Raw genomic sequence first — 271,196 nt, forward strand, 5'->3', positions numbered from 1 at the left:
AGAGTTATAGCTCTGGACGAGGTCCATAAGGTTTTACCCGAACTCCAGCAACCCATTTTTTCTCGCCGGACAGACATTAATGGTTAGCAGTACATGAATAGTTCTCTCAAGACTTAAGGCTTCACTGAAATGCTTCTGTCTACTATCTGACTACAGCGGCATCTGGAGGTCTAAATAATTATTTCTATCCAGGAATCCACGGTCTTTATAAATCTTTTAAATCTTTATTTAATTACTATTATGCATTGGTTTACTTCCCCGAAATGGCTGTATATTTTATATAAATATCTGACAGGAGCGTTGAGAAGTCCTTTTAATAAATTAAAAATAAATAATTATAATATAAAAGTAGTTTCATAACTTTCTCTTTTTAAAAAGATTATAAATCTACAAGTAGGAGAGATTATATTATTCTTATCTAGTATAATTATTAAAGCAAGCTCCTGTAACAGTAATAAAAAGGCTATATTATATTACCTCAGATATAGTAATCTCTGGGTAAAAATCTAGCAGCAGCTTATATTTAATAGTGGAAAGAGTGTTCTCTCAAGGTAATATATATAATAATATAATTATCTATAAGAATAATAGTAGCTTCTATACTCTTTTAATATTTAATACAGCTCGGCAACAGTAAATAGTTCAGAGCAGGAACTGTAAAATTAAAAGATTTATAATTATATCTACTTCCTTATACTTTATCTTGATTTTAAACAGTAATTATAGCCTTATCAGACCAAAGAGATACAGGACTATTTATATACTACAGTAAATACTATTTCTGTTATATAAAATTTCATGATTGGCACACACACACGCAGAGTAGTAACAGTAGTAGTAAGGTACTTATATATTAACTTCTGCTTTAGATAATAGATAAAGTATAACTATATCTTTTTATATAATTATATTTATTATAAATATTATAACTATCCTGAGAAGCTTTAGAGTACTTAAAGAAAATATAAATTACTGCTTTAATTATATTAAATATCTCCATCAGCATCCAGCAGGATTCGGATAATGGTTAATAATCCCTGTATCTTAGGAAAGTATCAGCTATACTAAATCTATTTTGTATTAAATATTTAATTTATGGCTTGGAGATCTTAGTAACATGGACTACTAATAATATGTTTAATCAGGCCCAAGGATATGGTATAGCTTATTAGAATTATAAAGATTAATTAACATGATGAGCGCAATATTATTGGAATAAACTGTGGTACTGGAGCATACTGATTACTTAGCAGTATTTATCTAGTCTCTGGGAAGCTAATTATTAACTTATAAAAACTGATAGAAAATAAAGATAGATTATTTAGCTGAACTTACTAGACAGGATTACTTTATTAATATTATTGTTTTATTAAGATATCTTAATATTGGCTTCTGGCATATCTTTAGAGATAATATAATTATAATTATCAATGTTATAAGAATTAAAAGTAGAGCTCATAGGTGAATATCTTACTGACTACAGTGGGGATTAAAGACTATCTTAAAATTAAAATAATATTATTATAAGAGTGAGTCCGCTGGCTTCTTGAGTTTGTGAGATATGGATAGTAACAGTGTATTATTATATATTAGGTAACTAATTATGTATCTTGCTTCTAGTATCATGACTGATCAGTCTCTGCAATTGCTCAAAGTACAAAAGTAAGAAAGATATGGCTGAAATTAATCTTGACTGTCTGAAGAAGCTCATCTTCTGAAAATATTAAATGTATCTTCTATTTTCCCACTTTTGGGCTCTCGGCTATGCTAATGGTTTAGTACGCACCCGCTGTACTTTGGCGGATGTGGTCTACCAACCACGAGCACATGTATTTAAATGTTAGACGGGTTCAGTTGTTCTTCAGTATAATCTTGCACTTATGGCAGTAATACGAATATGAAATTTTCTACTTCAAATCGGATGTAGTCCTTCCCGGAGTCCGAGAGCAGCAGGAGGTCAATAGAGTTCTATAGCTTTGTATGTATATATGTTATTGATAGAAAACATCCACTGGAGATTAAACTTCTATCTCTCACTCCAAAGAGACCTTTTGTACTTTGTATCTGAATACATCGTTAATTTGATTACAATGACACTGGTATGCTTTGTATCCACAAACTGCCCCTCTCCCTTTATCTTAGTCAGATACTACCTAATCCTTCACGCCTTGTTCGTCTTCGTCGGACCTCTATTCGGAAGAGGCAAATTTTTTCTATTATTTGAGTCTTTGTGCTACAGGCTCAGTACTTGTCTAATGGTAGGACTAGGTGGCTCTTTGCTTATCTCGGTTGCTGCAGCTGTCCATTGATAATGCGAGCTATTTAATAGTATAACAGTTGTAAAGGCAGTGCATGTGTTGTTCTCTATAATATAAATATAGGAGAAAACGGTTAAGGAGAAATTATTTAAACTTTTCTGATTAATATTTATCTCTGTAATAGGATTTTTGTTAGTAGGAAATATAAAGGCTTCCCACTCATCTTCGGTGTGCGGGGATTCAAAGTCTGGTATATATCTGTATTAAATATACTGAACTGGTTTCCAGATATTTATAGTTTTTTATATAACTTTGTTTAGGCTTCTAATAAATGCACTGTGTTGGTCTTCTGGAAGTAGTTTATCTAGATATACTGAGATATTTTTAATTATACTTTAAACATTTTTGAGATATATCCTTGCCTGGGTTTCTGGATTAATAGAAAGAAGAATTGATTAACAAAAAAATTCTTTTTTATTATTAATAGTAGCTAAGTTAGAAAGGGCTTTCTTAAAGTAATCTTTTATAAGTATAATATATATTAGCTGGAAAATGTGTTTGGCTATCTCTCTTGCCAGAATAGCCAGGATGACAGAAAACCGCATCTGTTTTGCTACTGATGTATTTAAACACGGAAGAGGGACTTGATTAGTATGTATTAAGTTATAATATCAGAGCCTGTTTTATGGTAAAATATCCTGCTAACTGATTTTCTCGGGCTATGTCAGATTTTTTCTAATTCTATTATTCTGAGAAGTGAAAGACAGCTTACCCTCAGAATCTTGCTGGGAAATTTTATGTTTAGATAAGAGTATAACTCAGTTTTAGTATACTCCCAAAGCTTAATAAAGCCTTTAATTTTAGAAGATATTAAAATTATATAAATTCTTTAATCTTATAAATATAATACTTATAATAACTTTTTATCTATTTTATAATGCCCAGCAGCAAATCCCTTCAGTTTTATAAGATATTTTTAAGTAGTTATTAGTATTTCTTTAAGCATAGAAATCTATTTCTTTAGCTCTTTAATCCTCTTCTTTGAGATGGAGAGTTTTTTTTTTAAGTTAGTATCTATTAATTTTATCTTTTTAATAGTATCTTCTTTCTCTTTTTTAGTATTTTGCAGAGTAGTAATATTCTTTTATAAATCTGTTAGCTTTTTTCTCTTTTTTATATTATCTGATTAAAGTTTTTTTACTTATTTCTCAAGTTTATTTATATACTTATTATACTTAGAAATAAGCTTCTTCTTGTTCTTAATAATTTTTTGAAGTAATAAAGCTTGTTTCTTAATCTTTTTATATTTATCTTTCTCTTTCTTAATAGTTTTAAATATTTTATTGAGCGCGGTCTCCTTCTTTCACTCTTACTTATTTATTTTATTTATTAGATTTTTGAGCTTGGAGTCTTTAGACTTCAGCTGGCTGTATAATTTAGTATTTTTATTATAAACTGCTAGAGTAGTATCATACCCTATTATAAAGACTAGACTCTTGAACTGATTAAAAAATTCTCTAACAGCTTGCGTGTTAAGGGGCGTGTATATCAGTATAAAAGATGAGTTTAGGCTCTTAGAAGATATACTGCCAAGTAACAGAAATTTAGCTGGAGAATCTAAATATAACATGGAATATATTTATACAGCCTGAACTGCGGGTGTATATAGCCAATTTATAGTATTTTGAGTTAATTTTTATAAATATTCTTTTTTAATTTTATCTCTTACTTCCATTTACTTCTCTGCTTATAGTAATATACTGATGTGGTATGACCTACTTGGTCACTGTAATATATTTATTTAGATAGCATGGCTTGATTAATACAAGCACTAGTTATTCCCACACATAATCAGCTAACTGTAAAGAAGTGATTCTATCCATTATATCCCACGGCGCGCGCCTCACGTCCTTACTTTGAAGGGGGGGAGACCGGCCTAGTTTAGGGCCTTGTTATTAATAGTATCAGGAGTTTTCTAGGTACTTTTGAATATATATATAGTATTATATGCTATAAGGCAGGGTGTCTCCACGTAATGGGGCATTCCACGCGTTTATTAAAGATAAATGGCAGTATTCAAGCCTAGTGCTCACCTGCGGTGACTCTGTAATGTCAAGAGTATACACACCGCCTATAAGACATGAAATACTAAGAGTAAGAGGCAGGCATCCGCCCCAGCTGAGACTCAGTGATATTTAGATCCGGGCCGGGATACTAATACCAGTAATACCTGAAGCCCGCTGGTATCTCATGCTTAGTATAATATCTTGAGTAATTATATGCTCTGAGCCTCTACTGATTATCTAGATCTTCTAGTAGGGCTATTATAACTATATTTATTATCATAGTAATAAAGGGACCTAACACAAGTTTTTCAGCAGCATGACTGTTCTTGAGATACTAGGGATATTGATAGCCTGTAGGAGAGGACAGAGAATTAATTATATTTATAAACTATTATCTCTAGACTACTTTATCAGATGTATCATTCAGTAGAGGTCTGTAAAGGTAGGGGCTAATATACTTTTTATATATATTTTCTGACTTTGGATTGCTTTCTGTTAATGATAGAAGGCTGGTCTGATTATATACTTATTTTTATCTAATTTTCACGCTTGTGCTTTACTGGCTGTTTCTGATTATTGAAGTCTCTTACTTTATTTGGTAAATACTTTGTTAGAATGGGGGAGAGGTCGTGGATACTTCCAGTCTCAGAAATTGATGCAGTAGCCCCTTTTATGCGGTGACTATGATGGTGCTGATTAACTCAACTCTGTCTGACGCTCAAATCAACGCATCTGGGGAGAGTGCCTTTGCCTGAGCTTGGTCCCGGAATGCGATTTAACCACTATCCACTGAAAGCCCTCTGTCCGATTTGCCAACGTGAATGGCGTTTCCGATTTGCCGTGTTCTGATTGATGATCGGGAGTGGAGCAATCAGTTGGCAATCGAAGCGCCAAAGCGTTGTTGCTCTCTCGACTTGTGAGGCTGAATCTCTAGGCCAGACACAAGCAACCAAAGAAGCAATCTGGTTGAGAAGACTTCTCAATAAGTAGAACATGAGTCAAGGTAAAGCCGCCACGATCATTTGCGGTAACAGCCAAGGAGCCATCGCCCTCTCTTCGAACCCGCAATACCATTCCCGCACGAAACATATCGAAATGCAACGCAAATGGCAAGGAGAGGTCTAAGACCTTGGAACAGTGGAGCTGAAATACATCCCAAATACAGAGCAAATTGCTGATGGGTTCACAAAGCCTCTTCCGCGGGAACGATTTGAAAGGTTTCGGAGAGGGCTTGGCACTGAGTGACGCCACCCGGCTTACGAGGAGGGACTAAGCCACACGGGTACCCTTTCCTTCTTTTTCCCTTTAAAAGTTTTTTGGAGGTTTTAACGGGGCCCTTCACCACCACGATGGATTATCGCTGGCACCCTTGATGGTGGTCGCCATCGAGTGGGAGTATTGAATATCACGGTGGCTGTAATGAGTATCATGGTGGCTGAGGCCTTATGGCAGGGATGGGAACAGATATATATGTGCTCTCCAGCCCTTGTAAGCGACAACTCTCCTTAATGTTAAGTCATATTGAATTAGAATCAATCTATTCTCACTTCATCACATACCTCTATATAATTTGTGTATATATTACCGTTATTTGTGTTTCTTGGCGGGATTTGGTTTGGGGGTGGAAACCCAACCGGCGATTTGGCGAGGTCTAGCTGCAGGTCTGTCTATGTACATCACCTGACCTAGGATCCAACTTGGGTGTGGGGTCAGGAATGAAACCATCGTCATCATCATCGTCTGAGTCTCAGACGTTATTGTGGAAGGCGATGGATGTTTCTCCTCTTGGGTGGCCGGTATGGCCAGCTATCTACGGAGTAGGATGTAACCTACGGTCGCACGGGCCACAACGGTTAGGCGGGCCATCCCGATTAAGTGATTCCTTTTCGAGGAAAAAGAAAAGGTGGTATAACAATGGCGCGCAGGCAAAGGCTGTAGCCCTGTGTAGAAGGTAACCAAATCACCAGGTCTCCTCGCCCGCCCCTTGCGCAAAATTGCCTAGGGCGGAGCCTGGAAGCTTACAATATCTTAAAGAGAGCCCAATATGGACTTTTGAGCTGCCTAGGTGCTTCTCTAGAGGATTAGATGCTGGATCGCCGATCAATCGACGCAGAAGTTGGGGCAGCAGTTTCAGGGATGTTGACCGTTGTAGTTCAGCACCAAAGGACTCCCTTACATTCATGGCCAAGTTGCGCTGACCGACCTCTCTGGCCTAGGCTTAGAGCGGAGACTTCCGTTAGGAGCCCACAGCTGATTTTCTTTTGTGTCGTCATGTGCAAGATCCGTCTGTCCGCCTTCTCCCCATGCGACTTCTTAACACGAACTACTGGCGCAGAAGGGGGTGATGTAATAATCTCCGACGGGAATAAACAGTTGGGAGGCACCTCGAGAGGAAATGTCAGCTTTGCATGGGTCAAAAAATAGATGACCACGTCACAAGATGCGGGGCCACCAATCACTAGTGCCTTCTTTCCTCTCTAAGATTATGCAAAGGATACCAAATAAGACAGACTTAGGAATCCCAAAGCCACCCTCCAGCTTAGCTTGTAATATTAATGGAGTGGCTGGACCAGACCATCAAGGTTAGGCTGTATTTAATATAAAGAGCATGTTTAGTTGAACCTACTTAAAGTTCTACTAAACACCCTCTTTAAGGCCCAAACTACAAACGGGCGGCCTCCAGAGTCACAACAATGGCCTCAGCCGAGAGACCCCGAATCCTTCTTCTCTCTCTCGCATATCGCGACTTTCTCGATGAAGTCTACTGCACGCTCTTCAGCAGGCTCTCAGAATTGGCCAACATCAAGCGCGCGAAGACCGCGAACGCCGCGCTTCAAATAATCGGCGAGACCACCTTCAAAGCAATCATCATAACAGACGAAGGCCTTGCCGAATCCGATCAAGAGAACCAGGAAGTGCTGGCTAAAATAAAAGCTTACGTTGAAAAAGGCGGGATTGCTATAGTCGGCCTGCACTTCCCCAACTTCACGCCCATGGATAAGTTCAGGAGGTTCTTCGAGGCCTTTGGCCTTGCCTGGAAAAATGGCGACTATCATCGCACAACCTTCCGGCTTAATCCATCGGTCCTCTTGCCCGAAAGCATTGAGACAGCTTCGTTGCCTGGGCCGTATAGCATGAAGGTTCTTCATGTCAAGAACGCTAAGCGTCAGGAAAAGATCTTTATTCCGATTGAAGGCGCGGTAACTCAGAGTCTTGTTTTCCCTCCAGATTATGTGAATCAAACTCAAGCTGCCGTTGCAGGGGCAAGGCTCGGGTGGGGTTATCTTGTATACTGTGGAGATGTTAATGGGGAGGATGGATCAAATCAGCTTATTTTGGCGCTTTGCGGGTTTTAGGGACAATACAGTCTCATGAATATTATGATAGCTAGCGAGGGCTTGGCAGGAAATGACAAAGCGCTGAGTCCACTCATTAGGTGATTTCCACTGATTTAATATGAATGAAGGTCTTGCATATTCTTACTATGGAATTTGATCCATACCATCCTCACCATGCCCGGTTCGGGTTGAAGACATTGTCAGGTGGGGAGTTTGGCTGGGGCGGCACATCTGTTAAACCACAACGCAGGTGTCCTAAGGGGGACTCATGGAGAACATTGCGTCGAGTGGGTAATTTTTCTTTGTTTCGCTGACCTGCGTCTAATGGGTTCCTAGGCCACGGTGACTGGCACGCTCAATGAAGGTTTGTTGGGGTTTTCTTAGTTCCAGCCCCACCGCTGAGGGTTTTTTGCTCGCCATTCAGGGGTATAAGCCTTGTAGTGGGTTTTTTTCTTGTTTAATTCTCACATATTTCCCAGCTTCGAGGCGTCGACACAGTCTTGTGTGTGATTACGCTATTTGTGGTCTTAGAAACACTGCGCTTGCAAGGAAGTGAAGAATCAAACGTGACCTTCCGGATTACTCTATGGATGGATAAGGCCAGAACGAAAGGGTCAAATCTCCATGTTAAGATGGAGAACCGCTGAATGTCTCCAGGCAATATGGCCGACCAGAACCAGTAGCCATGGTAAACTGAGGGTAACGGTGGCCAACATACTGGCTGTACCGTGCGCTCAAGACAGAATATACAGAATATCTCAGTCATCGAGAGCCTGTCGGTTAGGAGAACAGAGAAAGTTGTCGCTGTGTTTTGCCTTGGTAGATACTGCTATCTTGAGGGCCAGGCAGTTGTGCTCGTAACAATGGAATCGTCCAACTCTGCACTCTCTGAGTTTACTCACATACTAGTACAGTATGAGTACTCATGCTTCTTTTAGCTATGATAGTCTGTGTTGCTACAGCATTTGAGGTCATCAGTTAAGACCACAATAGCGGTAACTCTAGATATATATACATATTTAATTCTTCTATTTTCAGATGTACGTGGCCTGAGTGGCCGATACTTACCGACTAGACAAGTGAAAAAGCCCATTGTCTTGAGACTGGATGATCCATTTCTACCCGGCTCCCAAGATCAAGGCCCGGTCATGGCCACATGCCTGGCGAGCTGTGACTTCTAGTGCGTGGAGTCTTGCGAACCAGCCAGCTCTAGCCCTCAAGAACCAAGAATACGCTCACCCTGACTAATCTTGAAGCATGCAAGGGCATCCAAAACGCATGGCATGGTTAGCACAAGGATCTTGCGGGATGTATAAAATCCTATATTGTTAGTATCTACCACAGGATATCCCCAGCCAGGTTAATAGAGAACTTTTTATGGTTATTATACCCACCAGCCGTGTAACTGCCCGTGTCTGACTTGACCGTCGCTGTACTGTAGGGTGTGGGCAAAACTATCATCACCAGAATATGGTAAACCAAACTCGGCTCACGATTAAAATCCCCAAAGAGGGTTTCTAGAGGACGGTGGGTAAATTACTCTTTAAGACTAACACCAGGCAAGGTGAGCTTTCCAGATGCGATTACTCAAAAGGGGATGGTTTTAAGCAAGTCTAGTACTATAGTACTCACCATATAAAAGGAGCCAAAGCAACGAGTTCGGGAACTAGAAGTATCTACAGCCACTCTTCTATTCCGGCAAAAGCATTACCAAACAATATGACTGACTTTAATGATCGGGGACGGCCGGTCAAGCGCAAGCGCGAGGACTGGGCAGGACCAGGCCTGGGACACCGTGACAACGACAAGATGTCCAAGGCTGTTGAACCATCCCAGCAGCCGTTGAAGGTATATACTTTCCTTCTTGTTGCATTAAGCATACAGTATACAGCATTCGAGATTTCGGCATGAGCTGACACCTTCTAGGACATGGCACCGCCACTTCCCAAGGAAGCGCTATCGAAAGATGAGAAGGTTGCTTCTATTGGCGCGGCCGTCGAGTCATTCTGTCCCCCGATTCGCGAGTTGGAGCAGCGACTGGAGGATGATAAGCCAGTTCTTGCAGAGCAAGACGCGCGACTGCTGGCTGACTACCGGCGCCTCTGTGATTTGTACGTCGCGCAGCATGCCAAGTGCTCGCGCCTTGAGAAGGAAAATGGTTAGTTGCAGGTTGCCCACGCCCGCCTCGTCGACGAAAACACCCAGTTGAACTGTCGCTGCCGGGATGAGGAAGCCCGCTTGTGCCACTTTTGGGAAGTGATCCAAAAAATGCGGGACAGTGTGATTGACATGGTTGAAATGTGTGAGAATTTCAAGATGACCGAGGGTCCTGCAGCGGGCGGTGCGGACGGACCGACACATGAATAGGAGAAAGTGGCGGTCATTGTACCCGTGGTGCATGTCCAGGAGGACCAAGGCACCAGCGCTTCTCATTAGAGGTGGTGGCTAGGTATGCGGAGGACGAGGATGGTGAATGATATGTATAAATGCAGAGTGTTACTGAATTGAAACAGCTTTGTACATAGCACCCAAGTATAATGTGCTCGAAAACGCCAGGGCTGGAATTAAGGATTGTAGACCCTTTATATTCTTTAAGATTTCGTGATGTTGTCCACATCAACATGAACGACACAGGCGGACGGCAGTGACATTGTATAGTTATTATTATTCAGCGATAATTCTGATAAGTTCTTCTGGATGATCCAGTGCCTGATGACTGTTTCCACAATGTTCAGTAGGCTTTGACGATTGGTCTTGGCGAGGCGTTATATTAGCTGTCTTAGGATGTTTGCTGCAGTTATATTCTGCCCATAATATGGATGATGTTGCAGTACCAAGCGCACAAATTCTGTTCTGTTGATTGATTTATCTGACGCTCGGAGTGCTTTGCTGACACAACAGCTCATGATTCTTAATTGATGCCGGACTAATACAACACCTTTGCGGCGCACAGTGTGCCGAAAGTGTCGGTATCTTGATGTGTCTGCCGGATATAATGAAAGTAGCCGGAGCATCTCCATGTTGAAATGGTCTGGTTTAAGAGATAGGCTGCTGCTCTCCAAGATATTCTTGCAGCCACTAATATCGAGTTGACCACAGGACTGCATATCAATTCCATTTAATGTTTGCGGCCGTGCAGCTATAGCTTGCTTGCATAGCCCTGATTGGATTATGCTTTGAAATGGAGGAACGTCGTCACCTCTTAAGTTTTGCGGTGGATGGTCATGGTGGTCAAAGTTGGTGTCACTCTTGTTGGTATTGATGACCACGAAAGTTCTATCTACCGTGGGCTCTTCCACCCCGCTAATGATATCAATGCTCCCGACTTCTGACTGAAATTGCTTTTGTAGGGTGGTATGGTATTCGGCTAAGGGCTGCTGTGTATATCTGCACTCTCAAGCAGCGGTGTGGTCTTTTATATAACTATGACTGGAGTGCCACGACTGATAGTCTCTTTGAATGCCATGCCCGGGAACAAAATATGTGGGTCTGTTCACTACAGTAGTACAGGGAGGTCTCTACTGGATTGCTATGGCACCTTTCTGCAGACGGTTATCTAAGTAACAAGTGGCAGACAACAAGGGGCGGGCACCTGCAAGAATGAAATGTGTCCCTGCACCACGTGCTTGGTAGTTGCAGCAGTAATTAGCTGGTCACTTTTTCTTTGCCAAAGAAACCTAATATTTCATTCAATTCTGATCAACCTCCGTGGGAGCCAAAGCAGCGTCTTTATAGTTGGTCTGGTAAATTCGATGCTGTCTCGATGATTGGTGTTTCATGTACATGGTGTTGAAGATTGCTTAATGCTTCTTCCCAGCTGTATACTATGCTTTGTTTCCTAAGAAGATCCTTTTCTAGCTGTGTGTATCTTATTTTCCAGCCTTCGGATATGTCGGTGACCTCCGTGATCTTATGTTGGAGGCGATCGAGCTCCGCTTGCTGTTGGTTGTTTTCTTGTACTAAATGTTCAATCCTCGCAGTGAGCGACTCATCATTATCCGACATTGATGGATGTTGAAAAGGAAGGATAAGCGGATTAGCCTTTATACTGAGGTCTGTTGAGGGTGGCCTATCTCAGAGCCCCGTGCCACGTCTGCTACTGTAATAGGATGGATGGCCTTGATCGACTGACTGATATCTCTGTATATTGTATTGTACAGGCCCACTGATCTAATGGCCAGACTAGTGTTCATTTAATGTGCCTTTGCATCAGTAGCTGACCAGGTATACCCATCCCTTGGGCCTGCTTCAGTTGTATAGCCCGGGGATAGACCCTCACCGCAAGCCGGTCATCTAGATATGTCAGCTTGTTTAATATTATTGAGCGGATTTGGGCAGGGGAAAGCATTACAGATATGGTTTGCCAATGCCTTGCGGCATTGTTGGCGGAGCCGAGTGCGCTTTTTATTACTGTCTTAGGCTATTGGACTTTTCCCGAACACTGATGCGAATTGTGTTCATTCGCGGTCGTCTATCAGGAATATATTGTATCCATTTTGCTCCTTTAACCCAGCATGGCCAAGGTCACCTCACCCTATGTGTAAGTGATGACCACGACGTCTAGGCACCAAGAGTAGACTTTTCTTTGCCCACAGTGACTTTTGTTTGCCCATGGTGAGCCTCTGTCTCATGCGGGTCGCCGACATCAACCACTTCAATTCAGCAGTACTTGTGATCACTTGCTGAGGCAACGCGAGCTTCTCGGCCATTGATTGTGCCCTGGTCTAGTCCTGGGGTACAGTAGTGGTTTGTGCAAGAAAATCGAACAAGTTGAACTGCTCAGAACAACCCTCCGTCATAACTGAACTAGATCTTACCTGTTGTCCTACGTTGGCAATTTGCCAGACCTTTTCTGTAGCGGAATGTTAAATATACCAGTAAAGTTGCCCTTCACAGATCGTTTGATAATTATATTCGTTAACGAGAATGTCTGGTCGATATTAACCCTCGTTGTCCACACGAACAGTGCCAATACCCACTTCCCCCAGGATTAAAAGAGGTAGGCGACTAATATGCTATCTCAATAACTTTGTCAACTGTTGACCTTGTACAACCCATAGCCTTGTCTTATATACCCGCCTACTTCTTCTGCGTCGCTTGCTGCCTTGACACAAGGCGTTCGTTATGGTTTCACAATATAGAATGGATGTCATGTTATTCCTTTCCAGCAAGCTTGTTTTATCATCTTTACTTTCCTGATACGCCCCATCGCATTAGCAGGCAAGCGAGATGTTGTACTCTGAACAGTGTTGACCAACCACCCCAATCACCCTGCCAGTTACCTCAGACATGAATCTTCCAGCGGATGGAGCCTCGCCGGAATCATTCTCTCTGTTCTGTCCGTGCTGTACATCGTCGCCCTCCGAGATGAATGCTTTATTCAATATAAGCTACCTGTCTGCAGAACTGGAAGAACAGCTCCTGCGGACCCTCACATTCTACTTGTCTTTATTCTTCTGTATTCAAGCCATAGCTGTTCTGCCACATAATTCTCAGGTGACTAAGAACTGGTTGCTGATTAAATTACTCTGCCATCATGTCTTTACTGTATTACCCAACCAAGGTATTATTCGCCGGGTCAGCTTGTTATACCATGCACGCGCTAATCCCGGGGATGTGCTGCTTATTACTGCCTACCCAGTCATATAAACATCATTCCGATGGCTTGAAGCAACCATAACCAAGGATAATAAGCTCATGGCTATTATCACAGTTTTATATAATAGACCTGTCTTGGGAGGAACAGCTGATATGAGATACTGAGATTAAAGTAATCTTATGGATAAATTTAATTAATTAATGACTACAGGCTCTGCATATGAGTATATCTAATATTCAGGTCTTAGATAAAAAGATATAATTAGTAGAAGTATTAATTAAAGAAATTAAAAAGTTTTCTAATAATAATATCTTGGAATTATCCATGAGGAAGGTGATGCTCTCGAAGTAATTTTATATTTACTAAATAAATAGAATAAGATAACAGGTCTAGATTTGGTCTGGTATATTTAGCTACTGGTAGCTGGTAATATTTTATAAGAAATTTAAGAGAATATACTATTATATCTATAATATTTAATCCTATTTATTCTACCTAGTTCCCGACTGCCCTACAACTGGTATATAAGAAGGATCCGGAGAGATTAAGCTCATAGTATATTTGTTAAGTCTAATTTTAAATTTATGAAAGATCTTTATTTCTTCTTGCTCGGCTTGCAAATAATATTTTCACATTATACTGTCTGAAGATATTATAGAAGATATTTTTACTACCTTGATTAAAAATACAAAATTCTATTTTAATGTGGAATTTCCTCTATTTATCTGCCTGCAACTTGTATATCTGCTTTAACAGGGCTAGTATTTTTTTTAATAACAGTTTTTTTATTTTTCTCCTCTCCAGTAGCAATAGAGCTCCGTGATCTGTTTCTATTTTCAGATCTGTCCCATTAGCACAGAACATGGATTAATATAACCTTAAATAACTCTAATTCGCGCCCGTCATTTGCACGCTCCTGCAAAAAGTAGTCTATAACTGCGCCCATTTACTGGTTTATCTTATATAAGACATCTGCTAATTGGACTGCCTTGTCCCGCTTAGCAGTGGTTGTCTTCAACATCTCACATAATACATGACACTCATATTTTTCCTTTTACTGATCACGATCCATTTAAAGCGCTTGTGCACTTATCTCAGCAATAATACACAACACAGTCTGACCCATTGTTAGAACACTCATTAAGTGATAGCAAATAACTTACAGACAAGTCCATTTTGGAAAGGCGGCTCTGCGCACTCGGACAATGTAAGAGTAGTGATAAAAGAGTTCGAGAGTCTGAATAGTTAAAGATGATCTCGGGGCTGGCTGCTATATATTCCTCTAGGTCAATAATCATCAGTATCTTCTATATTACGGTGATGTCCGCTGAGATGTGATGGTCCTTTCAGCAATTGACCCGTCAAAAATTTTGTGGCATGAGATCTCCTGGTCTTTACCTTCCGCACACCTGTTTGCTTGAACATCCACTATGGTTACTTGAAACAAACGCCCTTACCTAATCGTCAATCACCGGCAACTACATCATTCACCACACAATTTGGGGCTTTATTCCTTTTATAATATGCATTGTATTATGGGTGACTGGTACGTTATAGTATAGCTTACACTTACTCAGGTGCAAGGGTTTCGGGATCCATCCGTCATATACCGCCAAATTATTGACCATCTGGCGTGCATTTCAGTCGAAGAACAGATAAGACCACCAACGTAAATTTTTACATCGCCAATCAATTGACCGCCTATGGCTTTCCGTGATACCTTGTCTTAGTAGATGGCGGTAAATGTGTCGTTGTGTGTGATTCTTCCTAGATTCGGTTGAGGTGTTTAGATCGCCCAAATCACGGGTATGGGTTTTGGGCTTTCTCCCTGATTGACTGATACCCGCAGGTCGCAAAATTTGGCGGTTCTGCAAGGGATATAACTCAGGTAAATAACATACCCTACTTTTCTAAATACCCATACTTCATAACCGGGGGGTGATTAACGGAGTATCGGACACTCTAGTTGGTGACCAGTTATGGAGGGTCCGGGACAATTGAGTGTCGTGAGTGCGGTCGTTGGGAGCGCAGAAGCATGCAGTTGCCAAACCCCTCAGTAGTTATAGATTGGGTAAAAAGGGAGTAATATATCCCTAGATGGATCAAGAATTGTCCGAGATTCATAGATATAACCGCATTCTTGACCCTTGGACACCCCCCTCTGTGCATCACATCGCTCCGCCTATCGAGGTTTTAGATATTTTTAGTTGGTCACATTGCCACTGCTTCGAGTTGCAACGTATTGGTGGGGCGCTCTTGAGGTAGCTGGCTATGTTACCATATTTATAAAAAATAACAGCGCTGGTTGTGTCAGTTCGTATAATCTCCACATTTCACCTATTTCTTGGAGGACCGGGCTAGGTGGCGTATATGACTGTGGTCAGTATATAAATTCTGAAACAAGACCAGACTAGGGCTTATTAACCAGTTTTATATATTTTTAACTAGTCTTTTCTTTCCATGGACTGATATTCCCGCTAGATAATTCTCTTCATAACTGTATCCAGTACTAGAGCTGGGGTATTGTACTATATACTGAATAGTTCTAGATAAACTATAGAACAGATGGGCGACCAACTGATAGAACCTGATATTTAATTTTTAAGTCAACAGCCTAAGTAAACTGTATACTTAGGAGATATTACAGACCGGTCAAAATTACAAGACTCTGCAGAATTTTTCATCATAATATAAAAGCTTGTAAATGTAGAACGCGGACTTCTAAGCAGTAGCTATTATTTAATAAAGCTGTGCAGCCCTCTTGTACTACTTTTAATATGTTATATTTATTACTATTTGAGATTATTGATGCCATCGCTGATGTGGTACTGTAGATATACTATCTGGATTTAGCTAACTGCTAACTGCATGCCAGCTGCCATAGCACAGCGTTCAGTCCTTAAGTTTGATTTCCACCAGATTATATGCCGCCCTGTTCCTGCAGCTTCATCGAACCATCACCTTCCGTGCGAGGAATGAATAGGCTTTGAATATTTTTGATATCTATCTCTTTTCTCGGGACCACTCCGGCTCCTGCGCCGGGGAAATCCTCCAGCATGCCCGACAGGTACAGTTCAGTGTCCCTATTCACATTGCTAGGTTCCATCATTATATATACAACAGTCACATTTTCCTACCGGCCTTCTCCCACAATAGACCTATACTTAGAAGCCTGCACGAGTTGACAGCCTATCAAGCCTTTCTTAATGATTTGTCTTATCAGATAGATCAGGTCTTTGCGTGACTGGAGACTATCTCTATCCGCTCCTTTCAGTATATATTAAGACATGAGCTGCTGGACTCACAACTGACCTGTTACATGTAGTGCGTAGGGACCTGCCTTCCCGCGGGAATTCTGGATATCAACAGATATCTGGTCCATTACCAGTAACAAATCTATTTATTTTCTGTGATCACTGATAGCACCTATCCTCATGCCGGCCATTGTCTAGAGGACCTGTTGAGTTTAATAACACTGACTGACCTGGAATAAAAAAACATCCAGTATCCAGTTAAAATATATATCTTATACAAGTGTCTGTGACATAACCATCAGCAACTAAAGGCAGTATCCATTGGACTTCTGTTGGATCTAAATGTATCCAGGTCCTATAAGAATATCCTCAAGCTCTTCTGGCCATCATCAGCACGGGATGACTACACACTAGATAACCAGGAATATTTCCTATCTCTTATATCCTTGACATTCTCTCGCGTCCCGTTCCCTAATAATCTGCTGCCAGGCAGCTAACAGTTACTGTTCCACGCGCTCAAGATACTAATAATCCCAGACTGCCCCAATGAGCAGCGCTTCCTGCAGCTGTTAGCATAAGCCAAGGATCTGTTATCCCTCCAGCATTTTAAGATCTGCAGTGACTACCTGCATGATTCAAAAAACTGATTGGTGTCTATTATAATTATTGAATTTCTACTCTTATTTCATGGCTTGCGACGGCTGTATTTAAAGATAGCTAACTTTTCCCAGTTCCTGCTGGATCTTAGTAATGTTATTAAATATCACTAAGCCACACTCCACGGTCTGGTTTTTCACGAGTGTTATCTGATATTAATTAATACTAAAAGATTGTTTGAAGATCTTTGTAATATGAATATAGTATTTCCTAATATTTTATAAATTTTATGGTATAGTTCCCCCGCTGCTCTTGGCCTCTGTCTTCACCTGGCTAGTATAGTAAGTATATTATTAGTATCTATTTCTACAGTTATATAAGCTGACTTACTGTAGCGCGGTCTTCTCTTAGACATCCCAGAATACTTAATAATAAGATTACTCTATCTCTGGTTAAGCAGAGAGGAGAGGAACTATTAATATCTTTATAGAGAGATTATCTCAGAGCTGTAGAGAAATATAGAAGGAAGATTATAATCTAGATTAAGATATAGATTAATAGTTATAGGTCTCTATCTTAAGCCTGCTTGGAAATAATTAAAAGTCTAAGATTTTCTCCTGCTTACTTAGTAGACTTTTAGACCTTTAGAATTTCTTACCTTGCAGATACTTGCCTTCAGTGACTTTTTATATAATGGCCGCTATAAAGAATAACAGATCTTGATCTGGCAGAGGAGGATCAGTGAGCAGTCTTACTTAAGAATTTTATCAGATAGAGAATATTATATAAGCTCATTATTTTGTCTTATTAAAAGTAATAACTATTTTCTCTGGAAGGGTCTGCTATTAGATGGGACTCAGTTTCTGTCTGTATATCCAGGTACAGGATTAATGGAGTCCTTCTATAACTTTTAGTATAGTATCTTGAGAGTTTCTTATATTTGGTGTTTTCAGATTCGCGTGTTGCAAGGGCGGTAATCTGTTATAGATTATATTTCTAATATAATTACTGCTGAAATATGCCTTTGGCAGTTGTTACTTATTAATTATGCGCGGATAGTGCTATTATGGGAGGCCAGGAAATATGATCCTGCTTGCTTTATCTCTTACTGCCTGCTGCCTGGGCTGAGAAGACTTCTATTAATATTCATGGCTGGCTATATTGAGATTTTCCTTACTAGTAGGCTCTCCTTTCTAGGGACGCAGACATCCAGGGTTTCCCTATGGCTTATGGCACGCATACCAAGAGAATTGTCGTACTGTAGCTAGATATAAGTTCCTGTGTTTACTTAGCTTCCCTGTGGTCTGCCCCTTGGCCTTTGCTTCATGTAGGATATATCCCGTATCATAGCACTGTAATATGTTGGACTTTAAGGACTGTTTGATCTTCTGTCTATAAGAAGATGCAGATTAATCTTTAAGGACAGTGTAATGTTGTGTATCTATTTATATGATATAGCACAGCTGGAATATCCTAAGGCTGAAAAGAAAAGAGACGGAAGAGGCTGGCTCCACTAAAAATGCGTAGTATATTAGTTAGAATATGTGCAGTGTTGACTGAGGTACTTAACTGCTGGAAGACCAGCATACATTGCTGTTTCCCGCAACTACGTATCTGGCCACCTCGGAGACGGGTTCAGTCAGATTGCAAAGCCCAATCGTCATATACCTGATTCCCTGACACTGCGTATTGTCCATGAGCCTGGACTAAAGATCGTCGTACAAGGCGGTTGCGATGGCCACCAGCACACTATCTCGGGTTGCCTGCAGCCATGTCAATCGTCCCCGCACTACCGTTCGAGAAACAGCAGTCAAGGTGTCCCCAGGGCCGAAGTCTCCATAGTAGTATATACCGAAATTTTGAATGGCTGCCTGGTTTCGGAAGGTGTTGAAAGCTCGGTGGCAAAGCAAGCTGATGAACGACCAGTCCCCTGTAGCCTGCCAGTCTTGGGGTACGATTGCTACCGCTTCAGCCGTGGATTCGGCCCCTGGCTGGATCCTCAGTGTGCTCAGGAACTGGTCTCGAAGCGTGGTGGACATTTTGAGTTCCCGGGTTGGAATATTCTCGGCCAACGTGGCTAGATCTGGAATAACGGGCGAGGCGTAACTGAGGAGTCCGACGTAGAGTCGGCGTCGTCTGACAGGAGACTGGAAGTGAGCTCCGGCAGCGGAGTGGGCTGCAGAATAGGCGCCGGGGAACGATGCGCCATCGGGGGAGACATGCTCCTCTTCCCCACAACAACGCCCCGAAGTGCTCTCCGGGGCGACGAAGTTATTTGATTTACTTTTATTTTTCTAAAATAACAGCAAGTACGTATCGTTCCGCGTGGCTAGGTGAAGCGCTATAGGACCGATCACGGTAGATGGATCGCCTGGAAGAGATGCCAGAATAGAGCTCTTGAAAGCACTAACTGTACACAAGGTTCATGAGATGTTCGAAGCGAAGTGATGGAGAACACTATATAAAGGCCACCCGCCAGGCCTTTTACAAAGGGTATTTCTCGGACATCCTATTAAAAATGTATATGTAGCAGGAGAGGGATACTGTGCTTCTAGTATAGCATTACAAGCACTGTAAGCCAAAATTTCCCCACTCCCCGCCCTACGTGTAGCCTTAACATCAGATCATTAATTATCACACTGACTTTTATTACATTCATGGGCACTTGAATAAGCAGAATCGGCCAGCTTTCGGGGGCCCCCAATCGTACTCAGGGTATCTAAATCAGATAGCCGCGTATTTATTTGAGCAGCCAACGTACACGCATACAAGCTTCGAGAGATTTTCCAGGCCGCGGTTCCGACAAGACGGTAAGCCCTACGCAGCCTCCTTCACCAATAGAACTACACGTGTCCCAACTTCTTCCTTGTCTGGTCCAGGGCAATGCTTGTATTAGGTAACAACATCTTCGAGAGTCTCTATCATCAGTGTTGGATAGTATCCACTCTATACTCGTTAGATTATGTCATTACGTCTGCAAACCCCGCGACTTACCAGCTCTGGCATGGACGGAAGCCAATTTTCCGATGGAGAAGAATTGAAGATATACCTTCAGCCGCTTCCCTTGACCCGTATCATAACGAATACATCCGAGTCACACTCAATACTGTACCGGGCAGCTTTTCTGATCAACATCTTCTTCAGCTTACTTCTCTGTTGGGTTTTGGCTTTAGAGCTTTCCGATCGACGCCGCTTCTTGAAGGGAGCGATCCGAGACATGAGGTCTCTATTCAGAAATTGATAAAAGTGGGAGCAAAGATTGTTGAACATGCAATGGGATTAGTGACCTGATTATATATGGTTTCTTGTTACGTCTGATGGGTCCCGGGGTCAAGGAAGTCTGACTGTTGATTCATTTCAACAGCGGGCCTTGATTCCCCTACTATAGCACGGTAGATACCTTTCACCTCTCTCATTGGTGACTGTGTCAGTGGGGACTTCAATTTTGTATTTTCAACCCATCTAAATCCAGCTGTGGTATATGATCCGGGTGAAATACTGCAAACCGCAATTTCGCACGGGAGCACAGAAGCCAAGAAATGGAGTTAAGTAGTTTTAGGCGGCAATGGACTCTGTGAATTATTTGACCACGGGCAAAGGAGGTTTCATATCCTGTAGATCTTGACGTACGAGATCAGCATACGTAAGGTACGGGAACGCTTCAGAGTAACCCGACACTTCACCACAGTAGTGTCAAGATCCAGCAGTGGATCCATGAGCAACAAGCTGTTCGCTCTTCCAAGTTATTGGCTTGTGATGTTTTCGATCGCACGTACATACTCTTGCTTCTCGTCCGAATACTCCGGGATTATGATCGGCGGTATCGATGTAATTCTGCGGCCGGACTTTGTCGTGCACCGCAATACGAACGGTTTATCCACATTGGTTAAAAACAGATTACTTTCACTACTCGCTACATACTAACACCGGTTACTTGAACTCTGAAATTCAAAATGAATTTTGCTTTACCTCCCGTATTTGACGGTCAATCTACAGTGTTTACTTTTCCCACGTGTCGGCTCTCATTCACCCATATGGGCCCCCCGTAGCAGCCATGGTCATGGCCAATATACCGCACTAGACTTATCTTTTAGCAATTTAGAACTTCCGGTATACTTTAATCACCTTGCCTCATACCAGCTGCCGCTGGTTTCCTACATAGGAACTTTGATCTATTATCGACAGATAGGGCACTGCTCCAATAGGGTTTCATTCTAAGCGAAGCTGGGGGGCCCGATCACGGGTTTTGACATTGCTGCTACACTCTTGCCCACTGTCACAATTGGAAAGTTCATATTTTCAACTTCCTCCTTCATATCGACACTATTAATCTAGTATGCCCACGTTGTTCATGACTACCCAGCCCTACTTCAGAGACGGACCTGAGCTTTACTAATGCTCTTTAAGGCATTATTATACTCTTTACGGCGCGGTTCACATAGGTCGCCTGTGTTACAGCTTCTTTTGCAATGCCGGTTTATGGTATTCTAAACAGAATTTGTCTCATAGGCGGATCACTTTTCTAATATATTAACATATGCTGGTTCTACGAGACATGTCAGATGTCATCGTCGGCTTTCAGGTGTGTACTGAAGTCTTGTTGAGTGGCACTGTACTTATATAAGAAGAACTCCCCTAGTTCTAGTAAAGTAGGATATAAGAGCTTATCAGAAGACAGTCTGGCAAAGGTAAACTTAATCTTTATATTAATAATCAATGCTAAGTAGTTTTAGTTGGCAGGGAGTCTGATTGAGATCCTGACAAAAGCATAAATACTAAGCTCTGCCCAGCTTGCCGATATACTTCAAAGGACTCACAGGATCAATGCTATTCAGTCATGGGCCGTAAGCAGAGGCGGTAAAGTGATTACATGCAGCCATCCCACGGGCGCAGGTGGGGACCTAACTCCCTGAGCCTCCTTACTATGCATGCTTCCGTTACTGAGGTTCTTAGAATAACCTGCTAATAGGTATTTATATAGACAACGACATTCCTGCCCTTACAAAGGAGAGTATCACGATCACAGGAGACCAGCTGACATCTCACGGAGATGCCCTTCCACGGAACAGAGCCCATCCAGATCGAATCGAGCCTCGCATTGACAATGCGGAAGGCCCGGGCGACTCTACCAGACAAAAGAAGAAGAGGAGGAGGAGGAGGAGGAGAGAAAAGAATAAAGATATTCAGGTCGCCAGCCACCCCTTTGATAGTCCAAACGCCAGGTGAGGGTTCCGAGGGGCCGGTCAACCATGGTACTCTGTTATATCTGATCCCAGATCGTACTATCGGCCTGTTGCGAAAGGCTTGCAGGGCTCCGGAAGACGGTTAATGGCTTAGAACAGCTAATTTTGAGTAAGTTTTGAGGCTCAGTGCATGTCTAATTGACCCTGCACCATGTACTGTTTTGGAGCCATTGTTGGTTTCCTGGAATTTAAATGTTTTCTAAGGCCTCCATGCATTGGGACTGCTATTAGAGTGGATGGGTGTTGAAGCCGCAGCTGCTTATGCTGTTATGCTCAAAAATAACATGATTCCAGATGCAGTGGGCCGGCGAGCCGCGCGGATGCTGCTGGTCCTGAATTATGAAGAAATGTGCCAATTCCCAGAGTGCTACTATCCATGATCCTGATGAGCAGCAGAGCAAAAGAAGGCATATATAATGAATTGTATTTTTCATACATGTGTTCTAGAGGATCCTTCCAAGAGTAACTGTGACTTGATATATAATTATCTCAGACAAGGTAGATGGTTGTGGGTTATTACTAGTATAGTTGGTCTGGGCTTCGCGCTGATATGTAGCGAGGAATTGATGTCTACCATATAGGTTCTGTAACTAGTTGATATGGTTCCACGCTAAACTGACATTAATTGCAGCAGAAACGTGAGTATAACTAATAATGGGGTCAATGCCCTTGCCACACACGCCTTCTACGCACGACCGGGAATGGTAGCCTTGCTTCATTCTCTGGAAACAGCGGTGGCAGATCTGATGTCCGGGAAAATACCCAGAAGCCTATGTGAGAACATTACAAATGAGCCTGGCATATTAGGTCAATTCAATTTGTCCCGAATGAACGAAATCGATCGAGTTCATCTGGCCTTGCAACATGACACAGGGAACTGGGAGCCGATTGATTTGGAAGCCGCCATCCACGATGTGAAGAAGAGGCTATTGCCAAACATCCTCGGGACACATCTTGCGGTAAAACATGACCCCCCGAGCGATGATCCGTCGTCTTTGAAGCAAACTACATCCAGAGGTGAAGCAGCCAATGTTCAGTGGCTGTCAGCTCTTGGTGATCGGACAATATTGGACCCTGGCATCGATGATAACCTCAACTATACCACTATGCCGGTAAACCACTTCCAGAACGACGATATAGCCCCGTTCACTGGCCCTTGACAATGGAAAATAAAATAGCGTATAATTCTGATATTGACCTATACTCGGTTGATGGGATAATCCTTCGGATTGGAAGAGATGATACTCATGTCGAAAGTGCGACTACGGATACAACTCCCGAGATCCACATAGCTAATGGAGCCCTATTTTGGTTACCCTCATCTTACTTCTGCTATTATTTAATCTTGGTCCGATTTGGCTATTCTGTTCCAATGTGGCCCGTTGTTTCCCCTCACTGACCCGTTGAGACTATGATCGAATAAAACCACTTGGTAGCGAATAATGCCAAACGACATGACCGGCGAGGAAGGTGTGGGAGATGTAGTAGCACGCGGAGAATTGTGTAGATACTTGAGATGAAAGAAGGAAAGGAAACAGAGCCAGATCGTCAGTGTCCGACGTCATGTATCTTCCTACCGATGGAATGCTCTCACAGCGATACCTCATGCCCGTGCCTGTGGTTCCCGCACTACACAATCTACCCCAAAGGCCTTTAACCCAGTAGTCTTCGCTTCCAGCGCCTTCAGCGCCTTCAGCGCCTTCAGCACCTTGGCCGCCCGCTGCTAGTAGGCCTTGCGTTCCTCGTTCGGCTCCGTTCCCACGCAGCCGTCGATATACCGCCGCCACCCTGCCTCAGACCCCGATTTCAGCTCTTTATGCACGCCCGTTGAGCACTGGGGCATGAGAAGCCACGCTTCGGAGCCAAAGACGTATTTCCCATCCGCGAGCAACAGATTAAACATCTTGACAGAATTATGCCCGATCTGGAAGAGCTGGTTTGGCCGGGATCGATGCGCCACATTTCATGTTGAACGCGGGGGACTGCATATTACGGGCTACACTGAGATTAACGTTGCGAGTGACAAGGGAACAGAGCCAGGACGTACTGCCTTACCTTGGCACGCCGGGGGAATGATTCTCGTTGTATCTAAAGTCGACGCTTTCAAAGGAGATGGGCCCGATCACAGCGGCATGTTCCGCGGGTGAGATGATCTTGTAAGTCTAGAAAGCCTCGGCAATGCTGACTGCAACCTGGTTAGACGTTGTGCACTCGTCCAAGCGGTCAGTGTCGAGTTTTGAAAGTTGGTCTTTCTTTCATTAAGCCCCTGATGGATTGAATCTTTCTTCTCGTTTCGGAAATGCGCATACAGGACATCCGTGCGAGGGAGCCCGCAAAGGCATTGGGGGCAAACGAGATCTAGTGGAAGATTATGCACTTCTTAGAAGAGTATCCAACGACGGAAAGAAAGTGCGTTCAGAAGGAAAGAAATGCAATTCTTTTTCGGCATCCTAGCTCCTCACCCAGTGAAACCACGTCATGTTCCTCCCGCTCACGATCGGAGCCATCATGAGGGTTCAAGAACCCGTACGGCAGCCTACAAGACACTCGTCAACAAAGATATAAATGCTAAACCCTTGCATGATCCAGTGACCTTCCAGCTGGCATAATGTGGCATACCTGCTGAGGGACAATGGTGGGCGGATATACTTGGTGTCGACTTCTAGTGTTCTCTCTGTAGTGTTCGACCACAAAGTTAACCTCAAAACGGTGGGAGTTTGGAGAGATGTCTTCGACAGCCATGGACATTCTGACGGATTGGCGGTAGCAGGTGAGAAATTTTTCCATAACCCATTGCTTCCTCGAAGTTCTTTTCGCCAGCCCTGCGTGCATTTCCGTCTCCCATTGTTCCTTTGCAGTTCTCTTCCCCGGCCGTGCAAGTGCATCTTCTCCTTGCTTCCGGAAGTGGTCGTTTAAAGGGTGGTCGGCGAAAGCTTTTAAGACATATGGGGTAGACAAAATCAATGGACGAGACTTGGCTGATCTTCTTCAGTGTCTCTACCTTCCTTTGCAGGCTAGCCATTGTGTGCGGAAGGAATGGTAATGTTCGACCACAAAGTCAACCGCAGAACAGTCTTGGGCTGGAGTGTCAAATGGTTGAAAAACCCTTGGGGAGCTTCTGATCTTCTAGACTGTTTGAAACAAAGAATTGAAACTCAATGAAACAGATTCAGATCACCCAGCACCACTTACCCTTGAATTTCATTACTCTGCATCAGGCTTTTTGATTGGGCCCTCGCTTTGCCCTCAGACTAAAGAAGAGAGCGACCCTTGACAAGAATGCAAATTCATCTCCGCCCTTTGCTGTGGACGAATGAGATGGCATTGTGTCGGGTGGGTGATTTCCCTGTCTCGCTGAACCGGGTCTAATGAGTAGATATTCCTCGGCAACGGTGACCGGCAGCTCAATTAAGGTTTGTTGGAGCTTTCTTAGTGCCAGCTCTACCACTGAGGTTTTCTTGCTCGCTATTCAGGGGCATGAGCCCCGTAGTGGGTTTTTCTTGTTTGATTCTCGCATATTCCCCGTTCTGAGGCGTTGACACAGGTCTTGTATGATTGCGCTGTTTGTGGTCCTGGAAACACTGCCCTGGGAATAGGAGTGAGGAAATTAGACACGCCATTCTGGATTACTCTACGGATGGAAGGGTCAATTTTCCGTCTTCAGGTGGGAAACCGCGGAATGTCTCCATGCAATCTGGCCGACCAGAAACAGCAGCCATGGTAAGCAGAGGGTAACGGTGGGCAACATACTGGCTGGTACCATGTACTCAAGATGGAATAATTCAGTCATTTAGAACTTGTCCGTTGAAGAACATAGAAAGTTGTCGCTGTGTTTTACCTTGGTGGAAACTGCCATCTAGAGGGCCAGGCGGTTGTACTCGCAGCAATGGAATTGCCCGACTCTGCACTCTCTAGGTTTCATCTCATACTATCATGAGTAGTCATGCTGCTTTCAGTTATGATAGTCCGTGCTGTTACAGCACCTATGTTATCAACTTCTACATGCCTCACCTGCGTTGGTTCTAATTCGGGTCATATTCATGATTTTGATAGTGAAGTTCATGCGTAGCTGGCTCGGTCAGATAAGAGAATGTTGCGTTGACTGTTGATGATTGATGGATTTTTAACCACACAAGACGCGAGCCCAGTCAACCTGACCTGCTGCAGCACTGAATTAGGTTAGCTCAGCTAGATGGCCGGGCGTTTGAGGAAAGCTCTCGTTGGAAGCCTTCGTGCTCCGAATCACCGTCAATTGTTGACCTCGGCTATATCAACGAGATTGATGCGCGGGTTTTCCATGGAGGTAATAATCAACCTCCCAAACTCTCCTCATCTCAAGTGACTTGGCAAAGTATAATGTTCAGTCGGAGGATGTGTCCATTCAACTGGGTGATGGCAGTGCACAATAGGCCCTTGAAGAGTGTCCGTGTGAAGAGTGCCCGTCTGGTAGCTGGGTGAAAGACCTCGCACCAACAAGGTACTCTACCCAGGTTCTGTGCAAGGCAGAGCCCGGTTGGGTCAGAAAAAGGTAGGTATATGGTTCGAACAAGGTGCAAATTCCTAAAGATGACCAGCCAGGGCTGTGTTTGACTGAAACCACGGCTTTCCTACTGGTACGCGAATGGTCAAGTTAAGAGACAAAGTTGCCCCTTCGTTTCGACGAATTCTTAGTGGGCACCGAATCTGGAACACCCCGATTCTATACCTTCATTTGGCCAGCATCATAATACGGCCTCAAGATTGGTAGGACGTATAGACGACCATCTGTTTCTCATTCAAAATGTGGTGGAAGCCTTTTGAGATGCCGGATCGCGGTCTATCAAGACCCGGAACCGGGGATCTGGATGTCCTGCAGACCAAGGGAAAGGACAGGTGGAGCCGGTGGAAAAGTGGTGAAAAAGTTCGCGGGGTGGGCATTTCAGGTATTGTATTGAACCATCTTTTTTGGAACGGGTATGTGCCATGAGAAGTTGCGGAACATTGATATCTGTAAAATTGCCCGGCTAGTATAGTATTTCTAATCAGGTATAGAGCATCACGCTTGGTATTAAAATGTGTGGTGTATAAACTTACCTTCATAGACCCATCAACGGCAGCCAGCTTTTGTGTGACAGTGTCCTGTCTTCTAACCATTCTCTCTCTCAAAGCACTGTAAGAGATTATTATAGATGTGACTTTCTATTTCCTATGCTTCCCTAGCCCTCTTACTGGAGTAAGAAGGCTGACCGGGTTTGACGCTGAGTTAATATCTCCAGGCCCAGTGAGGATAAGGTAATGTTGGGACAGGAGATATTTTAATAGTACACCCGAGTCTTTCTTACAGATACTAGTTTGCTTAAGTGGAAGTTGCAGCAAGCCTGTATACCCACTAAATGATAACAAGTGCCTGTTTTGACTTGTTGCCACGAGCTACGGTTTAGGAGGTGCTTCTGCAGGTAAGCGACCAATTTTTATAGATCTTTGGTTCTTTTTAAAGATTGGGCAGGATGCATCCTCCGCGATTCCGGCCGGGAACATATTCTGGTTCTTCTCCTGAGATTGGCCTACGGAATTCTTACTGCACAGCTTCTTCTCCACTGCTTCTAAAACGGCATGCACATGTTCTCTTCTGTAATCTGTGTATACCAGTCCGGACCTCTTCTTCCGTTGTCCAGGCGAATACGTGTGTTCGTCGGGATCTGATGCAATATGCCATTGAGTTATGAGTCCAGACACCCGCCCGAAGTAGGCAGAAAGTTTCGATTTTTCGGGTTCAGAGACGCCGACTTTAGAAGGACATCCAATTCAGAGTCGCCTCACTGCCTTCAGCTCGGCTCCGTCGTTTGACGGGAAGCGGGTGAGTGATATCGGATAAATGCAGGCCAGTATTTCTTCTAATGATCATGCATGATAGGTTGTGTCTCCCTTTCCGTGCGTGCACCTCAACTACGGTTCCAGTATGCAGACTTGCTATTATTTGAAGCTTGTTTGAGAAGGATATGGGCTGATTGTTTGCTCCATTGTTGTGCGCTCTGCCCTGGGACATGATCACGGCACTCATCCAGATGCTATGGGGATGGCCGTTGCACACAAGTAATCTGGTGAGCCAGGGAAACAAAATGATGATACGTTTTGCTCGTACGATGTCCAAGTGGGACTGCGGTTGTGGTTTGCTTGAGAAGCCAAAAACATCGCTGACCGCTCCTATAGGACGATTTCTGTACTGCCAAAGGTAATTCTAAACCTCTGCTGCACGGTACCGATAAGGTGGAACATCCTCTGCGAATATAGCCGATAGATGGACGATATAATCGGACGTCTACTCCGCTCAAGTTGGCAAGGGATGGGGCGAAACTGTTCCCCTGCGTCCAGAATGTTGTAATTCAAAGGAAGCTTGATTATTATTATTCAGAGGGAAACATGAGGCTATATATACAACGAGAAGATCAACTTGATTGGAAATCAAGTTGATTCTTCGTATACATACTTCGGGATTAATTCCGATGGTTCGGCTTGGTTCCTGATCTGCACCAGCCTCATATCACAACACAGAACACCCAGGACGTCCCTGGTGGCGGCTGCGTGAAGGACGTGCGATTTGTCCCTAGACAGCCATAGCCGAAGTCAGTTTCCATGTCAATGCGCCCTGGGCATAGGAGAGCGTTATCCAGCTGGTTGATGGCATTGGTGGTCATGACCAAGATGTGGCCTCCCCGTGCAGTTACGTCATGAATACTGTTAAGCAAAGCAGACAGAGCAGCCCCATTAAAGGATAGATTTAACTGTCCGCTTCTATTTCACTGTTCTGATCACCTTCGGAAGTCCCGTGGATATTATCAGGAACGTGATACCGACGTGCCTATGATAAAGTGACTCAAACACAGTGGCCAGACTATGTTTCTCAAGGCTTACTGCCAATGGCCTTTATCATGAGCAACGGGTAGGCGTTAGTCCCCACTTGATATTCATCCACTGATGAGAGATGCCCCACACTACTCAGGACCCCAAGCAATAGCATGGAATGAATTGGCTGCCAAGTGTAACAGCGAGCCAAATCTACAGCAAGAAGGCACCCTCACGGTGTAAAATAGATAAAGAATTACAGACTTTTCTTTACTTGTTAATAAGATTCAATGGGTAATGACTGTATGGCATTGAACCCTCAAAGGCTGGATTATACAGTAGCGCCATTACGCAAAATCAGCAGTCAATGAGAGAGATAAGCCAACTTACTGTATTTGGAAAGCGTATATACTTACTTACTAATTTCTTGGTTATATAATTTCATCTTAGTAAGATAATACAATAGAAGCATCTTCTACAGTACCTATATAAACAGATTATGAGTATCGGGAGTGATGTAACTGAAATAATTGACTCTACTAGTTAAAGATTAGAAGAGGTATTGAATTTTTCTAACTACTATTACAGTAAATTTAGGTATCATTGAACCAGCGCATTTTGCGGGGTTAACTGAGCCTAAACTGATATATATTACTGCCTGAGGCACCGATGGACTCCGGCCGAAGGGGTGAGTAAACTAGTGAATAACCTGACATACAATTCTCTTCTAACTTTATTTCCCATACCGGATAGAGCCTCCTCCGCTGTTGAGTTGCTTTTGCTCAATTATGGCCGAGCAACTCTTTCGAAATGGGATGGAGGAAACAATAACCGAATTATAATATCAGATTAAAGAATAACAAAAGCTACAAGAAGCAGCAGAGCGCTGTGAGGAGGAAGAGAGACAGATATAAGAAAATGAGAGACAAGCACAAGAAGCAGCAGAGTACTGTAAGGAGGAGGAGAGACAGGCGCGAGAAAACGAGAGGCAAGCACGAGAAGCAGCAGAGCGCCGTGAGGAGGAAGAGAGACAGGCGCGAGAAGATACTAAATATTAAATACAATCTAACCCCCTGTTTTGCCTTCTTAATTACTACTATAATTCTCTCTCAAAAATAATCTGAGTTGAAGCAGATGCTATCCTTACTACTCAGGGTGACACAGCCAACCTAGTGAACTAATTCTATCTTAAGTACATTATTCCTTAGCATGCCTTCCCCCAACTACAGGAACAGATCTGGGATAAATTTGACTGTAATAATATCTTTATTATACGCCTACTATTCTCCTCTGATACCCAAATTAATTATATTGTCACGAATATCCAGAATAGATTAATCTATTCAGAAGCGTCTCTTCGGAATTTTAAGCAAGACACGGTGGACAACTTTATTAAAAAGATTATTAAGATTTTATAAGATAATGAATTCCTTTGAGATGAGTTTGGAATCCAAGGCTGAGTTATTTTCTATGATCACGCAAACCCGTCAGAAACTTCGCTCGAGAACAGCCTAAAGTAAATGAATCTTGAGGACGCGCGGACACCCCAATGACCGGCGAACATGAGGCATGGAAGAGGCCGAGGACGAGGAAGAGAAGCCGCGTGGAGATAAATGAGGGATAGCACTGCGCGACGATGTAATCAGCATGCCGACCAGTTCTGCGTGTACCTTGTGGCGGATGAATGGCAAATACCTGTGTATGCAGTGGAGTTCAAAGCGCCACACAAAGTGACCATCCCCGAACTGGTGGCGGGTCTACACCTGATAGATCTGGATTGTGATGTCATTGACCAAGAGGGTGACATGTTTGAGTTTTATGCCATCCGCCTGGTCGCGGCCGTGGTCACTCAGATATTCTCATACATGATTGATAGTGGCGTTCGATACGGCTACATCTGCACCGGGGAGGTATTCGTGTTCCTTCATATCCCAAAGGATGATCCCACCATTATTCAATATTTCTTGTGTATCCCGAATCAGGATGCGCAGGCGGATGTGCAGGCGGACGATGAAGTGCGCCTCCACCGGACTGCCATCGGCCAGGTGCTTGCGTTCACGCTTCAAGCGCTGGCCGTCGAACCTCCGACTCAGAGATGGCACGATGTGGCACACAACCAGCTAATGACCTGGAAGGTCAAATATCTTGATATGTTGAGAGAAATCCCTGAGACTCTTTATAAAGACCTGCCGGTGTCTAATTATTAGCTCTCTCACTGGAAACCAGATCGGAAAATACACAACACACGCGCTCGCGCTCGCGCGTGTTGTCAACCGGGCGTATCGACACCGAAGTATTCGTCCACTGAAGGCAGCGGCAGTGATTAAGAATTGTATTTGCTATCCGCCGCAGCCGTGTCCCGCATCTGATCGAGCCGCGGCCAAGGCAACTACCATTAATCAACCCGGGAAGGTGAAAGGACACGAGCCGGCTGAGACTATAAACAGACCTCTCGGCAAGACAAACCTTCTACGTGACCATATTGCACCATGGCCTGCATCCGCGGCTTGGCTAACTGAGAACCACTGGATAAGAATTGTTCTAACTAGAAACTTCATGGTGGTCCAAGACACTCTATCAGACCACAGGAATTTATATATCAGCTTTATTATTAACTGGCCCGAGATTGGGAGCTTGGATTTGAACAGTTATATATATATAGTCAGATAGAATATCTTATCAAAGCTACTCTTCTTTCCCGCGGATACACAGTGATCATGAAAATAATAACTGTAGAGAAGCAGTATTACCTTTAAATAAAAATAGATAATTATTACCAGCTCCGGAACTTGCAGGGATAATATATCTCTGTCTGTCTCAGGGACTTTAGGCCTTGTGTTGTATATTAGTATTATAGCAGGTTAATGGTGTAAATAATAATCTTGAGCTAGTCTGGAATACAGCTTCAATATATTATTTATAATGGGAATTCCTGTTTCTTTTACTAAGAGCATGACAGAGCTCTGACTGTGTTCCAGTCACATAGGGTTATCTACTATAACAGTAAGTAGTATAATATACTGTGGAATAACTTGAGTAGCTGCTTAGTTATTATTAACTTAGAGAATATGAAATGGTTGAAGCATGTTATAGCTCTTGAATCTATCTCTATAAATACGTGGTGAACTCATTATATCAGAGTAATGAAATATAAACCCGGCTTGGAAAGGGTGGATATTCTGTAATATAGCAGTATCTTAAACTTATAACAGTATATTTAGAAATGTTGTAAAGTATACTGCTATAAGATGTCATGGCTTTAACTTATACTGAGTATTAAATATACATTTTGCAACATGAATCCTATATATTACAAGAGCGCGACTGCACAGCAGGCTTGGATAGTAGAATTATTTATATAATCTTTCCAGGCTTTACAGCTAGAGATATATTCTATTAATTATTTCCTGTTGACCGGACTTCTTCAAAAATCTTTATTTGATTTCACAGCTAGCTCAAGTACTTAAAGTTTACTTGGTTAGTATCCGCCTCAGTAAGAGCATGTGCGATGGCCATGATATTTTTAACTTAGCTTAAGTTAGTAAGTAAGAGATGAACAGCAGTACTTTAATATCCACCCCGCGTCTATTTAGAGCCAAAGACCACAATTATCAAAGATTATTGCTTACCATAACAGGTCCTTGCGTCATACATGTCCCGGATAGAAATGTTGACTAGAGATCTCTGTGAACTGAATTGTTGAATTCTCATAGTCAATAGTTAAATGGGTCCGGGCGAGAATTACATCTCTAAATTAGATACCCCAATTTAATATCAAGAAAATGCCTCCTACTATTGCAGCTTCCAGAAGAAAATGGTCACAAGGGGATTTTAAGTATTATAATAAAATATATATTATTTTATAAATATAGCAATCTCATCCAAGCAAAGCATACCACTAAAATATTTATTAATTTTAAATACTGCTTCAAGCTGTTGCTCAAGCGTATTCAAATTATTGTGGTCAACTTAGTGTTTCCATCAATTACGTTGTCGAACAGTACTGTCAGTATCAGACCCAGGGTGGTTTTCGCCAATAACAAGAGTAAGATCTTGATTTCTGGAGGGAACTATAAGCAGTTGAATGATTTAAGTATTCAATAAACAGGCGGAGTTGCCGATATAAGATTATATAGTCTTGGTTATTCATATTCTCCGCATATTGGTTGAGCTCTGCGAGAAACGAAGGATGATATATTATTTAATATAAAGATATTCCAGCCTCCAGCGGGACTACTAAATAAAGGCTTTCTGGAGGGCCTGGTATACTATCCTTATCTTCGCCTCTCCTGATAGTATCAAACTGTGCAATGGAAATCATCTTCCGGTAAGTGACTTCCATGATCGAATCCATGCTTCAGGCGTAGGCGATTATTGACAATGTTAGCAGGTACGTTAGCCAAGGTCCCGCATATAGGAAGTACTTGCTGACAGACTACTTCTCTAGTTTGCGAACTATTCGAGGCGGAATATCTACTGGCCAGGTTCTTTAACTCTGGATCACGTCGCCCAAGCGATAGCATCTGCATACAGCATGCAGAATCTGTGTCCGAAAGAGGCCGAGTGAGAGCGTGCTCGGGCTGTTAAAGCTCAACCATGGTCCTTGTGAACACGTACTGAAGCTGACATTGGTTTCAATAACATTTCCGCTATCCATTCCAGGATACACTTCTTTTCACGGACCTCGATGTCAAATTCGAGAGTAGCCAATTCGTCGTCTTTGTTAATCCATCCGGCTGCAGAAAGACAACTATGATATCTTACTAGAGAGATTCTACAACCCTTACCAACCGATAGTCCTTATCAACGAAACCACGACTCTTCGAAAGAACCATCCGCAACAATATAACCCTCGGACTCGGTAATTTTGAGTTTACCGAGATCAATCCGATTCAAGCGTGTGAGGACGCAGAGATTCACGATCCCATCACCTCCCTCCCGAATGGATATTCCACCTACTGGGTATCGAGGCTCAAACATTTCTGAGTGGAAGACAACAACAATGCCCCTGCACTACACAGGCGTTACTACGCAGACCATTCCTCTGCTTGATGAAGCGACATCGAATCTTCACTCGTAGTTCCAAAAGGCGGTACAAGCAGTACACAGGCGCTTGGCAGCGAAAAGATGTATGACGATTGTGGCATTCACGCATAAACTGCTACTATACCGAGAGCGGACACGGCATTTGTCTTTGGTGTAAGCCAGAGCAGACATGGGTTCAGGCCGTGGAGCAGGAAAGTCATCGGGAATTGCTATGGACGACGAGATGTATTGGCAGACGGTGAGTGTATTGACTTGATTTTTAGGCATTGTGGTTTACTGATTGATTTCCAGTGTCAGGACAATGCGCTCGATCGATAATTGTACACTACGTGATTCCACTCCGTATAGGTGTCAGTGTGTTTAGAGAATCTATTAGAAGTTGCTTCATCATACATACATACAATATCATGGATTGATAGGCAGATAAATGAACCACCATTCTCATCTACGCTCTCTCATTGTACTCCGGACGAGCCTTAGAGGCATACAGCACGTCTCATTAGTCCATCTGCTATCTAAAGCCAATCTCCTCTACTTCCCACAATTCCTAGCCAACTGCGCACAGTTTTTTCTTTTTGAAACACCACGAAACTCAGTGCTACTTGCTCGTTTTTTGCTGCTGCTAAAGTCTCGTCTTCTCACTAGCTCTGCGCCATTAGGGCCGGGGACGGATATTCCCCATATACCTATATAGGTCACCAGCATCAAGAACGGGAAAGAGGAGGCGAAAAGAGCCCCAAGATAGCCCATACCCTTCGATCCATTTTATTCCTGCTTGATCACCCTCGACTGTGAGACAGACCGGGTTTGTTGCAATGGCTCCATTATCATCGGCAGAACCGATAAAAGAGAGACTTTTCGCCGGCGCTCATGTTGTGATCGCGGAGGCACAATCCCAGAGGTGCTCCTGGTAATCCCCCTTCTTTGCCTTAAGCACTGGTCGGTGATTCTCCGCCGGTTATTCCGGCCACGAGCTTGCTGGGGCGCTCGCTGTTGTTGTTCCTCGTTCTGGCTCTCTTTTTCCTGCTTTATGGCTGGACGCTGCTGTTCCTGGTGCTGAAACCTTTCCGAAACGTCATTTGTTTGCGTCGATTGCGATCCACCATTGCTCGGTGTTGGCTGAATTGCTTGGTTCTGGTCTTCCTGATAGTGATTCTGAGGGGACGCTCGAATGTGGTTGGACTGTGACGATTCCGACGCCCTATGATGCGGCACTCGCTGACTGACTTGATTCTGTTCTCCTTCATTGTGAGCCTGACGCGCCCGCGGCACGTGTACCACATGGTCTGTTTGCGCCACGTCAGACACCCTATCATGCTGCACTGACTGAATAGCTGGTTTTCGCTGTTGGGAGACCGCTTGGCTCTGTCCAGAGTGATTGGAGTTCGCGCCCTGTGTTCCGCCGACGACATTTGGGCCACGACCTGGGATTGCCATTGCTCCAGACTTTACGCGTTACAGTAGAGCTCGTTGCTGATGGCACATAAGACCAGCCATTCGTCGCATTTCCGCTTGCAATAATGCTTCCTGCTGTTTTCCAGTCGCTGGGGAAAGCTGCTGTTGGGCGATTGCATTTTGAACAGCTATAGCTTGTCGTGGTGCCAAGGCTTGTTGTGACGTCCAAGGCCGCTGCGGCTCTAAAGCTTGCTGTTGTGGTAGCTGGCAAGGGTAGCCCCCCTGCGGCCGGAACTGCACGGTTAAAGACTGCGCTGGATGCGCAAGGTCAAATAGTCTTTGACATCTGGGACAAGCAGCCAGCTGGCCTCCGGGGACTTGAGGCAGAAGAGGAAAGTATTGACACCCGGGGCAAATGTATGCCGGGCGGTTGCTAGGCACTCGAGGATTGGCATACATTTCGCAGAAATTCAATGGAATGAAGAATGATTGCTAGAGAATCGATCTGAAATGATGGAGTAGTGATAGGACGGTTGGGACGACGCCTTTTATTTATAAGTGGTGTGGTCGTTCAATTGACTTGCATGCATTTGGAAGGTGGATACGATGCTTTCTCTAAAGTATTGAATTTGCTGAACGGACGCTTTGATCGGCCTATGATAGCCTGCTTAGTGGAGTCAGTGGAGTGGCTAAATTGAGCTGTTCCAAATGGCTTACCTGTTGCTAGAACTGACCCACCCTAATAGCATTTGAAGTCTGTTCAGCACATCTGCTCAAGAAGAGCAGTTTGAATCTACCAGCTAGTTTAGAATTTCGATATGAGCTGGAGCTGCCATTTTCGGCCGCAAATTATTCCATAACAGGCCGCTCAAGCCCATCCGCTGACTCAATCGGTGTGCGTATAAATGGTTAACGTAATTAACAGTTGAACGGCCCGTACGTTTGTGCGCCCCATCTCGTAGAATGCGTGAGATCCTTCTCAGAAACTGTCCTTGCACAAGTGTGTTTGACAACATTCAAGTCGTGTTCCAAGAGTTCTGGACCTCGTTCATGTTGCCATAGACGCCAAGACGAGTGCGTCATCCAAACATACTCGGATCATCTTTGATAATAGGCGTAAAACTCCACGATCTACCAGCCGTAAGTATGAAAAAGAGAAAAATGACTCTATAGCTCCATAGATCTTCCCTATTCCCGTCCTTGTTTCTCTACGCCCTGCTGACGGGCTCGATATCGCCTCCGTAAGTCCGTACAACCCTGTGTTTACCATGATTTGGTAGTGGGTAAGGCGTTTCCCGCTCACTGATTAGACGATCTTTCCACACCCACTTGGCTACCTCGATCTAGAGGCGCCGTTCGTGCAGGGCTCTGGGACACGAATCAGATATGGCACACCTGACCTGCATTTGACCCGATTGCTACTTTCAACCCTTGTTCTTCCGACCTCCAGGACATTGCCATGGTGGCCCAGAGTTGCCAAGAACAATACACTGTTTCTGGGTCAGTCAACGCAGTCTATAATGATGAAGATTTTCAAGCTAAATCATGGACCGGTCAGCAATCACTCACATCAGCCAAGGTCTGGCTGTCCTCAAATGATAGGTGGGTCAGAGTTTTCTGCCTCAGCATGTTATGTCCGACCCACCAAAAAGACTACAAGCTGTGATTATTCTCGGCAATTCTTTATGTTTGCTAGCATCAAAATTCATATGCCACCCGAGACTCTGCACTCCATTTGACCATGAATACTTGAGCCAGGCGAATACACCTAATTATGTTGAAAGTACTAGCTCAAAACTACCCAGTTCAGCAGGCAGTGTGAGCTCTTCGAGGAACACCAATACCGAGCTGTCAATGTCTTTTACGGTCTCTACGTTTCTGGATGATCTTGTACCGAGGTCCGAGTCCGTGCCTGATGTCAGCCAAGGGGGAATTGCTGCTGCGCCGAGCTGGGCAGATAGAACTCGATACACCTCGAGCGAATTGATCGTGTCTCCAGGTCCCACCAACTTTATGGAATCCATAGTAATATAATCGTCGGACCAAAGACTGAAGGCATTCCGTCCCAAATCTGTCAAGCAACTCGGCAGGTAGATCATTCTCCGCGAGAATTGAGAAAGAATGACCATCCTGCGACCAGCACATCACATCGTTGAATTCTGGATCGTCGAGCACACTTGTTCTCCGTTAGAGGCAAATGTACAATGGGTATTCCAGATGAGGCTTACTCGCTAAGGCATTGAACAAAGGGCCCGGTATGTGAGGCAGGCTTTTGAAGGTCAGCCTCTCGGCCTACCGGTTCAATCCCGCTGAATCCCTCGCTCTCAGCAGAAGTCAGATTTGGTGCTTCCTGCGGGCCATCAGCAATCGGCTTCAGCTGAGCGGCTTGCTCAACCCCGTGCATCGTTCGAGCTACGAGCAACGGGGCTCCATTGTCTTGGGCAGAAGCTGAATCCCCAGTTGTCTCCTGAACCAGGGCCTCCAGGGTACTACCCTGGTCCATACCTCCTGTGCTCATGTAGACACAGCCTGGTCCTGCCCTCTGCCCATCGCGTGCTTGATCCTCGAGAAGTCGGGCAACAATGCTATGGCGACGGCCCAGCTTCCGATCTAGTGCGGATGTCGCGTCCAAAACTGTACCTAAAGGTTAGATATGGTAGATTGTCTGCTTCAGGACGTCTCTGACCTCTTCTTAATTTCTGCTCGATATTAGAGAGCTCCTCTCGCGTCTTCTCAATCGCCCCCAATTCCTTTTGACAATCATCACTTCCTGGCCATGGAGAAAGGAATCGCCATGGTCGGCCAGATCTTATTAATTGATAGTCAATTTCCGGAAGATCCACGTGTGAATCGCCTATCACCAGCTTGGCTGAACCATCATATGCGGGGCCTGCAGCCAGTACGAGTGCAGCCCAGGTGATTCGGGGTCCATCGACAACCACTGGTTCATTTGTCGTGAAGAGAGTCTCTAGACTTCTGCTCACCGCGTGCAATATAGCGTTTCCCCACGACCAAGAGCAATACTAGAACCAGTATTGAGCATGGAATGATATTCTTCCAGCATATTTGAGAATTCGTTTAAGGGGCTATCAGCGACTATCAGCGACTTCAAGAGAGCGTAACTCCTCTTTGCCTTGAGGGTCTGCAAAGTTAATCGCTTCACCGACCTGCAGAATTCGCTTAACGGTCTGTATAGATCCGTGGCTGGTAGATGTGGCTTCCCAATCCATGTTTGCACTTTTTTGTGCTCTTGAGAATATACTATGTGAGGCGAGGCGAGGTATTCCGCGACAAATGCACTTTCGGCAAACGCTGACGGAGTTTGGACAAGTCAGAAGCTGACCAAGATCGCTCTAGTTGACTGCTTACGTAAACAGGCGCGGCAAGTAACTAGTTAGTGAACGTTTTCAGCCACCGAGCCGCGCCCATTCCATCGGAATATCTTCTGAGCTTTCTTTCCATTAAAACCAACGCCATTATATTTAATCAAACAAAGTATCTGAAAAGATAGATACTTACTAGGGCAGTCTCGAATTGTATATCCCACTATCCCATGGCCACTGCAGCGTTGCGGAGCTCGTCGACGAGGCTATTGAGCAGTTACAATAAATTCCGAGTCTGTTGTCGGTTCTGTTTCCGATACGGTATCACTCATCCGATATTATACTGTGGACGCGTTGAAGCATATGTGTAGATGTATACATGGTTATGATTTTAAGTTACAGGATCTGCGCGCGCTTGGGCCGCTGTTCTACACTCAGAAGTCGGTATAAACCAGGAATGCCGTCCAGGATTGACGATCCTTCAATTTCCTCAAAACCTTGGCTCCTGCTCATTTTTTCACGGCCGGCTCTAAGGACCTGCTAAACTGTCATTTTAATTTGTTCAATTTAAAGAGAGGATAACTCTCACCTCCTTGAGGGATCTCACCCAGACCGTGATGCTGGCAATTTCGTTCCGGGCCCTTGTTTCCTGGATCTCTCTGATGATGCTGTTTACACGGCTCGCCAACATGCGATCGAATTGACGTAACGCCGCGGAATTGGTGCGAATCTCTCTCAATAGTATTGATTCGAGAAAAGCTCAACGACGAGTTGTAGTGTAGCGACCGGCCGAGATATTGCGCAAATCGGTAGCGCTGGACATCGCTGCGAAGGTTTTTCTCGCGTTCAAGCCATTCTCGGTAAAGATCATCCCAGCCCACGACAGCTGCGTTCATCATGGCTTCCAGACATGATAAATTTTCCATCCCATGAATTTGGGCGATCGCTTCGCTGTGTTACCTGAATCCAAACTTCACCGAAAGTATGAGCCAGTTTTTCGCCGCGTCGCTAAATTGATTTTCTTTGAAGTTTTATCGCCATCTCTTTGGTTGTGCCTTTCACGTAAGACATCAAACAGTTTAAGGGCAGTTCTGGACGTTGAAGACAATATCTTCGAAATCAGCAACGCCGACACTCTTAAGTGCAGCTAGTTCAAGAGAACCGCCTGCTTCAACACAGTGGTGCCAAGTCTGGCAGTCTCTTTGCGTAAACAGCTTCCCACAAATTATGGTAGAAACGTCGTAATGGAGACAAGCGCGATTATTACTCTTCTTCTTGTTCTTGTTAGGGTTCATTATCATTTTCAGGAAGTCTTCCGAAGAAAACAAAATCGGCACGCTTCTTTAAACAGTCGCGATGACATTGTACGATTGGCACCTATTGCTTCATTTTTGTAAGCCCAGCGCCCAGTTAGATATCGGGTTTACAATTGAAATGCTCAGGGAGCGCGCTTAGATGAGAAACAACTAATGAGGTTCAATACATATAACGAGTTCCATGAGGTCCACCCGATCATAACTTGTAGTGCCCCACCCGGGTTATCTCGGATCAGTAGTATTACTCCCGACTGTTAAAACCAATCGTAGTCGTTCAAGATGGGCAATTACTCTCAGAGACAGGTTACTTGATTATCGTAACCTATGAACGAGGCGCGTGCTCGTAATGGTTGAGAATCAATCCAGTGGAGTAGTGTGCTTGCAATCATTCGCGGTATTTTCGTTACAAACAAATCCGTACAGATGCAGGAGGTACTATTTGGTATGTGGTCAATTATGCGAACAAGATGGTATAACATGCCGCTACTGTACAAGGAGGGCCTCCGTTGTCGAGGAGCTCACGAGACCCAGGTCAGCGAGACAAAGGAAGATCACCCAGCCGAACAATGACACCTGACTCGTCCACAGCAACGTCTCACATGAAACCTCGATGCTATCTAGAAGGTCACGCTCGTTCTCGCGTCACGGTGATCTGGGGCGCGATAGTCATTCTGGGCGCTTGAATGCGCATTCCCGTTGGGCGTCGGTCTCTTCTTGCCTGTTTTGACAATAAGGCGTGGTTCTAATTGAAACTGTCTGATACCAACCTCAAGGATACAAGGTTCAGTGGTACTTCACAATCCGAATTTGCCCCAATGAGTCCAACGGGGGGCATTGTCCATTTTGAAGGTCTGGAACGTGAGAAGCTTCCAAAGGTGAATTTCGGTCAATTCCTATTCCAGTACAGTATCCGGGAAATGACGTCTTGGGCAATGAACCGACTCGACAGCGGTGAGGCACTGGGCAGAGGTGCTGTAGAAACCGGGTACTCGACACGCTGATGGACCAGTGGTGCTGTCCTACGAGTCGCGCGCATCTGTCACTCTACCCATGTCCATGCCGATCTTTTTTCCCTAGTCGGCCCCGTCTTTGATTGAGGACCTGACGTCTTGGGGCCGATACCATGCGAGGGCATGGTCATTTCGGGACGTAGAGTCGGGTTTTGCTCTTCGTATATGGTCACCATGTGGCCCTGGACATTTAGGAGGGAGCACACGCAGAGATGACCGGATACCGCACCTGGCACTTTGACGACTCCTGAAGTTCCTCTGCACCACATGATGGTCCTGGACTTGAATCTGGCGAGGCTGGATGCTAGTGCTACACAGTTGGTCTTGCCAGGCGACTGGAGCGCTTGGAGATATAAGGCCGGCGTCTCCTAGTCTTGTTCATTCCAGGACCAGGCTTCCTGTCCTCACTCACTGGGATGTGTAAGCGCAACAGTGTGCACCTTCACAGGAATGGCGGGCCTGTGTCGTACGATCTTCTCGGAGATATCCCCTGACAGGAGTGGTGGGCCTGTTTAGTATTATTCTCCTTCGGAGATATCCCCTGACAGGAGTGGTGGGCCTGTTTAGTATTATTCTCTTCGGAGATATCCTCTGATAGGAGTGGTGGGCCTGTTTAGTATCATTCTCCTCCGGAGATATCCCCTGACAGGAGTGGTGGGCTTGTTGAGTATCAATCTCTCCGGAGATATCTTCTTTATAGCCATGGGCTCCATGTCATATCACCTGTGCCCTGGACCGTTCCCAGATGAACAGGTTTGTTTGTTCTTGGGACCCTGTTCTGAGATACTTCAGCTATGGGCAGCTATCTCTACGCAGTGCTGGGGACTAGTACTTGCCAGAGTATATTTACTTGTTATGATGCAAGGAAGCCAAGATCTGCTCGCGCCATGCTGTCGGTTCTTTCCAGCATTGGTGTAACATCGTGCATCACAGGCGGAATAGAGGCCCGTATGGAACAGAGGTCTGTATCTGTCAATGCCTGCTGCCAGTCATGTACAATAGTTAGCTTAGATTTTGTGGTATAATGTATACAGTAATTACTCGGAATCAATTCCATCTGTATAGTAGTATATCCTGATCCTGAATAATAATATAGACGACGTCGCGAGTCCTGGGTAACTTCCTCCGGTTCATTTTGGACAAGCAGTCTGCGAGTCGGTGTATGTCTGGCAAATAGATTGCTTGTTACATACTGTACTCTAAGTTCAGATATGTTTGAATGCTTTCAGATGGTCCGCTCGACAGATATCAACCTTGGTGACAGGTCGTGCATAACAGAACCTCGTAGATTGCCCGTCTTGTCACTGTATAAGGCAGAGATCTTGTAATAATGAGGCAGCCTAGCCACACCTGGACAAACCCATAATCTGGGAATCCGGGAGCCCGATATTTCAGAAACGGGCAAATCATCTGATAAGACTACTGTTCTGGCTCTCGTGATAAGCCATATAATAGTGACCAGTGGGGTTGTGTTTGTGTGCAGCTGAAGACCCAGAATGCCCCGCTTATAGCTGGAGATTAATTTATAATACATATAATGCCCTATCATGTCAACATCTTTTCACTGCATATCAAGATCTGAATTCCCTAATCCTGCGTTAGCTTTGGCGCAGCATGAATCAGCTCCATGCTCAAGAGAAATTAACCGGGCTGAATATGATTATATATTTCTAATAATATGATGGTAATCCTTTTTAAAATGCCTAGCCATGTCTTATAAGACCACCCAGTGGAGGAGCTACATGACCTGCAAACCAGGGGTGGGGGGATTAAACAAAGAATTGCTAAAAAATAATAAAAAAAAAAGGGAAACAGTGAGATGTTTTACTGAGTAGACATGATTAAGTGAAGTTAGTATACTATTATCTTTAGATATGTGAGTGTGCCACGGGGATCTGCTGGAGTATTAATCTGTTTAGAAAATACAAATTTACCCAGATAAGCATGTCTCTTCACCACTCTCTGGTCCAGCCCTCTGGTTGATTATTATTACCTTGGGCTAGTAATATTTGCTGGAGCTCAGGAAGGACCGAATTTAGTCCTTTTCAGGAAGTTATTTCAGGAATTCAACTGGATGCCCGCCTGGGAAATCCAAATACTCACCAAATAAATATTTTTATCCTCAGGTTTCGACCTCTGGACTTAGGGTGTAAAGCAAGAACTATTGGCTTCTATATATACTATTAGCCTATTACCATAGGCTACTACAAAAGTAAGTTTTGTCGGTTGTGATTGATGGTTATGCGCATCAATAGTTTTGTGTACGTGAACGGTCATATATACCTACATACAGGATATATACAAATACTACCAACTCAAGAGCATTGAGTAGAATCGACCTTTTTGACCGGCCAGGAGACATGTAGGAATCAACAGAACCGCCAATTCTAGATGTAACCGTGCTACTCCATGAGATGAGTAAATGGTATAGTAGAGGGGAGAAATGGGTTGCAGCATGAAGACTTGGAAGAGTAGAGGCACATGCCGCGTACTAAGAACGCCGTAACGCCCAATTTCTGCTGCTCTCTGTGCTCGATAAATTGTACCGACCAAACACAATGACATACTGGGTCCCAACTTCCTCAGCCAACATATCACCCTGCGCTACAGGGCAGCGTGGAGGGGGTTCTCACAGTAGGAAGATAAGCAATCTGCAGGAACCTTGCCGCAGACGGATAAAGGTTGTTTGGCTCGCCCTACAGCTAATAGGAAGGGCACCATGCGCGGCAGGCTGCCCCACCATTCGGAACAATTATCGCGGAGAGCTAATTTGCGGCCGCGTGTCTTGACTCGACTTGGGTTACTGCCTCGTGCGACCGGAGACGTGGTATATTAACTGCCACAGCAGATCGATTTTGGAGGGTGCATTCAACGACCGCGACGGTATTCCATTGTCTTTCTCATTGCCTGCAATAAAGAAGATTGTCAATACATCGGACTGCTTTAACCACTGTATGGGGTATGCTCTTACCGGAGTGATCCCGCAGACCTTTATGAACCCAATGTGTCTTAAACCCGCGACGGTGCGCACATTTAGCTAGGGACTGGACGGTTGATTTCGGACCCTGAATCAACTGTGCGGTCTGACCGTGGTTCTGCGGAAGGGCGACATATGTAGAGGTTAATAACCTTATCATCCGTATTCTTAGAGGGCTTGGATTGTCTGAACAATGCTCAGAAAAAGTGGGGGTGCTGATTGAGATAGGACTAGACTGAGTTTTATATCAGCCACAGCCCTATCTCCTGGAGATCCGACGTCTGAGCCGCGATGGTATCTTGCATATTGGATAGCAGTGCTGTCTTATGTCTTTCTCCAGAAGCTGGTATTTGGTCCACAGAGATTCTTTTATTCTGGGTTTATACTTGATTGAATATTTCCGAGCCCTCTCCGGCCAGGTTAGATGGAGATAGTATACTACCCATGATGGATAGTCCTGTTCCTTGCTGGGAGTCCAGGCCCGGTAGTGTCTCTTGGACATGGGGAGCGAAAGTGAAATTATAAAATATAATATAAATAGAAGAGCTGCGCATGCAGAGACCGGCATAAAAGACAAGATCCAGATACAGTATATATATTGCCTGCCATGCAGAAGACATCCAGCATTGCGGGGCCACAAGTAAGAGGAGGGGAGACTAGAAAATACTTAAATATGGAGGATTCATTGCCCTGGGATTATTCCCTGGTAAATTCTATTGCACTGATGTAATAATCCCCTGTAACTTAACCACATCACTCACCGGTCAACATGCCCCGTTACCCAGGGTTGTCCGAGTTCCACAGGTCAATGCTACTTTGTGTGATAGTGTCAATGAGGGAAGGGAGCCTTTAACCACAGGCCAGGTAGGTCAGTTTCAGAGACCACAGAAATGAACTCTGGTATAGATCAAAGTGAATAAGATTAACTTAGACATTTGACTGTTCTGGGTAAGCAAATACCCCATGGCGCTTGGACCTGTAGTAAAGCAGGTTGTCACAGACCTCAACCATTACTGTGTCCTACTTGGTCAACTATGGTGACACCGAGCCGTTGTGGGAAAAAGAACCAATGGGTGATTATCCCTAACCTGCTTTGGCTGACCTTGTTGCTTAAAACCCACCTGCCAAAGCCAACGGCGTTCCATTTCCTCTTGCCAGGCCAGACATTTCAATTTCTCCGGCTAATTCTCCCTTCAGCACGGTACATGCGCAGTTGTTTCTCTACGACTTCTGTTGTCATCGGGAAATGCCAAAGTCAGAGCCGCGGGCGGGCATCCGCGCAAGCACCCGGAAGACTGAGAGTCGCAGTACTGCTTCCGACCCACGATCCATCCAAAGACGGGAGCCTGTAATGCGTTCTCCCCAGCAGCCTCTGCGGTCCTGTCGACGCCCATCCACGGTAAGCCTTCACGTACGGTTGCTGGTCCCGGATCGTTCTGCTGACTCCATGCACCCACCAGCTAGCACAGGTACCTGGCTCTGGTCCTCGAGACCCTCCTTCTGCCCCATCATTGGAGAACCACGAGGCATGTTTAGCTACTATTAAAATCCTGAAGTGGGAAATTAAAGTATTGGAGAAGGATAAGGAGATCCTGTCAGAGTGCCTTTGAAGTAATAAAAGTGAGAAGCAGAAACTGGTGAATAATCAGTATTAATAAAGATAATAGCTTTCTGAGTGACAGGAAACTTAACAATTGGTACTTGAAATACAGTATACTGTCACGGATTAGCACCAGCGACTTTAGAGTCCTGCTGGTTTACTAGAAAATGCGGATCCTGCCGCCTTGAGAACTGCTCTACCGGCAATGACAGCGGCGCCGGATATGTAGACTATACAGGAGGATGGAGAGGTTCCATTTAATAATAACCATGATATTATACCCGGCTCTGATGACTTTACGCAGCTTCTTTAATTCTAATTTATCTGCTGTAGTAATCGATATTCTTTCTGGGGCGAATGCGCACACGTATACTGATCAATGATGGCGGTGCCTATCGTGGCAAGCAATGCATATTGACGCTCGCTGGAAGCGGCTTAGGAACATCTGATGTATAAAATTGCTTCCTGGATGTGCAGATGGACTGGGTGATGCTGGGGTGGGTAAACTGTCTCTTGTATAGCGGGCAGGCCTGCTCCACGGACAAACAATCGCGCTCGGCAGCAGTACTCGACACCTAATTTACGATCTTGTCCGCCTATCAGCAAACGGAGCATGGGCCAGGTTTCACGCGGTCGGATCCAGGAAAAGAATAACCAACGAACGTCTAACGTCCGAGCCCGATAAATGAGGGGTCCTCGGAGGTGCCAATGAAGGAAGACTCGTCCGAGTCGGTCTTCTGCGTGTCTGCACGCATACACTCAATCCAAATCTCACACCTTTTCCCCGGGCACCCCCGTATCCTCTAAATAAAAGTTGCATAAATTATACCAACCAATGGATAAAGGGCATCACCGTCGTAGCAGCTAGCACTGATGAATCTTGAGGACGCGCGGACACCCCAACCATCAGTGAACACGAGGCTTGGAAGAGGCTGAGGAAAGGGAAGAGGAGCTGCGAAGAAACAGAAGAGAGATAGCACTGTGCAATAATACAATCGGCGCGCTGACCAATTTTGCGTGCACCTTGCAGCAGAAACAGCAAGTACTCATGTATGCAGTGGAGTAAGAGTTCAAAGCGCTGTACAAAGTGATAATCCCCGAATTGGTAGCGAATATCTCAACATATTGAGACATTTCCGAAAATTTCTGTCAAGACCCGCGGGTATCTGTGTCAACTTGGGTGCAACTACACCCAAGCACTCATCCGCTGAAGGCAGTATCAGTGATCAAGAATCATATACACTATCTGCTTCTGCCGCACCCGTGTCGCGCAACCAATCGAGCTGCGGCATCGGCAACAACCGCCCGTCAACCATGGGAGGTGAAAGGACACGAGCCGGCCGAGACCATAAAAAGACTTCTCGGAAAGACTGACATTCTACGCGACCATACTATATTATTGCCTGCATCCACGGCTTGATCAACTGAGGACCTCTGGATTAAATATACTCCAGCTGGAAACCTTACAGTAGTCAGTAACATGCTATCAGACTGCAGGAGTTCACACGCCAGCTCCATCATTAATTTATCTAAGATTGAGATCTCAGATTCGAACAGCTGCACGTGTGTGGTCAGATAGAGTATCTTATTAAAGCTACTCTCATTTCCCGCATATAATTTAATTATAAATACTACGACTGTGAAGACCAGCATCGCCTTCAAGCGAAAGTAGGTATTTACTACCGGCTTAAGAACTTACAGGGACAACACATCCCTGTCTGTAGACTCTAAGCCTCGCATTGTATATTAATACCATGGAAAATTAATGACACAGATAATAATCTTAGAATAGTCTGGAATACAATTTTAGCATATCCTCCATGACGGGGACTCCTGCTTCTTTTATCAAAAGTATGATAAAGCTCTGACTGTACTCCAATAGCACGGACTTATTTGCTGAGACAGTGAACAGTATAATATACTGTAGGAGGACCTGATTAGCTATCTAATTATTAAAGACCTAGAGAATATGAAATAGTAAAAGTGCCTTGGAGCTTTTAATTACATTTCAGACAGTAAGCGGCGTACTCACTACATTAGAGTGATGAAATATAAGCCTGGCTTTGAAAAGATAGAAAATAAATAATATGGCAGGATCTTAAGCTTGTAATATTTGATTTAGAAATGTTGCAAAGCATGCTGCTACAAGACATCATGGTCTTTATCTTAGACTGGTTACTAAATACGCATTTTGCAACACGAATCGTACATATTACAAGAGCCCGACTGCACGGCAGGCTTGAGTAGCAGAACTATTATATAACTTTCTAGATAAGCTGCTAGAAATATATACTTCCCATCAACCAGCCCCCGTCAACCGAAATCCTTCGAAAATCATTTATTTAATTTCGCAGCTAGCTCTGAGTATTTGTAGCTCATATGGTTAACATCTATCTTTATAAGAGCATGTTCAGTTACTTAATAATAGTTCAGATTATCTTCTCTAATATTAGTATTCTAATAAGATTATTCAAAGTTTCTTTCCCTCCTTGGATACTAATAGAATCCCATAACTGCTTGCCACTGAATATAATGATACGATCACTGGCTTCACAGTCCGTGATCTCAAGGTGGTCTAAACAAAGTTCATCCTGAATAGTCTTAAGTAATAATTTCCAGGACTCTAGAGTTAGAAGTTTAATTAATTCCAGATACACGTCGTGCAAAGTTATTTTATGGATAAGAAGTAGCCTAGCTAAATAATTTTCTATATTACTGACCATATTAATCTCCAAGACGCGGAGATTCTTGAGGCAAATACCTTCACTTAATGCCTTAAGATCCCCTGTTTGAATATAAAAATCAAATCCTAGATGTAACACTTCAAGCCCAGAAAACTGCATAATAAATTATACTAGATATCTTATCCAGGATAACGCACTTTCCCTCTCTGGTAGGCCAACTGTGATATGTAAAATTATAAGTATCAAAGTAATAGGACTCATAATAAGACAGAGATCCAGAAGCTGTAGTATTCCTGGGTCTACTAGAATTCTAGATAATCCTATATGAAATTCAAACCGCTGCAGTGGGACATAACCTGCAGTAACAGTAGTGAAGATAATATAAATAATATAAATAAAGAATTTCCAGCTTTCTGAACTATTTAATATAAAATTTAGTTTAATACTAGTTAATTTCTTAAGAGAATGAGTCCTCCAAGAGTAGTAATTAATATTATTCTTAATAAAAATTATCCTGCAGTTTGTTGCCTTGGAAAGGGCTTGTATAAGACATACAATATCATAATCTAATGCTGCCAGATGGTCCTGCTCAGCTAAATATTATTTATAACTGATTTTGTCCATTACAGCAGCTTCTTTATTCTGGGGATTAGCTAGGTGATGTACTGTAAGGTAATCAGGATAGATTACACGAATATATAATATATTATTATAAGCAGGGTGAGTAGCTATATTTTAAAGGATCTTAAGATTATATTAACTTAAAATATAGTATTATATCTTAAAAAATTTCATAATAAAATCCTGGAATAACCTTGCTCGGAGACTTCTGTTGGCAAGGCGAAAATTAAGAAAATAACTATTTTCTAATTTTCTTATAATCATGCCTATAATCTCTGTCAGAAGTTTATTTATATAACTGGATTATAGCAGGTGCTCACTATTATTAAGTATTATAATAATTTAATAGAAACTAGTCAACAGGCTGTTGTATGGTTGGGATAACAAGAGTTATGGAGGCAATACAGAGCAGGACTAGTTTTAGATACAGCTGGTTTTACTCCTAAGATAGATAGAACACAGATCACCACTTAGTTTTCCTTAGAAATAGCGGCTCATACACTGTTCATATAATCTGTTATAGAGGATCTAAGAACACCAAAGCCCTCTCTCAATAATGGATTCTTCAGTATATGAAGAGTTGCGTTGAGCTCAATATGATAGAAATTAGAACCTTCAAAGTGTACAGGGACTTTATGTTACAGTAATTTATGATCACATGACTCGGGATTTGGGGGGACAAATAGATGTACGGTTGTGGCGTTGAATACACGGCCTGCTGCCTGGGTGAATTGTTACCTGGATTCACGTGAGCGGCTAGTGTACAGTAGACCCCGCCAAATCGCGGGTTGGGTCTCGAACCCAACCCAAAAGATAAACAACGGTAGTACATACATCAATTACATTAAGATACCTCTTAAAAAGATCCAACATTTCACATGAATTTCCATAATATATGAGGTCTTGGTGTTAAAGTGAGAATAGACTGGATTCTAGTTTAACTTGACTTAACATTAAGGAGAGTTGTCTTTTACATGGGCGGGATAGCACATATATATGTCTGGTCCCATCCCTGCCATAAGGTTCAGCCACCATGATATTCATCACAGCCACCGTGATATTCAACAGAACCCATGGGCGGGTTGGGGAACCCCGAAACCCAGCCTGGGTAACCCGTGGGCGGGTTCAAAAAATGAGAACCCAACCCAACCCGCGTTTTGGCGAGGTCTACTATCCAGTTATGATGTGTGTCTTGCATAGATCTGACAGGCTACCAGAGGTAGCCTGATCAGGATATGCAGTGAGGCTAAACAAGGCAACACTACAGCTATAAATAGCTGTACTTACTCCCATCGATAGTGAAAATATGATCACACTTGTACCTCAGTTCAGGTTTCCAATTTAGGCGAGGGCTCAGCGTATGAATCATCATCATCATCATCATCATCATCATCACTGTATCACTGCGGATATGAACGGGCAACGACACGCCGATTTGGGAGGGAAGACTAGGGAGAAGGTCGTTTGAAGAGAGAAATCCGGATATCAAACACTCGTCATTGAAGGAGATTGGCGTTGAATGCTCGGTTTTGTGGCACGGCGTTGGTGCGCGTGCTTCATAAAGGCAGGTTGACAGCGACGTCATTAGCCTCTTCCTATTAGCTTGTGCTCTATAGCTAATGAGACAGACGGCTCTGACGTAGCTGAAACTCTGTCAGAAAGTAATGGGTCAGCAAATGAAAGAATGTACGGCCTTATACAGTGGAAGTCACCTTATCGGGTAGGCGAATGGCCAGACACTTATGCATCACCTGCATGCCCTCGGCAAACACACAGTGTTTAGAAGAGACGGGCAGATAAGACTGAGAGGGTCCATCGATCATGAGTGATCGACGGCGCCTAATAGCTTAAACAACCAGGAAAGGGACAGCCTCCTGAATTAATAAAAAAAATATAAACAGTTCCCGGTAGACTCCTGAACCATTGCCACTATCAACAACACGCCAACCCCTAATGAACACGTGTCCAACCAAGTTGATGGGCAAGTTTATAATTGATGTATTCACCAATGCGAGAAGACCCGTCCGAGTACACTGGCTCCACCTTCAATTTTTCCATGTCCTGAATAACTCGATCGATATGTTCACCTGCTGCACTAAGATGAAGAATGCGTGCGATAGCACGATGTATTTCCAAAAGCTGACGAAGAGGCGGCTCGATGTTTCGGTCGGGAGTGATGAAGAGCTCGCGGGTAACAGGGAGATTGTAGGCTCGCCAGATGCGTTTAGTCTTCACGAAGTCAATCCTGTATGTGTGCTCTTGGTTCTGGACCGGTTCAAATGCAACTTCAAAATTACCAAACAAGCGGTGAAGATCATGAGTCAAAGTGAGTGCGTTGATTGGTCGGTCAATATCAGTTCCCTCGATCAAGTGGAAAGCTGTAGGGTTGAACATTTTGAGGATTTTGTGGGCGATATGCTTTCGCTCGGTCTAGAAAAAGATATGTCAGCAAAAGATCATATGTATAATTAGTAGTTGACACGCACCCCAATTTCCGATAGATGTGACGCTTAGACAGACTTGTGTTGACCTTATGGACTCTCCCCATCTATTAAGCTCCATAAGTATCAAGGACTATCTTATCCAACTGCCACATTCCCTGTTGATTCTAGATGGGTTTCATGGGTTTTTTGGGTCCGACTGGGTTTTGGATACCCGCCCATACCCATTCGTACGGCGACGAGGTCTGACGCGCCACTAATTCGATATATCCAGAATCCATAGTGAGGAAAAAGAAAAGAAAAAACCAAAGGCACGAGACAAGAACCAGCTCATCATACTCTAATACTGAAAATCTTTTTCTAAGCTATCCATATTCATTGAGATGGAACAGCAAAAACCGCCAGCCATTTATCATGACCTCATCCAGTTCTACTTCAGCGAGGCTTATATCCTTTCTATTTAACTCTCTGATACTAATTAAGGCGCCCTTAGATTCTATTCCTTTATCTAATTTTCCCTCCTTAATATATTATAACTCTATTATTCGAGCTTATCGATACCCTCAAGACCTTGGACATAGACTGACCTGGACCGAAGCCCTTTCTTAGTCCAAGACAGAGCCATATTTTCTCTCCGGGTGATCCTCCGACTAGCCTTAAGTACATCAGTCCTGACCAGAAAAAGAAATGGATTCTATACGACGCGGATTATGAGAGCAATTTTTTCTCATGGTAGTTGCAGACCGAGTACGGGAGACAGCTGAACAGAAATAGCAGATCTAAGATCAGGTAGTTAATTAAAACACACTTCGCTGATATTTAGAATTACTTTAATCAGATAGCGGAGATACATACAGGTCGTCCAAAGATTATCTGCAAGTCCTGTCTGACCTTACTGGATCATCCGTATCACAAGTCCCACGGCACAAGCGCTATAGGAAGACACCAGAAATCAAATAGCTGCTGAAAAGAGAAAAAACAGATAACCCAGCAGATATTTATTAAAAACTCCATCTAACAGCCTGCAGCAACTACAATAAGTAGGGTTCAGTTTACAAAGAATCAACTGGAAGAGCAGCTTTTAATAACCATAACAAGCCTGCGGCTCCCTTTCCAGGTGGTAGAGAATAGTATATTCTAATAACTATTATATCTGATCCACTCTGGTACTGATTGATTAGAGCTCCTGTCTGCGAAAACGCTTCGTCGCCGCTTGCATGATGCTGTGGCTGAACAACATACCTCCCCACTGAACGATTTACTTGAGGGCGCTAAAGTATCACTCGCTTTAGATTGTTGGACCAGCCCGTTTCAGCAGGCATTTATGGCAATTACAGCCTACTTATCGACAGTGATTGGAATTATCGAGAACTTCTTCTTGGCTTTGAGCCATTACACGGTCCCCATTCAGGGAGCACTGCACATGACCTGTAAAACGTCACGTGATGCTAGAATGCAGCCTTGCCTAGTAGGGAGTAGGTGCTCCAACAAGATGGGTACCCGTCCCGACACATCAAAGGACCGGAAATGAGGTCAGGCTTACCGCAACGTTCCACCACCTCAACTTCTTTTCTCTCTTAAGAGGGCTACTACTGGGAACCAGGCTGCATACATTCCACTTGGTCCGCCAGGCAGGATATCCGAGCTAAGGAGAGACGGGGAGAGGGATATCCGGACGTCTGGATTGCCGACGAACTGTTGGATCCCATGCACTCGGGGTGATATTAGTACACGAAAGAGATGGTCGGTAATTTTACTCTTATGATAGCTACCTGGTAGTCATAGTGACGTCGTAGTAGTAGTCAGCAGTTCTCTGTTGTAACTAGTGGTTGGTGGTATGATACCGAAGCCGTCAAGTACAGCCGTGTATCCACCTCGTATTATACGGACGTATTACGACAAGCTATTACTATATATCACACCCCCGGAAATTTCGCGTAATCCAGTCAGCCCCCCGAATATTCGTCTTATCCGGACAACCGCCCGCAAGCTGACCCCCAAAGAATGCCACATATTTGGGGATACCTTGAGCCCACGAAATCTTGGCACTTATTGGCTGGTTCCGTCGGTTGAGGAAAATTGACTGCATTATTATCCTATTACAATACTAAAATTTATGCAACTAGGCGTTGTGCAGCTTATTCATCAAGAGACAAACTTTAACTAACAGTTTTTGAACTATTAATAGGGTGGTACCTAGCTCCGTAAGACCAAACAAGGTAAAAAAAAAAAAAAAAGAAAAAATATTAAAGATTATCTGAATATTTTTAACACAGTTTCTGTTCAATGTAGCTCCTGCTACTGTAGAAAGATATATTTCTGTACTATTTCTGCTTTGCCCCCCTTTTATAAGATAGATTAGTCTTTCCTTTATGTATTTTCTTCTGCAGTATCTGAAAAAATATATAAAGATCTATCTTTCCTTGCTGGTGTACTAGCTCCATCTCTTCCACAGTCTTCAGAAGAGGAGTTCCCGTGGTGTGCTTTCTACAGATTTTATTAATAATTACTTTCCTACAGCAGAATTTGACCCGCTCGCGCTGTAAAGGATGCCAGGCGGCGCTATATGTATCTTTTAGGCTTTGAATAGAAGGCTTACCTCCCAGTCCAGATGTCTATTTCCTCCAGAGCTCCGGTACGGTGTGTACTGTCCGGAAAGACATATAGTAAGGGATCTCTTCTGCATGGTTTGGTGTGGATACGGACTTAAATGTCTCCTGCATAATTACTGCACTGCTACCATCAGCGGCGGCCGCAGTGACAGCAGAAGGGGCAGAAGGAGCAGATATAGATTCAGGAATAAGTTGTGGACTCTGGACAGCAGATATAAATGACTTGATTATGTCCGGGTCTACTGCTTGCAGGGTAAAGGCAACCTGATTATCTATAATATTATAAAGATAATTATTAATCTCTTGAAACTGAAGATATGTTTTACTGCCTTATTTCTTGATAGCGTGGCCCAGCTCTTGCTGGAGATCCTGTTAGACATGGTTCAGGTGCTTAACTAGGGCTGGGAGGGCCTGCTAGAGTTAGACTTCTTCAGGCTCTTCTATATCTTATATAGATTACTTGACCTCCGTAGCAAACGCCTCGTAATTGTCTCACAAAAAAATGGGGTTGCTTTAAATAGGATGCAATGGAAACTGCTTATAAAAGATAATAGAATCTTGTAGAAGAATTATACAGAGCTGGATAATAAGTTATAAGAATCCCTGGGCTGCTATATCTTGTTGATTATTCTTATTTATCTTTTCTATTTTATTATTACTTGTCTTCTTATTCTGCCGACTGGCGTCTCTATAAGATTTAAACTAGTCCAGCTATTCATTAACCCATGGCCATAGAGCATGAGTGAGAGACTTAGAAGATTAAATTTATACTTAGAATAAATAATAATTCTCTCTGATAGAAGGCTCGAAGCCCGCTATTGTCTGTATGAACTTTTGCGGAAGGTGAGTGAGATAGTAATTTCTTAGAATATTATTATTCCAGTGCCCAGCGCGGTAAATTTGGTTTTTTAATATTCTATTTAGTTCTGTCTATCTAGCTTTTTCGGATTGGCTGATATAGGTCTTTTTTACCAAGTTGAGGCCAACCTGGGCAAATACACGGTTGATCTAGTAAAGCTGGGTGTTATATAAAAGTGGTTTTTCTGCTGATTCTCCCTTAAGTAAATATAAGTTATACCACTGGGACCGCTGGCAAAACTGAGGCACGGGCTTGTATCTAATATTCTATTAGAAAAAAAGATAGAATACTGTGTGGGCCATTGTACAGACCATTGGGTTATGATGTTGTATTACTGAGTTATATTCTAGGCGGCCTATTGTATTTGTTTTACCATTATCTATAATCATAATTATTGGAAAACAAGGCGTGGGCCCTTTATTTTTTAAAGAAATGGTAAAAAGATCTGCGAACTGCAAGCTCCGGCGTGACTGGCCCCGTGTAATCATATGGTGCGAGAAAAGGAAGTCCACGACTGTATGTAGGTGGGATTCAATGCTCTGCGGCTTTCTGCTGCGGCTTCCTGCGCTGGGAGTTTTCGGGTAGATTTTGCGCCCAGCTGTTCCAGCAGTATTGAACAAAAGTCTTTATCCTTTTTTTATCATAGCCATCCAACAAAGTGCCTGCTGCCCAATCAAGATATTAATCCCGTTTTTATATATACTTATAGTGTGTATGGTCATCTAAGAGCGCGGTGACTGTCTCGCTGTGAAGGTTTAGATTTAGGTTAATTCCGCTGCTTTTCTGATATGATTAAAGATCTATAATTGCAGATATGTAGCTCTGTATAGAACTCTTTCTAAGAGTATGGATGATCGGCTCCCCTTCTTCAGTTGTACGGTACTTCTTATACTAACAGAATCAGACTTCACGGCTGAGGACTTTCTCTTTAAGAAACCAGACAAGCTTATGTTCCGTTACCAGTTCGCCGTCGGGAAAGCTGATTTGTTTGACCTAATTTATCTATTCTTTCTGCTTTGGATTGTACGCCTTTGACGTATTCTCAGGCTGGTTGATTTGAGATAGATTCAAGGTGTCTTCGCTATACGAAGCTAGCTGCCTAGCTATAGCCACATGACGCTCTGTTACAGCGGCCATGTCCGAGGACGTAGAGCTGCTGGCATCAAGGAGCCCATCCTATGAGGGGAATAAAGAAGGACACGGCCGTTTCTGAGATATAAATAATCTAGTGAAAGGAGGTTGATGAAGAGGACTTAACTTTCAGGTCTATTTAATATTGTAGAGGTCTCACCCGGAGGATTCTACTATAATAATCTGACAACAGTATTATAATACGTGGAAACACAAGCATAAATCGACGCGTGCAATAATGTTGAAGCGGTATGTGTAAATTGCTGTAGGTGGGTAAGTATGCGGAATGCTCGCGCCCCCCGCTGTATTTCAGCATATTCGGGAGATGGGTGGTTACGCCATAGTAACCTACGTAATCACCCGCCGCGCCGGACCCCCATATATCGCCTATATATCGGACTCACTTCCCCCCTCGCTTATCTGGACCTATACATACGAGCACCATCCTTGGGCCCCCGGGATAGCTTCGAGGCTCCGGGTCAGATAGCGCTTGGCGATCCGAATGCCGCATTTCCCCTCTTGCCGCCTCCCTGTCGTCTCCTGGTTTCGAGTCTCTACAGGTCATACAGTGCCTGACGAACAACAGAACGGAATAAGTCAAATGACTTGCCTCGGACACTGTTGACGATGTTCCGCAACAGGTATGGTTGACATACCGGATGCCGACGATTCGCCGGCCATTTTCATACTGATCGGGATGTCACCCTTGCAGAAAGAATTCCCAGAAGCCAGACGACCTCCTCATCCAGAAATTTCGAAAGACCTTCTCAGATATTGTTTTCCCAGTCGTCCACCGCAATGCCACGCGCTTCGGTCAGACGCCCATTGGACCTATCACTCTGACTAGGTAAAAATGCCTTTCTGCAGATGATAACCTGCTGCTACTTGTTGTCCGTTTCCCATTCTTATTCATCAGAGACAATAGCCTGAAAAACTACGATCTGGGCGACAGCTAACATGATATTACTGCGCCAGGCGGGAAATGAATAATGATACGAAGCTCAGTGATTCTACGCCCCGCACAACAGAAGACATGCGGTTTCCAGCTCCCTATACCGATCCGAACGCTGTCTCTTATGTAATCCCGCTACAACCACATAGGAGCTCCACGCCCAATTCAGGTAGACTGGGTGCCGTGTACCATAGTCAAGCGGGGGAATTGCATTTTCCTGTGATGGGTCTGAGTATGATTACTCCGCTCTCTCTCCCGCAGCAGGTTTCTGCAGCTCCTGTTAACCCCGAAACTGCAGCCTCAGATCTTGATAACTTTGACCAGTAATATATTCTCCCACACTTCCATTGTCCCCAGCTGTTTGCTCAGCAGCCAACCTTTGCACCCACGGCTTTCGTTCAGAGTGATGCAGGTTACGATACCATGGATGAGTCTGTTGAAGAACACTCTCTAAATAATATGGATGTGCAGAGTAACACGCCTTCTCACAATCTTGTATCATCAATTCAAGACGATCAAGCGAGCATTATGAACCCAGGTGAAACGTGAGTTATTAGAGTCTATCTCATTGCGTCTGTTTAATAGTGCTTAACTGTTCTGGATACTGCAGTCTTTGCTATCGCATCACTTTGTGCGTACCTACAGCAATGATCAATGACCAAGCCGAGATCCCAGTTACTTATCTTAACAAAGGCCAGGTGTACTCGGTGTCTGTGATTGATTGTATACCGCCCTCCATGACTATGCGATCGATCAAATATCGAATCTATATCCGTGTGTCATTCCAAGAAGAAGAGCAGAGGGCAAAGCCAGTTATTTGTTGGTGACTATGGAAAGAAGGTCGAGGTTCCGATGAAGTGTATTGATGAGGCGGCAAGCTCCAAGCAGTGGAGTATGTTGATCCTATACAGGGAGGTATCAAAGAGACAAAGAACCGGCAGGTCTAGCTCGAGAGCTTAGTATTTGATGGATTCTGCATTACATGGACTTGTAACCTGTTAACTGGGGCCTCAGAATATTTGATACCTGTCCGGTTTAACTTCTTATCAACAGATTTCAGTCTGTTGAAGGGTGTTGAAGGTATCCCAGTCAGATTGTGTGCGAAGACAGAAATGCTATCTCCGGATTATGCAAGCTCAACCCCGGGCAGGGAGGCAGAGGTATACTACTGCAAGGTCAAGCTTTTCCATGACCATGGGGCTGAGCGGAAGCTCTCCTGTGATGTCGCTCATGTTAAGAAGATAATCGAAAAGCTTTGACAACAGATCGCCCAAGCTGAGATGGGCTCCGGTAACTGCGGCAAGCGTAAGTATAGCAATGGCTTGGTTGTACTCAAGGGCGCTGATCCCCGCCCAGCCAAAATTACCAAGTATAAACGGGTACGGCCCATGGGCTTGCAGGACGGCCCTGGCAAAATGCGTTTGGAAGGTGATCTCCATGCGAAGCTTGCCTTAATGCAAGGTATGTTTATATTAATGCGGCTGGTAAGCGTCCTAGGATTGCGGGGTGAAGAGTAAGATGACCCGGAGTTGTACCCTGTCATGCTGCCCGAGTCGTGTGTTTTTGTTGAACAAGAGAACAGTCGCGGGTCTTGGCTCAGTATTAATGGTTTGTCTTTGCACGCTGTTTTACCTACCAGCAGTAGCATCTCCGTGAGCGCGCTATTCCTTCCTACTAATCTGCAGTCGAATATGTTCTATTGCTCAGGGTATCATTGATTATTGACCACCTCCCGAGGAAATTCACTACCATGCTCTGAAGTCCTGGGCGACATGGTCACGCTAAAGTATCCTGTCAAAGTACCGAAGTTCACTTTAACCGTCGGTAACGCCAACATGGGATACATAGAGGCAGTAGACATTGACCCAAATTATCATCCACCGGCGGAGCGACCAGTAATCTCAAGTTAAGTTACTGATTCAGTAACACCAAAGACAGGCGAACTGACATCATCCTAGTCGCTTATTTCTACGTACGATTTCCTTGTAACGATCGGCTTTCGGATGACTATTACCGGGCCGTCTATCTGACTGAGCGGACAGTTCGCGATCTGATCGAGAAGATTACCATAAAACAGCGCATTGATCCGCAGCGTGTAGTGCGTGTCCTCCATGTCAAGCAAAATGGCCTCGAAATAATGGTGGATGATGATGTGCGCGAGCTTCCTGACGGCCAGGACATGATTGTTGAAATGTCCGAGGTATCGTCATTCAAGAACGCCGCAGTTACGGGGCCAGGAAATCCTAGTTCAGCCCTCGAGCTCAAATTAAGCTACTAATCCTGCCACCGCATATTACAACGCTCTTTGTTTTCCTTTATCGCTCATAAGTCTTCGTTCCGATTGAGCCTTGCTTGACCAGAAACAGAAGTGAACTTTCCCTTTCGCAGTTGGCTTTCAATCTATGGGCGCCTGGTGCGTTGCGTGAGATACGCTTGGTCGCATACATTGCTCAAGCGGCATGCCTTATTTTGGGGATTTGCTTGCGTCAATCGGGGGCATTCCTTTGGGTACGGAATAATAGGAGTTCTCGGGAAATGACAACTTGTCGCCATATACGCGCTTTGTTGCCTTGCCCCCTTCTTTATAGTCATATCTTGGACGATATCCTAAATGTTTTGTCGGCAGCGTGGTCTGCGTTGTAGGGGTTACACGACCCCAACAATGTTCTTGGTTTTATGATATTATGTGGTTTGCATTTCCGAGGATCTGGCTGAGCTACGACGAACAGAAACTAGATATGCTGTCGATTCCTGTCGTAATTACTTCTGTCCTGCAGTTGTATCTTTCATAGTGGAAGGTCTCAGACAATCTCCCCTCTGGGATCGCTGATTGTTTCCGTTTTCGGATTTGCTGTGTCGGCTACCTACTCTTATGATCCAAGCACTACACCTTTCCGCAAGCGCTCTCAGCATTTGCGCAGCCCAGATTGCCCTTAGCTTGTTATGTGCGCCATTTTGGGTCTTGCGTGTTAACCCGCTTATACTTTGAACCCGATAAAAACGGAGGGGTTGAAGCTGCCATTCGCGTCACATCAAAATCACTAATTGGATACGCGAAGAACCCGCGCAAATAGGGAGGTTACAATATCCGGAACCGGCTTTCTGCTATATGATCTACCCTCAAGATAACAAGGATAATTGGAGCTCGCGGCGTCCTAGACAGTAATCTTTGTGGACCATCGAGCACCTCTTATTGCAACAACGTTCAGAGTAGGGAGGGTCAATGTCAAAACGCGTTGACCCCAAGCCCAGGCGACGAAAATCGATCCTACAGCGATTACATCATAATGGACAGTAGATACGTAGATAGATCAACTAGATAAGTGCCGCGTGCCTTTTCCTACAAGGGTCGCTAAGCTAGCGCCGTCATTTGCAGCAAACTTGTGCGCCTGACAGAAGACAGTCCAGGCCACGCAAAATTCGTCGACATAGGTCGAACTCTATGAGCTCTCGCCCACATCCAGCTGATGCGTACCTTTTGGCTCAAGTGTGTTTAGTCGTTACTACTGCGAAATTCTGAGATGAGGAGTCACAATATCAAAGTAGGTAGTCGACGGCTGTTCGACTCGCATAATAGCTAAACAATAGCTCCAATCCTCATTTTTCACTTTCCGTTCTATGGCACGTCAAGCGAAGGAAGCCCTCCCGGAATCCAAAAGTCCGCCGGCAAGACAACCCGATACGGTTTGAGGGCCCTCTACACCCTTCATCCGACTTACAGCATTTACGGTATGGACTCAATCAGCTTGTTTTGCCAGCAAGCCCTGATTCATCTCCTCTTGCTGGTCACCTCATACGTATGTCGACCTGGTGTTGCACGGTAGAAAATGACCGGGTAAATCATTGTAGCCGCGGCAGATAAATAACTTTCGATCATATGGTCCCACTAAAGTATGCTCTCTGAGGCCGGAACTGGTGCAACCGATCAGGCGAAGCGATGACTGCAAATGGCGACCACAATCAAATATGAATGCGGTGGAATAAGGGGGTCACGGTTGAATGAGGACTAAAACATCGACGGATCCATTTGGTCTCGGTCCACTATAGCCTCCCGAGGAGCTCATTGTGACTCCCAGAACACACAGAGTGCGGGTTGGGGGTTTGAGCGTCCTGTATAAGTTAGGTAGAGCGACGTTCCGCATTTGTCTTTCGTTGCTGCGATGTTCCATGGGGAAAGAAAAAACATTCTACAAGGGAATAAGGTAGGAGCGGTGGGTGAACTCAAAAACAAAATACTCCAGGGTAAATTAGATGTCAGCTACGCTCAGCTATGCATGTGGCGATAGTAAGCGAGCATGGCCCTTTCCAACCGCAGTCCCTGTCCCCAAAGCTGCTATTACGTATCTTCAGATACCCATGTTGCGTCACGGATCTGGACTTTCCGGTGCTATTTCATGCGCTTACTGTGGCAACAAAACATCGGGCGCTCTGGTCTGTCCAGGCTCGTATCGCCTTGCCGCTTCGCCCAGTACAGAACGGGCAGTCAAGCGATCCATTGTAAGTTATCCAAGGCCAGCACCCAACACCTGAGATCAGCCTCCGTCAACTGAAACTGATCCCGCTGAGGATTGTTTGGAGAGTGCCGCCTTTCCTCCTGGTCGTTACTAAAATGACTTCTGAAAGCTTCTGGTTTGGCTCACGCTGCCCAAAATGCCCCTCCATTGCACGGCACATTAACAGCAGACATGTAGTACGCCGCGCAAAACCAGAGCGTCTAGATGTTAGACTAGGCTGGTTGCAAAATGGCAGGCTGCCTAAGGGCCCAGGTAGTATAATGGGGAGGAGGTGGAGCAAAGAACCGGGAAGGGAGAGAGAGTTTGCCAGCCGTCTCGATGTCCGAATAGCGAATGATGACATCACCGACACGTCGACGCAAATATATAGAGAACGCTGCGATCGCTTGAACACTGTTGGTCACGCAATGAGAGCGTGTCGTCAATATGCCTGATCAAAACCTACAGACCACCAAATCCCAAGCCGAGCGCCGTCATTCGCGGCTCCCCCCAGAACTGCAGCGCCTTGTGGACGAGGAAGAAGACTACCTGTCTGCATGCGGGGACTTTGAGAATTCTTGGACGTCCACGTACGTTTTCGCCCAGAAATTCCTTGCTAATGGCTCTTTTAACTAACCTTTCTGAAGACGCCCCAAGGAAGAAGCCGCAAAGGCCGCTAGCAACGGACCTAGCAGTGTGGATGCAGGACGGCAGCAACAGAATGACGGAACCATGCAAAATATGCTCTTAAGCTTCCGAGAAACAGAAGAAGAATAGGTACCTTCGTATGAGCGGGGTCCGGGCATACGCTAGGCATTTCCTCTTTCGTATTTCTCACTGTTTGTTCGTACGGCTCCCCTCGACCGTATATTCAACTAGGTTCTCGACCAACTAACACTGCCGGAGTACCTATGGTAGTCTTCTATCATCCATGATAACACTTTAAATCTACAAGGGCCGAGTGCCTTGCTTCGGATCCTGTTAGAATTGTCACGAAACAAAGCAGGTCAACATTCCGCGCAAACTGTGCCTACCTCTACACCCCAGCGAGGTGTCAGAAAACGATCAGTTGGAATTCAAAATCTGGAATCTTTCCTAAGAGGAAGAAATAGGAAAGAAAGTCAAGCTGAAAGTCCGAAGAGCGCTTTATTGTCAATGGAGGTTTCATTTATGCGGGCATGCTTAGACTGACCTCTTCTTGGCTTAGTCTGTGTAGGTCCACTGCTGTGCAAAAGGCATGCCCCTAGATATACTCGTAAAACGTTTCACGAATGTAATGCCAAGATCACTGAAGCGCTCAAGCGAGCTTGCTTTCGGTGTGTCTCCTCTGTTGTAATTCAAAGGAAGCTTGAATATTATTATTATTCAGAGGGAAACATGAGGCTATATATACAACGAGAAGATCAACTTGATTGGAAATCAAGTTGATTCTTCGTATACATACTTCGGGATTAATTCCGATGGTTCGGCTTGGTTCCTGATCTGCACCAGCCTCATATTACAACAGAGATTAAAATTCTGTATGCTGTACTTTTACCAGCTGCTGTCCTCGATGGAATGGAGCAAGGAAGAATCGAGGAAGAAGCTCACACGTACTATCCATATATGTGTGTGTGTGTGTGTGTGTATTCATACTCTGACCCCTCGCAATTTAAAGCGATATGCAGGATCTCTTTATATACATTGAACCACTACTTTCCTGACGAATTTGGAGCCTCGCCGAGGCCTATGTTGGCCTAGTCGCCTAGTGTTTTGTTCTGCGGCCCTCGTGGCGCGCGATTTCGAAACCTCTGGGACGCTTCTGCAAAGTCCAGTACAGCCCCGAGGGTGCCGTGGTCTTGTTCAGCGTCTTGTGCCTTACATTCCTTACCTTGTTGCCCTCCTAGCATGTTTGAGATGCTGTTAAACGCAGCTCCAATCTTCCTCCGCAGTTGTTGTCGCAGGTATCTGAGTTCCGGGCAGTCCACCAGTACGTGGACTACCGTCTCACGAGCTCCACAGACACATCTGTCATCGTCCTGGAACCCATGTTGTTTCTGGTACGTTGCCAGCCAAGAATGACCCGTCCAAAGTTGTGTGAGTAGATATGCTCGATTCCGTGGGAGCGATCCGTACAGTCTTCGGGTACGGATTGCTGGCAGGGTTTTGTCGATCTGGCGGAGACGACCCCCCTTTGTAGATCTGGCCCACTCTTCCTTCCACTCGTTTAGAATTCTCTTCCGGATGAAGCCCTTTTCACGCGAGAGAAGGGGCTGGAAGGGGTGCATTTTCCTCGGGCCTACCGCTTCCTTTGCCAGCCGGTCGGCCTCGTCGTTTCCGGGATCGTTGCAATGCCCTGGGACCCATTGGAGGCGAATTGGGATTCCTCGCGCTTTCATTTCGGAGGCTGCCTGCAGTATGGCTCGGATGATTCGCTGGCCGGACCTGTTGGACGGGTTACGAATTGCTTGCAGCGCTGACATGCTGTCGCTTAGAATGGTTGCGGGATATTCCACTCTGTCTAACTGGCTTTGCCTTTTCTGAGTTACCTGAAGGACCAGGCTGATGGCGTAAAAGATTGCCATGAGCTCGGCTGCGTATACCGACCAATGTTCCATTGAACCAATGCTGACTTGTCGCCACTCCGAGGCTTGCAGGTCTCCGTTGAGAGCTACCGCTGCGGCCCCTAGGTGGTTCTGCTGGCCGGATGCATCAGAAAACACTGTAGTTCCGGGCATATCCCGTCTGGTCGCGGCATTATCCTTTGCCTGTTCCCGGTTTGGTTCGATCTCGATCTCAGCAAACGCTTGCGCTCGCCAGGGCGCTAGTGGGGTGGGGTCGATTGTCTCCAGGGCGCGCAGGCGGCGGAGGTCCATCGTTCGTAGTGTCTTAGCCAGCGGGAAGTAGCAGTGATGTCCGAGGTGTGTGCTGCGGGCCCTTGCTCGATCCATTACCTCATGGATTGGGTGATGTTCCGGCACTGTGCTTAGGCTGGCTGCGACGAGCTGGGCGCGTTGTTTCAGTCGTAAACGAGTTGATAGTATGTAGGATTCCACTTCGAGTGCCTGTGTAGATACGGTCCTAAAGGCAGAAAGATTCCGTATCAGGGCAGCTCGCTGGATGGTTGCCAGCTGCCGCAGGTGGGTCTTATCCTTTAGAGGATTATGCCACACGGTAGATGCATAATCTACCACTGGTACTACGCAGGCTTGATAGAGTTGTCTCATCTGTTCCGGCCATAGGTGTCGGAGTCCCCCTAGTGCAATATTGACTTTGGTTGCTCGTTTGAGCACTTGCTGGACATGCTCCTTCCATCGCAGTTCTCTGTCGAAGATCACTCCAAGGAGCTTTACCACTGCGGTGGGCTTGATGACCTTGCCGTTCATAGTAATTTCTCCCTGATTTTGTTCCTTCTTGTTTCTTGTCAGGTGAATCAGCTCTGTCTTCTCCGCTGCAAAGCATGAGCCAGTCCGTCGGGCCCACGCTTCGATGCGTGGGATACCTTCTTCCTGCAGCTTCCGGAGGTTTTCCTCCGCCGACGGACCCACTCGCCAACGGAAGTAGTCGTCAATAAAGGCGGATGCTCCTCCTTTGGCATCCACTGGTTGATCTACCAGATCCGAGTTGAAGAAGGTAAAGAGGATCGGTGACAGAGGCGAGCCTTGGGCTAAGCCCGCATTTTCTACCAGTGATAGTTGTGTTTCAAAGTCGTCGAAGGCAATGCTCGCATGTCGGTTCTCCATGAAGCTATGGATCCACTGTCTGGCTATAGTCGGTATGCCTTTGGCCCGCAGGTGCGCTTCTAGGCTACGCTTATTGACTCCGTTGAAGGCCCCCTTGAGATCGAAGGCGATAAGTGTTACTACCCTTGTTCGCACCTGTAGCCACGCTCGATCAACCGCATTCGCGAGGACCAGTAGCGCTTGCTCCGTGTTTCGGCCAGGGCGTCCTCCGAACTGCGTTCCCGGCAACAGCCTATGTGATTCGGCCCAGTATAACAGCCGCCTGGCCATTACTGCCTCTAATATTTTCCCGAGGGTGTTCAGCAGCGAAATCGGTCGGTATGCTCCAGGGATTGTATAGTCGGCCTTTCCAGGTTTTCGCAGGACCACAATCTTTGCCCTTTTCCATCGGCCGGGATAGTAACCTAGTTCAACTGACTTGACAAAAAGGTGGGTGATTGTCGTCCCCAGATAGGACCACAGATTCTTCCACACCAAGGTCGGGATCCCATCTTCGCCGGGAGCGGTGGTTGCTTTGGCGGCCTTGACTGATCTGTAGACCTCCAGCTCGGTGATTGGTTCCCACTGTATCTCTTCCGCTGGCGATCCTGGGCACTCTAATTCTGCGTCTGCGTCTGCGTCTGCATCTGCATCTACCATCTTGGGGAAGAATGAATCAAGAAAGGCTTTTGCTTTTGCCTCGTTATCTACTACTTCCTCAGAACCGATGGTCAATGCGGGAATGGTGGCGTAGTCCTCCCGCGGGCGCATATAAGTCGCCGCTTTCCACAGGTGTCCTTCTCCGGCTTTGTCTAGGTATCCCTTCCAGTGTGCGGCTTTGGCTTTTTCGATGGTCCGCGTCCACTGTCGACGCTTCCCTTGCATGTCCGCAAAGAGGGCCTTGGAACTGGAATGATGCGGTCCCAGGTCTGCACAGCTACTCTGCCATCTTCGGCGGGCTTGGTTGACTCCAACCTGTTGGACCTTGAGTGCAGGGCTAAACCACCGTTTGGAGTATGGCGATGGCCGGTGGCTCGGGATGTGTCGATCAAGGGCGGCGATGGTCGAGCTAATCAGCTTCTCCACCGCTTGGTCCAGGTCTGCGGTAGTGACAGTGGTAGATAGGGTGGTAGATAGCGTAGTCGTCTGGGACTGAATATCTTGGCCAATCTTCTCCTAGTTTGCCCGGTCGTACGCCCTCTTTGGATTTGACGGCTTATTTCGCCTAGGCTGCAGGTCCCATTCTGAGAGGGTTCCACGGTGGTCAGACCCGTAGTTGTCGTGATATAATTGGCAACGGATGAGTCTCGTAGGATCGTCAGTTACGGTGAGACCTATGGTGGATGATTGTCCTGGCCTATGTATGGCCCAGTATGTCGGTATGCCCCGCGGTAGACACCACTGGAGTCGATGCATCTGGAAGAAGTTGATGAGCTCGTCGGCATGTTCGATCAGGCGGGGAGCGAGCGGCTGGTGGTTCCATGCCGGATGGTGGCGATTAAAGTCCCCAGCCAGGATTAGCTTCGTTGTTCTGTTCGTGCTATTTGAATGTTCCTCAATAGTCCTCTGAATTGGGTCTAGTAGTTGCTGGGCGCTAGATTCGCGGGTTGGTTGGAGGAGCGTGACAGGCGGGATGTAGAGTGAGAAGACAAGATATTGGATGTCTGCCGTCCAGATTTTGACCGCAACCACATCGGGATGATTGCAGCGAATTTGTCGATGTGATGATGTTGACAGCCGCTTATTGACGTACAACAGACTGCGGAACCGCGTAGCTTCCTCGGTGTAAGTAGGGCGGTAGAGCCGCCATGCGCTATGGTTGACGTAGGTGGGATACGCGGAAATAGGGGGTTCCTGGATTATGAGGAGGTCGAGGTTGATCGTTTGGTGGTCGTTTATGAGGGCTTCCATTCCTGCCCTAGATTTCATGATGTTCAACTGTAGGATACGGAGATTGTGCGAGGTCATTGGGAGGACCGGGGGTGGAGGGGCTTCTGGCACCTCCGATCTCCAGTGGGATGTTCCTCATTGCAGTCTCAGCACCGGGGTCTCACCCCGGGAAAACAGTGGCGTTGGTCATGGGAACCCGCGCAGTATCCGCAGCGGACCCGCTCCGTGCATGACCAGGCAAGGTGGCCAAATCGCTGGCAGCGGCGGCACCTCTTTCGTTCAACCCGATAGGGTTCCACGCTCCCGATGTATCTCTGTCCCACCAGAAGCCCATTGTTGAGGATAGAATCAGCGGCTTCTGGGGTACTTAGCCAGATTCCCATCGTTGCGGAGCGTCCTAAGGGGATTTCTTTTCTTTTCAGCCACGTGATATCTTCGATCTGGTATCCTTTTCCCGCCAGGTCATTCTCCTGCATGATCTTGTCGATGCTGTCTCCTTTATTTCGGTCCAGATCGAAATCCTCAGTCGGGACGCGGTGTACCACCACTCCGAAGCGAGGTTTTACGAGTTTTGTTTCATTGCCTAGCTCTCCCAGCCACTCGGGGTTGTTTCGGGCTGTGGTTGCCGACTGTTCGTCTTTGAATCGAACGACGTAGCCTGTTTTGGTGGTCCCTATTCCCGCAACCACGGTGTCCTTGGTGGCTTCCGCATGCGACAGAGCTGCACGGATACGCGTGTTGGCAATATCGGTGGGCAAGTACCTCGTGAATACCTCGTGGTCTCCGTTGTCTGCGTCTTCTGTCGGGCGTGCTGTGCTGATCCGAATACAGTTCGGCTCTTTGCGGGGTCGGGGTATTCTCTGTTCAGCCTCTCCGCCTGCCGCCTCGGCTGCGACCGCGGCCCATGTTCTGGGTTGGGGGGAGGCTGCCCAGGTGTCAAACCGTGCTCGCAGATCACGGACTTCCTTAATTAGCTGGAGATTCTGGTTTTGGAGGATTTGCTGTTCGTTCCGAAGTTGCTGTAGCTCTCGTTGGGTCGATTCGATGATCGTGCTTTGGTGCTGGATGATGTCCTTCAAATTGTTGATCAGGCTTCCCACTACTTGGGTTGTGATTCTTGTTTTTCCATCCTCAAGGGACGGGAACTCGACTGCCGGGATGGTCACATTCTTAGTTTGTGCCCGCGTTGCTCGTCCCTTTCTCACTGGTAGGGGGCCAGCTTCATCCCTGTCCCTTGCAGAGTTTTCCGGAGTCCTCGGGGTGTTCTCGGGACCACCCGCCGGCGGAACCGCCATCGGGCCGCGATTAGTTTCCGCTCGCCACACACAACACAACCACGATTTCGATTGACGACGGTCGATTTGATATCAACCCTCTTTTTCCTCTCAGGGGCCGTTTTTTCGATATCCTAGCTGTCCGGTCCTGGAGATACAGAATTTCCCGTCCGGGAGCTACAGAGTAGTAGTAGTAGTATATTCATACGCTGACCCCTCGCCGGAGCGATATGCAGGTATCCACTATATAGTTATCTCTCTAAATACATGTCTTTCGCTGTAAACTATTTCTTTCCTGACGACTTTGGAGCCTCGCCGAGGCCTGTGACTGTTTCTCTTCCTCGCCACCTTGCCATAAGGGGGAGGGTTGGGTACTATTATGGGAACGAATTCCATTGTTGTGGTAATTGTGGTGCCGGCGATGGGAATCGAACCCACCACCTCCAAAAAGCAAGGTGACCAATCCCGCATTTTCTTGGAGGTTGCCTCGGAGCGCTTACCACTACGCCACCGCTACCGGCACGGGGGAGCTACAGAGCCGCCCGAAATTGCCTTCAATATTCTGTATAGAAAAAGATGCCTCGGAGCCCTAAATGCCAATCCATTCTATACTATCTACGGCTAGCGTCATATGTAAAATTCGTTTTGTCATTCAGAGTCTCTGTCTGAAACGGCCATACAGATGAGTAATCTGTACCATAGCTGTATTATTACGATCCTACCCGCGCATGGTCTCTTGGCTCGACGCTGTCAGCAGATGACTGGCCTATCAGATGCGTCCCCTTGAATTATGTCAAGGATCCTGAGCGAAGTCATGTGATAAATTGGTCGCCATCCCAACTTCGACTTCCTGGCCCGACAGGCAACCTGGTGAGGAAGGGGTAAACGTTCCAAATACAGCATCATACCTTTAATCATCCAATTACTTTTTTTTTTTTTTAAACACTTGAAACCATATACAGTATGATATCTTGGCCAGAACAGTGGCTATACTCGCAAGATGAAGCTCTCTTTCAAACAATGCTCAGCTGACGGATGCAACGTCACTTCCGCGACGGGAGAGTACGACTCGATGATGCTCAGGATCGGTTTTTCTAAGTGCTGCAAGCATCTCGACTGCAACGATGCCGAAGTCGTCTCGCGGATTTATCCCGGTCCTCGGCATCTGGACGTGGAAATGATTACAGTGATCTTTTATAACATCGGTTTGAGCAAGGACGGTCAGATCGAGCATTTGTCGGCATTTTCTACCACCGGCGATAACTTTTCTTCAATCATAAACACAACCCCTAGGGCAAATACAAGTATAATCTTGAGGAACTTCTCTTCCGATGTCTACAACGCATTGTCATTGGAGCCTAGTGATGCGATGGAGAGATTCATCAACTGGATAAACATGACGCACTCTACGAAAACAGGAAACACGGACCCAAAAAACATCGTGCTTACAGCGCATTTTGGCTCCTGCCATGACCATATATACCTGCTAAGGACAATGATTGGCTATGGTATCGGGCCACTCGACTTTAGGCTCGCGGACTCCCTTGCGCTCTTTAAGACAATCAAAGGACCAGCCGAGCACTCAAAAATTGCCTTGCTCGTTGCTAAATACGCTGAATGGTCGCCCTACATGCCCGATGGTGCGGACAGTAAAGCACGGGCTCTCAGGGCCGTGGTCATGGCTGCGTTTCAGGAAGTACGTTCGGCTTGCTACGCGTTCAGTATCAGCTGCGAACGTTTCAAGGAGAGGACAGGCTTAAACGCGCTCGAATTTGGTCATCTGAAGTACATTCATCACAGTCCAATGCACAATAGGGCCATAATTTGCGGAGAGAGTGGCAAAATAATCGGTTACGAAGCTCACCAACCCCAGAGATGAAGATGGATCTGAAAGTGATGTACAATGACATGAGCTGCGTTCTTGAATACTGCCGGGGATAAGTGTATGCACCATGACCTGTGTTTAAATTCTAGCTTTCTAATAAGTAGAGACTTTTATCCGCAGACAGGTGGGTATGAAGCGTTGAGGGACGTAGTGTTTCAGAGGACTTTGGTGTCCACTTTATACATATCAGCAGAGTTACAAAAACTTTCAGAAATCTTCTAGACTGCTCATTTATAGTACATAATCACAGCCTTTATTCAAATAACTATGGTGCCAGTTCGGAGGCGGTCTCGCTTAGTTGATTCCAGGCCTTTGTCTCCTAGATACCATCTATCTTACCCTAATGCGTAATATTTCCAGTAAGATACCAAACATATGACTTACGGCCTATCCAGATTAAGGCTAGCATATCATGTGATTAGGATTTGATGTGGGAAGCGACCAATTGTTCTCCTATTGGGTGGCCGGTAGGCCAGCTATACAGGTGTAACTGCTTACTAAGTGATGACTAAGCGAGAAACCCAGGGCAGGCGGAAGGGGACGTCCGTATGTTCCGACACATGTTAACTATCATGTTAACTCTACGCTTCGGCGGCCGTAGCCAAGATAAGGTCAATACGATCACTCTTTTTACTCTACTTCCTTGAGCCAGTGCATACATTCCGCTGGTCATCGCACTGTGTCTAATCATAACAAATAGTTATGGGTCTTCTCATTGTTCTCCCCCTTTGACGTCTTCGGCTGCAGCTGAGTCATCATCAGTTGTAGGATTGGAGTCAAAATCCTTCTCCGTTTTCTGAGTCGGCCGTGGATAGTATATTTCCCTATTTAGTGTTAGTTTACATACCGACAGCAAGCATGCTGAAAACGTACTAGTTGCGAGGAAAGGTCTGACCAGAATCCTGTCGAATCGGAGAGAAATGTAGTGACTTGGCCAGACTCTCGAATGCGAATACCCAGGCAGACGTCAGCATCACACAGCTTGCTGTATTCGTAGGCCTTTCGTAAGAGGCTCTTTTTGCGCCGGTCTCGTTTCTGTCGCATCATCTTCTTGGGTGAGGTTGGGGACTTGGGTGACTTCTGCTCGTTTGGTTCCTTTGGCATTGTATAGAGTTCCGCGAGTTACTGTAATCTGCAGGTAGTCCTCTTCTTATCTCCACATCTCAAATCACGGACCCTCGCAGTGTTTATTTTGACTACAGAATTAAAGAGTTTAGGTGGTCTACTGGGTTTTGACCATCATCAAGGGATATCCTGAGTGGTTCAACATGTTCAAGTACATATGGCACCAGATACACAGTTATTCTGTCGCGAGAGCGTTGCTTGTGTTGAACACGGCTACAGTGCAACAGAAGTTGAACCCAAAGAATATGTTACTGTAGTATTATTAGTGAAGAGTTGAGCAAGGACTCAATGGAGGACTGTGTTCAACTGGTCTTGTTCGACCATAAGAGCCTTCGGCGAATCACTAGTCGAAGAAGGTTCTCAATGCTCTAGGCAGACGTGCTGGTGCGCAGCGCATGGTTAGGTATTTTGGAGGCTCGGCAACTTGGCGCCGAACATTCTCCAGATCTAGGGCCCACGCTCCTAGATCCGAGATGTCTCCAGAACTATTGCCTAAGGCCATTATGGCCAGCCCAAGCCCTACAGCTTGACCGACCCCACGAGCCCCGGTTGCCGTTCTGCCGTTTTTGTTCCTGTTGAAGATAAGTAGACTTTTGGATAACCAAATAGAGCCTTTTCCTAAATTTTTATAACCAGTATAGCAGCCATCGCTTGTGGCTCTGCTACCCTTGTGAACTGGCATCCCGTGCGCCGGCGTTTGAGACCGACACTAGTGAGGTACTTCATCCCTGACCTCCACTCATTGGTGCCGTGTTAGCCGAAGCTGAGAGCACCCTTATATCCCATCATTGTAAGAGATGGGCTATGATATCTATTTAGATTATCTGTCTGCTACTCCGTTTCTCCTTTCACATACAGATTGGATCGCTGTCATCCAATATCATTATCCTAGCTCACCCCAGCTCACCCTCTCCGCGCGACCTCTCAGCCGACCGGTCAGCTATAAGAGAAATAGAAACTGCACATATCTGTCTCGCGTCTTCACAGGCTTGGATCCCCCATTGTCTAGCAGTGCAAGACAAGACTGATATCCTCTATGGCAGCACGACCGCGAAGAATACAGAAACGTCTTTCAGATAGTCTAAAATCGAAGCACTAATAATAGAGTTGCTGAAAAGATAACTTGTCCTTCAAATTCTTCGAGTACTGTCACGAGTGTGATGCGGATATATTTATCATAGTCTGAAATAAGAAAACTGGCTAAATTCTATTCTTTAATTCCAACAGCAACTGGCCCCATTACTAGAGGAGCTGGTACAATATTCTTCTATGATAATATTGAGAACTATTCTGACAAGATGATTTATAGGCTTTGTATTATCCAGAGCCGAAACAGATCACGTGGAACGAACTAGCTGCCAAATACGCGATCAAAGAGTCACAGAACGTACTGAGTGACCAGCCACAAGCCCAGGCAATTGAAAAAGTTCATAGTGCTGTAGCGGGGTCGAGAAATGAGAGTGAGGTTGTGGCATATAGAATAGATTGCGAAGGCCCCGGAACCGCGAATGACACTAGAGTTTGCAGTTGAGCCCAACTGGTACAGTAAAGCAGACAGTATATACCATGATTTATCATGTTACCTAGGTCTTTGTCGCGAGGGTTTGGATTGCTTCGTTTCTACTAAATGGAATAGCACTTATGCTTATTGAGCTCCGAGCCTACTCCAGCATTTCCGCTGTATTATTATATTGCTCAGTATAGACCTTATTGACCAGATAGTCAAGGCCATGCTGCCTAGTATTTAGCTGGAGATCTTTATAGAGCGTGTCAATTATTCCAGTCCAGCTGTGCTCCGTTTCCTACCTCATACTCTACTCTAAACTTGTCCAGGTCTTCGGGCTATATTTGCTACACCAGCAAATATTCTGACCAGACTACTTTGTCAGGTCTGAAGATTAATCTGGAATGTGTTTTTGTCTGAAAAGATATATAGCTAGTCTACAGAGACTCTACATTTCTGGAAGGGCTATGGTAGTCTGCTAAGACTTCATTGGTCCGGGAAGATAATTCAGTCCTTTTGGACCAGAATAGTCTAGGCAGATGTACCTTATCTGATGGGAATATCCGAGTCTGCTAATAGTTATATTAGTATGAGAGGATAGCCCAGTCTTTCTGGGCCCCAGGGGATACTGACCTGGATCCTTGGGGAGATTGGAACTGTACGCAAAAGAAATAGAATTCGACCAGGCAGAACACTGAGCTCATTGGTTGATTTGGGTAACAAAAGAGCATTGGGGATTCGGGGCGCCCCAGAATACATGTCTGAGCGGAGCTAAGCCTTAGCGGACACCATGGATGTGAAACAAGCGATTGCAGGTCCTGATAGGAGGCTGTGGGTAATTGAAGACTGCGGGTAACCAAAGACTGCGGGTAACCAAAGACTGCGGGTAATTAAAGACTGGAGGCAATTAAAGACTGCGGGTAATTAAAGACTACGGTCAAGAACAAGCTAGCTCAACTTCCAGGAACCAAATTAACAGTTTCTGTGATCTTACCCAGCCTTAATCTAAAACTTTCAGCCGGCGGTCGTACAGTACCGGCTACTTGCCAGATTTCCGACCTTACGTCATGTTTCCCAAGCAGAAAGCTAGTTCTGGTAGGTTCTTATATTTAGTCACGTGATAGATCCCTTACGTAGACAAACTTAGATCATAAGGAGTTTGTTGGCCGACCGAGAGGGAGCAGTGTGTCACGCGTGATACGCTATACCAACTTACGTTTTGACCTTGTTTATGTGTAATAATTGTAATCCGAATGAAAAATTAATGCTACCGTACCTTGTTGTTCGATGGCGCACTTTCCAGGAGTTGTTCATGGAGCGATAAGCAGCGGCAAGAACGACTGAAAGAACCTCAAAACCAACGAGTGACTTCGATAATGGGTTGCAGATGGGTTTTCAGACAGTACTTCGGTATATGTTCGACGTTGCTAAGGCAGGGGATGAGAAAGCAGGTGGTGGAGAGTGTCAACTAACATTGAAGGGAAAATGGTCAGGCCTACCGATTTGCAGCAATGATCGTGAACTGATTTTATTGCCAGGACTTATGGTTACGGTGGGGATGATCTCATTTCGTTACCATGCTGGTAGATCTAATAGTTTCTACTGTAGGCAGGGTGGTAGTGCAATGCACAATGACTTCTTTTGAAAAGAAGTACTATAAGGGCTACTATGAGCAATTATTGACCAGAGATAGAACATATCAAGATGGTGCAGTACGCACCACGGCTGCCCCTCAATGTTTGCCTTAACATTATCAAACGCTTCATGCGTCTTATCTTTGCTCCTTGTATTCAGAATCGCAGCATAGTTTGTGCGACTGGGATGAATCTAGAGCCTCAAGCGTACAGGTTGTTTCCTCATGAATTGAAAAAGAGGGATATAACACGTATTGTGATCATTACTGTAAGTCTTACTCAAAATCACATAACTTCTCACTATATGCCAAGCGACTTTGCTATCATACTAACCGGTTATGAACTAGCGCAATAAGCATGGTATTAAGGTGACATTCTTAAAGGAGACTAAGTTAGCGTTAAGGTGACAAAAGAAAGGAGCCAAATTTCGAATGCGGGCCTATAAAAGTAGCATCCCATATTGCTGTAACTGTCATTCATCACTTCCCAGTTGCCTTTTTAGTACCATTTGAGTGTCCGTCTGGCTGGTTTGCACCTTTGGGGTTGGCAGATTTGCTCCGTAAAGTCTTTGCCATGACTCGAACCACGCTAGAATTGGATGTCGCCTTTGGTAATTCACTGGACGCTGCGCAGAAGAGAGGTGATGATTTGCTAAGCTGGATCACAACGGTGTGTAATGTCATACGATCGTTCTCTATGACTGAAAGGCGCGGAAATATTGTTAGAGCATTCTCATCCTGGATATTCTGTGCAGTTTGTGCCTCCGGTCGGCTGTTGTCGTCTAGAGTAAAGGGAAGCCAATACTCGTCATGGCCTGGCTGTTCAAAATCTGGCTCATATCTTCGCTTGGCACGTCGTATGGGTTGCCAAACTCCTGCGGCTTTCCGCACGATCTTTTCCAAACTAGAGCGCATTGACGTACGTTGTGCCTCTGTCAGTAAATCGTCAAAGTATGACAGCACGCGACCAACGACAGTCTGGATAGCCGACGAAAGAGCTTTTTCTTGGGCTTGCATATTTATTGACTGCAGGACAGACCGGCAAAATGATTCCTTCTCACTGTCTGTCATGGCAAGATCACCAAGAATTTTCCGAATACGGGCGTCTTCAGGGATGATGTAACATGGCTGGAAGATATATCTGTCGATCTCCCTGGCGAGGATAGCAAGAATAATTGCTAAGCGTATTTGTTTCGCTGGCGGGGTATTCGAACAAGGTAGGGGAATGTGGTGGTTACGAACAAGATCGCAGCGTTTTAGATTGGTCCACGCTGAGCCGTTCTGAGGAAATAAATTAGTCAGCTATAATTGATATCTTGCTGTCAAGACGTACCGAGATAGCTTCTGTAGTGAAATCGACCTTGAACTGGGAGTACAGCTCTGTTTTGGCAAAGTGCCACAGGCCAGTGAAATCATCTATTCTGTTAAGCAATTAGTATGCTGTAGGTTCTATTGTGTTACCAGATGTCACTTACAAGGAGCCCTCGTCCCCTTCATAAAACCCAGAGGCAAATCCTTCGATCGTGTTGAGTCTGGCATGAGAGTTATCCAGCAGTTGTTGAAGGTTTGAATTCTTCTCCTCAAGTGCTTTTGCATTCTCCTTAGTCGTAGAAAGGCTATGTTTTAGTCCCGATTCTGCTGCCTTTAGTTGGTCGATGATCGTGTCCTTCGCCCTGAGTTTACCCTGTAGAGCACTGATTTCCTGTTGCACCTGCACCAAAGTCTCCGTTTGTTTCCTGAACTCGGTCTTTGCTTTTCTTATCTGTGTTTCTTTGGTCTCCAGGGCTGCATTTTGTGCATTGATGAGGTCGTCTTTCTCTTGCAGGGTCTTTAGAAGCTCTTGCACACGACTTTGGGTATCTTGATGGCACCGCCTTTCTTTCTCGTTCATCAGGAACATTTCGTTGATGGCTGTCTCCTTCTTCGAATCACAGTCTCTTATCTTTTTCTCAAGATCGATGACTCGCTCTTCTTTGCACTTCAGATGACTTCGCAATGTCATGTTTTCGTCATGGACTGTCAGAATCATATTGAAGCCCACTGTGGGAGATAAGTCCTTGAGTTGGGCAAAGAAGCCGAAAAATGCCTGAACATCAGGGGCCTGAGCCTCGGCCTCAGATTTCACTGATAAGGCGGTTGTAGTTGCGGAAGGCATTGCTGACAGGAAAGCTTCGATTGGTTCCTTGCTAAGATAACAGAGTGAATCGGTGATAGTACATCATTTTCAAAATCCATGCCCTGGGCAGTTTGCGACCTTGGTTCTTATAGTGAGCCGCGGACCCTGTCCATTCTCTGTCATAGTTGGAGTTCAGCTCTTCGATGCTACTAGCTCTCAAGTGGAAAGTAGATTGGCGACTGAACTGCCCATTTGATAGAAAGCCATAGGTAGTGTTGTTGTGGCATGGTCTGTATGGTTACCACATCTGTGGTACTGTCACTGCGCATCTACGCACTCTTGCTTACAGGGTTGCAGGTTATAAGGTTCTCGGAAGTATTCTGCTTTTGATCTGCTAGAATCCACTCATATCTGACCAAAATCAGAGTGAGGCAGTCGGGTTGGAAAGATTTACGCACGTTTGACTCACTAAGACTTACAGCTCAGCAAAGACAAAGAGGGGTTGTGCAACGTGTCGCTTATCCTGGCGGCGCTTTGACCCTGCCAACTAGGCCGAGTACTCCAGCAGTCTTATTGAAAATATTTTTCTGGGATCACTGACCCAGCGCATCTAATCGGAGCGCCCGGATATGTCGGGCTCCATTATCCAAGGCCATGCAGCACATTAAAGTCTACGCTCTGTTAATCATAGGCATGATTGAGACAACCACAAAGTAGAATCCCCTCCCAGTAGAAGGGGAGCAATATCTAGCCTATAACTTTGCAACAACAGTATGACAGACGCTGGCCCCGCACGGAAAAAAACCCGGTCGCCGGTGTAGTGGGATTGCGCATAGGTCCGATTAAAGCAATTAATGTTAGGCCAGAAATGAAGATGTCCTTGGAACAAATCTTGCCTTGTACACCATACAGCAATGAGGCAACGGGATATTTAGGTCTACGCCACGCTTCTTAGATCATCCTTATGGTGCATCGATTTGGTGGAACGGTGCATCTGTGTCCTGTGTATGTTGCATTGGGATGACTGCAGGCGCAAAGATAAGGAAGTAATCGTATATTTTGCACTATAAGAAATGCACAGCAAGAAAGGATGTATTAGCTACTGTAGACTGCGAGCCATGAATTGTTCCAGTTTAGCCAGACAACCATGTCCACTGACAAGAGACGAGCACATTTGGACATCCTCAGCATGTTGGTACAGCGCAGATAGTTTTGAAAACTCCTTATCACAGCTTGGACACTTGTATAGCCACCCTCCATCCTCAGAAATTCTGTACTTCCAGCTTTGGTAAAATTCGCGGGCTATATTGTCAATCTCCTCCTCAGTAGTACCTGACGGGCAATTCTCAGCCTCCAAGTGGATTAACATTCCGGAAAGTGATCTGAAAGTCCGGTAACAGCCGTAGCATTCCATGGTTCGGGCCTGGTGACTCTGCTGGTGCTGAAGAGACTATACTATTAGCACTATTCATACTAGGCTCACACTAGTAAAGGTGCACGTACCATTCGTAAATTGTTCTCATTACTAAAGTAGCGATCGCATAATGTGCAAAGGTGGTGTTGGGCAACGTGTTCTTGGAGTTGCCCAGCGGAACCATGATTTATATTGCAATCGAGGCAAACGTGATGATTGTCCACTAAATGGTCTTCGAGCTCTTTGCTAGACTCGAAGTCTCTTGGTTGAGGGCAAGATGGACAAAAGTAATGTCTGTTGGACGTTTGAAGGTGTGCGATTTTAGATGGTTTCGAGATGAATACTCGGCGGCACTTCCCACACCATTCATGCCGTAAAGTCTGTCTGCAATGGTCATAGAGCGCATCAAGAGAAACAAAAGACCTTTCACAGATCAAACATTCGTAGTCTATACCATTATAGGTGAGATTTGGACCTAAGCCCATTGTTAATTTTGCCATAGTGCAGGGTGTCCGACAACGAACGGCGACAGCCGGTAGTGGGGCTTGCACTCTTTTCAGAGGAAGGGGAGGGAACCTTGGGTTGCGGGCTACCCACAAGTAAAAAGGGGCGATTCAGCTATGGGTAGGCTGGAGAGTAAAGGTTGTTCTTATTGGACAGAGTCTTCTACTACAAGACCGGCGGCTACACACAACTTCTCAGGGCCCGTTCCGGACCTTTCAGCCAGTAGAACAGCTCGATTCGACTTACTAAAGACCCACTGAACTCGTAGCTTAGAAGTCTCTTGTTTAGGTAATGCTTGTAACTGCATCTTCTTCTCTGATGGTATTAATCGCATAGGCTATCTCATCTACCCTCCAATTGTTACTGTATCTAGCCATATTCATGCCCTAGGCTTTAATTGTCACAGAAAGCATGACTTCCCATAAGAGGCCAGCAATTTCTCATCTGGAGATATTTCGCTCCGAATGATCCCTGCGACGAAGTGGCTAATGAGTGGGAGCAGATATGACTAGACTCAGTCAAGCGAATCGCATCTGCAAGAAAATGTACCGATAATATCTTTTCTGATTTCATTGCAATGAATTGGTATTATGTGTTGATTCTAGCCAGCCTAATATTTGCCACTAACCCATGGTGAGGCTTTGACTCACCTAGCTTGCGTCATCATCGACACTCCTTTGAGCAGGTTTATAAAGGGACAGGCTGGAGAATAGGTAAGAATAAATGAATATCTTGAGAAGCTCGCTCTGGTATGGCATGAGTTATGGGATTTTCTGCTGGGAAATATTCCAAGTAATACTTTTCAGGATCTCCGACCGTAGTACTTGTGCGACCATAAGAGCTTTCACAATTATTAGTTGAAGAAGATTTTCAATGCTCTAGGCAGACGTGCCGGTGCGCAGCACATGGTTGGACATTTTAGAGTCTCAGCCACTTGGCGCCGAATATTCTCCGGATCTAGATTAACGCTTCTAGATCAAGATGTCTCCATAACCATTGTCTAAGGCCATTATAGCCAGGCTACACTGCCTGAGCCTTACAGCTTGACGGACCCACAAGCCCCGGTTACCATTCTGCCGTATTTGTTCCGGTTGAAAATGATTAGTCTTTTAGATAATCAAATAGAGTCTTTTTCCAAATCTTCTTAGCCAGTGTTGCAGCCATCGCTTGTGGCCCTGCTACCCTTGGATGGGAGGGGCTACTACTATGAAGGCGGCCTAATAGATATATACTCATACTGCATACTCACCCTTGGTGAAAAGAATGGGTGATTATGAACTGGCATTCTGTACGCCGGCATTTGAGACTAATACTAATATAGTACTTCATCCCTGACCTCCACTCATTTATACTGTATTAGCTGAAGCAGAGAGCACCCTTATATTCCATTATTATAAGAGATGGGCTATAATATCTATTTAAATTATCTGTCTATTATCCTGTTTCTTCTTTCCTCAGCTAAATTAGATTACTGTTATCTAATATTATTATCCTAGCTTATCCCAGCTCACTCTCTCTGCGTGTTCTCTCAGCTGATCGGCTGTTATAAAAGAAATGGAAATTATACATATCTATTTCGTGTCTTTACAAGCTTGGATCTTTTATTGCCTGGCAGTGTAAGACAAGACTGATATCCTCTATGGCAGTACGACCGCGAAGAATATAGAAATGTTTTTCAGATAGCCTGAAATCAAAGCGCTAATAACAAAGTTGCTGAAAAGATAAGTTGTTCTTCAAATTCTTTGAGTACTGTCACGAGTGTGATACAGATATATTTATCATGGTCTGAAATAAGAAAACTGGCTAAATCCTATTCTTTAAGTCCGACAGCAATTGGCTTTTATCACTGGAGGAGCTGGTACAATATTCTCCTATAAAGATATTGAGAGTACTATTCTGATAAGATGATATATAGGCTTCGTATTATCCAAAGCCGAAACAGGTCACATGGAAAGAGTTAGCTGCCAGATACGCTACCGTAGAGTCACAGAATGTTCCCAGTGACCAGTCACAAGCCCGGGCAACAGAAAAAAATCACAAGTAGCGGGATCATAGACAGAATTTTCTTTCCAGACTAGGATATTCTTTTCAGATGACATCAGCTACCTAAAACATTTAAGTCCATAAAAGCTGAATATTCTTCCCGGACTGATAAGATCTCATCGTTTATGGATGGTTGCAAATACGGCACAAATGCTTATCCTCTAAATCCTCAATACTGGAAGTTCAACCACATAATCAATCGCTTCCATCAGCAGAAAGCCTACCATCTGTTGTGCCTTCTAGATACAGTGTAATTCTAGCAGATTCCCAAAATTATTTCCAGATAATTTGCCAGAAATCGACGACAAAATCCCCACCCTCCGACAGCAGCTTCTGGAACCCGGTATTTCCACCTATTTGCCCAAGAACAGATACAATATAGGTTGTAACCAATGTCCTAAGAGCATCATTCGGCATTGTATCTTGATAAGAAGCCCGAACCAACTCAGCTACTACATCTATATCATCTTCACACAGTGTGAAGCATGATAAGGTCATCGCCAGCTTACCCAGAACCAAGTCCGCAAGCGAAACAATACCATACTTATCAGCCAAAATATATAGCTTCGTATGTCCAAGAAAGACAGGCGTGAAATCATTTTTAGGATCACAATTGCCCCTTGGGGCAAACTTTTCTTTTGTTTTTGATAAGACATTGCCATGTGATTATGTATATTGCATGCTGAGATTTTTGAACCTGTCCCGCAGATGGCGGCTCCAGATACTTTTTTCTCTGTAGGGTAATGCATACCCGTAGAAGAGATCAGGAGTCTGCACCACTTCTTCTTCTGCCTCCGCTTCTAAGGCCATTGGTTCGTCGGCGTAATTCTCACAAGGGGTTTCTGCTGGTGGCTGGTCAGATGATGGTTCGAGGCTCGAGCGGTAGCCTTTTTATTCTTCCGCTTGCTCTTCTTTGTTATTGATAGGGAGGAGTGCCCACCCCATTCACTAGCCTCAGTTTGTTTCTCTGCCATCCCTGATGCTGATACAAGTGTCTGGTAAGACCTTTCCGTGCACGACGGTGGCGTGTAATCGCGCACGTAAGCATACTCACACAACCGAATGAATGTATCCTCATCGATCACCTCCGACCAGTCGACACGATGAGTCTTTGCCTCTAGCATTGGGCCGTTTAGGAGACAGTGTAGTGTCGATGATAGGCTGGCTAGGGGATCGGAGTGTACAGTGATTTTCTTCCTTGTAGGGCCGACGATGAAGGTGACGAGAGGAGACGAGATGTAACTGCTATGCCAATAATATAAGGTTTCCCTCCTTCATGGTTCATTTGGAGAACTCTAATTGTTTGGGTGACTTACATGCCAAAGTTGCTGTCCATTGTTGTGGTTATAGCGAGACTGAGTAGTGTAGCTTTGGGGGTTGTTGGATGAGGGAAGGAAGCGATGGTGGGGCTCCTATTTAGATAGTAACTATATTTTAACATTACTTGCAGGAAGCGTGACTAGGCTGACACGTCACAGTCGGCAGTGCGGGGTTGTTGAATTACTAAGTGCCAATAATTTATATATTGCCTATACACAAGCGCGAGAGCGGGTATTCTTCGTGTGTATTGGTTTTATTTCTTGACTGGATTGATTTTATGTGACTGCCTGAAATTGTAACAAAGGTTCGGCTGAGTGGAATTAAGCCCCCTTGGCGGACACCATGATTAGGTAATCACAAGCAAGACTCCAGGTAATCAAAGACTGCGGGAAAGTGAAGACTGCGGGCAAGAGAGGACTGCGGGCAAGAGAGGATTGCGGGCAAGAGAGGATTGCGGGCAAGAGAAAACCTAGGCTTGTCGACCTAGATCCGGAGTGGTTTCGGAGCTAACTAGCTGAGCTCCGGAAATGCCTAAGCAAGCACTGGGCGCCGGCCTGCGCGTGCATGTCTGCCCAGCGTGTTGAGAATCAAACCCGAGTACTACAATTGCGTGCAGGTGGCCAAGAAACGAAGAGGATAGTTCTCACATGTATGTATAGAGGTGCAGTATTTCCATAGATTCTTGCGACACATGAAAGGGACTGCGTCGTATCACATGCTGGCATGGAGTGACCAATGAAAAAAGAAAAACGGGCGATTGGTGGGGTCACACACGTAGCCGGTCAGCTCGGGACTACTCACAATAGCCGCGGTATAAATCGCCCTTTTTTGCAAGGAAACCCAGTTGGCTATTAACATATTATAGACTAGAGAACAATAAAAATTCCACTCTCTTCTTGTTTCGACTGCTACAACAGGCTTCATGCCCCAAATGAGCAGCATACTATGGATCCTGAGCGGATTCGGGGTCGGTATTCGTAGAGCAACCGGGTACTATTCCATGGTCTTTCTGACCTTACTATGTATGCCATTACTATTGGCACAATCTGGTGGCGATGGCTGATGCATGGCCACGTCATGCGTGACCTACATATGCCATCCCACCGGGCAAAGCATCGTACCAGCAAGAAGCTGATGACCGAATAAATTCCTGGGCTCCCACATAGCAGCTCGCATTCGCTTGTTCATAAATAGCGGCAATGATGATCTTTTCTTCTATTTTCTATAGAATCTATCTTCTCCTATCTGAATAGATCCACGAGCCCTTGATGGCGAAAGGAAGAAGAAAACAAGGAAGATCAGCAGTATCCAAACCCGCTGATACAGCTGTTGTACCTACGGAGCCGGTTTCTGCAAATGAACAAATTATCAGAAAAATGAAAGACCTGGTCCTTAGGTTAGATACCACGGTTAGTAATCTTATCTCGTACAATTACTGATATCCAAATTAGTCAATTTCTCAATCCGAAGTACAGCGATTTGTCCATTAGTTGTGGTGATGAAGTCTATCCAGCCCATCGGAACATTCTCTGTCCCCAATCAAAGTATTTTGAGGTCGCTTGTAGTAGTCGCTTTAAGGTGAGATACTTGTCATACTCCAGTTCTTTTCGGGTGCAATCATGAAATTGATATAGAAACTCGTAGGAAAGGAACGGCGAGATCATCATCGAGAATTGCAATCCTGTGCTCATCAAAAAGACACTCGAATTCTTGTACACGGGCGACTATACTTATGACGGTGCTCCAATTACCCAAGCCCACCTGAACTCGAAGAATAGTTCTGAATGTTCACCCGAAACATGGGCAGAAAATAATTTTGAGCTAGATGCAGACACTGAACAATATCCAAACCCATCACGAAAAACCAATACTACTGATTCCCAAAATTGTCAGGCCTTCTTCCACGCTCAAATGTACGCACAAGGTGATTATTTTCAGATCAACGAGCTTAAGAAGAAAGCAAAGGATTACTTTATGAAATCTTTCTTGGAACATCCCGACCAAGATTCATTCAGCTCCTCCGTCGTTGAAGTTTACAGTTCAACAGGGGAGCACGACCGTGGGCTCAGAGATCTTGTTGTCCAGCTCACGACGGATAACCTCAAGATTCTGAGGAATGGAGATAATCCTATACTCTGTGACGGACTTTTAGAATCTGTTCCCAAATTCATGCTGGAGGTCTGTCTTTCGACCTTGGACAAGTGTGCCGAAAATTAGAGGCAGCGGTATGGATACTACTAGAATGTTCATTGGAATGCACGGAAGGGTCTCGAATAATGTGCAGTTGCTCAACTTTTTGTTTGATATTCTACTTTATCTGTTTATAGTGAGACAATGCAGGGCTTCAAGTACCAAAGAGGAGTGAGTAACGGTGGTATTTCAAATTAGGAAACCTTGACTTATAGCCATTGCGATCGTACACCGTCGCGTATAGAAGCATAAAGCACGAGGTGTGGCGGCTGCATTTGTCTTAGACTCAACAGAGGACACCTCGTCAGCAAGACTCTGTTATTTTCTCCTAGCTAATGCCGTAGCTCAATTTATCACCGCAGCGCTGACATCATGGTTCAGTAGTGGGCCTTCTCTTGGGGGCTTAGTGGGGCGGATTCTCATTGGTTACGAAACAGCCCTCCGCAGTCGGCTTTGCACCCCAGTCGGTTTTGCCATACCAAGGATTTGCTGATTGGCCTCCTCACTTGACAAAATGGATCACTGCGTACATCCCGCAGTGCCCTCACTATTCCTCGGTCTCTACCGCTGCGGTCCGACGGCAAAGTCCATGTGGCGCTAGTACTGTAACATTCGCAGGGAAACGGGGCAGGGTGGACTACGCAGGGATGAATGGCCCTTCTACGAAGGAGGGAGAAGATGGGGGGAGAAATGGGGGAGAAATAGAGACAGAGCCCTATTACTCGATCGCATATGATCCCTAATATCTTGGTACCTCCAATTCTACCGCAGGAAATTCTTACTAATGTCAAATGGAAGAAGCCAATCGACGATTACATTCACTTTGATCTCCATGATCGATTCGAAGAGATATCTCATTATTAGCCCTCTGCAAGTTTTTAGAACTGAACAAGTACCACTTCCCGAAGACCCTCGCAGCTGCCGGACAAGTGAAGTTCTTGCCTCTGTCATTGACGTGTAACACTTGGACGGTGTAGTTGAAAAGCCAAAGCGCCGGCATAGACAAAAGGTTTGGCAAAACGAGAGCTATAGTTGATAATGCTTGAGAATAGATGTCTCTTTACAAACATTAGAACGAAGTGGGAAAATTGGAATTCGAAAGGCTTTAACGCTTTTCGGCAAAGACACAGGCCATTATTCTATGTCAATTTGCAGGCGAACGGCAAACACTGGTTTCGCTTCTATCAGTATATATTCGAAGGGAAATAGACGAATAAAGGCAATATCGTCAGGTAACATAGCAGAATACACGAAGATGCGTGTTAAGTCAAATAGCACCACCGAGAAGTATATGATAACAATTAAAACTGATCAATAGCAATCAAGTGCGTATGAAACCGGATCTTAAAGTGAAGGTTCGAAAGGTGATCATTAGATTGGGCCAAGAGCAGCCAATGGCCGACGTGAGACAATTCCGTGCACTGTCTGCGCATGGTTCATTACATGTTTCTTATGCTCCAGCTCTTTGTTACAGATATTGCACGTGAGACGCATGTCCTTGGGGAAGCGCTTGACGTGCTTGTCAACAAAGTGCCTGCTGAGAGATCCCGGAGTAGTATGTTTTCTGAATCGTTCGATTATGGGGAGCTTGGAATTTGTAACACATAGAAAGCAGATAGTTGGTCTTTCATCCGGAGATTTGACGCAGACTGACGAAATCGCTGATTGAAGCTCTGTTTCGTGCTCAACCACCGCACACGGTTCTTGTCGCTTTGGAGGGGGCGTAGATGGCGGTGTATTGTCAGCACGCCGTTTCTGGGAAACGTTTGGTCGTCTGGTAGGCGACCCCTCTTCCACGTCACAGAAAGCGATAATCGCATTGATCGCGGAGATTCGACGCTGATATTCCTTCTCGACAGTAGAGCCGGGCATGGTGAGAATCGTATCGATCAAGAGCATATGCTGGGGAGTCATATACCCGGTTCGTTCCAGCGCGCACATTACCTCTTCGTCCACCAATTTTCCGGAGAGTTGCCGCTCGCTGTCGATTACTGGTCGCTCGTTCTTGTATCGTTCCAGATTCTCGCGCACCAGGCGATTGCGCTGCCGCTGCCACTCATTTCGAAACTCACGCTGTGCCCGCTGGTATCGCTGGTTTGCCTTCTTGCTCTGTTTCTCACAAGCCTTGACATGTTTCTGTGCCTGGTGACCCGCGCGCGGCAGCTCGTCTGCTGCCCGTCGGAAATTGGAACCGAATATTTGCAGAAGTTCTCCTTTCGCTGTTTCATAGGCTCGGTTCTTCTCGTCCCGAATCTGTTTACGTCTGCGAACGTGTTCCTGCAAAACACGCACACGAGGTACTTCGTTGACACAGCTGGTGTCGTCGAGCTTGTACGGTCGTCGGGGGTCAATCGACCGGCTCATAGAAGCGGCAAAGTTTTCCTACCATCGAGGCTGGCACAGACTGGCCAAACTGCGTTCCCAAAACCGACCCGAGTTGTTACTTATTGTTCGACAGGCGAAGACCCGCAACCATACCTGTCTCGAGCAATCCGTGTGCTAGGTAAAACAAGAATGATTTGAACGGAAGCACGACTGGACCAGACTCTAGGATCGCAAATGTAGGGAAATACCCGCCACACTTAGGATGAACGCCATACGCTATGTATACTGCGAAAATCTTCTGCCAGACGGGTTCATTGTGCGCCATGCCCCGTGATCCATGTCCCGTGATCCATGTCCCTGTACCAGTCTCCAAGCATAGCTCCCGCAATAGGGTAGAATACTATATTACCAATGAGCCATTTGCTTCGGGCTGTATTGATACCATACAACAGAAGATCCAGCATGTTTTTCTTGTCATGATGATATAATCTCTGTAAATTAAAAATATCAAATCTTTTCTATTCTGATCAATACTCCTCCTCTTGTACATTCCATTCCCAAGAGGGGGGAGCAGGAACAGGTAGCTTAAGAATTTACTTATCCACCCACGCAGTAATGTTATCTATTGCCTCAGCAATCTCTCTTCGTCTCCTTTTAAGTTAATTTCCGTCAGATACCATATACTCCTGTATATTCTCCTCGGTCAATATGGCCTGAACTCTTTTCCATAGGTACCTCAGATGCCAGAGATAAAGACTTGGCTCTGCGGACACCGTGTGATAATCCAGGCTGTGGATAACAAATCTACGCTCTTTCAATCCATTGAAGAAGTTGTTGATGATCATTTTGTCACATGGCAGCGAAATTTGTCTTGGGTTGTGATTCGGGATGGTCACAACTACCTCCAGATTGCCTATAGGCATTTAAGTGATCCCATTCCGCAGTCCTACATTGCCACAGACCAGTCGATCGGACTGCTTATTTGTAGAATCTGAGAGAAACTTGGCGATGGCATGTGATGCTCCAACTCGTCATTCAACATCTCTTGATCTACCGCTGCGGTTCCATCGGTCGCTGCAGATTCGCGGGCGGCGTTCGTGGCCTGATTGATTCCAGTTCCCTTGTCCAGGCGCAAACTCGGCTATAGCCGGGATCTGAAAGCCTTGCTGGTCAGCCAGCCAGAAGAAGTGGCGCCACAACGCCATTCGGTCAACTGATGTCGAGCAATTCGGGACAGGATAGGAGCTACATGATTTCTTCCTCATATGCGGCTGACGGCGTGCCACTTTGGTCATGTCCAGCCTGTATTGTAAGCTGAAGCGCCAGAGCTCGTGCAATCCCTGCTGTACTTGCAGTCTTGTTTTTCTCAATGACACGCTGGCATCGGTCCGATGCTGCGTACTGAGTTTACAGTTAATAGTGATCTTCTTAGTTTTCTTCGAGCCCAGGTCCTCTGGGGGAAGAAGAAGAATCTTCATTATTTTACTAGTAATACCTAAGAAACAGAGGTCCTGGAAGAATATCCTTAAAATAGAAATAGAGATATTAATCTGCTTCAGTCACTTCTATAATGCCGCCCGTGTGTCGGACTCGTTAATCGATAGAAACAATGTCCAGTTGTCTATTATCCGAGATCGCAGATATTCCCGGTCCGGTTCCGAGAGCTTTGGGACTAGAAATTCTAGTGTGAGAACAGTCTCTGCATCCGCGTGAACAGGAAGGGTATTGTTCCTGTCGAAAATATAATCTATCCAGACAGTACGGATGGTTTCAAGATAGGACAGGATGGGCTAAAGATAACAGGTTCTTAGAAGAGTCTTTTATTTTATAGACACTCGGGCCACTCACCTCGTCATATTACAGTGATACCATGGTATACAGCACACCCAGTTGTATTTTAGCCCAAAGTCCTGGAATAAGGAGCAGGGCATCAAATGCTGGTAGGAAACTAAGATATTGGAGAAAAACCTAGAGATATATATACTTTTTATTCTTAGGATTATATCAGAGAACGGCCCACCAAAGTATCTCTATTTTTTTATCTGGCGGATAGCTTAGCTTTTCTTGATAGAACTGAATTCTTTCATAGATTAATTTGTTCAGTAGTCAGTATTAGTTTGGAAAATGCTCTCGGAGCAAGTGGACAAGATAGGAATAGAAAATTTTATCTTTGTAGTTACTTATCTGGCGACTCATACTTAGCAGGTAAACAGGAAGGGGCATATATACTGAGACTCAGAATAATTTCAAAGACAACTTATTAGAATTCTCTATATATATATTAACTATCTACCATCAGTTCTCGCTATAGAGCTTTTTTTGTGCTGCGGCGATGACATTCTCATGGTCTAAGACACACAGCAACATGTTCAAGAGCATGATTAGCTCAGGAAATAGCTCTGTATTGCATGGTAATAGCCTGATATAGGAGCCCCAGTCTGTGGCTTGGATTAAGACGGGCACATGGTACTCTTAATTGATACAGAGGTACTTTTGTATCTCAAGGATCTGCTTCATTCGGAGTGCATTTCAGCTGTCGTCCATCAAGCGGCCAAAGCCATTCTCGAAGGTCAGACAATCTAGACGGACTCGGGCGCTACTCTGGTAATACTTCTGATAGTAGGCTTCCAATGCCTTCTCCTCGGTTTCAATATAAGCTTGGTATATTGGCCGCATGCTTGATAATAATCCTGGGAATCATGGCAACCTGGCTGTTGATATTTAAAGAATAATATTATACTAAGTACAGTTTAACACTGAATAGCTTATCTTCCCTCATTATAATTGAGCCATGAGGAAGTCAGCAGACTAGGCCCTAAACATAAATCCACAGACTGCATATTATTATTGCAGGTGAGATATGGTGACCTTCAGGGAAAGAGCCCAGGTAATATCAGAATAACTAGTTAAATTATATAGATTTAATGTGATGGTCAATTACATTCTTCCCAATTATTCTATATAAATACATCCGTGGTGAGGTCTTTTGAAAGAAGTTAAGGAATAGTGGCGGGTAGAGAACAGTACAGACAAAATAAACAGAGACAGGAAAAAGAATACATCTATTATTATAAATTAATTAATACATATCATTAACAGGGCCCTTGACTTATAATTATAATACATAATCAGATCTTATCTAGCGGGCTATAAACTCTTTAATACTAGTAATCCAGATAGCCCTAATCAGCACTGTTTTAGGGGGCGAGTGCTTTAAAACTGGCACAGTATTAATAAATATCTAGAACCCTCTCATTATTCCCCAGATACTGTAACTAGTAACAAATTAGAAACTCATTCCATTGCAGGTGATTACTGTATCATCCTGAATCCAGTACATTCCTCTGGAGGCCAGCATGCTATTAGAGAAGATGACTTCTGTTCTATACAGCAGATCAGAATATAAAGATTCCTGGTCAACTAACAGTCCTCTTCTTTCTGAAAACACTAAAAACTGTGAATTTATCATATCCAACTCTGAGACACTGTCAGACCATGGTGATGAACTTTACAAAAAAAGCAAGAATTATATTCCTATAAGTAATAAAATAGCACAAGTACCTGAGATACTTTCTATCCATTTACTGGTAATCAACAAGTTTCTGAGACTGGATTAGAACATATCAAAAGGCCGGATAAACCTGATTCAAGTAATTACCAAGCAGAAGATGGTCTCTGATAGTAGTTTCTCTAATAAGTATCTAATGCTGTAGTATTCCTGGGAGGCTGGAAAGGCAGCATTGGAATTAGTTAAAGGACTAAGCTAGTCAGCTATATCATTCACCAATGATCCCCCTATCTGTGATGGTCCACTTGGAGGTGTAAAGTTGGTTGACCGCTACTGGGCCAGCTCGTGCTGGACGGGCTCAGCGATGCGCTTCATGCCGGCAAGAGCACTATCGCCTCAATATGATCTCATTTTTGTCTTTCGGAACTTATTTCAGTCAAGGGAAACACGCCTAGATCAACAACATTCCTCAATTACCAAGTAGACACAACGGGTAGGACATAGTTGTAGGTAATCTGCATATCGCTATGGAGGGCGTTTACATAAATATAATCATCCTCCTTCCATCTGATTGTACAATAGTATAACGCTGTTCCTTTCAGTCATGAGAAGTGCATCCTTTTATATACGGCATGTAAAGTAGTAAGAATTGTAAATAAATAGATTTTGAAAGGAAAAAAAAAAAAAAGAAAAAAAAAAGTAAGATTGTAATATTGTAATCACTTCGAGTTGTCGCTGGTTTACACCCTCCGTTTCTTCCGGGACGGGGCTGGCTCGGCAAAGCAAACCCGTTTAACACCTCGCGGACAGTAACACATCCTCTGCGGCGGCCACTGGTCAATTTAGTGATCGGATCGCCCAAATACAGCATCCGATTGCTGGAGGTGGAGAAACTGCCGTACAGTGGCTGGAAACCCGCCGATTGGCTGCTGACCCGATGACCCCTTGAACATGATCGATATTTCTTCATCTAGACTGGCCACGTGGAACCGAACACTTTTTGCGGTAGTATCCACAGACCATACATCCATCATCGTCGTCCAACCGACCCAAGTGCTCCCCGCGGCCCGTCTGCAGCTCTGCGACCGGAAATTCCACCAACACGCGCTCGAGAATCCGCCGTGGCTCGCGGCGCGCACATAGGAGCCTTCATCTGACAGGCCAAGTAGAATGATTACTAACAGCAAGAATTTTGTTAACTCGGCTTGTCCTGTTCAAATCATCAGCCTTTGTATAGCGCTTCAGACAGTTCAGCAGCAGCGTTGATTTACAGTACACATGGTAAAGTGAAGACGTTCGATGTTAACACACTGCCCCATCTGTCTGGCACGTGCCTTGATCACCATTGACCGAAGCTTCTGGAATTTTGTATGGGCTTTACAGTACTTGTCAGGTTATGCGTAATACTATCGAAATTACAAGACAGATAGGTACCTGCCAAGAGTATTTGCATACAGACTAACCTGATATGGATTAGTACAGGCGAGTTAGGTTTTGGGAAAAGAGCAGGAAGAGTAATGCGGTAGGCATGGTAGTTGTGCAAAGTACCTATAATAAAAACTCTTCAAGCTAATCTTGAGTGCAAGGTACCTCATTCGATAGATGAATGTATTTTCACATGTCCGACTGACCCCGCCATAATCTGAGCGATTTCTCATGTGTAATAGTAGTAAGTCTTTCAACAATAACTGTTTAGAGCAATACTCATGGCGATATGAACAATAGTCACAAGGAGGACCTCTCCAGGTGTACTCGCGTTTCTTAAAAGCATTTCTATAAAATCATATCCGGCTTTAGTGTCTATTCCTCGGATGGCGCTAATCAATCTTGTACCTTACGTTATCGCTTCGTTGACGTAATTTTTGCACGTGGATTAAGAGATTCCTTCACTCATCAACCTTGGGGAGGAAATGGGAGGGTGGCAGAGCGGGGGCGGAGGTGGTGAAGCTGCAAAGAGCAACAAGGGACCGTTTAGACCGGATCGTCAACCGTTCAAGCAAGGTCATTCATCACGTCTAATGCGCCATCATTTGTCAGATGGTGGTTTTTGGCAAGTGGATGCGGCCATGATAAGAGACGAAGTGCGATGAGAGCACGACGTGCTCCGTGTTCTTGTCGTTCGTTCGTTGAGAGCTCTATACAAATTAAGATACGTCATAGGTTGAACTTATTCGACAGTTTTGAATGTGGAGCTGTTGATTCTATCCGAAATTGTAGTCGCCCCGGACCATGATGCTCTAGCGAAGGCAAGTGCCTTGTCACCAGAGAACGCGGCAGTTGCTCAACCTAACTGGCTTCACCGTCCTTGCTCAAACCTGCTACATATCACAGAGTCGCAGTTATTATACATGCGGTTGACTCCTCGAACCAGAGCCATAACGGATATTGGAAAGTTCATGCTCAAGGCATTCACAGCATTGCAAGTTATGGTACAGATTTACCACCAATTCTGGTAACTCGGAATCGTCCAACTTCGACAGGAGTACGGCTTTCACAGCTAACTTGAACGCGCATAAGCCATCCATCGAACTGGTACTGTACGAACTTGACAGACGTAGTAAAATACGATGCTGTGGATCAGTTAGTTCGTTAAGTAATCGTCCGCTAAGTCATCGTCCCTAGCGGTGATATGCAGACGACGACCGTACTATCGCTATCTGTCAAAATCAGCCATGTCCCCGTGTTCTTTTCAGCGGGCTGCCATGCTTATCGGTCCGCAACCCCTTGGGCTACTCTTACTTTACCACTCGAGGATACGAACTGTTATCTCATTTTAGAATACAGGATGTTTGAAGCAAGCAGTCAAGGAAATGAGGGATTTGCTCACAGCACAGTACTGTAAGACTACTGTATCACCGTAGATTTTGGGACCCAAGGCAAGAATGTGGCAGTATGGCTGATTACAACGCCACTGCCGGTCAGCCCTCGCGGCAGCAATATCTCCATGCCGCCGCTTTGGTGTTTTGTCCACTTACCATATGCTGCTTTCAACTGTAATATGGGAAGGTATACTCCAAAGGTATTTAAGATACAGTGATGCCGGGTATGACATATCAGAGCAGCTAACAATTCTCACAGCCATGAACTCCTGCACAGCTTCTCCGGCAAACTCAGTCACAGTGTCCGCCTCGAGTCCGGCGTCCATTGCCGGGTACACTCGCTATATAGAGATACTATTAGAAGTCGACCATATACCGTGGATCTATAATATTATTACCAGCATCGCACACTGGGTGCTCCTTGCAGAATATCTAGTAATTCCTGAAATATTGATTTTCTTACAAAAGTCAGAAAAACTCGAGCAGACTCTCATTAACAACAGTACTAATAAGATTATATTAAATAAAATTCAAAACCTACTTCTTCTTACAATTACCTATGTCTTCTTCACAGTAAGGACTACACTTCTGACATAGCTTTACTGGATATAGCACAGCAATTAGATTTGGCTCGTCAATCAGATATTTATATACACAGACCCAGTTATATATCTGTACACCCATTGTTCCATATGAAAGCTGATTAGAGTTTAGGCCAGTTATAATAAATACAGCTGCAGGCCTTGCTACAACATTAATCAATATATATACTACATAATCAGCCACTTAGTCTATCATGGCTCTAGTCACCACGGTAATGGTCGGAAGTGTCTTTTTAGTTTCATTATCACTGACAGTTCTGTATAAATATGTCTTGTTAAAGAAGGTCGAGGAGGAGCACAAGATAGAAATATATATTAGAATATTTATATTAACTGACAATCATTCTTGAACACGGGGGAATAATCCCTTATCAGAAAGTGTTGATCACTTAGGTGCTGGCAGGGTTTGTGTAGAACTGGAAATCATTGTACTCTTATACACGTGGCTAACCTACAGACACAGTTGGATGATTAATTATAATTAATCATGCGCTTCCTGCTTGTACGTAGTATGTGAGCTTGAATAAATGAAACAAGATTTTAATAGCGGCTGTTTTAAAGTCCATGTAATTGCATCTGCGGTCTTTGTGCGGAATGTATGACCATGATTTAGGTCCCATGCTAATATTGAAGACTCAAGGACAGGCACAACCTTGTTCCTCTCGCCAGTGGTCCGATCTGCATAGCGGATAATGATGATCTAACTTATATCAAACTGCTTTCCTCTTCACGTGTTCAAATATGTGACACGACACGTTCGCGTTGCACTCCGTGTCAAGCAGTACAATATTATCGGTCAGTGACAGTCATTTTTTCCCAATAGATGCATCATTGTACATGTACTAGTTGTTGTCTGAGTTCATTATACTTGTTAATATTCTGCCAGCCATCAGGCCTACAAGACACCTACTTTTTTTCAGAGTGCCCCCGGTACTTCTAGCTACTTGTCACAGAATCTTCTCTACACCTCCCATATCCCTGCCTGTGAGTTTGAATAGCATGTCTGATAAATAGAAGCTCTATTAGTATTATGGCTCTAACTACTATACTCCACATTTACTGAAAACAGAATCCCAGCCGTCGTACTGGCGTCCTAGGATATTGAACGTGGGTGGGTGTGGAATCACCACGTTAGCCATCAGTTGTGTAGTATACTCAGCAGGAGTTCTATGAGTGACTGGTTAGAGCCAGTCCTCCTGGACTTGTCAGAGCCCAAGGCAAATATTTAGAACAACACAGCTTACCAATTCCTCAGCAGTCGGTGCGGGAAGATGAGGATAGGACTGATAAATGTAAATCCAGCAGTTCAGTATTTCCAGAATGATCCAGCTGCAGATGGCGTACAGCCGCCAAAAATCATTAATCTGCTGTAGCAGGTTATTACAGTATTTTTGAAGTTATTCCTGCTTAACACGGCTTTGAGAAGGAGCCATCTACACAAAGTCAAGAAATAGCTGGTAATGCAATCTTGATTGGCAAGTGCCAACTGACGCTGGGAATACAGATTATGCAATACTATAGGAAATAGGACACAGGTCATTATTTATATGCCAGCATAGAAGCATTATATAAGTAACACCAGAACATTTCTGGAGGGATATCTCGCGGGCATTTAGGATTTAATATTAAAACAGACTTTCTTATGCAACTACGAGCCTCCTGCTAATTAGTGCCTTCCGGTTAAATACAGTTTATATAAGGATTGACCAGTGTAGCTGGCTCTGCTGTAATTCACTATCTGCCATCCACTGTAAAGTAATACAAATATCCCTGTAATCCGCGGGTCAAGAATAGAAATACTAGAATACCAAGTATCTGCTATCATGAAAGTAAGATAAGCTACTATTTAGTACATAGTTAATCTCAGAAGAAACCATATCATTACTTAATAATTTACAGTCTGGGGAATATATAACAGCCGCGGGTGGTTTCCTGGTAGTCACTAAACTAACCGCTCAGAGATAAGAAAAGATACATTATATATACTAATTACCAGCCCTATTACCCAGCCCCCCAACCCCTTAGAGTACTACAAGTGGGAATTTACATCTAGCCTGTATATTATCACATTAAATGATACATGGTTCTATTAAAAACGCCCATTTCCCGGCATTTGCCAATCATGATAATTAGTCAGTGACAAAGTTTTCTTTCCTTGCCTGCTGGTACTTGTTCTACTGTACATAACTATCGTCCAGACGCGAGTGTCGTGCAAACTGCTTTATAATACAACAGTCCGTGACAATAGATGAAATCCTCGAGCTTGTCAGACTGATCAGTCAATAACAAGGCCAAAACACATACTACCGCTCGTGCTACTTTTTCCTGAAAAATCTGCAGGATCTGATTCCACACATACTCCACAGGCTGAACAACCTACACAGGAGACAGTGTATACCAGATCAGGGCGTGGACACAGCCATAATAATTATAACTGACCTGCGTGCCGCTGTCGACTCGCTCAAGATGAGAAAGTACAAGAGTACCTTAAGATAGAAGGAGTTTCTCTAGGTAGCAAGCCATTTCTAGAGCCATTCCGCTGGCAGAGCCACATATTGACGACACACTTGTTTGCAATACAGTAGGTTGTTCCTGAGTCTGCGACTCTGTCGGCGGTGCTTTCTCTGTTTACGCTTCTGTCAGGGGTCGACCAATGACATTCAATGCACATGGACAAAGCCAAGCGAGGAAACAGTAGCTTACACTCTAAAATAAATCTGCTCGATACTTTGGGAAATTGTGAAGGACATAAAAAGCAAAGGAATCTATTATATAGTAAAACTGTACAGTACCCTTGCAATGTATGGATAAGAACATATACTGCGCGCTCTCAGATTTAAAACTCATATACTTATTTCAGTAGACACATCAGAAAACAAGAGCTATCTAGCGCCGCTGACGGTTTGTTGGTGAAGGGAGACAAGATTAGATAGCAATAATCCAAATATAATCACACAGTGGACCGAGTAACCGCACGACTGACAGTCCCAGAACAAGTAATAAACCAAGTATTAGCTTCAACAAAGACCCCCCGCTGGTACAATTCTATAAAAGGAAGGTTTCTGGCAGGGCCCTAAAGACTCTAACTCCTAGTCCTTAAATTATAGGGGGCACCGCCCGTCCAGTTACTGTATCACATAGAGCAATAAGTCCGAATCAGCCGAGCAACATCAAAACGATAATAACTACTCACAGCATGCATAGTATCTACCCCGTCGTTATCCATCACATCAATTAGAACCCAGTCGTCCTCCAGCAGCCGCTGCACGATTCGCGCCTGACCCGCCCGGACTGCCCACCATAACGCAGTGCGTCCCCACCTGTCGGTGCCATTCCGGTCAGTCTACCAGATTTCTAACAGACGCGCAACCACGTCTGTATATCCTTGGTGGGCAGCCAGGAAGAGAGCGGAATCCCCTAGGTAGATCCAGACATTAACATCCAGCCGCGGGACGCAATTCAGCAACCGCATGACTACATCGGAATGACCGCGCGTAATTGCGGCCAGGAGCGGAGACAAATAAGGCCCCCATCCCTGATTAGCATCAATATCTCCACACTGCAGCAGGCGCTCGACGACCTGGATATGTCCTTGCAAAGCAGCTGACCACAGCGGTGGCTGTTCGTTTTGATCTGCTGCATTCACCTGCACGTCAGATCGACCCAGCAGGAGCTCCACCATTGGCAAGCTACCTGCGTGCGACGCACTACCCAATGGACTGCGGCCGTAGTGGTCGGTTATGTTGGGGGTCAGAGCTGTCTGGGCCAACAACCGCTGCACGAGCTGCGTTGATCCGCAGTCAACCACATGATGGAGCGAGGTTGATTTCTCAGGCTGAGTCTGAAATCGACACACAGCATTGACGATGACGCTTGACTCTTCCAGTAACCTCAAAGCCACGTTGTGGTGACCGTGTCGCGTGGCATACCACAGCGGGGTGCAGCCGTACCTATCCTCGACGTTGATATCAATGTTGGGCCTAGTCAGGAGTAGATCGGCCACTGCCAAATGCCCTTTCCAGGCGGCTTCGTGCGAGGCGGTCGACTTCCGGTGGTCTCGTGCGTTTACGTCGAGCTGCTCGTTCGTCAGTAGTACTTGGACGACTGGGTCGTGTCCATTCTCTGCGGCGCAGTGTAATGGCGTTCGCCCTTCTACATCCACTTCATTCACGTACCAGCCACATTCCACGAGCAAGCGCACCATCTCTATGCTTCCCCGATCAGCCGCCATGCACAGGGGTGGCAGCACGTTGTTCACCGCATGCAGCGCGAACACAGGGGCCCATACTGTAGGATCTCTCAGCAACAACGAGGTTGTGGACAGATTTCCGTCCTTAATGGACTTATGGGGTGGGGTCTCTCCATAGTCGTCTAGGACAGCGATATCCGCGCCGCTGTCCAAGAGAAGCTGGATAATGTCTGTGTTTCCTTGTTGTACGGCGTACCAAAGAGCTGTCCGACCGTGGAAATCCCGAGGCTCGGTGCGGGATGTCGGATGGCGCAAGAGCATCACCGTGAGGCTTGCTTCGTTATGCTGCACCGCATATATAAGTGGTGTACGGCCTTCTTCATCCTGATGCAAAAGATCCGCGTTTGGCCTTGTCAGAATCATCTCTAAGATGCTCCGGTCCCCGTAGGAAATGGCACGGGAGAGAGCATGAAAAACCGGAGTCCAGCCACGCCGGTCCCTTATGTTAACATTGACTCGCCGAATTGTCAAGAGAGACTCCACAGTCTCAGCATGTCCCCGTATTACAGCCACTGCCAGAGGCGTTGTCCCCTGAGTTCGATCAGCGATATTGAGTTTGATGTTGTCTTGCTTCAATAATCGCTTTACAATGTCGGTATATCCGTACCGTGCCGCACGCCAGAGGGCAGAATGACCCTTTGCATTCCGCCAGTTAACTTGGATCTGCCGGCTGGCGAGGAGAGCATCAACAACCTTGATTGAGCCATCCGAGGCGGCGTACAGAAGCGGAGTGTTGCCGTCATGGACAGCGTTCACATTGGCATGGTACTCTCGAACAAGTCGTTCTGCCAACGGCGAGTGATCATGCTGGGCTGCCCAGCATAACGCCGAGCTGTGTTGCTTTTCAATGTTGAATTTGTAGAGAACCGGGAGTAGCAGGCGAGACGTTCGTTTGGTAACTTGGACAAACGCCAAGATGTCGCGGGACAGGTCAAAACTTTCAGCAATGCACAAAAGAATCTCATTGGGAAGGTCGAGTAGCATGATATGGTGTCAGAGAAACTCGGATTTGAAGCACAGAAAAATTGGTAGGCGTGGTATGTCAGTGCGTGTGGGTTTCTATGGCGACTAGGGCAGATGATCAAGTCAATGTGAAGGACGTTTTGAAACTGCGCACGGAACGATCGTATGAAAAGGCTCCGGCACAGACGGCATTTTTTATAATAACTCAGTGGTGGGGAAAGTTCTTAGCAAACCGCCTCTCCTGACAAAAGAGGTAAAACGTGGGAGAGACCGTGCTCCGAGGACTGCCAAACGGTGTCTCCGGAGCGCAGCAAATGTTCCCAGGAGTCTTGTCCGTCATCCTGGGGTGAGTGGCCGTCCCGGGAACGATTGCGCGGTTCGCCAGTCCCTCAAGGCCAAACACCGGTTAGGGCCTGAGCCAGTCCGCTTTACGCGTGCTACTAGCAAAAGAATTCTCGGCCGTATGGGATGAAGAGCCAAATTACCCCTGGAAAAATGTCATAGGTCAGCCAAGTCGAAGTGCTACGGGGACTTTACCCACAGGCATCATTCCCAGCCGGCATTGGCTCCCTGTGAAGCAGATTCAGCAATATCTCTCCAGTCTAAGACTAACTTGAAGTATTGGCAGACATATAAAGCCTGCCCGGTCCCCCAACTCAACCTACAACTTATACGCTGCATATGGGATAGTCTTCTTCCTTAATCTGTTTGACCATCTCTCTCTATTATTCACTGTCACTTTGAACCACATATGCCCCCTTTCTCGAGCCCGGCCGTTCCTGTCCCTAGAGACCTCCGGACTTTGCCCGTCAGCCACCCTCAGAGTGCCGCAGAACTAGGATTGCTGCTAACATCCCCAAACCCTACCCCTTTAACAAGTGACAACGAGGATAAGAATAGTATTTCCTCAGCATATCTACAAAGCCCTTCTGCAGGGAATCCTATTGAAATTAATATTTTCAATAATATAGAGAAGAACTCTAATAGTTTCTTATATAGCTTATACTATTCAGGTAATAATATCAGTAAGTTTCAGCTCCACTATAATTTTAATAACTGCTTTAATTCTAAATGAGACAACCCGAGTGTCCTCGATACTATAATAATAGTAGCCAGCCATACAACAAATATTATAAATACTGTTTCGAACAGCCGCCAGCAAAAAGAGTGCGGTACCAGCAGTAAGCAATAAGTTTTCCATCTTCACTAGTATATACTATTACTGAAAGAGTACAGGCCGTTCACTTTAGAAGCATTATAAATACAAGATATACTATTATAAAGTAGTAGATCTCATATTAAGCTGTGATTATATTTATTACTATAATTATTTTAACAAATTCTTTCATAATTCTGTGCTCTCCAAAGCCCTGAGAGATTCTAAATTAGCCTTTGAGTATCCAAGAAAATGATATTATAAACCATATTATCCAGTTTACAAGAAGACTCTTCCCGGCTGTTTTACTTATCCAAATAATCATAATTATCTTATCAGCTTCTATATTCCTATGCGCTGCCCAGATTTAGAATCCTCTCACTATTTTGTTGATAACTACATGGTGCAAGGTATCAAATTGAGGATGTTGTGATGTCATATAGAATTCTGGAGAACATTTTATATAGTATTTACTTCGTACATCTATCATGCGATGTCCCAAGCACATCGAGTATCAGATATTACACAATAACTCCAGTTATTCCTTAGTAGACGAGTAATATAACTCTCATATTAGAAATTAGTATCTGTCAATCCAGGTAGCACAGAATAATACCAATTATAATATAGTTATAAATCAGCTCAGTTAGTTAAGTCTTGATTTAAACCCCAAACCCGCCTCAGTCAGCGAAGAATGGGAACTACCGAAAACCTTACTGAATATCACAGGACATCATCATAAACAAAAAGCAATAAAAAATAAATATATAAATAAAGACACAGTATATGTCATACAACATCTCTTAAAAAATATATGATAGTATACAGTCTTCTGGAATTCTGTACTAAATTAATTACCAAGTCCACATTAGCCCATGAAGAGTCAGAATCAGAAGAGCCCAGTCAAGTATAGCCCAGACTTTACTTTATAGAAAAGTAGGTCAGAGCTCTCATCTCAGGGAGCATATCAAAGTAATATAGGATTATAATTACTCTTACGTCCATATTTAATTCAACAATATAGTAAGGGTATGTATTACCAATATAAAGAAAGATATTTATACATATATATAATTCAGGAACTGAGCAATTAATTACAGATTATAAAGAGTCATAGGTCACAGTACAAGACACAACACATACCATCCAATACTTTATTATCCATGAGATATATATTACTATCATTATCACCACAGTAACAACTCTTGGATCAGGAAGGATTCTGGGGCGTAGCCAAATCACTAGATTAACAAGACCCGTAACAATATAAAGCTTGGCAAGCACTACACTATCTAAGCAAGACAGCAGCAACTGGTTAATACAACAGTCATCATGGAGAAGGTAGAGAACCAGACATAGACTAATCCCAAAGAGGATCCCGTTTCAAACCAGAACAGGATACCGCGGATCAAAAAACAACAGGAGGTCTTTCACCACAAGAACAAAACACATGAACTGATTCAAACAAATGCCCAGAAGTAAGAGGGCTTCCGCGGATTTAGATCTTAGATACTAGAGCAGGTGAGTATGGCACTCAAAATCAGACCTACATGCCTAACATACCTAAACCCGCGTGGTATCCATGATACTATGCGTTCTGCATTAAATAACGTAGTTGTGCAGGGGTCAAATGGCCTTCTGTTATAACCTGGCTGGGCGGTTGAAGTATGCTCTTCAGCGTACTCCTAGTTAGCAGATGGTCCAAACCACGGCATCAGACATAGGTCTGGTCTAGTAGCTTAACTATAGAAATATGTATCCATGGGTGAAAAGGCAGATTCTACAGCATTAATTTTTAAAAATATATTAGAACAAAAAGCCTCGGGGCGTAAAATAGCTTATAGAAGAAATAAGTAATTAAAAAAACAATAAGCAGATCTACCTAGATTAGACTCAGAATAAATATTTCATAGTATAAAAAACCTCATAATTAATCAGGTTATTATAAATTATCTATCACCAAAGAACCTATTCAGTCGATTTGGTAGGAGCACCGCATCTAATAATAATTAATATATAAATAAGCAACAGTGTGTTGATCCTGTTAATAAGCAATGATTTTCTGACCATAGTACAATCATAAACCACCATGCTTCTATAGCTTAACCTACTATAATACTGAATCTAGGTTAGCTAAGCTAGATAACTGGACTTTTAAGAGAAAGTCCTTATTAAAAGCTCCTGTACTCAGGGACCAGTCAAATATCAACCTCAGTCATATCAATGAGACTGAATACATATTTTTTTTAAAAGCAATAATTAACATCCCAAGCTTCCCTCATCTATCATTCAAGCAGGATACAGGTTCCAAAACTAACCAGCCTGGGCTATATTCAACTGAAACCACAATTTCCCTCCCAATTACGCGAAGGGTCAAGTTGAGAGATAAGATTGCCCGTTCATTTCGACGGGTTTCCATTCTGCCTTGACTAGCATCATCATACGGCGTCACGCTGAATAGGGTCCGACAAAATTATAGGCGATCGTCTGTTACTCCTCCAAATGTGGTGGAAGCCCCTTAAGATGCCGGGTCGCGGTCTATTATGAGTCCCACCCGGGGAGGTGGATGTTCTACTAACCAAGGGCAGGGCAACCGGGATCACTAACAAGCTGGTAGGAAGAATTTGCCGGGTGGACATGGTCAATTAATCAACTATACCGTCTTGAGAACGCGTACGTACCGTGAGAATCTGCAGGAACATTGATTGGTACCTGTTTGCAGAGCAAAATTCTCCGGGCGGCTAGTATATTATTCCTAATCAGATAAAGTGCCTCACTGCTGGTTAGTATTGAAGTACCCGGTCTATATAAAATCACCTTCATAAATCCATTAAGGACAGCCAGCTTTCATTCTACAATATTCTATAATATTCTCTGTCTCAAAGCCATATAACAGATTACTATTTAATATGACTTTTCATATCCTACACTTCGCTAGTTCTCTAACTGGAGTGAGAAGGCTGATCTCCTAATATAAAACTAAGTTAATACCTCCAGGTCTAGTGAGATAAGACATTATTAAGCCAGAAAATATTTTAATAGTACCCTCGAGTCTTTCTTGCAGATACAGATCTGCTGAAGTGGGAGTTGCAGCAAGCCTGCATACCCACCAAATGTCAATAAGTGCTTGTTTTGACTTGTTGCCACAGAAAAAAAAAAAACTCACTACGATTTAGGATGTGCAGCTACAGGTAAGCGACCAAGTTTTATAGATTTTTATTTTTTTTAAGATTAGGCAGAATACATCCTCCATGATTCAGGCCAGAACATATTCTGTTTCTTCTACTAAAAGTAACTAATAGAATTCCTGCTACACAGCTTCTTTTCCTTCACTTCTACAGTAATATACTAATAGCTCTCTTCTAAAACCTGTCTTTTCCAGTCCAGACCTCTTTTTCTGTTATCCAGGTGAATTCATATATTCATTATAATTCAATATAATCTACTGTTATATTATGAGTACAGACACCTGCCCAAAATAAACTAAAAATTTTAACTTATCAAAATCAGAGACACTGATTTTAGAAAGAAATCTATCTCAATACTATCTTTTACTATTATCTAATCAGCTCCATTGTTTGACGGGAAGCGGGTGAGTAATTATATAAATATAAACTAGTATTTTTTCTAATAATAACACGTGTTAGGTAGCATCTCCACTTTCCATGCATTTATTTAAATTACTGTTCCAATATCCAGACTTGCTCTCCTGTAAAGTATAGAAAAGAATATAAAGTTAATTATTTATCTTATTATTATTTACTCTGTGCCTGGAGAAGATCACGGTACTCCCCCAAATATTATAGATTTTACTATTGAATATAAGTTATCTAATAAGCTGAGGAAATAAAATGATATACCTCTTCCTCATAATTAATATTAGAATAGAAGTGCACTTGCAGTCTACCTAACAAGCAAAAACATCATTGACCGCTTCCAGAGAATCATTCCTGTACTGTCAAAGATAATTCTGCTGCACAGTACCGACAGAGAGGGGCGTCCTTGGCGAATACAGCTGATAATCAGACAATATAATTCAACATCTCTGCGTAAGCTAGTAAGAAATATGGGCGAATCTATCCTCCAGCACCCAGAACACCCATGACATGCCTGACAGCAGCTGCATGAAGAACAATATATAAATTAATCTTAGACAGTTCTAGTTGAAGTAAATCTCTATATCAATATATCCTGGGCAAAGGAGAGCATTATCCAGTTGCTTAATAATATTAATAATTATGATCAAGAATGGCCTCCCCGCGTAAATACATCATTACTACTATTAAGCAAGGCAGGCAGAGGATAATTTTATTATCAGCTTCTATTTTACTATTTCTTGAATACTGTCAAGGATGTGATGCTGATATATTCATAATAAAATAACAAACAAAATAGCCAGATCATGTATTATAATTCTAATCACCAATAGTCTCTATCACAAGAATAATTAGTAAATATCTCTGTATCTGTCCCTATTTAATAGCTCCACTAATAAGAAATAGGCCTCACACTACTTGAGACCCCAAGTAATAACATAGAATAGATTAATTACCAGGTATATTAGTAAGAGAAAGTACTTACTATAATCTATAATAAGAAGACAGCCTGGAGAGTATTTAAAATAGACAAAAAAATACACACTTTTCTTTACTTATTAATAAACTTTAATAAATAATAATTACATGGTATTAACTTCTCAAAGCCTAGGCTCTATAGTAATACTATTATATATATAAACAGACAGTCTATAAGAGGGGTAAGCCTATTCTCTCTATTTAAAAAAGTCTTTACTGACTGATTACTTGGTTAGTATAATCTATCTCAGCAAGATTATACCACAGAACCATCCTTACAGTGCTTATATTAATAGAGTATAAGTATTAAAAGTGACACAATTAGAATAATTAGTTTACTACAGTGATTCTATTTCATAAGAGTCAGAATAAGGATCAAACTTTTGTAACTACTACATAACAAATTTAAGCATCATCGAGCCGGCGCATTTTGCGAGGATAAATAAGCCTGAAACTAACACATATTTCCGCCTGAGGCACCAATGGGCTGCGGCCGAAGAGATGAGTCAGCTGGTAAACAACCCGACACGTGTCCCTTGACATGACTTTCCCCAACTACTGGAAATAAGTTTAAAGGAAATTCAACCACACTGCTGTCTTTAACTCACACCCACTATCCCCTTCTGATACCCAAATTAATTAAATTCTCATGAATATCTAGAATAAACTAATCTATTTAAAAACATGTCTTCAGAGTTTCAAGCAAGACACAGTAAGCAACTTTATTATAAAGATTATTGAAGCTTTGTAAGATGATGAAACTCTTTAATATAAGTTTAGAATCCAAGGCCGAGTCACCTTCTATGATCACACAAACCCATCAGAACTTTGCTGGAGCACAGCCTGAAGAAATTAAATCTTGAGAACATGCAGATACCCTAACCACCAGCAAACACGAGGCTTGGAAGAGGCTGAGGAAAAGAAAGAGAAACTATAAAAAAATAAAAAAAAAATAATACTATATAATAATATAATCAGCAGGCTGACCAATTTTACATACACCTTGCAGCAGAAACAGCAAGTACTCGTATATACAGTGAAGTAAGAATTCAAAGCACCATACAAAGTAATGATCCCTGAATTAATAGCAAATATCTCAACATGTTAAGACATTTCCAAAAATTTCTGTCAAGACCCGCGGGCATCTGTATCAACTCAGGCACAGCTACACCCAAGCACTCGTCCGCTGAAGGCAGTGTCAGTAATTAAGAATCACATACACTATCTGCTTCTGCCGCACCCGCATCGCGCAACTAATTAAGCCGCAGCATCAGCAACAACCGCCCATCAACCATGAGAGGCAAAAGGACACAAGCCGGCTAAGACTATAAAGAGACTTCTCAGAAAGACTAATATTCTACATAACCATACTACACCATTGCCTGTATCCGCGGCTTGATTAACCAAGGACCTCTGGATTAAATATACTCCAGCTAGAAATCTTACAATAATCAGTAATATATTATTAGACTACAGAAGTTCATACACTAGCTCTATTATTAACTTATCTGAGATTAAGATCTCAGATTTAAACAGCTGTATATATATAGTTAAACAGGATATTTTATTAAAGCCACTCTCATTTCCTGTACATAGTCTGATCATAAATACTATAACTGTGAAGACCAGCATTGCCTTTAAATAAAAGTAGATATTTACTACCAGCTTAGGAACTTACAGAGATAATATATCCCTGTCTGTAAACTCTAAGCCTCGTATTATATATTAGTACCATGGAAAATTAATGGCGCAGATAATAATCTTGGAATAGTCCAGGACATAGTTTTAATATATTTTCTATGACAGAGACTCCTGCTTTTTTTATTAAGAACACAACAAAGCTCTGACCGTGCTCTAACAGTACAAATTTATTTACTGAGACAGTAAACAGTATAATATACTGCAGGAAAACCTGATTAGCTATCTAATTATTAAAAACCTAAAGAATATAAAATAATAAAAGTACCTTGGGACTTTTAATTACATTTTAAACAGTAAGCGGCGTACTCACTGTGTCAGAGTAATAAAATATAAGCCCAGTTTTGAAAAGATAGAAAATAAATAATATAACAGGATCTCAAGCTTATGATATTTAATTTAGAAATATTACAAAGTATACTGCTACAAGACATCATGGTCTTTATCTTAGACCGGTTACTAAATACGCATTTTGCAACACAAATTATACATATTGCAAGAGCCTGACTGCACGGCAGGCTTGAGCAGCAGAACTATTATATAATTTTCTAGATAAGCTATTAAAAATATATACTTCCTATTAATCAGCCCCCGTCAACTGAAATCCTTCAAAAATCATTTATTTAATTTCACAGCTAGCTCTGAGTATTTATAGTTTATATAATTAGCATCTGTCTTTATAAGAATATATTCAATTACCTAATAATGGCTCAGATTATCTTCCCCAATATTAATATTCTAATAAGATTATTCAAAGTTTCTTTCTCTTCTTAGATACTAATAGAATCCTATAACTGCTTATTACTAAATATAATAATACGATCACTGGCTTCACAGTCCGTGATCTCAAGACAGTCTAAACAAAGTTCATCCCGAATAGTCTTAAGTAATAATTTCCAGGACTCTAGAGTTGGAAGTTTGATTAATTCTAGATATATATCACGCAAAGTCATTTTATGGGCAAGAAGTAGCCTAGCTAAATAGTCTTCTATATTACTGACTATATTAATCTCCAAGATACAGAGATTCTTGAGACAAATGCCTTTGCTTAACACCTTAAGATCCCCTGTTTAAATACAAGAATCAAACCCTAGATGTAGTATTTCAAGCCCGGAAAACTACATGATAAATTATACTAGATACCTTGCTTAAGATAACACACTTTCCCTCTCTGGTAGGCCAACTGTGATACATAAGATTATAAATATTAAAGTAATAAGACTTATAATAAGACAGAGATCTGGAAGCTGTAATATTCCTGGATCTACTGGAACTCTAGATAATCCTATATAAAGTTCAAACTACTGCAGTGGAACACAACCTGCAGTAACAGTAGTAAAGATAATATAAATAACACAAACAAAGAATTTCCAGCTTTCTGAATTATCTAATATAGAATTTGATTCAATACTAATCAATTTCTCGAAAGAACAAGCCCTCCAAGGGTAATAGTTAATATTATTTTTAATAAAAATTATCCTATAGTTTATTGCCTTGGAAAGGGCTTGTATAAAACATGCAGTATTATAATCTAATACTACCAGATAATCCTGCTCAGCTAAATATTATTTATAACTAATTTTGTCCACTGCAGCAGCTTCTTTATTCCGGGGATTAGCTAGGTGATATACTGTAAAGTAATTAAGATAAATCATATAAATATATAATATACTATTATAAGCAGGGTGAGTAGCCATATTTCAAAGAATCTTAAAGCTATGTCAGCTTAAAATATAATATTATATTTTAAAAAATTTCATAGTAAAATCCTGGAATAACCTTACTCAGAGACTTCTGTTGGCAAGGCAAAAATTAAGAAAATAATTACTTTCTAATTTTCTTATAATCATACTCACAATCTCTATTAAAAATTTATCCATATAGCTGGATTATAGCAGATGCTCACTATTATTAAGCATTACAGTGGTTTAACAGAAACTAGTCAACAGGCTGTTACATGGTTAGGATAACGAGAGTTATAGAGGCGATACAGAGCAGGACTGGTTTTGGATACAACTGGCCTTGCTCCCAAGACAGATAGGATACAGATCACTACTTAGTTTTCCTTGGAAGTGGCAGCTCATATACTGTTTATATAATCTGTAATAAAGGATCTAAGAATAACAAAGCCCTCTCTTAATAATGGATTCTTCGGTGTATGAAAAGTTGCGTTGATCTCGATGTGATAGAAGTTAGAACCTTCAAAGCGTACAGGGACTTTATGTTACAGTAATTTATGATCACATGACTCGGGATTTGGGGGGACAAATAGATGTACGGTTGTGGCGTTGAATACACGGCCTGCTGCCTGGGTGTATTGTTACCAATATTGCTTCGGATGAAGATCCCAAGATCAGAGCTGATTAGCTCGAAGCCGAGGTTCCGAAGGAAACTTGTAAGGGCCTGATACCAAATCTGAGGAGCTTGTCTGAGGCCATACAGTGCCTTTCGAAGTTTGCAGACCTTAGATGTGCCGTCGCTCATGTGGTGAGGCTGTTCGACGTAGATTTCCTGGTCTATGTACCCGTACAGGAATGCCGTTTTGACATCCATCTGCTCGATCTCGAGATCTAGGGCCGCCGCGATTGCGAATAGAGCTTTATAGCTCATTGGCTTGACCACTGAGGCAAATGTTTCGTCATAGTCGATCCCCTCTTCTTGCGTAAAGCCTCTCACTACCCATCGGCACTTGTAGCGGATGACTTCGCCATGCGGTCCTCGTTTGACTTTGAAGACCCATTTTCCACTGAGAATCCGCCGATCTGTGGGAGGATTAACGAGCTCCCACGTTTTGTTTTGGTGGAGTGAGTTCACCTCTTCAAGCATTGCTCTTTCCCATTCGAGCCAGCTCGCGTCATTTTTTAATCGAGCAATGGATGGGAGCAGCGGGCCGGCTGATGTAAGCCTGTCGGGATCACGGTCGCCGCGCGGACCGCCCCCCCTCCTTGGGATTGTTTTATACGGTCGAAAAGAAGCCTTTGATTCAAGAAAATCATAGTTTGACATTATGTGATTCAAATTAAGGGGTTAAGGGTACTGCGTACAACCTGTGGCCAATATTGAAGCAATTGCTGCAGCATGGAGGTGTTCAAGATGGGGTCTCCGCAGGCTGAGTTTCGGATCGAGGAATCACTTCAGCTTTCAGTATACTGATCATTCTGGACCTTCTTTTCTTGCTGTATAACCTTCTGGACTTTCTCAACTATAGTATGTTCCTTGTCAGCTATCTGCTTCTTTGGGTGCTTTCTCTTTCGAAGTTACTTCTCATGGCTAGACCGTAATGCATCATCCTATTTAGCTATAATAATTCTGTTTGTTATAGCAAGCTCGCAGACTTTGAAGACCGTTGTATCGTAGATTTAGTAGGTAAGATTAGACTTAACCCTTCCGAAGTAGTCACTCAGTAGAAATTTCATGTTTCAAAAGTTGTCGTATATCATGTGGTGTTTGAAGCACTGAACCACTTGACCGGTTATCTAGAGTAGGCGGTACTGTAAGGTCTACAATCGGTTGTTGAAGCACTTGTTTGGGATACGAGGACTAATCCTGTTGCTTTAAATTCAGTAGCAAATACTTGACTTTGTTAAAGCCTGCCGGTGAATTTTATGATAGCTATCTAGGAAGTCCAGCTTGTTAATATGATTTGTGTCATAGCATGCTTGCTCTTTGAATCAATCCCCTGTACGCATGTTTACGGATGCTAAAATAGCTAACATCATGAGCTTGAAGTAGATGGGTTGGATGAGTAGGTATGTAGATAAGAATAACCCGGTTCTTAGTACAGGTTTAGTCGAACTCAGGTGTAAAATGATTCTTATAGCTATCTAGAACTAGAAGGCCGACCTGATCTCTCTCATTTCGTCATGACTATAGGAGCGTAGATCATGCCTATTGCAAAGCCTGTTAAATTAAATTAATCGATATCCTCTGATGAGACCCCGTACTCTGTAACAATTTTAAGAACCCGATTGAACCAGTCTTCTATAACTTCAAGATCTTCCATTCAAGCCATTCAGTAGTTGTATCGTCTAGCAAATTGGGTTATGAAGGATTCAAGGCATTTAATAAAGTTCGAAGCCCATTTAGGGCCCCCTTCGTCGGAAGTTCAACAACTCAAGTATGATTGTAACATATTACATAGGCACATGTAGCCCTTAATAGCTGAGGTATCTTAGCTCGGAAACACATCTTTTGTATGGTATTACCGGGTGGCCCGCCCGATCGTTGTTTAACGTTAAGTTATCTATGACAGACTCATATTACTAAGAAACCCCAAGGACCCATCAAAACTTTGGATACCTATACAAACTTTGGTATGTTGCGTAATATGTGGGTACTCCACCTACAGCAAATGTGCTGATAATTTTTGTGCGCTTCTTAGGGAACATCTGCCAGTGCTGGGAATACTTTATAAAGACGGACCTGGCTGCGCTCTGAAGTATCCTGCTATATCAACAGCACTTATATCTTCCCCAACACTATTTCTGAGCCTAACTATATATTATAATCAATCCTTGCTTCTTTCCTACTCTGCATTGACAGGCTCGGGTCATTTACAGGCTGGAGGTAAATTGTCTCCAGCTTCATAATATATAATAAAGAAGGACAAATGGTAATAATAATATTAAAGATAAATACTTCCGTCAATCCATGAGATTCTATGGAATGGCAATAATTTACTATATCCTGTACTGACTCTGACCCCTCCACGGCAAGCTCATTATGCACTGTCTTATGATCTGCCTTTGAGTATTGTTGGATAATTAAATATTAAGGGGTCTTCCGGGCCATTAAATCCTTTTTTAAGTATATTAACTGGTTCTCCTATGCAAACTTACGGTTATCCTCCTCAGCCTCAGTTGCGAGCGGAGACAATAACATCTGACTTAGCATTAATTAACACTCAACACGTGATAAATATATCATTATAATCACTCAATTTTGGAAAATCGCCTACTCAGATTGCGAAGACAGGCATTACTTCAATTTCCGGATGCCAGGTTAAATCTGTCTACAAGTACAGCGCGCCTAGCTCGCCTCCTACCGGCAGTCTGGTTCCGCTTGATTATGGTACGTTCTCGCAACCATTCTCTTTTCAGTCGCAGCCACAAATAAATGGGCCAGCCTATTCCTCAGCTTCCTATGACGCTAGACCCTATGCGGGAGTGTTATGGAAATCCGGTATGGATAATATAAAAGCAAATATTACAGCCCGTCCTGCTGTTATGGGACAGCCACAAAGCGACTCTATTAAATGTTACCTGGATATTAATGAAGTGGAGACATTTCTGCATGAGGTATGTTATTATCTACTTGAAACCAGGTGGACCATAATCGGTACTTCAATTGATCCTCTGATATAAAGTATAGAGTCACTAAAATTACCAGATTGCCGCGATAAGCACGGGAGTCATGGATTTTGCAAGACACTATATAATAAGGGTGTACCAAGTTTAGTGTTCTGGCCCTGTATTGGGTCGTCTATCCATGATATACGAGATTAAGAAGGTATTTAACTTATAGTGCTGTAATCAAGATACCTTACTTCATATACAAAGAGTGCTTCTAAAAGAGCATGCTTTTACTGAGCAGATAATACAGAAGAATGCTTTCAAAGCAGGTGGTGTACATGATGATATCTATATAGTAATATACCAGAAACAATCCACGCGTAGTAGGAAATTTGCTAGTGCGGATTTGAGAAAGCGACAAGGGGTATATTTACTACAGAAACTTCTTACCTTATACTACTATCATTTCTTCTTTGCCTTCTGATTCTTGTTTACTGTGGGATTGCCCGTTGTTATATATTTTGCCATCGCTAACAGCGGTGCTCCTGCAGAACGCTGCTACTACCGGTCGTTGCCACGGCTGTGGCCGAACCAAAACACCGGAATGGCGCCGTGGGCCTGATGGTGCCCGTACTTTATGTAATGCCTGCGGCTTGCACTATGCAAAATCAACTCGAAAGGTGGTCGTGGACAAGGCATCCCTTTGCTTCGACCCTGAACTTAAGACTGGCCCTTGAGTCAGCGTCATCGAAAAGCCAATAATATTGGCCTGTTCATTTATATCGGGTTGGACACGGCATACAGGTTGGAAATGTTTGATCATCACCTATTCTTAGTTTCGTTATTGTCTTACGCTGGATCATATTCCAATAAATGGCTATTTGGTTAATTTCATTTACCCTGACCCCTCGCCGCCATTGGAGAAGATTGATCTTAGTCCATAACCCACTAGATTAGGTGCGAATTCGTATTTTAGTCTAGTAGGGAAACAACAGAAAAAGCGATATGCAGGCTATAACAACAATTTCCATCCGCATACGTACATGTAGAATAATCAACTCCCTGAAAACGAACTTAAGAGCCTTGTCAAGGCCTGTCAGGGCCTAATCGCCGTTCCCAATATGAGGCTGCTCTCATGGCGCGCGACCCCCAAACCGCTTAGACGCCTCGGCGAGGTCTGGCACGGCCTTGACCGTTCTAGGTCTAGTCGCGAGACGGTGTCCGAGTTACCTTTCTTTCATTTGAACCTCCCAGCAGACTCGAGGTACTATTGAAACCGTCCTCCACTTCTTTCCTCAATTTTTCTATTTTTTCTTTTCTTTTCTTTTCTCTTCTTTTTTTTTTTTTTTTTTTTTTTTTTTTTTTTTTTTTTTTTTTTTTTTTACTTTTGCAACATCGTCAATATTTGAACAGTTATCAGCACGTGGATTACTGTTTGCTATGCGCCGCATGCGCAGTGATCGTCGCGAAATTGATGGGCATTGCAATACGTAGGTGGACAACCAATTGTAGCCCGTGCGCAGCTGCGCCCGATTCCTCGCCAAGTTGCCGTACAACTTTCTAATGTAGATGCCCGGTAGTGTGCTGTCTACTTCTTCGCAGGAGACTACCTTTTGTCATAGGCCTCGATTCTTGGCCCCACTGGGTTAGGATCTGGTTTCGGATCGATGCCCTCGTCCTTGTGAGGAATGGGCAGAAGGGTGCGTTTTGCATGGGCACGCGGCGTTCTTGGCCAGACGATCTGTTAGCGGGTATTGCTGAGAGAAAATTCCCCTTTGTATTTGGCTATGTAGGTCTCCCAAATGTCGATGCGCTTTTGGAAGTAAATTCATTGGCTGGGTTCAACTGGGGGGTTTCAATATCACTTATACGCACAAAGATGGCCGGCTCGGGTTAAATGGAGGCTCTTTTGTGGATTACGTTACGAGGTCGTCATAGCAACTCTAGCAACGCTCGGCATTCTTGAAACTTTCGGGACAAGCCATTACAAAATACTTCACAATCCGACGACTACGGCTGCGAAGCTCTACTAACAACACATGCAAGATCTCACGACAAGACAAACTCGCAGCGATTTCGCTATGGGAAGCCTGTTGAAAGTGCCTACAGAAATATTGATTTCAATCTGCAGCTACCTGGACGACATCGACGATATATTTCACTTAGCACGTAGCTGCAAACGTGTTCTCAATATAATTGAAAACCCAGATAATCAATTATATGTCCTCCGTTCTGTAATAGTATGAACATTCTCTGTTGATGCCAACGTATGTTGCTCTGGTTACTGATAGATGAGCAGCGGAACGCTTCTCACCACCACTACGACACCCAGTTATCCTACCTGTTAGCTTTATCTGAAAGGTATTCGCCAGACTATGCCGCATCCAAAGACGAGCCATTTCTCTTACCGCGGCCTAATCAAACGATCTCTCGAGCGCACTGGCCGCGGAACATGAGCTGTTACCGGCAGATGCAGTTTGGGCAATTGTGTCCCGATGGCGAGGCCTGCGGGTCCTGTACGATCTCTATTGCCACCCACTGCTACGTGCGGTGTATCTCGGCTCACATTTGCCGGATTGGTTGGATAACGAGTGCTACGAGGAAGAATTCGTCCATTCGCCTAGCGATCTTCCCCCATTGCCTTCTGTTACTCATTATGGCGGCAGTGCACAGGGAGCGGGTGCTGCATTCTCGGGACGCAGCCGTCAAGCCTACCGGCGTTTTTACAAGGCTTTAACTGCCCACTGGACGGCTGTTGAAACTTTGTCGTTGGCCAGGGTAACAGTTTACAGTACGCCGGAAGATCGTGATCGCCGCTTCTCCCAAATTTGGAAAATATGGGCCGAAAACCGAGATCGAACACTGCAAGAAAAATTAGATCTGATAGAAGCGTTTGATTTCGTGTGGGGTTTCCTATTACGTAAGATTCTAGCAAGCGCCCCCAGCCTTTACGATTGGCTGGGCGAGGAAACGATACGACTATGCCCGGGCGGTGAGGCTTCTGACTGGGCCTTCTTCGTTCGCACAGCTATCCAGTATCTACGACCTCCAAACATTATCGAAATGTTGCTTTGCCCACCGTGGGTACGTTCTCAATCGTCTGTAGATGCAAGTCGGTTTGGCTACCTCCGCGCATTGGGTTTGTTCGACCAGAAAAATGGCATCTGTCAGCAAATGGAGCATGATTGGACAAGGAATTGGCAGTGGTGTTGGTATTGCCCCGTGACTGTTCTCGAATATGATGTGCTTGTTGAGATACGGAACATACTACAGAAAGCAGACGGTGTCCGAGGCACGGCACGATTTTGGGAGTATGTATGGTGGACGTACAGGCGCAAGGCCTGGGTTTCTGATGCTAGAGGAGTCTTGTTTTTCCGGGAAGAGAGTGCCGAGCGAATACTTTCTAGGATGAAAACTGGGATAGGAATCTAATGTCGCAGCTATATTGATATGGCTGCCTATCGTATGCCGGCTAGCACTCGGGATGACCACATTCACAAAGACTAGTCTCATTCAGGGTGCCACCTTAGGATGCGCCAACGGTGTCAAATTTCTGGCCATAATTGCCGCTTTACATAATTTCATTGTTCCCTGGCATCACAAATTTTGCAACCAGTCGCAGGATCCCCTAACAATGTTCTAAGCCCTATAAATCATCTTCGTCGCTCAAGACCATAAGAATTCGTTTCCTCGAAGCTACTCATACGGATAGTTGAATCAGTGTCACTGAGAACAAAAACACGACGAGCCCACTTGAACAGCTGCAATGGTTACGGAGATATACGACTTTCAATAACTCTCCTGGCTTACGTCGTGCCTTCAATCTTGTTGGCCTTCTGAGTCATGCATCACTCAATTTGACAAATATTGTCCTCTAGAGAGCATTATTTTTCTTGATATGCCTGGCACTCATTCCATAAGTTCGAGCCACTTCATCAAAGAATTTTCAGCCGTTGAAACAACTTTATTGTCGTCAAATTCGGGATGCCATGTTTGACGGCTATAGTAGAATTGATGAAAGGACTGATTTATTAAACTGTAGACATTTCGAGCCTTTTCTGAGGCCAATGTTTTCAAAGCTCTCTATCCAGTTAAATTTCTATAATTGACAGTCACAGACTCCTGCTTATCAAGCTACTGGTGAGGCAGACAGAATGCACGGGGTACGACGCCTCCACAGCACAAAGGATTTACCTTTTCTCTAATTAACATGGCCGGAAGGCCTATCCGCGACGACTTCAAAAGATTTGCGCTTGATGGAATTAAACGCATGGTCTTCCTAAGATGTCGATGAAACCGACAGAGAATGTTAAGCGTGCCAAGTCTGTGTCCCTAGGCAAAACAAGGGTGGTTTGAGGACGTACAAAGGCGCTATAGCCGAGTATGGTACGAAAAATGAGGGTATTAAAGGACCTGATAAGACAGGCATTTGATACTCATTGGTACTACTCCATAGTCCCGCGCCCTTATGCAAAATCATCATTTGTTATGCAAGAAAGTGACCGGGAAGTATCACATCGATCGACTAACTTTCAATGCTGTTGGCTTGACGCTGTCATCGTACTGAATCCTCTTAAGAGACTCGTATTCATGCATGGTATAATTGCGAGATTAGGCCACATGAGGACAAGTTCTCTTTCGTCAAATAACTGGACTACCTAAAAGCGTGGACCGAATTGGCTTGAAAAACACTTTGGATTCTATATTGGGGATCCGAGGAGTGGTCAACAGAGTCCTCTAATCCTTGACGGTCATGATATCCAACACACTCCTATTTTTGGCCAAATGTGTAGCTAAAATAATATCATCCCTGTGTATATGACTGCAAAACGTCTCATCTTTGTCAATCATCAGATAATACCTTTTTTCTACCATTGAAGTAGGTTTGCGGTATTTTGTAGTACGCATCGTGTACAGGATATCATCATGTTGATAAGACCGATCTACGCGGAGTCTCATTCTCTTGCCTTATATTTTTAAATGTGCGGCAATGGTTCCCCTCACGAAGGTAGCGAAATCAATTCTCATCGCCGGCTCCACATTTACCACCACTATAGATCCCGTCACCACCATCCCTATTGCCTATACACTGCTCACCCTTCACCCTCTTTTCTGGGACTCAACCGACCATCTGACCCGGGCACGTCCGTGTCTGTTTAATTGTCGACAATATTCAGTGTCAAGCCACCAACTTACGAAGTCGTTCTCTCGGGCTGGCTCGAAAAGTACCCAGTCTTTTCTGCGGTCAGATCCGACGCGTCTCAGGGTTGGTGGAGGCTTTTCGGCAAGGATATCGAGACTCTCACTTGACTGTGGAAAAGGCTAGCTATGTTTTCAGCAGAAGACTAAGAGCGCTGGCTGAAGAACCTTTCCCGATATTTGGAATTCCGAGTCGAGGAACGAATCGGATGATGGCTCGATTGATCGCGCCGGGCTGGATGTATGTATGAGCCATCGATCTCGATGAGCACGAAGTGGCAGAGGCCATGACTATGCCTCATTACCGTGCTCTGAATGAAATCGGCAGTCCGCTAGATGTCACCGTTCACACGCAGTTCGCTCTCCGCTGGGCCACAAGTCCCCGGGGGTACGGCGAAGTGCTTTTGAAATGGGCCAGTCCTTGGTCTCTCATCTGCCTTCTGTTCATGATATTAGAGCTGTTCGCATCGCAAGGTCGCCAAGTTGTCCACCAGATTGTCGGTCATCCGGGTAGCTGCGCCGGTCATTGTCTATTTTGCGGTCATTTCCTCTTTGGCACTAGTTGTGGCATACAAGCTGGGGCTTGGATACAAGCTTGTGGCGATATAGAGCTTTATAGCTGCCAGCAATAAATCCGAGCTGGCGACTGCTGTTGCTGTTGCTGTTGCTACTTTTGGCCCGGATAGTAACCAGGCGCTCGCTTCGACTGTTGGACCGCTTATCGAAGTTCTAATTTTGTTGGGCCTCGTGTATGCCGTGACATTGGTGGCAAAGAAGTTGGTTTGGAAGGATTAATGGATTGTTACTTGATAACCAATCTGCTGAGAGCCTTGTATATTTCTTTGTTCGTACTATATCGACCTTATCCACTGCTTGTCAAGACAGCATCTTGGACCGCTTTAACCAAAAGACAACTTGAGCTGCGGAGAGCCTGGTAGACGTACGATATGGCAGATGGATAACCTCCTGGTCGACGAACAAGTAGCGGAATGTGTTACACCGGCTTACTTGTTCCACGGGGTTAGAGAAAACTTGGTCATGATAAATAGATCGCCTGGAGATTGGGCGAAGAAGGGATAATGTACATATACATAAGAGCGTTTCTCGGAGGCTGCTGATGACGTACGGCTGGAGGTCTGTAATTTTGGGTGGTATGGTTTCCATCTGGGGCTCAAATCGGCGAATAGTGAGGCGGCAGATATACCTAAATAAGGTGACATGGCGCCAAAATTGTCATATACCGCGCCCGGCATAATGAAATCATCATGGAAGGTTGATAACTGGGAAAGATTGGGGTATATAAATATGCCTCCGACTGACAGGGTCGTCAGCCCTTGGTCGTACGTCGGCACGGGCGCAGAACTGTCAATTGAGGACTACCTGGCTAATATGTAAGGCCAAGAACTGGAAGTCCAGGACATAGATCTAGCGATCACAATCATTGGACAGATGCAAGTAGACTTCGGTCCAGGCTGGCTCCCAGTTCGTGGCTCTGAAACCCCTCCTGCCCTGTGTCCCACTTGCGAATATCAGTATATTCATCATCTGTGGCATTCTTGGAGCGTTCATATCCACTTTGCCCTGCTCTGGGCAGGTGTGGAGTATTATCTCCGGCCCTGTACTTTCCGTACTACTTGCAAGCCTCCACACCAGTGTCTTCATTAGGCTGGCGTGACTGACAATGATTCTTAAGATATGGACCTCGACCAGAGGACTCCTTTGAAAATTAGCGCAACGTAAATGGAGCAAATGTGTTCGATAGACGGTCATCTGCGCTACGATTAACAGCAAACGCTTTGTGCGACGCCCAAGTCTCAGTGGATGTGACAGTTTATGGAGCAGATTTCAGGCCAAAGATACAAGGTGGGCGTAGCCCAAGATGTGTGGATCTCTCTTGCAGTAGTTAATGCCTCGAATAACGATGGTTAGGAGGGTAGCTGTTGTAAACATTTCATCACATGGTTCGGATCGCGATACTATGACTCTGCAGGTGGCTGGCGAAAAAAAGAAGAAAAAGAAAATGCACTCCCCCGGATTGGATCTTTTTTTCTAAGTCTAAATCAAGCCAATGTCTTGTGGTCGGAACGCCGCTGCCACATGTCATGACGTCGAGAACAAACCTGCAGTCTCATTTCACTTGCTTGAACAATCTGACGGACAGCGGACTTCGAGGATGGCCGTCAGACAGCGGCAACTTCGCAAACCTCAGCATCAGCGGGCACATGCGTGGATACTCGGCAATAGTATGGCCTCGTTGGCATCTGCAGTACATTTGATCCAGGAGACAAGTATCCCTGCGTCGCACGTTAATGTCGTGGAGTCTCGCACATCTGCCACGGATGGTCTGTCTACTACTGGCAACGCTACGATTGGTTACGACTACCGAGCTGCATGCCTCCCTATATTCTGCGATGGCTGTACCGAGGACTTGCTTTCCATTATTCCTTCGACTTCCGGACCAGGAAAGACTCTTCTGGACAATCTGAAATGCACTCCAAGGGAGATTGCTCCGACGCGTGTTATAATCAAACGTGGACACAAAGAACAGGTGTGCAATGCCAGGGGATTACGAATGGGTTGGAAAGTCAGGATCAAATTGGCCCTTTTTCTGCGGCATTCCGAGGGGGCATTGGGCCGAAAGACGATCCGGGACTGTTTGGACAATGAGTTCTTCAAGAGTGCATTTTGGGCTGTCTGGGCTTCTACGTATGTTGTTTCACAATGAACTGAAGCAGAGTACATATTCATACACATAGGAAGGTTTGGCTTCTCACCGTGGCACAGCGCCGTTGAGTTTCGCCGATGCTTGCGCAGTTTCCTTCATGAGATCCTCCAGTCCTCTACCGATCCCGCTGCGCTAAATTGTTGCACGTATAATGCTCACGAGGACATTATTATGCCGATGACTCGCTTTCTTCAGAGCCAGGGTGCTGATTTGAAATTTAACAGCAAAACCACTCTTATAACGATGGGCAACGACACTGGCTGTCAAAGAGTTTCAACGCTTTAAATAATTCAGGAAGGGATTGAGAAAACCGTCACAATAGGCCCTCATGACGTCGTTATTGCAACCCTTGGTTCTGCTATATCGGGGTCATCGAGCGGCACTTCCACAGACCCACCGCCTCAGGAGCTATTGCCGGCAGTTGACTATTTCGACGAAAACTGGTCTCTCTGGTTGGGTTTATTTCCGAATCTCGGCGATCCATACAGTTTTTGCACCCGAGTGACGGAGTCGAGAGCAGAATGTTTTACGATCACATCTCGCCAGTGTGACTTCTTCGCCAAGCTCACCCAAGAAAATCCTGAAAAGATCGTTTCGATTGTGCTACCGGGGAGCGAGTGGTCCATCAGTCTATTTAGACCTCATTGCAAGACGATCAACGGGTCCTCTGGCGACGAACGGATCATCTGGGGGCACGCTTCCTCTCCCGGGCGCGAAGGAAATTACGTGAAAAAGCCAATGCTTGACTGTGGGGGAATGGAGATCCTCGCAGAGTTGCTACAGCATTTCCATGCGTATTCAGAGGACAGCCTCAGTCACTTCACGCTCATTCCGCGCGTGGCACCCCGCCTAGCAGCTCCCCTGCTGGCTCGTAACTACAAAGACCGACCAAAGGTGGTAGGAAATGAGGCAGAGAACCTTGCGGTAGTTGGTCAATTTGTTGAGATACCAGATGAGACTGCCGCGACTATGGATTACAGCGTACGGAGCGCCCAATTGGCTGTCTATCGACTAATGGGGTTGAGGAAAGAGCCACGGACAACACGAAAAGCCTCGGCTTCTGATATTCTAAGATGGTAATATACGTGCTAGCAAGAGCACGGCACATGTTGCTCTGTGCAAAGGGTTATACAAATCAATTGATTTCGCAGACGTCCTACTGTGGGATGGCAGAATTTCTCTTCTCTGGTTCTGGCCATGGGTAAATAATGCTCTCGTACATCAGGCAGAACTAGACAGGCCTAGCGGCAGAGCGTTCTAAGTGATAATACGGTAACGAATTTAGAACTTCAAAGCTCAATTGCACTTGATTCGTTAACAACCCCACCCCGCTCTCTCCTCTTTTTCCCAAAAGCTCGTACGAGACATTCTCAGTTGTCAAGCCTCCCGACTCTTTATCACTCTTTAGGGATCTCGTCTATCTATGTTCGTAACATGAAACACTATTGAACGTCTACCAGAATACCGACATATTACATTGCGGGTTCCGAATGCCCCAGTTTGAACGTTGTATTTGTTCAAGGAAGTTTACAATACGGTCGATTATAGTATCTATTACTACACTATAATGTTGAAACAGGAGACTCTGACAAAGGGCAATACGGACATCTTGTGGAAACCTTAACTGCTGAAGAGAGAAACTAAGCTGATTCACATCACTCGGGTTAGGCAGGACCTCTTAGCTACCGCCAACCGCGTTCAAAGCCAAAAGAGACGAGTCATATCCATATAGGTGTCTCAAATTGATGTTTACAGGTGTTCAAATATCTTCGAGTCTGTCTCCACGTATAGCCACGGCAACCGGATTCTCGACTTGCATGACGCCGTTTTCCTGAAGTGTGTCATATGTTAGTTATCGAGAGGATATAATGGGGGGGACATGGAACTGTTCGGATAGCACAAATAACCTTTCTGCCTCACGTTCCTTTTCTTCCGTTGTCATTTCCGGGAGGTCTGACTGCGTTTCCATGTCTCTTCTTTGACTAGTAAGAGGATTGACTTCACGTTCATGCTGTTTACCATCCCAGGTTGATTGCCGCCCATGCCTCTTTCTTTTTCTTGCCTAACGTTCCGTGCAGGGGTATTTGTCATTAGCTGCTTCCCAGTAGAGTACAAGAAGCCAGACGCATATCCATAGCCGGCGTTGCGAACCAGTTGCTCTTCGCCATTATCTGATAACTCAAACAGAAGTCGCTGGATGAGGAGACTCGGTGGATCGACACTTATTGAGGTGGAATGCTTCAAGAGCCGTATAACAACCAGTTGCCCGTACCAAGGATACTGTCGTGGTTTTTATTGATTGATAAAAGCAGAGTCTGAAGAAGTGCCTTGATTCCGGTAGGGACAGTCTGTGAGATGAGGAATAGGACCTGCTTAAGTGTCGAACAAGATTACCCCAGTTCATCTTCCGCATAGTATCGAGTTGCAGGATACAGTAACTGTATCAATCTGGCAATGTGAACTTCCTCATAAGGAATTGGCGCAGAGTTCTGACAAATTGTCGGGTATGAGGAAAACTAGACCGTTAATCAAGATTGACACCGGGTTCTGTAAGGGATGACGAAGGGGTTTCCAGCATGCTAAATATTTGCAAGATGGGCTGACTGGAGAGGATTGGAGACGATATGAAGCTACTATGTTGCAGATGAGCTTGAGATATAGTAGGACATCTCTCGGTAGCGCAATGGAAATAAAACCTACCGAACTGTGGTTTCAAGACTGGACGATACAGATCAGCATCTTCTCTTGGAAGGTGTAGTAGCTGGGCTCGGAACATTGTAGGACAGAGGACGGGTCATACTCGCAAAATAACGACATGAGAGTCCTTCCATCAGCCATGTCAATGAGATGCTCAAGAAGCTGGATTGTGACCACGCCGTCGACGACCCGAGCCCCATCTCTCTCACTTCCGTCGATTTTCTCGGTTAATATACTCTCGTCTGAGACGGCCTGGGAGTCCGGTCTCTTGTTGTCGGACGGAGCCGATTCCGTGGGTAGTGAGACTTCTGGCCTGATACCCGAGTGCAGCTTCTTCTCTACCGACGCGAGTACGTTTCGGAGCTCGTTCATTCATGGCATGTGGTTTTCATTGTTTGCTGAGGATATGAGTGACGCTACGAGGAATGAGATTTCGGTGAGAATGTGCGTATACCCCGAAAGCGAAAGGCCCAGCATGGAACGCACATGGCGCTCTCAAAAGGTTGACTGTCTCGTTGATTGAAAAGCAAGGTGACTCCACGCGTTAGCCCGGCGCGAAAGGTCCACCCAGCGCAAGGCCAATGTTGAAGGTAACATCGAGGCCATGGTTCTACGCATGGGCAGACCAGGGACCGAGTGTAATCTTGCCGACCCTTGTGGCACTAAACGGTGACCGACCAGGGAGCGGTCAAACCGTGTGCAGTCGACCTATTTCGCCTGCCCGTTACCCAGAAAAAATTCGGGGCTGGATTCCCTGACCTGAGTTCTCACACGGTCAGAAGACGGGTGACTTCGTCCATGGAACTGATACAGACAGATACCATAAAGCAAGAAGACAATGAGCCCATAATCAATACAGGCTGTCTAAAATCGGCCCTCAAACTTCTTTGCATGCTGAAGAACGCAGTAATACTCTCCATACTAATACCTGCAAGAGATATTTTGAACAAAACGCTCTGGGCCCAGGATTCTTGGAGAAGTTGGAGAATCTACCTAATTTGTCCCGAAAAACACCTCCAATCTCCTTAGGGTGTCCGGCTCCCGCTCGTCCCTCAGCCACACAAACATCCGAAACCAATGATCGGCGTGATCGATAGCCCGCATGTATTGAGGTATGACTTCCCAGATCTGCTGGCGACACCGTTCAAGGTTGTCGAGGGTGCACTCTACACCCGGAAGGAGGAATGGTAAGACGGCGACTGATTCCAACGTGTACTTATGGTCGACTATAAAGTGCATTCCCAACCAATCAACGGGATATGACAACATGGCACAGGCATACTGAAAGACATCCTCGGAGTGCGTAAGCGGGGATAGGATGCTGGGCCCACTTCAGATCGAAAATTCTGGTTCCTTATAAGTTGAAAACAGGTAACAGTCAACCGCAATGCTCCCTTACTGGTAATCCTGTATCTCGTTGCTGCGCTGCAGGTTGGTCGTCTCTAAGTCAGGCAAATACTCGTCTTCCGTTCGGGTGGTGCGCGAATGAGATAATGAAACTTCTTCATGGACGGGGTGACGAACCGCACGCCGAGGGGGCGCTCCAATGAGTTGCCGCAGCTTGAGTATTTTCGGAATCTGGATGTACGCTATGGTATGATACATAATGCACGTGTAGACGAGTCTTGCATGGGAAGGCGTGGAAAAGGCCGTGGAATCGGCATTGAGAGAAAATCACATTGCTCGGAGTCGGAGGATTATCCGTAGCTCACGTGCGCTTTATAGCGTCCTGATTCCTGAACTATCGCGATGAGATAGTCCTCCTTCGATGGGAGCTTAGACGTTCTTGCTTATCTATTTTAACGATGGGTTAGGACTGCGGGCCAAGAGTGGTGGAACGTGGATCATATCCTGCCGGTCCCCTTGGGCAAGCAGTTGGGCAAATTGAAGGTTGTGAAAGACTAGCTGGGGACTGACCTTGAGCAAAATTCACGCCGTGGCCATCTCCAACTAGCCATCATGGGCAACCTCTCAGGTCGGTCACCTGCCGAAATAATAGCCCTGACGATGCCAGTCGACGGCACCACATACGCCAAAATGGCCTCAGGCTTCTGATCCTCCTCGATGCCTCCAAAAGCACAGTTGCCAAGCGATGGACTCTGAGTACTGAGAGGGTACGACTCTGTGAGTGCGACATCGTCGCTTCCGGATTGCGCCGCCACGTATTGAGCGGTTCTGCTCATTGCGACCATATGAACCGACCGCACGGAAACCTGGTTGGCATTTCGACCCCAGTAAGGAAATTACCATGTTCTCCGAGTCCTGTTGGCCCAGCACGTGGAACGCGCAGACTAGCAGCCCGATGCAGCTCCGGTTGAGTTCCTCCTGTGCAGTTGCCATCGCATGTTACAAGCTGCCCATTGCCCACGGACGAATGCCAGGGGCAAAGTTCACGCAACAGCGTGTCAGAGCAGAGCAGTGTCAAATGACTATGATGTGCGCACTGTGATGGTGGTCGCTGTTCGATCTGCCATGGTCAGCATTCGCAGGATCCGGTGGGTTATTCAGCCCGGGTTATCTGTTGCGGCGGCGCACCGGATGTGCCCGAAATGCATATCGAACAGCGTGGCGGAACCCGGGACTGATCAAACTGCCCATCAACAAACGGCCCTGAGATCTCATGACCCGTGACTATCAAAGTTGAGCGTCCAGACATCGGGCTAGATAGAGAAGTGGAGCCGTACCGAAGGATGCCACTGCCACACGTGGGATTTGTTGCGCGTAAAGACAGGTATCTCATATCACAAGGCATGTTGGAATTCACTGCGTTTGAGGATCGACCTTCCATAATGCGTGAGGCAACCCATTGCCGATGATGGCTTTGGGCGGGATTGGTGGTGGCGGAGTTGTCGCGGCAAGGGGCCTCCCAGACGTGACCTGGCTCGTGGTCGAACTCGAAGAGCCTGATATCCAACCCCGTCCGAGGCTGGAGCATATCCTGGACCTGTGGCGAATCGACTGACAGGCGCACACTACGGTAAACAATCATTAGTCATGGGGTGCACGTCCGACACGGTCAGCCAGCCACTCCTTATCTCACAATCGGTGCGTGTTCGATCGTCCCAAACAGGGTGTAGTCGATCGATCGGCCGTACGGCCTCAGCAACAGTGCGGGCTGCCGACGCTGGTGGGCGCATTTTCCCAGCAAGCGACATAGAAGGGCTGGAGTTGGAAGCACGAGCGAAATCTCGCATGAGGCAACCAGAGGTATACGTACTGCGCCGGCCGGATGTGTCAATGGGGGGACACTGTAATGTCGATACGAAGCAGCTCATGAAAGGGACGGATGGTCACGGTGGGCCATTCCGCCCCCCAGCATTGTTGGATCAAGACGGCATGAGAGATGGCAACGGCACTCAGCTTGATACATAGGGCCCCAGCACCAACCGCTTGCCAGCGGGATTCCGATCCTTGGTCCCACGTATCATACGCCAGGGCCGCCATTGTCGTGACCGCCAGAGAGTAGTGGAATCTTATGGCGACCTGACAGTGCCGTCGCACAACCGCATGCAAGCTCACGGGGATCATGACAAGAACGGCAGTAGCTGCCTAGCCCTGGTTAGTGGTATGCTCTCAGATCACAATAATCATCATCATCATCATCATCGAGGGGCAGCATGGTGGGCTGACCAGTAAGGGAACCCAGTCATGTCTCAGCGAGGCGATGGCAATGACCATGAAGAGGGGAATGGGCGGCCATCACCCGTCCCCACTAGTGATGCGACCATGTAACGGCAGAGCGGCTGAGTCCGAGCAGATGGGCCGGAGGCCAAAGGTCAGGCCCGTATTGAGTGGCAATAGGTTCAGGACGGCGAGCTTCGCCGCGCGTTGCTGGACGTCGGCCCAGCCACGGGCGGACAAAATTAGGAGAAAAATATTGGTGCTAAAGAGCATCCCAAACAAGATCGCTCGAATGCGGTGGCGATGCCAATAGTCCGGACGAGCCACGGCAACTCGCAGGCCACACGCCGTCCAAGGGATCCCGCGAGCTGGCATTGGACAGCCCACCGGCAAGCTGGTACGCCAACGGTGTGATAATCCAGACTCCCAGCAAAGCAGCAACCCATATTCCGTACCAGCCAATGTATTGGATCTGCCTGGCTTGTTTATACAAATCTATGAGCCTCGGAAGCATTGTCTTTGGGGGAGCGAGAGTCGGACACGGCAGATGGGAGATGTCGGCTTATAAGCATTTCACGGCGTCGGCTTTGGGTCACCGGTACAGTCACAAGCTACCTACTTTCATTAATGAATGATTGGCCTCTGTGCCTCTCCTGTTGTAGTGTTGGAGATGGTGAAACGGTCAAGTATATGATAGACACCCGCGTATTTGCCCGTGAAACCATGAGGTCAACTCCGAAAAGCGCTGGGTCCTGTCCGCGCTTTCAGTCCGATTCCCAGGCATCAAAAAATGGGGTACGTCGAAAATAATATGTAGGCACGATAAATGGGTATTTAGCGAGCTTTTGTCAGGCAGGGTCAGTTTTTGGTGGCCTTTTCACCACGCTGGCTTATTTCAAATCAGTTTTTTGTTCTACGGTAGCTCTACATCATGCTGTCAGAGGTTGAATTAGCTGCACGTCGAATTGCATTCGACTGCTACGTATGCTGCTCTACATTGCAGTAGTTTTAAATGTAACTATGCTTTGCGAGTACTGTAATCGCTACAATGGTGGTCTGAGTACACGGCAGCGCGCCTCTGCTCTCCCAAGCCTTTATGCGGCGACCAATTCATCCCGTCCCCTGTGTCTGTGCCGAATCTGGGAGATCTCCTCGTGCAATTTTAAGTTTGTATACAAAGTTGGCGTGCCTGTTGGTTCCGTATGTGTCTCGTGGAATTACCAAAAGCCGGTTGTGCCAGAAACCATCTGACGAAAAGCCGACTGAGGAAGTAGTAACGTACTTCATCCCTGACCTCCGGCCATTTTAAGACTGATGAAATCAATTTGAAGGGGTTAAACGTTCAAGTGTGTTTGTCCAACGGCTCAAGAATTCCGCGCTGAATCGCACCTATTTTAGGGGGGCTGACCACCCTGGTTGAACACCTTTTGAGAGTGGAGCATTTGATTGTTGATTCTTACCATTCTCGTTCATGTGGGGCGACTGATAAGCGGGTCTGCTCCCTGCCCCCTAAAAGTTGAGTCAAAGTGCCGTCATGAGAAATGGGTATTCGAACAAACCGATGATGCTCCAGGTAGTCGAAAAGAAAACTCGAGCGGCTTTATCTTTGCACAACTCTTGACGGTTGCACATGGGAAGCCCTCATGCATTTGGGTGGCTGGACTTTCATTGCGTTTGATTAATGCACTATTGAAAACTGGGTGTTGAAAGGGTTCCTTTCCACTATTCACTTGTTCCTTTCCACTATTCACTTGACTGTGTTGACATTTAACGCCCTCAAAATCTGGGTATTCTGCCCTTCGTGGAGAAGAAGTCTGACTGCGTTTGATAGACTGTTTGATGTACTCTAGTCTCCCGCTTACCTGGCTAGAAATTGAGGGCAAGAAAATTTACCATTCAAGGCTCGTCGAATCCTAGGAGCTGACGACCCGCTGGGTAGATACCTCGATCGCACGATTAGTGTGGAACGTTAGCTTACAATGATATGGGCATTGGGTTATCCCGCTTCTCAAAATTAAATTTAGGCTTGCGCTTACTTTCTTTTACCCTTCGATCAGGTGTTGATCTGTCTGTTGATCCGTGGCTAGCAACGTGTGGGACAGTTCCAACCATTTTAGGACTAGCGTGGATGTGAACTGGGGCTTCATTGATGCTAACACGATGAATGCGTTTCTACCTTGACAGGGATATTGGACATATTATAAGGCTATTCAGGGGGATAATTGAGGGGATTAGGGTCAAAAGCCATGGAAGAAGCAATCTAGATTCTGATAGCACAGAAGATCCGCGAGTTGCTGATACTCTGCGGAATTGGTGATCGCAGTGACGAGCCGATAAAGTAATATATCCTTGGCATTTCTGATTTTGGTGAGTACTCGGCCGCTGTTGGGAGGGTCGCAGGTGTGCTGATATACATTCTTGTCCGTGAAACTCGGCTTAGTGCTGGAATAAAGGACATACCTGTAAACGAACTCCGTGGGTCTTATCGGGCATTATCATTCGCAGAGAAACGGGGCAGAATGGATTACGCGGGGATGGATAGCCCTTCTATAAAGAAGAGAAAAAGGGGAAAGAAAGGCTCAAATGTCAACAAATCACTGAACGAGAGGTCCTCCTAAAAGGGTAGCAACGCCGTATCACCTGGAAAATCCGAACACTCCAATACTTGTGCGGCAGCAACCGATAAGCTACTGAGTGCTGGAGAGCCGAAGGTGGGCGATACTGCTCTTGTAGCTTATGGCAAAGCGTATCCAACGAGCAATAGCTCTGTGCTGTTAGAGGTGGAAGCGGAGAGGCACTCTGTATTGGATTCGCCTTCATCTGCAATGGAACTTGTGTCGTGGCCGGATCATCAGAAAGAACCTGATTATCCTAGGTTGGCAGCTCCTGGCATATGCCCTGGGTCGACTTTTTACATTAATGACGCTGGCTGCTTTACTCTGCTCCCTTCAAAGTTGTCTTCTACGCCAACCTTGTGCGCGTCAGCCATGAGAATAATTGAAATGATATTGATGAACTGTGCCAAGCTAAATTATGCGCTGGTAAAATACGGGTGTTAAAAAAAGAATGTTACTATAACAACGAAGATCGAGGATATCCGGAGCTACGTTGATCAGATCACTCAGTTGCGATACGCAGGCGCAATATATGCCGTGAAGAAGGACAACGCACTTTTTATGAGTAAGGCTATGCAGTCTCGTGGAGCATTTCCTCTTCCGGTGTCGGAAGTGGACTACGCAACGGATCGCACTGCTACAATGTACTCGAACTCAGCGGGGCAATCTCTCCCTCTGCCTGGGCGGGAAATCGCCGTCCGATGATCAGCAATGGACGCCGAACTTGGAGGCAGTACGAGCCTCAATACGATTTGCCATTGCCATGGGCCGACTCGACGCCGTCTAACCATGTCAACCAAGATAATGACACCCTTCCCCTAACTAACCTACACCAGCCACCTTGTGCCACAGATGGTAGACGCGCTTCAACTGCCGAGTATAGGATATTGAACACTTGAAGAAGCGCCTTCAAGCCAGTCTATTAACAAAACTACTAACCCACAGGGATTCCTACGATACTGACAGTTGAGAGGACATATACTGAAAGAGTCTATGTATGGGCTCGAAGAAGATACCGCAGATGTACATTAGAACCGGTGTTGATAGATCAGTGATAGTTGCCCCTTCGGCTGAGCCGCCGGGCGTTAATGAATTGTGTGTGTGTGTGTGTGAACAGTGACAATAATCCCCATTTTTAGTATACCTGTGCCTGAACAATGACGCAAAGGATAAATGACGTCGCGAGTCCTGGGTAACTCCCCCGGTACGCTTCGGACAAGAAATCTGCGAGTCCGCGTATGGCTGGTCAAACCGTTTGCTTGATCCATACAGTACTGTACTCGGCGTTCAGACGCGTTCAAGGCAGACCGTCTGACTTCATCTCCCTTGTGAGTCCCTTCTACGGTCTCACCTTCCTGTATCTAGAACCTGCCCGCCTTGATTAGATTATGCTTATTGGTCTTCGTTGACCTTTTCGGAATAATGTAAGAACTTTACCAGTCAACCCCAATCCCTCATAAACCTTTATGCCTTTATATATTGCTATAAGCATGTAGGATTGTTAAGGTACGGACAAACGGATGATCCTGATTAATTTGATGGAAGGTATGGGTAGGGTCACCTCAACAGCATCACTGTTGAGATACCACAACCCTGATATTTTAGACAAAAGATATTTGGGGCTCTGCCTTCACTTTCAAGTCAGTGTGGATCACAGTCCTCCAGCACTGTCGGCCATATATTTATGCCGTCCAAGAAAGCCACAGCAAGCCCACCAACTTGGTGCATAAGAACGTGACAATGAAATAGGAAAGGCCCCGGATTCTGTACATGATATCGAAGTGCTAGCCAAGCCCCACCATTTCTGGAGGTCGGTGTTGGATATGTGTCCCTAAGCTGCGGGTTCACGAAATTGAAACTGTCAGGAATATGTTCAGCCGCCTCGGCCACCGAGGCATACGTCCACGGGCCTGAGCCTTCTCCAATCACGAAAAACTTGTTCGAATGCTTATGCAACGGATGCTGAGGCTCTCCAGTCGCGACATTTATTATAAGATCGACCCATGTGTCGTTCAAGGTCGGAAGGGTATATTGCACAGGTATCGAACTGATGTTGTAGAGCACGGGCACCGATAGGTGCTCTATTGACGGCGGGTAACTGTCATTGCCCAATACCCAGGTATATGACGCATTGTACATATGGACGTTCAGGATAAAAGTGCGATCAACGTCCAACGCCGGCGCTAAGGCTGGAAATGGGACTAGATCTGTTTCATCCAAAATGTTTGTTTTCGGGGAGACCCCCTTCCCTATCTCAGTGATATATGGCTCGGAGGAGTATTGCTCCGAGGGCGCTTTGTAAGACAATATTGCCGTCCCGTTGATGATTTGATTTGCATAGTTATTGGCAACCCGAATAGTGTAGTTACCCGCAGGCCGATCTAGCCTTGCCATGACGGAATACCGGGCTCCGATTTGGATAGTGAGGGCATCGACAAGCAGTGGCTCAACGTATCGACCATCTACCGCGTAGATGTACAGCGGGTGCTCATCAATTGAGAATACTAGCGAGGAGCTCCCAGCAATGTTTATCAAGTCGTAGCTGACGCATTGTGAAGCAGGATCAACAAAGAAGACTTCGGTCTGGCCCTCAGCTGGTGTGCAACCTTCGTAATATCCTTTGGGGATTTCGCTCATGTTGAACGGGAAGAAACCCAGGCGGGCTGCAATGGGCGGTAGGCAGCTAAAAGTCACAAGGTTAATATATATCTTGAGAAGTTCACAAAAATTTACAACAACAACCTACCCCATATCAGACATATTTCTCCCATTGAGCAGTTCTTTCAATTCTGGCCGGGTGAGCTCATTGATATGCTCCTGTGGCGGACAAAACATAGATCCCTTGCCATTCACGAGGATGGAACTAGCACAGTAACTCTCAACACCGGATAGTTCCTCGATGTTCAAAATTTCCGCTGAAGTCAGACGCCGCCAGTCTGAAAGAATAACCGGCTGGGTATTCTGCTCTGCCTGTCTCAGGAAGTCCAGCTGCGTCTTATCTGTGCTGATCAACGAGAATGGCCTCTCAACGTTGTCTGCTGGCTTGATATAGATGGCTCCGTAAAAGCCGTCGTCTATCTGGGCCGATTCGTGTGAATGATAGATGTAAGCACCGTAGTCGTCGGCTTTCCAGTTATACAAGAACTGGTCCCCTGGCGCGATAGGTAGTTGAGTTAGACCGGGGACCCCGTCAGACCAGGGGGTACCTTGCTGTTGGATACCTAGATGGTAGAGAGGTTTGTCAGGGCATGTCACTTGAGAAGTGTGGCGGACAACAGACCATGAAAGTGAACGGTAGTTGGAAAAGGCATGTTGTTAGTCACCAAAACTTCTACATCATCTCCCTGTTTCAGCCAGAGTGTAGGGCCGGGAAACTGTCCGTTAATGAGAACGACATTTCGGATGTCCCCAGCAACCTCATGATCCTGCCATGTTAGGGTAAGATTATATCCCACGACCCGGCATGATACCCCCTGGATAAAATCACTAAAGCCGCCAAAATCAGCTTGCCGTGAGATAACCCCATGTTGCGACGTGTCGAAAGTGTGCTGTCAGTTCAATGAAAAAGCGGGCATCTGGTCCGCAATTTATGCGTTCTCTGGGCAAGCTTTACTACATTTTTTGCTTCACACTCATTCTCCATCGGACATGAGAATGCGGTGCACGAACAAACTCCAATAGACGCCAAGAAGGCCGGCCGACGGAATGAAGGGATAACCAGGAACACTGCTTCAGACAATCTTGTCTGACCTAGTCGGATCTAAAGAATCTTTCTTCAAAATTGGATTCACTAAAATAATCAGTAAAGATCTCATATCTTTTTGGCTCAGATGTGCTTTAGGAGAAGCGGATCAGTTGACGACAGCAACAAGGCCTACCCTGGTAGGCTAAAGCTACTAAAGGGGGAAAGGAAAGGCCAGAAAATCACTCTTAAGTTATCAACTACCAATGTTCGATGGTACAGTGTGGAATCGAAAATCTTAACTTTCCCTTTATCACGCCAAGGAGCTAGTAAGTGCCGCTTCCATATTGGGACTAGTTGAAGCTATCCAGCCTGCCAAAACAACGTTTATATAGATTCTGTTAAGGACGCTATCCAGGGGATGCGCGAGGCTAAAAAGTTGTATTAGTTGTTGATATTCAGGCCATGGTTGAGGTGCAAAAGAGGACAGCAGGGAGGTGCTAGCCAGTGTTGTCGGAAGGCCGAGTGTATCCATTCGAGAAAATGTAACTCTAACTGATGCTGAAAGAAAATGCTTCACTTAGGGCCTACAATCTAGCCAGATAAGAACAAAGGCGCCCTACCTTGTTCTCTTTCCTAATTCGACATCCGTCTCTCTCAATTCAGTGAAATGGTCGTACTCGAACTCTGGGTAGGGGTGGAGATCAAATATCGAATAGTCGAACATTCGAAAATAATCATAAATCCGAATACAAATAACTTTAGGAAACAGGCTTATCGCGAGTCTGGTGCCGAAAGTACCGACGGGAGGGTTCGCGCTATTGGGGGTGCTTTGACAGGGGTTGTTCAAGTTTCATGTGATAAACCATACCTCTGGGTCGGCGGGACTGTGGCAATATGTCCCCTCCTGGTCATTCACCTTATCTCGTCAGTCAATCCAACTGTTGGTTCAGATCGAGCTTAGAAATATTGGATACTCGAGGCCTCCTTCTCGAAACGAGAGTTCAACCCTTACGAGACGATGCAAGGTGAACTGAAGCAAGAAATCGAAGCCAAAACGGTCAGTTATAACTGCGCAGTATGTTCGTATCAACGCTAATCTAATCGCAGCGGATTGTTAACCAAGTTTTGAATGAATGGAAGAATAAATAGCGGGTATGCAAGTATTTTCTATTGCCACCGGTTCGCCAAGCGGCTCCTTGAGACAACATTGCAAAGAGCTTGATATATTCTCGGGCCCGGAAATGCTACGTGGCCAGGTTGCTTATGCGACTGCTCTTTATCTTCTGTTCGGCCTCAGCTAATCAGCCAACAGGATTGATCATCAACGCCTGCCTAACTCCAGTAGATCTAGCAATGTTGAAGGGCCCGCCAGGCCCTGTATCAGCATCGGCAATGACAGGTATTTTTTCCGTGCAGCGCAATCCATCCTTACCAGTTGGTAAAACTCAAGTCTCAGTCATTACTGGTAGGTCAGGCTCACCACAGTGCGACCCTGCAGACACGCTGCCGGCTAGGTAAGGAAAATCGAACCTTATAGTAGAGACAACGAGGATTGAGATATCATCAAAAATGCCTGGTCCGATGAGGCGTTTTCCTAGAAGTCCATGAGGTGAATCCAACCATGTGAATGCGCGTACGCGGACACCGGCACCACACCTTTCTCCGAGGCCTCCCGACAACGTCTTAGTCTATCGCCTTATATATTAACCATTTCTTCAAGGGGTAGCATACAGTATCAATAGGTGAAATGTTAGGAAGCAGACTACCCGATTGTTTGACTATCAGTATATTAAGATATGAAGATCGTTAAAGGACACCACTGTTGAGGCTCGATTGAAGATATAGAATGCCCTTTCAGCAACAAGAATGAAAGCTTGCATCCAAAAGCTAGCACGACATATCTAATATCTAGGATCAAGGATTTTTGTGCTCTTATCCAATCCTGAGTCCTTCTGTTAAGTTACCATTGGGTCACTTCCAATTGACAGGATAGGGTTGGTTGAACGAGACTGTCTTCGGGACCAAGCGCTCCTGGATACTTGTTGCCCCCTTATCATCACCACCGCAATTCAGATAAAACACGTCTCGAAATAACCTAAAGAAATCCTCTCTGGGAACCTTTCCAGGCAAGTATCTCTATGATACTGATACTCTCTTACGGAGTGGCCGCTTACCGCCTTGGAAGGGTCAATGAGACATCAATCAAAACATGTCTAGGCCAGTCATCAAGCTGTTTTCCCAGCATTGATAATCATAAACTTACGCTCTCACCTTCATGAATCTTTCGAACTAGTTGCCGCCTCTTAGTATGCGATCAGCCAACCGATTCGGCTCATAAAACTACTTGCTAATGGTACGGTAGTCTGGAGGATTGCTGCCATCGACCTCACCAAGTATTGGCGAAGCGGGCACAAGAATTATCAAGCTACCGCGCTGGGTAATACCAACGTGTAACATTCGGCAGTACAATTGCGATGCGCTCCCACCCAGACGTTGAAGAGCGCAAGAAAATTGAAGGAATTCTTCGAGGCTGATGTAGATACGTCACATACGGTAAGCCGGACGCAGAGCTACTTGCTCATCTACGCCCTAATCAAGAATAATCTGTCGTAATCCATCGGGCCGAAGCTGCTACGACAAGCAGATAGCAAAAGCACATTGCGAGATGATGACCATCCACGTACAACTGCGCACGATTGGTCGAATCAAGCCAATCAAGTAAACGAGGATGAGCATTCCCATCCGTCGCACCAAGTCCAAGGCGTGAAAAGAACGTGCTCCTCCATTTGCTGTGTGCGCAGGACCAAATAAAGTCCAGAATGATGTATGTAATAATGCTTTTGGTTCTCCCTTCGTAGTAGTCAAAGTTATGACGGTAGGTTGTCCTCGCTCCAGTTGGAGAGGTCAATACTAACGGGACAATTTCTGTGTCTATGCAGATCCAGTATGCCTTATCAATTGTTATCAGTATCATCGTCAGAGGTGCAGTGGAGGTTCATTAGGTCCTGTAGGTTAAGGGTACCATGGAAGCTTCATGACGACGGTAATATCTGCGAGCGAGATATTACAACGATTGGTTACAGGAGGCAAGTATTTGATATTGACTCGACAATACAAGTCTTGATTTTTATTGACGATAGACTGTGGGCAGACACATCACCTGAACTCCCGTATACGTCATCATTGTCCTTATCAAGTAAATCGCTTCTCATTCGCACAAAAACATCAAAGTGGGCTTGACTTGTTGTGGCATTATAAGAGCACTGCGTCATCTCCCTCCCTACCGCGGGCTGGCAGGATAATTCCTCTCACTTAGGTTAGATTAGCTTAATTTCTATTGGTTACGCCTCCTCCCTTCTCAGTAATTAGAAAAGGTAGAATAAAGAAGGGGCCGCTCGGTCCCACCTTTTCTATTGCATAACGGGTTCAGTGAGAATAATCTGTGGTTATGGATAGGGATACTTTGAGCCACTGGTAGCATCTGAACAGAGCCCAGTATTATATCTATCTATATATCGTATCCTGCTGCATCCAGATTACTGCGATTAGAGCTCACGTGAGGAATATATTTCTAGAGAATATACTAGATGTATTATAAAACTTTCTAGCCTCATTTTCAGGCACGATATGATGGAGAGATATCCATGTAACTGGACACTTGCAACTCTTATTCCAGAGTCATTATGATGGATAAAATTATTGCTAGCGAATTTGATAAACTTATAACAGCATACAATGCGCAAGCCATTCATCACTCCACCATGTATTTTCTTCCTTTCCAGTCAGACTGACGATGTTCAGAAAGCCTACCGGACACGTATCTGTTCTGCCTGGAGAATCTGGAATTGGATATATCCTACCGCCAGCTGGCATAGGACCATTATTTTCACTCGTCTTGTGTTACTGACTGGGCGGATCGAGGATCAAACCGCTGCCCATTATACCATTAATATTTGGAAATGACATCATGGTCGCCTAGGGAATATTTTATAACGCAGTCTTGATTTCAAGGTTCACTATCAAACCATAGCATATACTTAAGAACGGGGTCCGGTTTCTTGCGCAAGGTTCGGGATATGTTTACCAGAACAAGGCACAGGTAATATCAGGATTTTAATTATATAATTATTTGAATGTACATTTATCACAGCATTTGTAAGATCCAGGCCAGCCAGGTAGTCTTGGGCTCAAGCCTTTTCTTTTAGGATTTAATGTTCTACATTACCAGATACAAAACCATACCATACTTACCCTCGCCAATCATGGGCAATTAGAACTGTATTTGTAATCCTAGTGGCTTCGAAGAACTGAATCAAATAGCAGATTCAGACTTTAAATATGATTCTCTCAGGGTACAGAATCTTATCATTCTGCCGTAACGAAGCTAATCCAAAGCATAGACATCGTGTCCTTATCGAGACAAAGGAGGCAATGTCTACATTAAATCCGGATCATGCTCGTAGTCAGTTTCAAGCCCGGCTTCATGACTATAGAGAAAGAGGACACTAGCACATTTCTCCACATATACACACACACAATTCATTAACGCCCGGCGGCTCAGCCGAAAGGGCAACTATCACTAAACTATCAACATGAATCCTTATGTACATCTGCTGTATCTCCTTCGAGCCCATACATAGATCCTTTCAGTATATGTTCTCTCACCTGTCACTATCGTAGGAATCCCTGTGGGTTAGTATATATGTTAGTAGACTGGCTTGAAGGTGCTTTTTCAAGTGTTCACATTCTATCCTCAGCAGTTGAAGCGCGTCTACCATCTGTAGCACAAGGTGGTTGGTGTAGGTTAGTCAGGGAAAGGGTATCAATGTTTTGGTTGACATGGTTAGATGGCATCGAGTCGGCCCGTAGCAATGGCAAATCGTATTGAGGCTCATACTGCCTCCAAGTTCGGCGTCCATTACTGATCGTCGGAAGGCGATTTCCCGCCCAGGCAGAGGGACAGATTGCCCCGCTGAGTTCGAGTACATTGTAGCAGTGCGATCCGTTGCGTGGTCCACTTCCGACACCGGAAGAGGAAATGCTCCACGGTTTCTCTTGCTTGTCCGCATGCACACTGGTCTGTCTGCGCGGCATTGATCCGGTAGAGATACCCATTTAATCTTACCATGCCGGTCCAGAGTTGAGCCAGCACGGTCGCTTCTTTCCACGATAATCCATCATACAGCTGTCGGGTGTGCTTTCCTGGGAGTGCAGCATCCACTCACTTGACGTGTCTTCCTATGTCCTCTGGCAAGGCTTTCGTGGTGACTGCTTGGGATCGTGCGAGATTCAACGTTGTTGACTTCATTCTGGGAACCTGTGCTTGTGGGACAGCGTCCTCGTGGGTTCTCCACATATAGCTGCAGCTTGGATTATTATGCAGAAAGACAATCGGTCTTTCCTTTTTCGAGGGATACGCCTGATTGCTCGTCGGTTTTAAGTGGACGAATCGGACAGTCGCCCCACAGACAGTGATTCCTCCTGTTTCATCATTCCGCGGGATATCGTTCATCCACCCCTTCCCATGCACCTCCACCCGCTCAACTCGTATGCTCTCCATGGAGCTTCCTAGCTGCCATCGGGTCTGCAACGGCCCGACAGTTCTCCGAGCATCTAACGAGCTTATCCCACCCGGAAAACAACTCCCCTCAGCTCAGAACGAATTCTTGGAATTTCTCGTTAAATAGAAGCTTAATTGATCTTAAACCTGGTTCAATCTATTAACCGTGCTTCTGGCTATCGCCGAATACCCAGAAATCATGGTTAGTAGGATTACTTGACCAGTATTGGAGATCCAGCCCCTGAACCACCTCAAGCATACTATATAAATCATAACTAAGGCCACAGCACTGCTAGAGCTTAATAATATTAAATATACTAAATTACCAGCCCAATCCCTGGAAGTCTTTCTGAATAACATAATCATACTAGCTAAGAAAACCCGAGAGCAACCTTCAGTATAAAAGATCCTGGGGAAACTAAACAGCTTGCAGCCAATCACAAAAAACATTATTTTTATTAAAAATGCTGTTAATAATATACTCACGCTGCCTGCTTCCATGCTATTTAATGCAGCCACCCGAATCACTTCCTAGATGGATATAGTCCGCTCGGGCATGCTCTTATACCTGTCCACGCTGAATAGCAGAGCCTCCACAACCGCAAGCATCAAGAATAGAGAAACTGTAATAAAACTTAAAGTAAATTCCGCAGCTGTTCTTTATAAGATATCACCGGAGGACCTCTATAAATAAGTAAATAATATCTTAGAATTATAGATAAACCTGCTTGGGAAAGCCCCATGTATTATAACAGTAAAGCAGCTGAAAAGCAGCAATGTAGTACTTTATACTGTAATTATGACAAAGGCAGATATACTGAAAAGTACTGAAGAGAAATAAATCAAGATCCTTAGAATAACTATATAAGTAATTAAGCCTATGTATAGAATAATTGTCCACGGAGTATATATCAACAAGGAATTAATTGATATTGATAATCAAGACAGAGCTATCGAGAAGATTAAATTAGAGAATACTATATTTTATAAAAAAGTAAAAATAGCTTATATAGAATAATTAATCAAAAAAGAAAGAAGGAAAGCAGCCTCCTTCCTTATTATAGAATTTATAATAAAATACCACGCTAACCGGGTCATCTGAGAGGGACTGGTATTAAATATGATCTACCATAATTATGTCCTGTATAATTGGTCATGCAGGCTTAAGCAGTACTATTATTACTATAAATATAGCTATATCAGACTCCAGTGTAATGTAAAAGAGAGATGCGGATACTGTGCAGGAGTGTACAATACCAAGAAATATATAGTAAGAAATACTAACCTAAAACCTGTGCTTAAATACATGCTATGTAAGAGTTAATACACTACCTGGAGTAATACTTGCCCGCGAAGACAGAGAGAGTAAGCAAGAATAGAATAAGTCTGGAAAACTTGTTTTATCTTTTATTATAAATCAGATAAATCAAGACCAGCAGCTGCTGGAACTGCTACTGGCGGAGGTATAGAGAGATCTTTAAACCTACTTAAGAGGAGAAATAATCTAGTAAATTTAATTAATATACTGACCCCAAGTCTGCCCGCTGGCTAATCTTATCAGTATGACCTCTGAAGGACTATCCAGCCATCAACATGCATGGCAGAGGATGAATAGCAAACGGTATGTTATAGATGATGAACACAATCACCCTAGAAGAGTAGCCAGAGGGATAGAAGCTGAAGTCTAAGGACTAGTTAGGGCTGCTCAGCTCTGTCAGAGAGGCCTGTGAATGCTATTCTGGAAAAAAAGAATGCGCGCGATTAAGCAGTCCCGGAAAAGAAGATATAAATACTAAAGAACTTCTTCTAACTCACCCCTAGCTAATAATAAGCGCATGACCAACTCTGTCAATACTACAGTACAATATAATAAAGTCTCGGGACAAAGTCATGGCCGCATTACTGCAAGACAGGAAAATCACAAGCTACAATATATTGGCTATCCAGGAGCCATGGCAGAACTTTTTTGTCTATACAATCCACAATCCTATCCCTCAACATTTCAAAATAACCTATTATAACTACAGGAAGACTCGCGTCTGCTTCTTTATAAACAGAAGAATCGCGAGCTATTACTAGATAATTATATACCATACATCAGACCTTAGCACACTGGAGCTAAAGTAGAGTATACATGAAGAAGCTATTATTATTTATAATATCTATAACCCTGTTCCAAGCCTCGAATCCACTAACAGCGCCATAACACCGTTACAAAGGGTGCTAGACCGGTGGAAAGACATGGAATAAATTGTGGTAAAAGACTTCAACCTGCATTATTTCTATTGGAAAGGACTCAGGGTATAAATACCAGATCCTGAGACAGAAGAGACTCTCTGGATAATAAAAAAATATTAGCTGGGCTTCTTATATAAACCAGAAATAATCATGTTTAAAGTAAGAGACATGGAAATAATTATAGATCTTTTCCTAGCCACTCCAAGTCTATAAGATAGCCTTATCTGATACTACCCACGGGATGACCTAGATCACGACTCTGACCACATTCTCTTAGAAACTGTACTGGCCAAGCCAAACCGGAACAGAACAGTCTCGGAATGGTAGAACTAGGAATATACAGATAAAGAGAAGTTCTACATGATGTTGGACCGCTATATGTCTACTACAACCAGGCTAAAAACAGAAGAAGACATTGACAGCGCTACTAAAGAGATAGTATCAGCAATTTTGACAGCTGTCCAAGAATCAACACCGAAATCACGAATTAGCCCACAGTTGACCCCGGGATAGACAAGAGAATGTAAAGAGGCTCAGCAGCTCGCATGATGACTAAGGCAACAGTACCAACGTAGACGAATATCTGAAGCCTGGGAAGTATACTGTTAAGGGAGAAACCATAAGGCAAGACACATCAGAAAGACACTACGGGACTATCACAGAGCAAGAATCAAGGAAGTGACGAACTCCCCAGATAATCTTTGGAAGCTGGTGAAATGGGCCCGGAACAGGGAGCCAAGCACCACATCTATATTACTACTCTAATGACCAGACGGGCAAATGGAAACAGACACAGCCAGGAAACTGGAGCTGTTCAGAGAAGCTTTCTTTCCACCCCCCCCCGGAAGTAGACCTAGAGGACATCAAGGGCTACAGATACCCAAGCCCGCTGTGCTTCCCACCGATCACACTCAACGAAGTCATCAGATCGATAAAGCGTATGCCCGGGAGAAAGGCGCCGGGTAAGGACACGATTCCGAGCCACCTACTCCATCACATCACTCCCTATATAGCACAGCCTCTCCAACGCCTGTACAACACCTGCCTCAGGCTCCACTACTGTCCCCGTCATTTTCGTGAATCGGTCACAGTCACTCTCCGGAAACCGGGGAAGAGCGACTACGGACAGCTAAAATCGTACCGCCCCGTTGCGCTTCTAAACACACTAGGCAAGATAATGGAGTCGATCATAGCGAGGCGAATCAGCTACGCAGTGGAAAAGTACAGCCTCCTACCACCACAACACATGGAGGGAAGGAGAGGAGTCTCTACAGAACAGGCAATCCACCTCCTACTGGAGAGGATACACACAACCTGGAAAATAGCACCATCCCATATCGCCAGCGCCCTCTTCCTGGACGTTTCCGGTGCGTTTGATCATGTCTCACACAAGCGACTCCTCCACAACCTGCGTAAGAGAGGCATTGACAGAGACACCGTACGGTGGATCGCAAGCTTCCTCAGCGAGAGAACCACTACAATACGGATGGGTGAACTGGAATCGGAGGAGTACCGTGTCGACGTGGGAATCCCGCAAGGCTCTCCGCCCTTCCCAATACTCTATCTATTTTATAATGCAGACCTCCTAGAGACAGCAGGCGGCCGAGATGTCCAAACAGCAGGATGGATCGACGATGTATATTTCTTTACCAGGAGCACGTCAGCGGAACAAAACTGCCGAAAGCTGGAACAGGCACACCGAAGAGCAGAGAGCTGGGCTAGGACTCACGGATCAAGATTCTCACCAGCGAAGTACCAGCTCATCCACTTCACCCGATCCAGAACGAGGTTCAATGTAACGGAAACGGTGAAGATCAAGGACACAGAGGTCCAGCCCACCCGTGCTGCCACGTACCTAGGTATCATTCTGGATCCGGCGCTCAGATGGGACGAACAGATCAAGCACATCCAGAAGAAAGCTACCCCCCTCCTAGCATCTCTGACGACGCTAGCGGGGAGCACATGGGGAGCGGGTCTGATACAATCACGCCGGATTTACCAAGCAGCGGTGATTCCTGCAATCCTCTACGGGTGTTCCGCATGGTATACACTCAGAACAGACAACGGCCACCGTCAAACACGACATCAGATTCTGAATCAGATCCACAGAAGGGCGATGAGAGCCATCACAGGAGCATTCAGAGCCACAGCAACGACAGCGATGAACATAGAGACTCACCTGCTCCCCATGCAACAGCTACTAGAGAAACAGTTGATGGAATCTTTCCTGAGGCTCCAGACCAACAAGGCCGCGGACTTAATAAGGAAAGCACGCACCGACGAGATTAAGGGACAGGGGTACGTAAGCCAACGCTGGCGCCCATGGGACTGGAGCCCGCTGCAGAAAATCAACGAGCTTGTCATACAGAAACTTGGGCGAACAAGTCTTGATGGCCTGGAGAGCATCCAACCATTCATAGCAGCGCCATACTGGATGCCGCCGGAAATAATAATCGACGAGAATGCGGAAAGGGCAATGGAACAGCACGAAGCAACAACCGGGCAAGGCCAGTCCATAACGGCGGTGTACACGGATGGAAGTGGCATAAAGGGCAGAGTCGGAGCAGCAGCGGTCTGCCCCCAATACCATGAGACACGATCAGTATATATGGGAGAACTCTCCGAGGCCACGGTCTACGCAGCCGAGCTACAAGGGATCTTACTGGCCATGGTTATCATCCTACGCCGCCAAATACAACGCGTAGTGATTTTCACCGATAACCAGGCAGCGTTACGAGCACTGCAAAACCCAGGGCGACAATCAGGGCAGTATATCCTGGAAACCATCCTCGTAGCCATAGAGAAAGCTCGTCAACACAAACTCGCCATACTTTTCCGATGGATACCCTCACACAGGGGCATCGATGGAAATGAACAAGCCGATACAGCAGCAAAAGAAGCAACAGGATGGCGGCAGGTCCGCACTCGGCGCGGCAGGAGCATAGAAGTAATGACCGACGATACTGCACCCAGACCCGCGCATCAGAGACTCCTCCAAACGGCCGTGAAATCAAGGATACGAGGGACAGTGAATGCCCAATGGGAACACGACTGGCGGTCCAGCCCCCACGGCAGGACGGTTTACGAGCTGACGCCAACCCCGACAAAGAAGGTACTAAGGGTCCACCAGAGCCTTCATCGGGCACTTAGTACGACCATCATCCAGCTGCGCACAAGGAAGATAGGACTTCGACACTACCTCTACCAACGAGGAGTGCCAGACATACCAGACGCAGACTGTCAATGCGGCAAAGCAACCCAGACAGTCCAACATGTACTCCTTGCCTGCCCTCTCTTCAAAAGCCTTCGCGAAGAGATATTCGGCAGAAGGATGGGGGGGCCGGAAGGAGAAGGAAGTTTGAAGAAAATCCTTAACACGCCTAAACTAGCAATCCGAGCAGCCAATTTTTAATATGCACGGGGCTCCTGGGGCAATTCGGAGCTGTTGACAGTAGGGAAATATATCAGGCGGAGCACTGAGGTCTTTGGGCATACAGAGATCAAGGGAGGGTTTGGGGAGCCCCCAGATTGAAATCTGGGCGGAGCCAAGCCCTCAACTAAAGCGCATAAGGAAGGCAGAAACATGTACATAGCAAATGTAGCTAACTGCGAAGCTGCCCAGCAGGCAGTGGAGCAGTTCCCGCATAGCCACGGGTTCATGAGTTGCTGGGACGGTGTATGAGTAAATCCGAATCCGAATCCGAAGCTTATCCCACCCGCCAACGGTCAAGAGATTCGGTGCTTTACACAGAATAGGTTGGTCACTATGAATAGAAGGCTCGAATAGGTAAAGGGGCAGGAGAGCCATGAGCAAGAATAAGTAAATAATAGTAAAAGAAAAAATAAGAGCACTTGAATGACCATATAAATACACTGCTACAAAGAGAGTAGTAGTGATGTAGGATTCGTGATAGCCTACATATATTTACCATGATGATAATTCTAGCTGCCCGATCCACTGTTGGAATAATGATAAGGTATTATTTTATCAACTGCAACTGGTAAGAAGAGGTTTAGAAGCATGTTATTAATAATATTTTCTGAGCATTGCATGTATATTTTTTGTTACTTATATCTTTTGTCTTGTAAGGGCCAGATCTGATCTGAAAAAGTATTTATAGAGAGAATATAGAAAAGATCTAGTATTAGATGGAATTTATGTGATGTAATTTAGTAATAGTTAGTGATAGGAATTATGTACCATGATATCCCCAGCAGGTTGTAAGTATGTTAAGTGGCCAGAGCTTAACAGTAGTTTATTGTACAGACTGGGGATTGCTTATGGTCCACGGCTCTCTTGTTCTGTGTTCTGGTAAAAATGTTCTGCTACTCAGAATCCCCAGAGGACCCCCGGCTGGATGATGGGTAAGTAGTGGAAAAACTATTTAGATTGACTTTTAGACCCAGGGACTGGGGGAGCAGCTTGATTAGGAACAGATAAGGATAAGATAATGTTAATATTAATAATAATATCCTGAGAATAACAGTTATGGAGAATATCTTTGATTAAGGCTTATTAGCAGATACTTCTGTTGCTTCTAACCTCCTTGTGGAGTGAGGAATGAGACTCTGTATGCGGGTCAAGGTTTATTCTATTGGAATGTGGCTGTCCTATCTTTATTTGTGTTATCTAGAGGCCCTGGCCAGACTGTATCCTTGTCTCGGCTGTCTAATGCTAATAAGAGTGGTAGTCTGTCCGCGATATCTCCATCTCTTCTATTATAGGGTAATTGCACGGGGGAAGATTATATTATGATATTAGTATCTGATTAATTAATAATCCTACTCTTAGGTCTACTAGTAACCTGTATCTTCTATAAATTAGTAAGTACAATGCCACCGTACTACCACTGACCAAGCCCAGACTATCTATGACAGTATTATAATAACCATCACACCCAATCTTCCATACTTTTCTTGAGAAGAAATAATAAAGAGGAAAAAAATATAAATTTATTTTTTTATATTTTATCAAGTAATTCTATTTTAATAATATATCTTGTTCCTGTCTATAAAGATATATTATTTAGACCCGTGCAGTCAGCACCTTAAGAAATTTCTCGAAACTTAGAATAAGTCTGACTATATTATATATATAATAATCTCAGTCATAGTTACTGCATTGGCATTGATATCAGCAAGTAGTCATGGTAGACTAATAACTAATATAGAATATTATTATCCAGAGTCTAAGTAAGATCTATAATTTATCTATTATAAACTTACAAATTTTTTTTCTATCTTGACTAATAAGCATCTGTTCTAAAGCCTACTATATACTTATATATTCTATATTATATATATTATAATATAACCATTAGAATGGCTTCTAATTTTAGTATTAATAACCCCAGAAACTCCGCCAACTGCCCCTACAAAAGAAGTCTAAAATATTGTCTATAAGAATAGCTAATCTGGCTACTCCAGTGAATCTGTTCCATGGACAGAAATAAGTAGATAATTTAATATCTTATTTTCTATCTTTACAGGATAAATTTCTAACCAAAGTAAACAGCATAATATTGTCTCTATTAGCAGCCAAGCCTCCGGTGGTAGCTTCCAGCCTGGCAAATAACAGGCCCGGGAAGCCGGCCACAAGAGCAGAAATGTTATGTGGAGGGAGCTTCAAGCTGGGAGATCCCTGGGCTTAAGAGACTGGTCAGGAGGGAGAACAGGAAACTAATAAAGATATATTAGAGAAATAATTATTACTGTTCTCAGTTATATTATAATCAGCTATATTAGGGGAAAGAATTTGTTATATAATATAAATTAAGCTGTACTATTAGTTAAGTATAAGTTAAATATATTCAGTATAGAAGCTACAATATTAGACTGTTCTAATTAATAATCAGATTTGGCAGCATGGCACACGTATTTGAAGAGGTGTTAGGGTATTAGAAGGTGATTATTATTATAATCTTAGTTAAATAAGTAGTACTGTCGCGAATGCTATTAGCCACTTAATCAGTTATTATTAAAAATAATAACAACAGTCAATATACTTAAATAGATTCATCCTTAAGGAATTACTTGAAAGTATAATATAATTAAAGTAATTAGATTAAAGCTAATCTTTACTCTTATTAAAAAAATACTCCTTGCTATATTATACCCAGGAAAATTGCCAAGTATGCTAGCTACTGCTATTATTAATTATATCTATAATCTAGCTCAGACACAGCACTTCTCACTGTCATTGATAATTGTAACGCTGAAAAAAGCTCCGAAGAGAAAAAAAGCTAGAGAAGATAATATAAGAAAAAAAAAAAAAGAAAAAAAATAGTAAAAAAAATAAAAGATAGAAATATTAAGAAAGAAAAAAAACAGAAATATCTACAGTATCTTATTATATAGATATTAATTATATTACTATAAGTCATTATATACAGACTATTAATAATCTTAAAATTAGATCTTTATCCAGGATCTTTTTGTCTCTCTGTTACTGAGCTATCTATAGTAATTATAAATTATATAAAATTCTTAATATTTATTACTATATCCTGCTCCTTCTTAGAGCTTTTTATTAAAGATAATGATTTTTTTTTCTTCTCTGAACTGTGGGCTGCTGTGTTAATTTTATTAGAAAATTATTTTATTATTTTTATTAAATAGTACTTAATCCTCTTATTTTTATAGTGGGAATATTACAGCAGCTTGCTCTTAAGATTTAAATTTTTACTTTATAAATAATCTACTTAACTTTCCAGAAGCTTATTTTTTTATAAGATTATTTTATAATAACTTTTTAGCTGCTTAACATGCTTCTTCTTTTTCTTGCAGTACTTATTAGTAGCCACACGGCTGTGCTTAAAATACTTATATTTATATTATTCGTGCTCATTCATTTCAAAGTCTTGAAATAGAGGCCGACAGGAGTTTTCTTGATAACTATTTACCAGGCTTCTATTATTACTGCTGTAGCTGGGAATACTAAAGCTGGATTGATTATTATTGGTACTGCTACTGCTGCTAATACTCATGATGCTACCCCGCGAGGTGATTTCGTGCATAGGAGTAGGAGATGTTTGGGTGGATATAAATTATAGAAAGATAGCCTGTATCAGGGAGTATTTTAGCTTGTAATTACTGGTATTATTATGTACTGTCTGGCAGGGAGTGATGAAACTGGCTTCTGAGCTAGCAGTAAGAATATTTTGGAGAATAGGTTTAGTAGCCTAAGACATGGGCAGTGAAAATAAATTAAAAAATTATTAGTTATTATTTTTAAATAAAGAAAGAGAAAGACAGTTTTAGATAATAATATTATCTAGATAAAAAGAGAAAGAGCCTGACTAGGTTTTATTAATAATAAAAAGACTTGAAAGAATGCTGTAATACTTAAAATTAGTAAATATTCTTACATCAGCCATTGAGAAGGTCTGGAGGCAGAATTAAGAATATAAATAATAATTAATTAAGATATTTATATAAGAGTCCGAGATAGTATATACAGGGGAGATAGATGGCTATAGCTGTTATTTAAATAATATTAATCAACCAGAATAGTCTACAACGTATGCTAGTGATGTAATTTATAGATGATAATTGGAGGGAGGCAGACCATCTATTAAATTACTGTATTAAGTATCAGTTTAATAAGATTAATTCAGTAGTATTTTCTTGATTAACTACACGGTACCACACAAAGGAGTAATCACAGACAAATATATAATTCAGATTATAAGAATAGATAAGATGCAGGCATAAATATTAAAAAAATTAAGATTTATTAAAGAGATAGAGAAGGAGAGCAGAAAATAGAAAATATTTTTTTTAAATCAGATTTCCTGGGAAGAAAGATAATTTGGTAGTATTCAGATATCTAGATAATATACTAATATAGTATCAGTTAATCCCAGAAAAAGATATATCTATCAGAGGCGATCCTGAGCTAATATAATATAAATAAAGCTCTGACTTACAGTATAATATTTTAAATTAATTCTCTCTGGCTTATACTCATTTCCCAACTGCTAAATTAAATCTCCAGATATTTCTAAGGAGTTTAAGTAATTACTGTACCTACTTTTTCTGATTCTCATAATCAGTTCTTATAATAAGTTGGTATGTTGGGATCCTCATAATATCTTTGACCTCGGGACTTATTAAATCTGTACAGCCGGTAGTGCTGGGTCCATTACTAACTATATTATATAAAATAATGAATTCTGAAGCTACCCAGTAATACTTGATAATATAATTTATATCTCTTTACCAATGCTCAGAATTACTTATTGCATATCTAATCCTGCTGGACCGTGAGCTATCAATAACTCTAATACTGAATAGATAAATACTTTATTTTTTTAATTTAGCCCGGCTCTGAATAAGCCCGCCACGTAATTATATAGTTAATTACTAAAGATAAGCATATGCCTGAGACTTTAATTATATATCTAAATCTTTTAAACTAGTCATTACTTTCTTTTAAAATTTTAAGAATTAGATATTTTTTATTCAGGCCATACCTGGCTTCTCTGGTACCCAGTAGTTTAGATATATAACTGTATATTCTTAAGATAAAGTTAAGTCTGGGATTCTTATATTTCTCCGCGGTTAAAAGAATAAATTATATATTATCTCTATAATAACTTTGTTTTAATTATATACATCCTGGTATTATTATTCTAAGTTATAAAATTCTTTTTATCTTCCACTGCTCTACTTCCTAAGGTATCCGCCTAGCAGCTAAAATCCTAGTCATTTACAGTAATCAGGCCATGTCTGGGATTTCTACCTGGCTCAAGGTACCAGGCGCTCGACAGGGAAATCTGTATTATTATTAAAGAAAAACTAAACACTATAGTTATACTGCTCCCGATGTGTCAATGACTCTATGTAGGTCGGAGATATACTGATCATTAGTCTAGCACATCATTATATTTCCTGTATTGATTATTACTATGCTAGGCACAGGCGCTATAATTATCCACTTATTTAATGTCCGGCTCCAAGCCTGTAGGCCCCGACCGATTACTGCAAGAGAATGGATATAGCACTAAAATTACTATAAGTCCTGATTTCTGTAACTAAATATTAGCTGATCAGGGGTACCCTCCAATATAGGTTTGGAGCTGAATAAAGAGAATTAATAATATATATCTTATTCCAGCTCTGATACATCGGGCGCTTGAGAGAGGCAGTAAAGCAAGCAGAGGATAATAATAGATTTAATATAAAATTTATATAAAGTACCTGAATCAAGTCCCATCCTTTCTATAAAGCTAGTTATAAGATTAATTATAAGACTCAGAATGGTTTTATAGAACTAACTTACCATGTCTCAGAAGATATGCGGGCCTATTACTTCAGTAGAATATTTATCAGGTCCCTGGCTGAATTTACTGGCCTGAATATCAGGATTATTTAATAGAAGATATTAACAGAGAAAGAAGCCCTTCTTCAGGTTATCTATGATTAGTTTTTTGAATTTCTGGGCCCGAAAGCATTCACATCTGCAGTTAAGACTGTCATTATCTAAGAGATTAAACAGTAGGTATTAGTATAAATATTACTTATAAACTTATTCTTATTATATTTTTCTTTGTTCTCTTCTGGTAGACAGAAGAAGTCCTTAGACTGCTCTAGAATATCTATTTATAACTCAGATAGAATAGTATGACTACAGGATTAGAAGAATCCAAGGTCTTTACAAGTATAACAGATTTTTTTTAAATATTATTAGTATCTACAGCTGCCTTTATAGAAGGCTGTAGGAATAATAAATTCATGTTATTAAATATTTATATTTTATCTATCTACAAATAAAATTAATAATAGGGAGTAGCAGCACTTTTAGTTCTAATTAAATAAAATAATAAAGCTCATATAAATAGAGCTATATTTAATAAACCAGTCTAGTTACTAATAAAAAAGCATTGCGCCTGTGAAGAGTAGTTAATTACAATTAATATTTATTAAGACAGAGCAGGAGCTGATAATTATTAATATTAGAAAAGACTTAGACAATCCTGCAATATAGCCTATACTTCTAGAATAATTCTATTCATAAACTAGGCGCCATGTATTGAACTTATATCAGCATAATTCTTTTGACATACATTCAATGTATTGAAATACTGAGTAGTATATGTCACGGAACAGAAAGAAATTTGCGTGCAGTATTAGACAAGCCTGTAGCAACCATGTGTTGGTCTACTAGAATATGTACAGTATTTTGATAATATATTAAAAGCTAGTGTCCGGCTGAGAGAAGAGTTATGTATATAATTTCTTCTCTATTTAATTTTCTTGAGGAAGCAGCTTGTTTCTTACTTTATACTTAAGTATACCCATCAGCTCTGCTGTTAAATATTCAGTATACATTATATAGTAAATATATAGATATCTTCCATCTTGTAATATCTACTTCTTATTATTCTAAATCTATAATCTAACTTTAAATATCTTCTCAGTGTATGCATAACTCCTATCTCTATTGCATCCAGAGCGGAGATCTTTATATATAAAAGGCAGATCCGTCTTGCTTTTACAGGTGTCTGTATTATATAGAGTTTGTTAGATAGTTTCCCTGATAGACTTGTGGGACTGGGAAATCAAGGCCTGTTTCAATGATATATGGTACTTCAGAGTCTGGGTCGCTATAATTAATAATAAGTAGTTGGCAAGGGCCATGGATCCCCGGAATCTCTTTTAAAACACGGTTAGCCAAGTGATATGATACAGTACAGATACAATACTGATCATAGACATAAAATATATGGCAGACTGATAATCTTATTAGTATTTACTGCAAAGAAAGTAGCCTGGTGGTAGATTAATATACTAAATACTAAGATACTAGAGATAATCTTTCTTTCTAAGTATTAATTTACTGAATAGAATATACTTACAGTCTATTAATTACAGCTTGATATTATAAGAAGCGCGGAAACATGTAGTATAAAGACCAAGTCCTGTAGCTATAAGTAATATAGTATTAGAAATCTAAGCTGAAATATATCTATTATTAATATTATCTATTGCTTTCCACGAATATAAATTTCAGATTTATAATATTTCCAGTATTCTGCTATAGTAGTTTAAATTCTTATAACTCTTAAATATAGTCTAGTAAATTATGATATCAGCTGCCGGATAACTAATCTTCTAATATAGTAATTAACTATAGAGAATGAGTATCAGATACAGTAAATATCTTATATTTTTATATAATTCCTTTAAATTATGTCTTGCCTGCTTCCGACTTAGACCGATAGAGGAAAACTGTAGGGGGAGTTAAGAATATCCAATTTATTATATTACAGATATATACTTATTAAATACTGAAATAGAGTATTTTTTACAGTCTATTTTATAAGCAGCTTATTTCTCTTATTATATACCAAAGAATAAACTTGGGAGCTTACTTTACATACATGCTATATATCTTGATATAATTCTACTAACGGACATGCAGAATGCTGAGCCCAAAGAAAAAGAAAGAAAACTCAGGTCTATTCCAGAGTCACTGATATCCCGAGCCATGCTACTGCGCCGACAATTTTCGCATGTCTAATATATTTTAATACATAAAAGCTAGCCAGTAGTATTATTAATAACTCTTGCCTGCAGGCCACAGAGATTCTTCTAAGACTGTTATATACAGTTTATATCCATGAACTATTAATAATAATGGCACACTGTAATCCCAACTAAGAATAATTAAAATATTTACTAATTAATCTTATTTACCTGCCTCTTCAATCCCTTAGTATATTATGTACTGAGAAGCACATTGTAAGGTAACATACTTTTATAAAGACTATATATTAAGTCCGCAAGATAAAAAGACTGAGACTTTAACCAGAATATAATTAAATAAATCAATTAGTAATAAAAGATAGCCTAAACCATTTATTAAATTACTATTACATGGAGGTTGGGAGTCTCAGTATCATGATAATAACATAAACCTTGCTGTGTGTTCACACTACTAAGATAGAAATACTCCCGTATGCTTCCCAGAGGTTGGCCGGCGTTACCATGGGCAGTACTATATAATTAAATTAATCAGGTTTTATCATCTTCTTATTTACCTTACTGCAATCTATAGTCTTTATCCAGTCATTGCTTGGCATTGAAAGTATCAAAATCAAGATATATTTATAACTAGAAGTTCTGTAGCTATTAATTATCTCGAATACTACCACTTCTAGTTAATATATTATTCACAAAAGCTCTCCATCGCGAGTTCTGCTTTAAAATAACTCATAAGACCAGATCTATATATTCACTGTAAATAATATTATTTCTTGAACTTGTTTACTATCTTTACCCTCCATTTCGGTTATATATTTAGTATAGCTGATTGTGTTCCGTATTGCTTCTTCTACTTAATATATTAGGTACAAGTAAAACATAGAGTATTATTCCTATATTTCTTTTGATTAGTTTATTTCTTTTTCTCTGTATTTTCTGACTTGATGTCTTTCAGAATCTTAAGCTCATGATTAGTCTAATAAATATTATTCCACATGCCTTGGAAGTCCAGCAGAAAGATACTTATATTTTTATTAAGCATGGAGATCACCCCGACTCTTACTCTGACTATTTCCAGGCAGTCCGTCGCAACTCTGGTCTCCGCAAGCACAATACTAATGAGAGGCAATTCCGTGATTTTATAGACTATAATATGAATTTCATTTAATAAAGTGTATTAACAGTATATCTATGGATATATACAGGAGAGAAGCTCTTTATTTATAATTATTAAGAATAATATAGTATCTTCTCTAATATAGTATCTATCCTATTATACTACCGCGAGAGGCTCTAATACTAATAATTATTAATCTCTTAATCTGGCCCGCCATGGCTGGATCCACATGTATAAACAAGCATACATGCCGGGAGCCACCTTGTAAGTGGAGGCATTATGATAATATTTTTAGTATAAACAGAAGTCTTGCTAAGTAGACTTGAAACTTCCGTGCTAAAGTAATCCTCACGAACCGCGAACACCGCCATCATAGACTGAAATCAGCATAATAAACACCATGGGAAGCCACAGGCTTTGTAGAGTTATACTTTATCCACATTACCGCCCCGCTTTTATTAGATAATCAGTATTTCTCCAATAGAGGTATGATCCCAGCATTACTACTATAACCCATGGGTCCATCTACTACTGTAACCTATAATAACTCTGGTCGCTGGCTGCCCAAGAGCAAAACGCCAGTTGTGCTATATGATAGCTTAGTGATCTTGTTAGTTTGGGGTGTAGCACGCGCAACAACCCCCTCTTACCGTCTTATACACCACGAGTAGTATTATGGACGATGATCCGGAAGCGGCAATATTCCAATTTGCATCAACTACTGTCCCGTACGGTCGCGTGTTGTCTAGATTCTGTCAGTTGCAGAAATACGCTAGATTTAATCCGCTGTTGCAGTAAACTTGCGGTTAGTAGGCCGTATAGCTTTTTCCTGTATGTTTACTGCGCACGTTCGAGAAATGGAGAAAACGGACAACAATTTTCACTTCTTCCAGATTGTCGATGGCCGTCTCTGTTACTTACACGAAGAATTTCGTGAGAATATTTTGATCAAGCCAGCTCGGCTCGAGGTTGCGATAGAGAGCGGAAGGATGCATGAGAGTGTGTGGCAAGATATGTCTGGCCCGCATAACTCGAGCTAGGATGGAATGAAACCTCGCTGTTGCTGCGATGTAGCATATGCTTTTCCGGTAAGACGCACAGCGTGACCCGCCCTCACTGCGAAAAGCTCGTTCCCAGACTTACGCGGCGTATCCGGTGTTTATGAATGCCAAGTGTGGCGGCCTTCGGGCGAATAGCCGCCGAAACCGTTGCTTTCGGCATCTGACAGATTTTGTAACACGAATAGCAGCATCAACCACTCCAAATTTTATCGGGTCTAATTTATAAGCGGGTATGCACGTAAAACCCAACACGGCGCACAGAACAAGTCAAGGATAAACTCTGCTGCGTAAATGCTGAGCGCTTGCGGAAAAGTGTAGCGCTTGGATCTTAAGAGTAGAGAGCCGACGAAGAACATTGTTGGGGTCGTGTAACTCCTACAACGCAGACGACATTGCCGATGAGGAAACAATTAGAATATTCTCGAAGATAATATATGAAGGGAGTTGAAAAGGCAATCAAGGATACAAAGGAGACAGGTTATTATTTCTCAAGGACTCCGTATCATTTCTTACACAAAGGAGGGCCCTCCCCCCCCCCCGATTGATGCAAGCAAATCCCCAATATAAGGCATGCCGCTTGAGCAGTGTATGTGACCAAGCGTATTTCATGCCACGCACCAGATGTCCAATAGCTTGAAAGCTAACTGAGAAAGAAAATATAATCTTTTGTTTCAGGATAAAGTGAGGCTCAGTCGAAACAAAATACTTGTGGGTGATAAAAGAAAACAAAGAGTGTTGTAAATTCGTGGGTGGGCAGGATTAGTAGCTTAATTTGATCTTGAGGACTGGACTGAGATTTCCTGGTCTTGTAGCTGCGGCCTTCTCAAATGACAATGTCTCGGACACTTTGACAACCATATCCTGGCCGTCAGGAAGCTCGCGCACATCGTTATTAACTATTAGTTTGAGGCTATTTTGCTTGACGTGGAGGACTTGCATTATACGTTGGGGATTGATGCGTTGTTTCATGGAAATCTTCTCCACTAGATCGCGAATTGTCTGCTCAGTCAGATAGACGGCCCTGTAATAGCCATCTGAAAGCCGATCGTTACAAGGAAATTGTATGTATAAATAAGCGACTAAAACGATGTCAGTTCGCCTGTCTTTGATGTTACCAAACCAATAACTTACTTGAAACTATTGGTCGCTTCGCCGGTAGATGATAGGTTGGGTCGATATCTACCGCCTCTATTTATCCCATTTTGGCGCTACTAGTGGCTGAAGTGACTTTTGGTACTTTTATGGGATGCTTTAACGTGACCTTGCTGTCCAGATCATGACAGTGAATCCTCTTGGGCGGTGGCCAATGACCCATGGTACCCTGAGCCATAAAACATACTCGACTGTATATTGGTCGGAAGGCATGGCAAGCTCATGGAGATGCTACTGCTAGTAGGTGAAATGGTGTGCAGAGGTGTATAATCAAGACTGGAGTGGAGCCTGCTACTGTCCTCTTGTTTGATGAACTCACGCGACTTGAACAGCATGACAGGGTACAAGTCCGGGTTGTCTTGCTCTTTATCCCGCAAACCCAGGATGCTTACCGACCGCGTTGATGTGAATATATCTTGCATTAAAGGCAAGCTTTGCATGGAGATTGTCTTTTGAAAGCATCTTGCCAGGGTTGTTCTGCGAGCCCGCGGACCATGTCCGTGTATGCTTAGTAATTTTGGCTGGGCGGGGATCCGCGTTCTTGCGCGCCACCGAGCCATTACCATGCTTATGCTTGCTGTAGTTACCGACGCCCATTGCAGCTTGGGAAATCTGTTGTCGAAGCTTTTTGATGGTCTTCTTGACATGAGTGATATTGTTAGAGGGCTTTTGCTCAGCCCCATGGTTATGGAAAAGCTTGACCTTGCAGTAGTACACCTCCGCTTTCCTGTCCGAGGCCGAGCTCGCATCAGCCGGGGAGAGGATTTCTGTCTTTGTATATAATTTTACTGTAATACCCTTAACACCCTTGGAGCGACTAAAATCTGTAGACAGGAAGTTGAACCGGACAGGTATTAAATATTCTGAAGTACTGGTTGACAGGTTAAGAGTCCATGTAATGCAGAATCTATTGAATGCTGAGCTCCTGAGCTGAACCTGCCGGTTCTTTGTGTCTTTGATACCGCTCTGTATGGGATTGATGTACTCCACTGCTTAGAGCTTGCTGCCTCGTCCATGCGCTTCATTGGATTCCTGATTTTCTTTCTAAAGGTGCTAATAAGTAGCTGGCTTTACCCTCTGCTCTTCTTCTTGGAATGATAAATGAATGTAGGTATGATATTTGATCGATTGTGTAGTCATGGGTGGCGGTGTAGAATCAATCACGGACACCGAGTACGCCTGGTCTTTGTTGAGGTAGGTAACTGAGATCTCGGCTCGGTCATTGATCATTGCTGTAGGTGCGCGCAAAGTGACACGATAGCAAAGACTGCAGTGTCCAGAATAGTTAACCGCTGTTATAACAATCAGATACGTTTTCAGAGCTCACGGTTCACATGGCTTCGAAATGCTCGCTTGATCGTCTTGAATTGATGATGCAACATTGTGAGAAGGCGTGTTACCCTGCACATCAATATTAATAAGAGGGAATTCTTCAGCATGTTCGCTCATGGCATCGTAACCTGCATCACTCTGAACGAGATCATTGGACGCCAAGGTTGGCTGCTGAGTAAATGGCTGGGGGCAATGGAAGTGTGGGGGAATATATTGCTGGTTGAAGTGACCAAGACCGGAGGCTGCAGTTTCGGGGTTGACGGGAGCTGCAGGAGTCTGCTGCGAGAGAGAAAGTGGAGTCATCATGCTCAGACCTGTGACAGGGGTATGCAAATCTCCCGCCTGACTATGGTACACGGCACCCAGTCCACCTGAATTGGACGTCGAGCATCTTTGTGGTTGTAGCGGGATTGCATAAAAGACAGTATTTGGATCGGTATAGGGCGCTGTAAACCGCATGTCTTTTGTAGCACGGGGCGTAGGATCATTGAGCTTCAGATCGTTAGTAACTTTCAGCCTGGAGCAGTAATATCAAATTAGCTATCAGCCCAAAATGTATATTTAGAGCAGAATTTCTGATGAAAATGGATGGAAAACGGACGATCAGTAGAGGCAGATTATCAACTGCAGAAAGGCATGTTTACCTAGGTGGAGTGATAGGCCCGATGGGCGTCCGACCGAAGCGCGTGGCACTGCGGTGGATGACTGGGGAAATAATATCTGAGAAGGACTTTCGGAATCTTTAAATGAGCCTGTTGTCTGGCTTCTGGGAATTCTTTCTGCAAGGGTGATATCCCAATCAGTGTAAGAATGGCCGGCGAATCGTCGGCATCTGGAATGTCAACCGTACCTGTTGCAGAACATCGTTAACGGGTCGGAGGTAATAAAAACTACTTATTCCGTTCTGTTGTTCGTCGGGTACTAGATGACCTGTAAAGAAACACGAATCCAGGAGAAGACGGGAAGGCGCTAGAGGAAAAATGCGGCGTTCGGATCGCCAAGCGCTACCTGATCCGGAACCTCGAAGCTATCCCGGGGCCGAGGGTAGTGCTCGTATGTATAGGTCTAGTTAAGCGAGGAGAGGGGTCAAGCGAGCCCGATATATAGTAATAGTATGTCCTAATACATCCCTATAGGACGGGATGGATACGCGGCTGTACTTGACGGTTTCGGTATCATACCACGAACCACTACAACAGAGAACTGCTGAGTACTACTACGACGCCCACTACGACTACCAGGTAGCGAGCATAATAGTGAAACAACCGACCATCTCTTTCGTGTTTTATATCATTCCGATTGCTTGAGATTCTACAGGTCGTCGGCACTTCAGACGTCCGGATATCCGTCTTCCCTTCTCTCCTTCGCTCGGATATCCTGCCTGGCAGGCCAAGTGGATTTGTACGCAGCCTGGCTCCTAGTAGTAGCCCTCAAGAATACAAATACTAGATAGTACACGGATACGTTGAAGCCTTATGCGCCTTTCATTCAAGACCGAAGCAACCCGCAATACGGTGTCAGTCCAAAGGACTGTGGAACCGCGGCCTGACAACTCCTAGGAACTTAACACATAGCTCTCTGCAACTGTCAAATCCCGAGAAGCTGATGTCCTTTTCCCGGGGATTTTGGATCAACATTTTGGATCAAGTTACCAGGCTGGATTCGTTACCCTTTGACGTCATCAAAAGGGTTCATGCCGAATAGACTCTAGTCCTTCTTTGCTCATAATCGAATTAACGCGCGGAGAGAGAGACCCACGGATACTCGGTATTGGATACCCATGGGTACTTCAGCCTAGAAGAAAAATGGTGACGTAGTTCAAAGTCCGCCTCGCACCCGCTTCGCTAGAAGCAACTCAAACATCTACCATGCCATCATTCATAGCAACGTCGGTTGTTTGAATTTCTTCACGGACAGGAGTTTTATGACTGCAATTTCAACACGGTAATGTGCGCTATGCTCACAAGCCCATATTCTCTTCATACAATAGGGAACTTCTCGCCTAATGCCGGCTCCTTTGTTCATCAACCGCAATTCCAGTAGTGATGTGGCTTGCGGCACTTGGCAAGCCACGAGTGGCCAGACCCGAGCGGAGGGAGCAGCAAGGCTTGTACTCGGGAGAAACGAGCCTCCAAGCGGCGCATCTTAATTTGCAGATCCGAGACGAAGCTTGTGGAGTTAAGCAGAACCAGAGGTACGAAGACTTGTAGTGCTGTAAGCGCGGGCTCTAACTTGAAGTGCACACTCAAAGTAAGCCTGGTTGTTTCATGGTTGCGATCAGCTGTCGGCTGCTTCTGATAGGTGCAGTTCCCTCACGAGCCAGTGGAGTGGATTCCTATGTCAACATGTCGCCTCCATGCCAGAGTTACCCAATTTTCTCCTGAAAAACCTATCTTGGCGGGTGCCTTCCGTTTTATGTTCTCGGCCACGATATTCCCTCACGTGTGATGGCGCGCAGTCGATAGAAGAGCATAGCTGATCAATCTTACTGCGGGTGCTCAGCCAAGCGTCTTGGACTTATTCGACTCCCCGCGTCGTTTGTTGATAAAAACACATTAATAGCCGTGCTCTGCACCCAGAGCAGTTGTCTAGATCGTATAAATGTATATATTGACTAGCGCCCCGTGCACCCTTCCCCACATCGCAGCAGCATCTTTTCTACGTACATCAACTATTCATAACTACGTTCACAATTGATCCACTCCGCCTGCGCCCCGGCCCTCAATAACAGACCTGATAATGTCCGCCGATTCGAACCACTATGGCACCGTCTCGGGCCCACCAGCCATCACCGAGGATCCCAGGCCATGTTTTGTTCCCATATCTGTAAACGACACCATCTATCAGGACTACCTGTCGCTGCCTCTTATCGAGAACAACGACCCATGGCTGCTTGATTCCTTCTCGCCACCCATGTCTTGGGCCGTTGGTCCCGCCGCCCTTACCGACTCCACCGCTAGCTTGGAGGCTAGCTTCATTGCTCCCTACCATCTCCGCGATCATCAGCGGGTAAGCCCCACCGCGCGGACATTTCACTTTTGGTGCAGCGGTCATACGCCAATACGCGAGATTACGGAGTTCCAAGCAGGACCAGGGGATGACATTAGGTGCCACTTCCGGCTTTACGGGAGGAGGCATTGGCAGAGGTGCGAGAAGACACGGAGAAATCGCCGATTTGGATCGACCCCAGAAAGGCCGTCCATGGTGCCTGTATATGTTTGCTTGAGCTTGGAATTACTCGGCTAAGGGAAAAATGATTCGGCTGCGCAATTCGGGCCAGTCCACCCATTTTTCCGATTCCCAAGCCGTATATATTTTGCAGCCGGGTCAAAGGAAAAAAGCTTGACATTATAGGCTGGCACATAAGCTGGCATGAACCACATAACATGGGGAAAGACTGCCGCGGGCCCGCTGACAGGCGCCGCGATGGAAAGAAATGGCGTCCAAAATATATTGCGCTTCCCTAAGAATCAGCTTTGATACCATTCGCCCCATGCACAGATTTAGAAAAGAGACCCATGTGCTTCTTCCTCATGCTACGCCATCGCTGCCTGCGCACTTCCGTTCCGCTAGATGTGTATCGAGTTCATCCACCCGCCCTATTGCCACCAGCCTCAACACATACGGCGGTTAATAGCGGCCATCGGGCAAAAACGATTTTAATGGCTGCCGTAATAACACCGCCCTAGCGTTCCGAAGAGTCCGCTACATCTCCGCCCGCCGCGTTCGACACCACGTCCCAAGAGCAGTCCAGAACAGCACCTCCTCCAAATTCGGATCTCAATTCACCGCATACTGTGGATGCATTCCCTGCACCATGTGTACCTGATGCCACCCACATAAACCCTCCGTATCTGCCCCGATTGCGCCCCCGCTACCGAGGAGTTGGGAGATTTTGTTCTGTGCGGTGATTGAGAGTGTACTGTGCTGTCGAAACCCCAGAATTTCTCTTTCTCTCGTTCGCACTTCCAACAGGAGCTGCACACAGATCTCTTCGTCAATTGTAATCTGTTTGCAGAGGGAGTATCCGATATAGACTGTGGCTGCGATGGCAGTAGGCTAGTTGGCATCGTTGGTGTGGTGGTTTGATTCCCAACTTGGCAACCGGTGTCCCCATTTTTGTTCGGTAATTCCTGTGCCTCATAGATACAGGCTGGGTGTATGGTAGGATCGAAACCCCATTCGAGCTCTGCCATGCAGCCAATTAGTACGGTACGTAACTTCGGACTCGATGGTTGTTGTCTAGACGTATTCCTTAAAAAAGCTGTCCAGAAACTTTTATATGCTCCTCCGGTACCGCAGTACAAGATGTTCATACATCGACGCAGCGAGGTGTAATCACAACTTAACCCTGATCTTCTGGCCCTCACTGAAGTTAGTAATGTACTACGATTCTGATTGAGTCGCCTCCAGGTTGTGGGACGTTCTAGACGTAAGCCATCGATGTCAGCCTTGCGTACCGGTCTCATAACGTGTGGACTGCTGCCACAGGGGTTGCTGCTGCCGCCGCTAATCAGTGCAGCGGATCTGCGCACACTCCTAGCCTGCCCACCCCTAGCCTGCTCGCCAGACTAACTTCACAACGGCATATTTTACCAGCCAATGATAGTAGATATCTAACATTATCATCAGAGTCAAGCTGCAAATGAGGGGAGTGGAAAAGTAGAGGTCCTCCATCACCAGCTGCCACCCGTCGCGTAACAGTAGTCGCATATTTGTGGTGAGGTCATATTGAACCTCTCGATCCGGAAAGATCCAGCGAGCAGGTTTTGATGGCATGGAATACATGAAAGGTCACGGTAAAGGCAACAGGTTGAGGTAATTTGTTGGAGCGGGAATGGGAAAGTGGTTAGCAAAGTGAGAATCATTGGCTTCAAAGACGCAAGCCTTATCATCCCCGTTACATGTTCCTCTTGCTGATCATGCTTCTGATTCCACTAACTCAGTACGATACTATAACATACCGGGTTTCACGATTAAGGTTCACTGAATAGTGTCATTTCCTGTTTCTCCAGTAGCGGTTATCATTCTTCGAAGCCTTTTGAGATGCCTGACGGGTAGGCGACCTTCTTCCTGCTTCATGTTACGTTGCCTGTCACTCTGCCCGCAGGCCATCTTGTACATAGACCGCTGACTAAGGGAACAATAGCGGATTTCGGGCACTTTGGAACACTATTCCAATCCTACTGTTCAATTCTTTGCTTGTTCTTCGAAACACAGGCTCAGCGTCCTCCTAGCATACTGACACACCACTTAGTCTGAGCTGTGAGCAAGATGGTTCGTTCGCAGGCGAAAGGCCTCAGGGCCCTTGCTCCAGCGCCCATTACGAAGCCTTCCCGAGTGACAGAGGTGGATGTCAAGCCAACTAAGAGGAGGTCAAATGCCTGTGAGGCTTGTAAGAAGAGAAAGACCAGGGTAAGTGTGAATGACTCATTTCAGACAGCACATGGCTGATATGTACTTATAAGTGCCATGGTAATCATCCATGCGATAAATTCGCACAATCAGGTACAGAATGCCTGTTTGTCGGAGGCGTCGATAGACGAAAAAAGCTTGCGTTGCACGATACTGAGCAGGAGCTCAATGCGATCCGATCGCTTCTAGATCAGTTGGTGGCCGCTTTCAACAATGGTAACGATACAGATTTTCAGCGGCTTATCAACATAACAAGAAGCAAGTCGAAGACTAAGAAAGATACCAAGCTGCATAAGTGGTGCAGCCTCCAGGTATACAATAAGACTCCATCAATAACTATACGCATGGTGCTAAATGTTGCATGAGGACCTGGAATCACAACTTAGCTTCTACGAGCAGCTAACCCATAATTTGTCGGCGACATTCGGTACCGATGTTTCCAACTATATTGCAGATTCGTCGAAGTTGAATACGTCTCTTACTTGATTTCAATCGGCTTACCACCAACATTAGCTACTGTACTACACTCCGCTATTTGGATCACAGTCCTCAGTGAACTAAACGTCTTGTCAGTAAAACTTCTGGTGAAATTGCTAGCTTAGGTAATGTCGCAAGGGGAATGAGTACGACAGGAATATTGGTACATCTCATTTTGTAAGGCAGAAGTCCTGTAATCTAATTCAGAGTATATCTCGACCACACAGGCAACCCAGGTCAATACGAGTTCAAGTCCAGGGAGCAAAGTTCATCTTTAAGGCGATCCGTTACTACCTGTGATTCAGACGCTGACCTCTAGCCCCAACTGTACCGTCGACTCGCCATCTTATCGGCTTCTCGCTGTTCACCGTGCCATCGCGTGCATTATAAAAATCAGCGGTGTGGGGAGTTACATGGTGATTATCCTTCGTGATATAGAGGAAATAAATGCATAAGCAGACGGCTCAACTAACTTAGGACTTATGAATTCTCAGCTCAGTGGCTGGTCAGGTACATTGACTGTCAGCTGAGTCTTGCATCGCATTCTTGTTGGTCGCTTCCCCGTTTGAGTTCACTAAGACCACGGTCGTTAGCAATGACAGTGAAATTGACTAGATCGTAATTTGTGTCAGAGGAGGTCATCGAAGAATCAATTTTCAGTTCATCACGCGGTCAGCGGTCCTGTAGCTACCGTATCCTGTTTAAAGTCCGCTAAGTGTCAGGCCAGCATTTCGAAAACGCCCTTCTGCACTTGATTTCCTCGTGCCCACGGTATTAGCGCACCAGTCAAGAAAATAACCGGATTCCTGTTCAGAATTTCGTCATGAGTTTGCCAGTGCCGCCTTGCGATCGCCTTTAGCTCTAAGAAGAATTCTTTGATTGGATCTAAATCCGGGGAAATGGGGGTAGATATACTATCTTGGCACCTGCTTGCGAGCACATCCCCTCTATCCTCTCTGAGCGATGGAAGGGATGCATTGTCTACTACAATCACTAGTTTCGGTTCTGGCCATCTTCCACAGTGTTGAAGCAGTGCCTCCATAAAATCCTCAAACACCAAGGCGTCAGTTGAGCCTCGAAAATGCGAGAAAACATAATTCCAGCTTGAGAATATGCCGGAAGGATTTGATACCGCTGATCGCGGTGGAACCTAGCCACTTGTATAGGCGCTAAGACAAGAGAAGACCAGCCTGTCTTCCTGAAGCTATCCTCTTATCACATCCTAATTCATCGACGAGCAAAAGATGGTGGGAGGAGAACTCTAATATATGCTGAACATAACTGTCCCGCAAAGCTGCATTACGCTCATTCGCTTTTTGCTTGGCAGTCTTATTGGACCAGCCTTCGCGTTTGAGAGCACAACGGATGTGGCACGTTTTAACTTGTACGTGGAACTCAACACACAGAAATATGGCCATTTTTTCAAGGTATAAGTAGCGCTTTTTCAAGATAATATCACAGAGCTTTAACCATCTCTGGCGTCCACTTGAGTCCGTCACATGATGAAGCATCAATTGTTTCAATCAATCTTGGAACTCGCCCAGAAGCTCCGACATCCGGAAGAATGACTCTAGTCGAACTACCGCCCAGCAGCATACCAGATGGTATACTCCACTTCAAGAGCGGATTTGGCAATTGAGGAACCCTACTCTGCGTTGTAATTGACTGGAATGGAGATAATCATATGAAGGGTCTGGACCCAGAGTGAGGACATCAGGCAAAGTCAATCGCAAGGAAAGCCGACTGCTCAGCATGGTTCGCGTAAAAGTGCGTCTTCCACCATCGCGTCGTCAATAAAGCAAAGACATCTAGTATACTGGGATCAGACCCAATTGATCGGTGATCCTGGTTGCACGAACAGAGTACTGGCTTCAACAAGTGTTGCTACCGCTGTTCATCTTACAAGGTGTCTCGCAACGAAAACGGACTTTTTTTTCTCTGGCATTTCGAAAGCCGCGCACGGGTCATCTCCAGGGCCATGGTTCTCCCCAGCGCTAGCGCAATCTGATGGTTGATCAATATGGTCCCCAGTCGATCATGTCTTGCAGAACAGTTGGTTGGTCTTTCCTTGTGCGGGATAGAGAGAGAGAACCGGAGAGATCGTAGGTTCATGACTGTAGATTCTGGACGCTGCATCAATAGCTGTTTCCCTCGTCCAGATTGCCGACAACGGAATGGTTCCGTCGAGAGTTCCAGAATTAACTGCTCATCTACGCGAGGTGTGGGAGTTGCCGCTCTCGATTCAGCACAATCATATATACTCTAGGAGAAAGCAGAGGAGGCGGAGGGCTGGGGGGTATACGTGCAGGCTCACTCAAAAGCTTGACTACGAAGAGTCTTCCTTCAATGACGCCTCTAAAGGACACCCGTATTTCCGATTGAGAAGCCTAACATTAGCTGGCTAAGTTCGACTTGCTTTTCTGGACCCGGACGTGTGAGACACACTCATGCTCTATTAGCTTGTAGGCGGGCAACAACGTAACCTAAGTTTCCAGCGCTGTTGCGAAGCGCAATCAATTGCCATGGGATAGGTCCGCGCGTTCTACAAAAGGTCTACCTATCCCAGCATTACCCGATCCTACCGCTAAAGCAGAGGCAATGCTCCGTGTCGAAAGTGGCCTTAGCCAGCTTTTAGTGAGAGCAGATGTGCACTGCGTGACACAGATTATATTATGGTTGTCGATCGGTATACTTGTGCGCATCTCAGAAGATAATCAATTACTATGGCAGAGCAACTACAACTGGAAAAGCTGTGCGAAGTTACCAGAGTCGGGTACCATAACATGATCGTTGCTAAATGCAGCCCCTCCATTCTCCTGAGTAGGCCACATGTCCGGTACCGCTGTCGTTGCCGGTAAGGCAGTAGTCAAGGCGGCCGGATCCACACGTTCTGGTAAACCAGCAAGCAGGGCTCCGAAGCCGCTGGTGCCAACCTGTAACGGTATGCTGCATTCCATCCACCGGTTGTTTAGTCGCCTGCTGTTCAGAGAACTCTCGCTCCGTCCTGAAGGTGAAGATGTTGATCACTAACGTATGGTAACGCATCCTGCTCCGATCAGCAACTTGTATTATCACTATAACCTGTTGCAAGCGCCGCCGCTGCAGACAGCCGGAGATGTCTAGCCAACGCTGAAGCAGGTCACTCACCTCAGCAAGATGATATAGGGTGGTGGGCTATGATACTGGTCGAAGATAACAGGCAGTCTACTATACCAGCCACGGAGCCTTCCATACAGGGATTCTTGGATCCGGTGTAAGTACTCAAGAGAAGTTGCATTGGCATCGATCCCGAAAAGTCGCTGCGATACCTCTTGTGCAATTTAACACAGGTTGTATACCTCGTTAAAATATTGACTCACACAGGACGGCCGGGCAAACCGATGAGAAGGATAAGGGTACCATAGGCTCGAATCTTCGGAGTTGCACCTATTTGGCCGTTCAACATTGACTTTGTCGATGAGGCTAGGACGTAGGAAATCGGCATGCGCGACTCTGTCAAACACGTTAAATGAGCAACTGTTTTGTCTCTTAAAATAAGCTGGTTTGGGACAACTCACGCGTCAGTGTGGAACAGGCCCCAGGCCGTTCGCTTAATCGAGATATCCATATCGTCCGAGATCTGTCCTGGACTCAAGCTAACTTTTCTGGGGCCGAACAGGCCTAGAGACCCGCCGGTCCAGATCGCTTGATGAAGCATTCGATAGCCGAGATCATCTTCGCCGGATATAGAATATCTTTATCAGTGATCAGTTGAGATGCATATTAACTAGAACTGTTCAATTACAGGACATCATCGCACCTTTCATATAACAACACCGTGCCCTGCAGGTTAGCCAGGCTGGGCTCAATGGGTTCTTCCTCCCTTAAACGCTCCGCCTCGGCAAGGAAATCGGTCCCTTGCGTCACTATGTCGCCTGGTTCGACATAGGTTTCAGAGTATTCCGAGAGAAGCTGTACATGTATATTAGCTGATTTTCACTGACTCTCCACAAGAGACCAGTATACACAACCAGTTGGATGACAGATGTAATTCATGAGCAAGAGATCAGAAGACCTACGCATGCGTTCGTGAGCAGAGCATTCACAAGGAATGGACTACAAAACTCCGACTTGAGGTTTCCCTTTCTCATATGCTTGAGAAAAACGCCTCGGTCAAGGAAAGCATGAAAGGGATAGTCCCAGGTAAAGTAGAGCGACACCAGATGAGAGACGAGGTCTGCATCGTTGGTTACAGTGGTCCAGGGCTTCGCGGGGACCTTGTAAGGCACTTCGTTACATACATAGTGGATATCCATAACATTGGGACGAAATGACAGCCCAGCTCCTTCGACATCGATCACCCGTCTAACCTGCTTTAGCTGCTTGCCTGACGCATTACTCACCATGCTATATCCCTCAATCCGGCGCAGTGCATCGTCTATATATGCACGTATTTCCTCAGCCGTTACATCCTTCCGGATGAATTCCAGCAGTTTCAGAGCATGCGTCTGATCCTCCACACGCATCACTTTCAGGAGATCGTCTAACATCATCCGGTGATAGCTGAGCTCATCGGCAGTGCGCTTCGCAGCCACTTTTCGACGCTTATCGAGCGTCTCATCGAAGATGCACTGCCGATAAAATGCACAACAGTTGTGGCATGGTGCAGTACCGGAGCACTGATGGAAATGAGATGTAAGGTCAGCAGCTAGCATCTAGCTTATCATCTTCACCCCGGAATTCAGAGAATAAGCAAGACTTGCCTTCCGTTTAGACTTCCTGCAAGCCAAACAAGCCATAGACACGCGTCTCTTTGGGACATCTAGCGAGGTCTGAAAGCTTTTTCCTGAGAAACCATTACCCGATGGAAACTTTTCTGACTTAGTAGGCGACGGACCAGGCGCCAGCTGACGATATTGACCGCCCAATTCAGTCATGTTGCATATTCAGAGAGGAATAAGTGAAAAGAACTCATGGATTTCTCAGTGGGAGGGGTGGATGAGTGACAGAGAGGATACATATATGAAGTGGCGAACCCATATAGTTGTAGGACAGGGGAGAAAAGGCCCCTCGAGCGAGGCACATGCCCCCGTATTATATGTGTCCCTTTGAATATACGTTCTTATGACGTAGAGTGAGCAGATACCGCCTACGTTAGAGGCGTCAGGTAACCATGTTCGAGCAACTGCAGGACGCGGGACAAAGCCTTGGACGGCGGCCAGGACCGCAGCCATCATCACGGAGGGAGCATAAGGGTAAAAACTGTAAATGTTACAGCCACGAAGATCAATACAGAGCAAGCCAGCCTGGAGGGAGAGAAATATATAGCCAGGTTTCCGCCGCAGCAGTTGTAGTGGAAAGAAAGATGGCAACCCAAAGCAGGGTAGCGCAAGCCCGTTCTGGTGGACAAGGAGAGCCATACCCACGTGATCCCTCCGCATATTGCAATGCATGGCATGGCTATACTGACCACGCCTCTTCTACCACTCACACAGAGTCAAACCGCTCAAGATCCAAGTGAATATAATACGTACGGTGATACAGTATATCCTAGCCAAAAAGTGGCCTATAGTCTGCAGCTTTCTCCAGCGAAACCCCTTTGGCCCAGAATTCTGGCGTCCAGTAAAGTACAATGCGCAGAATCTTCAAAAAAAGAACACTGATGATCATAATGAAATAGCCTCGCGAAGAAGGAAGGATGCCTAAATAAGCGGATTCTCTACACCCCAAAGCAGATGCCGCCATGGAATGAATGCGCCCCTGCCCGGGATGCATTACAAAGAGCCTCGGCCTCAACCGGACGGCAGTAACATGTGACTTCTATTCAGGGAGGTTGATAGGGTTGAGTTCGCACTGGCTTATGTAAGCACTCTATGAAGTGGAAAAGGTGACGCGTCAGCTTCTCAAGATCAAGGCGAGGTCTCTGGGTGCGACTTTATTGGGGTTCAGGCGACAAGGGTGAACGTTCAGGTGAAGGAGGGTGAACAGGGTGAAGAGAAAGCGGCACGGACACTAACCCAACAGATCACGAAAAACGGGTGAGCTCCGACGTACAACAGCCAGGATCCGCTGGTGGTCACCCACCCAGACTACGAACTAGCCGGCGAGTGGCTTCAGTATGGCTGAACGGACGGGGAGCCCTGTTTTGCAAACCCTGTGGTCGTACTACTATTAGGGCCATTGCGGTAGGTCTTCCTCTGTGTCGCTATGCCCTTTGGTCACACGCTCAGGCAGTGAGACCCCTAAGTCGTAATGCCAGGAAGCGTCCGATGTTGTCAGACGGCTATTACAATACAGAAGTTTTCAAATATCGATTCTTATTTCGTAGTGGCATGCCGTCCAGCCGCATGTACTGGCTAAATCATGATCGATTTCCTGGACCGATCGGGTAGCGCCACTAATCCCTTTTGAGAATTTAAACGGGGGGTTCAACTTGGTATCATCTCAGAATTTTGATGCGTCAAAACAATGATTACGACTCTGGATTCGGCCATAATCCCCCGGTGCAGGAAGAATGTAGTTTACTATGCCCATCCGGTAGATTTTATTTGTCTCCTGACTCTGTATCACGCAGTAATGCAGTTTAACTTCTTAGGACGACGGCTTGGTGTATCCAAGTAATTCCTCCCGTAGATGGAAGCGTGATATATATTTATATATCACACCCCCCGGAAATTTCGCGTAATCCAGTCAGCCCCCCAAATATTCGTCTTATCCGGACAACCGCCCGCAAGCTGCCCCCCAAAGAATGCCACATATTTGGGAATACCTTGAGCCCACGAAATCTTGGCACTTATTGGCTGGTTCCGTCGGTTGAGGAAATTTGACTCCATTACTACCCTATTATAATACCAAAATTTATGCAACTAGACGTTGTGCAGCTTATTCATCAAGAGACAACTTTAACTAACAGTTTTTGAACTATTAATAGGGTGGTACCCAGCTCCGTAAGACCAAACAAGGTAAAAAAAAAAGAAAAAAATATAAAGATTATCTAAATATTTTCAATGCAGTTTTTGTTTAATGTAGCTCCTGCTGCTGTAGAAAGATATGTTTCTGTACTATTTCTGCTTTATTCTTTTTTTATGAGATAGATTAGTCTTTTCTTTATATATCTTCTTCTGCAGTATCTGAGAAAGTGTGTAAAGACCTATTTTTCCTTGCTGGTATACTAGCTCTACCTCTTCTACAGTCTTCAGAAGAGGAGTTCCCGTGGCGTGCCTTTTATAGATTTCATTAATAATTATTTTCATACGGCAGAATTTGACCTGCTCGTGCTGTAAAGGACGCCAGGCTGCACTATATATATTTTCTAGGCTTTGAATAGAAGGTTTATCTTCTAGCCCAGATATCTATTCCCTCCAGAGCTCCGGTACGGTGTGTACTGTCCGGAAAGGCATATAGTGAGGAATTCCTCCTGCATGGTTTGGTGTAGGTACAGACTTAAATGTCTCCTGCATAGTTACTGTACTGCTACTATCAGCGGCGGCCGCAGTGACAGCAGAAGAGGCAGAAGGGGTAGATATAGATTCAGAAATAAGTTATAGACTCTGGACAGCAGATATGAATAACTTAGTTATGTCCAGGTCTACTGCTTGCAGGGTAAAGACAACCTGATTACTTATAATATCATAAAGATAATTATTGATTTCTTAAAATTAAAGATACATTTTACTGTCCTGTTTCTTGATAACATGGCCCAGTCCTTGCTGGAGATCCTGTCAGACATGGTTCAGATACTTATCTAGAACTAGAAGGGCTTGCTGGAGTCAAAACTCTTCAGGCTCTTTTATATCCTGCATGGATTACTTGATCTCTGTAGTAAACGCCTTATAATCATCTTGCAAAAAAAAGGGGTTGTTCTAAATAGGATATAATAGAAACTACTTATAAAAGATAATGGAATCTTGTAGAAGAATTATATAGAGCTGGATAAGAAGTTATAAGAATCCCTGGGCTGTTATATCTTACTAATTATTTTTATTTATCTTTTCTGTTTTACTATTATTTTTCTTCTTATTCTGCCGACTGGTGCTTTTATAAGACTCAAACCAGTCCAGCTATTTATTAACCCATGGCTATAGAGTGTGAGTGAGAGACTCAGAGAGTTAAATTTTTACTTAGAGTAAATAATAATTCTTCCTGGTAGAAGGCTTGAAGCCCGCCATTACCTGTATAAATTTTCGCGGAAGGTGAGTGAGATAGTAATTTATTAGGATATTATTATTCTAGTATCTAATGCAGTGAATTTGATTTTTTAATATTTTATTCAGTTCCGCCTATCTAGCTTCTTTAGATTGGCTGATATAGGTCTTTTTCACTGAATTGAGGCCAACCTGGGCAAATACACGGTTGATCTAGTAAAGCTGGGTGTTATATAAAAGCAGTTTTTTTACTAATTCTCTTTTAAGTAAATGTAAGTTGTACTATTGGGGCCACTAGTGAAACTGAGGCATGGGCTCATGTCTAATATTCTATTAGAAAAAAAGATAGAATGCTGTGTGGACTATTGTACAGATTATTAGATTGTAATACTATATTACTGAGTTATATTCTAGGCGGCCTATTACATTTGTCTTACTATTATCTATAATTATAATCATTGGAAAATAAAGCGTAGGCCCTTTATTTCTTAAAGAAATAATAAAAAGATCTGTGAACTGTAAGCTCCGGCGTGACTGGCCCCGTGTAATCATATAGTGCGAGAAAAGGAAGTCCACGACTGTACGTAGATGGGATTTAATGCTCTGCGGCTTCCTGCGCTGGGAGTTTTCGGGTAGATTTTGCGCCCAGCTGTCCCAGTAGTATTGAACAAAAGTCTCTATCCCTTTTTTATTATAGCTATTTAACAAAGTGCCTGCTGCCTGATCAAGATATTAATCCTGTTTTTGTATATACTCATGGTATATATAGTTATCTAAAAACACGGTAACTGTCTTGCTGTGAGGATTTAGATTTAAGTTAATTCTGCTGTTCTTCTGATATAATAAAAGGTCTATAATTACAGATATATAGTTCTGTATAAAACTTTTTTTAAGGGTACAGATGATTGGCTCTTCTTCTTTAGTTGTATGGTGCTTCTTATATTAACAGAATCAGACTTTACAGCTGAGGACTTTCTCTTGAAGAAACTAGATAAGCTTATATTATATTATTAGTTTGCTGTTAAGAAAGCTGATTTGTTTGATTTAATCTATTTATTCTTTCTGCTTTGGATTGTACACCTTTGATGTATTCTCAGGCTGGTTAATTTAAGATAGATTTAAGACATCTTTGCTGTATGAAGCTAGCTGCCTAGCTATAGCCATATGATGCTCTGTTACAGTGATTATGTCTGAGGACGTAGAGCTGCTGGTATCAAGGAGTTTATTTTATAAAGGAAATAAAGAAAGATGCAGCTGTTTCCAAGATATAGATAATTTAGTGAAAGGAGGTTGACGAAGAGGACTTAACTTTCAGGTTTATTTAGTACTGTAGAGATTTTACCCGGGGGATTCCACCATGATAATGTGATAATAGTATTATAATATATGGAAATATAAGCATAAATCGACGCGTGCAATAATGTTGAAGCGGTATGTGTAAATTGCTGTAGGTAGGTAAGTATGCGGAATGCTCGCGCCTCCCGATGTATTTCAGCATATTCGGGAGATGGGTGGTTACGCCATAGTAACCTACGTAATCACCCGCCGCGCCGGACCCCCATATATCGCCTATATATCTGAACAGGACTTCTGCTGAGGACAGAGAAGTCGTAACCTGTGACACTGTCATATTACCAAAAATACATATAACGACTAATCAAATTTATGCTGAAATTATACAAACTTTGGTTAGCTTGGGTAACCCGCGGGTACCCGCCAAGAACCCATGGGCGGGTTGGGGACCCCCGAAACCCAGCCTGGGTAAACCGTGGGCGGGTTCAGAAAATGAAAACCCAACCCAACCCGCGTTTTGGCGAGGTCTACACTTCGTTTACTTAGTTGCTCGCGCCCAGCTACGTGGCCAAGATAGCGATAATTCAAGCAGCGCTTTAGCCTCATATTTCCCCTTCAACCAACGTTTTCTGTGCTCTCATATATATTGATGAGTATGTACATCGGGTCCCTTACACTACATTCCAGGTAGGATAGATAACAGGAGCCGTGTGATAAACAGACTCCTCTGTTATAGTAGACAAGGAGATACGAAAAGCTCGACCATATACAACCACTTGGGAGACGTAGGAAGGGAAGGTGTGTGCAGACGTATTGTCACGTTCCTTGGCGTCATGCCACTACGTCTGTTTTCACTAGTTGTTTGTCGCCGTCAGGTCTGTGAATTGTTCGACCGTACAGTGCTATCGGTGTTAGTTCACAGTCATCATGTAGACGGGCGACGTGGTGGACTGACTAGTAAGAGAACCCAGAGAGCGGCTGGGTTCATCCGCGCTGGCGATGACAATGGCTCCATGAAGTAGGTTTGGGCGGTTATCACCCGCCCAAACCAGCGATGCGACCACGCAACGGCAGAGCGCCTGATTCTAAGAACATGGGACAGGAAACCGAAAGTCAAGCCAGCACCGAGCGGCAACAGGTTCAGCATGGCGAGCTTCGCCGCGCGTTGCTCGAGAGCGGTGGCGATGTCAATAGTCTGGACAAGCCATGGCAACTTGGGGTTCGAGTCGTCCGAGGGAACTGGGAGGTCGCGAGCTGGCATTGGACAGTCCACCGGCCGAGCTTGCATACCAGCTGCGTAATAGGCCAGACGCCCAGTAAGGCAGCAACTCATATCCCGTACAGTGAACATAGTTGATTTGAGTGGCTTGCTCATACAGGTCTAGACGGGGCAGAGGCATTGTCTCTGAGGGAGCGAAAGTCGGATATGGCAGATGGAAGATGTCAGCTTATAAGCATTTTCACGGCGTCGGCTTTGAGCGACCAGTACAACTCAAACCAGCTCCGTGCAGGCAAACCAGTATTGTTACAGATTCACTTTACAGTTATTTCCAGACATTAATATGCTGATTAGCTAGGGCACATACTGTAGATCAACAGCTGACTTCAATTCTAGACCCTCATCATTTATACAAACACAACAGGAGGCCTGTTTCTGTGCCTCTGCCACAAGTATGAGATCATGTAGAAGCTATGGTTCAAGTAATGTTTATTATTCTATTGTCAACTCCGTCTTCTCTTTTTCTCTCCCCTTTGCCTGCTCGGTTGTAAAAGTGCTGACAGACCCTCTATGTATCGGATAAGCTGTTCATACTCTGCAGTTGATTGTTTCCCCGTTCTTCTCAGCAGGTTCCGGGCATTCCGAGCTTCCTGAAGAGAAGCAGCCAAATTTGATGCTTTAGTAATGAAGTTAATATACGGTGCTTTGCTGTTTGAAGTCCTAGTCATTCGTGATGGACATTTACTTGGGAAATCTGTGTCATTGCTGGTTTAGTGAATTGCGGAGTAAGAACACACGATCAATAGCAACGCACACGTATCTTGAGAAAGGCAGCTGACATAGTCCAGCGATGACCCGGTCATTTGCCTGTCACGCAGTGAAAAATCATCTGAAACAAACTCATAGTACTGCGCGTCGTGTTGGTCCTTCGCCTCCATCTTTGCCATTTCAGCCTCTATCTAAGACACGGATGGGGTGGGATTCTCCAGCGGTATGGGCTCGCTGAAGAGCATAAGAAAGTTGCTTTCATCGCAGGAGGAGCCGTTCACACACTCCGACATTGCTTCTGTAACCGGCATGGGTATGCCAGCGAAAGTACCTATAGCGACGAAAGAGCTGGTCTGTGAAGGATGTGCCTTGGCGGTAGCCCGAGCATTATAGGCGGTGTTACCACTAAATAGGCGACCGTGTCAAGTATCCGAGGCGAGCCCAAGAAAGATAGGAAATGGTCTCCAGTTCCCATGACATTTCGGAGGGATCACGGGAGCAGAGTCACTCACCAGAGTAAATCGTTGGTTCCCAGGAGCTTCGGCCGTCTGTCGCGGGAGATCTGCTGCTCTTAACCTCTGGGCTATGCCTTCTCGAATGGTCGATCTGAATCAGTCATCTGCAGGGAGATGGGCGCTATTGCCCTAAGCACAGACATGGTCTCCTACTATCCTGCCTAGGAAGCTATTGCTCATTGCCCATGCATGAATTTCTCTCTCTTACATGAAGGATACGAGACAACCAAATATGGCTATGTACAAGACCCTCGCATCCGAGGCAATCACACAAAAATGACAGAATTATGGATGATAGAAGCCGCTGCCGAAATCTTGTCTTCTATCTCCTGGCCTGCAGTCCTCGCCAACTACTTTCCTTCGATAGGCCAATTCCCTCAAACACTATACATCTCATACGGAACAGACAGTGGCAGTGAAGCAGACTGACTATTGGCAGTATTGATTCCAGGGGCTGCAGGTTGAGAAATAAAGCAAGCAGAGTCAGGTATCTCTGCTTGCCAACTGGTGACAGATAAACAAGGCTGGGTATCTTGGAACTCATGCTTGGCAGAGGTTGTCTGGGGATAAGAAGTCCACTGCTCCTATACTGAGACGGCACTGCCCAGGGGTATAAAGCCATCTGGACTCAAGAGACAGCTTTGGATGAGGATTCCTTCTTTCTCAGAAAATATTCCTGTTAAGTGTTTATAAGTGCAGTTATTATCTACTGAAGGGGCCTAAGCAGCAGGCTGTAAGTCCTGGTTAAAATTAGAGAATATTTTTAAATATAATGTTAATTTCTGAGAATAGTCTTTTACAGTCCGCGGCTTTCTCTGCTTGTTTGACAGTAAAAAATAATATTCTGGATGTGCCCTGGTATAGTTTAGTCTCTCCATCTCCGTAAGTGTCTTGTATTTTTTCTGAATATAAGGGGCTTCTATCTTCCAGCTCTGTCTGCTAAGTCTGGAGATGCTCTGATAATTATTCCGGCTGAGCCAGCATTTTACTCAATCACTGTACGCCAGCCGGTATAGTATAAATAAATTAAGTGGGTGTGGGATTCTTTTATACTGTTACAGTGCCTTCTGGCGGCGGGTCTTGACCGGGTGGTGTATCCAGGTGTATATATCTCTAACCGGGATATGTAGCATACCCGCGGTCAGTTTACTCAAGGAATATAGTAAGCATAGATTTTGATTTCTTATTACTGTATACTTAGCTTAGCTATTTCTTATCTGGGCTTGGAAGCAACTTGACTTCTGAAGTATAGTCTTCCAGCACAGAGCTTCTAACTTTGTATAATTTATATTATTATCTTTTTTCAGGATTAGCTTGTTCTCATAGGCTTGGGTGCTGTCATGGATCTATTAAGATTAGCAGAAGACCAGAAAGTATATCTAATTTCTAGCTAAGATAAAGTAGGAATGCTTCTTACTGGCTGTGGGATCTAATAGTATAGATTATCAGCTGTAAATTCTAGCATAGGGATAGGCTGATTAATGTTCTAGGACTATCAGAGTATGATACTTTTGCAGCTTCTAGTTAGAAAATGGATATACATATCTATTACAGCGTGTTTTCTAGAATCTTGGGGAAGACTATCAGAGATGTACGGGAGGTGCTGTCTGAGATCCTCACAACCAGTACCAGGTATGGATCTAGACTGGAAATATGGCAGTGGTGGTATAGATATCGGGTCTTCTGGTATGGCTTGAAGAAATATAGATATCTTAGTCTCTATTTTATTTTGCTTAGTTGTGGCTGCAGAAGATTTTGATATATTTCTACCAGACTGAGTGGGTAGAGCCTTTCTTGAATAGCAGATCAATTATTCCAAAGCCAGTAACTAAAGATTGAGATAGTAAATGAGTGTAATTTGATATTAGGATGGACCCTGATGGCAGTTCTGGGTTTTTATAAAGGATAAGTATGAATTAGAGTCCTCCCACTTTAACTTGACCACTGATACTACAGCTATAGCTTGGTCGTCCTGGATGAATAGCGGAATCTTCCCAGATTGCAGCTGGTGGGACATGACCTACAGTTATCCAGGGACCCCTGTGATTTAGAGACGTACTAGCTACAGGGGAAGTAATGAGTAGGGTTCCGGATTGGAATAGACTGAATCTCTATCAGTATGTTCAGCAATAGCTAGAGCGACGTGTGAGTGGAGCCGCTGCGAGAAGTGAGATCACCATTTGTAAGCAGCTGAATTAGGCAATAAGGTTATATTGGGCGTCTTCGATGGCCCAACTGAGACATGCTGAACAGCGGCTACATAACTTGTTAATTTCCAGTACCCACTAATTTGAGCCATCCACAGCGATTCCCAGTGCAAGGTACCCTTGCCTAGCTGATCCTCCATTTTGGGTAAGTATGGTGGAATAGGTTCCAGCCTGGACTAAGTGGGCTTTGAAATCCATAAGTCATTCGCCCTCAAGGTAAGGCTCTCGGAGAAAGCATGCCCCATATTAGTAATCCCAGAATAGCCAGTCCGATCAATAGTCACCGTAAATCACCGGAACCGCATAGAAGGCCGGATCTTCCAGGCACACCCCTCCCTCCTGCGTGATTGGTCCAGATAATCAAGGTTTGATAGATTGTCCCGGGAGATTGGTAACCAATTATCGATAAGCATTTCCTAGCCTTTAGAGACCCAGACACGTTTCCTGTCAGGGCTTATTGAGTATAGAAGAGTAAGTAGAAGACCACAACGAACTTTTAGTACTACAGGGAAGCTTGGCGCAAGAACTGCCCATTCGCGAGGGCAAAGACTAGAGAACAAGCAACAGGAGCGACCCAGAACATGAGTACTTCGGGTAATCGCGGAGTGATCTTTCGAATGCCGCCGGAGCCTTACCGCCCCAAAAGGACACGCGTGTTGGGACTACGGCGTGATAATCTGGAATTCGCTACCATAGCACTGGGACCGCACCGAACCCCAACGCGTTTCCATGCGATCGCAATTGAGCGGAAGCTATCGTGCGTCCTAGACTTATACCCGTCACAGTAGACCAAACTTTAACAAATGAACCCGGTGGTCTAGATCTCCTTTTATTGTCGCTGGAGCAGTCCTTGAATCGTGTCACAGGCTGCTTTGCCATCGCAATCTACATTACTCTTCTTTGTGGAAGGAACATCGGCATGTAATCAAAGATAGCCAATGATCGTCTCCATTAAATACTCGCTATCTGGTGCCTCAATAGCTTCCTTGCTAGAGGCAGGACTTTGGCTTATCTTGACAGCGGAGCCCGTCAGGTTCCGTAACCCTGTCGCCTGAAAGCTACCCTGGATATGGTATTCCGGCTGGAGAGGCTGTGGTCCGCTTCCATGACTGCCGAGGGCTGACCTTTGCTGAAATAAAAAGGGACATCGGCTTGTCGATCTTGGTAGTATGCTATAATGCCCGCCAGACAAGAGCGTAGAACGATCAGGTTACATTTGTCACAGAAATAAGTGTGAGCGTTGACCGGCCTGGAACTGTAGGGAAGTTAGAGCTGCCTAGGGACTGCGTCCCTCCTGTGAGATGTGAAAAATTAGCGTCTCTGACGGCTTGATCATTCGGGTTCGCTGGGGGTCAGCCGCCGCCTCAATCGTGATACGAGCTCTACTATAGTAAGTAAAGCGGAGAGCTAGCTCCACCGAAAGAAAGGCCTTTATCCATTTGTCGATGGGTAGGAGCTATCTACGCAATTGTTCGATGCTATTGGCCTGCGCGGAACGCGGACACATCGGTGTTCCACGAAGCATAGGCTGATGAGTGCGCTAGCAATTGAGGATAGCTCTGTGATATCTGCAAATAAAGGCTATGTTAAATCAGGCCTAACCTACCCAAGAACTGCTCAATTCACTCGGATACAGACATACAGGTTGTGGTAGTTAAATCTGATCCGATCGGTCAGCATTGTAACCATGCTTCAGAAGCCACACCTGCGCGGTCAATGGAAAGTAGTCTTCGAAACTGAACTAAACAATGTATATACTAATTTTCGCTGGTAAGCTCCCGAGCTCCATATTTAAGTATAACAAATGGATATATTGTGGCGTGTGCGCTAGCCATCTCGGATATCGTGTGTAGAAGAGGGAAATCCCGCAAGGCGGATAGCTGCCCATGGTCCACTACGTAAAACCGCCGGGTATGATGGCGCCAATCACAGTTCCTAATATCACAGGACCCGTAAGACACCGAGAAGGACAACAGCAGGCGGCGAAAGCCCAAGGCATTAGAGAAGCAGTTGACGCATGTTTTGATGGCGATGAGACATGCCATGTCAGTCGCAACAACGACCGTCCAGGCGCCCATTCAGCAGGCCCACTTATGCAGACCGGGGTGTAGGAGGGGTAGGATGTGGACACAGCGGTAGCTCCAAGTAGCGGATGTGTGATGTGGTTCTCGGGGAAAAAGAATATTGTAGAACTGCAGCAAGGCGATGGTAGACAACGTCGGGAGCAGTCCGGAGTGGGCCAGCACTGTGGCTCGATGTCACCGGACCTAATTTCGTGGGAGAGAAATTGACATTGGCTGAAATTGACACTGGGCTAGTCAGCCTTTGGACCTGCTCGAGGTTTCAGGTTTGCATCTTTTACGGACATGACGGACTCACCGGCCTGCAGCGGGGCCCCCGTCCGTCTCGCATGTGAGCTCATTTTACCGTTACTGCTTTGAACTGCCATGATATGGTAGTATCGGCCCACAGGGCAGCATCAGTCCCATCATAGGTATTCGCGTGTATGTGTGATTCTAGACCCGTTCACATTTCCATTTGTCCCACAATAAAACGGTCTCAAATCGTATCAGATGCTGTTGGTCGCCACCACCTGCGGTTTTCTTCAGCCGCCAATTTTCTTCCGTGAGTTTTGCAACAGTACGTGACCAAGCCTACTAGTATTACTGATTCAACAGAACATATCTAACAATGACCATGTATATGCAGTTCTGGGACTGGATAGGTATTGGGAGAGACAAATGAAACACTTACTATGCACCCTTCCTGTGGCGCCAAGGTTGGAATTAGGCTTGAAGTTAGTCTCGCAATTATGGATTGCCTACGACGTCGTCGCCATGGTTCTATGGCCATTTCGCACGAACTGGGGCCTCGTGAGGCAGCGGCAACAAGACCTAGCCCCTACATCAGGCCAGTATGTGCCGATCACCTTCAGCAGAATACCTAAACCCACGGTGTGCTTCGGTAGGCTCAATGGCTGGGAGATACAGGAGAAAGAGGACACAACACATGTCGGTGACATAAGCTTGTGTCTTATGATTGCGGAAATAATGGAAACCCACTTCACCCGAACATCAAAGTCAAATTGATCAAATGCGCAGCTGATTTGCCCAGATGCCAAAGCCACCAGTGATCCAGTGCGGAAAAGGGCGGAAGGTGGTCCACACAGCTATCCCTTTACCCTTGGATCAACAGACCAGGTTGCCCTGCAGTAGCCAACACGAACATTCTCTCTCATATAAACATAGGTTTGCATTCGGTATTTTGCAGATCTTGTTTGTTACTGAATAAGCTTGGCACGAGGCAGACTTCGCCTCCCCCAAAAGACACCAGATCTGGGACCCGGGATGGCGAGTTCAATTAATAGTCATGCCAATTTTCGAGAACGGCACTAGAGGTAGGGCTTTCCCGGTCACAACTCTTTGTACAATGTGATTGGTTCAGATAACCAAGGTTGATAGGTCATCCCGGGACATCGGTACCCAATTATTGGTAAGCATTTCCTAGCCTCAGAGTTCCAGACGTGTTTCCTTGTCAAGGCTTATTAATGATAGAAGAGGATGCAGGAGACAACGCCGAGTAGTTTTCACAGGAACGTTGAGTCAAGAGCTGGCCATTCGCAAAGGCAAAGACTGCAGAACAAGCGAGCTGGAGCAACGCGTAGTATAGGGCTTGGGCGATAGTGGAACAATATCCCAAAACAAGACAAAGCCTTGCCGCCCCAAAAAGATGCCTCCATTCGCGCTACGGAACTATGGCACGATGATTTGGAATTGGCAATTATTGCACTGAAATGGCACGGAAGGCCAACATGACGCCTTGTGATTGCGATCGAGCGAAAGCCATCGTGTGTTCTGGCCCTATATCAGTTGCATTAGAGCAAACTTTAGAAAAGTGGACCTGATGACTTAAACCCCATTCGGTTGCCGCAGGAGAGCTCCTTCAATCGAGGTATCACAGCGGCTAACGCCATCGTTGTCTACTACACAGCCCCGTCTTTGGGGTAGGATTGTCCGGACGACACCGAAAGAGCATCGTCAATTGGAAACAATCGTCATCGTGATAAGTCTAGTGCCTTCAATTATTTGAAGCAGGGGACCGAAAGTTGACCGGATTCGATGGCAGATTAGTTGAGTCCAGTGGTGTTGACACCTGGACGCCCTTCGTCTCGCATTGAAAGCTATCGGGGATCTGCCAGTTCGGCCGAAAATACGTGTGGCTCGCTCCCGCGGCTGCTCCTGGTCGGACTGTCTGGAATCATTGACATCTGCCTGTCGGTCTTGATGGCAAGCTATAACGCGGTCCGGATAAGAGCGTAGAATGGTCAGGTTACACTTCTGGCATAAAGAAAAGTATGACTGTTGCATTTTGCCCTAGCATAGTGGAAAACCCAGCCAGGGCCGTTCAGAAGTTGCTTCCGTGCTGTGAGACACGAGAAACTTAATACCAGTGGCACCTCGGTCATCTTGTATTATTGTTAGGCAGCGGTCACCTGGGTTACAAAACGAATTAGTTATGGCACGTAAAGCGGAAGGTCGATCTCACCGGAATATTGGCCTGACATCCACTTTTCGGTGCGAGGGTGGGTTCACGCCAGTCCGACGCCATTGGCTTGCGCGGGATGTGGCCACGTTGGTGTTCCACGCGGAAAAATCGTACAGTAACAGTGGCAAATTGATCCGCGACCTGGTGCAGCCACAGGCACGGGCTGGTTCTTGGCGCACGTCCCCCATCCCCCAGCTCCACCTCGAATGTTCGTCGCAGAAGCGAGTATTTTCTCCCATGTTTTGTGCCTAATTTTATTTCTACAGCTAGAAATGGCACAGATGCTGGACCTGGCAAGAACCTGGCCGGAAATTTGTTGCGATAATATCTACCTCGTCGCGAATCAGGCTATCTAGTTCCAGAATCCTTCTGAGTGACAACGCTCGCTCGAGATCGATGTGTCTGGCTGTTACAACCCATCAGACTAACCGGATCTTAGTGGGCTGACTGTCTTTGCATCTCTATACACTCAACACACCACTTGATTGCAGCCACAATCGGATGACTGGGCGCCATCAAAGCTATATTCTGGAACGTCACAGGCGCAAGCTGTGTCCGACTCAATGCAACTACAGGGTTAATTTAGACTTCTCAGTGAAGTGTCTGAAAACAGGGACAAAACTCCGGGTCCGGTTCGCCCTTCCTTGCTAGTAGAGATGAGTCGATCGCTCTTACAGGCGGAGGTTAAAATCCGGCCGTAGACAAACACTTGTGTACAAAGCAGCCTTCCAAAACGAGGAAGAGGTTTTTGTTGTGATATGAGGCTGGTGCAGATCAGGAACCAAGCCGAACCATCGGAATTAATCCCGAAGTATGTATAAGAAGAATCAACTTGATTGGAAATCAAGTTGATCTTCTCGTTGTATATATAGCCTCATGTTTCCCTCTGAATAATAATAATTAAGCTTCCTTTGAATTACAACAAAAACCAAAATCTGGGAATCCGGGAATCCAGGAGCCGATGGGTAGGAAACGGGCAAATCGTCCGACAAGACTACTGTACCGTTCTATCTCTCGTGATGAGCTTTACGATAATGACCAGGTAGGGTTGTGTTGTGTTCGGCAGACACAAAATTCCCCGCTGGTGCTTGCTGGTGCTCGGTGGTGCTCGGTGGTCAGTTTGCGAGACAGAAGTGCCCCATCATGTCGACGTCTTTTCACCGCGCATCAAGACCCGAATCCCCCAATCCTGCGTTGGCTTTGGCGCAGCATGACTCGGCTCCACGATCAAGAGGAATTGGCCAGGCTAAATGCGATGATGCATTTCCAAAAAGTATGATGGTAACTCTTTGAAGTGCCTAACCATGGTCTTGTGAGACCACCCAGTGGAGGAGCTACATGATTTGCAGACCTGGGGTGGGGGAATTGGGTGAAGAATGGCCAAAAGATGGTGAAAGGAAGGGGGAAACGGTCAAAAGATTCGCCGAGTAGACATGGTCAAGTAAAGTTGGTATACCGTTGTCTTTGGGAACGCGTGTGCCGCGGGGATCTGCTGGGGCGTTGATCCGTTCAGAGGACGCAAATTTACCCAGGCGAGCACGTCTTTTCACCGCCCTCTGGTCGGGCCGTCTGGTCAATCGTTGTTGCCTTGGGCCAACAACATTTGCTGGGGCTCGGGAAGGACCGAATTTAGTTTTTTTGGGGAAGTTTATTTCAGGGGTTCAACTTGATGCCCGCCTGGAAAATCCGAATCCTCACCGAACGAATATTTTTGCCTTCAGGTTTCGACCTCTGGGCTTAGGGCGTAAAGCAAGAACCATTGGCTTCTATATATGCTATTAGCCTATTACCATAGATAACTACTAATTTGAGCCTTGTCGCTTGTGATTGATGGTTATGCGTATCAATAGTCTTGTATGTGAACGGTCACATATATATGTACAGGATATATATAAACATCATCAACTCGAGAGCATTGAGTAGTATCGACCTTTTTGACCGGCCCAGGAGACATGTACGAATCAACAGACCCGCAAATTCTAGACGTAACCATGCTACTCCATGAGATGAGTAAATGGTATAGTAGAGGGGAGAAATGGGTTGCAGCATGAATACTTGGAAGAGTAGAGGCACATGCCGCGTACTAAGAACGCCCTAACGCCCAATTTCTGCTGCCCTCTGTGCTCGATAAATTGTACCGACCAGACACAATGACATATTGGGTCCCAACTTCCTCAGCCAACATATCACCCTGCGCTACAGGGGGGGGGGGGTTTTCTCACAATAGGAAGATAAGCGATCTGCAGGAACCTTGCCGCAGACGGATAAAGGTTGTTTGGCTCGCCTATTAGCTAATAGGAAGGGCACCATGCGCGGCAGGCTGCCCCACCATTCGGAACAATTATCGCGGAGAGTTAATTTGCGGCCGCGTGTCGGAGACGTGGTATATTAACCGCCACAGCAGATCGATTTTGGAGGGTGCATTCAATGACCGCGACGGCATTCCATTATCTTTCTCATCCCCTGCAACAAAGAAGGTTGTCAATACATCGGACTACTTCAACCGCCGCATGGGGCATGTTCTTACCAGAGTGATCCCGCGGATCTTTACAAACCCAATGTGTCTCAAACCTGCGAGGATGCACACATTTAGCTGGGGACTGGATGGTTGATTTCGGACCCTGAGTTGACTGTGCGGTCTGACCGTGGTCCTGCGGACGGGCGATGCGTGTAGGGGCTGGTGGCCTCATTACCCGTATTTTTAGAGGGGTTGGGTTGTCTGAATGATGCTTGGAAGGGGAGGGGGTGCTGATTGAGATAGGACTAGATTATATTCTGTGCTGGTCACGGCCCTGTCTCCTGGGGATCCGATATCTGAGCCGTGATGGTATCTTGTATATCAGGTGGTGGTGCTGTCTTATATCTTTCTCCAGAAGCTGGTATTTGGTTTGCAGAGATTCTCTTGTTCTGGATTTATGCTTGATTGAATATTTCCGAGCCCTCTCCGGCCACGTTAAATGGAGATGGTGTGCTATCTATAATGGATAGTCCTGTTTCTTGCCGGGAGTCCAGGCCCGGTAGTGTCTCTTGGCCATGGGGAGTAAGAGTGAAATTGTAAAACATGGTGTAAGTGGGGGAACTGCGCATGCAGAGACCGGCATAAATGTCAAGTTCTAGATACAGTACATGTATTACCTGCCATGCGGAAGACATCCAGCATTACGGGGCTATAAGAAAGAGCAGGGGAGACCAGGAAATATTTAAATATAAAAGATTTATTACTCTGGGGTTGTTTCCAGGTAAATTTTATTATACTGATATAATAATTCTCTGTAACTTAAACCATGTTGCTCACCGGTCAATATGCCCTGTTGCCCAGGATTGTATGAGGTCCACAGGTTAATGCTACTTTGTATAATAGTGTCAATGAGGGAAGGGAGCCTTGAACCACAGGCCAGGTGGATTAGTTTCAGAGACTACAGACTAAATGAACTTTGGTATAAATCAGAGTAAATAAGATTAACTTAGATATTTGACTGTTCTGGGTGAGTAAATGCCCCATGGCGCTTGGATCCGCAGTAAAGTAGGTTGTCGCAGATCTTAACTATTACTGTGTCTTACTTGGGTAATCATAGTGACCCCGGGTCATGTGGCCAAAATAACCAGAGGGCGGTTATTTCTAACTTGCTTTAGCTAATTATGTTGCTTAGAATCCATCTGCCATAGCTAACAGTGCTTATTTCCTCTTGCCAGGCTTGCTCGCAGGCATTTAAATTTCTCCAGCTACTTCTTTCTTTAGCACGGTACATGCGCAGTTGTTTCTCTACGAGTTCTGTTTTTATCGGGAAATGCTAAAGTCAGAACCACGGGCGGGCATCCGTGTAAGTACCCGGAAGACTGAGAGTCGCAGTACTGCTTCTAACTCATGATCTATCCAAGGACTGGAGTATGTAATGTGTTCTCTCCAGCAGCCTCTGTATTCCCGTTGACGCCCATCCACAGTAAGCCTTCATGTACGGTTGCAAGTCCCGGATTGTTCCGCTGACTCCACGCACCCACCAGCTAGCACAGGTACCTGGCTCTGGTTCTCGAGATCCTTCTTCTGCCTGATCGTAGGAGAACCACGAGGCATGTTTAGCTATAGTTAAAATTCTGGAACAGGAAATTGAAGTGTTGGAGAGGGACAAGGAGACCCTGTCAGAGTATTTTCAAGGTATTAATAATAAGAAGTAGAAGCTGGTAAATAACCAGTATTAATAGAAATAATAGTTTTTTGAGTGGCAGGAAACTCAATAATTAGTACTTGAAATGTAGTATATTATTATAGATTAGCACCAGTAACTTTGGAATTCTACTGGTTTACTGGAAGATATAAATCCTGCTGCCTTGAGAACTGCTCTACCAGTAATGACAGTGGTGCCGGATATGTGGACTATATAGGAGGACGGAGGGGGTGTATTTAATAATGATTATAATATTATACCTGGTTTTAGTGATTTTATGCAGTTTCTTTAATTCTAGTTTCTCTACTGTAGTAATTGATATTTTTTCTGGGGCGAATGCGCACATATATACTGATTAATAATGACGGTGCTAATCGTGTTAAATAATACATATTGATGCCTGCTGGAAGCGGCTTAGGAGCGCCTGAAATATAGAATTATATCCTGGGTCTGCAGGTGGACTGGGTGATACTAGAGTGGATAAATTATCTTGTGGATAGTAGGCAGGCCTGTTCCATAAATAAATAATTATGTTCGGCAGCAGCATTTGATATCTAATTGATGTTCTTGTCCGCCTACCAGCAAACGGAGCATGAGCAAGATTTCACATGGTCAGGTCCAGGAAAAGAAAGTTGTGATTTAACTAATGAATGGCTAATGTCCGAGCCCGAAATATGAGGGCCCCGGGAGGTGTCAGTGAAGGAAGACTTATATTAGTCTGTCTTCTGAGTATGTCTGTATACTTATATATAATCTAAACCTCACTCATCCCTCCGAGTATATATAGTTGTACTGGACCGGGATTAGTACTTTATAATTTTGTCTGTACAAGCGGCCAGTTTTACTTTAAATTTAATCTCCAACAGAGCCATGCTGCTGTCTGTAATTTAGACAAGAAGAGCAGCTAATGATGTAGTATTAAGTATTTATAATTAAGAAACTGAAGTTACTCCAGTTCCCCCGCTCTCTATCTTATACAAGGGGAGGAGACCAACTGAATCTCCTGTAAGACATAATCTTCCAGAGATCAATGTGATTGATTATTAAATTGCGCTGGCCCGGGGAATAATTATGGCCCTGGAAATGACCCGTATGCGGCTTTGAAATGCTAAAAAGAACGGTCCATGTTCGTTGTGAGACACCTTAGAAGAGAAGTGGTGATAATAGAAATACCAGGAAGATGAGAACCGGTTCTTCTATACATGCCTTAAAATCTTCGACGACCTCGCGGCCGTGGCAGTCGAGGTGTCCGACAATCTGATTCTGCAGCATGAATTTGAACCAGAAGTCAGTCTGGTGGGAAACCGACGCATCCCCCTTGGGATGCGCAAGCTGCAAGAGACCCTGTCCAACTCGCACAGGAAGAAAGCTCGAGCCAGAGAAGAATGGAACCATTGCTTGAACCTGCTTCATATCCATGCCCTGCTACCGCAGTGGATATGATGCGTTGTCGGATCTATGAGTTTCCAGTGGGCAGGCGCTCTACGTGACTCTTTGTGTTCGTTTTCCCATCGTGTCTCTACATAGGGTTGAATCTTCTCTGGAATGTGCTTGGGTCTTATTCTCAAATAGTCTCCGCCGAGCATGACTCCAAAGGCATCCAAATCGTTTCCCTGACCCTGCTTGCTATCTTACTCAATCTGCAACCTCTAGACGTGAATCTGTCAACGGCCAGTCTGCTTCACTGACACTGACTGTTTCGTATGAGATGTATAAGGTGTACGGGGAATATTATTGGAAGGAACGCAGGCGGTTACGACGGCGGGCCAGTAAGGAGCACGTGTGGTTTTTGCAGCAGGTTCATCACATATATTTGGGTATTAGCGTCCATAGCCTCAGATGCGAGGATCCCATGTATAGTTATTTTCGTTCCTTCTGTTTAGTGCAATAGAAGTGAAGCACCATTTGTGTAATTAGCAATGGCTTCCTCGGTAGGAGCGTAGGTAGAGCATGCTCGCGGCTAAGACAATAGCACCTCATTCTCCTGCGGATGACTGGCTCACAGCGAACACATGAGAAGGCATAGCCCAGGGGTCGTAAGAGCAACAGATACCCCCGGAAAACGGCCCAAGCTCCCGGGAACTGTTTGTGTGCCCCTGGGGGCCAGCATGTCGCTCTTGAGAGCAACGCCGCTCCCATGATTTCTGCCGTCAGTCACAGAAATAGGCACCGTTTCCTTCCTTTTTGAGCATACTGAGATCATCTTGGCTGCTACCTAGCCGACTGTACAGCAGGCTCATTGGATAGGAACAAGATGCGGACTTCTATAATTCATTATGAGGGTTTATTGATATGCCTAGCATTCTTCATGCGTGATTCTATCATACTACGTCGCTGCTGCGTGATTTGAGCCTGCCATCAGACCAGGCTATATAAAGTGAGTGGCAAGCCACTCATTGAGAATACAGAAAAACCCAGACCAGGGTCTTTGGGGCGTGTGCTAGTCTTCTTATGAGTTATAACGTTTTTTGCATCTGTGTACAGACCAACCAAGCCATTTTCCACTTATGGACGAGCAGCGGTCACTGCCTCCGCTGGAGGAGTTATATACTCAGGTGTTAAAAGACGCATTTGGGAACAATAAACAGCTTGGTGCAGTTGTGATTACAGCTGCGACCGCAGTGGAAGCCTTTATCTTGGTTATGGCCCCGGTCTGTCAGTAGTGGGAGGATACCAATGCTATTAAGCCTGTTATAAAGCACTAAATATTTTTAAATGTGCTTACTGAGGTATTTTTATAATTTACTCTCTTCTATTATATTGTAACAGCTATTGTCTGCTGAGTGAGTATTATCTGATGAAAGGATAGCAGTACTTCATAAAATATTCTTGTATGAGGTGTCATCGTCTGAAGATAAATATATGTAAAATCCAAGAATTAATATTATAGTAGAATATCAGTGGACAGTGTTTTTAACTAATACTATATATTAGTGTTCTTGCATCTGGCCCTGTGAAAGGTGCCATGAAAGCGGAAATGGCTGTATTTTTTATATTTAATTGTTTCCATATTACTTGAATATATTTTATACTAAAGTATGTTTATGTTCTATTTTTTTTAATATGAAGTATAACTACCACCCTTTGCTGAGTGAGCATAAGCTGATAAAAAGATAATAATAAAGAGTAGATTGAGCTTATGAGAGTTGTTATTGTTGAAAAGTTAAGATATGCAGAATCACCAGGAACTGGAAGAGTAATAATAAGAAATCAGTGAAAAGTATATATAATTAATATAATAGACTATTAGTATTCTTGCATCTGGCTCTGTAAAGTATACTAGAGAAGCGGAAGTACTTGCATTCCTCAGTTAGATTGACAGAGTATGAACCATCATACTAGAATATCTACTGAAACACGCGCAGAGAAGTTGCTAGTCAGCAGGATTTATTTATACCAGCTTTCTAGTGATATCTTAAAAATATCTGAGGCTCACGCCAGCATATCCATGGAGGAATACTAATGGAGTATATCTGATATAAACTGCTCTTCAGATATTGCTATTCTAAAAGACAGTGGTATTAAATATAGCTTATTTATTATATACCCTGCAGACATTACTGCTCGTGGGGAAAGATATAAGATTATTAATAATAGGAACAGCACTCTCCTATCTGAAATTGGTATAAATGCAGGCTGGGAACTTCCGCTTAGCGTAATTATACTTCTGAACTTATATATGCCTGCAGATAACTTGACAGGGAACCTTACAGTAAATGCATGGTATTTAATGCCGTGGGCTATGGAGCCATACTTGTAGAAGATATTACCTGTATTTTTCTGGGGTTAGACCTGGTTTTAAGCTGATAATCTAACTAGATCTAAGACTGACAGTTCTTTATATCTGTTTATTCCTGTATTGCAGGCGGCAGGGTGGCCCCTTAGAGGTGAGACTGAACAATCTCAGTATCTGAGCAGAAGTAGTATCATGCCCTTCTAAGGAGATCACTTATAAAAGCTGTATCCTCTGGGTCCCTCTTTTGATATACCGGATCCTATTCCCTTGTCTGATGCACTCGGGCTCTCTTATATCCTAGAAATTGCGCCACCGAGTGTCCCAAGATTTCCTCGCTTGCAGCATGTTGAGGAAGGCAGCTTTGCGCTCCCGGCTGAGTCTCCAATGCTATCGCCTCCCTGGGATCCATTGGCGCCTGTTTCCGCAGTACTGCCTATGACAGACTTCCACCGCCGCAGCTTGCATTAATAACCATTTGCGCCTATCCCTGTTCAGAACATCGAGTCAACAGTAACCCCCATGATTACAGACTATGGTGGATTACCAGGGGACTGAAGTCATCCCGTTCAATAATATCGGTGCCAACGGACAGGAGTCATCGTGTCATGTCACGGTGCCAGAAGGCCAGGTTAAGTATTGTTACTCGACCTCGGTGTGTGGCTTCAATCCTCACAAGAAACGGGAACTGTTTGCGTAGTAGGAACGCGGAAATTTGCATGTCTATATAATGAATCATGATATAATGTTGTTCATGATAGGTTTGTGCTTTTTTACGAATGGTTCCCAAGGTCACATTTTACTATGTATTACTGTGATATGTTTATGAACGAATAGAACAGCAGTGAATGAGTCGCGGATGTTTACTTCATACTTAGTTGCCACAAATTAAAAATCATCCCATCGCACAGGACAGGTTTAATGGGGGTAGATGCTCCGAATACTGTATTCCTACCCATGGAAACATTCTGTGTGATCAGCCGGCTAGAGTCTTGTCTTTGAACTCTTGTTACAGTAGATTGTCTATCCCTGGACACATATGCGCACGGACTTCGAGGAGAATTTAGTTTATTTTGCTTTAGCTGATTTGCATTCCATATATGTGCTCCGCAGTGGAGTGTCTGGAGAATTCCGTACAAGGGTCTGTAGAATTACTGGCTTGCTCCCATAGCTGATTCGAGTTCAAGCGGTGTTTCTGTACTGTAGAGCAGCATACATAGGAGTTGAACACAATTCTATTTTCAGATAACTCAACCTTTGTCAGTATGATGTAGAGCTAGGGTAAGATGAAAAAGTGATTTCTTATAATCCACTATGGTAAAAAGGACGTCAAAAAGAGACCCCTTTGGACAGAGGCAGAAGCTAGCTAAATACTCATTTAATGCTCCTATATATTTATTTTTGATGTACCTCGTACTTTTGATGCCTGTGCATCGGATTGAAAGGGCTAATAGAACCCTGCGTTTTTCAGATTTTGATCTTGTGGTTACACGGGCAAATACGCGGGTATCTGCCATATACTTAACCGTCTCCCCATCTCCAACTACAACAGGAGGGCCGCAGAGGTCAACCATCAAAAATGAAAGTATATAGTATCTAGCTATACCCGTGGCCCAAGGCCGACGCCGTGAAAATATTTATAAGCTAATATCTCCCATCTCCCATCTGCCAGATCCAACTTCTATTTCCCCAGAGACAATGCCTCCAGCCCTCTCAGACTTGTATGAACAGGCCACCCAAATCTAATATATTGACTAGTACAGGATATGGATTGCTGTCTTGCTGGGTGTCTGGCTTCTCGTGTGGTTAGCATACCAGCTTGGTCAGTGGATTATCTAACGCCACATCGCGGCCTCCCTTAGGCGGTGCATCAGCCATGAGTTGCCGTGGCTTGCCCAGATCATTGACATATCCACCGCATTCAAGGCTATTTCAGTTGGGATACTCCTGGGCGTTAATACTGTTCTCCTACATGTGTCCGTCTATGGCTGGGCCGACGTCCAGTAACATGTGGCGAAGCTCGCTGTTCTGAATCTATTGCCGCTCAGTACGGGCCTGACCTTTAGTCTTCTATTCCATCAGCTCGGAATCAGCTGCTCTGCTGTTGCGTGGTCGCATTGCTGGTTTGGATAGGTGATGGCCGTCTATTTCCTGCTTCATGGAGCTATTGCCATTGCCAGAGCGGATAATCGGATTGCCTTGCTGAGGCATGACTGGGTGTCCTTACTGGTCAGTCACCACGCCGCCCCTCGATGATGATGACTGTAATATAAGAGTGATACTACTAACCAGGGCTAGGCAGCTGCTGCCGTCTATATTATGATTCCCGTGATATTGCATACGGTCGTCCGCCGGTACTGTCAGGTGGTCCTGAAAAGCTACTATCTTCTGGCGGTCATGGTAATGGTGGCCCTGGTGTATTATATGTAGGACCAAGGGTCAGATTCCCGCTGGTAAGTGGTTGGTGCTGGGGTTCTATGGATCGTGTTGAGTGTAGTGGCCGTCTCTCATGCAGTTTTTGTTTAATAATGCTGGAGTGCTGGACGGCCCACTATAACTATATGTCCCTTTCATGAGCTGCTTTGTATGGACATTACAGTGTCTCTTTATTGGTATATCCAGCCGGGGCAGTATATATACTTCTGGTTATCTTATGCAGGATTTTGCTCGTGCTTCCAACTCCAGTCCTTCTATGTTGCTTACTGGGATGATACGCCCGGACCGCGTATCCTGTATGTTCTGACCTGATCATGAGTCTTCAGTCTCAGTACACGACTCTATCTCTGTGAATGGTTATACCAGCGTCGACAGCCTGCACTGTTGCTGGGGCTATACGGCCGATCGATCGACTTTTCTCTGTTTGGGACGATCGTGTTCATTGTAGAGGACATTGGTATGTTGTGAGTGCTTCCCTATATCCGCATGCTCGTCCGGGGGAGCGAGCAGCGGCGGGTTATGGTATGCAAGATTGAGTGGCAGATGCAAGATTTGGTATGGCTGTCTCTTCATGCCCTGTCCGAATTCGCAGAGATCCTAATGAATCCTAGACCACCAATGCTGGCTGGGCGATTGGATGCAGGACCTTCTGGACCACGACTGCGGTGAATTTAAGGTATGTGATAAATCCTCTGCGACTATTAATAATGCTGTCCTGACTCTGGTAGATTCTTGAGTTTCGTCTGTATTATCTTACAAAGGGGACATCCGTTAACCCCGGTGACGCGTTCGGAGAGCGAACCAAACTGTTTCAAGGGCCACTGATGGCCAGAGAAATCATCCAAGGTTACCTGAGCAAGCGCCGTGGGAAGCTAGCTGTTGGTGGTAGGTTTAGTTCCCGCCCGATCGATTCACCCATCAACCTACAACCAATGTGAGAGGGGGGATTATGGCAGGCCGTGTCGGACATGCACCCCAAGACTAATGATTGTCTACCATAGTGTGCGCCCGCTAGTCGATTCACCAACAAGTCCGGGATGCAGTTCAGCCACAGACGGGGGCAGGCATCAAACTTTTCGACTTCAACCTCGAACCGTGTCACACCTGGGAGGCCCCTTGCCGCGACAACGATACCACCACTAATCTTGCGCACTGTGATTATCAAAAGTGGGTTGCCTCCTGCATTAGTGAAGGTAATTCTCAAATGCAGTGAGTCCCAACATGCCTGTAAGACGAGACACTTGTCTTTGCGCGCAACCGATCCCATGTGTGGCAGAGGCATCCATCGGTACGTCTCAGCTTCTCTTTCCGGCCCGATGGCTGGACGTTCAACTTGGACAATCACGGGTCTTGTGATCTCTCGTCCGTCTGTTGGTTGGGAGTTCAATCCGTTGTGGAGTTCAGCCACGCTGCTTCATAAGCAATTTTCAACGGGCACATCCGGTGCGCCGCCGCAACAGATGCCCCGGGCTGGATAACCCCACGGGGTCCTACGAATGCTGACCATGGCAGGTCGAACAGCGACGACTGCCACAGCACTTACATAGTAACTGCTTGACACTGCTTTGTTCTGGTACGCTGTTGCGTGTAACGTTGAACGAGCAATCGTCGCGTGCGGTGAGTAGCTCTGGAGCAGGCGATGGCGCATGCACAAAGAACATCCGACCGGAGCTCTGTCGGGTCGTCGTCTGCGCGTGCCCGACTGGGTTTGAATTACCAACCAAACTGCCATTCGGCCAGTTCATATTGTCGCAATGAGCAGAAACGCCCATTAGTTGACGGCGCGATCCGGGACCGAAGATGTCACCCTCAAAGAGCAGCACCCTCTCATTTTTCCAAGGTCCATTGCTTGGGGACTGTGCCTTTATTTGAAGGTATCGAGCAGGACCAGAAGCTTGAAGTCGTTTTTGGCGTATGTGGTGTGTCGACTGGCGTCGCCAGGGTTATCATCGGCAGGTGACCGACCTGGGATTTTGCCCATGATGGATAGTTGGAGATGACCACGGCATAAATTCTGCTCAAGGTCAATCCTTAGCCGGTCTTTCATGGATGGATGGATGGATGGATGGATGGATGGATGGATGGTTTCATTTACCCTGACCCCTCGCTAAGGCGATATGCAGGCTACTACCACTATATGTATCTCTTTAATAAACATTGGTCCTGTACCACTTCTTAAACGAACTTAGAGCCTCGTCGGGGCCTATTGTGGCCCTTGCGCCGTTGATGTTAGTTAGCTGCCCTTATGGCACGCGGCTTCGAAATCGCTGGGATGCTTCCGCAAAGTCCAAGACGGCCTCGACTGTCTTAGTGCGCGAAGCGTTGCTGACTCTACTTCCACCCTCCTGACAAGATCCGCCCAGCAGGACTGACATGTTATTGAGCGCATCACCGACCTTTTCCCGGAGCTCTCGACGTAAGTCTCTGAGCAGCGGGCAATCTAGAAGGACGTGTATTATACTTTCCCGTTCACCGCAGAGGCACCGGTCATCATCGCGGACGCCGAACAACTTTCCGTACGTGGACAGCCAGCAATGTCCCGACCGTATCTGGGTCAGAAGGTATGCTCGATTTCTTGGCAGAGCTCCGTAGAGTCGTCTGGTGTATTTTGCTGGCAGTGTGTTGTCGATTTTCCGGAGATGGCCGCCGTCCCTGGACTCCTTCCATTCTTTCTCCCATTGAGTAAGGATTCCTTGCCTGATGTATGCTCTTTCACGCGAGAGCAGGGGAGAAAACGGGTGTGTCTTGCCAGGTATGGCTGCTTCTTTGGCCAGCCGATCGGCTGTGTCGTTACCGAGGATCTCGCTGTGTCCGGGAACCCACTGCAATCGAATTGTAACCCCGTGTGTTCTCGTATTCTTGGCTGCTTGAAGGATCGCATAGATAATTTGTTGGCCTGATTTACTGCCGGGTTTCTGAATAGCCAGCAGTGCTGACATGCTGTCGCTGAGAATAGTGACTGTTCTCGCTCCTTTCTGGCCGGCTCTCCGCTGTTGCAGCACGACTCTATTGATAAGATTGATCGCATAAAGGATACCGATTAGTTCGGCGGCATGCACCGACCATTGGTCCATGCGTCCGACCTGTATCTGTAGGCTTCCAGTCGTTACCGGTTCATCATCGAGGACTGCAGCTGCGGCACCCAGGTGGCCTTGGCGCCCCGAGGCGTCGGAGTACACCACAAGGTCCGACTCGGACCGTGCTGCCTCCGCCTGCTCCATCGCTATTTCTCTATTGGTCGCAATGTCGATTTTAGAAAAGGCTTCAGTCCGCCACGGTGGTTGTGGGGCTGGATCAATCATTTCCAGGTCGTCGAGCCTTTCTAGGTTCATGGTTTTCAGAGCCTCCGCGAGCGGGAACCGGGCGTGTGATCCGACATTATCTCGTCGTCTCCGGGCCCGAAGCAGGACTTCCCGGATTGGATGCTTCCGTGCCGGTCTTTCATAATCTTCATTTTACCCAGCTGCTTGCCCGAGGGGATCGGCAGGATTTGACCCACGTTCCACCATTCCTGGCCTGCAGTCATAAGCCAGCGTTAAAATACACCAGCAAAAACGTCCAAACTCCCTTCGGAGGCGGACTATGTCACCGCGACAGTTAGGGACGCTATAAAGCACAAGTCGGCTACGGAAAATTCTCCTATCTATCTGATTTTCGTTATCAATAAGTGTACTGCCATATTGAAGAATGAATAGCTGACAATGTCTTTTTTAAATCGAGTGTCGTTACTATTCCCCCAATGGGGAACGTGACACAGTAGTGTACGGTCGTTGGTCATCGATGTCTGCCACATGGGTCTGATGGTGGTACAGCACCGCAAAGCCTGCCACAGCACTAGAGACTTTTGCTCTCTAAGCTTGTCTCACTGCGTTCCTTTGTCAGGTAATTCAACACGCTGTAGTCGGGCTTTGGGATATAAAGTGTTTTCGTTCATGTCTTGCCTGGATATCGCGTGAGACCCATCTCGAAACACCCTGACGAGGGGCGATTGTGGTCGCATCGTAGGATTGGTTGCCCCGCCAGGACTGATAACCCAACCCAACCCGGCGTTTTGGCGCAGTCTGAACTGGCACGGTGGCAAGTTGGCAATGTAATGACGTAATATCTATGTAGATTCTTGCCGGATCCGACGGAGCGAGCGGAACCCACACTTGCCGTGACTCAGACGCAGTGTCGTAACTCAACCTGAACATGGAACATGCTTAAGAGAAAATGTTGACTGCCATCGATAGGATCAAGGTCGCGAACCTCCTCAACCCGGCTTCACCTCATGTTTGCCAAATTGAACACCAGAATAGTTTGTTAGCACGTAATTCTCCTTCTGAAAGCGAACAGAATGAAACGCGAAAGGGATGCTCAGCTTCCGTTCCGAGCGTTGTGAGTTTATCCAACCATCTCTGTGTGCTCTTGCAATGAGGGTCGTCACTACGAGTTACTTATTTTGCATTAGCAGATATCAGTAAATCATGGGAACCGCTGCCTCGATCATGTCTTGGCCCTGAGGGTTGCTGAGCTCATCAATGACTACCGGTCTTTACTGATCAATACTATGAACCATGTTAGGGGCATGCCGCTACGCGATGTAAATTGTTTTGTTTATACGGTGTCTATAAAGGGTTATACAGCTGCCCAACGCTTATTGTCAGCCAGTTTTGACCTAGACGCGACGTCAAATTCCTGCAGCTTTGATTGCATAGCACAGCTAAAACGGTAAAATACATGACACGCGACTCTTACGGTGCCGGCTAAGCCTATATTTGGTCCAGCAGGGTTGTACTAGATGCGAGCGCCCGTCGCCACCAAGCACACAAGGTCTATCTCAGCATAGCCGCCGCTAAACGCTGGTTGCTCAACCGTAACTACGTGCTAAGCCATCCCGAGGCTAGGGATCTTGATAAACGGCTACAAGACGTGGATGTGTTGTTTTACGAAGTATGTTGCTTTCTTCTCGGCCTCTTGAGAAACCTCAGCTACGCTTGCTAAGTCACGTTATATCAAGGAGATTAATAATGTTTCCGACCATCTGGTGGCATCTGACTTGCGTGCTGCCGACATAAGGAGTGGATACTGCGTCGACGAGGATCCTCCTCTAGAAGTAATCACAAGTTGGATCCGGTCGCATTATTAAGACATGCAAGGGCTTATTCATAGAACATGACACATTCTATCTCGTTGACGTGGGGTTGTTCCGTAGTCGCCTGATTTGCGGTCGGATAGATGATCATGAACTCAAACTGAGCATCTTACGTTCTCGATCCAATCTAGAAATTTTGGGCTGGAATTCTTTCCCCTGCTTTGTCTTCTACCGGGCGCGCAAAAATGACGGATATCAGCGCTATGGTTTCTGAATCTATCAAACACTGTAATGGACAATGATTGGTTCGAATCTTCACAATCATACCAGAGAAGATTGCTGTTCATAATATCCGTAGCTTAATCTGACGTGTTGAACAGTGAAAAGAAGGTTCAGCCGAGATGAGTATAAGAGCGTACTTGTTGCCGATGATAAGCGGCTCTATTCTAAGGGCATGCTGGCATGTTTGGCCGATTATGATTCCGTGGGTACACCCAAAAAGCAATATGGCTAGTCACATTCGAATTGTGATACTACGGACCAAGAGTGCCAAGTGATCGAAAGGCCAGAGGGGGGACATATGTAAAATCGGGCTTTTGGCCCTTTCAATAGAGTTTCGGAGGTTAATTATTGCCTCCATAGGAAACGCGCGCATCAGTCTAGTTGATATGACCGAGGTTGACATTTGACGATGGTTTCCGAGCACGGGAGCTTCCAACGAGAGCTTTTCCTCAAAAGCCCGGCCATCTAGCTAAGCTAACCTAAATTCAGTACTGTAGCAGGTCAAGTCAGAGAAGCAGGGTCGTTTATGACTGGCTCACGTCTTGTGGTCTGAAAGCATCGATCATCAGCAGGGTCAACGAACTGTTGCCCATCCGCGTGCCGATCGTCGTTGGATGCGATGTTTGTACCAAATCGACCGAATGAGTTCTTCAGCGTTGGGTGACTCACAGGAACTCAATCAATCATGAGGCCCTTTACACCATGGAACACCCAATCTGAGTTCGACCCAGGTGGATCTGCTCGATGCCCTTTCGACAACCCTTTTCTTCTATGAGCCATTCTAACCCCCCAGGCTTCTCGTCCCAACACATCTTCAAAACTCGATGCCGTAGAGTCCGTCCTTTCACCAATGCATGCACATATCTATAGTTGAGCTGCTATGCCAGACCCACGTCCGACGCCGTGGTTTGAACGTTCCGCTATCTAGGGGTACGCTGAAGTGGCATTCTTCAGCCGCCCAGGCAGGCTATAAAAAGAGGCCATTTGACTCTGCACAACTACTTTCTCGGTCTAATGCAGAACGTGTAGTGTCATGGGTGCCACGTGGGTTCAGGTACGTTAGGCTTGCTAGTCTTGAATTTGAGCTCTACACTCATCCGCTCTAGCATCTAAGACCAAAGCCGCAGAGACCCTCTTACTTCTGGGCATCCGTTCGACCCAATTCACGTGTTTCGTTCTTGTGGTGAAAGCGTCCTGTGGTATTGTGACCCCCTGTACCCTGTGCTGGTCCAGAACGGGCTCCTCTTCGGAATCAGTCTGTCTGGTTCTCTACCTTCTCCAGGACGACCGATGTATCGACCAGTCGTTGTTGTCTCACTTAGACAGTGTTGTGCTCGCCGAGCTTTACATTGTCACGGGCCTTGTCAATCTACTGAATTGGCTACTAGTACCTTTAGGCCTCCCTCCCCGGTCACTTGCTCAAAAAGGTGTGCTTTCTAGTCAGTTGCCACATCGCATGACGAGGCTGGAATATGAGCCAACTTACTTGCACTAATCTATCCAAGCATCGCGCGGAGGTGCTTTTGGCCAGCGCCGATTTAAGGCTTCGGATCTCCTGGCTCCAAGTAAAATTGGAGCCATCTTTCTGCATGATCTTGTCGAGAATCGACCGTAGAGCATTGAATGTAGAAGTCATTGCGTCGGCCCGGGAAGGGTCGACTTGGCGACGGTTCTCGATACCCGCTATACCTCAATCGATATCAGTGTCGTGCGGTCTGTCGCTAGGACGGACATATGAATCTTTATTTCATCCTCCTCGGTGAACAAGATATCTCGAGGTGTGAGGCTGGCCAGCTCCCTGGAGCTCTGCACTCTTTACATGCCTTGCTGGTGCGTGGCCTAGAAGTGGCTTCACATATCGGTAATCTCGGGATGGCGACCTTGGAGGCAGATGAAGTACACGGGGAAGCAGACTGTGATCCCGGATTTGAGGCCATTTTCATCAGGGAATGCTGTCCGCACCTCAGGCCGTCGTCAACTGCGATTGAGGCCGTGGCTGCGCAACGATTGCCCATTGCCGTTCGCTATATATCATCACCAACCAGTGAGCTGCTGACAAATTGAGAATGCTTTTCCATATAACTATTGTGCGTGCACTACAACAGAATGACATCATCCCGTTTCAGACCAGGATCGGTGCGTGGGTCGTCACGTATACGTCTCTGCGAGAAACAGAACGCTCCCGGGCGTAGGAAGGTAGCTTTTGTCCCGCCCAGCTGCAGCTCGACGAAAGAGCTCTTGCAGTATTATTTATGGTTTCTTCACCAATGAAATGAAAGGAGTAAAGCCAATGTGCTGTGATTGGGTAGCAATTTATCCGGCGATAGAGCGAGGTTGAGAGCGGTCCAGGCCCGGAATGATACGGTATTATCGTGGACGTCGCTATGGTTTGTTGGTCCCTAGCCCAGCTCGACTCGGCCGTTTGCGGACTGGCGCGTTTCGCATCGGATCTGCTGGACAGGTCAGGTTAGCAGTCGTCGAAAATAAAGAAAAGGAAAAGCAATGGGAGGTACCTGGGCTTGCCGATACCCCTAATCATAGTCCGTGCACTGTCCGCTTTTAGCTTTGTATACTTTCTCTCCGTGGAACTGCCATCGTGTCCCATACGGTGTTTTCGTCACTCCGTGTGTAAGTCACACCCTTCGAGTCGCCATGGCACACCGACCGAGCAAATCTCAGTTAGAATTTGGCAAAAGCGAAAATACGAAGCGGGCCACGCTCCGTACTTGACGGGTTGCTTTCTCTTTCCTATTTTAGCTGCAATTTGTACCTCCACAGATTATCTTTACAAGCAAGATGCAGCAGGAAAAGTGGTTTAAAGCTATTCCCAATGACTGGCGGATCAGTGTTAGCGATAACAGATAGATGAATAATAAACTCGCGTTTGACTGGCTTCAATACTTTGATGCGTATACAGCTTCAGAAACAACAAGCCAGTATCACCTCCTTCTTCTTGATAGCCATGGAGGTCATTCAACTCCTGGAATTTTTCCAATATTACAAAGAAGAATTGATTATTCCTCTATACATGCCTCCTCACTCTTTCATGAACTTCAACCGCTTGATGTGGCTTGTTTTACACCGCTAAAAACCCTGTATAGCCATCAAATCAAGGATGCTGCTGATCAAGACTTCCACCATATACAGAAAGAAGACTTTCTATATCATTCCACAAAGAATTTATTCAAAAGCCTTAATACAGCAAATATGAAGCAAGACTTTACTGCAACAGAGCTTTCTCCATACACCCTCAAAGAGTGCTTCAAGATCTCAATACTTCAAAGAATCAAGCACCTCCACCACCTTCAACATCATCATCTGTTAAATCTATGTATCTCAGCAAAACACCCTTAACTCTTTATCAACTGAATCATCAGAAATCAGAGATTGAAACACTACAGAAAGCTGGAATATCATCACTTATTACTGAACAAGCACTCGAGAAGGTATATAAAAGTACAGAAATAGCAATGCAGAATACTGTACTGCTTCAACAGGAATTAAATCAGCTTCGCGCAGTGGATCAGTATAAAAAGAACAAGACGAAGGCTTCAAAACACATTCTACAAGAAAAAAGCACGTTAGATGGCTCTACTGCACGTCATATCTTTCATAAGTAGATGTTAAAGCTATACAGACAACAAAAAGCATTCAACATCGGCCACCACACTGCAGTAATTGCAACAAAGAAGGCCATAATCACCTTAAATATCCAGATAAAGTCAACACCTAGTTTCTTTGTATATAATTCATTTACCTAATGTTGAATTACTTCACTTTTTATTGATCGTTGCATCTTGGTAGGCAGAGCAGCGGCTTGTTTGAAGTGTTGAGGATCGCCGCGCCGGCTCGTTGTCGCGCCGCTTCGTTGTCCGATTACGTTGGAGAAAGAATCGCTTGAAAAATGGATTATATGACTATATTACTGTGGTGCACCACCAAGGCACACTCAAGTCCGTGAAGTGGTCAATCTATTGTTTCAAAAATGCGATCAAGATACAGCTATCCCTATTGAAGGAAAATGGTTAGGGTTCCGAAAGGAATAAAGGACTGCGAATATATGAATCTTTATTCGCGCGGCCGGTATCGGTGGCGTAGTGGTAAGCGCTCCGAGGCAACCTCCAAGAAGATGCGGGATTGGTCACCTTGCTTTTTGGAGGTGGTGGGTTCGATTCGCATCGCCGGTACCACGTTTACCACAACAATGGAATTCGTTCCCACAATAGTACCCAAGCCTCCCCCTTATAGCAAGGTGGAGAGGAAGAGAAACAATCACAGGCCCCGGCGAGGCGTCAAATTCGTCAGGAAACAAATGTTTTACAGCAAAAGACATGTATTTAAAGAGATAGCTATATAGAGGATACCTGCATATCGCCTAGGTGAGGGGTCAGCGTATGAATCATCATCATCATCATCATCTCATCATCCTGAGAGATCGTGTTTTACAGAAATGGGAAGGGAACCTGGCCTGGGATCCTCGGTGATGGCTGGTGGGCCTGAGGCGGTACCATAGTGATTCGGATCGGCGGATATTGTTAGGTCTGTCATCAAGAGCCGGGGCGCAGGCGGAGTGGATCGATTGTGAATGTAGTTACGAACGGTTGAGATATGCAGAAAATATGCTGTTTCAATATAGGGAAGGGTGCACGGGGCGCCAGTCAAAATATGCATTTATACTATCTAGACGACACTCTGGGTGCAGCGCACGGCCATTAATGTGTTTTCATTAACGAACGGCGCGGGGAGTCAAATGACTTCAAGACGCATGGCTGAAGACGCGCGATAAAATTGATCATCTAAGCTTTTCCATCGACTGCGCGTCACCACACGGAAGGGAGAATTGTGGCCGAGGACGGTAAATGGAAGGGACCCGCCAAGATAGGTTTTTTCGGGAGAAACGTGAATAACTCTGGCATGCGGGTGACACGTTGACGAAGCACCCACTCTCCACTGGCTCATCAGGGAGTCGCACCTACCAGAAGCGGCCGTTAGCTGATCGCAACCATGAAACAACCAAATTTACTTTGAGTGTGCACTTCAAGTTTGGTGCCCGCGCTTACAGCACTAAGAGTCTTCCCACCGTACCTCTTATTCTGCTTAACTCTACAGCTTCGTCTCGGATCTGCGGATTAAGATGCGCTGCTTGAAGGCTCGTTTCTCCCGAGTACAAGCCTCGCTGCTCCCTCAGCTCGGGTCTGGCCACTCGTGGCAAGCCACGACATCACCGCTGGGAATGCGGTTGAAGAACAAAGGAGTCGGTATTAGGCGAGAAATTCTTTATTGTATGAAGAGAATGTGGTCTGTGAGCATAGCACACATTACGGTGTTAGAATTGCAGTCATAAAACTCCTGTCCGTGAAGGAATTCAAATGACCGACGTTGCTGAATGATGGCATGGTAGATGTTAGGGTTGCTTCTAGCGAAGCGGGTGGGGCGGACTTTGAACTACGTCACCATTTTTCTTGTCGGTTGAAGTACCCATGGGTATCCTATAATCCCGTGGGTATTCCTTTATCATTTCAGACACGGAATGACACCCATTACAGTTAATTTACGTGTGAGGCCGGTAGCGCTTGGCGATCCGAATGCCGCAATTTTTCCTCTAGCGCCTCCCTGTCTTCGCCTGGATTCGAGTCTCTCTACAGGTCATTCAGTGGCCGACGAATAACAGAACGGAATAAGTTAAATTTATTACCTCCGATCCTGTTAGCGATGTTCAGCAATAGATACGGTTGATATTCCGGATGCCAACAATTCGCCGGCTATTCTTATACTGATCGGAAAATCACCCTTGCAGAAAGAATTTCCAGAAGCTAGATAATGATCTTATCCAGAGATTCTGAAAGACCTTCTCAGATATTTTTTTCCCAGTTGTCTGCTGTAATGCCACGCGCTTCAGTCAGACGCCCACTGGACCCATCAGTCTGACTAGATAAAAATGTCTTTCTGCAGATGATAAACTGCCGCTACTTGTTGTCCGTTTCCCATTCTTTTTCATCAGAGATTATAGCCTGAAAATTCTGATTTGGGCGACAGCTAATATGAGATCACTGCGCCAGGCGGAAAATAGATAGTGATAGGAAGTTTAGTGATTCTACGCCCCGCGCCACAGAAGACATGCGGTTTGCAGTGCCCTATACCGATCTGAACGCTGTCCCTTATATAATCCCGCTACAACCACATAACGTTAGATGCTCGCCGCCTAATTCAGGTAGACTGGGTGCCGTGTACCATAGTCAAGCGGGAGATTTGCATATATCTATCATGAGTCTGAGCATGATTACTCTGCTCTTTCTTTTGTAGCAAACTTCTGCAGCTCCTGTTAATACTGAAACTGCAGTCCTAGATCTTGATTACTTTGACCAGTAATATATTCCTCCACACTTCTATTGTCTTCAGCTGTTTGCTCAGCAGCCAACCTTGGCGCCCAGTGCTTTTGTTCAGAGTGATGTAGATTATGATAATATAGGTAAACCTGTTGAAGAACCCTCTTTAGTTAATATAGATATACAGGGTAACACGCCTTCTCATAATATTGTATTATCAATTCAAGACAATCAAGTGAGTAATTTAAAGCTAGGTGAAATATAAGCTCTGAAAATTTATTTTATTATGTCTGTTTAATAGTGGTTAACTGCTCTGAATACTGTAGTCTTTGTTATCATGTCACTTTGCACACACCTACAGCAATGTTCAATGATCAAGCCCAGATCCCAGTTACCTACCTTAATAAAGGCCAGGTGTACTTGGTGTCCGTGATTGATTCTATACCACCGCCCATGACTATGCAATTGATTAAATATCGTACCTACATCCGTGTGTCGTTCTAAGAAGAAGAGTAGAGGGCAAAGCTAGCTGCTTATTAGTAATTATGGAAAGAAGGTCAGGGAGCTAATGAAGAGTATTAACTAAGCAGCAAGCTCCAAGCAGTGGAATATATCAATTCTATATAGAGTAGTATGGAAGATATAAAGAACTGGCAGATTCAGCTCAAGAGCTCAGTATTTGATGGATTTTATATTATATAAACTCTCAATTTGTTAATCCAGGCTTCAGAATATTTGATACCTGTCCGGTTTAACTTCCTGTTTACAGATTTTAGTCGCTCCAAGGGTGTTAAGGGTGTTACAGTCAGATTATGTGCAAAGACAGAGGTGCTATTCCCGGATGATGCGGGCTTAATATTAGACAGGAAAGCAGAGGTGAGCTATTATAAGATCAAGCTTTTCTGTGATTATGGGGCTGAGCAAAAGTTCTCTAATAATATTGTTCATGTCAAGAAAACTATCGAAAAGCTTCGATGACAGATTGCCCAAGCTGAGATGGATACTAGTAAATATAGTAAGTGTAAGCATGGTAATAGCTCAGTGGAGTGCAAGGATGTAGATCCCCGCCCAGCTAAAATTACTAAGTATACACGGACATGGTCCGCGGGCTCGCAGGGTAACTTTAGTAAAATATTTTTAAAAAATAATCTCCATGAAAAGCTTGCCTTAATATAAAATATATTTATCTTACTGCGGCCGGTAAGCGTTCTAGGGTTGCAGGATGAAGAGTAAGATAACCTGGAGTTATATTCTGTTATATTGTCCGAGTCACTTGATTTCGCTGAACAAGAGGATAATAGCAGGCTCTGTTCTAGTATTGATTATATACTTCTGCATGCTGTTTTATCTACTAGTAGTAGTATCTCCATGAGCTTGCTATGTCTTCTGACTAATTTATATTTAAATATCTTTTATAGCTCAGGGTACCATGGCTCATTGATTATTATCTAAGAAGATTTACTGCCATGCTCTGCAGCCCTGAATGGCAAGGTCATGCTAAAGCATCCTGTCAAAGTACCAAAAGTTATTTCAGTCACTAGTAGCGCCAAAATGGGATATATAGAGGCGGTAGATATTAATCCAACCTATTGTCCACCGGCAGAACAACTAATAGTTTTAAGTAAGTTATTGATTTGGTAATACTAAAGACAGGTGAACTGATGTCATCCTAGTTACTTGTTTCTATGTATGATTTCCTTGTAATGATCGGCTTTCGGATAGCTATTACCGGGCCGTCTATCTGACTGAGCAGACAGTTCGTGATCTGATGGAGAAGATTTCTATAAAACAGTGTATTAATTCCCAGTGTATAGTGCGAGTTCTCCAGGTCAAGCAAAATTGCTTTAAACTAATGGCTGATAATAATGTGCGCGAGCTTCCTGACGGCCAGGACATGATTGTTGAAATGTCCGAGGTATTGTTATTCAAGAAGACCGCAGTTACTAGACTAGATAATCTCAGTCCAGCCCTTGAAGTTAAATTAAGCTACTAATCTTGCCCGCCTATGTATTTACAGCGCTCTTTGTTTTCTTTTGCCATCCATAAGTATTCAATCTTGACTGAGCCTCGCTTCGTCCTGAAACAGAAGATTATATTTCCTTTCTCAGTCGGCTTTCAATCTATTGGGCGCCTGGTGCGTGGCATGAGCTACGCTTGGTCGCATACATTGCTCAAGCGGCATGCCTTACATTGGGGATTTGCTTGCGTCAATCGGGAGGGGGCCTTTCCTTTTTGATGGGAGTAATACGGAGTCCTCGAGAAATAATAACCTGTCTCCATATGTATACTTGATTGCTTTTTCACATCCCTTCATATATCAAATCTTCGAGAATATTCTAAATGTTATCTCGTCGGCAATGTCGTCTGCGTTATATGGGGTTACACGGCCCCAACAATGTTCTTCGTTGGCTCTTTACTTTCAAGATCTAAGCGCTACACCTTTCCGCAAGCGCTCAGCATCTACGCAGCAGAGATTACCCTTAACTTGTTCTGTGCGCTGTGTTGGGTTTTGCGTGCATACCCGCTTTTAAATTGGACCCGATAAAATTTGAGGGGTTGATGCTGCTATTCGTGTTACAAAACCTATACGATGCCGAAAGCAACGGTTTCGGCAACTGTTTTACGGCGGTCAATAGCGGCCATCGGGCAAATGCGTTTTTGGTGTCTACTGCCGGCAGGTTGAGTATGAAGTTTGATTGGATTGTGTAGCTTATCTAACGTACCTATGTAAATGAAGCTGTACGTACATCATTGGATGACTTGCTTAGCTTCGCCATCTAGATGGGTACTAGTCCTGAGCACCACGAAGAGGTGCAAGTCTTGCCCAGGGTGTTGTACACAGGTATCCCGCACAACTGGGATGTAGTAGAACAGTTAAAATAAACGTACCTAATCAAGTCCAACGACATCCAGGTCGATCAACGGCACCCACTGCACGTCCAACCTCTCCGGACGTGCAGGGGTTGCCGGGACGAGCACGACTTCATCATCATCCTCTTCCTCCTCCTCCTCCTCCTCTTCCCAACCCAGGATGATTGGGTTTGTACGAGAGGCCCGCGGTGCGGGCAAACCCCCTGCCGATGATAGGCATAGGAAGCTGACTCTCCCGTAAGGCACCCCATGCTGAGTCTCGTACGGAGCAACTGTTACCAGCATCAGGCCATTTGCAATTGGCGCATGCTCTGTCGAATGCGCCTGGTAAATGGCGACATTTTGGGAAGACGCCCCCCGTACCAGCGCGGCATCTAGTACATGGGGCTGGCGGACGACTTCCCTGAGACTGTATCAGCAGGACATTGATATAGCTCGGCCGATGCGTACGAATCTGATAAGCATGGATCCGGCCGCGAGGGAACTCAACAGATTGCGGCCCTGATCGGGCACCTCCAAAGCTATACGCGTATGCACAAACGGGCGTGGTCGACCTAGATCCCCTGCAGGGATCGTAAGGTTGCTGCCGACCGGGAGCCCCTCGTACAACGACTTCCAGTAGCGGGCGAGATCGGGAGGGGCGGCGACGGGCGGACGGTGACGGCCAGCCAGGTTGGGAAGAGGAGGAGGAGCGCCAACGTGACTGCCCCCAGGGCCGAGGTTGGTGTTGGTGGTGGTGGTGGTGGTGTTGTTGTTGTTGTTATTGCTGTACGGACACATTTTGGAGTCGGTTTTGTCCTGTACGACACTCGAATAGTATACGTAGGTAGGAAATCCAGCTCAGCTATCTGATCTTGGTCCTCTAGCACGTACGAAGCCATGGTAGTTGGTGGTGGTGGTGGTGGTGGACGTGTTTGTGGAAGGCAGAGGTGGAAGATAGAAATTACTTAGTAGAATTAAACTAACACTAGGGAAGAGTCATTCTTGTACAAGAGATGCCTTGTATAAAGGATGTTGATTATTCTGTACGAGGAAGAGCAGGTTCTCAAGACTCCAAAGCAGCGGTGAAGCAGGAAGAATAGCAAACAAGGAGTATACAAGCATCCCGTACGGGTATCCTGGATAGCTACTCTGATCCCTGTGGCTCAAGCCAATCAAAAGCTCCAGTTGGCGCCTCGGATAGTGTCAATTCTGGCTTAGCGTAGGATCTCATATGTACTATCAACCGTTCCCGCAAGCCAAGGTAGATCGTACGAAAAGGGGTCGCTGCTTCGTCCGGACGTACTGCTGGTGGCTTTTCAGGGTCAAAGCCCACCTGACGCCATCTCAAAGCCTCTGTAGGTAGATACTCATCCATATCCCAGCCTTGCACGCCGTCCCTCAACTGTTGAAGAGACTCCTCATGTACGAGAAGACCATGGTTGATTGTGTTCTCTGGATGATAGTAATTCATGTACGGCCGACCAAAGACAACGTATGGCCTCTGTGGTTGCTTCCGGATGATGTGTTGGTTCCAGGTACCTACGTACGATGAGACCTGTGTCCGAAGCATAGGCATATAAACAGCGTACAGAGCATTTTGATCTGGTATCATATCTCTAGAGGAGTCTCCTACTTCCATCAAGGCTTTGAAGTAGCTCTACACTAGTCACTATCAAGGTCCAAAGAATAGGTCCGTATGTACATGATATCGAAAAAGTGATGATTTACTTAGCTGTGCCCACCGAGCCTCGATTCTCTGATTTGCTGTACTAGAACCAAAGATACAACACTCTGTTGCTTCAATCTCTGGCTCGTACGCTCTTCAGAGTTAGCACTGGGCTTTAGCAGGTAAAGATGTCTCTGATCCATGGTCGGAACGAATTTTATTGCAGATAATCTTCCGTTCATGTACAGCAACAATATATTGTCCTACAACACTGACTGACGTACGAGTATCAATGCCAATATAGACCCAGATGATATAGCGAGTATACGCGTCAATGGCTGCATGGATTCGGATACCGTACGGCTCTAGCTTCATATAACCATCCACGGACCAGAAATGATCTGGACCTGGGTTCATGTACGAGCCACGACTTCGCTGCATGTCATTCTTCCGTTGTTGTATAGCCTCAGGTGCAGCCGTACGGTAGATATTATGTTGCCGGTATCTGGAGATAGAAAGACTTTAGTTAGCTAGATATCCACGTACGACTACCCTCTCTGTACAGACCTTGGAATAATGAGAAGTTCACCACGCATATGAGCAAACAAAAGCTCTCGTCCGTAGCCTTGGATAGTCCCTTCATTATATGCTTCAAGTAGGTGATTTGTAGCTATATCATCCTGGAGTTGACGCTCACTAGATTCATCTGTTCGTCGGACGAGGCCTTGCTCCGTACGGATCCGTCGAAGTGCCCGTGCAGAGACTGTGTAGCCTTCATACCGAACAGTACGTAAAATCTCTGCATCTGAGAGGCATCGCTCAAAGAACAACTCCTTAATACGGCCGTGTAGAGAAGAATCAGTGGTAGCTGTACTGTCGCGCTTGCTAATCCCACCACTCAAGCGGGTCTTGATTGTACGCTCACCTACTCGTACATGATATTGTGCTTCAATGATGGAAGCAATATGACTCTCAAAATCTCACGGTGGCTGAACCTTATGGCAGGGATGGGACCAGACATATATATGTGCTATCCCGCCCTTTTGAAAGATAGGTTCTGAAGTAACCAACGTTCAATCAATCTATTCTCACTTCAACAGGTTATGAGCCCGGGTTTGCTCAGCTTAGTTGGTGAATATTTCCTACTGCTAAGTTTCCTCATCGAGTGATAAGTTCACCTGTTGACTTAACTGGTATGGCTCAGTTGATTCTTCATGGAAGTTGACAACCTCTAACGATAAAGAGGGGGGAAAGCTTGTGTGGAATGGTCTCACGAGCCTGACAAAATCATCACATCGCTGCAGATATTCGTCAGACCCATCATAGTCCTCAACAAGTCCTCGCAAGAGACAACACATCATCACACCGCCAAACATGATCGACGGACCAATCAAAGCCTACAACACCCATAGGCGACGACGTCTCACCACACCGCTACAGAAATATCACATTGGCAAAGAGACATGAAACCACCTGCCCCGTTCAGCATGCCGAGATACCCTTATCCCCCTTTCATACCCTGATCTTCGAAAAGGGAAAATCTGCCATTCTAGCTTATGACAAAAAGACCTAGATCTTACATGGGGCACAGCTGGACTGGGGAAGAGCTCAACTTGATGTGCTATCTTCGAAGCATCCGTCATTGGCGCTTTACACAAATCCAAAGGGCTAAGTTTCAATTACTTTCACGACACGCAGTCGGAGGAGCGTATAGAACACTATCCCCGAAAGAGCATGCCGGGCACTTGCTGCTGCGTCTGCTATTGCCAGGTCCCGGCATACCACTAGACACAAGTCTCCTCACCAAGCTCAAGCTGCAGTCTCCAATCCACAACAGGGACCGAGTCCCCTTCACTCAACGAATATCCAGATCGGACATGCACCATTAACCTCAAGTGATAACAACTCAACCCGGTACAGTCTCCGGGCAAACAGAACCACAACCTTCCCGGGAGCGGAAGCCACGATATACGGTTGATCGTGTCCGCTTCCCTCACTTCTTCGAGTCGTACGGCCGTTATCTCAAAGCGTCCGAGTTACCAGATAGTGAATACGTCCCTCCATCACATACACCTACGCCAAGCTCGTCGGACCGCAGCCTATCCGTCATCTCGAGTTTCCCCGGCGCTGCGTCAAGCCTAGAGCTCTTTGGATTAGAAGCGCGCTCACTCAACTCATCAGACTGTAATTCCTCGGTCATTCCCGACTTGCCTAACGGCGGATCCAGCTCAGAGTTCTTCAGCCCAGAGGAGCATCTATCTACACCATGACTGACACTGCAAAATTTGTGCAGTTTGGACTTAGCGCATTCTACAACAATATCCCAATCCATGACAATGCCGGTGACTGGTTCAAATGGAACCAGAAGGTCAACCAGTTCATTCGAATGTCTCCTGTTGCCGACGATGAGGTGGTGCCGCCAATAGAGGAGGACGAGGCACGACAGTGGACCCATCGCCAAAAGTTTTACTCGGCAATGATAACAGCGAAATTGACACACAACGCCGCGCAGAGGATCAACGCCTTCGAGATCTCACAAGTCCAGTTGCTCATCCAGGCCGTTAAAGACCATTTCAAACCGGAAGGCACTGGCACATACGTGAATCTCCAGCGGCGGTACATGTCCCTCACAAGAGAAAAGTGTGGGAGCATTGGGCGCCGAGATCCGGAAGATTCATGCTGAAAAGCTTCTCCTTGACCCCGACTGTGCTACATCCGAAATTGAGCGAACATTCTTCTTCATGCACGCACTTGGTCCCGAGTACGAGAGCTTCCGTGACCATATTTTTCGACAAATGGACCTTGTTAATGAAAGGGACGCTAACGGTACCATTACGAAAGCGGCGCCCACGTTCGACTATATCGAGAACAAGGCTATTGAGGAAGAACATCGGAAGGGGCAGTTGGGCAAACAACCCATTGACGGGCAAACGCTTCCTGCCCTCGCTCTCATCCGCGGGCCCGGTAACAAGAAACCCATACCGTCACTGGACGGGACGACATGTCGAATCGAGATCGATAACGTCCCGTACTGCCCCTTCTGTCGGAAACCATATCACGTGGACTCTGAATGCTTCCGCAAGAATCCAAAACGGAAGGATCAGACAAAAGAGGGAAGGAGTCACAAGGAAAGACCAAGCAGTTCGCATACGGGCGCCCGCAAGCCGTTGAAGAGACGGCCCTCCACTGATGATGAAGCTGACGATGCGGTTGGCCCAAAGGACCGATACTACCGTAACATGGCAGTTCAAAGCTGTAACGGAAAACGAGCCCACATGCGAGACGGACGGCGGCCCCGCTGCAGGCCGGTGAGTCCGTCTTGTCCGTAAAAGATGCGAACCTGAAACCCTCAAGCAGCCCCAAAGGCTGACTAGCCTAGTGTCAATTTCAGCTAGTGTCAAATTCGGTCCCACGAAGTCAGGTCCAGTGACATCGAGCCACAGTAATGGTCCACTCTGGACTGCTCCCGAAGTCGTCTACCATCGCCTTGGTGCAATTTTACAATATTCTCTTCCCCGAGAACCGCATCACACATCCGCTACTTGGAGCCACCGCTGTATCCACATTCTATCCCTCCTACACCCCGGTCTGCATAAGTGGGCCTGCTGAATGGGCACCTGGACGGTCGTTGTTGCAACCGACATGGCCTATCTCATCGCCATCAGAACATGTCTCAATTGCTTCTCTAATGATGATGATGATGATGATGATGATTCATACGCTGACCCCTCGCCTAGGCGACATGCAGGGATCCACTATCTATATCCTCAATGTACAACCATTGAACGCGAACGATTACTTTTCAGACAAATTTGGAGCCTCGTCAAGGCTTGTGGTGGCCTGTGCCTGGGGTTGTGTTCTGCCCCCTCGTGGCGCACGACTTCGGAACCTCTGCGATGCTTCCGCGAAATCCAGTACCGCCCCAAGGACGCTGCTGTCTGGCGGGACATCTTGTAGCCTACCTTCCCTACCGCGGCCTGCTCCTCCTAGCATATCTGATATATTATTGAACGTGCCTCCAATCTTGTGCCGTAGTTTTTATCGTAATGTGCGCAGTCGCGGGCAGTCAACCAAGGCGTGTACAACCGTCTCAGTCGCCCCGCACTCGCGCTGCTCATCTTCTCGGAAGCCCTGTCGTTTGCCGTATGTTGCCAGCCATGAGTGGCCGGTGCGAAGTTGAGTGAGCAGGTATGTTCGGTTTCGGGGGAGCGGGCCATACAGACGGCGAGACCTGCCATCCAGCATGTCTCGGTCGACATGGCGCAGGTGCCCTCCGTTTTTCGAGGTCCTCCTTTCTTGTTTCCACTCTTGGTAGATCTTACTGCGTATGTGTCCTTTCTCCCGTGAAAGAAGATGTTTGAAGGGATGTTTCTTTTCTGTGCCCACTGCGTCCTTGGCCAGCCGGTCGGCCGCCTCGTTTCCAGGGTCACCGCAGTGCCCCGGCACCCATTGTAGGCGCAGCGGGATTCCTCGGGCTTTCAGCTCGCTGGCCGAGTAGTGGATGGCTGGCCTGAATGATACACTGGCCTAATTTGTTCCATGAGTTCCTGATTACCTGTAGTGCTGACATACTACCGCTGAGGATCGTTGCGGGCTCTTGTTGTGTTGCTGTGTTCCCTCGATTCCTCTGTGCTAGCTGGAAGACTAGTTCAATGGCATAGTAGATCGCCATGAGCTCGGCGGCATAGTCTGACCAGTACTCCATCGAGCCGTTACTGACTTGTCGCGATTTCAGGACCTGCAGATTGCGGTTCAGAGCTACTGCTGCTGTACCCAGCTGGTTTTCCATTCCTGATGCATCCGAGAAGACCGCTACGCTTCGCCCTGAGGTCTATTTCGCTAGAGCTTGGGCCTGTGCTTTCTCTCGGTCTGGTTCAATCTCGATGTCAATAAAGGACTGCACCCGCCACGGTGCTTGTGGCCTTGGGTCGATGGTTTCCAGGGTCCGTAGACGCTTCAAGTCCATAATACGCATGGTTTCAGCTAATGGAAAACGCGCCATGTTGTATACATGTGTGCTGCGTTCCGTTGCTCGTTTTATAATTCTCCGGACCGAGTGATCGTCCGGCAGGGTGCTGAGACGGGCTGCTGTTATTTGTCCTCGCTGCTTCAGTCGCAAGAGGGTAGGCAGCATGTGGGATTCGACTTCAAGGGCGTCTGTGGACACTGTTCGGAAGGCAGAGAGGATCCGTATACGCGCCGTTCGCTGGACAGTCTCCAGAAGTCTCAGATGTGTTTTATTACGTAGCGGGTCGTGCCAGACGGTTGATGCGTAATTAATGTCTGGTATGACGCACGCTTGGTAGAGTTGGCGCATCTGCTCTGGTCGGAGATGCCTGAGCCCGTTCAGGGCGATGGTTCTTTTGGTTGCCTGTTTGACGGCCTGTTTTATATGGCCCTTCCATCGCAACTCTGTGTCGGAGATGATCCCCAGGAGTTTGGCTGTGTCCGCTGGTTTGATCACTTTGCCGTTCATGGTTTTCCCGCCCTTGCCACTGGCTGATTTGCACCGTGTCAGGTGGGCCAGCTTAGTTTTCTCTGCTGCAAATGACGCTCCCGCTCTCCGTGCCCCACTGCTCAATTCGGGGGAAATCCTCTTCTTGGATGTTTTTGATATTTTCCTCTGCAGACGTGCTCGTTCGCCAGCGGAAGTAGCCATCGATAAATGCCGATGCCCCGCCATTGCTGTCGACCGGTTGATCGACCAGATCCGAATCATAAAATCCAAATGGGATCGGTCATAGCGGGGCCCCTTGGGCTAGACCTGCATTCTCCAGACGTGTACTTTCCGTTCCAAAGTCATCAAGTGTCACACTGGCTTCTCAATTCTGCATGAAACTGAAGATCCACTGTCGGGCCTTTGATGGTAGCCCTTTTGCCCGAAGTCGCGCGTCGAGGGTGGTCTTATTGACCCCGTTAAAGGCGCCTTTCAGGTCGAATGCGACCAGAGTCACAACCCTAGACCGTACCCATGCTCGATCAACCGCGTTGGCGAGCACCAGCAGAGCTTGCTCGGTGTCTCATCCTGGTCTGCCTCCAAGTTGAGTGTCAGGAAGTAGCTTGTGTTTCTCTGCCCAGTATGAGATTCTTCGGGCTATAACAGCTTCGAGCAGCTTTCCCAGTGTGTTGAGCAGGGATATCGGGCGGTAGGCCCCGGGCACTGTGTAATTCGGCTTGCCAGGTTTGCGGAGAACAATGATCCGCGCCTGTTTCTATTCTCTGGGGTAGTAGCCTGAATCTACCGATCTTGTGAAGATGGTGGTGATTATTTCCTTCAGAGATGTCCAGAGATGTTTCCAGACCAGTGTAGGAATTCCGTCTTCTTGAGTTAAACACTTATCAGATTAGCGTTGTCTTGGGCTGATGCCATTCTTGATATACGGAACTAAACAAGCACTTTGGGACACCATATAAAATCAATTGTATCGCTATCCTTCGACTGCCTGTCTTTCTGGTACTAGAGAGACCATACAATCCCAAGCTGGTCAGAGAGCACGAATGCATAAAGGACGTACAAAAGATCCTACAGAATTATGTACTAAGTCAAAGTAGATTCTCTGATGGTCTGTGAATGGGTGGCTTCCCAATACTTGAACAAAATTGAACGGGCATGCTATATATAGCCGGAGTGGCCAGGAACCAGGGAGCGGGGCGGACGGGGGATGGTGAGGTTTCTGATGACAGGCGATTGCTGCTGGCGCAGGATTGGGCTGGTTTCAGGTAGTCAGGATGTAGCGTGGACCAGTAAAGGGCCGACTGATAACGCATGGGTAGACTAGATAGACTAGGTAGACTAGAGGAGATAGGGTAGACTGAAAAAAACCTGTCAGAATCCCTCCGTCTCTCTCCCCCTGTCTCCTTTTCTCCTTCCATACAAACTCTTCCATTTTTCTCGCTCTCACCGCCACTCACTCGTACTCCTATCTTGGCAGAGTTCCCCGTGCATAGGCGATGAAAGAATCGACAGCATTATTGATGATTCAGTCCTCGACTGCTCAGGTCTCAAACTTAGAATCCGACCAGCGCAGAGATTAGTTTCCCCTCCTTATCAGCCCATCCCTCGACTCCCTAGACCTTCTATATTGCATCTTATGTCGCACTTTGTGTTTCCCTATCAGTTCTGAAAGTCGTAAACCTGTTTGTTTGTCGTTCACACGCTCACTTGCTTTGCTAGACGCAAGGGGCCCCACCCTGATGTGGTTAATCAAGCCTGGCGGTTAATCAAGAACAATCAATCGGTTGGACACAAACCAGCCTCTTAACTACTATCTACCCGCCCGATCGATACGGGGTAATTTAAGTCCTTTGTTAGGTGACCAAAAAATTCCACTTTCTAACTCCGCGCCTCGTATTCTCTGATAAAGCCGAAGTTGAGTGGCTGGGAGCCGGGAGCCTGTTCTTTGGCTGCAGGGACACACTCCGGCTTCTTTTTCCTGTTTACTTTTTCCCCTGAATGCATATTTCATTGCGCAAGAAACGATACTGTAGATGTAAGTGTAATGTATTGTCGATCCATTACTGCCGCTTAATTTAAAAGATAAGAGTCAATAGTGGGGTATATCTGTGTATAACGACTGATGCCATTAGTTTAGTTTTTGCCGAATCCTGGTGGTGACTGTGTACCATGGACCGTTGGATACGTAATCTAACTATAACACTACAGGTTATCAACACATATTCATCTATCTGCGACGGTTCTAATCACTCCTTGATTTCTGAGATTGACCGCTGGAATTGTTGGATGCTGTCTGAATTGGACCAATATGTACAACACCAAATCAATATCCTAATTGCTGATAACCGGTTCCTCCAATACGTATGAATATTCAATCAAGTTCCTCAACCTCTATCCCAGCCCCTGTTGCATGGTTGCTACACACATGTTGTGTTAGCTAGCTAGGTGCTTACTAGGAGCCAGGGGAACCTGACATGGGTAGTACGTTTCATGCGGTGTAAAGTATTTGACGCATCGCGAGGATAATCTTGCAGGTGGTGAGAGATGCTACTGCTACGGAATGATGGTGTAGTTCCAATCCTTCCGATAACGTACCTTAAGTAGTAATTATCCTAGCATACATTTGCAGATACATCGATTACTCAATTCTCATAGACAAGATAATCCCATCATGACAATTTACACCGTCATCCGACTGGAAGCTTAAAGCCTACCACGCGACCGTCGAGCTCAGCCCATCCAGCTCGCGCTGGTAGTTCCGGTGCTGCGCGATCTGGTAGAAGAACATGCCCACGAAATCCTTGGCGCCCTTCGCAATCTCCACGCTCTCCTTAAAGCTCTCCGGCTTCTGCACGCCACCGGCCGTGACCACGCCATACCACTCCACGGGCTGTGCATTGGAGTTGGTAACCACTTGCACGTCCAGCACGCTACCCAGCGCCTCCTTCATTAGCTCGGCCGCTTCACCCATACCAGCCAGTGGCTTGAGGTGGCCAAACGTCTCAGCAATCCAGTACCGAATCTGCCCGTTCTTCCGCAGCGTCTCCACGTGTGGTCCACCGGGAATGAACGTCGCATCAAACATGGTCGATCGCTGTCCATCGTACTGGTGGTCGGCAATAATGCCCTGTAATGTCTCCTTCGATTCACCGTCAGCATAGATGGGCGACCGCTTGGTGCCGATAACGAACAGCAGGGCACCCGCCACCTTCACGGCAGTCTGAATCCCCTTGTAAGCCACCGGGTCGTATCTGTCGCCAATCATGATAGCAATGCGTCGACTGGCAATGGTTGGAGTCTTGGGAGGAAACTCGGTCTGGGAAAGATAGATAGTCTTCCGGCCGTGGTTGGCCATGAGGGCCTTCTGGAGAATCAGGGCGCCCACAACTTCCGCCACCTGCTGCGCCAGGGTCAGGTTGATCTCAGCCAGACACTTGCCCGCCATGCGCTCGTAGACGATGTGATCATCGCAGTGGTCCAGCTCAAAACCGAAAGCTTTGACGATGTGCAGCTTTTCATGCTCCGACATGGAATTATAAAAGAGTTAGGCCTGGGAATAGTGTTCGCGGAACTTGGGGCTCAAAGCGCGCCTCTTGCTGCCTTGTGCCGGCTCCGGATAGGACTCGAAGCCACCACCCTGGGGAGCGGGTTCGTCGGGCTTCGCCGCCTCGAAGCGGTTGGGCCAGTAGTTGATACTACCCTTAGTAATGCGGTGCTTCATGGCACCATCGCGATTGTGATTCAGCACGGGGCAGACAGGGCGGTTGATGGGCAGCTCCTCCCAATTAATTCCGAGACGGCTAATCTGGGTGTCAAAGTAGGAGAAGTTGCGGCCCTGGAGGAGAGGGTCATCAGAGAAGTTGATACCGGGAATAATGTGCGAGGTATAGAATGCGACCTGCTCTGTCTGCGGGAAGAACTCATCCACGTTGCGGTTGAGCTCGAGCACACCAATGGTGCGGGGCGGAACCAGATCCTCTGGCCAGATCTTGGTCGCGTCAAGAATATTGAATTCAAAGTCATCCTGTTTCTCCTCAGGGATGGTCTGGATTAACAGATCCTATTTCGGATAGGCGCCGTTGTCAATGGCCTCCATCAGATTCTTACGATGAAAGTCGGGATCTTGACCCGCCAGCTTCAGGGCTTTATTCCAGACGAATGAATGTACTCCTAGGTGAGGCGTTTAGATAAACTTAACCAAGTAGCGCTTGCCCTCCTTGTTGATGAGCAAGAAGGTGTTAACACCAAACCCTTGCATCATCCGGTAGGACTGGGGGATCGCGCGATCCGACATGGCCCACATGAACATATGAGTGGCTTCTGGGTGCAGGTAGCAAAAGTCCCAGAAGTTATTATGGGCGGTCTGCGCTTGAGGAACCTCATTGTGGGGTTCGGGCTTGACAGCATGGACTGCGCCAAATTAGCCAGGTCAGGGACAGGCAAACGGGTTGGGATGAGTTGTACCGAAATCAGGGAACTTGATGGCATCCTGGATGAAGAAAACCGGGATGTTATTTCTAACCAGGTCCCAATTACCCTCGTCGGTGTAGAATTTGGTCGCGAACCCACGAACATCACGCACCGTGTCGGCGCTTCCCTTGCTACCCTGCACGGTGGAAAAGCGGACGAAGACTGGTGTATTCCGCGATGTATTAGTTAGGACCTTGGCATAGGTGACGTCCTCGCAGTTCTCAAGTAGCTTAAAGTTTCCGAAAGCGCCGGTTCCACGGGCATGAACAACACATTCGGGAATCCGCTCGTGGTCAAATCAGTGAATCTAGGATACGATCAGCCACTGAACACCTCTCCATATTATCAACACAGGCATGTTGAAAAAATACCTTTTCGCGCGCAATCTGATCCTCCAGTAGCGATGGACCTGTGCAGCGGTCGTCGACTGACCGCAGCCAGTTGTCGGTATTGCTAATGGGCACGCCGTGGTCGGTGGTCTGACGCTGGTTAGTAGTGACATCAACCAGGTCGCGCTCTAAGTCGACCGTCTTCTTATTCTTAGAAGCAGCCGTCATGACGGCTTCATGAGCCTTTTCAAGCCCTTCGGCAATGACCGTGGTCATGGTGAAACTGTGGGGTTGCTGGGAACAAAGCTAGTGGTAAGGGGACTCGAGAAGAGCTAGTAGATGGCAACAGAACAATTCCAGCGATCAGGGGTCGAGCCTAGGTTATGTATAACAATAGAGGATCGTCGAAGCCCTGCCCAGTTCTGCGAGCCAGCTAGACATCCTCTGTAATGAGGGCTGCCGGATTGGCTGTCTGGCACGTAACCATGACGGTGCGACCGAGACGTCACCGTGACCACTTTTTTCCCCAGATCCTCAAACTGCTTAGAAATGCTGCAGGCTGATCCACAGGTTTCGAGAGTCTAGGCATGGAGCCAAATCAGGCTGTCTTCTCACGGACGAGTGGTGCTCGGGGGCGCTTATTGGAGTGTCCAGTGGCGGTGGTAGGAGGTGATGTTATGTTATTATTCAAGTCGGTCCTCATCGGCAAATGCGGTCCGTTAAGCTAAGGACCGTGATACATTCGCCATCCATCATCCACCGCATCATTTGCAATTTCCAAGGATTGCTGAACCCTGAAGCTTGAATCTCGGCAGATCGCGCTGACGCGCTGCGAAAGGCAAATGTTCCGCAGCCTTCGCTGCTGACTCACGACCCTCGACGGTGTCCCCGACTGGGGTTTGCGGAAGGGCAACTACGGGCCCTCCATGGTCGTCATCGTGTGCAGGCGGGAGCCACGGTGCTTCCTCCTACTGATCGCTGGTGGACGGTTGACCTCTATGAGGACGGTGTGTGTTGTACGATCCATGGCTCCATTGTCCAGAGGGCTGACTATCATCGTAGATATTGGTGAAGAACTGAAGACCTCTCTCGTAGAGGAATATGCAAACCAGAAGAAACCGACCGACGGGGAAATTTATCGTAAGATTCGGCAGTACGAGGGTGAGGGTAATGAAGCTTTCCGGAAGTGCTGGTTTGTCCGGCTGTCATCCAGCAATAAAGACCGCTTGGATCAATAGATAAGAGAAAAAACCGTCGTCTTCGGCGAGTCTTCGATCGCTTACTGCCAAATCCGGGGCTCTGGCCACATGGGATGAGGATCAGTATGCTCCACCGATTGATCGCCACATGTTGCGTTGAAGTGGGTTTTTGATCCCGTTTTCCCACCTTGATAATCAATTTCTCACTATTCTGTAGGAGATATTAGATTGCCTCATTCATGTCACAGAGTTCTGGTTCTTTATAGTTGACTCCGATCCTGTTTCAATGAAGAAAATTGATTCGGATTTTGTTGACGCCTTGCAGTTGCTGGCACCAGGAAAATCCCGGACCCATGCGAAAAAGGCCTGTGGATTGGGCCTTAGTGGCCAGACGTTCGCGGAATTCAGCGAGGAAGAGTGAAGGATGATTTGGAGTCGAATGAAAGACTTCGATGGGCTCATTCCGTCCTTGTACATTTTTTTGAGGATTTCAAGTTTTCAGAAAGTCCGACACCATCACTAGCCTTTTTGTCCGCCGCTGTGTCTATATCGCGTTCTTTGGAGAACCTGCACGACCTGCACGACCTGGACACGCTGAAAACGATCGAACCGGAGGGTCTCCCGGAGACTATCCCGGGTCACCACTTTTCGTCGAAGGGGACGCTCCCTCGGGTGATTACTTGCCCATGGACGCGGAGAGGCAGAATGCGGAGCCCTCGAATCAGGATATGTCAAATCAAGAACATTCATCCCAAGTGCTTTGTGAAGGATTACCAGGAGAGGGCCAAAGTAGCATTGATTTGCGGATGGCGCTTACACCGCACGTCATGCATGGCCCTGGTTCCCCAAAAGAAGCAGACATTCATAGTCGCTACACGAGGAATTCCGCTGAAACTCCTCCATCTGAGCCGGACTTGAAAGACATAACAACACCCGAGGTGCAGCACTCAAACTATGAACTTGCAAGTCAGCAGTGGATTGATCTCCATCACAGGCACAGTCCAGGGAACCGGAAGGCAGCCAATGTTCCGATGTTCACCTCGCTAGCAGGCAACAGGTGTTGGTTGAGTACCTTGATCAACTGTTGAGGGCCCAGGGAGAAGTGGAACGACTGGACGAAGAAAGAGAGCACGAGCGGCTCGAGGAGGAACTTGGTCTTTCTAACCAAGAACGTCCAGTGTCGAAAGAGTCACCTAGATCTCACGAGGGACAAGTTTCGTCGCCGAGGACCCCGCGGACGAGCCACCGGAGGTGACGCCTACTGAGGAGCCAGGCTTGACACAGGGCCCCATCTCTGAACCTACTCAAAGTCCTCCACAAACTGGCCAGCCCGCTGGGCAGGCACCAGTATCATCAGATTACGTCAATATCTCCTTTTGGTCTTTTGGACGAGATGAGTGGAGGCAGTCCGACTGTCTTCGAGTGAATCCTTCCGACCCATCACCGGTGTCACGGATCGCACGGAAGTATTCGTGGAAGAACTATTCGCTGTATGATAAAACCCTTCAGAGCCTCAGCCCCGCGCAGTGTTATCGCGCAGCGACTGTTGACGGCAATAATGCCATCTTCCTGATCTCTGAGCATGAGGAGCAAAGGCTCGCAGCTGAGGGCCGACTCAACAAGGACAGGCACCTTCTATTCTTGGTCTCCCAGGTCCGGGATCGAGCGGAAACCCAGCCGAAATCACCCAATAAACGTCACTGTTCTACGTCGCTCGGGAGAGTGTGAGAGGATTCTCAGGATTGGTTATAGATATGTGGCTCTATATAAGGCTTTTGTATACATATGAGCTGTATTGGTTCGAGAATGACGTCTCCGAGCGGCTAGCAGTACAAGAAAAGCCTTTTGTACTGCCCTACGACACGTATGGATATTTTACGTAGCGATACTCAAGCAGCAACTTATGGGAATAAGTTGATATGTGAATGATCAAAAGTGATTTTGGGACATGGAAGTATCAGACCAGGAGGAGTCTTCCAGGACGGAATGGCTCTCATGAAGATCCTCTTGTGAGGAAAATAGCCGCGTGAGAAATTTTCTGATATCTAAATACAAATAAGAGGCATACAGTCATGTGAAACACCTCTTCGAAACCCAAGCCTTCTAGAAACCTCGACTTATAGCCATAACGATCATAAAACGTCGTGTATAGAAGCATACAGCATGAGCTGTGGCTGCTGCATTCGTCTTTGAGACTCAGCGGAGGACAATTCTTCAGCAAGACTCTGTTATTTTCTCCTAGCTAATTCTGTAGCTCAATTTATCACCACAGCGCCGACATCTTGGTACAGTAGTGGGCCTTCTCTTGAGGGCCTAATGGGGCGGATTCTCATTGGTTACGAAGCAACCCCCCGCAGTCGGCTTTGCCATACCAAAAGTATTCGCTGATTGGCCTCCTCACCTGACAAAATGGGTCACTGCGTACATCCCGCAGTGCCCTCACAGTTCCTCGATCTCTACCGCTGCGGTCCGACGAACCTATTCTTTGATTCTGCCGTGGCCCATGCCTGCGTAGTCTCCTGTCGTGTTGTCAGCCTACCAAAGATGCTAAAGTGGCGTTCCGGAAGCTGTCTCAAAGGGGACGATCGTGCCCTGTAGTGTCTTAGTTTCTTGCGTCGATATGGAGTACTCTTTCAAAACAACCAAAAAGAAGAAAAATCTATGGAAACTTGGTCGCTTACCTGTAGCAGCGCCACCTAAACCGTAGCGAATTTTTTCTCGTGGCAACAAGTCAAAACGAGCTCTTGTTGTCATTTGGTGTGTATACAGGCTTGCTGCAACTCCCACTTAAGCAGACTAGTATCTGCAAGGAAGGCTCAAGGGTATTATAGAAACATCTTCCAGCCCAACAATGCATTATCCTCACTTGGCCTAGAGGTATTGACTCGGCCTCAAGGCGGGAGGTTTTCTCACTTCAGTAAAAGGTCTGGCGAAGCTTAGGACGCGGAAAGTCACTTCAAATGGCATTTCTTTATAACGCTTCGAGAAAGAGGATGGTCACTCGACAGGACACTGGCACACGAAAGCTGGCTGCCTTTGATGGGTCCGTGAAGATGACTTTATATAGACCGCGCACTTCAATGCCAAGCATGATGCTCTATACCTGATTAAGAACACTATACCAGCCGGGCAATTTTACAAATATCAATGTCCCGCAACTTCTTATGGCACATACCCGTTCCAAAGAAGACGGTTCAATCGAATACCTGACCATGCCCACCCGGTGAAATTTTTCACCACTTTTCCACCGGCTCCAGCTGCCCTTTCCCTTGGTCTGTAGGACATATAGATCCCCAGGCCCGGGTTATGATAGACCGCGATCCGGCCTCTCAAAGGACCCACCACATTTTGCATGAAAAACAGACGGTCACCTACAAGTTCGTCAATTCCTACTAAGCGTGAGGCCGTGTTCTGATGCTGGTCAAATGAAGAAATAGAATCGGGGTGTTCAAGTTTCGGCACCCAGTGAAGATTCGTCGAAAAGAAAGGGCAATTTTGTCTCTCCACTCAACCATTCACGTACCATCCGGGAAGCCGTGGTTTCAGTCGAACACAGCCCTGGCTGGTCATCTTTAGGAAGTTGCACCTTGTTCGAACCATACACCTACCTTTTTCTGACCCAACCGGGCTCTGCTTTGCACATAGCCTGGTTAGAGTACCTTGTTGGTGCGAGGTCTTTCACCCAGCTACCAGACGGGCACTCTTCACACGGACACTCTTCGAGGGCCTATTGTGCACTGCCATCACCCAATTGAATGGACATATCCTCCGACTGAACATTATACTTTGCCGTGTCACTTGAGATGAGGAGAGATTGGAGGTTGATTATTGCCTCCATGAATAACCCGCGCATCAATCTCGTTGATATGACCCAGGTCAACGTTGGACGGTGTTTCCGAGCACAGAGGCGTCCAACGAGAGCTTTCCTCAAACGCCCGGCCATCTAGCTGAAAGTTGGGTGTGAGTAACTAGCTAGTCCATAACTTGCTTTATATCCAGGTCTCTTATGGGGCCTTGGCCGCAGGCAAGGAATCTGTCTAGGCGTGTATGAAGAAATCCAGCTTGCTATTAACCTAGAAGGCAAATAAACATTTTATGGAAGAGGCCTTCCAAGCTAATCTTTATCTGCTTGATCTTCGAAATCAGACGCTAATAGCTATATAGTATACTAACATAGTCTCCCTAACGATGAAGATCGAGCAAGGCTAATATAGTTATTAATTGCTCTTCTACTGTGGAAATACCGTATTCACGCCAAGCTCTCGCCAGAACTGGGCTGCACTCATGCTTTCATGCTAATTAATTATGGAATAATTCTTCTTATCTAGGGAGAGTAGTATGCTTGAATATAATAATTTATTCTGCTTCTGCCACTTAGCAACTTTGATTGGGTTATATAAAGGAGGTGTCTCCTTGCTATTAACTAATATAGACTTTGCCTTAATCTAGTGCGCCTCCAGAAAAAGATTATCTTGCTATATAGTATAATTCTCTGAACCTTTAAGTATTATTAGGTTATAGTTGGCAAATTACTCTTTTATAAGCTTCCTTATCTATTCTTGCTCTTACTTAGCACGTCCGTTTAAGAGGTTAATATAGGCGGATCTTAAGGTGCAGTTAAACGTCCTTGGATTTAGTTAATCTGGTCTTGCAATTGTTATATTAAGTTATTATTGTCTGGGGACCTAGAATCGATTCTTCATTGCTGTCTAGTGGATTAGGGGTATCCTCCAGCTTAAATGGCTTAGGTTGCTTAGTCAGATCCAAATGGTTGTTGGCTGATTATGGTGTCTGGGGATCCTGATATAATCAGTTTCTAGTTAACATCTTGAATGGTACTGCGGATCCTCCGCCTCTTTTTGGTTTGTTGTTTGGCATAACTATTAGTGCCTGTTTGTTCGGGCCTTATTCAGGGGCTTGGTTGTTGTGCTTCTCTCCCCCTTAAATCTAGGACAGGGGATTTCCATACACTTTAGCAAAGAACTAATCGGTCATCCTCTATATAGCCATACGTAATTAAGGACTTCCTTTCCCTCGTTAGGCGTTATAACCTGTGAAGCGATGGATGCTTGTCCATTGGATGGGACCAGGTTGGCTCTGGTTTCTTACTAAAGAATGATTAATCAAGGGAGCTAAACTTAAAGGGGCGTGGTCACATTCTAACAGACTAATAGAGGCATGTGACTATTTGTCAAGACCCTAATGCTTACATCACAATAGTTGGGGTGAGCATGTTCACCCCGCTCATGCCCACTAATGTGACAAGATCGCCTATAGACTCTAGCATACATGGAACATAATGCTGTATTCAGCCATCGCTGCTCTTCAATTATAATTCAGGATTGTTAGCCTACAAACTCCGCGCAGCACACTCTATTCATCACATTTTAAGGTAATATTATTGGTAGGCGAGGTCACGTGGCTAGAACCCGCTGTCGGAACATACGGACGTCCCCTTCCGCCTGCCCTGGGGTTCGACCTCGCTTAGTCATCACTTAGTAAGCAGTTACACCTAAATAGCTGGCCTAAGGGCCACCCAATAGGAGAACAATCGGTCGCTTCCCACAAGTGTTGAATATCACGTGATGTCACATTAGCAGGGATTGGGAACAGAGATATATATTTGAGGCATCCCGCCCCTGTAAGGATAGAAGTGAAAAAAAAAAAAAAAAAAAAAAAAAAAAAAAAAAAAAAAAACCTAACAATCAATCAATTTATTCTCACTTCAACACGCCTAGGACGACAGAGCTCTGGGTACCTAGAGCAAGGCCCACTATGAGACTTATTTGCATCTTCTGGAGGTTTCCGGTTATTGCAAGTTGCGTCCACAGGAGAGCTAGAATTTGCCCACAGAGCCGTCAGTTTGTTCCTGAAGTCTCCCCTCCCGCACCTGCCTGTGAAGAGCTTATGGAACAGATCAAGACGGTCCTGCTCCTCTTCATCACACGGTAACATATAGACTCCTCTCCGATATCCCAGATATGTGCGGCCGTTTTATTCGAGGAAGAGACTTCTATCCAAAGACCTAAGACAGATAAATAATGGTAGACAAGGGTCAGTCACTCACTGAGTGAATATAAATGACGTATAATCAGCACTTCAGGTGTGATAAATTTCCGGGGGAGGAGTGGGGTTGGTTGAAGGAGGAGCTGGAAGGAAATGAAGATAAAGTGAGGGCAAGGAAGAGACCAGGGAGAGATACTTGCTATAAGAATGGCTCATGCTTGGAGACCCATTGCATACCAAGTACTCGCTGCTGGTTGGGGCTTTTCTGGAGGGTTCTTGGTCGGTAATGAAGCGAATATCCATAGCGTCCGGCTTTTGTCCGAAACCGCGCATTCTCATAAGATGCTGCGACTTAGAAAGGTGAAGTGGTCGCGAGACGGCGAAGCCAAGATGACTGGCTGATGCAAACCCCGACCGTTCCCAGATATGAAATTCGGGATATCAAAGAGTTAGTCCACAGGGAATCTGTCTTGTCCTGCTAAGAATATGACTGAACTGAATACATTCGTAAAGTGACCAGTATCATTGCCGGCGAAAGAATACTGACTTTAGCCAACAGAAACTAAGAGTCAGGTAGCGCAGAGTAAGGTGAAGTTCGGTTCCGCAGATAGATCCAAGAAAGTAAGGTCGATCATCACGTGGTTAGAGCTCGATAACCATCAGGTTGGCTCTACGCTTCGGCGACCGTAGCCAAAATAAGGCCTATGATCACTCTTTTTACTCTACTTCCTTGAGCGAGTGCATGCATTCCGCTGGTCATTGCAGTGTGTCTAATCATAACAAATAGTTATGGGTCTTCTCATTGTTCTCCCCCTTTGACGTCTTCGGCTGTAGCTGAGTCATCATCAGTTGTGTAGGATTGGAGTCAAAATCCTTCTCCGTTTTCTGAGTCGGCCCATTTATCCTAGGATATCGAAAATCTGAGTAACCATATGATCTCGTCCTCATGGCTTGGCTCTTTGGCTCCGTGGCTTAGTCATCATGGAGATTTTCCTAAGTATCTAACCAACCACATAGATCAGGAATCCATTGTTTGCCAGAGCTCACAAGGCTGAGTCATCATCATGATTTATCTCAGCATGCATAAAGAGTTAGGAGATGGACCGAGTGGAGCGCAATAATTTAGCGGTTACTCTGGGATTCGAGCAGTACCCAGTTTAAGATTGTTGGCCAGCAATCCATGCGCGACATAAAGACCGGGACAATAAGCCCACTAGGTAAGTGATCCAATATAGACCACGATTGAGAGACCGAAATCGGGAAAAGGCAACAAGCCGACGGTTACAAGCCGTATCGGGCCATGGGACACTACCGCAGAAAAGCCAGCGCCCACAAGCAGGAGCATTCAAGCCGAAGCTTCCTGCCCAGGGACGGAAAGCTAGTGACTTTGGTCCCAGTCCTTAGAAGAGTCGTCCGCAATCCTGGTCGGACCTTGGGCCGCGGACCGTGAGCCAACTTGGCCTGCGCACAGCCAACTGGCGTCCCGAACGGTTCGCTGTCCACGTGGGCTACTGATCTGAAGCTCATGGTTCACGCTGTTCCCTCAGAGTACTGCTGCTCGCCTAAAGTGACTACTGTCATAGAAGTTCAATCGTAACGCCAGGGTCGATTTCAGCCAGCCTAATATTTGCCACTAACCCCATGCTAAGGCTTTGACTCACCTGGCTTGCAGCATCATCGACACTCCTTCGAGTAGGCTTGTGAAGGGACAGGCTGGTAGGTAGGAATAAATGAACATCATGAGAAGCTCGCTCTGGTATGGCATGAATTATGGGAATTTCTGCTGAGGAATGCACCAGGCAATGTCTTTCGCAATCTCCGACCGTAGTGCTTATCCGACCATAAGAGCCTTCGCCGAATCACTAGTCAAAGAATGTTCTTGATGCTCTATGCAGACGTGCCAGTGCGCAGCGGATGCTTAGGCATTTTGAAGGCTCGGCTACAATCACTACTCAGGGCATTTGAATCAATATGCCCGGCCGAGGCGCATACGATACCACAGGGGTGAAAAAGCCAGGAGCACCACCTCCGCCGCCATCAACTCGGTAGACAAATCACGTGACTGTGATGCTAGGTGATCAGACAATAATGGATAAGGGGAGCTTTCTTGGTGCCGAACATTCTCCGGATCTAGGTCCACGCGCCCAGATCCGAGATGTCTCCACGGCCATTGCCTCAGGCCATTATGGCCAGGCTACGCCGCCCGAGCCCTACCGCTTGACTCCACGAGCCCCGGTTGCTGTTCTGCCGTTCTTTGTTCCTGTTGAAAATAAGTAGTCTTTGGATAACCAAATAGAGCCTTTTCCTAAATTTTTATAACCAGTGTAGCAGCCATCGCTTGTGGCCCTACTACCCTTGGATGGGAGGGGCTACTACCATGGAGGCGGCCTAATGGGTATGCACCTGTGCTGCGTGCTTATCCTTGGTGAAAAGAATAGGTGATTGTGAACTGGCATCCCGTGCGCCGGCGTTTGAGACTGACACTAGTATGGTACTTCATCCCTGACCTCTATTCATTTATACCGTGTTAGCTGAAGCAGAGAGCACCCTTATATTCTATTATTATAAGAGATGGGCTATGATGTTTATTTAGATTGTCTGTCTACCATCCTGTTTCTTCTTTCGCATACAAATTGGATCGCTGTTATTTAATGTTGTCACCCCAGCTCACCCTCTCCGCGCGTCCTCTCAGCCGACCGGCTGTTATAAGAGGAATGGAAACTGCACACATCTGTTTCGCACCTTTACAAGCTTGGATCCCCCATTGCCTGGCAGTGTAAGACAAGACTGATATCCGCCATGGCAGCATGACCACGAAGAATACAGAAACGTCTTTCAGATAGCCCGAAATCAAAGCGCCAATAATAAAGTCGCCGAAAATATAACTTGTTCTTTAAATCCTTCGAGTACTGTCACGAGTGTGATGCGGATATATTCATCATGGTCCGAAACAAGAAAACTGGCTAAATCTTATTCTTTAACTCCGACAGCAACTGGCCCCCATCACTGGAGGAGCTGGTACAATATTCTCTATAGCAATATTGTGAGTACTATTCTAATAAGATGATTTATAGGCCTCGTATTATCCAAGCCGAAACAGATCACGTGGAAAGAACTAGCTGCCAGATACGCGATCAAAGAGTCGCAGAACGTGCTGAGTGACCAGCCACAAGCCCGGGGAACTGAAAAAGTTCGTAGTGCTGTAGCGGGGTCGAGAAATGAGAGTGAGATTGTGGCATATAGAATAGAATGCGAAGGCCCCGGAACCGCGAACGATACTAGAGTTTGCAGTTGAGCCTCAACTGGTAAAGCAGATAGTATATACCCTGATTATAATGTTACCTGGGTCTTTGTCGCGAGGGTTTGGATTGCTTCGTTTCTACTAAACGGAATAGCACTGATGACTATTGAGCTCCGAGCCTACTCCAGCATTTCTGCTGTATTGTTGTATTGTTCACTATAGACCTTATTGACTAGATAGTCAAGGCCATGCTGCCTAGTTTTTAGCTGGAGATCTCAATAGAGTATGTTAATTATTCCAGTCCAGCTGTGCTCCGTTTCCTATCTCATACTCTACTCTAAGCTTGTCCAGGTCTTCGGGCTACATTTGCTATACTAGTAAATTATCTAACCAGACTACTTTGTCAGGTCTGAAGATTAATCTGGAATGTGTCTTTATCTGAAAAGATAGTAGTAGTAAAGCTAGAGCCTGAGGTATAAAGCAGATATGGATTGAAATAGGACGCCTCATGGTGAGCTGATTATATATGTGATGTTCCGAGGTCCTGGGCTTGAAGCGCCGGTTCTATTTGGAAAGCTCCAATGCCTCAGGCAAGGCAGGTCATCTGACCCACCTTGCTGGCCAAGCACTAGTCACATCTATATATTTGGCGCCGCTCCCTCACATTTTCTCATCTGATCAAGTCGCGTTCCATGTTGCCGCCCATGGCAAATATACAACTTCAAGTCCTATCGGATCTCCACCTGGAATCTCTAGATGCCTATGATATTTTTAGTATCGAACCCAAGGCCCCGTTTTTGGCATTGCTAGGCGACATTGGATATGTTAAGGATGAGGGGTTTGTTCCGTTTCTCCGCAGACAGCTGTCCATCTTCCAGGTTGTCTTTATGGTTCTAGGAAATCATGAAGCCTACCATAGCAGTCGGACAGAGACAAAGTCTAATTTGGAACGTTTCAAAGAGGAACTAGATGAGGCGTCTCGGAGAGGTGAGGCGCTTGGGAAATTTGTTCTGCTCGACCAAACGCGGTACGATATCTCACCAACACTTACCATTCTCGGCTGCACATTTTTCTCTTATATCACCGAAGAACAAATGGAAAGTGTCAGCTTTGGTCTGAACGATTTCTACCACATTCGCGATTGGTCGGTCGAAGCCCACCGAGAAGCGCATGCTGCGGATATTTCCTGTTGAATGCTGAAATTGACTCGATTTCGCGCTTGGAGCCTGGCCGAAAAGCCATCATCTTGACACATTATTGTCCATCAACGCATGAAGAAGTCGTCGACCCTAGACATAACAACAGCAAACTTTCTTCTGGGTTCATGACGGACCTTTTAAATGAGCAGTGCTGGCAAAGTGAAATTGTTACACTCTGGGCCTTCGGACACACCCATTTCAACTGTGATTTCCGAGACGTAACGACAGGGAAAAGAGTGATGACAAACCAGAGAGGCTATTACTTCTCACAGTCTACGGGATTCAATGCGGAAAAGGTGGTGGAACTGAAAGATACCTAAAGGCGACTCTTCAGTCCTTAGGCAAGGTCAACCTGACGGTAGTTTGGAGGAAAATCGAACCACTGAATTAGTCAACATCAGTCGTATCGGTCAACCTTGTTTGACTTGGAGGAGCCGTCCCTTTGACATCACGGCGGAGGTCTTCCAGAATTGAATACATCGTTGGATCACTCAGCTTTAAGGCAGGGTAAAACTGTTTATAACCGTCTCGCAGATTTTCTTCGTCGAGAATATCTGTCCCATCAACGTACTCTAGCATATACGTCAAGATCGCCATCCATTAAGTCTCGCAGGCAGCTCCGTAATCCCGACAGAGCAACAGAATAAGAGCCTCACAATACCTCGAGGCGCTCGGGATTCGGACGAAACTAAAGTGTGGAGATCGCCCTCGACCGCGACCTAGGGTAGCTGGAGGAAGCCTTGCGTCAGACGCGCACATAATATTCAAATTGGATTGGTCCAGAGCAGCCTCGAATTCTGGAAACTCCCAGAGCACATCAGATTTCCGGTACAACGATATCGCAAGCTCGTCATCGATATGAAGGTGTTTATAGGGCGGCTGGCGCGAATTCGAATGTGGGCAGGCGAAAGGTCGAGAGCAGGGCTGAAAGCCAGCTTCAGCGAGGGTGGAGAGGGATATTTCGATGAGCGCATCTGGCACGACGAAGGACACACCCTGTCAGTGTGAGTGGTATTCGAAGACCATGTCATACCAGGATACCATACTCACATCAACAACTGTTGGATCTCCGTATACGGTTAATAAATAATTGCCCCAAAGCAGATTCGAGACATTGACATCGTCAAGAAGGGAAGAAATTGATGTCACTAGGTCACTATCTAGCTGTTGGCCACTGAAGTGAAACGTAGTCATTTTGGTTGGAACTTGGAGCGATGGCAGATGGACACTGAAGCGGAGTCCAGAGACGGTCAGCTTTATAAAGTGTCCAAGGTTTGCAGAACATTCAACAGTGGGAAGGTGTTGTTCGAACGTGATCATGCTCTTTGTGGCTTAGCTCCTCAATTAGTCATCTCTAGGTCGAGGGGGATCCGCCCGGCCCTGCTGGAGAGGTCGGTCCACTGTGTGCTGAATGTGTTCGCTAAGAACTGACCTGCAGGACTAGTCGATGGCAAAAAAGCCGACTCGGAAAAAAGTGGCGGTTTTTTTCCCTCCCTCTTTCAGAAATCTGGTCCAGATGGTGGATATTATTCATAGTTGAGTGAACCATGACGGCCGATGAGATGAGAAATCTATCGTTTAATATTGCTCATACTCTGTTGCCATGTTGACACCGCGCTGGCCCCCACTGTCTCGAAGCCGACCATGGAAACTACAGGGCATTCCAACTCCACAGATCTCGTCCACGGACACGGTCACCACCATCTACCAGACTTAGACGGGACAAAGACCTTTGACGAAATAATCATTCTTATTCTCGGTGCGACTGGCTTTCTCACCTTCAAGGTAGATGGAAGTTTTGGTATACAAGTTGGGAAGTTAAGAGCATCTATCCCACTCCATTGAGTTGATTCGCCGGACGAGACGTACCGAAGAACTTCACATCTCAGAGGCCCGTCCAGCCAATCATAGCGTCTAACACATTTGAACGACCATTGGACGAAAACTACTCCTTTCTCCACATGGGAGAAAGAGGCTCCCTATGAATTCAGACATTCAGCCATTCAATCACCGTTCCAGACCGTGTGGATAGTTATTGGACACTATCATCATATTCTCAGACTCGGGCCCATGTTTCATCCCTCCGAATCGCATAGTCTATGTAGATTGGATAACATGCGTCCCAATCAGCATTACTCAAATTCTCGTGATAAGGTAGCCCCCCCAGTTTCCTGGGGCCTGAAGACATGTAACCGAGCCCCCATTCACACGAAGGATCTTTTGCCCGGTACATTGACGATTCAGATACGCTGTCAGACGCCACTCGCCACCACCACTAAAGGAGTATTGGGTACAGCCATTACCACTAATGGGTGAACATTCCAATGCAGAATCCCCCCTTTGACTGGTATCGCCCGCGCCGCGGCAGGCCTGGCCAGCTCTATAACAATTGAACGTGTAACTTGCGCGTTTTTCAAGCGAAGATAGAGTGGCATCAGCGGGGTTGGCAGACACGGGCTCAGACTGAGACATCGACTTCGGAATTGACAGAAATGGGAGAGGCAGTCGTGACGGGCAGCAGGAACATTGCGGCACAGAGGATGCGCCTTAGACTCGGCCTCGAATTAAGCGATAATTGAGAATTGGGATAGCTTGCCTGTCCAGCCATTGCTGAAATAGATCGTAAAATGAATCTCGGATGCTTGAGTCTTCGGTATCGCAGCGAAAGGAAAGATTCCCTTTGTCCTCGTCAGTCGAGACAAGGGTAGTTTCTGAATAGATTTTGCAAAGACGTTCTGTAATATTAGAAACGATCGAGTCTTCGATGGGAACAGGCATAGTGAGCGTGATATGGATACCGTTTTGTTCTTGTACTGTGTCCATGCTTTCTCGCTGACAGGTAGCGCGCAAGCTATGCTTTTATATTTACCTCCTCTCGTGGTCACAGATGTTTGAAGTAGTTCAGAGACTCGGAGTAATGAGCTAGAAAACAGTGGCAGGCATTACATCATGCCTAGCAGGAATTGCACAGACACAATGCAACCCCCGGCACCCCCGTATCCCCCAAATTAAAGTTGCATAGATTATACCAACCCAATGAATGAAAGCGCATCACCGTCGTAGCAGCTAGCACTGATGACCATGTTCTTCGGATAAAGCTCAACTCTCTCACTTAGACCTGTGCTCAGTTAGCAAAGGCTCCAAAGGAACCGTGCGGGGCCGGTTAGGAGGCGTCTTCGGGTAGAAGCCGGCAAGTAGACCTCGGAGCCTGTGTCCAGTTGTCAGATAATGGTTCTTTTTTGCATATGCGTTCTGTGTGCATACACATATATCCGCACGCGACTTGGGGGTCTGACGTAAACACCTTAAATTCACTTTTGGTGGCATAAGGCATAGCCATAGATTCACTCATGGCTTGGAGAGTGCTTGCCAGTTGATGTGGATCAAAGCAGGCCAGAAAGCTGTCCTGTGAAAGCGGGCCTTTGATACCCATCTGATTACACGGTTCTTCGGCCGCGCTGCCCAAGGGGCTGTCGCATGTTGCACGGTTATGATCCATTTTAGAACGTGATAGGCTAGATGGCCACGAGATGTTGTCGGTTGGCCGTAGATTATTTCAACTAATAATGCGACGATGTCGTATAAGAACAAGGACGGCCATGCGTAGAGAACAGGCAGGATAGCGAGTGAAAAGCAGAGCTCAGACAGCTCTTTAATCCTCTCCTGTGCAAGCCATTACACTGAATAAGTCCGTCCGCGGGTTATAATTTATCACTGCCATTTTAGAGTTTCATCAGACAATACATTGAAATGCCCTAGACAGATAGTGTTTGACACCAGCCGAGCGCTGTTTACAAATGATATACTGCCATCTTCCATAAGACTCAGTATCTTGACAGATCCAGATTGTCTAGACCTATGCCATATATTAACAGTCAGTCGCATTCCCCTCAGAACAGCGGCGCTGGGGGTTCAGCCGATTCAGAAACCACGGGCAGACTACCAAGAGAAATCAGGACTTTTACCAACTGGGATTTCCACACAGTGAAACAAACAAGTTGCCCATCTTATCCGAAACATTAACTACCCACCATCTACACTCGTCGGCCCAAGATTGCCTCGACTCGACGTTGCGCCGCTCGGTGATAATTCAAACTTTCTGGTCCGAACAGCACCCAGCCCAAGAGAGCTGCCCAGAGAGTTAGTAATCAACTCTGCTTTGATATATAGACCCACATTTCATCTATCGCATGCTTGTCATGTCTCCGTGTTATCTTCAGTTATTCCGTACCCTGGGATCAAACTATCTTTATTCAACTTGCGTCTCTCCGGGCCAATCATTAGTCCGACATGAATGCAACTGGCCCGCCCCAGTATAAGCGGCTACAGGCTCTACAGACAGTGTTAGGACTTGAGACCTCGCATGCTGAGACATCTCACATACAGTGTACGCAAAACCCTGTCCGGATCGGTGCCGGTAGCTACGCCGTGGAGACAGAGAAACATAATAATGCACAGCATGATGATGGTGATCCAGCAGCCATAGCTCATTCCGGTACAAGCCCCAGCCGAACGGCAGACGGTAGCGAGGGGCCCTATGGCCAGGGACAGGTTTTACCTCTTTTAAATGAGTACAGTTTCACGAATTCTACTCTGAAAAGCAGTACATGACGAGCTGACCCCATATCTAGACTATCTGAACGGGTGGAGTAAGTGCAACGTCGCAGTTCTTTTGACTAAACTGACAAAAATCAGCGCTTTAAAGGCCAGCTTGAGGGAACAGAAGTAGTGGAACCAGGATTTCAAGAAGACTGTGTACTAAATTCACTAGTCCTTATTTAGCAGCGGCATTAAAAAGGGTACAACACGCGGCAAGACCACCAGCTCTTGATAACAAGAATCTCCGCCGGTACTAGAGAGATAATTGACTAATAATAAGTCTCTTCTTTCTATTTAATTGTGAGTTAACCGGGGAAACCCACCCCTGAACTCTAGTATAGCTTTGGACAAGACTGGTAAAGATAGAGAAAATAAAATATTTTTTATAAGGACCTTCTCAAAGATAAGTCCCGGAAATAGAAATAGAAGAGTTCAAAGTTATGCGGGATATCTATCACAGCAAACAAGTGCTGTATGTTAGAGACAGATACCATAACAGTCCGTGTAGTTTCCCGAGCAGGCTGGATTAACATTAACCCACGTGTGATCGGGATCTGCGCTTTGATCCCATAAGAGGAGAACCCGGGTACCAGCATAGACCTGGGCCGCTGTAATACGTCCGGTCTCATTTTATATCTCTGGCACATTTTCTGTACATTCTTCCCTTCCCTCGCAGTCCATTATTGACCACACCAGGCATATAATAATAGTGGAACTACTCTCCAATTGCTAGCACATCCCTCAGCCTACGCAGTTACTATATGATTGTCTTTATAAGACACCAGTATGCCCACAGCCCGCGCAGGCAAATGGCATGGAATAATTGCATCAAACCTCCCACCCACTGAAATATAGTAGATATAGGAGGCTAACCCCCCAGCAGGGCTAGTTTACTGTTTAACTGACTATAGCTAGACTATTTTATAACCTTGAATTAGCGGTTGACCTCCATTAAACTATAAAAACTAAGGCGTCACTGAAGCTAAGTATCTCGTGTCACAGCATGGGACATGGGAGCAGTATAACGCGGTCCAGAAAAGAGCTTAAAATAGTTAAATTACATCCATGTCACACGGAGAAGAGTGATCGTTGGCTGTGTTATATTATACTTGAGCGGTGGTGATACCAGGGATTAGGGCCGTCCAAGGGCTGCTCTATCAAGACTGACAGACCAATTTCTCTTTCCATTCCAGAGAAAGTCAACGCGAAGCAGCCGCGAGAGTGGACCAGTCATTCTGGCCCAAATACCAAATTTCGGGTAGCTTTCAATTCGAGGCAATGGGCGTTCAGGTGCCAACGCTACTGGACTCGACCAACTCTGTCGGCAAATTCGGCCCAAGATCCGCCTCTTGGAGGTACCGGACGGCGAAGCACTCCAGTCCCGAGCCGATCGTTGGCCAGAGATTATGCGCCTTCGGTCACATCCGGATAATCCTCCCCAGAGCAAAGAGTGTGTCGTAGATCATGATAGCAAATTAGCCCCTGTGCTACCTTGATTAAAGGCGTTCTCCACCCACACTAGAACAAAAAATGGTCCACGGCGTCCATTTCTTAAAGTTTGCTCTAACACGACTGGCATAGGTCTAGGACGCAGGATGGCTTTCGCTCGATCGCAATCGCATGGCGGCGGGTTGGCGTTCGGTGCTGTCGTTCAGTGCTGTCCTAGTGCCCTGGCAGGCAATTCCAAATCATCGCGCCGGAGTCCCGTAATCCCAACACGCGCGTTATTTTGGGGCGGCAAGACTACAGCTTAAGTCAAAAGATCGCTCCGCTATCGCCTCCCGTCCCCATATCATAGGTCGTGACAGTTTCTTGCGCTTCAGTCTTTGTGATCAACTCTTGCGTCAAGCTTTCCTATGTTAGTTGGTTTGTTGTCATGCCTGCATCTACTCCTATTTTGTGCAGCCCTGACAGGGGAACGCGTGTGGATCTCTAGGGCTGGGAACTGCTGCTGATCGATAATTGGTTCCCGGTCTCCCACAGCGATCGATCAACCTGGACCATCTGGGCCAATCCACACTGGACAAAGAGTTGTGAACGTAAAATTCTGTCTCTAGAGCCGTTCCATGACTATCGATTGAACTCGCATTCCGGGTCTCAAGTCTGGGGGGTTGTATTATCCGATTACCCTAGCGTCACGACAGGATTGCTGATGGCGTCTGGAGCTCCGAACCACTTGATCCAAGCTGGCACCCATTCCACCATACTTTTACGGGATAGCGGTTCAGCCAGAAAAAGGTATCTTGCACTGCGAATGGCTTTGACTGGTGGGGCCTGAAGATCAACAAGTCATGTAGCTGCTATTCGACCTGCCTCCATTGGGCGACTGGAGAACCCCCACATGACCTTGTTGCCCAATCCGCCCGCCACGGTCCTTCATCTCGGCGGCGGATCCGTTCATAGGTCGCTCTCACTATTGCCGGGGTACACTGATACCAACTCAGTCTATCCCAATCCGGATACTGTACCCTTCTCGTCTTCATCCATAACTCGTACGTCGTTAGGTCGGTAGGGGCTCTTGGGTGTCAGTAAATTAGGTCCCACCAGCTGCGATCTGGAAGAATCTAACTATTATTTCAGGGTAAGCAAACTATAGCTGTAGTATTCATGGCCAACTTAGTATGGAAGGTCCCCGATTCATACCTCTCTATAAGACCTCGAGACTGCGGTTGTGGTCCATCCTGATATTAACGTGCGCCCGCTCACCACGTCACTGTTTAGTCACTGACATTTTAATCATCACCCTACCACTCGAGGAGGATGCTGCCGGTCCAGTTCATTGAGAGCATGTCCGAACCATCTGCAGCCATAACTGGCTCCACGCCCAAGGAAACTGGGACAGAAATATCATCTTTTATACCAACCGCATCAAGAGGCCTGATGTTTGTCCCATCACATCCAATTTTCCAGCCGAGAATCGTGCTTGATACCGCTCATAAGGATCTCAGGCAGCACCTCCCAAGCACGTCGGATATTCTTCCCCAAGTTTCGGGGGAATATACTGCAGTAGACGTGCACAGTAAATCTTAAACCAGGAACTGCTAAGTCTCATACACTGATGGTCCTAGAGCTTCGATCAGCCTGTCTCTGTGCCAGAGCTTGCGGCCGATAATCCATACTCTGTGGTGCCACAGCCGGTGAAATCTTTTCCCACTCCGCCTCAGCTGGAAGACGCGGTGTACCAACTGAGTGAATACTAATATCTGTAGATGTCTGATGGAACCCAGGCCCACGCAAACTCGCCGATCCCAGAAAAGAGCGCCGACGCGGACCGGACGAAATCAGAGCCTCTGCGCCAGCAAGCAGACTCCGGCGGTCGAATCGCGCTGTAGCCACAACAAGAAATGACTGAGACAACCACACAGTGATCAGCAGGCAAGATCTGGATCTGCCATGTCCGCTGAGTGCACTGACCAACGGCATGCAGCACATCCCGGTTAGAGACATGTACGCCTGGGTACACCGTCCCGTCGAGACGCGCCGCCAGGAGGCACGGCAACAGCAGGACAGGATCCCACGTCCGCCGAACCTATTCATACTGTACCGGTTAGCTTACAGCAATCGAGCAAAGCACTGGCTTGCACAGAATAATCATCAGGCCATCTCCATCTCCACTGGACAAAGCTGGAAGCTGGAAGTCCCCCACATCCGGGAGAAGTACAAGACGCTTGCGGTAATAGAGAAACGGAACCATGCTAAAGCGCACCCGGGATAGTGGTACTCGCCGTCAAACAAGAAGAAACGATCGCGAACCGCAAGAGCCCGTTCTCAGGGATTGGCAGTGCTTTCAATGCCGTCCTCCACGCCCGGTCAGAGTTCGCAGTCTAACGTTTGGCCTACCTCGTTGGATAATGACCGCACCTGTGAACATTCAACCGGATCTCTTCATGTAGAAGTTAGAAGAGGAGACCCTCATCAAGCGCAATGTATTGCATTCAAATGGCTCTAGCCCGCTGCAAAGTGCCGCCACGGTTTGATGGCAGTGGTCGTCCTATCCCCAGACAGCCGCTTCCGAGCATGATCCTAAATGCACCCAGCCTCAATTCTCTGTCGAAAAGTTAGGGATATACGACTCTGCTTGGGTTCTTCCTCAGCCTGCAGTTCTTGGACCCGAGACTGTCCACAGCCAGTCTTCTGCAGTGCCACTGTCCGTTCCGTACGAGATATGTAACGGTTACGGGAAATGGTCTATGGACGAGGAGCTCCTGGCTGCGACTGCAGGCCAGTAAATAGCACATATGAATTTTGCGGCATATTCATCACATATATTTTGGGTATTCATGTTGATTGTATCAGGTCGGAAGGACCCATGTATAGTTATTTTCGGTTATCTCGTATAGTGCGTGTAGATGTGAGAGGCCAGTGTTTGTAATGAGCAATGACTCCCTCGGCAAGGGGGTAGGAGACCATGTGAGTGTTTAAGGCAATAGCACCTCATTCCCCTGCGTCCGACTGGTTCACAGCGACCACGTGGGAAGGCGTAGCCCAGGGGTCGTAAGAGCAACAGATCCCCCCGGAAGACGGTCCCAGCTCCAAGGAACTGTTTGTGTACCCCTGGGAGCCAGTATCTTCCTCTCGTGAGCAACACCACTCTGCTGATTCCTGCCGCTTGTTACAGGAATGGAAAACCGTTTCCTGCCTTGTTGAAGATTCGGAAATCACCTTGGCTGCTACCGAGCAGACTGTACAGCACACTGACTGGGCAGGAACAAGATCTGCACTTAATTCAAGATGAGGGTGTATTGGCATGCCTAGCATTCTCCATGCGTGATGCTATCATACTATATCGCTGCTGCGTTATTTGAGTCTGTCCTCAGACCAGGGCTATATAAAGTGGATGATAGGCCGCTCATTACAAACACAGAACAACCCAGACCAGGGCCTTTTGGGCGTGTGCTAGTCTTCTCACGAGTCTTAACTTTCTTTTTACATCTGTGCACGGACCAACCAAGCCACTTTTCACTCATGGACGAGCAGCGGCCACTGCCTCCGCTGGAGGAGTTACATACTCAGGTGTCAAAAGACGCATTGGGAACCAATGAATGGCTTGGTGCAGTTGCGACTGCAGCTGCCACCGCAGCGGAAGCCTTTATATTAGTTGTAGCCCCGGTCCGTCAGCGGCGAGAGAATACTAATGCCACCGAGCCTATTATGGAGCACCGAACGTCTTTAAATATACTTACTGAGGTATTTTCATAATTTACTTTCTTCTACTATATTATAACAGCCATTATCTGCTGATTGAGTATTAGCTGATAGAAGGATAGCAGCGCTTCTTAGACTATTATTATAAAAGATATCATTGTTTGAAGACAAACGTGTGCAAAATCTAAGAATTAATACTATGGTGGAATATCAGTGGACAGTGTCATTAACTAATACTGTATATTAATGTTCTCGCATCTGGCCCTGTGAAAGGTGCTATGAAAGCGGATATAATTGTATTTCTTATGTTTGACTGTTTCTATATTACTCAAATATATTTTATATTAAGGTATATTTATGTTACACCCTTCTTAATATGGAGTGTAACTGCCATAGTTTACTGAGTGAACATTAGCTGATGGAAGAATAATAATACAGAGTGGATCAAGCTTATAAGAGGTGTTATTATTAAAAAATTAAAGTATACAGAATCACCAGGAACTGGTAGAGTATAATAAGAAATTAGTAAAAAGCATATATAACTAATATAACAGGCTATTAGTATTCTCGCATCTGGCCTTGTGAAGTGTATTAAAGAAGCGGAAGTACTTGTATTCCTCAGTTAGATTAACAGAGTGTGAATCATTATATTAGAATATCTATTAAACCACGTATAGTGAGGTCACTAGTCAGTAGGATTTATATAGATCAGCTTTCTAGTGATATCTCAAGAATATATAAGGCTCACGCCAGTGTATTTATAGAGGAACACTGATGGAGCGTGTCTGATATAAGCTATGCTTTAGATATTACTATTCTAAGAGACAGTGGTACTGAACATGGCTTATCTATTATATACCCTGCAGACATTACTGCTCGTGGGGAAAGGTATGAGGTTATTAATAATAGAAACAGCACTCTTCTATCTGAAACTAGTATAAATGCAGGCTGGGAACTCCTGCTTAGTGTAATTATATTCCTGAACTTATATATGCCCGCAGATAACTCGACAGGGGACCCTATGGCAGATACATGGTATTTAATACTGTGGGCTACGGAGCCATATTTATAGAAGATATTACTATTATCTTTCTGGCATTATACCTGGTCTTAAGATAATAATCTGACCAGGTCTGAGACTGGTGGTTCTTTACATCTATTTATTCCTGCACTGCAGGCGGCAGGGTGGCCCTTTAAAGATAAGACTGAACAGCCTCAGTATCTGACTAAAAGCAGGATCATACTCTTCTAGGGAGATAACTCTCAAGAGCTGTACTATCTTAGTCCCTCCTTTAATCTACCAGAGTCTATTGCCTCGTCCGTCGCAGCCGGATTGTCTTCTATACCAGAGACTGGGCCACCGAGTTTCCCAGATTTTTCTTGTATAGATCAGGCCGAAGATGTCAGCTGGTCACTCCCAACTAATATCCCAGTGCAATTGCCTTCTTGGGATTCATTGGCGCCTGTTTCCACAGCATTGTCCATGACAGACTTCCACCGCTACAGCATGCATCAGGAATCACCTGCACCTGTCCCTGTGCGGAACATCGAGTCGCTAGTACCCCCATGGCTACAGATTATGATGAATTACCATGGAACTGCAGCCAGCCCGCTCGATAATGTCAGTGCAAATAGCCAGGAGTCATCGTGTAATGTCACCGTGCCGGAAGACCAGGTCGAGCATCGTCACTCGACCTAGGCGTATGACTTCAACAACGCTCGCAAGAAACAGGAACCGTTAATGTATTAGACAGGCAGGACTTTGCATGTCTGACAGTGTTTGGAATTATGTTATAATATTGTGATAGTGGTGGTGCTCTTCTGTACTACCATCTACATACCGTGCCCAGGATCATACTGTACTGTCTGCTACTGTTTCAAGTCAACGAATAGAAAAGCAGTGAATGACTCGCAGAAGTTTGCTTGATACTTACCTGCTGTAAATGAAAATCACCCCTTGGAATATCCAGGACGTGCAACCGTTGCAGAAGGACATACAAAGACGTTTGAATCTCTACACTATACCTCCGCAGTTATATGCTGCAGGTGCCAGATCCGAGGCAATCCTAAATAAGCCTGTACGACGCACTGATAGCATTAAGAATTCAAAGAAATATTGGCTCTCAGGCGGAAGATATGGCAGATACCTGGAGAATCATCCTTGCTAAATCCATGATATAGCTTGATCCACGAGAGGAGAAGAAGTTCAAGTTTCATGTAAAAGCCCACAATATATAATAGTTTATATTAACAAGCTTTATAAATGATGTAGGCTCATTCCCCGCTATTTCAAGAGAATTCCCGAGATACTCTTGTTAATCAGTCTCACTGCACCGCAATTTATTACATGTTTCAGAAATCATACAGATATACCTGTTTGTCACTTACATTCACTTTGTTTCACGTCTTACACTAAAGCAGCTAGTACACAAGGTATAAATCCTCTGTGTCTAGGCTATGATTTCTATCAGCTATCCATTAACCAAACTTCTCTGGTTGTAGCCAACATGGCCAACACATGTTCAGAAAAGAACACTTCAAAACCCACTAGTATTAATAAAAATACTAATGCTTGAAAGATCCATGAAAAGGATGAAATGGCCGCCCAAAAAAGAAAAATTAAAGATAAACAGAAACAGCATTAGCAGGAGCTTGAGTCACTCCGGAAGGACTTGCTAGCAGCAGAGAACTAATTAAAAGGCTCACAGCTTATTAAAAATAAGAGAGATAAGCTGTAAAAAAAATATAATAACTTTTAATAAGTTATCTAATCTACGGAAGTAGATATCAAGAAAGATAACGAAGATTTAATAGATATTAATATAAAGAAATATGCTATTACAGGTTCTAATAATCAGACCCCTGAGAATAATATATTATTAATATAACCATAATCTGTGCCGCAGAACACATTATCCTCGAGTAGTGATGAGACATTAGTAAAGCAGGGACTAGTAAATGTATCTAATAGCCAGGGGCAGGAATATCATAGTAAAACAGCATCTTCTAATCCTGATACCATAATTGCATCCGTTGAGAGACCAGTTTTGGTCGAAAACTCGAATCCGGACGAAGATCACAATGGTGATTTGCTAGTCTGGCTGGATAAGTTATCAGTGGGTGGCCATTCGAACGGTGTAACAGATACATGGTTCATGATGCTCGCAGCCGAGAAGCTGATTGTTCAATACGGGCCAAAACAAGCACACAAGTATGTCATCTAATCCGGCAAAGAACACAATTTCAATAGTCTTTAGTAAGTATCTGATTCAGAGTCACGGCTTTGCTCTATCATGGAAAGGGATAAATAAGGAAAAAGGCGCCGTTGCTATAACCCCAAGAATATCAAAGATATTATTAGTATAGCCATTCTAGAGAGGCCTTCTAATACAAAAAGCTCTAAGACACTAACAACCTATGTAAAGCTCAAGTAGACTAATATCAAAGAAAAAGATAAATACTTATACTAAGATAATACTAACTGGATCACATGAACAGATCTTATTAAAATAACCAATGAGAAACTGGCTGTGTCAAAAATTACAGAGACCTGGGAGAAACAGGAGGCATGTTATAATAACTGGAAGAAAAAAATATCTATTAAAATTCTAAGTCACTTACCCACGCCGTGTCCACTGGACATCTGGCAAAGAGTAAAGCGGGAAAGGAGCTGTCCCGTAAGAGGATAATCTAGAAATATAATAAAGCAAGAAGTAACAGCCAGCCCTGCTCCAGATATTATAAATACAGGATCTAGTGATAGTTTAAAATCATAATCCGGGAATACTGTTTGCCCTATTTCTGAAGGGACAACTGGTGCCGCAATTAACTTAACTACACCATCTGATAAGCCTGCGTCACAAATAACCTTTAGCCAGAAGAACTATGTAGAAAGGATGACTAACAGTATGGTCTTGGATAAGACAGATATACAAGCATACATGAAAACACTAGCCTTGATTAAAGCCAAATATATGGTTTATAAGAATCATTTGCTGATAAACAGAAGTATGGAGGTGTACTAAGTAGATGGCATTGACCAGATTAATATTACTAGTAATATACCCTCTGAGATTAGCCGGATGGTCTGTTTAGTATTAGACTTTCTGTTTGGAAGATTAACGGCTGAAGAGAAATGAGAGGAAGATTGATATATTTATTCTTCTACTTTAAATAATAACTTATTAAATCGTGAGCAATATGAAAACAAGACATTTATAATACTGTAGTAGAAAGATAGCCTACTCATATTAAATACTGTAGCATAAGCTTTTTTTGGAGCGTGCTTAGTAATTATACTGGTAATTAATCACTTTAAGAATTATTCTGCTCATCATCTTGCTTGATAGAAATGAAATCCTATGTATAAGCATCGGTCCTTGTTCAAAGGCTTATGGCTGCTAGGAAGATAAGAAATTGAGAAAGTATAAAACTCATGGCTAGCAGATCTCTTAATCCTATATTATTAATCTGGATCTCACAGAAGAATTCACTCGACACGAGTATCCTGCACGCTCAGCCAGTTAAATTCATGCCTTTGTACCCTTCTTTAAATGTCTACACCTGGACACATAACCGAACGGACTTGAAGGAGCCTTCAGCCAATGTTACTTTAGCTGATTCAACAATTCATACTTGTTTACTACGCAGTAGAGTATCTGAAGAATTATATACAGTAGAAAGATCTATCCCTTGCCTACACACAGCTGATTCAAGTTCGAGCGGTGCTTCTACACCATATAACAGCATACATAGCAGTCAGACACAATTCCAGTTTCAGAAAATTCAACCTTTATCAGCATATAGAACTAGGGCAAGATGAAAAGATGATCTCCCATAAACCACCATGGTAAAAAGACCATTAAAATCTAAACCTGTCGGACAGAAGCAGAAGCTCACTAAATACCTATTTAATTTTCCTACAGATTATCTTCAGCACACCCCAAATTTCTGATGCCTGGGCATCGGATTAGAAGCGCGGATAGAACCCAGCGTTTTTCAGATTTAACTGCATAGTTTCACGGGCAAATAAGCAGGTATCTGTCATTTACTTGACTATTTCACCATCTTCAACTATAATAGAAGGGGCGCGGAGGCTAACCATTAATAATAAAAGTATATAACATCTAACTGCACCGGTAGCCCAAAGTTGATGCCGTGAATTACTTATAAGTTAATATCTTTTATCTACCAGATCCAGCTTTTACTCTTCTAGAAGCAATATCTCCAACCCTCTCAGACCTGTATAAACAGGCCACCTAAATCCAATATATTAATTAGTACAGAATATGGATTACTGCCCTGCTGGGCGCCTGGCTTCTTACGCGGTTAGTATACCAGCTTGGTCAGTGGACTATCCAACACCACATTGCGGCCTCCCTTGGACAGTGTCTCAGCCGCGAGTTACCGTGGCTTCTCCAGGCTATTAACATTGCCACCGCATTCAAGGTTATTTTAGTTGGGGTGCTCCTGGGCGCCAACATTATCCTCCTACTCATGTCCGCCCATGGCTGGGCTGATGTCCAGCAACGCGCGGCGAAGCTCGCCATCCTGAATCTATTACCACTCAGTACAGGCCTAACCTTTGACCTCCCGGCCCATCTGCTCGGAATCAGCTGCTCTGCCGTTGCGTGGTTGCATCGCTGGTTTAGGCAGGTGATGGCCGCCTATTCCCTTCTTCATGGAGCCATTACTATTACCAGAGCGGATAAGCCGATCCCTTCGATGAGGCATGACTGGGTTCCCTTGCTGGTCAGTCACCACGCCGCCCCTCCATGATAATGACTGTAACCCGAGAGCAATACCACTAACCAGGGTTAGGCAGCTGCTGCCATTTTAATGATAATCCCTGTGACCTTGCATGTGGTCGTCCGACGTCACTATCAGATCACCATAAGAATCCACTACCTTCTGGCGGTCACAGCAATGGTGGCCCTGGCGTATCATATATGGGACCGAGGGTCAGATTCCCGCTGGCAAGTAGTTAGAACTGGAGCCCTATAGATCATGCTGAGTATAATAGCCGTCTCTCATACAGTTTTCATCCAACAACGCTGGAGTGCGGGACAGCCCGCCATAAATATACATTTCTTTCATAAACTGCTTCGCATGGACATTACAGTGTCCCCCCATTAGCACATCCGGCTGGGACAGTACATATACCTCTGGTTACCTCACACAGGATTTCGCTCGTGCTTCCAACTCCAGCCCTTCTATATCACTTACTGGGATGATGCGCCCGGACCGCGCATCCTGTACATTCTAACCCAACCACGAGCCTCCAGTCTCAGTACACAACTCTACCTCCACAAATGGCTACACCAGCATCGGCAGCCTGCACTGTTGCTGGGGCCATACAGCCGATCGATCAACTTTTCTCTGTTTGGGACGATCGTATTCATCATAAAGGACATTGGTATGTTACAAGTGCTTCCCTATATCCGCATGCTCATCCAGGCGAGCGAGCAGCGGCAGGCCATGGTACACAAGTTAAAAATCGTGTGGCAGATACAAGACTTTGGTATGGCTGTTTCTTGATGCACTGCCTGATACCGCAGTTACTGACAAATGCTAGACCACCAATGCTGGCTAGGCAATTGGATGCAGGACCTGTTGGACCTCGACCGCAGTGAATTTAAGATATATGACAACCCTCTATGGCCAGTCTTAGTACTGTCCTGACTGAGATAGATTCTTGAATTTCGTCTGTATTACCTTACAAAGATGACATCCGTTGACCCCGGTGACGCGTTCGGAGAGCGAATCAAACTATATCAAGGGCCACTGATGGCCGGAGAAATCGTCCAAGGTCACCTGAGCAAGCGCCGTGGGAAGCTAGCTGTCGGTGGTAGGTTTACTTCCCACCCAATCAGTTCACCCATCAACCTACAACGGCTGTGTGATGAGGGAGCTTCTGACAGATCGTGTTGGGACGTGCGCCCGATGACTAATCTTGATTCACCGTAGTGTGCGCCCGCCAGTCGATTCGCCAACAGGTCCAGGAAGTCGTCCAGCCTCGGACGGGGCCGGATATCAAATTCTTTGACCTCGACCTCGGGCCAGGTCATGTCAGGGAGGCTTCTTGTCGCAACAAGGACACCGCCACCGCTCCGGCCTCGAGTGATTCTTAAAAGTGGCTTGCCTCTCGCATTCTGGAAGGTCATCGACATTGAAGTGAGTTCCAGTATGCCTATGACATGACGACTCTCTTTGCGCGCAGCCAATGCCATGTGGCAATGGCATCCATCGCTGCTTTTCGTCTTCTCCCTACAGTCCGATCCCTACGCGCTCAACACAGACCGTCACCGATTCTAAATTACCTCGTCCATTGGTTGGTGAACGGTCCAATCGATTGCGGGCTCCACTCCCTTCCTCGGTAAGCCTTTGATGCTGGCACATATGTTGTGCCGCCGCGAACAGGTTCCCCAAGGATACCCTGTGAAGTCCTGCCAATGCTTACCATGACAGGTCGAAGAGCTACAGCCACTACAGTGCTCACATCGCGATCGCTTAACACTGCTCTGTTGCGGTAAGCTGATGCATGTGGCATTGCACGGGCAGTCCTCAGCGGTCATTAAGCAGCCCTGGATCATGCGATGGCGAATGCACAAGGGCACCCAACCGGAGCCGTGTCCGATCGCTGTCGGGATAGGCTACGCTGGAGCCTAGCGAGCATATACAAATTGTTTCTCTGTGTTGGATTGCCCCGAAGACTCCATGCATCCACTATTATTGTCACAACGGCCAGAACACCCGTTAGTTGAAGGTGCGGTCCGGTGCCGACGACACTGCCTTCGGAGCAGCCCCTCTCAATTTCGAAATCCGTCGCTTGGTGATTGTGCCTTTGATCGTCGAGCAGGATCAGAAGTTCGAGGTTTATTGAACGTATGCGGTGATGTCGACTAGTATCAGCGTTATCCTATCGGCAAGTGGCTGACCTGGAACTTCACTGTAAGGGGCAGTCGGAGATGTTCATCGCTACTCTGCGCACGCCAATTTCCCAGCTGGTCTTCCATGGCTTACATTTTGCCCGGCTGTTTTCCCAGGGAATCGCATGATTTGACCGACATTCCACCATTCTTGTCCTGCAGTCTGACCCACGGTTACGATAGACGAGGAAGAAACCTGAAGTCCCCTTTGAGGCGGCATATTCCAGTGTGACGGTTCAAAACGATATAAGGCGTACGCGCGCTACAGGCAATACCCCAGTACCTCGTCCACGGCCTTGTCACGCAAAAACCTTCCACACAAGTACCATATCTTTTACAACAGCGTATGTTTTGACACTGTGAGTTCGCCAAGGCTGCAGCTGCTCATTGAGAGGCTATCACAGGAATAAGATCCAGGAGAGACACCGTCCGTGAAATAGTCATGTTGTCCACAGACCACACCTCCAAGCAAAGGCGAAGATACGCCTGATATGGGGATAACCAACTTGCAGTGCAGCGATGAGACATTTCTCTGCGAACACGGGGTTCTGGCGGTTGACTGTTACTTGTCCTCTTCTTATGAGCTCCCGGTTTCTGGACCTAGAATGGATACAGCATCCTATCTCCGCTTACGCATCCTTAAGGATGTCTTTCGGCACGCCTCTGTCATGCTGTCGGCCCCCATTGATTGGTTGGTAATGCACCTTACGGTCGTCCAAAAACACACGTTGGAATCAGTCACCGTCTCTCCATTCTTCCTTCCGCGCGTGAAGAGCGCCCTCGACAACCTCGGACATTGTCGCAAGCAGATCTGGGAAGCCTTACGTCCATACGCGGGGACCATTGATAACGCGGACTATTGTCTTCGAGTGTTTATGTGGCCAAGAGACGGGCCGGATCTCAATACTCTCGGCAGATTGTGAGTGTTTCCCGGGACAAACCGAATGCATGGTAGAAAAATTCTGGACTCAGAGCGTTTTGTTGAAAACACCCCACGCGGGGTTTAGTATGGAGAGCATACTGGCGTCTCCTTTAGCATGCGATAAGAGGTTGGAGGGCCGAATTGAGATAGCCTGTATTGTTTTTTGGGTTCTTTGTTTTCTGGCTCTAAGGTATGTCTTTCGCTTCCATACACAAACCCATCCGTCTACCGATGGACTGAGAACACAACTCAGGAAATCCAGCCCTAATTGTTCTGGGTTGCGGTCAGGAAAATTAAGACCTGACTGCACCTAGTTTGACCAGTCCCTAGTCGGTCACCGTTGAGTGCCACAAGGATCGGCGAAGTTACACTCGGGCCCTGGTCTGCCCATGCCTAGAACCGTGGCCTTAATTCAACTTCGGGCTTGCGTTGGGTGGACCGTTTTGCGCAGGGCTGGCGCGTGGTGTCACCTTGCTTCTGAATTCAATGAGACAGCCAATCTTCATAAAGCATCATTTGCATTCTAGGTTGGGGCCTCTCATTTTTGGCGTACACGCACACTTTCACCGAAGTCTCATTCCTCCTAGCGTCACTCAAATCCTCAGCTAACAATGAAAACCCACCTGCCACGACTGAACGAGCTCCAGAAACTACTAGCATCGGCAGAAAAGAAGCCACAATCAGGTATCAAACAATATGTCTCCCACACCACGGAATCGTCTCCGCCCGACGACAGGAGACCGACCTTTCAGGCTGTCTTGGACGAGAGTATGTTAACCGCTCAAAACGGTGGTGAGACACACGGGGCATGGGAGGTCGACAGCGCGGTCACAATCGAGCTTCATGAGACCTTTATCCCTCCCTCATAGGCGGGGGTGTTAGAGTAGCCGTTGTTGTATAACAGCATCAAAAACTCCTTTCAGGTCTAGTAGTAGTAGGGAGGCTACCTTCTTTTGTCCGAAGGCCTTCTCTATTTTATGGACAATACTTTGGACCAGATCAATTGCAGAGCGGCCAGGGAGCGCGCCAAAATGACAGGGTGCTAGCAGCCAGCTTGGATTGCCCGTAGGGCCGAACTTCTGACTAGGAAGCGTTCAAGGCCTTTGCTTAGGGTAGAAAGCAGGCTCATCGGCTTCCACGTCTCGGATACTGTACCATCCGATAGATAAGCATCCATCGCTTCACAATGACGCCAAGTAACGTGACCACGCGTTTGCGCACACCATGTTTTCTCCTGTTCCTCCCAACTAGTTGTACATGGTCACCATTATATACATTGTTCCAGAAGGGTAACCTCCCAACTGCCTACTGAAGGGTCTAACATGTTCAACCGAAAAGGGTAAAAAACAAAACCCCGTCCTCACGCGCAGCGGCTATGCACTCAGGAGATCCAGCATGCATATTCAGCTTGTGCCGTGCCCGTTGGCGCCGACACACGATACTCCAGGCTTTACACCATGTCAGGTGGACGACATACTGGATCAGGGCGTTTGACAGACGCTTCAGGTACACTGTCCACAAGCTTATTTGTTCTCCGACCGCGAGCATGCGTGTCGGGCTCCTGCAGTGGCAGGACATCCGGGTGATGGTGGTAGCGCAGTCGATCCAGGGTGCTCCTAAAGTCATCCAAGATGATGGTGTCGCTCAAGCACTTGAATACAAACGCCAGCTGCCGCAGGGTTAGCATGCTCATCTTCGTCCCGTCAGTGGCGGCTATTTACCTTCGAAAACGGCTCCATGCCCGGGGGGTAACCTAGGCGATTCTCGACCCGGATCGCACACATGTCCGCAATCGCAAAGTACACTGGAGATCACCATGAACAAGAGCATGACGCCGAAACGTGGGCTGATGCGGATCAACTGCATCAGCGAACACCCATACCCACGCTGGATGATGTACAGGAGAAAGCAGGTGGTGAAGATCCACCACGGGTCCCTAGATCTGGATCAGCAACGTGGGGTGTGGGGGAGAATCGCGTTCGGACACCGCACCGAAACAGCGGCTCGAGTGGCCGAGTGGTGGTATATAAGGCCTGGCCCCGATTTGAAAAGGTAAAGTTGGCGTAGATTTCAATAACCCAGTACGGCTGGGCCGCCAGCAAGCTGATCAGATACAGTCGCGTGCCCCAGGAGGTGAAAAATCCGCGAATCTTCATCCATGCGATTACGTTGTGGAGGGTGTGCGAAATCGTGAGGCCGACGGCCGTGGCCGAAAGATACCAGCCCTGGGCAGGCGCATGGAGAAAGATGAACGTTCCGTGTCCAAGGGCCAGGGCGAGCTAGACGTCCATATCAGCAGGGACTAGTGCGCCATTCGTCCCAACCAGACAGTGCGACCTACCTCTGCTACGATAAGTTTGTGCAGCAGTACCTCTTTCTTCATGTTGGCCGCGGTGATGGCGGTCATGAGAATGAGGGAGCCCACCAGCAATCCTTGTCCCCATGCCTCCACGACAAGAATGTCCGTGTCTCTAGGATGCTCGCCAGCAGTCGGCGTCATGATTTCACTCTCAGCTCACTGTATTGACGGCAAGTTGAGAGAGAGGGCTGCTGTATGGAAGACGTGGTGGTCTTTAGTTCATCGGGTGTGATTGAGCAAAGCGTTCGCCGCCCGGCATGGTCAACTGCCGTGGGAGACGGAGAGTAGGAGGGAAACCGAGCGACTGTGACTGTAACCAGCAAAGGATCGACAAGGGGCTAACCAGGGCCTTTCACCCGTCCGACGCTATCTCCAAGGGTAGGTCATCCACCGGAATATCAGCCGCGCCCTGCGTGCGGCTTCTTTCGGCACTCCGGACGGGGAATTGATGCTGTAACCCGTATAGTATCATTCGGCATTACCGTTGATGGAATAGGCCGAGACCACTCGATCCTCCAATGTCCCCTCCTTACCTGCTAAATGTCGGCCTGAAAGGACCGCAGCGGAAAGGAGGAATACACTTCACGTCTATCAACTTTTAGCGGGATAGGAGATAAGAAACGGGAGGAAAGGGCACAACGACCACTGTCCTTGTTCCCTTTCAGGGAAGCTCATTTGTACTCAACGGTATTTTTGGCTTACGGAAAAAAGAATTCTTTCTATTCAAGTGACATCCTCCGCTCAACGACTGCATGACGAACTGGGCTAGCCGAACAAGTAATTACTGACATCCGCAGGATTGACATCAACGGTCCGTAATCCGCAAGATTGCCAGGACTGTTACAAGTTCAAATACCTAGATCATGGTGATGTTAGCCTTTCACAGGGTTTCGCAGCCAACCGGTCCTGCCGGTGTTTTCCTGGTGCCAGGTGCTGCTGCTCATCTCCCACTTGTTGGTTCCGTCAACCACTAGTTCTCCGTGGAGAGTTGTTCAGCAATGAGAGGCCATGTCCACTTTTATTGGGCACCCCTATCCCTCTGCTAGGTAGGTAGGATTGCTGCCGGTGTGGGCCCGCCAGGGCACCGGCGGGTTTTTACGCGGTTGGTGAGGGAGATCACCCGGAAACGTTACGTACATGTCGGATGTACTCTGTAGTAAGATAGTTCACATGTGACTTTACGTGCCTTGCCTAGTGTATGCAGTTAACGCAGCAAGTATGCTCCGCACATAAATAGGCAATACCTCCCTCCTCCCTCCATCAAAATCGGGTCTTTCAATATGGATCAGTCATGAAGTTGATTTTCTCGTCGTGGTTCGAAGTTACTTCCGGAGGTGCTGTTGCACGCTGTTCATAGACAATCAATTCACAAGAAGCATCTATACATGGATAGTCAAAGACAATCCCATAGCGCCGTGTAAGTCATGATGGTTAACTGAGGCATTGTCTTGGAACACTCCTTTCAGGAGTCTCCATTTCGTCTGCTTTTCCTGTTGATAGACTTTGTTTTCCTGCTTAGCTAATAAGCAATCATTAGCGAAAGTATGCTCTGTCAGTGGGACGGTTGCGGTCAGGCCTTCAATACGCAGCTGGATCTCTGGATACATATAACGCAATGCCATTTTTCTCCTTCTCGCCATGAATGCTCTTCTTGCAACAAAGTTGTGAAAGGGTTCGAGGAGGCACACCTTCATGTTATCAGCCAGCATCAGGTTGCAGTGTCGAACGAGCATTGGACTTATCGCGACGGTGAAGATTGTTTCCTTGACTTTTGGGATGGACTGGGTTCCAGGGTTTTGTGCTCCTTCTTGATCCTTTCCGAGAAAGTTTAAGGGAATTGCAGTGGTGTACTTGTCTCTTTTCAATTTTGTGAGAATGTCTTGCCTTCGCCTATAGTCAAAAGTGTCGTGGTGCAAAAGGAAGCTTGATTCATCTTATTTCAAACGGATGGAAAGAAGATATATATACAGCACGAAGTCCGAGTTGATTTCCGATCAACTCGTGTAGATGGGCAGGAATTATTTCCGTTTTGCGGTATCGTTCCCGAGTAGCAACAGCTTCATATCACAACAGAACGGACAATGCCCCCCATGAAACTATGAGACAGATTCGGATCACCGAGTACCAGTATACCTTGAATTCATTACTCCGTATCAGTCTTTTTCATTGGGCCCACGCTTTACCCTTGAATTAGGCAAGAGAGGGACCCTCAATAACAGAGCAAATTCACCTGCGCCCAGAATGTTTTCCGGGCTCCACCTCATCGTGCCACGAGACCGAGCGTGACTTAGGTGGCACAAGGCTCCATGTGAGACATTGCCGTGGACGAATGAGACTGCATTGCGCCGGCTGGGGAATTTTTATTTGTCTGGTTAACCTGGGTCTAAAGTGTTCCTAGGCAACGGTGACCGACACACTCAAACAAGGTTTATTGGGGCTACTCTAGTCTCCCGCTCCACGGTAGGATTTCTTGCTCGTTATTCCAGATATATGACCCCTGGTTATCTATTATTCGGTTCTCGCATATCCTTCGCTTCGAAGTGTGGAGGCAGATCTTGTGCGACTGCATAATTTGCGGTCCTGGCAAATATGGCCCTTGGCATGGGGGGGAAAGATTCAAACATGACCTTCCGGATTACTCTACAGATGGATAAGGCCGGAACGAAAGGTGTCAAATCTCCATCTTGGGGTGGTGAACCGCAGAACGTTTCCTTGCAATCAGGCCGATCGGAACCGGTAGTCTAGAGCCGTTTGCTCAGAGCAAGTACATATCTCCCGTCGAGAGAGGTTTCCTCGCAACGTTCTGTAATATTTGTCCCCAAACAGAGTTTTCATTCCCAGCGACCGTGCTTGGGTTTTGGCGACATCAGCAATGTCATTTAAATATCTCCAAGTGTCCAGAAATTTCCGCGTATTACAACAAAAGCCTAAACTTCCCCAAATCATTTGTGTGTATGAAATTGCTACCGGAAGCCATCTTGACACCATTGCCCTCTTTTATATGCTGTGGGGTCAATCAAGTTGTTGAAGCCGACTGAATACCGATGGTTTCAAGCATGCCACCCTGTTCAAGATACTGCTTAGGTCTCTGGCTACGAATCTGTTCTCGGTCATTGTCTAACAACGATGCTGCTTTCAGAATCACCCTTTTGTACTGTTGGCTGATAAAGAGGGTTTTATTTCCTCAAAATTTCGATCAATCCAAGCATTTCGCTCTTTCATATATCTCGTCTCTATTTCAATTGTCCATTGAGCCATCTCCACTTGTGATGCTTCCCGAGACGGGATAAAGAACACACCATCTGTCCGGAATGTGGACTAAACCTTATCTGTGGATTATATTGATTATGGTTCACATTTGCCCCATGCAGGCCAAGGGAAATCTAGATACTGCAGTAAACGCCATGGTCTTGACACTAGTTATCCATGCTTAAATATGGTGTTGATATCGAAGGCCTCCTCTTTTCTCTTGGGAAAACGCATGAACGGCAAGAGTTGCGAGATTGAGCTAAGCACCGGTAACTTCATCTGTATTCTCCTTTCGGCAGCATGCCACGTTTGGCTATTATACTTTCTTCGATATCACATTGCAGAGTAGCTGATTCCATAAGTTATGGGATAAATCCAAATCCCTACGTTAAAGGCAGCAGAGTTCGTCTTCTGCCAGCTGCCAGTCCAGTTGGCCGCAAGAAACCCAGTGGTTCCGCCACAACAGCCACAGAAACTTTGCTTATAAAACGTGAGCATGCAATGTCCAATGCAACAGCATACCAGGTGTTTGAGGCGCAACCTCCCAAGCAGAAAGGACATATCTGATACCACTCTTCCTGTTCTAAAAAGGCTATTATTATGTACTTATACGGAGCAGTCATCATTGTTCTGATGCTCAAGAAGGGATGTGCCGTAACATAACAGGCCACTTACACTCATCGACATCTGCTGCTTTGGAATGGTTACACCCAGCTGAATAATACGCGTACCCCTCATATTTCAAATCATATGTGAATCATGCCTTACACTATCGCTGTCCTTTTCTTCTTGGACCACCTTAAGCCGCATGCGTTGCAAAGACTTTTTCTTCCATCGGGTCCAACCCTCCATAGCGGTGATATACGGGCCGAGCATTCCGCACATTCCCCTTTGAGCGGTGCTCTCTTTTGTCTCCGAAGCCCTCTTCTGTAAGTATACTTGCTTGGCACCGTCAGTACCCGTCTAGTTGCTTTGTTCGTATGGTCAAGGTCGCGTGGATGCAGTGTCTTCTCAGGATCCGTCGGTTGACTCCTATCGTTCCCTTCGTGACACCTGGAGACGTGGGGAGAGTGGGAATCCTCGGTGCAGTAGCTTGCTGCTGCACAGTTTTGGCCACTTCCCCATGTCTCCAATATGGCGAGTATAGGAAGATATTCGGAGCTTTGGAAATGTCCTCGCATATCTTGTATGATATTTCTAAGGATTTGGACGGGCACTTGTTGTAAAACATGTTTAATCATTTTCATACATGCTGCGGACCAATTAGATAAAGTCCTTATAGTTCCCAGCATGGATTGCTCCAACCTTGTCTGGATTCTTTGAGTCCGTCCTCCAGGGGTGTCTGGAGCTGTAGGGATTCAACTATATGACTCAGGAGTGTCCAGCATGTATTGGTAGATAAAGGAGCAAAAAGAAGATCCCGATAAAGGCGGATGTGGATACTGTTATCCAAGTGTGGAAGGCTGCTGTTCGAAGTCTTAGTCTGTCGAGACGCGCAGATGAACTGCTCGTCTTGGTCACGCGCTCGATTAATCTCTGCTGCATGGTATGAAGGGATCTTGCTCGACGTTAGCCTGTAATTTCCCACTCAGCTCCTTTCGCACTGACAAATGACCCTTGTAGTACTTCCTTGTTAATTCCTGATCTGCAGCAGCAGCATGTCTCAGAAGTGACCGTGTAGTAGGATATACTCTCCTTCGAGAGTACCAATGACCTAAACGTTCTGGAGCAATTGAAACAGAGGAAGAGCTGGTTAAGAGGCTGTTGTGTAGATTCTGCGCCGAGTCCATGATTGGCTAGATTGGCCCATGGTGGTGAGTATATCTCGAAGGTATCCGGGCTTCGTTCACTATCTTCTTGTCTTGTCATGTAGGTCCAAAGGGCTGTAAGAAACCATTGCTACCTTTCCACCGAAAGCTTGCTCGTCCACGGGCAATCTGGTAAAGGAGTGGCGAATGGTATCAAGAAAGGCCAGGGAGCAGAGGAAATAGACATGTCGTTTCACAACACCAGTTGGAGCCGGTCAATTGCGAGGGATCAAATCGTTTGGCGTTGTGGGTAGATGATGTCTCAGGGGTAGGGTCAACGTAAAACTTCGCGCACTAGCCCTGGGCACTTGGCGAAGGCCCCCACAAGACCGTCCTCTCAGAATCAGTTCTGGGAAAAAAGAATTGCTGCGGGCACTAACGGAAGTCCATGCCACAACCCCGATGCCCACGACTCCTTTGGTGGGGATTTTATGGAAGGTGGTATGTCCATCCCTTTGGGTGCGTCCTACCTTTCTTATAAACATGGTAGTGCCTTCCAAAGTACCTTCGGGGGTTGGACGGTGAAAATGGCGTCTGGTTTCCGGAGGCACTATTCTCGTTAAAGCAGAGCAATGCTCCCTCAATAAGCCGGCCGAAGTCTGCCGGAAGCCTCGGTTTGTCTGAGGAAACGGAACTATCCCAGCTTACAACATCGATTCAAGGGTGTTCGCATTCTCAACTTCCTCTTCAATGAACAGGGTCTGAGTGGATTATGGTGGGTCGTTTTACAGTCTCCGAGAATATGAAATGACGAAAGCCAACATTCCATGAGCCTGTCTGCTATCGATCGTGTGAAAAGACATTTAAGAGGCGATTGGTTGATATGGTTTCCATGAGTAGGAGATAGACGCCCGGGAGATTCGACTAGATGACTAGTAATTGAATGATGTCAGTGGCCAGACCAGCAAATTCATTCCCAACCCAGCTTGAGCGTATTATGTTGGATTTTTGTTGTTTTCCTTGTTTCTTTCCTTTTCCTTTTGATGGGCGTAGTTTTTCTATCTCTCTCCTTTCCCCTTTTTCCTAATATATATATACATATATATATCTACTGAGAACACATGGAACATGAAGGTAGTCAGCGTTCTGACCTGAGGAATAGGGTGCCTATTCCATCGTGTCCCCGATCAGGACGATAAATCACCTGGAGTAACAGGGTTAATTGTCAGGTCTGAGGGATACGAGTAATTCTTTATACGAACAACGAACATTTGCCTACGTGCAATATCTGGTACGTAAAGCAAGATTTAGATCCAAGCTTTCCTCGCGCATTCCTCTACCAGATCCACCGTAGGCGACATCTGGTAAAGGTTTGTGCTAATGCGAAGTGACGGTAAATACAGCTTCCGGGAAACCTGGTACTTCACATGGGCTAGTCCGTAAATCCTCTCAACACGGACTCTGCAAGAAGAGACAAAAAAATCAACCATGCATTTTTCGTACTAGTGAACCCAAACTCTAATCATGCTCAGTGGGCGTTAATACTCGGGACAGTAGGTTGAAACTCTTTTCCCCTATACAGCGTTGTGGTACTTCCACGCTTAGAAGTCCTCTACGGAGGGGACAAACGTATTGGTTCAGCGCCTAAGAAGTCAAAGGTTCGCTCTTGCGTGGTCATAACATATGCCCATATAAATTTAGCTGGAGCTCGAGCGCCTTTGTACGCTTCACTAACGTCTAGTTTTCTTTCTGAAGTCTCTTGAGCTGCTGCTGGAAAGCCTGGTTCTGCTCCCGAAGCCTGAACACCAGCTGCTGCAGCTGCATGCAGCGGGTCTGGAGCATCAGGCGCTCTGATAGTCAGCGTGGCATCTTATTCTCTTGGCGAAGCAAGTCCATGATAATCAAGACTATGTAGTTAATGAGAAAGGTGGCAGCTTGAATAATTTATTTCTTAGACTCTGGTAGTCCCTTGGAAGAATTCCAACCAGCTTGTTCCAGGAAGTAATCATGAATGTGGCTGTCCAGCTCACAGTACAGCTGGCTGAGGTTCTTTCATCAGTTTTCCTCTGCAATTCTGTGCCTTTTTCTCTGGTTATCTAAACCCGCTAGAGCCATGCTGGCCTTGCGCTTCTACCCGCACTGCTGCTGCAACAGCGGCTTGCGGTTGATGTATACGGGGGCAATGAGGCTTAGAAATTGAGGAGAGGAAAGATCTTGCAGCTATATGAATATCTTCTAAGACTTGTCAGGCTCCGGCAAGGAACTCTCCGCTGAGCTTATTAATAATTCAATAACTATAATACGCTCTTCTGCTCCCGACTATGGTGATCTCACGGGGCAAGTGTGCTGAGTTCTTGCAGCGCTGGTGGCATTAGCGATGGCATTGGATGGATCTAAGGGTCCGCGGGGCAAGGGCTCCACGCATGGGAGTGGGGGGAGGCGACGATCTTCTCTCGTATTTGTCATACTAGGCAGGTTGGACAGGAAGCGTACACTGTAAGAAGCGTGAAACGTCAGAAGCTGTATTTGTTGGTGAGGTTCACAAGCAACTTACGGGACGGCACAACGTCCAGAGATGCTGTCAGCTATTGAGCACACGTCTTCGTACATTACGGTGCTAATAATTCTTGCGTGTAAATTTGAAGATGGGGCGTATTGCAGCCTCAGCTATAAGTCAGATGCTTGGCTATATGCAGAAAGGAAAGTGTGTCTCCGATATGTACGTCTGCACCGGCGCGGACGTTTTGGCCTGATACAACCACGTACACCACCGGAGAGCAATGATATAATTCAGAAAGGTAGATGACTGTAGCGGTGAGACTATAATGGTCATAATGGCGCTGATACAATCAAAAGGAAGACACGGTAAACATGGAAGAGACTTGATAGGACTGAGTGGTCTTTCACCCTCAATTTATATTATTTTGTTTATCTATCTTTATTTTTATTCATATTTCTTATTCTTGTGACTTCCCCTTTTTCTATGCTTATGTCCTCGCTTTATCTACGTAGTACTAGCCGTCACTTCTATCTAAACTTTGACCTTCTGTGCTCTTACCTCTTGTTGCTGTCACCTTCACTGCTCCATCATTATACCTCCCGATTGAGGACACGCCGAACTGTATAGACGGCCTTCAGCATAGTTCAACCGGTTATTGAATAGTAGTCTGCCTCCAAAGCTTCATCACAGTGGGGCCAGTTTTCGAGATGGGGAACAGTCGCGAGGCCAGGACTGAATCGACGAATCAACGTGCCATGATCTCGCAAGAGAGTCAGATGCGGGATCGCGGCCATTTAATTCGTCACTGCCGCAGTGGTTTGCGATCTACACGGGTTAAAAAGCATCCACCCTCCTTGCATTGCGATTATCAATAGTCTCCTTGGGTTAACACCCATGGGCGAGCACTCAATCTCCACCTCGGATCCTGGCCAAGGCATCGCTGTATCCACGAAACCTACGGCATCGAGGCCTATCATGTCACCGTCCGATATGAAGGTCAATGCGGGATCTTGAAACGCCGATTATTGCCCCGGGCGAATCAGATCGAAACTAATAGCACGAAGCAAGGGTATCTTAGTAGGAAGCCGACAGTCCTTAACACTTTGGGAGGGATCTCTGGAGAAACAATGGGCAGAAGCATCTGTCACAAGCCACCACACTTTTGGCCTGTCTTTGCCGGTTATTGAAATGTCACCTGAGTACCTACAGCAGAATCATTGTGTTCATGAGAACCTCGTTTGACTATGCTTTGACGTTATACAATGCTCATGCCTCTAACAGCGCGTCTGTATCAGAAAAGGTCACCTGGGCACATTCAGCACCAACAAAGACCAGTCATTTTATCACCAATGCCGCGAATAGCGAGGTTATGTCTCTTATGCTTGACGTTGACGCAGACAAGAATATTGGCTGTGTTCCAAGACCAATTCCGTAGTGGACCAGGGGGTGGAAGAAGTGAAGACGTAATCGGACAGGGTAACTAAATCTGATACAGTTATCCGTTGAATCATGAATGGTATTGTACGGATTTAAAACAGCTAAAGAAACACATAGGTTGGGGGCATGGATTGCTTCCTAGACCAGATTTGCCTTTTCTTCGCGTTCTTAATCCCAAACAAGATCTCCATTTCCTTCAGTCATCAACGAAAGATTTCTGGAATAGTCCGCCACTTGAAATGAGAGTCTTCCCAATCTCCACCCTGTCTAGGAGGAAAACTCTAGCTAACAATGGCACTGGGCTAGTCAGCCTTTAGAGTTGCTTGGGATTCCAGGGTCGCATCTCTTACGGATAGGACGGCTCGCCAGCCTACAGCGGGACGGCCTTCCGACTCGCATGCGGCCCCGTGTCTCCATTAGTGCCTTGGAATCTCATGCTACAGTAACAGCAGCCCAGGGAACAGCATCAGCTTTGCGCTTTCGGGAATGGATTCTTGGCAACTCCCATTGTAGCGTATTCGCATTGGTAGGTTCCACCCGGTCTCGCAACCGACCAGTCCTGACAGTGAGATGCTGCTGGTCGTCCGCCATGTATTGGTTCCGTCAGCCACCAGTGCTCCGCCGTGAGCTGCCCGGTGTTACAAGGCTATGCCTATTCTGATTGAGCAAACCCCTATTCCTCTGCTAGGCATGTGGATTGCCACCGGTAGGGGCCCGCCAGGGCACCATCGGGTTTTCGTGCGGGCGGCGAGGAAAGTCATCAAGACGTTACATACAACCTAGGAGACAGAACATCCGGTCCATTTTCTTTTGCGCCACTCAGCGAAAAGGCGATGGCCCAGCGTAATGTGAAAGTTGTCTCATAAGTCCGCCGCACATCATAACGAGGAGATCCCCAAGGACGGTTTCGGCAAGTCCTCGATTGAGGATTCCGCGCAATGTCAAACCCACACATTGCAAGATTCTATGCTTATAGACGAGAATTACGAACCCCTGTATTGTTATTTGTTATCAGTACTCCACCTTCATTCCTTTCCATCAGTGATGTGAAAGACGTTCATTATGGGTGACCAATCCCAAATGATTGGCAAGGAAGAGAGGAACAAACTTCTAAGCTATAACAGTACGTTTCCTACTTACTATCATGTTATTCTATAGATCTTCCGTTATCCATCTCATATTTACCCCCTGCCGGTCACTTCTAGCCTCGTAAGCATCGCTCGCAAGAAAACGTCACTATCGATCAATGCAGCCGCGTGAACAGCAGCAGCCATTACATTCATGTACTTGGGGGCTGCTGGAAGCTATGGTGAGAGCAGACATGGCAGGTTCGAAACATATCGTCCGAAGCACCTAGTGCTACAGCAACACCACAACCTCGACATAAGTGATGGACACTCGGAGCAGGGGGCATGTCTGGTGCTTTTGTTCCACACCGGTCACATTCAGGCGTCACCAGGTTTCCACCAGTCCTCTCCGAGGTCTAACCTGCTCACTCGGGGCCAGCCGTCTAGCTCGGGCCAGGGCGTTGGATCGAAATCGACATAGTTGTCGTCGGTTGCAGAGTCCTTGAAGTGTCTGCGGCAGAACCCGCATCGATCCTGCATGATTCTGTGACCACACTCCTCCTTCGATCCTCTGAAATTCAAGCCACGCCTTGTAGAGGGATTGGTAGCATCGCGCGCTGGTCACACGCCAATAACGGTGATTTCTTGTTCTCCTGGACGGTGCCCTTGGGGCTGCAGCTGACTATATCCGAGAAGACAGTGGGGAAGGAATAATGGGAATGGTCGAGCTACAGATCAGCGGTCGCGGGAGTCTGTTCTACAACATATATTCACTTGAAGCTTGTGAAACGGTAGCACCACCATGATCTAGATATTTGAACTTGTAACGGTCCTGGCAATCTTGCGGGTTACGGACCATTGATGTGAACCGTGCGGATGTCGGGACATACCTCGCCGGCTAACCCCATTCATTATTCAATCGTTTGAGCCGAGCATGTCACTTACTAAATGTTTCAGGGCCAGAAGATAAGAAGACCCGTTTTGTACGATCGGTATTTCCTTATATGGGGCTAGCACAGTGGTCTCTGTGCTCTTCCTCCTGTTCTTCATCTCATATGACGCTCAAAGTGAATAGACGGAAAGTGTAGCCCTCCATCAGCCCGGTTCTTGCAGCCGGACGTGTAGCAGATCAGAAATGGATATCGGAGAATCAAGTAGTCTCGGCCTATTCCACGAATGACAAGGAAGGATAGTGCTCTACGGGTTACGGAACTCAACGGTTCATCCAGAGTGGCAAAGAAGCCCCCACTTGAGGTGCGGCTGGACTCCCTCCTGTGTCTCCCACATCATGACTTCCATCCCACGTTATTGAACCTCTATCCGGCCACAATCATCTAGTAACAATACTGTATCTCCTGTCCAAGAGAGCAGCATATCCGCGGACATCGCAAGTAGCACTTCATCTACAGAATCGTCTAAACATAGCGATACCGTCTTGCTCAACGGCACCCCCCGATACCGCCACCCTCCTTCAAGCGCTGGCCATTGGGCCTGCGACTCGATGGCACGTTATGGCACACGACCAGCTAACAACCTGGAAAGTCGAAGTTCTCAACAAGTTGAGAGAAATTCCCCAAACTCTGTGTAGAGACCCGCCGGCGTTTAATTATTGGCCCTCTCACTGGAAACGAGATCGGAAAATGCACAACACACGCGCTCGCGCTCGTTGTCAACCAGTCGTATCTACACCGAAACACTCGTCCACTGAAGGCAGCGGCAGTGAGCAATAATCGCAATCGCCATTTGCCGCAGCAGCGTCGCGCAGTCGACCGAGCCGCGACCTAGGCAACAACCGAGGGGAAGCGAAAGGACACGAGCCGGGCGGGATAATAAACAGACTTATTAAAAGACGGGCATTCTACACGATCACGCTGCACAACTGCCTGCATCCGAGGCTTGGTCGACCGAGAATCTCTGGATATAAAGTACCCCGGTTGGAGACCCCACAGTAGCCAGACACACTCCATCGGACCGCAGCAGTTCACACACTAACTTCATTGTCAAGCCTAAGATCAAGATTTTGGATTCAAACAGCTGCACACGTGCGGTCGGACAGGATACCGCTACCTCGTCAAAGTCACCCCCCTTTCCCGCGGATACACGGTGATAATTTAAAACTACGCCTGTGGAGAAGCAGCATCGTCTTCAAGCGGAAGTGGACAATTATCACCTCCCTAGGAACTTACCTGGTCAACACATCCCTGTCTGTCTTGGGGACTTCAAGCCTCGTGTGGCATATTGGTACCACGGCAGAAAAATGACGCAGATGATGATCTTGAGCTGGTCTGGAACGCGGCTTCAGCATGCCATCCATGATGGGAACACCAGCTTCTTTCGTCAATTAAGAGCGCGACAAAGCTCTGGCCGAGATCCGATCGTGTGGAGCTATCCACTGCGACAGTGAGTGGCGTAACATGCTGTAGGGTGGCTGTGTAACAGTCTATTCGAATACGTTGCAAAGCATTTCTTAAGCATTTCAGGCTTTGGGATAGGGACATATCCGGCCGGACTGGCGCTCCTGGGAGTGGAGCCCCCTACAGCGGCTCGACGAGCTCGCAAACCGGAGACTGGGGCGGACAGACTTTGGGAGCCTAGAGTGCACCCAACCATACATCACAGCATCATACTGGAAACCACCAGACGTGGTGATCGACGAGAGTGCGGAACTAGCCAACACGGCACACAACAGCATTACAGGTCAAGGCCAGTCGACGGTAGCGGTTTACACAGACGGGAGCGGGATCAACGGCAAGATAGGAGCGGCGGCGGTATGCCTGCAACACCAAGAGACACGGTCAGTCTACATGGGCGAACAGTCAGAGGCCACAGCATTTGCTGCGGAACTGCAAGTCATCTTCCTCGCCTTGATCATCATCATAAGGCATCGAATCTGTCAAGGAGTAGTATTCACGGACAATCAGGCAGCCCTGCGAGCCATGCAATTCCCAGGGAGGCAGTCCGGACGATACCTCCTGGAGGCGGTCATAGCGGCCCTGGAAAAGGCGAGGGAAGGAGGACTCACTGTACGCTTTCGGTGGATACCGTTCCATAGCGGCGTTGAAGGCAATGAATTGGCCGACAAGGCAGCAAAGGAAGCTACAGGGTGGCGGCAGATACGTGGACACCACGGCAGGATGAAAGAAGTGGTGACCGTAGCGACGGCACTACGGCCAGTTCAGCAGAGACTCCGTTCGGCAGTAGAAGTCAGAATCCGGGAAGAGGCAAACACCCAGTGGGAACAAGACTGGCAAGCAAGCCCGCATGGGCGGGCAGTATATGGGCTGATGCCAACCCCAACGAAGAAAGTCCTGAGAATACACCGGGGCCTCCCTTGGGCCCTTAGTACAGTGATAATACAGATGCGCACAGGAAAGATAGGGCTTCGGCACTATCTCTACCAACGAGGGCTGCCAGATATTCAGGACGGAAACTGCCGCTGCGGGATGACCACCCAGACCGTGCGGCATATCCCCCTCGCCTGCCCGCTCTTGCGATACCTACGCGAACAGTATCTGACGAAACCTGGTGGAGGGATAGAAGCAGGAGACGTCAAGACAATCTTAAACACGCCCAGGCTTGCAGTCCGGGCGGCCAAATTCATGCTTCGAACAGGGCTCCTTGGGCAATTTGCAGCCGTACTACAGGACGAAATAGATGTGGCAGAGCACTGAGGTAAAGGGTATTGTTGTGATATGAGGCTGGTGCAGATCAGGAACCAAGCCGAACCATCGGAATTAACCCCGAAGTATGTATACGAAGAATCAACTTGATTGGAAATCAAGTTGATCTTCTCGTTGTATATATAGCCTCATGTTTCCCTCTGAATAATAATAATCAAGCTTCCTTTGAATTACAACAGTTTACAATATCTCTTGGAAATTTTATTACGGAGAGCATGACTGGGTCCCTTTTTAGCATGCGATAAGAGGTTGGAGGGCCGACTCTGGACAGGCTGTATTCCCGTATGGGCTCATTATTTGTTGCTCTATGGTGTGTATCTGTATCGCTTCCATGGACGAAGTCACCCGTCTTCTGACCGTCCGACAACTCGGGTCAGGGAATTGTTCTGGGTTGCGGGCAGGCGAAATAGCCCGACTGCACATAGTTCGACCCCACCCTGGTCGGTCACTGTATATAGGGGGAGTTCATTTGAGAGAGAATGTTGGTGCTGGCTGCTGCAGGGTAACCCGGTCTGTTGATCCCAAGATAAAGGAATAAGTTGTCTAAACAAACTTCCACTCGTAGCTGCATCTGCTAGCGGATGGCGTTGGCAGTTGGACGAATCAGCTGCGCAGTTGAACAGTTTAACTTCAGTGGTTCGGTGAAGTGGGTCTCCATCATGTCCGCGAGTCGAAGACGCGGGATGTGACGCCAAGGTGTGTCGCGCCCTCCCCCTGGTGGTACTATCCTCAGCCTTTGAATCCACCGAAGCCACAAACTTGAGTTTTGGTTTTTTTTTATCGAAGGTGACCGGCATATTCGGATGTAACGTGGGATCTGGCGCTGCTTTGTGACGCGAAAACTTGGTGCAAAACAGCCATGTAGCCATGGCGACAATGTGGTCCAGGCGCTCATAGGGCCAATTTACTAACAATGCGTTTCCAAACCTAGATTTGATTTTGCCCTCAAAGAAAGGGTTCCTTGCGAGCGTTTTCTTTATCTTCCGCGATATGACTCTCCCGCACAGTAATTAACGAGGGAGGGGGTACGCTGAATAAGCATACTCCAACCACCCAGGCAAGCTATAAAAGGTGTCATCTGACTCCTGCACTACAGGGCATATAGTATCGTGGATGACACATAATTCAGGTACGTTAGGCTTGGTGGTTTAAGTCGAGCTCCATACTCACCTGCTCTAGCATCTAGGATCCAAAGCCGCAGAAACCATCTTACATATGGGCATTCGTTCGAACCGGTACACATGTTTCGTGCTTGTGGTAAAAGGCGTCCTGGTGTATATTGACCCGCAGTACCCTAGCTGAGGAACGCCAACGACAAGCTGAGGAACGCCAACGACAAGCTGAGGAACATCAGCAGCAAGCAGAGCAGGAAAGGGACCAGGAAAGAGAGCAAACACGACAAACCACCTTTGCAGAGCTAATTCGATACTGTCACAACTGTACTTCTCTATGCCTGAGAGTCGAAAGTCCGTCCCGTTCTACGACGGGAACGGTTCCGGCGCCTAAGGGGAAGCGCTGTCCGCTGCAACTTCTGCCTTGGACCGAGTGCACAGCCATACAGCAAGAGATCTATCACTCCGTTTGTACTTATTTAGCACCGCCTGGACAACCTGCTGCACAAGTGTATCCGTCGCGTACTGTCCTAAAGGGGTTTGGGGAAGAGTTCAAGAAGAGAGCTATAATCAGTGAGCAGGATCTGCAAAGCTATGAGAGATTCGGGGTGGAGAACCATGTCCGTGATATTATCGCGGAACTCTGCAGGATACGTGCTGCTCGAGAGGAATTTCAGTTAGGCAATGGAATTCAATTCGATAACCACGCAAATGCCCTCGATGCGGTTGACGCCGACCAGTCTAAAACAGATAAATCGGCGAATTCCCGACCGGATCAATATTGCATCCACCGGGTCGACGGTGATAAAAATACAACTATTATGACAGTTGAGTACAAGCCGCCCCATAAACTATCCGTGGAGAATCTTCGAGCGGGTTTGCGACAGATGCAGTTCTGGGATGAAGTGGTCAGACCGGACTCCGTTCCCACGGAGGGGCCTGAGAAACTGAGATATAATGCGGCCTGGCTATCCGGCTCGGCTGTGGTTCAGGAGTATCATGTCATGCTCCAGGAAGGGCTCGAGTACTCATATCTGACTAATGGATTCGCATTGGTTTTGCTGCGGGTCCCCTATGATAATCCGGGCACCTTATACTATCATCTCTGTGAACCCAACATGGAAGTTAACCCGGATGATGAACTGGGTTCTTTACAACAGCCACTAACAGCTGTTGCTCGGGTCTTGTGTTTATGCCTCATGAGTTTCCGCTCACAATATCGTGACCAGGAGTGGCGGAATGCCACAAAGAAGCTGCCAAAATGGAAGACAAGTTTCGATCATACACGTTTCCAGATCCCGGAATCGGAATTGCAACAAAACCCGCCCGATTCAGAATATACAGCATCGGAGTATACGAGCTCCGAACCTACTACATCAGAATATATACCGTCTTCGTCTCCTGCTCCCCCCCCTGCTGACACCCGTCGAATACCCACCCGGTCTCGAGCTAGCTGCGCGTGGCCGAATCTGACACCACGTCATGATTTCTGACTCGGACGTAGATCAAGCTCCAGGAGGAAGAAAGCGTGGCCTCAGTCAGATTGCATCCTCTCCTTCATCTCCATCTGCTCAACGATCAGCACATCTGGCGGGAGATCAATATACCCCAATCGGCAGCCAAGGTCAGCAGCACACCGCACAGTTTTGTACCCAGAAATGTCTACGTAGCCTGCAACGAGGTGGTCAGCTGGATGTTAATTGCCCAAATGTCGTGCTCCACCGACAGGGGGGGGGACAGCAGCCAACACCCCATCAATGCTAAAACGCTGATCGAGCAACTCAAACAGCAACTAGATGAAAATATCGACCGAGACTGTACACCAATGGGGGGTTGTGGCGCATCGGGAGTCCCATTTAAAGTCACCTGTACGGCATATGGATATACTATGGTCGGTAAAGGCACAACTCCCCGACGGTGGGAGGAGGTCAAACGTGAGGAAGTCGTATACCGTGTACTCGACCAAGCACAGGCTTCTGCTGTTCCTGTTTTTCTGGGGGCAATCGATTTGGCCAAATCCTACTTCGTACATGGAGCTGGCGAGATCTGCCACATGCTCATCATGGCCTGGGGGGGTGAGCCCATACATAAGATAGAGCGTGATACTACGATCACACGTGAGATTGCGAGGTCTGAGAAGGAGATCTGTTCCTTGGGAGTCTCACACCAGGACCTCCGGTCGGACAATATTCTGTGGAACGCCGAGCTGGGACGGGCCCTGATCATTGACTTTCACTGCTCGAAACTGAATCACCGACCTATGAAAAGGCGGGTGAAGTCAGCCGGGAAACATTCGTATAGAGAACTGCACAAGCGAAAACGACTTTGTATTGTCTAATAATGAGGGTGAGAGGAATTACACGCCTGTGCATGAACGAGTAATATGGACTGGCAGTAATGTAATAATTGAAAAATCTCAAATAAATGCAGAATAGTTGTTTGTACAGTAGCTGCCTTCATAACTGGAAGTCCTTATGAACAGTGGACCGGATTGTCATAGGCAAAAGAAATGCGGAGGGTCTCTAAATCTCAGTGCGTTAAAAGACACATGATGATGGTTCCTTTGTAGTTAAAGTTGGGATGCATCTTCTTGATAGCGCGAGGACCGGAAAGGAATCCCAAACGGACCAACAGACCGAAAAGGATGGCTGATCAAGACTATGGCTGTTCAAAAGCAGCGGGGCTTAGGAAAATGACGAGAGTTCAAAATGGATTCGGAACTCAAGAAATAAAAGTTGCAGGGTGATATACAAGAGCAATACTCTGTTACTGCAAGCTAAGCTTGAAAAGGAGTCTCGAGATAGGGCCTTGCATTAGCCTGAGGATTACGCAACAAGTTAGCTCAACCTCCAGAAACCAGATCAACCGATTTTACCCGGCCTTATTCTCGAACTACTCGCCAGCGGCCATCAAGCACTCCACCGCCTAATTCACCAGTCACCCGCCTAGGTTGCCGGAACATACGGACGTCCCCTTCCGCCTGCTCTGGGGTTCGACCTCGCTTAGTCATCACTTAGTAGGGCAGTTACACCTAAATAGCTGGCCTACCGGCCACCCAATAGGAGAACAATCGGTCGCTTCCCACAATATACTTATATAACATCGGGCCAGGAAATCCAGCATATGGGACAAAAAGCAGTCACAAGACTGGAGTACTGGAAAAGCGGGTGCGAAGTCAATGCTTTCTACGCTGCTCTCTAAAAGTATTGGTGCTTTGCCACCACCTACTGAAGGGCACCGAACTATCGCGAAAAACTCTTTCGAAAAGAGATTTGAAAAATAAGAGAGCTAGAAATGCAGTCCACAGGATACCTCACATGACTGAGAACGTAATTATGGCAACTCTGCCGGTCGTGGTACCAGTTCCAATAGTACTGCTTTTAACAGTTAAGGAGTGAGGATGATAATTAGGAGGTAGCCATAGCTCTCTTTGACCCTGAATAGTGATCCATCGACCTGCTCCCAGAGATACCTCTTGTCACCTTCTCGGAGGAAGTTGAGAAGCTTCCATAGCAGTTTCGGATATCGAAGGATCCAATGTTAGTAATTAATAGTGGCCGGTGCTCCGAAAATTCAACGTTGGTGACAATACTATCAGTGCGTATGTTATGCTTGAGAGCGCCTGTGGCGGTATCCCACAGCCTGATAGTCTTGTCCCTAGAGCCGGATATCAGCATCTGGCCATCGCCTGAGAAAGCAACTGATGAAATCCACTCAGAATGGCCCTTCAGTATATGCTTAAGAGCACCCGTGGCAGTATTCCATAATCTAATAGTCTTGTCTGCAGAGTCAGATACCAGGAACACGTCTGCCAAATCTACAAGTCAATAAACAGACTGCGGAGAAACACAAACCGAGTCAGCACCCTTTGGGTCCTTGCCAGCGAAGACAACAAGCTGCAGGGCCTGGCTAAAGAGGAGGCCGGGGCCGCGACCCACGAGGACGCGGTCCCACAAGCACAAGTCTCCAGAATGAAGTCAACAACCTAGAACTTGCACAATACCAAACAGCCACCACGGAAGACTTGCCAGATGATGTAGGGAGACAAGGCAGACGAGTGGATGCAGCGCTCTCAGGAAAACACACCCGGTAGCTGTACGATCGACTGTCGTGGAAAGAAGCGAGCGTGCTGGCCCAACTCCGGACCGGCATGGCACGATTAAGTGGGTATCTCCACTGAATCAACGTTGCGCCACCCCAAACCTCGAAGCAATAGGAACTACAATACGGTTTGCAATCGCAACAGGTCGACTCGACGTCACTTTAGCAAGTTAACCAGGTCCGAACACAACCCAACCACTCTTCCCGATCTAACTCACACCAACCACCTTGTGCTAGACACGCTAGACGCGCTTCAACTGCTGATGATAGGATGTTGAACACTTAAAGAAAAACCTTCAAGCCAGCCTACTAACCAAAATACTGACCCACGAGGATCCTCCGCAATAGTGGCAGCTGAGATGACATATACTGAAAGTATTTTCCTATCCGGTTGTATAAGACCAGGAAAGACCAGGCTTTGTCCAAAGCCGATGACATGTGAACTTGGGGGTATTATGGCATGCTGTACTTCCATTTACAGCATAGTATGTCTGAACAAAGGTCTGGCATGAAGAGTCGTTCATAGAAAATCGATCTTTGTCCGCATACCATGTGTCAAAATTGCGCGTCACAGAAATATCTAGTTGCTCTTCCCCTTGAAGAGCGCGTGAGAGCTTGAAACTGCGAGATACCAAAGCGATTGATAAATTTCGTCCATAAAAATTGTCGGTAAACGTAATAGCCGTGTCACCACCTTGGCAATTGGGTTCCGCCCAGGCTTCAAGATGTATTGGTCCGTACATATTCTGCGCACCAGCAGGTAAGAACAGGATCACGAGCATCTGAAACTAATGGGGTCTAATAAACATAGTAGACTCACGAGGGAATTATTCATTGCATCTATATTGGCTCTGGCTAAAGATATAGCACCCAGCATGATCGTCGCTATAGTTAACTGTATATCTGAAAAGTGCAAATGCCACCAGAATCATGAATCATAGATTAGGTGACCAGAGTACTACTTATACTACTATATAGAGAGGAAATGAATACAATGTATTAGCTTGATTATTAATATTAGTTGCGAGCCTGAAAAGGAGCGGCAAACCCCAAAGCTGTTATTTGCGGGTGGCAAGGAGAAACTATCTAATATATAATAGTGGCTAGTCAAGTAGCTTGATTAATAGATATAGATGAACATATCACGCGGCAGTTAGATAAAACCTGCAGGATTTTCACTGATAAGTCTTTATTTAGGTGGATGTCTGTTTCTATATAGTGTATCTGAGGATAAGCCCGCTTTCTGAGACCGTCGCTATGTGAATATAATAAATGCTACAGTATATATCTGATGCTATTTCTGTCAGAGATCTTCTAAAGTATCTCTCAGAAACAAAGATATCTTCTAAGAGTAATTTATAAATACCCGCCTTTCCCTATTACTACAGACCAGGAAACTAAAAGATATCCTCCATGACTGGAAGTCCTTGACTCAGTAAGACATTATCTTACCATGGACAGACCTTGACTTGCACTGATACTGGCTAGTACTACTACCGCTGTACTGTTTTCTCCGAGGACTGTCACGGGCATATATGCTGTATGGTTCTCAGAATTATTTTCTATATATGCCCATCACCCACCCCCTGTTAACCTAAGTCCCGATTTGGGTATCGAGGCTCTAATATTTCTGAGCGGAAGACTGATAATATTTCTGTATTATATAGACATTACTATGCAGACCATTTTTCTATTTAATAAAATAATATTAAATTTTTACTTTAGTCTTTATAGATGATACAGGCGGTACCCAGGTACTTGGTAGTGAGAGGATATATAATAACTGTAGCAGTTATATATAAACTGTTTACTATATTAAAAGTTGACATGATATTTGTCTTTAGTGTAAGCCCGAGCAGATATGGGTTCAGGTCATGGAGTAGGAAAATCATCAGGAATTACTACGGGATAATAAGATATGTTGGGCAGAGGGTGAGTATTAATTTGATTCTTTATATTATTGTATTTACTGATTAATTTCTAGTGTCGGGATAATGTTCTTGATTAATAATTATATACTACGTGATGTCTCTTTCTATAGGTGTCAGTGTGTTCAGAGAATCTATCTGTTAGATGTTGCTTCATCATACCTACAGTATTATAGATTAATAGGCAGATAAAGGAACTACTCTTCTTATCTATACTCTCTTATTATACTCCGGACGAGCCTCAGAAGTATATAACATGTTTTATTAATCTATCTGCTATCCAAAGTCAGTCTTCTTTACTTCCTATGATTCCTAGCCAGCTGTATACAGTTTCCTTAGAAACTTCATGAAATTCAGTGCTACTTGCTTGTTTTTTGTTTTTGGTAAGTCTCGTCTTCTTACTAGCCTGCGCCATTAGGACCGTACGCGAAAATTCCCTATATACCTATATAGGGCGCCAGCATCAGAAACGGGAAAGAGAGGAGGCGAAAAAGAGCTCTATAGTAATCTATATTTA

At 45.6% G+C, this 271,196-nt stretch overlaps 86 protein-coding genes across 86 annotated transcripts; 40 read left to right on the forward strand and 46 right to left on the reverse strand.

Moving 5' to 3' along the window:
- Positions 1–6,899: 6,899 nt before the first annotated feature.
- BO88DRAFT_406340 (uncharacterized protein) lies at positions 6,900–7,753 on the forward strand. Its single transcript, XM_025707126.1, has one exon. The coding sequence runs from the start codon at positions 7,018–7,020 to the stop codon at positions 7,678–7,680; it is 663 nt and encodes a 220-aa protein (XP_025560868.1). The 5' UTR covers positions 6,900–7,017; the 3' UTR covers positions 7,681–7,753.
- Positions 7,754–7,814: 61 nt separating this feature from the next.
- Positions 7,815–8,395, forward strand: BO88DRAFT_83431 (uncharacterized protein). Its single transcript, XM_025713178.1, has 2 exons — positions 7,815–7,949; positions 7,999–8,395. Exon 2 carries the CDS (start codon positions 8,021–8,023, stop codon positions 8,216–8,218), a length of 198 nt encoding a protein of 65 aa, XP_025560869.1. The 5' UTR covers positions 7,815–7,949; positions 7,999–8,020; the 3' UTR covers positions 8,219–8,395.
- Positions 8,396–9,381: 986 nt separating this feature from the next.
- Positions 9,382–10,098, forward strand: BO88DRAFT_427257 (uncharacterized protein; the record flags this gene model as incomplete). The annotated part of the gene is made up of 4 exons (XM_025708983.1): positions 9,382–9,510; positions 9,589–9,777; positions 9,826–10,003; positions 10,037–10,098. 4 exons carry the CDS (start codon positions 9,382–9,384, stop codon positions 10,096–10,098), a joined length of 558 nt encoding a protein of 185 aa, XP_025560870.1.
- Positions 10,099–10,427: 329 nt separating this feature from the next.
- Positions 10,428–11,128, reverse strand: BO88DRAFT_427258 (uncharacterized protein; the record flags this gene model as incomplete). Its single annotated transcript, XM_025708984.1, has 2 exons — positions 10,428–10,952; positions 11,087–11,128. The coding sequence occupies 2 exons, from the start codon at positions 11,126–11,128 to the stop codon at positions 10,428–10,430; spliced, it is 567 nt and encodes a 188-aa protein (XP_025560871.1).
- A 1,763-nt stretch (positions 11,129–12,891) lies between these two features.
- On the forward strand, positions 12,892–13,425 carry BO88DRAFT_427260 (uncharacterized protein; the record flags this gene model as incomplete). Its single annotated transcript, XM_025708985.1, has 3 exons — positions 12,892–12,910; positions 12,941–13,302; positions 13,348–13,425. The coding sequence occupies 3 exons, from the start codon at positions 12,892–12,894 to the stop codon at positions 13,423–13,425; spliced, it is 459 nt and encodes a 152-aa protein (XP_025560872.1).
- Positions 13,426–18,818: 5,393 nt separating this feature from the next.
- Positions 18,819–19,208, reverse strand: BO88DRAFT_466327 (uncharacterized protein; the record flags this gene model as incomplete). Its single annotated transcript, XM_025711469.1, has 1 exon — positions 18,819–19,208. A coding segment is annotated over one exon (390 nt), but the record flags the coding sequence as incomplete, so codon positions are not given.
- A 955-nt stretch (positions 19,209–20,163) lies between these two features.
- BO88DRAFT_344783 (uncharacterized protein) lies at positions 20,164–20,331 on the reverse strand (the record flags this gene model as incomplete). Its single annotated transcript, XM_025703251.1, has 1 exon — positions 20,164–20,331. One exon carries the CDS (start codon positions 20,329–20,331, stop codon positions 20,164–20,166), a length of 168 nt encoding a protein of 55 aa, XP_025560874.1.
- Positions 20,332–23,182: 2,851 nt separating this feature from the next.
- BO88DRAFT_455557 (uncharacterized protein) lies at positions 23,183–23,515 on the forward strand (the record flags this gene model as incomplete). The annotated part of the gene is made up of 1 exon (XM_025710874.1): positions 23,183–23,515. One exon carries the CDS (start codon positions 23,183–23,185, stop codon positions 23,513–23,515), a length of 333 nt encoding a protein of 110 aa, XP_025560875.1.
- Positions 23,516–27,347: 3,832 nt separating this feature from the next.
- Positions 27,348–27,512, reverse strand: BO88DRAFT_313029 (uncharacterized protein; the record flags this gene model as incomplete). The annotated part of the gene is made up of 1 exon (XM_025702452.1): positions 27,348–27,512. A coding segment is annotated over one exon (165 nt), but the record flags the coding sequence as incomplete, so codon positions are not given.
- A 727-nt stretch (positions 27,513–28,239) lies between these two features.
- Positions 28,240–28,572, reverse strand: BO88DRAFT_466330 (uncharacterized protein; the record flags this gene model as incomplete). Its single annotated transcript, XM_025711470.1, has 1 exon — positions 28,240–28,572. A coding segment is annotated over one exon (333 nt), but the record flags the coding sequence as incomplete, so codon positions are not given.
- Positions 28,573–28,870: 298 nt separating this feature from the next.
- BO88DRAFT_344858 (uncharacterized protein) lies at positions 28,871–29,116 on the reverse strand (the record flags this gene model as incomplete). Its single annotated transcript, XM_025703259.1, has 1 exon — positions 28,871–29,116. A coding segment is annotated over one exon (246 nt), but the record flags the coding sequence as incomplete, so codon positions are not given.
- Positions 29,117–30,790: 1,674 nt separating this feature from the next.
- Positions 30,791–31,599, forward strand: BO88DRAFT_436804 (uncharacterized protein; the record flags this gene model as incomplete). The annotated part of the gene is made up of 1 exon (XM_025709584.1): positions 30,791–31,599. One exon carries the CDS (start codon positions 30,791–30,793, stop codon positions 31,382–31,384), a length of 594 nt encoding a protein of 197 aa, XP_025560879.1. The 3' UTR covers positions 31,385–31,599.
- A 1,487-nt stretch (positions 31,600–33,086) lies between these two features.
- BO88DRAFT_344870 (uncharacterized protein) lies at positions 33,087–33,281 on the forward strand (the record flags this gene model as incomplete). Its single annotated transcript, XM_025703264.1, has 1 exon — positions 33,087–33,281. A coding segment is annotated over one exon (195 nt), but the record flags the coding sequence as incomplete, so codon positions are not given.
- A 696-nt stretch (positions 33,282–33,977) lies between these two features.
- Positions 33,978–34,163, forward strand: BO88DRAFT_344738 (uncharacterized protein; the record flags this gene model as incomplete). The annotated part of the gene is made up of 1 exon (XM_025703246.1): positions 33,978–34,163. A coding segment is annotated over one exon (186 nt), but the record flags the coding sequence as incomplete, so codon positions are not given.
- Positions 34,164–34,688: 525 nt separating this feature from the next.
- BO88DRAFT_406341 (uncharacterized protein) lies at positions 34,689–35,019 on the reverse strand. Its single transcript, XM_025707127.1, has one exon. The coding sequence runs from the start codon at positions 34,971–34,973 to the stop codon at positions 34,755–34,757; it is 219 nt and encodes a 72-aa protein (XP_025560882.1). The 5' UTR covers positions 34,974–35,019; the 3' UTR covers positions 34,689–34,754.
- BO88DRAFT_489430 (uncharacterized protein) lies at positions 34,989–35,992 on the reverse strand (the record flags this gene model as incomplete). Its single annotated transcript, XM_025712701.1, has 1 exon — positions 34,989–35,992. Exon 1 carries the CDS (start codon positions 35,658–35,660, stop codon positions 34,989–34,991), a length of 672 nt encoding a protein of 223 aa, XP_025560883.1. The 5' UTR covers positions 35,661–35,992.
- Positions 35,993–37,390: 1,398 nt separating this feature from the next.
- On the reverse strand, positions 37,391–38,848 carry BO88DRAFT_436806 (uncharacterized protein; the record flags this gene model as incomplete). The annotated part of the gene is made up of 5 exons (XM_025709585.1): positions 37,391–37,748; positions 37,847–38,252; positions 38,305–38,559; positions 38,628–38,760; positions 38,786–38,848. The coding sequence occupies 5 exons, from the start codon at positions 38,846–38,848 to the stop codon at positions 37,391–37,393; spliced, it is 1,215 nt and encodes a 404-aa protein (XP_025560884.1).
- A 599-nt stretch (positions 38,849–39,447) lies between these two features.
- BO88DRAFT_445140 (uncharacterized protein) lies at positions 39,448–40,242 on the reverse strand (the record flags this gene model as incomplete). The annotated part of the gene is made up of 5 exons (XM_025710181.1): positions 39,448–39,675; positions 39,707–39,892; positions 39,914–39,962; positions 40,004–40,075; positions 40,209–40,242. The coding sequence occupies 5 exons, from the start codon at positions 40,240–40,242 to the stop codon at positions 39,504–39,506; spliced, it is 513 nt and encodes a 170-aa protein (XP_025560885.1). The 3' UTR covers positions 39,448–39,503.
- A 1,054-nt stretch (positions 40,243–41,296) lies between these two features.
- Positions 41,297–41,635, reverse strand: BO88DRAFT_344711 (uncharacterized protein; the record flags this gene model as incomplete). Its single annotated transcript, XM_025703244.1, has 1 exon — positions 41,297–41,635. A coding segment is annotated over one exon (339 nt), but the record flags the coding sequence as incomplete, so codon positions are not given.
- A 31-nt stretch (positions 41,636–41,666) lies between these two features.
- Positions 41,667–42,298, forward strand: BO88DRAFT_406342 (uncharacterized protein). Its single transcript, XM_025707128.1, has one exon. The coding sequence runs from the start codon at positions 42,062–42,064 to the stop codon at positions 42,290–42,292; it is 231 nt and encodes a 76-aa protein (XP_025560887.1). The 5' UTR covers positions 41,667–42,061; the 3' UTR covers positions 42,293–42,298.
- Positions 42,299–44,067: 1,769 nt separating this feature from the next.
- On the reverse strand, positions 44,068–44,746 carry BO88DRAFT_427262 (uncharacterized protein; the record flags this gene model as incomplete). The annotated part of the gene is made up of 3 exons (XM_025708986.1): positions 44,068–44,231; positions 44,257–44,430; positions 44,524–44,746. The coding sequence occupies 3 exons, from the start codon at positions 44,744–44,746 to the stop codon at positions 44,068–44,070; spliced, it is 561 nt and encodes a 186-aa protein (XP_025560888.1).
- Positions 44,747–45,490: 744 nt separating this feature from the next.
- BO88DRAFT_455562 (uncharacterized protein) lies at positions 45,491–45,854 on the forward strand (the record flags this gene model as incomplete). The annotated part of the gene is made up of 2 exons (XM_025710875.1): positions 45,491–45,643; positions 45,705–45,854. The coding sequence occupies 2 exons, from the start codon at positions 45,491–45,493 to the stop codon at positions 45,852–45,854; spliced, it is 303 nt and encodes a 100-aa protein (XP_025560889.1).
- Positions 45,855–46,679: 825 nt separating this feature from the next.
- Positions 46,680–47,636, forward strand: BO88DRAFT_427264 (uncharacterized protein; the record flags this gene model as incomplete). The annotated part of the gene is made up of 8 exons (XM_025708987.1): positions 46,680–46,701; positions 46,792–46,894; positions 46,933–46,949; positions 46,975–47,165; positions 47,274–47,414; positions 47,490–47,512; positions 47,537–47,585; positions 47,619–47,636. 8 exons carry the CDS (start codon positions 46,680–46,682, stop codon positions 47,634–47,636), a joined length of 564 nt encoding a protein of 187 aa, XP_025560890.1.
- Positions 47,637–48,273: 637 nt separating this feature from the next.
- BO88DRAFT_427282 (uncharacterized protein) lies at positions 48,274–49,413 on the reverse strand (the record flags this gene model as incomplete). Its single annotated transcript, XM_025708991.1, has 4 exons — positions 48,274–48,665; positions 48,726–49,113; positions 49,156–49,256; positions 49,356–49,413. 4 exons carry the CDS (start codon positions 49,411–49,413, stop codon positions 48,274–48,276), a joined length of 939 nt encoding a protein of 312 aa, XP_025560891.1.
- A 3,251-nt stretch (positions 49,414–52,664) lies between these two features.
- Positions 52,665–53,394, forward strand: BO88DRAFT_392086 (uncharacterized protein). The gene has a single exon (XM_025705041.1). The coding sequence runs from the start codon at positions 52,915–52,917 to the stop codon at positions 53,119–53,121; it is 207 nt and encodes a 68-aa protein (XP_025560892.1). The 5' UTR covers positions 52,665–52,914; the 3' UTR covers positions 53,122–53,394.
- Positions 53,395–56,819: 3,425 nt separating this feature from the next.
- Positions 56,820–59,422, forward strand: BO88DRAFT_417018 (uncharacterized protein; the record flags this gene model as incomplete). Its single annotated transcript, XM_025708288.1, has 9 exons — positions 56,820–56,833; positions 56,905–57,039; positions 57,168–57,408; positions 57,502–57,689; positions 57,755–57,918; positions 58,198–58,376; positions 58,410–58,605; positions 58,906–59,049; positions 59,103–59,422. The coding sequence occupies 9 exons, from the start codon at positions 56,820–56,822 to the stop codon at positions 59,420–59,422; spliced, it is 1,581 nt and encodes a 526-aa protein (XP_025560893.1).
- A 2,552-nt stretch (positions 59,423–61,974) lies between these two features.
- BO88DRAFT_406346 (uncharacterized protein) lies at positions 61,975–62,658 on the forward strand. Its single transcript, XM_025707129.1, has 2 exons — positions 61,975–62,227; positions 62,285–62,658. The coding sequence occupies exons 1-2, from the start codon at positions 62,085–62,087 to the stop codon at positions 62,412–62,414; spliced, it is 273 nt and encodes a 90-aa protein (XP_025560894.1). The 5' UTR covers positions 61,975–62,084; the 3' UTR covers positions 62,415–62,658.
- Positions 62,659–68,742: 6,084 nt separating this feature from the next.
- Positions 68,743–69,015, forward strand: BO88DRAFT_406350 (uncharacterized protein). The gene has a single exon (XM_025707130.1). It carries the CDS (start codon positions 68,770–68,772, stop codon positions 68,959–68,961), a length of 192 nt encoding a protein of 63 aa, XP_025560895.1. The 5' UTR covers positions 68,743–68,769; the 3' UTR covers positions 68,962–69,015.
- An 883-nt stretch (positions 69,016–69,898) lies between these two features.
- On the forward strand, positions 69,899–70,192 carry BO88DRAFT_313409 (uncharacterized protein; the record flags this gene model as incomplete). Its single annotated transcript, XM_025702453.1, has 1 exon — positions 69,899–70,192. A coding segment is annotated over one exon (294 nt), but the record flags the coding sequence as incomplete, so codon positions are not given.
- A 907-nt stretch (positions 70,193–71,099) lies between these two features.
- Positions 71,100–71,748, reverse strand: BO88DRAFT_445142 (uncharacterized protein; the record flags this gene model as incomplete). Its single annotated transcript, XM_025710182.1, has 2 exons — positions 71,235–71,748; positions 71,100–71,211 (listed from the first exon to the last, which is right to left on the reverse strand). The coding sequence occupies exons 1-2, from the start codon at positions 71,489–71,491 to the stop codon at positions 71,100–71,102; spliced, it is 369 nt and encodes a 122-aa protein (XP_025560897.1). The 5' UTR covers positions 71,492–71,748.
- BO88DRAFT_489436 (uncharacterized protein) lies at positions 71,359–72,014 on the reverse strand (the record flags this gene model as incomplete). The annotated part of the gene is made up of 2 exons (XM_025712702.1): positions 71,359–71,763; positions 71,857–72,014. The coding sequence occupies 2 exons, from the start codon at positions 72,012–72,014 to the stop codon at positions 71,688–71,690; spliced, it is 234 nt and encodes a 77-aa protein (XP_025560898.1). The 3' UTR covers positions 71,359–71,687.
- Positions 72,015–74,258: 2,244 nt separating this feature from the next.
- BO88DRAFT_83755 (uncharacterized protein) lies at positions 74,259–74,864 on the forward strand. The gene is made up of 3 exons (XM_025713179.1): positions 74,259–74,504; positions 74,555–74,568; positions 74,625–74,864. Exons 1-3 carry the CDS (start codon positions 74,404–74,406, stop codon positions 74,762–74,764), a joined length of 255 nt encoding a protein of 84 aa, XP_025560899.1. The 5' UTR covers positions 74,259–74,403; the 3' UTR covers positions 74,765–74,864.
- Positions 74,865–75,044: 180 nt separating this feature from the next.
- BO88DRAFT_392094 (uncharacterized protein) lies at positions 75,045–76,839 on the reverse strand. Its single transcript, XM_025705042.1, has 3 exons — positions 76,125–76,839; positions 75,983–76,070; positions 75,045–75,930 (listed from the first exon to the last, which is right to left on the reverse strand). The coding sequence occupies exons 1-3, from the start codon at positions 76,802–76,804 to the stop codon at positions 75,130–75,132; spliced, it is 1,569 nt and encodes a 522-aa protein (XP_025560900.1). The 5' UTR covers positions 76,805–76,839; the 3' UTR covers positions 75,045–75,129.
- Positions 76,840–77,864: 1,025 nt separating this feature from the next.
- BO88DRAFT_344823 (uncharacterized protein) lies at positions 77,865–78,664 on the reverse strand (the record flags this gene model as incomplete). Its single annotated transcript, XM_025703255.1, has 2 exons — positions 77,865–78,206; positions 78,269–78,664. 2 exons carry the CDS (start codon positions 78,662–78,664, stop codon positions 77,865–77,867), a joined length of 738 nt encoding a protein of 245 aa, XP_025560901.1.
- A 2,335-nt stretch (positions 78,665–80,999) lies between these two features.
- On the reverse strand, positions 81,000–82,062 carry BO88DRAFT_427270 (uncharacterized protein; the record flags this gene model as incomplete). The annotated part of the gene is made up of 4 exons (XM_025708988.1): positions 81,000–81,345; positions 81,424–81,613; positions 81,667–81,968; positions 82,043–82,062. 4 exons carry the CDS (start codon positions 82,060–82,062, stop codon positions 81,000–81,002), a joined length of 858 nt encoding a protein of 285 aa, XP_025560902.1.
- Positions 82,063–83,193: 1,131 nt separating this feature from the next.
- BO88DRAFT_445147 (BTB/POZ domain-containing protein) lies at positions 83,194–84,979 on the forward strand (the record flags this gene model as incomplete). The annotated part of the gene is made up of 6 exons (XM_025710183.1): positions 83,194–83,442; positions 83,498–83,624; positions 83,691–84,247; positions 84,374–84,407; positions 84,481–84,642; positions 84,701–84,979. The coding sequence occupies exons 1-6, from the start codon at positions 83,315–83,317 to the stop codon at positions 84,977–84,979; spliced, it is 1,287 nt and encodes a 428-aa protein (XP_025560903.1). The 5' UTR covers positions 83,194–83,314.
- Positions 84,980–85,368: 389 nt separating this feature from the next.
- On the reverse strand, positions 85,369–93,214 carry BO88DRAFT_489440 (uncharacterized protein; the record flags this gene model as incomplete). Its single annotated transcript, XM_025712703.1, has 2 exons — positions 85,369–86,618; positions 93,146–93,214. The coding sequence occupies 2 exons, from the start codon at positions 93,212–93,214 to the stop codon at positions 85,608–85,610; spliced, it is 1,080 nt and encodes a 359-aa protein (XP_025560904.1). The 3' UTR covers positions 85,369–85,607.
- A 1,319-nt stretch (positions 93,215–94,533) lies between these two features.
- On the reverse strand, positions 94,534–95,315 carry BO88DRAFT_427276 (uncharacterized protein; the record flags this gene model as incomplete). Its single annotated transcript, XM_025708989.1, has 3 exons — positions 94,534–94,667; positions 94,728–94,819; positions 95,179–95,315. 3 exons carry the CDS (start codon positions 95,313–95,315, stop codon positions 94,534–94,536), a joined length of 363 nt encoding a protein of 120 aa, XP_025560905.1.
- A 1,308-nt stretch (positions 95,316–96,623) lies between these two features.
- Positions 96,624–98,723, reverse strand: BO88DRAFT_427277 (ankyrin repeat domain-containing protein; the record flags this gene model as incomplete). Its single annotated transcript, XM_025708990.1, has 4 exons — positions 96,624–96,810; positions 96,838–97,440; positions 97,504–98,571; positions 98,650–98,723. 4 exons carry the CDS (start codon positions 98,721–98,723, stop codon positions 96,624–96,626), a joined length of 1,932 nt encoding a protein of 643 aa, XP_025560906.1.
- Positions 98,724–99,415: 692 nt separating this feature from the next.
- On the forward strand, positions 99,416–99,894 carry BO88DRAFT_466404 (uncharacterized protein; the record flags this gene model as incomplete). Its single annotated transcript, XM_025711471.1, has 2 exons — positions 99,416–99,727; positions 99,779–99,894. The coding sequence occupies exons 1-2, from the start codon at positions 99,454–99,456 to the stop codon at positions 99,892–99,894; spliced, it is 390 nt and encodes a 129-aa protein (XP_025560907.1). The 5' UTR covers positions 99,416–99,453.
- Positions 99,895–106,918: 7,024 nt separating this feature from the next.
- BO88DRAFT_344863 (uncharacterized protein) lies at positions 106,919–107,191 on the reverse strand (the record flags this gene model as incomplete). Its single annotated transcript, XM_025703261.1, has 1 exon — positions 106,919–107,191. A coding segment is annotated over one exon (273 nt), but the record flags the coding sequence as incomplete, so codon positions are not given.
- A 6,311-nt stretch (positions 107,192–113,502) lies between these two features.
- BO88DRAFT_344758 (F-box protein) lies at positions 113,503–114,853 on the forward strand (the record flags this gene model as incomplete). Its single annotated transcript, XM_025703248.1, has 3 exons — positions 113,503–113,661; positions 113,721–113,782; positions 113,857–114,853. The coding sequence occupies 3 exons, from the start codon at positions 113,503–113,505 to the stop codon at positions 114,851–114,853; spliced, it is 1,218 nt and encodes a 405-aa protein (XP_025560909.1).
- A 2,060-nt stretch (positions 114,854–116,913) lies between these two features.
- On the forward strand, positions 116,914–117,415 carry BO88DRAFT_455576 (uncharacterized protein; the record flags this gene model as incomplete). Its single annotated transcript, XM_025710876.1, has 2 exons — positions 116,914–117,117; positions 117,230–117,415. 2 exons carry the CDS (start codon positions 116,914–116,916, stop codon positions 117,413–117,415), a joined length of 390 nt encoding a protein of 129 aa, XP_025560910.1.
- A 1,378-nt stretch (positions 117,416–118,793) lies between these two features.
- BO88DRAFT_344862 (67 kDa myosin-cross-reactive antigen like protein) lies at positions 118,794–120,425 on the forward strand (the record flags this gene model as incomplete). The annotated part of the gene is made up of 3 exons (XM_025703260.1): positions 118,794–119,326; positions 119,381–119,615; positions 119,640–120,425. 3 exons carry the CDS (start codon positions 118,794–118,796, stop codon positions 120,423–120,425), a joined length of 1,554 nt encoding a protein of 517 aa, XP_025560911.1.
- A 679-nt stretch (positions 120,426–121,104) lies between these two features.
- On the reverse strand, positions 121,105–121,595 carry BO88DRAFT_344929 (uncharacterized protein; the record flags this gene model as incomplete). The annotated part of the gene is made up of 3 exons (XM_025703275.1): positions 121,105–121,176; positions 121,225–121,356; positions 121,413–121,595. Coding segments are annotated over 3 exons (387 nt in total), but the record flags the coding sequence as incomplete, so codon positions are not given.
- A 330-nt stretch (positions 121,596–121,925) lies between these two features.
- Positions 121,926–122,800, reverse strand: BO88DRAFT_83893 (uncharacterized protein). Its single transcript, XM_025713180.1, has 2 exons — positions 122,046–122,800; positions 121,926–121,978 (listed from the first exon to the last, which is right to left on the reverse strand). The coding sequence occupies exon 1, from the start codon at positions 122,412–122,414 to the stop codon at positions 122,058–122,060; it is 357 nt and encodes a 118-aa protein (XP_025560913.1). The 5' UTR covers positions 122,415–122,800; the 3' UTR covers positions 121,926–121,978; positions 122,046–122,057.
- On the reverse strand, positions 122,628–123,434 carry BO88DRAFT_466417 (uncharacterized protein). Its single transcript, XM_025711472.1, has one exon. The coding sequence runs from the start codon at positions 123,309–123,311 to the stop codon at positions 123,036–123,038; it is 276 nt and encodes a 91-aa protein (XP_025560914.1). The 5' UTR covers positions 123,312–123,434; the 3' UTR covers positions 122,628–123,035.
- Positions 123,435–125,097: 1,663 nt separating this feature from the next.
- On the reverse strand, positions 125,098–126,208 carry BO88DRAFT_466427 (uncharacterized protein). The gene is made up of 2 exons (XM_025711473.1): positions 125,673–126,208; positions 125,098–125,591 (listed from the first exon to the last, which is right to left on the reverse strand). The coding sequence occupies exons 1-2, from the start codon at positions 125,718–125,720 to the stop codon at positions 125,277–125,279; spliced, it is 363 nt and encodes a 120-aa protein (XP_025560915.1). The 5' UTR covers positions 125,721–126,208; the 3' UTR covers positions 125,098–125,276.
- A 3,711-nt stretch (positions 126,209–129,919) lies between these two features.
- Positions 129,920–131,804, reverse strand: BO88DRAFT_445148 (multicopper oxidase; the record flags this gene model as incomplete). The annotated part of the gene is made up of 4 exons (XM_025710184.1): positions 129,920–130,961; positions 131,025–131,499; positions 131,559–131,764; positions 131,800–131,804. The coding sequence occupies 4 exons, from the start codon at positions 131,802–131,804 to the stop codon at positions 129,920–129,922; spliced, it is 1,728 nt and encodes a 575-aa protein (XP_025560916.1).
- A 22,381-nt stretch (positions 131,805–154,185) lies between these two features.
- On the reverse strand, positions 154,186–156,369 carry BO88DRAFT_417032 (uncharacterized protein; the record flags this gene model as incomplete). The annotated part of the gene is made up of 6 exons (XM_025708289.1): positions 154,186–154,460; positions 154,558–154,614; positions 154,766–154,942; positions 154,971–155,544; positions 155,653–155,845; positions 155,906–156,369. 6 exons carry the CDS (start codon positions 156,367–156,369, stop codon positions 154,186–154,188), a joined length of 1,740 nt encoding a protein of 579 aa, XP_025560917.1.
- A 2,280-nt stretch (positions 156,370–158,649) lies between these two features.
- On the forward strand, positions 158,650–159,136 carry BO88DRAFT_417033 (uncharacterized protein; the record flags this gene model as incomplete). Its single annotated transcript, XM_025708290.1, has 2 exons — positions 158,650–158,919; positions 158,999–159,136. 2 exons carry the CDS (start codon positions 158,650–158,652, stop codon positions 159,134–159,136), a joined length of 408 nt encoding a protein of 135 aa, XP_025560918.1.
- Positions 159,137–159,280: 144 nt separating this feature from the next.
- On the reverse strand, positions 159,281–160,229 carry BO88DRAFT_406360 (uncharacterized protein; the record flags this gene model as incomplete). Its single annotated transcript, XM_025707131.1, has 1 exon — positions 159,281–160,229. The coding sequence occupies one exon, from the start codon at positions 160,224–160,226 to the stop codon at positions 159,696–159,698; it is 531 nt and encodes a 176-aa protein (XP_025560919.1). The 3' UTR covers positions 159,281–159,695.
- Positions 160,230–160,895: 666 nt separating this feature from the next.
- BO88DRAFT_84014 (Zn(II)2Cys6 transcription factor domain-containing protein) lies at positions 160,896–161,867 on the forward strand. Its single transcript, XM_025713181.1, has 4 exons — positions 160,896–160,967; positions 161,060–161,325; positions 161,379–161,636; positions 161,692–161,867. The coding sequence occupies exons 2-4, from the start codon at positions 161,185–161,187 to the stop codon at positions 161,809–161,811; spliced, it is 519 nt and encodes a 172-aa protein (XP_025560920.1). The 5' UTR covers positions 160,896–160,967; positions 161,060–161,184; the 3' UTR covers positions 161,812–161,867.
- A 2,529-nt stretch (positions 161,868–164,396) lies between these two features.
- BO88DRAFT_84092 (uncharacterized protein) lies at positions 164,397–165,052 on the reverse strand. Its single transcript, XM_025713183.1, has one exon. It carries the CDS (start codon positions 164,845–164,847, stop codon positions 164,596–164,598), a length of 252 nt encoding a protein of 83 aa, XP_025560921.1. The 5' UTR covers positions 164,848–165,052; the 3' UTR covers positions 164,397–164,595.
- On the reverse strand, positions 165,036–166,836 carry BO88DRAFT_84062 (uncharacterized protein). The gene is made up of 5 exons (XM_025713182.1): positions 166,545–166,836; positions 165,861–166,460; positions 165,602–165,753; positions 165,360–165,536; positions 165,036–165,294 (listed from the first exon to the last, which is right to left on the reverse strand). Exons 1-5 carry the CDS (start codon positions 166,716–166,718, stop codon positions 165,123–165,125), a joined length of 1,275 nt encoding a protein of 424 aa, XP_025560922.1. The 5' UTR covers positions 166,719–166,836; the 3' UTR covers positions 165,036–165,122.
- A 5,307-nt stretch (positions 166,837–172,143) lies between these two features.
- On the reverse strand, positions 172,144–172,618 carry BO88DRAFT_427288 (uncharacterized protein; the record flags this gene model as incomplete). The annotated part of the gene is made up of 2 exons (XM_025708992.1): positions 172,144–172,457; positions 172,561–172,618. 2 exons carry the CDS (start codon positions 172,616–172,618, stop codon positions 172,144–172,146), a joined length of 372 nt encoding a protein of 123 aa, XP_025560923.1.
- Positions 172,619–174,070: 1,452 nt separating this feature from the next.
- On the reverse strand, positions 174,071–175,737 carry BO88DRAFT_427289 (uncharacterized protein; the record flags this gene model as incomplete). The annotated part of the gene is made up of 9 exons (XM_025708993.1): positions 174,071–174,096; positions 174,151–174,252; positions 174,322–174,439; positions 174,521–174,676; positions 174,806–174,909; positions 174,955–175,066; positions 175,138–175,149; positions 175,273–175,486; positions 175,652–175,737. 9 exons carry the CDS (start codon positions 175,735–175,737, stop codon positions 174,071–174,073), a joined length of 930 nt encoding a protein of 309 aa, XP_025560924.1.
- Positions 175,738–182,909: 7,172 nt separating this feature from the next.
- Positions 182,910–183,341, reverse strand: BO88DRAFT_406362 (uncharacterized protein). The gene has a single exon (XM_025707132.1). The coding sequence runs from the start codon at positions 183,160–183,162 to the stop codon at positions 182,929–182,931; it is 234 nt and encodes a 77-aa protein (XP_025560925.1). The 5' UTR covers positions 183,163–183,341; the 3' UTR covers positions 182,910–182,928.
- Positions 183,342–185,505: 2,164 nt separating this feature from the next.
- BO88DRAFT_427290 (uncharacterized protein) lies at positions 185,506–186,078 on the forward strand (the record flags this gene model as incomplete). The annotated part of the gene is made up of 4 exons (XM_025708994.1): positions 185,506–185,513; positions 185,535–185,557; positions 185,582–185,667; positions 185,803–186,078. 4 exons carry the CDS (start codon positions 185,506–185,508, stop codon positions 186,076–186,078), a joined length of 393 nt encoding a protein of 130 aa, XP_025560926.1.
- A 4,426-nt stretch (positions 186,079–190,504) lies between these two features.
- BO88DRAFT_489451 (uncharacterized protein) lies at positions 190,505–191,937 on the forward strand (the record flags this gene model as incomplete). The annotated part of the gene is made up of 6 exons (XM_025712704.1): positions 190,505–190,597; positions 190,667–190,794; positions 191,131–191,261; positions 191,416–191,480; positions 191,533–191,689; positions 191,806–191,937. The coding sequence occupies 6 exons, from the start codon at positions 190,505–190,507 to the stop codon at positions 191,817–191,819; spliced, it is 588 nt and encodes a 195-aa protein (XP_025560927.1). The 3' UTR covers positions 191,820–191,937.
- BO88DRAFT_84145 (uncharacterized protein) lies at positions 191,519–192,506 on the forward strand. The gene has a single exon (XM_025713184.1). It carries the CDS (start codon positions 191,842–191,844, stop codon positions 192,280–192,282), a length of 441 nt encoding a protein of 146 aa, XP_025560928.1. The 5' UTR covers positions 191,519–191,841; the 3' UTR covers positions 192,283–192,506.
- A 2,778-nt stretch (positions 192,507–195,284) lies between these two features.
- Positions 195,285–195,932, forward strand: BO88DRAFT_344930 (uncharacterized protein; the record flags this gene model as incomplete). Its single annotated transcript, XM_025703276.1, has 3 exons — positions 195,285–195,514; positions 195,571–195,736; positions 195,804–195,932. Coding segments are annotated over 3 exons (525 nt in total), but the record flags the coding sequence as incomplete, so codon positions are not given.
- Positions 195,933–197,294: 1,362 nt separating this feature from the next.
- Positions 197,295–198,133, reverse strand: BO88DRAFT_406364 (uncharacterized protein). Its single transcript, XM_025707133.1, has 2 exons — positions 197,647–198,133; positions 197,295–197,592 (listed from the first exon to the last, which is right to left on the reverse strand). The coding sequence occupies exons 1-2, from the start codon at positions 197,794–197,796 to the stop codon at positions 197,572–197,574; spliced, it is 171 nt and encodes a 56-aa protein (XP_025560930.1). The 5' UTR covers positions 197,797–198,133; the 3' UTR covers positions 197,295–197,571.
- Positions 198,134–200,247: 2,114 nt separating this feature from the next.
- On the reverse strand, positions 200,248–200,517 carry BO88DRAFT_406365 (uncharacterized protein). Its single transcript, XM_025707134.1, has one exon. It carries the CDS (start codon positions 200,491–200,493, stop codon positions 200,302–200,304), a length of 192 nt encoding a protein of 63 aa, XP_025560931.1. The 5' UTR covers positions 200,494–200,517; the 3' UTR covers positions 200,248–200,301.
- Positions 200,518–205,475: 4,958 nt separating this feature from the next.
- Positions 205,476–205,853, reverse strand: BO88DRAFT_344908 (DUF3716 domain-containing protein; the record flags this gene model as incomplete). Its single annotated transcript, XM_025703271.1, has 1 exon — positions 205,476–205,853. A coding segment is annotated over one exon (378 nt), but the record flags the coding sequence as incomplete, so codon positions are not given.
- Positions 205,854–206,483: 630 nt separating this feature from the next.
- On the reverse strand, positions 206,484–207,976 carry BO88DRAFT_344940 (uncharacterized protein; the record flags this gene model as incomplete). The annotated part of the gene is given in 5 exon segments (XM_025703278.1): positions 206,484–206,692; positions 206,822–206,996; positions 207,042–207,159; positions 207,175–207,510; positions 207,573–207,976. Coding segments are annotated over 5 exon segments (1,242 nt in total), but the record flags the coding sequence as incomplete, so codon positions are not given.
- Positions 207,977–209,271: 1,295 nt separating this feature from the next.
- Positions 209,272–210,334, forward strand: BO88DRAFT_455594 (uncharacterized protein; the record flags this gene model as incomplete). The annotated part of the gene is made up of 2 exons (XM_025710877.1): positions 209,272–209,621; positions 209,647–210,334. The coding sequence occupies 2 exons, from the start codon at positions 209,272–209,274 to the stop codon at positions 210,332–210,334; spliced, it is 1,038 nt and encodes a 345-aa protein (XP_025560934.1).
- Positions 210,335–215,051: 4,717 nt separating this feature from the next.
- On the reverse strand, positions 215,052–217,622 carry BO88DRAFT_406369 (catalase A). Its single transcript, XM_025707135.1, has 6 exons — positions 217,302–217,622; positions 216,925–217,216; positions 216,659–216,870; positions 216,094–216,520; positions 215,124–215,955; positions 215,052–215,088 (listed from the first exon to the last, which is right to left on the reverse strand). The coding sequence occupies exons 1-5, from the start codon at positions 217,533–217,535 to the stop codon at positions 215,171–215,173; spliced, it is 1,950 nt and encodes a 649-aa protein (XP_025560935.1). The 5' UTR covers positions 217,536–217,622; the 3' UTR covers positions 215,052–215,088; positions 215,124–215,170.
- Positions 217,623–217,846: 224 nt separating this feature from the next.
- BO88DRAFT_489456 (uncharacterized protein) lies at positions 217,847–220,427 on the forward strand (the record flags this gene model as incomplete). Its single annotated transcript, XM_025712705.1, has 4 exons — positions 217,847–217,921; positions 218,098–218,266; positions 218,322–218,451; positions 219,673–220,427. 4 exons carry the CDS (start codon positions 217,847–217,849, stop codon positions 220,184–220,186), a joined length of 888 nt encoding a protein of 295 aa, XP_025560936.1. The 3' UTR covers positions 220,187–220,427.
- A 3,708-nt stretch (positions 220,428–224,135) lies between these two features.
- On the reverse strand, positions 224,136–224,542 carry BO88DRAFT_84315 (uncharacterized protein). Its single transcript, XM_025713185.1, has one exon. It carries the CDS (start codon positions 224,411–224,413, stop codon positions 224,168–224,170), a length of 246 nt encoding a protein of 81 aa, XP_025560937.1. The 5' UTR covers positions 224,414–224,542; the 3' UTR covers positions 224,136–224,167.
- A 3,867-nt stretch (positions 224,543–228,409) lies between these two features.
- BO88DRAFT_427293 (Ser/Thr protein phosphatase superfamily) lies at positions 228,410–229,224 on the forward strand (the record flags this gene model as incomplete). The annotated part of the gene is made up of 2 exons (XM_025708995.1): positions 228,410–228,849; positions 228,873–229,224. 2 exons carry the CDS (start codon positions 228,410–228,412, stop codon positions 229,222–229,224), a joined length of 792 nt encoding a protein of 263 aa, XP_025560938.1.
- Positions 229,225–229,284: 60 nt separating this feature from the next.
- On the reverse strand, positions 229,285–230,386 carry BO88DRAFT_466550 (uncharacterized protein). The gene is made up of 2 exons (XM_025711474.1): positions 229,955–230,386; positions 229,285–229,900 (listed from the first exon to the last, which is right to left on the reverse strand). The coding sequence occupies exons 1-2, from the start codon at positions 230,222–230,224 to the stop codon at positions 229,505–229,507; spliced, it is 666 nt and encodes a 221-aa protein (XP_025560939.1). The 5' UTR covers positions 230,225–230,386; the 3' UTR covers positions 229,285–229,504.
- A 1,626-nt stretch (positions 230,387–232,012) lies between these two features.
- On the reverse strand, positions 232,013–232,403 carry BO88DRAFT_344895 (uncharacterized protein; the record flags this gene model as incomplete). Its single annotated transcript, XM_025703268.1, has 2 exons — positions 232,013–232,112; positions 232,171–232,403. The coding sequence occupies 2 exons, from the start codon at positions 232,401–232,403 to the stop codon at positions 232,013–232,015; spliced, it is 333 nt and encodes a 110-aa protein (XP_025560940.1).
- A 791-nt stretch (positions 232,404–233,194) lies between these two features.
- BO88DRAFT_344874 (uncharacterized protein) lies at positions 233,195–233,633 on the forward strand (the record flags this gene model as incomplete). Its single annotated transcript, XM_025703266.1, has 2 exons — positions 233,195–233,480; positions 233,536–233,633. 2 exons carry the CDS (start codon positions 233,195–233,197, stop codon positions 233,631–233,633), a joined length of 384 nt encoding a protein of 127 aa, XP_025560941.1.
- Positions 233,634–236,712: 3,079 nt separating this feature from the next.
- Positions 236,713–237,218, forward strand: BO88DRAFT_427297 (uncharacterized protein; the record flags this gene model as incomplete). The annotated part of the gene is made up of 2 exons (XM_025708996.1): positions 236,713–236,818; positions 236,869–237,218. 2 exons carry the CDS (start codon positions 236,713–236,715, stop codon positions 237,216–237,218), a joined length of 456 nt encoding a protein of 151 aa, XP_025560942.1.
- A 1,678-nt stretch (positions 237,219–238,896) lies between these two features.
- On the forward strand, positions 238,897–239,274 carry BO88DRAFT_344885 (uncharacterized protein; the record flags this gene model as incomplete). The annotated part of the gene is made up of 3 exons (XM_025703267.1): positions 238,897–239,031; positions 239,138–239,157; positions 239,211–239,274. Coding segments are annotated over 3 exons (219 nt in total), but the record flags the coding sequence as incomplete, so codon positions are not given.
- Positions 239,275–239,487: 213 nt separating this feature from the next.
- BO88DRAFT_417045 (uncharacterized protein) lies at positions 239,488–240,347 on the forward strand (the record flags this gene model as incomplete). The annotated part of the gene is made up of 3 exons (XM_025708291.1): positions 239,488–239,536; positions 239,596–239,683; positions 239,933–240,347. The coding sequence occupies 3 exons, from the start codon at positions 239,488–239,490 to the stop codon at positions 240,345–240,347; spliced, it is 552 nt and encodes a 183-aa protein (XP_025560944.1).
- A 1,382-nt stretch (positions 240,348–241,729) lies between these two features.
- Positions 241,730–245,280, forward strand: BO88DRAFT_427299 (uncharacterized protein; the record flags this gene model as incomplete). Its single annotated transcript, XM_025708997.1, has 10 exons — positions 241,730–241,743; positions 242,262–242,325; positions 242,356–242,410; positions 242,456–242,656; positions 242,678–242,733; positions 243,929–244,399; positions 244,469–244,627; positions 244,830–244,895; positions 244,982–245,128; positions 245,206–245,280. 10 exons carry the CDS (start codon positions 241,730–241,732, stop codon positions 245,278–245,280), a joined length of 1,308 nt encoding a protein of 435 aa, XP_025560945.1.
- Positions 245,281–245,371: 91 nt separating this feature from the next.
- On the forward strand, positions 245,372–245,778 carry BO88DRAFT_455604 (uncharacterized protein; the record flags this gene model as incomplete). Its single annotated transcript, XM_025710878.1, has 2 exons — positions 245,372–245,495; positions 245,615–245,778. The coding sequence occupies 2 exons, from the start codon at positions 245,372–245,374 to the stop codon at positions 245,776–245,778; spliced, it is 288 nt and encodes a 95-aa protein (XP_025560946.1).
- A 961-nt stretch (positions 245,779–246,739) lies between these two features.
- Positions 246,740–247,836, forward strand: BO88DRAFT_84472 (uncharacterized protein). The gene is made up of 2 exons (XM_025713187.1): positions 246,740–247,688; positions 247,752–247,836. The coding sequence occupies exon 1, from the start codon at positions 247,068–247,070 to the stop codon at positions 247,497–247,499; it is 432 nt and encodes a 143-aa protein (XP_025560947.1). The 5' UTR covers positions 246,740–247,067; the 3' UTR covers positions 247,500–247,688; positions 247,752–247,836.
- BO88DRAFT_84462 (uncharacterized protein) lies at positions 247,837–248,722 on the forward strand. The gene has a single exon (XM_025713186.1). It carries the CDS (start codon positions 248,110–248,112, stop codon positions 248,365–248,367), a length of 258 nt encoding a protein of 85 aa, XP_025560948.1. The 5' UTR covers positions 247,837–248,109; the 3' UTR covers positions 248,368–248,722.
- Positions 248,721–249,998, reverse strand: BO88DRAFT_466566 (uncharacterized protein; the record flags this gene model as incomplete). Its single annotated transcript, XM_025711475.1, has 5 exons — positions 248,721–249,167; positions 249,220–249,261; positions 249,302–249,434; positions 249,491–249,777; positions 249,840–249,998. The coding sequence occupies 5 exons, from the start codon at positions 249,996–249,998 to the stop codon at positions 248,949–248,951; spliced, it is 840 nt and encodes a 279-aa protein (XP_025560949.1). The 3' UTR covers positions 248,721–248,948.
- Positions 249,999–253,768: 3,770 nt separating this feature from the next.
- On the reverse strand, positions 253,769–254,540 carry BO88DRAFT_84540 (GATA-type transcription factor). Its single transcript, XM_025713188.1, has 2 exons — positions 254,412–254,540; positions 253,769–254,358 (listed from the first exon to the last, which is right to left on the reverse strand). Exon 2 carries the CDS (start codon positions 254,351–254,353, stop codon positions 253,871–253,873), a length of 483 nt encoding a protein of 160 aa, XP_025560950.1. The 5' UTR covers positions 254,354–254,358; positions 254,412–254,540; the 3' UTR covers positions 253,769–253,870.
- A 2,051-nt stretch (positions 254,541–256,591) lies between these two features.
- On the reverse strand, positions 256,592–257,464 carry BO88DRAFT_427301 (uncharacterized protein; the record flags this gene model as incomplete). The annotated part of the gene is made up of 5 exons (XM_025708998.1): positions 256,592–256,704; positions 256,840–256,895; positions 256,989–257,074; positions 257,189–257,348; positions 257,409–257,464. The coding sequence occupies 5 exons, from the start codon at positions 257,462–257,464 to the stop codon at positions 256,592–256,594; spliced, it is 471 nt and encodes a 156-aa protein (XP_025560951.1).
- Positions 257,465–264,651: 7,187 nt separating this feature from the next.
- On the forward strand, positions 264,652–266,988 carry BO88DRAFT_466581 (uncharacterized protein; the record flags this gene model as incomplete). The annotated part of the gene is made up of 5 exons (XM_025711476.1): positions 264,652–264,667; positions 264,725–264,773; positions 264,829–266,129; positions 266,155–266,274; positions 266,321–266,988. 5 exons carry the CDS (start codon positions 264,652–264,654, stop codon positions 266,986–266,988), a joined length of 2,154 nt encoding a protein of 717 aa, XP_025560952.1.
- Positions 266,989–267,923: 935 nt separating this feature from the next.
- BO88DRAFT_466589 (WD40 repeat domain-containing protein) lies at positions 267,924–268,450 on the reverse strand (the record flags this gene model as incomplete). The annotated part of the gene is made up of 2 exons (XM_025711477.1): positions 267,924–268,124; positions 268,243–268,450. Coding segments are annotated over 2 exons (369 nt in total), but the record flags the coding sequence as incomplete, so codon positions are not given.
- Between the last annotated feature and the right edge of the window lie 2,746 nt (positions 268,451–271,196).

Source organism: Aspergillus vadensis (assembly GCF_003184925.1).
Source record: "Aspergillus vadensis CBS 113365 unplaced genomic scaffold BO88scaffold_18, whole genome shotgun sequence".
Classification (NCBI taxonomy): Eukaryota; Fungi; Ascomycota; class Eurotiomycetes; order Eurotiales; family Aspergillaceae; genus Aspergillus; species Aspergillus vadensis.

Excerpts from the sequence above, each read along its gene's own strand:
- BO88DRAFT_406340 (XM_025707126.1), top strand. The coding sequence starts at position 7,018 with ATGGCCTCAGCCGAGAGACCCCGAATCCTTCTTCTCTCTCTCGCATAT.
- BO88DRAFT_83431 (XM_025713178.1), top strand. The coding sequence starts at position 8,021 with ATGAAGGTTTGTTGGGGTTTTCTTAGTTCCAGCCCCACCGCTGAGGGT.
- BO88DRAFT_406341 (XM_025707127.1), bottom strand. The coding sequence starts at position 34,973 with ATGGGCTATCTTGGGGCTCTTTTCGCCTCCTCTTTCCCGTTCTTGATG.
- BO88DRAFT_406342 (XM_025707128.1), top strand. The coding sequence starts at position 42,062 with ATGGGCAGCTATCTCTACGCAGTGCTGGGGACTAGTACTTGCCAGAGT.
- BO88DRAFT_392086 (XM_025705041.1), top strand. The coding sequence starts at position 52,915 with ATGGCAATTACAGCCTACTTATCGACAGTGATTGGAATTATCGAGAAC.
- BO88DRAFT_406346 (XM_025707129.1), top strand. The coding sequence starts at position 62,085 with ATGCCTGATCAAAACCTACAGACCACCAAATCCCAAGCCGAGCGCCGT. Across the intron at positions 62,228-62,284 it reads GAGAATTCTTGGACGTCCAC|ACGCCCCAAGGAAGAAGCCG; the intron begins GTACGTTTTCGC and ends ACCTTTCTGAAG.
- BO88DRAFT_406350 (XM_025707130.1), top strand. The coding sequence starts at position 68,770 with ATGTCTTTCGCTGTAAACTATTTCTTTCCTGACGACTTTGGAGCCTCG.
- BO88DRAFT_83755 (XM_025713179.1), top strand. The coding sequence starts at position 74,404 with ATGGGTTTTCAGACAGTACTTCGGTATATGTTCGACGTTGCTAAGGCA.
- BO88DRAFT_392094 (XM_025705042.1), bottom strand. The coding sequence starts at position 76,804 with ATGCCTTCCGCAACTACAACCGCCTTATCAGTGAAATCTGAGGCCGAG. Across the intron at positions 76,071-76,124 it reads GAAGGGGACGAGGGCTCCTT|AATAGATGATTTCACTGGCC; the intron begins GTAAGTGACATC and ends ATTGCTTAACAG. Across the intron at positions 75,931-75,982 it reads TCACTACAGAAGCTATCTCG|AACGGCTCAGCGTGGACCAA; the intron begins GTACGTCTTGAC and ends TTATTTCCTCAG.
- BO88DRAFT_83893 (XM_025713180.1), bottom strand. The coding sequence starts at position 122,414 with ATGAACGAGCTCCGAAACGTACTCGCGTCGGTAGAGAAGAAGCTGCAC.
- BO88DRAFT_466417 (XM_025711472.1), bottom strand. The coding sequence starts at position 123,311 with ATGTTGTCATATCCCGTTGATTGGTTGGGAATGCACTTTATAGTCGAC.
- BO88DRAFT_466427 (XM_025711473.1), bottom strand. The coding sequence starts at position 125,720 with ATGGTCATTGCCATCGCCTCGCTGAGACATGACTGGGTTCCCTTACTG. Across the intron at positions 125,592-125,672 it reads ATGACTGGGTTCCCTTACTG|GCAGCTACTGCCGTTCTTGT; the intron begins GTCAGCCCACCA and ends AACCAGGGCTAG.
- BO88DRAFT_84014 (XM_025713181.1), top strand. The coding sequence starts at position 161,185 with ATGGTTCGTTCGCAGGCGAAAGGCCTCAGGGCCCTTGCTCCAGCGCCC. Across the intron at positions 161,326-161,378 it reads GTAAGAAGAGAAAGACCAGG|TGCCATGGTAATCATCCATG; the intron begins GTAAGTGTGAAT and ends TGTACTTATAAG. Across the intron at positions 161,637-161,691 it reads ATAAGTGGTGCAGCCTCCAG|GACCTGGAATCACAACTTAG; the intron begins GTATACAATAAG and ends ATGTTGCATGAG.
- BO88DRAFT_84092 (XM_025713183.1), bottom strand. The coding sequence starts at position 164,847 with ATGCGTTACCATACGTTAGTGATCAACATCTTCACCTTCAGGACGGAG.
- BO88DRAFT_84062 (XM_025713182.1), bottom strand. The coding sequence starts at position 166,718 with ATGACTGAATTGGGCGGTCAATATCGTCAGCTGGCGCCTGGTCCGTCG. Across the intron at positions 165,537-165,601 it reads ACGGTGTTGTTATATGAAAG|ATATTCTATATCCGGCGAAG; the intron begins GTGCGATGATGT and ends TCACTGATAAAG. Across the intron at positions 165,295-165,359 it reads GGCCTGTTCCACACTGACGC|AGTCGCGCATGCCGATTTCC; the intron begins GTGAGTTGTCCC and ends CGTGTTTGACAG.
- BO88DRAFT_406362 (XM_025707132.1), bottom strand. The coding sequence starts at position 183,162 with ATGAGGCCACCAGCCCCTACACGCATCGCCCGTCCGCAGGACCACGGT.
- BO88DRAFT_84145 (XM_025713184.1), top strand. The coding sequence starts at position 191,842 with ATGCAGTTCAGCCACAGACGGGGGCAGGCATCAAACTTTTCGACTTCA.
- BO88DRAFT_406364 (XM_025707133.1), bottom strand. The coding sequence starts at position 197,796 with ATGACTTCTACATTCAATGCTCTACGGTCGATTCTCGACAAGATCATG. Across the intron at positions 197,593-197,646 it reads GCTTGGATAGATTAGTGCAA|CACACCTTTTTGAGCAAGTG; the intron begins GTAAGTTGGCTC and ends CTGACTAGAAAG.
- BO88DRAFT_406365 (XM_025707134.1), bottom strand. The coding sequence starts at position 200,493 with ATGTCTTTTGCTGTAAAACATTTGTTTCCTGACGAATTTGACGCCTCG.
- BO88DRAFT_406369 (XM_025707135.1), bottom strand. The coding sequence starts at position 217,535 with ATGACCACGGTCATTGCCGAAGGGCTTGAAAAGGCTCATGAAGCCGTC. Across the intron at positions 216,871-216,924 it reads CATCAAGTTCCCTGATTTCG|TCCATGCTGTCAAGCCCGAA; the intron begins GTACAACTCATC and ends AATTTGGCGCAG. Across the intron at positions 216,521-216,658 it reads AGGAGGGCAAGCGCTACTTG|GATCTGTTAATCCAGACCAT; the intron begins GTTAAGTTTATC and ends TATCCGAAATAG.
- BO88DRAFT_84315 (XM_025713185.1), bottom strand. The coding sequence starts at position 224,413 with ATGTTACCGTGTGATGAAGAGGAGCAGGACCGTCTTGATCTGTTCCAT.
- BO88DRAFT_466550 (XM_025711474.1), bottom strand. The coding sequence starts at position 230,224 with ATGATCACGTTCGAACAACACCTTCCCACTGTTGAATGTTCTGCAAAC. Across the intron at positions 229,901-229,954 it reads GAGATCCAACAGTTGTTGAT|GGTGTGTCCTTCGTCGTGCC; the intron begins GTGAGTATGGTA and ends TCACACTGACAG.
- BO88DRAFT_84472 (XM_025713187.1), top strand. The coding sequence starts at position 247,068 with ATGGGGATAACCAACTTGCAGTGCAGCGATGAGACATTTCTCTGCGAA.
- BO88DRAFT_84462 (XM_025713186.1), top strand. The coding sequence starts at position 248,110 with ATGAAAACCCACCTGCCACGACTGAACGAGCTCCAGAAACTACTAGCA.
- BO88DRAFT_84540 (XM_025713188.1), bottom strand. The coding sequence starts at position 254,353 with ATGAAAATGATTAAACATGTTTTACAACAAGTGCCCGTCCAAATCCTT.